The 255,105-nt window shown below is 52.0% G+C and overlaps 1 protein-coding gene and 4 long non-coding RNA genes across 10 annotated transcripts; all 5 read left to right on the top strand.

Moving 5' to 3' along the window:
- The first annotated feature begins 84,354 nt into the window (after window positions 1–84,354).
- Window positions 84,355–109,037, top strand: LOC128315915 (uncharacterized). 2 transcript variants are annotated; one of them, XR_008299109.1, is made up of 5 exons: window positions 84,358–84,648; window positions 89,699–89,850; window positions 99,222–99,320; window positions 99,881–100,236; window positions 101,690–109,037. It is a non-coding gene; the product is annotated as an uncharacterized LOC128315915 (long non-coding RNA). The 2 variants fall into 2 exon arrangements; XR_008299108.1 differs by having other exon boundaries at window positions 84,355–84,648; window positions 99,222–100,236.
- Window positions 109,038–117,682: 8,645 nt separating this feature from the next.
- On the top strand, window positions 117,683–194,067 carry SMAD6 (SMAD family member 6). 2 transcript variants are annotated; one of them, XM_027067597.2, is made up of 4 exons: window positions 117,690–120,508; window positions 128,107–128,163; window positions 131,807–131,884; window positions 193,258–194,067. In XM_027067597.2, exons 1-4 carry the CDS (start codon window positions 119,695–119,697, stop codon window positions 193,797–193,799), a joined length of 1,491 nt encoding a protein of 496 aa, XP_026923398.1. In that variant the 5' UTR covers window positions 117,690–119,694; the 3' UTR covers window positions 193,800–194,067. The 2 variants fall into 2 exon arrangements, with proteins under 2 accessions (XP_053079817.1, XP_026923398.1); XM_053223842.1 differs by lacking the exon at window positions 131,807–131,884 and having other exon boundaries at window positions 117,683–120,508.
- On the top strand, window positions 146,459–157,694 carry LOC128315914 (uncharacterized). Its single transcript, XR_008299106.1, has 2 exons — window positions 146,459–147,188; window positions 147,219–157,694. It is a non-coding gene; the product is annotated as an uncharacterized LOC128315914 (long non-coding RNA).
- Window positions 194,068–208,823: 14,756 nt separating the features above from the next.
- LOC113601850 (uncharacterized) lies at window positions 208,824–216,149 on the top strand. Of its 2 annotated transcripts, none has more exons than XR_008299105.1 (3): window positions 208,824–212,530; window positions 213,127–213,223; window positions 215,004–216,149. It is a non-coding gene; the product is annotated as an uncharacterized LOC113601850 (long non-coding RNA). The 2 variants fall into 2 exon arrangements; XR_008299104.1 differs by lacking the exon at window positions 215,004–216,149 and adding an exon at window positions 213,268–214,909 and having other exon boundaries at window positions 213,127–213,236.
- Window positions 216,150–218,910: 2,761 nt separating this feature from the next.
- LOC106980344 (uncharacterized) lies at window positions 218,911–234,592 on the top strand. 3 transcript variants are annotated; one of them, XR_003423139.2, is made up of 4 exons: window positions 218,911–225,883; window positions 226,505–227,613; window positions 228,070–228,299; window positions 233,530–234,592. It is a non-coding gene; the product is annotated as an uncharacterized LOC106980344 (long non-coding RNA). The 3 variants fall into 3 exon arrangements; XR_001431055.3 differs by having other exon boundaries at window positions 218,911–227,613; window positions 233,530–233,653; window positions 234,211–234,592; XR_003423138.2 differs by having other exon boundaries at window positions 218,911–227,613.
- Window positions 234,593–255,105: the final 20,513 nt, after the last annotated feature.

Genomic DNA, 255,105 nt, shown 5'->3' with positions numbered 1-255,105 from the left:
CCTTCTGAGAGCTTTGGGAGAAAATTCCTGCAGGTCTGAAGAACAGGAATCCATGTCTCGTTTTGGGGGGGGCTCTGACCGCTTGGAAATGGTGTCTCCATCTGTGGCCCCTCTCCAGCGTGTGCCCAGGACTTGACTTCTCACTCTCCGTCCCCCCGTGATTGCCCTGCCTCTTGTTTTCTTTCTTTTACTTTTTCTTTTTACTTTTGAGAGAGAGAGAGAGAGAGAGCGAGCACAGGGAGGGGCAGAGGGAGAGGGAGAGAGAGAATCCCAAGCAGGTTCTGGCTGTCAGCGCAGAGCCCAACACGGGGATCAGTCTCACCAACCGTGAGATCGTGACCTGAGCTGAAATCAAGAGTCGGACGCTTAACCAACAGAGTCACCCAGGCGTCCCGACCTGCCTGTTATTTTTCGATCCTGAAGTATATACAGCTCTACAAGCTGGTTCTCAAATCCTTTTTTTGGAACAAGACCAAAGGAGCGCTGCATAAATAATCATGTTGGAGTCTTCAGGATATTTCAATGGTTTGTAGTGTCCAAATATGTGAAATTGGGGCTGTTCCAGTACATCTGGAACGAGTTGACACCTTATCCACAGAGCACAGACCTGTGTGTATGGTGTGCATCTGTACACACACACACACACACACACACACAAGAATGCTTTTCTTGGTCCAGACACTGGCATGAGCTGTGAAACCATCAATGCTAAAGCCAAAAAGCCCACTCAGCAGCGACCTTGCAGCCCAGGCCCCTTGCCGGACAGAAGTTGGGGAGGGGATGGCCTTGGATGTCTGGTGGCCAGCGCGACCAGCACCGATGATGGCGACTGTCCTGGAATCAGCCTGCCCCGGTGGCCAGCGCTTCCCCACTGGAGCTCTTTGGTCCGAGCTCATCTGCTGGCCACTTCCAGGGTCCTGCCTTGCATTTTCTCCTTCATCTCCGCTGGTGAGAAGCACACCCAGGTCAGCCGCTGAAGACCCCAGCCAAGCAGGTTCCAGTTCATGGAGGGTGGAAAAGGCGAGGACCGGGGTGGGGAGAGGCGAAGGCTCTCGGCGAAAATGGGAGAAAAGCCTTCCTAACTTTTCTTTCTTCTGAACGTTGTCTGGGTCTGTCTTCCAGAGCATCCGTGACAGGTCCCATCTCATGTTTACTTAGGAGGCTATTTGATTAGAGTCTCTCTTCACTGGACTCCAATCTCATCTGTTTTTATTCATGACTGAATGCTGTTTGTTTAAGGAGTAAATGCAAGAAGGTTTCGTTTGGTTTTTGCCTTCCTCCCTGCACAGAGGGTGTGAGAACAAGCTCAAGGGATCACCCCCGGGCTGGGGCTAGGCCCGGGGTGGGGGCTGGTGTCCTCGTCAGACCGATCTCAGGGCTGCATAGAGTGCCTCATTACTGGGAAGAGGTGCCACCTTGGAAGAGGGAGCCTGGGTCCTTCTGCAGAGAGGATTTCAAGGAACCATGCTGATGACTCCCTCCTAAGGGGCCATGAGGCCCAATGATGATCTCAGAAAGTCTCAGAAATGATAGCCAGGGATCCAAAATTTTAAAGACAGTGAAAGATTCTAAGTCATATGTGTGTGTGTTTATAGGTGTATATATAGTATAAAAATTGTATGTAAAAAAAAATATATATGTAAATTTTAAATTTAAAAAATTACACAGGGGCACCTGAATGGCTCAGTTTAGCATCCGACTCTTGATCTCGGCTCATGTCATGATCTCACAGTTCCTGGGTTCAAGTCCCGCATTGAACTCTGTGCTGACAGTGTGGAACCTGCTTGGGAGTCTCTCTCTCCCTCTCTCTCTGCCCCTGCTCATGCTCTCTTTCTCAAAACAAATAAACTTAAAAAAATTACACAGAGAATACATGGATATATTCCATGTATAATAATATACAACGGTATATAAGGCAACGGTAACCATCCCTGAAGTAAATGAAACAAAAAGGGGTAAGTTCCCTTCTCTTTGTCCCCTTCTCCCACCTTCCCTCCCTGAGGTGACCACTTTGGACAACGACCCACATCCCTCCCTGCATTTCCTCTGTGTTTTCATAAAAATTAGGTACATATAGGTAGTTTTGATTTTTTATGTCAGTGGAGGTAGATAGGTAATATGTTAGGCAACTTGCTTTTTTCTTTTTCTAGCATATGTTGGAGATCAATGCACCCAAAGCCACCTCATTTGTTTTAATGCCTTCACAGCGTTCCATTGTATGGATGTTCCATAACTGATCTAACCAGTCCCCTGTGGTTGGGCGTTTTTTCCCACAGTGCTTTGCTCTCACGCAGAACGCCGCAGCGAAGATGCCGGTACGTGTAATTTCATCCCTGTGTGTATACATCTGTTCCGAAAATGGAGTTGCTGAGTCCATTGTGATTTTGATGGATGTTACCAAATCATCCTTCGTTAGAGGTAACCTCATTCTTTTTAACCAAAGCTTATTCGGTGTCAACATTTAACCATTGCAACTGGAGAGAAATAAGAAAGAGGGAGCCAACGAGGCCTGAGGCTGGAGGCTGGGGAAGGGCTTGGCCCCTGTGGGGAGCTCAGAGGCAAGACAGAGGTGTATTTGCTCTCGCTAATCCCTGAAGAAACCATCACTGCTCCAGGGCTTTCCGGTTTATAGAGTGTATTTCTGTGTGTGATCAATCTCTCATAAGCCTATGGAGTGAGGAAGGGCAGTATTACCTATTTTCATACCACTCTGTGGATGAGGAAACTGAGGCTTGAAAGAATCACACTCAAATGACCAACATGCTCAGGGTCTGAGACTCCAACTGGCAGATATTTTTCCACTGTGTCCAGCTGCTCTCCCCTTTCTCTCTGGGTCACTTTCTGTGTCTCCACTCCTCACCACGCCCTCCACACCAAATCCTCCCCAAATAATCTGCTCTGAGGATGACCCCCCAAGCCAACTCCTCAGGCCCCAGTAAACCCAGGAATATGTCATGAGATCAGAGGTGGTCAGGATTTGCCTGAAATAACCCCCGCCCTGAGGCTGTCCCAGTGTGGGAATTTATAGATTCTTATTGCTGGGACAGGCTCAAGGACAGATGGTAGAAACAAGACTCCTTCTACCCAGCCCCTTCACCCCCAGTGCCAGAAATTTTGTTACTTAAGTTTGAAGAATAAATAATTGGGGTGTGGGGGGGGGGAGGTGTGTAAATTAACACATGTGTAGAAAAGCAAAAAACCTAATTTATTTTTAAAATAATTTTTCTAAGTTTATTTCTTAATTGTGAGAGAGACTGAGCTTAAGCAGAGGAGGGGCAGAGAGAGAGAGAGAGAGAGAGAGGGAATCCTAAGCAGGCTCTGTAGGGTCAGTGCAGAGCCTGATGTGGGGCTCAAACTCACAAAACTATGAGATCGTGACCTGAGCCAAAACCAAGAGTCGGATGCTTAATAGACTGAGCCACCAGGCGCCTCAAGCAAAAGACCTAATTTATTCATTTAAAAAATTTTTAAATGTTTATTTACTTGTGAGAAAGAGACAGCGTGAGTGGGGGAGGGGCAAAGATAGAGGGAGAGACAGAATCCAAAGCAGGCTCCAGTCTCTGAGCTATCAGCACAGAGCCCAATGTGGGACTCAAACCCACGATCTGTGAGATCATGACCTTAGCCAAAGTCCGACGCTTAACCAACTGAGCCACCCAGGTTCTTCATAAGAGACCTAACTTCTAAAGGTACTTTATCAAGCAGACCCCATTTGTTTTTTTTGGTGCATACAGCTGACCCATGAACAGCGTGAGGGTTAGGGACACTGACCCCCCCCTCCCCAACAGTTGAATATCCATGTATAACTTTTGACTCAACCAAAACTTAATAGCCTACTGTTGACTGGAAGCCTTACCAATAACATTAATAGTCAATCAACCCGTATCTTGTATGTTACATGTATTATATATACTCCATTCTTACAATAAAATAAGCTAGAGGGAAAAATATTATTAGGAAAATCGTACGGAAGAGAAAATACATTTCAGTGCTGTACTGTACTTACTGATACTGTAAATTAATGTCATTTGTTTACAAGATGAATCACCTGTCAGTACCCACATCAACATTGTCTTACATGATACAAAGCGCTGTAGATGTTCCACGTATTAATAACACTAGGCGTTAAAAGTGAAAAGATAGGGGCTGAGTGGCTTAGTTGGTGAAGCGTCCGACTTTAGCTCAGGTCACGATCTCAACTTTCATGAATTCAAACCCCACGTCGGGCTCTGTGCTGACAGCTCAGATCCTGGAGCCTGCTTCAGATTCTGTGTCTCCCTCTCTCTCTGCTTTCTCCTGCTCATGCTCTGTCTCTTTCTCTCAAAAACAAATAAACATTAAAAAATTTTTTTTAATTAAGAAAAAATGCAAAGATAATGTATGATCTATGTTTGTGTGTGTAAGTTTTAATAAATCTTAACTTCGTAACAGATTTATGTGCATTCTGTCGTGGACTAGCACCCACATCTGCTTTATGCATTCAGGACATACCTAATTTTTCTTAATTTTTTTGTTATTTCTAGGCTACCCGGTTCATCTGAGTTTTTCTCAAATTGCCACAAACCTCCAAAAACTTGCCAACATCTTTAATTGAAAAAAAAGCTGTGTAAAAGTGCACCCACGCAGTTCAAACCCATGTTGTTCAAGGGTCAGCTGTAAATGTGTTTTTAACAAATTTCTTCCCATCCTTTTTCCCTGTTGTATTCTCACTCAGATGTGTTGGCGTCGTGTATCCGGTTTCGAATTCTGTTGTCTTCATTTCACTTAAGATCGTAAACATGTCACATATGCTCTGTGGTAGGCACCTTCCAAGATGGCACCCAGTGGTCTTGATGGGGTTCTGGACACGCTAGCCCAAAATATGGCACCTTGGCGTATTGAACATTTTACGCTGAAAGAGTCTGAGGAAATAGGAGAAGCAGGAAGGTCACTCTGACCTTTCCTCTGCCTTTCTCTCCTGAAACAAGTCATAAACCCTCATGAGAGAGCTACTTTTCCTGTCCTGACAGAAAGGACTACCAACTATCCCTGAAGAGAGACACCAAGAAGAATCTGAACAAACAGGCCTTGCTACGTTTCCCCCCGTTTCCTACACCTACCTCACATGCTCGGACCTGTCGTATTTTCACACGACTGCCCACTCTTCATCAAACTTAGCATAGAAATACTCAGGTCTGTTTTTCCTGGTTTTCATTTTCTTAGGAAGGCTTCTGTGTCACGCAAAACTTATATTAAATAAATTTATATGCTTTTCTTCTGTTAATCTTTGTCGGTTTAATATTCAGACCCAGTCAAGGACCCTGAGAGTCGAGGAAAACTTTTCCCTTCCCTACAGTCCCTATCTCCTGGAATTCACATGCCAGTGTAACCCTCTCTCCTTGAAATTGGACTAGACCTAGAGGTTCATTCTTTTTTTTTTAAGTTTGTTTGTTTATTTAGAGACGTGGGAGGGGCGGGGAGAGAAAGAATCCCACACAGACTCCACACTGTCAGCACAGAGCCTGAAGCGGGACTTGAACCCACGAACTGTGAGATCGTGACCTGAGCTGAAACCAAGAGTTGGACACTTAACTGACTGAGCCACCCAGGTGCCCTGAGACTCATTTCTAATAAATAGAATACAGCAGGAATGACAGGAGGTCACTTCCAAGATCACATTACAGAGGACCGTGCCTTCTGGGTCGCTCACTTGCTCTAAGGGAAGCCAGCCGCCATAGTGTGAGCTGTCCTATGGAGGGCCTGATGTCTTAAGAGCCAACAAGGACCTGAGTGCCAACAGCCATGTGAGTGAACTTGGAAGTGGATCCTCTTCTAGTCAAGCTTTGAGATGACTACCTCCTCCTGAGACACCTTGACCCAGAGGCTCCCAGCCAAGCCATGCCTGGATTCTTGAGCCAAAGAAACCCAGAGATAATAAATGTCTGTTAGTTAAGCCACTAAGTTTGAGGGTAATTTGTTACTCAGAAATAGGTAACTGGTACCCATTCTACGGTCTACATTTTCCTATTGCTGGATGTCTGGGCTGTTTAACTTCTCATTAATATAAAATTTATTAATATAAAATTCACTTTAGTGAATATTTTCCCGTCCAACAAGCCTGTTCTGAATGTAAGATTATTTCCAGAGGGTGACTCCAGCAGGGAGATGATGAAGGTCCAGATTAAGACATGTAAAATTTTTCATCAACATCCCCAAATTGTGTCCTCCAAGGAAAGGGGGACCAAGTTGGGTCATCAGGAGCGTCCACGTCGCCATTTCCACATGGCCCTGGCCAGCACCTTTCTTAGTCTTCCTGTTGATCAATGTTTCCAACAGCAATCAGGTAACGATGGTACCTTCCCTGCCTACCTCTCAGGGTTATTGTCCAACATGCACACGGAACCATAGGTCTCTCCTGCAGCCCCTCAGGACCCAGAAAATCCATACATTTCGAGAAACGCTGGCCCCAAATCCTTCCTCCCTTTACTGACCTGGTTATCGAACAAACCACCCTCATTTGCACCCACTGAGTCCAGTAACTACCCCTTGTGGCTCTGCCCGGCTCACTTCTCCTGCCTCTCAAGGCAGACTGGCCCCTCAGCTCTAGCCTCCTCCTCTCTCCAGGCCCCTCTCTTAGGCCATGAACCCCAGCCCGGTTGTTTCCATCCCTTTCTCGTTGTGGCCAAGAAAACAGGAAGCGTCTGAGTCACCCGTTGTCCCCTGGGCTTTGGTTATCTGGGCCCGAGTTCTGGAGTCAGGGAAGGACAAGGAGGGAAGAAGTTGGCTTCACGGAAGCCTGCTGTCTTGTAGAGCCCACGTTTCCAGCACTGCCTTCCAGCTTGAGGGACCCTAAATAGCAAGTGTGCCTGGATCCTCCCCAGTTCTCTTGGGATAAAGAAAGAGCATTACCTCAAGATCTGGAATTTTAGAGTTGGCTCTGCTCCCCACTGGCCCTGGGCCCTTGGGCTTGTCCAGTGGTTCTCAGTCTTGATTATTTATTAAAATCACCTGGAGTGCTTTAAAAACTACCGTCCCCTGGGTTCCACCCCCAGAGATTCGGGTTTAATTTTTAAAAGCTCCCCCGATGACTCCAAAGTGCAGCCAGGCTTGGGAACCGCTCCCTAAGCCTCAGTTTCTCGCCCATCAGTGCTAATGATGCCGACTTTCCACAGCTGCCGAGGAGCAAGATCTCCCGGGTATGTTCGGGCACATCAAAAATGTAAACACTGGTGTGATAAGTCTTCATGTGTCTGCCTGTGGGAGGGCTTAGGCAGAGGTGGGGTACCCCGAGGGTTCCCTTGGCCTTTAGAACCCGGGTCAAGATGACAGCGTCAGGACATTGACAAGTGTGCTAAAGAACATAAGCAACCCTGTCTCCTGTCCCTCTGTGATCGTGCTCCCAAGTGCCAATCACCTGAGCAGAGGAAATTTAAGGGGAAAACAGCAGGTATCACTCCTGGCCCCGGGCTCCAATGAGTTCTTGGTCCAGTGGAGGAGAAAAGCAGGAATGCAATGGCCCAAAATACAAGGCAGAGGGATAAAAGGGTTCCAAGAGAGGAAGGTCAAAGCGGAGAATGAGATGCGTTCTCACCGGAGGGAGTAAGGAAGGCTTCCTGTAGGAGATGCCATCTACCCCAGGGGGCTCCAGTAGGGTCTGGGAGCTCCAGACTGAGCTACTGAAAAGCAGGAACAAAGGCAGAAAGGTAGGAGGGAAAGTGCATTCAAGACTTCCCATGGCCGCTTGGGGGTCAGAGTGAGCATGGAGGGGACAGGACAGGCAGGAGGCCAGCTCTTCCCCCTTGGGAACATACGAGTATATACTGTGGGACTCCATGTATGAACAAAACATGCACATTTGTTTTACACTGGGATCTCATCACTCCATATTTCAAGGATTTGTTTTTGATGTCTTTTGTTTCAGCTGGTCTGTGACTATGTTGTCACCTGTGTGCCTGGTTACCTATCTATCTATCTGTTATCTATCTATCTATCTATTATCTATCTATCTATCTGTTATCTATCTATCTATCGTTTATTTATAAATTTCCCCAAGTTTTTGTGCCTGGTTATCTTTGATTATAGGTTGAACATTTCTTTAGAACATTACCTTTGGAAATTACTTGATGCCTAAAGTGATGTCATCTGCCTTCAGCTGGGATTCCTTCAGGCATCTGGGGCACTAGCAACCTTGGATCATGGTAGTTAGGTGTTCAGGCTTAAGACTTTGCAGTTTCCCCCGGGGAATTCAAAGCCAGTGTATAGAACTTGCAAGGGCCCGTTTGCTTCTGGGTTGCCTTTACTCTAAGAGTGCAATCCTTTGTATTTCCCAGTCCTGCATGGGGTCTAGTTCCCAGTTCTCTGCCCTAAGTTCTGTTCCTTGACCCTCTCCTGGCTCTCAGGGGCTTTACCCCACTTCCTGGCTGCTTCCTCCAGATCAGCAGACTCCTCTGTGGCAGAAATGCCTCCCGATGCTGGACTCGCTGACCAGGCGATTTCTTGATACCTTGCTAGCTCTTTGATGCTTTTAAGATTATTTAAACTTAGGGTCGCCTGGGTGGCTTAATCAGTTGAGTATCTGACTTCAGCCCAGGTCATGATCTCACGGTCTGTGAGTTTGAGCCCTGCATCGGGCTCTCTGCTGTCAGTGCAGAGCCCACTTCAGATCCTCTGTCTCCCTCTCTCTCGGCCTCTCTCCAGTTCATGCATACGCACACTCTCTCAAAAATAAAGAAATGTTAAAAAAATAAAAATAAAACAGATTATTTCAGCACACAGACTGAAACTGCACCCGGCCAGGCTGGGAAATATGAACGAAGGGTTGCCATGCCTGGGGGCCCTTGGTGGGGAAGTGAGGAGACCCAGGCTGGAGCTGGGAGGGATCCTTCTGGAGCCTAGTCCTTCCGTCAGCTTGGTTTTAGTCCCAGCCCTGTCTTGTTCCTCAGTTTCTTCATCTGAACAGTGTTATTCATGCTCGAACCTTCCTCTCCACAGGGAGGCAGGAGGCCACTGGGAGGGCAGGCAGGAAGATAAGTCCAGGAAGCTTCCGTCCAAGAAGATAAGTCAGGCTCCAGCCGGTGCAGCCACTGGGAATCTGAGCCCACCTACCTTGGAGGGAATCCCTTGCCTGCTCCCCACTCCGCCAAGCCCATGCCCAGGCCTTCACTTGCACCGATGATAAAATTGGCAACAGACCCAGTAAGGGGTGTGTGAGACTCCAGACTACACCGAATGCACCAGAATCTGGAGGGGGTGGGGGTTGCAGTTCTGGGAATCTGATCACCAGGGGACCTTGGAGTGTCACTCGAATTTAGAACCGCTGGGTCCAGGCTCAGGACTAAAGTCTGGGTCTACACGGACTGCCCCTGACCCACCCCCTTTCACTGACAGGCTCACGCCTCAGGCCTGGCATGCTTATATTATAGTGACATTCTCTAGGTCCACCTTCCCACGGTGTCTTTGGGGTTTGTGCAGAATGCCCAGTTAAATTTTAATTCCAGACAAGCAACTTATACTTTTTTTTGGTAAAAGTATGTTCAAAGATGTGCATGGGACATACTTATACTAAACACATTACTTGTCGTTATTCTGAAGTCTAAATGACCCAGGCATCCTATAGGTCACCTGATAACCCTGCCGCCTAGGCCTGAGGCATCTTCCTAGTTGTTCAGACATACTCATGCCCCCGGTGGATACGCTGATGCTGTAAGCTCTGTGAATTGGGCCTCTCCGCCTCTGCCCAGGAGATTTCCCACCTGGGCCCGGCATCGCTGGCTGAAGTATCCAGGGAAGCCTTGCAAGAGGTGACCGCCTTGAGGATCGAGTGGTCAAATGAAGCCTGGAAGGTGTCCCCATAAAGGGGACCAGGCTGAGAGAGGTTTGCTTCTAGGCTCTGACTCCCTTTAGGCCCCCAAGGAAGGGGGAGAGGGTACGGTCCACTCCTGCCCCTCCCCCGGCACTTCCCTACCCCTCTACCCAGGTGCCCAGGATGGTGGGAGGGCTCAGAATCAGTGGCGGTGAATCTAGATGGAGTTCTGGAAACAGACGTGGCAAGATAAGGATCCCTCCAGATGGCTCTGTCTTTGACTGGATCATCTAATTCGGGGCTTCCTTTGGGCCTGTTTCCTGGGGAGAGGGGCTGATGGCCTACAGAGGGCGCCCGCCCCCACAGGTCCCACAGGTCCCCATCTTCCCCTTGGTGCTGGCGGTGGTGGAGAGTGACGAGAGGAGTTTGGGAGACAGGTCAGACCCATGAGGAGGGAACTCACCCAGGTCAGAGGTTCCTAATCTGTCAGAGCCCCCACTTCCTTTATAAAATATTGAGGATGCCCTTTTCACCATCCTGCAATGAAATTCACAGATATTATAGCCAATCCAGAGACACAAATGAACAACAAATGTACGGCTTTGATTGTAATAGAAAGGAGAAATAAAAAGAAAGCAACTGAGAATCAAATAAAATGTATTTCGGTTTGTAAATGTTAAGCATCTCTACACTAGGGAGGACTTCAATGTTTAATTACCTCTGGCTTTTAGCTGTAAACAGAAGCCCTGAATGTGACAGTAAAATATAGGTACTTACAGGACAGTTGTTCTGGTGGGTCAAATACCTGCTGTGATTTTCTGAAAAGGGAATATTTCTTTTTTAAAAAAAAGTTTATGTATTTAATTAATTTTTTTATTTGAGAGAGAGAGGGAGCGTGCGCGTGCCAGGGAGAGGGGCAGAAAGAAAGAGAGAGAATCCCAAGCAGGCTCCATACTCAGTGCTGAGCCCAACTTGGGGCTTGAACCCACGATCCCGGGATTATGACCTGAGCTGAAACCGAGTAGGATGCTCAACCGACTGAGCCACCCTGGTGCCCCTATTTAGTTATTTTTAAGTAATCTCTACACCCAACATAGAGCTCAAACTCACAACCCCGAGATCAACAATTGCATGATCTGGGGCACCTTGGGTGGCTCAGTCGGTTGAATGTCTGACTTCAGCTCAGGTCATGATCTCGCAGTCTGTGAGTTCGAGCCCCGCGTCAGGCTCTGTGCTGACAGCTCAGAACCTGGAGCCTGCTTTGGATTCTGTTTCCCTTTCTCTCTGCCCCTCCCCCGCTCGTGCTCTGTCTCTCTCTCAAAAAATAAAACATTAAACAAAAAGAGAGAGATTTAGTATGAGGGCCTGGTTCATGCGCTTGTGGAGACCGTACAGTCCCATGGTCTGCCGTCGGCAAGCTGGAGGCCCAGGAAAGTCGGTGGCAGAGCTCCAGTCTGCAACCAAGGGCCCGAGAAGCAGGAGCGCAGCAGCATCAGCGCTGGCCTGAGTCAGGTGTGCTGACGTCCAAGGACAGGAGCAGGTGGATGTCCCAGCTCGAGCAGAGAGCACATTCGCCTTCCCTCTGCCATTTTGTTCTATTCAGACCCTCGGACTGGAGGACGCCCACCCACAGTGGTGAGGGCGATCTTCTTCACTCCGCCTATGGATTCAAATGCCAATCTCTTCTGGAAACACTCTCATAATCACACCCTGAAATACTGTTTCCCCAGCTATCTGGACACCCTTTAGCTCAATCAAGTCCACGCATAAAATTAACCATCTCAGCCCTCCTGGAGGAGGTGGGATTTGGGCCATTTTGAAGGACAGGTAGGACTTTAAGAATCTGAGATTGGGGGGCACTTGGTTGGCTCAGTCGGTTAAGTGTCTGACTTTGGCTCAGGTCATGGTCTCACGGGTCATGAGTTTGAGCCCCACCTCGGGCTCTGTACCGACAGTGTGGGGCCTGTTTGAGATTCTCTCTTTCTCTCTCTCTCTCTGCCTTGCCCCTCACTTACACGTCCTCTCTCTCAAAATAAATAAAAAAACTTAAAAAAAAAAAGAATCTGAGATTGGAAGATAAGAAGGGCATTTCAGTTGATCACTCTCAACATCATAGCTGATGATGTGGCCCTTGTGGTGGGAACACATTCCACAGAAGCAGGGAGGCCTGTGGGGAGGAATGGTGAGGCATGGGGCACCTCTGAGGCTCTGAGGGGCTCTGATGGGAGAGAAGGCTGGATTGAATGGAAACGTAGGCTTTATCTGGAAGGCAAAGGGTAGCTTCAGAACAGGGAGGGTCGCTGCAGGGTCGGCATTTTCAGAAAGGTCTCTGTGGTACAAATGCACGTTGCATGGAGAGTTTGAGGCTTTTGCTGAGGTCTGAGTGAGATCCCGCGGGTCCTGCCCAGAGCAGTGGCCGTGGGAATGCATGTAGGAGGTGGCTGAGTGAGGGGTGAAGGATGGCCCCCAGGCCGGCCCCAGCCCAGAGTTGAGCATGTGAAGGATGGTCACTGAGCAGATGTGGGTGGCTGCAGAGGACTCTATAGCTTTCCTCAGTCTGGGGAAGAGGTGAGATCTCCCCTGTCCGGGGTCTGCTGGGGACCCATCAGACGTGATGGGTTGGCCTGAGGGGGAGGGCCAGGAGAACAGGGGCTGGTATATCATGGTAACACTGGCTAATGGAACATAGAACACCTGTACTCCCAACACACGCACACGCGTTTCAGTGCCTTAACCCAATACGGTGTTCACCCTCATAACACCCTAATTCAGGTGTTTCTGGTTGGCAGGTGACTCTTCTTCATGGTGACCAAGGCTCTCTACCTTGTGGCTCTATGAGGGCCTTAGTGTGCTCTGTACTGTAGTCAACATCCCTGAGAGCGTATACAATGGCCCCCGTGCAGAAGAAGATTCCGTCGAGCCAATAGAGAGCAGTGATTCCGTTAGGCATAGTGAAAGTCGTCCTACACAATAACCCTCCTCTCGTCTCCCTCACACCACCCACGAAGGTTTTCAAAGGCAAGTGCAGATCAATTTGTTTATATTTCTTTGTATTTTCTTTATTATTTTGATTATGTTACAATATCATAGTCATTTTTATACAATTATTTTTGGGTTGGGGAACGAATCATCTGAGTTTCCATTATTTTTGATGGGGAAATTCACTTTGATACACAGTGCTTTGGCTTATAAGCATGTTTCCAGAATGAATTATGCTCGCAAACCAAGGTTTTACTGTATTAGTTTTCTGTTGCTGCGCAACAAACGATCACGCATTTAGCAGCTTAGAGCAATGTGCGTTGATTAGCTACAAGTCCAGGTGGGGATAGTTGGGTTCTTTCCTTAGAGGCCTCAAGGCCCAAATTGAGGTGTGGCTGGGCTGGGCTCTTATCTGGAGGCTCCACGGAGGGTGTGCTCACTGAGGTTGTTGGCGGAATTCAGTTCCTTGCAATTGTAGGACTGAGTGCCTGTTTCCTTGCTGGCCGTCGGCTGGGGGTTGCTCTCAGCTCTAGAAGCCACTTCCTGGTCCATGCGTGTGGCCCCTCCACTTGCAAAGCCAGCAGCGATGTGTCGAATCAGAGCTCTCTGATGTCCCCTTCTGCCACCAGCTGAAGAAAACTCGGCTTTTAAAGGGCTCGTGTGAGTAGACTAAGCCCACCCAGATAATCTCCCCTTTGTCTCATGCCACAACCACAGGAGTGAGATTTCACCGGGTTTGTAAGTACCACGCACACTCGAGGGGAGGGGATCATTCTTAGAATTCTGCCTCCCACAAGGGCTCGGGCTGGGTGACTTTGATCCTAGTTCCCTCCTCTACAAAGTGCAGATCATTTCATCACGTGGGAATTAAAATTATTAATCCATATACATTAGCAAACGTTTGCCAAGCACCTTCTCTGTGCTGGGGGCAGCTCCGGGCACCAGGGCTACAGCTGCAAATGTGATAGGCCAAGGTGAGGTGCGTGGAGGGTCAGCAGGACCACTGCCACTCAGCCTGTGCTTGGGTGGCGGTCCCAGAGTCGCTGGCTGTGGGCTGACATTTCAGGCCTTCGTCTCCCTTGGTCTTCTGGCCTCCCCCATCCCTCTCCCCCTGCAGCCTGGAACTCCTTGTGCCCTCCCCAGGCCCAGGAACAGACATGTCCCTGTCGCTGGGAGGACAAACCACCTCCCATGAGCTCAGGCATGTAGAGTGGTGGCCTCGGCAGCATCTCTGTCCATCAGCTCCACCCAAGTATCCAGAGAATTCGTCCAAATGTCTCCTGGGACATTTGAGGTGACTAAGATAGGGCACCTGGGTGGCTCAGTCGGTTGAGTGTCTGACTCTTGATTTTGGCTCAGGTCATGATCTCGCGGTTCGTGGGTTCGAGCCTCACATCGGGCTCTGTGCTGACAGTGCAGAGCCTGCTTGGGATTCTCCCTCTCTGTCCCTCCCCCACTCGTATGCTCTCTCTCTCTCAAAATAAATAAATAAACATTTAAAAAAAATAAAACGATTAAGACAAATACCTAATGACTGCTTCCTCCAGGCTGCCCTCCTGGACTGCCCATAGCAGGGCATGTTCCCTCTTGGGCGACCGTAGTCCAGCCTGCTCCTCTCCTGCGGCACTGTGAGCCATTGTCCCACTCTGCTGGGGGTCCATATCTTACCTCCATTCCTGGTCTCTGGCTAGAGGGCTGCCAAAGAAAGTTGTCTGAGGAGGCAACTGACTGAAGTCCTGTAAATTCCAGCCTGGGCTCCTGTACCCCCAGCTCTAGAGAAAACAGAGGCCCAAATAGAGGCTCTTGCTTTTGAGTGGCGGCTCTAAAGGCCTAAGCTCTTACCTTCCTCTCCTTACAAGTCCCAGTTAAAGGACTCCTTCCTGTACATCTGCCTCCCTCCCCTCAGGTCTTCTTCTTGCCTGAATCTTCAATTCCAATCCTGTCTCACTGCCAGCTGTCACCCAAACTCGAAAACACTCACCATTTCCCCGGTCCTAAAATGTCCTCCCTCCACCCTGCCTCACAGATGTTTGATGAGTGAATAATTGATGGTGGCTGATGAGCAGAGTGGGAAGAGGGCCGCCTTCAATCTTGGCTCTTCCTCAGGGATTTGTTGGGGAAGGCTCTGTTCATCATGGTGGGTGCCCCCCGAGTGATCTGGTGCTGTATTGTGGCTCAGACACTCTGGAGTGGAGAGCTGGGTGGGGGGCACCGGGGGTTACTGGCATAGGCATCAGAGAACAGAGAAGGCTCCTGGATAGCAGTCGGGCTGAGGGACGTGGCCTAGGACAAACTTGGCTCTCGGGGGGGGGGGGGGGTCACCTAGGCACAACGGGGTTGTGTTGGGTTGTCCCTGGGGAAGGGGATTTCCTGGTTCTGACCAAGAGGGGCCATGGCGGAAGAACATTTTTTAGAAGGGCGGAAAACTCCTGCTTATTACCTATTCTTTCCTGTGAGATCATGAGCTATGCTTTGGGAGCCTTAAAACGTAGGAGAACTTGGCAGGGGATTTTACAGGTGGTCTTGGCAGGTGGGGACCACAGCCTGGGAAACACGGCTGGGCTGGTTGTGCACAGATCCGAGCTCTGAATGACATGGCGCAGGCCTCCTTTCCTGAGAGCAGGGGCTGCGTCTAGCCCGTAGAGGACACGCACGGTCATAGATACATAGATGTACATATGTACTGCAGGTGAGTGCTAGTTGTCTTTCTGGAGGCTCTCTGCCGCTTTTCCTTCAGTCCAGGTAGCAGAGAGCTGGGCTCAGTGGAATGGACCATTGAGAAGGTGCGGGTTCCCTGCGATGGCCCAGAGCGAGAGGCTGCTGACCTCAGGGGGGAGGAATGCAGGTGATGATGGACAGAAGGGAGAAGGCTGCATTCTTTCCTAGCAGAGATCCGCCAGGCGTGAGCACACGTGTGTGTGTATGTGTGTGTGTGTGTGTAACAGGAACCCCCGAGAATGCCATTTCAACGGCTGAGCTCCAAGCCAGCTCCCAGGAAAATTTCAAATTAAAAGACACTTCTTGGTCTTGCTTCCTGCTGTGTTCCCAGTGCCCTCAGGAATGGCTGGCTGGCTCTCAGGGGCCGACGCTAGGCGGGCAGGGCTGCTGGTGTGCCCAGCCAGGGCTCCTGTTTGAGGTGTCCCTGCCAGGTGTCCCGTTCTCTGCCCAGAGGCCTCCCGAGGCTCCTACTGCTCTGTGGTTCTGCCATCTTCAATGCCCAGCTCCATCCCGAGGTCTACACTGAGTGTTTGCCGTGTCCCAGCGGTCGGAAGGGTAGATGGGGGGTGGAAGGTGTGCTCTGATTCAAGGGCAGACAGAAACCGGGCCTGTCACCAGGGCTCATGCCCAGGAAGCCAGAGCGCAGTCACAGGCCCCCACCTAGCCACAAGCAGGCTGGCGACAGTGTCCGGCTACAATGCAGGGGTTCTGCTATTAAAGGAAGAAGGCGGGGGTGGGTATTGGAGAACAGTTAGCGTTTTGTCCCCAAAGCAAGAGATATGGAGAGTGTGGAGGCAGGGAGACCAGGTAAGAGGCTATCGTAGTAATCTGAGTGAGAAGTTACGGTGGCCTGAACTAGCAGGTGGCAGCTGGGGTAAGACACATGGAAGGATTCGAGAAATAGTTAGGAGGCAGAAGCAACAGCATTTGGTTTTTTTTTTTTTTAATTTTTTTTTCAACGTTTATTTATTTTTTGGGGGGACAGAGAGAGACAGAGCATGAACGGGGGAGGGGCAGAGAGAGAGGGAGACACAGAATCGGAAACAGGCTCCAGGCTCTGAGCCATCCGCCCAGAGCCTGACGCGGGGCTCGAAATCATGGAGCGCGAGATCGTGACCTGGCTGAAGTCGGACGCTTAACCGACTGCGCCACCCAGGCGCCCCAACAGCATTTGGTATTAATTAAATATTGAGGGTGAAGGAGTAGCAGGGGTCAGGGACAATTTCTGTATGTCTGGCATGAAACTTGAGCACACGTATTCAGCAAACATTTACTCGATCCCACATGGAATATACCATGCTTGGAGATGAGTGGCATTATGTCTGTCCTCATGGGGCGTTGGAGGAGAGAGAATAACCCCCTGGAAACAGTGGGGGAAGCTGTCAGATGTTTGCAAACCAGTCAGGATGGACAGGGGGAGAACAGGATTTCAGGGGAAGCAGAATTTACCTGAAGGCGTTAGGGGTATTTGGCGGGACTGAGCTCTCCTAGAGAAGAGGCAGGCATTCCAGAGTATGTAGGAGGACCCAAGACGTGGAAGTAGCCCAGATGATCAGAAAAGAACTTTCTAGTGATGGTAGCAATCACCATGGTGCATAATGAGCCCTGGCTTTTGGACCATATGGATGCGAATTCAAATCCTGCCTCTGTGCTCACGTGTTGCTGGTGGAATGATAAACTGGATCGATCTCTATTGTAGACTATTTGGCATTATCTATAGAAACTGCGAACACACGTATCTCTCAACCTAGCAATCTACCTCTCTCTCTCTCTCAAAATAAAGAAATAAACTTAAAAAACCATCTGCCAACCCCAAAGTTACTGATTGTGAGGACCTGCTGTAGATCTGGGTCCCAGGTTCTGATCAGACCTGGGTTGGAATCCGGCCCCCCAGGAATTTATCCTACAGATAAAACCCAAGCGTGTGTGAAGCAACACATATATATAAAGCTATTTATCGTAGCGTTATTTTTTGTGATTGCAATAAGATTAGAAATAACCCAAATGCCCATCAATACAGGATTGAGTACATAAATTATCTATTTATGCCCTGGAATATTCTGTGAAAAAGAATGAAGTTACTCTCTATGCACTAATAGGGAAAGTTCTCTAAGGTACATCGCGAGTGATAAAAACAAGGGACAGGGGCACCTGGGTGGCTCAGTGGGTTGAGCATCTGGCTTTTGATTTTGGCTCAGGTCATGATCTCACAGTTCATGAAATCGAGCCTCACATTGGGCTCCGAGCTGACAGGGCAGAGCCCGCTTGGGATTCTCTCTCTACCTCCCTCTCTCTGCCCCTCCCCTGTTTGTGTGCTCTCTCTCTCTCTCAAAATAAATAAACACGTTTAAAAAAGCAAGGCACAGATCAGTGTGTATAGTTCGCTACCATCTGGGTAAAGAAAAAAGTGGGGAGGGATGTCTGTGTATTTTTTTAATTATTTGCTTGTATATACATGGTATATCTTTGGAAGGGGCACACGAAGTCAGTTGCTTTCAGGACAGAGAACTAAGTGGCTGGGAGGCCCGGTTAGCAGGCAGACTTTTTACTGCACTCTTTTGCATGTTTGGAATTTCGAATTATGTGAATGTGTTATATATATCCCAGCCCTGCCATTTGATCGCTGTGTGACTTTAGGTAAGTCACCTGGCTTCTCTGAGCCCTGGTTTTCTCTTCTGTAAAATGTTGATAACACCATCGGCCTTGTAAGGATCATCAGGGTCGCCTGGCAAAAGGGCAATGCCACACACACCCCTCCCTCCTTCATCCTTCCTTCACCATCCAGTTGCTAAGCCTTGTTGGCTCAACCTACTGCCAGGTATGAGCCACCCCAGGCCTAGCAGTGTTTGGGAATCAGGGTGAGCTATGGTTGACAACTCTTCCTTTGAATCCCCAATCAACCAAGATGGGGGGCTCAGGAGGAGCAGGTTTGGGGGTGCAAAGCGTGTGTCCAGTTCTGGTCAGGCCGAGGGCGGCATATTCTGGTAGAGCTCGACATCTGGGCTGGCGATAGGGATTTGTGTGTCTTCAAACCCTTCCACTTAAAAGGAATAATAGTTATAAGAACGATAATTGCTAACATGTATCGGGCACGTATGAGCACCAGCTCACTTAAATCTCTTACTGATGCTTCCAGGTGAATGCTGTTATTATCTCCAAAGTAACGCAGTTATGAAATGGGGGGGCTGGATTCCAACCCAGGTCTGATCAAAACCTGGGACCCAGATCTATAGCAGATCCTTGAAATCAGTAACTTTGGGGTTGGCAGATTTTTTTTAAGTTTATTTATTTATTTTGAGAGAGAGAGTGAGAGCGGGCACACCAGCAGGGGAGCGGCAGAGAGAGAGGGAGGGAGAATCCCAAGCAGGCTCCGCACTGTCTTTGTAGAGCCCAACGCGGCGTTTGAACTCAAAAACCATGAGATCATGACCTCAGCCGACGTCAAGAGAGTCGGATGCTTAACCAACTGAACCACGCAGGCGCCCGGGCAGATGTTTTCTATAAAGGGCCCGATAGTAAATGTTTTAGGCTTTGCAGGCCACTTGGCATCTGTCATATCTGCTCAACTCTGCCGTTGTATTGTGAATGCAGCCATAGATAATCTGTAAACAGTCGCGTGTGGCTGCGTCCCAATAAAACTTTATTTGGGGACACAGGAATCTGGATGTGATGTAATTTTCATGTGTTGTGACATTTTATTCCTGTTTTGATTTTTTCCCCCAACGATTTAAAAATGTAAAACCATTCTTTTTTTTGAAAAATTTTAAATGTTTATTTATTTTTGAGAGAGAGAGAGAGCACACGCGAGTTGGGGAGGGGCAGAGAGTGAGGGAGACGCAGAATCGGAAGGTTTCAGGGTCGGAACTGTCAGCCCAGAGCCCGATGCAGGTCTCGAACCCACGAACCGTGAGATCATGACCTGAGCCGAAGTCAGGCGCTCAACTGACTGAGCCACCCAGGCGCCCCTAAAAATTTAAAACCATTTTAGCTCATAGGCTGTACAAACACAGGTGTTATGGGCCTGGAACTATAGTTGACTGACACTCCCCGTCCACAAATTATCTGATAACCAGAAAAGGCACCACTGGCCTTCCTCAGGGTGGGGTTTTGTCACCCAGAAAGCAGAGGCCACAATGCTAATATCTGCCCTTCACTGTCTGGATGCTTGTCTCCAGAATAGAGGAGGAAGAGGCAGGGCCTGGGCCCTTCCCTGATCAGTCCTGGCCCTCTGAAGACCTGGTTTGTCTTTGAATGAGAAACAGGCCTTCTGAAGGGCCTGACCTTTCCAAGTGAGTCGGTTGAGCGTCCGACTTCAGCTCAGGTCACCATCTCGCGGTCCATGAGTTCGAGCCCCGCATCGGGCTCTGGGCTGATGGCTCGGAGCCTGGAGCCTGTTTCCGATTCTGTGTCTCCCTCTCTCTCTGCCTCTCCCCCGTTCATGTTCTGTCGTTCTGTCTCTCTCTGTCTCAAAAATAAATAAATGTTAAAAAAAAATCAAAGGAACTTCCTTCAATGATAGCTACTCTTTTCTCCTCTCTGTTCCCAAATTTTGCCTGGTCCCCTCTTCCCAGCCCTCTTCTTCCTCTTCACTCTTGACCTCTCTTTGTTTCCTTCGCCCTGGCCCCTCCCAACGTGGCCTGAGGACTGCTGCTGAGCCTGTGGCCAGACAGCTCCTTCCTCCTGGGAGTCCCCCTCTCCCACCTGGAGGTACTTTCCTTTCAGATAGATGTCAGCTGTACGGCTGGGAACATATCATCCTGGGTGACGGTTGGCCATCTGGGAGCCACAGCCCAGGTTCAATGCTCCCAGTGTTCAGAGGGCAAGTCCAGACACCCCCGCTTGACGTTCGAGGCCTTTCATGATTTGTCTCAGGCTTTGTTCCCACCCCTGCTGCCCTTACAGCTTGATAGAAGAGAGAATATACTAACCCATTGCTGTGCAATAGAAATACAATGTGAGCCACAAGTGTAATTTGAATTGTTTTAGTAGTCACATTAAAAGAGTAAAAAGAGGGGTGCCTGGGTGGCTCAGTCCGACTTCGGCTCAGGTCACGATCTCACCGTTCATGGGTTCGAGTCCTGCATCGGGCTCTTTGCTGACAGCTTAGAGCCTGGAGCCTGCTTTGGATTCTGTGTCTCCTCCTCTCTCTGCTCATCCCCTGCTTTCGTTCTGTTGTCTCTCTCTCAAAAATAAATAAACATTAAAAAAAAAGTAAAAAGAAACGGGTGCAATTAATAATATGTTTTATTTAACCCATCACATCTAAAACGTTATCATTTCAGGGCGCCTGGGTGGCTCAGTTGGTTGAGCATCCGACTTCGGCTCAGGTCATGATCTCGAGGTCTGTGAGTTCGAGCCCCGAGTCGGGCTGTGTGCTGACAGCTCAGAGCCTGGAGCCTGTTTCAGATTCTGTGTCTCCCTCTCTCTCTGCCCTTCCCCCGCTCATGCTCTGTCTCTCTCTCTGTCAAAAAATAAACATCAAAAAAAATTTTTAAAGTTATCATTTCAACATGTAATCAATATAATAAGTATTGAGATGCTCTATTGTTTTAAATGTTTATTTGAGAGAGAGAGAGAGAGAGAGAGAGAGAGAGAGAGAGAGAGAGAGAGAGTATGTGAGCAGGAGAGGGGCAGAGAGCAGGGGAGAGAGAGAATCCCAAGCAGGCTCTGTGCAGAGCCTGCTGCGGGGCTTGAACCCGCGAACTGTGAGATCATGACCTGAGCTAAAATCAAGAGTTGGATGCTTAATCGGCTGAACTACCCAGGTGCCCCAAGATACTTCATATTCTTTTTTGTTTACCGAATCTTTGAGTGTTTGTGTGCACTTTATGCTACCAGCGCCTCCCAGCTCAGACTGGCCACATTTCAGGTTCTCTGTGGCCACATGCTGCAGGTGGTTCCCAGATTGCACAGCTCAGGTCTAACCTAGCCTCATCCCTAAAAACTGCATGAGTAACTACCACGTAAGTACAAGGCCCCGCTGGAGATTACACTTGGAGTTTTCTTTTTGTTTTGACTTCTCAGGAAAAGGTAAGTGGGGCCTTGGCCAAGGGACATCACACCTGTTGGAAACTCCATAGGGGACGACGGAGTCTGGCCCAGGAAGCGGGGAATGGGCTGCCCCTTTTGTGTGAGTCAAAAAGGAGACGCTGTGATGCAGGTACCTGGAGGAAAGCGGGTGGGTGCCCTGGGGGTGCGGGGCGGTTGCCGTGGGCGTCGATCCTCAGGAGGACAGGGCAGTGGGCTCTGGTCCGTGGCAAGCTTTGAACCAAGGTCTGCAACCGCGCGCGGAGTCCCGGCTGGGGGCAGCCACTTCCTGTTACGGGCAGCAGGGAATGTCGCCAGAGGAGGGCTGTGTCTGAGCCCCTCTTCTCCCTTTAGTATCTTGGTCCATCTTTCTCTCTCATGCCCCCTTCCTCTCCCTGCCCTAGAGCTAGTGAGCTGAGCGCCCCCACTGAACAGAAATCTACCGGTTTCTCCCTTGAGCGCCCAGGCTCCAGTCGACTCCAGGGGAGCATTCTGGGAGAGGTGGCCAGCAGAGGTCGGATCCTGGCCACCTGGAGGCCTGATCACACCAACAGGCGGCCCCTCCCCCACCTACGCCGGGCCCAGCTGTCTGTGGCTTCAAACACTAGCGCCTTCCGCTCAGACTCCCTCATAAGTTACGTGTGAGTATCCGAAGGAGACTCGGGGCTGAGGCAGGGGTAGGGCTGTCCGGGCGCAGGGTGGGCGGCCGGGGTCTCTGGCACTGGTCTGGTATAAAGGGACCTTTCATTCATTCCTGACAGGTGTGTGCTGGGCCTAGGCCTGGCCAGGGCCACCCGGAGCTTTCATCAGGATGTAATCAGGGCTGAGATGAGCCCCTCCCTCCTGAGACCTGGAGTCAGGCTCTGGCAGAAGGTCATTGTTTCATGCCGGAACCCTATGTGGGGAGCGGAAAGCCCGCCTGAGCCAACTGACCGAAGAGCTGCGTCACCTGGGTGACCAGCTGGTGCAGCCTGCTCATGGTACAGATGGACAAACTGAGGTCCCAGGTGCAACGAAGGAATGAATACCGATGCACGCCCATGGGGCTTATATCCCTATTTTACAGATGGAAAAATCAAGGTTCGGAAGCTCTATGAGCCTGGAAGAGGCTCATGGCAGGTAAGTGGCAGAGCCGGCGTTCCAACCCCAGCACAGTGACACAACTGTGCCTTTTGTCGGGGATTCTCTTTTCCTCAGCTTCTCTAGCCTTGCTTTGGGGCTTTGCCTGACTGAGTTTTGGGACAGGGAGGGGGATTTCAGGGAGCGAACTGAGCAGTGTAGCAGGTATGTCTCAGGCCAGCAATTGAGATGAGCAAGAAATAAACATTTATTTTTCTGTTCTCTTTACTGTCCATTTCAAGCCCCCTTTGGGGAGTGGGAGGGCAGAAGGGGGTCGTGGTGCAAACGTAACCTCAGGCAGTGTGGGTTCTTCCCCAAGGGGTGGTTTCAACTTGACCAGCAGGCAGGTTGCTTCTGACTTCAGGGCCACCATCGGGGGCCCAAGAATCATTCTGTGGTTCTGAGGCCTTGCTGGGACCCAGAAGCCTCTGAGAGGTGCTGACAGAACTTTCTGCCTAGACATGCTCCCCTAGAAATTCCCCTTCTTTAAAAAAATATATTTTTTAGTTTATTTATTTTGAGGGAGACAGAGAGAGAGCAAGCATGTGCCAGGGGGGCGGGGGGGGGGTACAGAGAGCGGGAAGAGAGAGAATCCCAAGCAGGCTCCACTCTATCAGTGCAGAGCCTGATATGGGGCTTGAGCTCATGAACCGAGAGAGCCAAAATCTAGAGTTGGATGCTTAACCAACAGAGCCACCCAGGCGCCCCCAGGAATTCCTCTTCTAAGGGGGGGCTCCCCTTCATGCCAGGGACCTCAGATGTGGCCCAGGGCTTCCTGGGATAGCTCAGATTTCATCAATGGGTTCCATCATCTCTCTTCCCTGCAGCCCAGGGGCTTGGTGGGCAGTGAGGGATGTGGAGACGTTGTCCTTTGCACTCCTGGGGAGTGACCACTAGGGCGTGCTGCTTGGCCGATGGCAGCCAGGTAATGTGTAAAGCCAGGTCCCTTAGGGGGGAGGTGGCCTTCTACTCTCTTTCTCGGGAGCGTGTCACATCATTATTCAACCGTGAGTCCCCGGGGCGGTGGGGGCTATCATGGCCCAGCTGGGTTCTGGTTTCCTGATCAAGCCCACGGACCAGGGGCGGGTTAGTTTCCCCAAAGGAGAGGGGTGGTCTTGGTTTGCCAAGAATTGGGGAGGGGGTGTCCCCAGGACGAAAGACTTTCAGTTCTAAAACTAGGCTAGTCCCAGGCAAACCAAGATGGGCCGACACCCTGCCTTTTTCCCTCCCTCTCTTGTTCTCCCTCCTTCAGCCAAGTGTGGCTGGACTGGGGAGGGGTGGACTGGACTGGGCAGGGTCCAGGGACCTTCATTTCTGTATTCTATGCTTGGGACAGGTTTCCAGGCAGACGGGGGGGGGGGGGGGGCGCGGGGAATAGGACTCCTTGTTGAGTCTGGCCCCAGCCCTCCCCACTGGCCCCAGTCCCAATAAAGGAGTAAGGTTTGTTTCTGGTGCTCTCTGTCCTCCTGTTGAAGGTGGTCCTAGGGACTTATGGATCCATAGGGCCGGGAAGCAGAGCCCCTGGGCCCATCCTGCCTCACTCTGTGACCTTGGGCAGGTCACTCCAATCCCAGTCTCCCTAGCTGTGCAATGGAGGGTTGGATTTAGAAGGTCTGTTGAGCCCCCTGTAGTGTTGTTTTGAGGCCACACAGAGGAGAACCCTGACTCTGCTCCTCCTATTTAGCCTTGGAAAAATCTAGCAGGAGGCCAACAGCTTGTGCTGTTAGGCTTTGGGAAGACCAGGCCAAGGACGAAGTCCTGGGGGTCTGGACAAAGGAAGTAAATTAGTCCTGAGCCAAGAGGTCAGTGGTTAGAGCTAGGGCCCCCTAGGACTTTGACTCGTCCGGTGAGCCCAGCCCTCCTCCCTGCTGGAAGCAAACTGAGGTCCAGAGAGGGAAACCAAAACACCCAAAGAAACACAGCAAGCGGGTCATCAAGTAGGCACTAGATGCCCGGTCTCCTGGCTCCTCCCCAGGGCTGCCTTGGCCCCTTCTCAGGACCGCTAATATTAAGAAGCATGCCCCCCACGGAGCGTCCCCTCCTGCAGGCACACCCATGCCTCAGTCTCCTAAACCTGAGGCACTCAGACCCTCAGCTCTGGCAGGACCCCACGTTCCTGGAACACTTGGCTGGGCTGCCTCCAGGGGGCACTCACGCCCCATCTGGGCGGCCCGTCTGGCTGGAGATCCTCCCAATGCGTGCAGGCTCCTCGCGTAGAGATTCTCAGGAGGGTCAGGAGATTCTCTGCAGAAGTAGGGCACCAAACTTTCAGCTCCATGGTATGGCTCCTCTCCTCATTAGGAGGGGCTCCCCCAGAGAGGTGCAATGATGGGCTTCAGGGAATCTGTGGGCAAAATGATGTGAAGGGGACCCATGGGGTCTTTCTAGGGAGGGAATCTGAGGTTTTCATTTCACGAAAGGCTGATATACCCATGGTGGGGAACTCTGCTCTGTGTCCCAGCAGCCCAGGACAGGGGTGCTAACCATGGCTGGTCACTTTGGCATCACCCCGGCAGGGCAGGCAGTGTTAACTTCTCTAATCACCCAGAGAAAAAGCCGACAGAGCCCCCCCGCCCCAACTGTCCTGTCCAAAAGGGGGACCCTTGCAGAAAACTCCCTACCCATCCTGCCCCAGCTTGAGCCACGCCTGAGGGCAGGAGGAAACCTCGTGGGTTCACCGTCTGGGCCTTAGTTTCCACCCGTGTAAAATGGGGAAATGAATACCTGCTTCATAGGGTGTTCTCAGAGTCAAAGCTAATTCTCACAGGCTGGGGTCCGTTACCCCTGCAGAGCTGGGTATTGGGGAACTTCTAGACCATTCTTGGCTGATGCTCCTTTTCCAGAGTCCAGGCCCTCTGTCCTGAAGAGCAGAGACATGAGCAGAGTGATTTTTTTGCTGGCCAGGCCTTCTCGGTGGCAACAGGAAACACGCGTAGCATGCACCCCTCTTAACAGGCAGATGGTATCGTTAAGGTAGAATGTAAGTTCCCCTAGGTAGCAGTCAGTCTGTTTTGTTCTCTGCTGTGTCCTCTGGACCTAGAACATTACCCAACACAGAGAGGGGTGCTCAACAAGTATTTGTTGAATAACGAATGGGGCCATGGGGGAGGGGTAGCCAGACCTAGCCAGAAACAAGGTGGGGGGGGGGCGGGGAGGGGCTGTGACATTTTTGTGTCCAAAGGCCCAGGTTTCTGGGTGACCATGGGCATCCTTCTCCTCTCTGGGCCTGTTTTCCGGTCTATAAAATGAAGGGATTGTCCCAGGGGGTCTCCAGGCTCTATCCAGGCCCTGAGCGTTGGTGGGAAACACAGCCACACTGTCTTGAGAGCATGATTTGATAGAGGGAAGAGGGGAGGGCATGAGAGGTCCAGGTGGTCTGAGGGGACAGGGCAGGTGGGAACACTGTGGTGAGACCCAGACCCCGACCTTGGCAGCTGGAGACTGCGGCAGCTTTCTGCTGCCACCCACAGAAGTGTTCCCTCCCTGGCCCCCAGCCCTTCACCTGCTCAGCAGAGGGTGCTACCGGGTGCAAGCTCCTGCATTTGCACTTTGCAAATCAAGCAAATGCCAACATCTGTCCCGCTGGAAGCCCCGAGGAAAGGAGGTCCTGTCTCTACCTGGGACCCTGCTCCACCCTCAGACCTGGGTTGAAATGGCCTTCACAGCTCCCCGGACCCCGGGGAGACGGCGTTAACGTGATAGAAACTTCCGTTCACTTTGTGCTATTTTTTAAGCCCCGCTGCTCTCCTTTCTCTGTCTTCTTCTGAGTTACTTCTGGGACTGAGCAGACAAACACTTGTATCCTGCAGTCTGCTATAAAAGCCCATCTGGGAGGGGAGCTTGGGTGGCTCAGTGTGTTAAGCATTCGATTTTGGCTCAGGTCATGATCTCATGGTTCGTGAGTTTGAGCCCTGTGTGGGCTCTGTGCTGACAGTTCGGAGCCTGGAGCCTGCTTCAGATTCTCTTCTCTCTCTCTCTCTCTCTCTCTCATATAAATAAACATAAAACATTTTTTTAAAAGCCTATCTGGGAATATAATTAGACCTATTTTGCTGTTTAATTTAAACAATGGATTTCATCAGCAATAGAGCATGTATTTCATAGTACCAGTGACCCACGACTATTAAAATGAGATTTCCATCAGTCCTTCTGAGAAAGTTCTAGCATGTGACCCACTCCCCACCCCAACCAGCACTGTCTCTACCAACCACTGAAATAGTGGTAAATACAACCCAATTGCATTAAAAATTACTTATAGTGGGGCGCCTGGGTGGCTCAGTCGGTTAAGCGTCCAACTTCAGCTCAGGTCACGATCTCGCAGTCCGTGAGTTCGAGCCCCGCGTCGGGCTCTGGGCTGATGGCTCAGAGCCTGGAGCCTGCTTCCGATTCTGTGTCTCCCTCTCTCTCTGCCCCTCCCCCGTTCATGCTCTGTCTCTCTCTGTCTCAAAAATAAATAAAACGTTAAAAAAAAAATTTTTTTTAAATTACTTATAGCAAAAGTAGTAGGTGCTTTGGGGTGAACATGGCGGAATTAAGTGAGATTTTTAAAAAAATGAAAACTCTCCCTTTGCCTCCATCTAATATGAACAGTTTAGTGTATCATGCCAGAAGTTTCCATGCACACATGAACTATGCACACATTTATGTAATTTTGTACAAACAAAATCGTAAGTTACGTATTCTTCTACAATGTGTATACCGTTCAAGTCTGAACATGCGAATCTCCCCTGTCGTTTGCATGACCTCATTAATGGACATTTGGGGTGTTTCCAGCTTTCCGTTATTGCAAAAGGTGCTGATATGACACTTTGTACCTAACCTTCCCGCACTTGTATGAATTTATCTGCAAGACAACTTTCTAGAAGAGGAATTACTGAGTCCAAGAATATATCAATTTAAAATCTTCATAGAGGGGCGCCTAGCTGGCTCAGTCAGTGGAGCGTATGACTCTTGATCTCAGGGTTGTGAGTTTGAGGCCCACGCTGAGTGTGGAGATTACTTAAAAATAAAATCTTAAAAAAAAAAAAATTCATAGCTCTCACCAAACTGCCAAAATCAAAGTTTTGTTTATTTATATGTTGTGCAGTTGTCTAATTCACCACATCGTGACCAGGCCATCCTTCCGATCTTTATCTGATGGGTGAAGGTTGTATCCCAGTGTTTTAATTTGCATGTCTTCAACTGAAAGTAACATGGAACACTTCTTACATTTATAATTTTCCTGATATCTGTTGCCCCACTTTTAAGTGGTCTGTTTCTTATTGATTATGAAAGCACATTACATATGAAGGACATTGTCAAATTAATCTTTGGCTTGTCATAATTACTGGCAAATATTTTTTCTAAATTTGTTTTATTGATTTATGTTTCATTCCCAAAATCTATGTAGTAACGGCTATCAGAATTTTCTTTATGAAGTCCTGGCTTCTTTGCTGAGTTGCATTTTTATTTATTTTTAAAAAAAAAATTTTTTTTTCAACGTTTATTTATTTTTGGGACAGAGAGAGACAGAGCATGAACGGGGGAGGGGCAGAGAGAGAGGGAGACACAGAATCAGAAACAGGCTCCAGGCTCTGAGCCATCAGCCCAGAGCCCGAGGCGGGGCTCGAACTCACAGACTGCGAGATCATGACCTGGCTGAAGTCAGACGCTTAACTGACTGCGCCACCCAGGCGCCCCTGAGTTGCATTTTTAATACTACCACCCCTGTGACTGGGATGGTCCTCAATCCACACACTGAGATTGAGGGGAGGAAGCGTTTTGCCATTTGCAGCTGAAAAGCGAGCGGTGCAGAGGGCCTGCAGATATCTGGGGCAGCCAAGAGACCGCATGGTGTGGTGGAGGAAAGTCTAGACCTTAGTGCTCCTCCCGGCTGCCCTGTCCCCCTTTGGTGCTAATTTTTCCAAATGCAAAGTGACGGGGATAAGAGGATTGAGCTCCAAGCTCACTTCCTGTGTTAGCATTCAATGAGTCTGTTCACACCGGGTGTGCCCTCGCACAGGTTGCTTCCCATCTTGGGCATTATTTCTTGTCCTCCATGAAAGGTGGAAGTAGAACCAGGTGAAGGTCAGGTCCTTTCCAGCTCTGATGTGACTCCACAGCTGAGTTTCCCAGCATTCCTGTCTCAGAGGCGCCCGGGGAGCAGTGAAGAATACCAATACCTGGTCTCCCCCCCGCCCCCGCCTTCCAGAACAATTAGATTGGAGCCTCTGGAGGTTGGGTCTCAGTAGGTCTTAATGCTCTCAGCTCACTGATGCTCCTGTGTCTGGGGTGAGCCTGACCAGCAAGCTCCAGGAGACCCTGATGCTGATGCTGCAGGCTCAGGACCGCACTTACAGTAGGAAGTTGGCAACACCAGCATCCCTGGGCAGCTCCTGAGAAACGTCGTCTCACGTCGACCCCCCAGTCTGGCTTCCACCGTGCTTCTGTGCTGCTTGGGTAAACATACTTACCTTCAGATGCAGGGCTTTGGAAATTACAGTTTTATTTGCTTTCTGACAATCCATCAAGTCGTGCACTGATGATCTTGCCAGGGAGAAAGGGACAGGTTACCCTAGACCCCGGAAAGGATGGGGAGTCCTGGTTCAAGTGCACTTTGTGGTACAGGCCAGGTACACAGGAGCAGTGTTTGGGAGTCTGGGGGATGATGACGGTGCGTGCTTTTTTGTTCTATCTCTAACACAGAAGGGAGAAGGGAGTGAAGGGATCCAGCTCAGCTACCAAAGAGTTCCCTGGGCTTATGCATATTTGAAATGTATCTTGGGTGAGCCTCAGTTTCCTCATCTGTACAGTGGGGCTAGTGATGCCTCCTCCTCTAAGCTATTCAGTTTTGGGTTGAAAGCATTCAAGCAAAGCAGCTAACCTAGCGCATCATAGGTGCTCAAATCAGTCCAGTCCAGCCTTCGGTGGGGGCTTACCGTGAAACAGGTTATGGCCGGATCTTGGTGCTGGGGACACGCGTTGTGCCTGGTGAGGTCAGACAGACCTGGCTTCCCCTCGCTAGCGATCATTTCATCCCCGTGCACCTCAGCCGGCTTGTGTGTTCAACGCGGAGAGTCCAACCACTTTGGCAGCGTTATCATAAGGATTAAATGGGGCCACGTGTGTGAAGTGTGGAGGCCAGCGCCAGGCCCAGAGCCAGCAGCTCTGTCTACCCTGGGGGGAGCCCTGGCTTCAGAGAACAGAGTCCCCTTTGACTCTGCTGGCCACCGCGGTCATTCCTGCACAATCACCGGGCGCTGGAGAGCAAATATCCTCGCCCCACCTTTTCCTTGGCTGCAGCCCCTCCGGCCAGCCAGGTTTGGGTTGGCGGGCAGGGCGAGTGGCTCGGCTTTGATGTGAGCTGTGTTGAAGCTGGGAGATGGAGGTGCGGGGCTCCCGGCCTGCCTCGGTAGCTCAGGGCCAGCTCCTGCTCTCCCCCAGAGAGCTCCTGCTCTCCCCCAGAGCCTGGCACGGCCCCGCTGCCTTGGGCCAGTGGAGGGAGGTGACTTGGCACCAGAAGTTCCTCATACCATCCCTAAGACATGGGCATGGTTGTTATTCCCATTTTATAGATGAGGAAACTGGGAGGATTGCTCCTCAGCTCTGGGGACCACCAAGGCGCACAGGAAGGCAAAAGTGCCTCCTGATTTACTGTGAGTCTGAAAGTCCGAAGCATTCTCTGGAAGGCACTTTGTCTCCGGAAGCCCATGATTTAGATGGGCACATCAGACCCCAGAAGGGCTAACACATGCCCGCACAGGTGTCCCCAGCATCTGGCCCTGCACCCATGCCAAGGGAGCAGGGAGGATGAATCAGACGTAGCCTCTGCACGGGCATGAGTTCAAATCCCAGCTCTGCCTCTGGCTGGCTACAGGGACAGTTCCTCTGGACCTCAGTTTCCCCATCTGCCAAACGGGATGTAGGGAAAGTTAAATAAAGTATTGTGTGTGAAAGTGATTTTTAAAATTGTACTTGGCTTATGCAAGTGAGGCATTATTAACACTCCCAGCTAAAATCCAAGTCTCTGTCACTGAAGCATAAAAAGCACAGGAGAGAGTGCGAGAGGGGCTTTGGCGACTCACACAGGAGCTGACATGGGATGACACAGGGAGGATTACTTCTAGTCAGAAGGCTGGTTGTCTTGCCTCTCCTGCTGATTTTTCAGAGGAGGAGAAAGAAGACCAGAGCGGGGTTCTGCCCAAAGAATGGAGAAGCAGGAATCTCCCTGGCTCTCTGCAGGACTCCTGTACAATCTGGGAAGCTGCTTTAACCTCTCTGAGCCTCAGTTTCTCCTTCTGTCGGTCACACAGGGACGTGCCAGACGTGTTTCTGAGGCACGAGTACATCTCACGGAATGAATGACCCAAGGGTCCATCAAGGTGGCCCCCCAGAACCAGGCTTAGACTGAATCAGACCACTAAAGAAGGGGTCAAGTTGGGGAGCCCCTCCTGGTGGGGTCCTAGGAACTTGTAAGGGAGGAGATGGCCTTGGAGAGGATAATGGCTTTGTCTCCTCTGACTCTGTGGTGCACAAGGTGGTCCTGAGTCCTGAGGAGGTGAGGAGGGAGGTGAGGATGCCAGGGGACCCACCGGCGTTCCACTCGCAGGGTGGGACCTGATTCTAGGACAGAAGTCGGCCTGGGGGGCCAGGCCTGGGGGCCGGAGGGGAGGAGGAAGAGGAGGAGGCAGGAGACTGTTGCCAGCCAGGAAATGTCTGCTGGCTGGCGTCAGGCATTCGTGAGCTCGCATGCTTCCTGTAAGCAGGGCACGCGAGCCCGGTGACCTCACCCCTCAGACATTCCGGGACAGCCCCCCATTCCAAATGGGCCGTCCCATTGTCCCCTGGGACCACAAAGGGGCGGCAGTGCGGACCTTTCAGCATTTAAACAACACCCATTCATCCAGCACTGTTTACCCAGCACCCACTTTGCGCGGGCACCATGCCAGGCACCAGCTCGCAGAAGGAAACTTTGGAGCTCGGGGGCTGATGGGTCTACCTTCTTCCAGCCCGTCCCCTGCACCTGGAACTGGCGCAAATCTCCTGGGTGCTCTTGTGGTTGGGACAGTGAGGTCATCACTGTTGGGGAAGATTCCCTAGAACGGGTAAGCCCAGAGAGGCGGGTCTAGGGATGGCCGGTGAACATGGATTTGGCCCCACTCGTGCCAAGTGCTGCGTTGGGGGTCTGCATCTCTTGTCTCATTTAAGTCCCCAACAACCAATAGGGCGTCATCCTCCTCATTTATAGAGACACAGTCTCAGGTGAGCGAACTTGCTCCGGGTCACACGGTTTGTGCAAGTCTGTGCCGGGACACGGACCTGGGTCTTTCCCGACCACGAAGACCTCAGATACTGAAACCAGTACAACCGAGCCCCTGGCCCCCCGCCTACTAGCCTCAGTTTTCTCATCTGTCAACTGGGGCTCGTGGTTTCTCATCCATAGGATTGCTGTGAAGGTTGAGTGGGTGTAAAATGGATTAAAAAAAACGCCTGGCCACTGGCTGAGGCAAGAGGCCTCAGGAGACCTCGTTCAGAGGGTTCCACCTCCCAGAATTCCCCGGCCACACGGGACCTGGAGAAGTCCTGAGCCTGTCTCTCCACCTCCGGGTCTAACCAGGTTATTGGCAAGATTTGGCAGAGTATACGCCATCTTGCTAGGCATCTGGGCAGGGCCAGATGAAGAAATGAGGGGAGAGGAAGGTACACCTTAAGAGCCAGACTCAGTACCCTGTCACCCTTCCGCTCCTCCTTCAGGTACTGGACGATGTTGGGGGTGAGGAAGGACCATCCCATGCGAACTAAGGAGACCAAGGCAGACCACCATAATGACCACCTCTTTGTTCACACTTTGCTTCACGAAGATACTATCTGCCTTAGCTCATTTCATCCCAAAGACAGCTCTGTGAATTGCTAACATTATCCTTATTTTGCAGAGGAGCAGATGAGGAAAATAACCCTTGGACAGATCTACCTGAGGCCCCTGAGCTAATGAGCGTGTGGGATTTAAGTCTTTGGCTCCCCTGGGGAGGCTTCCAGAACCAGGCAGTGGAGGGGGCAGGTTCCCACTAGAGAAAAGGAGAAAAGGCCTCGCTTTTGACAGCTGTGCAGAAGTCTTGCAAAAGCTTGGAGGTGGGTGAAATGGAAGTCATTGCAATAAAACACCCTTCAGAAGTTTCCTCTCTCCTGCGCCCTCCATTATAAGAAAGTTCTGTATCACGTCTACCCTAAAACCCTATGGCTGCAGTTTCCACAGGCTTGCCTGGGCTGACAGGCTGCCTTTCCCATGGGACTACACCAACCTCAGGCTGTCTAGACGGTGCTGGGGACCTGGTAGGGGTTCTGGCTGCCATGGCAACACCTTCAAGCTTCAGTTTTGCCAGCTGTTCAGTGGGGATATTGGTAAACGGAGTGACGAGAAGCTTGTATGGGGCACAGCCTGGAACGGTTGGCCCAGCAAGTTTTCAGGCTGACTTCCACTCTTCCCTCCCCCAAGCTCTCTTGGAGAGCTTGCTTGCAGATGGTACCAGAGAAAGGGGAGGCCATTCAACTCCGTGTGAAGAATTTTGGGCATGGGCTGCAGAGAGCTGAGCTCAAAATCCAACTCTCTCTCGTACCAGCCTTGATCAAGTCTGTCACTTCCCTGACCTGCGGTTTTCTCATTTATAAAACGAATGCCCACCCCCAGAATGGACTGCCTGCATTCAGCTTCAGGTGCTACCCTCCCAGAGGGGAGATTCACGGTCAGTATGGAGAGGGTAATGTTCAACCCAGAGGAATGACTCAACGTTGGTGACATCTCAGGGCAGTGGGGAAAAGGCTTCAGGGCGAAGTTCAGGGGAGGGTTTCCAGCACCTCCTAAAAATCAAATCACCTACATTATTAGTTACTCAGATAAAAACCTGGCTCAGTGACTCCTAAAGGCAAACCAAGTTGATCCAGGAAGGGACATAGCTCCTGGGAGACAGAATACCCAGGATGGAGACAGAGGCCCTGACCCCAGGCTCCTTCTGTTGGCCTGCTGCAGTTGAATCCAGGCCAACGCAACAGAAACTTTTCGAGCTTTTGCTATGTGCGGGTACCATGCCAGGCGCTTTGTAGGATCAGGTGAATTGTGGATCAGACATTAACTCTGCCCTTAAGAAGCTTACAGTTGAGTGAAAAGAATTAATGATAACATGAACAGGATCTCCCTATGCACCCCTGCCTCAAAGGCACTTAGCACAGAACCCGGTACCTAATAGGTGCTCAGTATATTTTGACGGAACGTCACCTACGAACTGGACTAGGAGGCAGACCCGGGGTGGGTCATTTATAGAGGGCTTTGACGGCTGCTTACGAGCCCTCTGCTCTTCCATTCGTCCGCTGATTCTTCGTCCAGACTGATGAAGACCGCAGTAGGGCAAAACCCCAGCTTCTCCGCACTCCTGCCCCCAGCCCTCATCTGACCTCTGAGGAGTCTCCGGATGTGAGGAGGAAGTGGCCAGGCTGAGGAAGGCAGGCTCATTTCCAGTGCGGGGCCGGACCGCCAGCCCCGGGTCCTGTTTACACCGCAAGGCGGACAGGCCGACAGGACTTGGCGGCAAAAGTGCTTCTGCCTCTGAGAACAGAAGAGGCTGGCAGAGCCCGGCCAGGCCTGGCGCGGGAGGCCTGTGCCAAGGGGAAAGTCAAATGTAAAGAGTGTTTCCTCCCGGCCAGGCAGCCCCAGACTTTTGTCTCCAGTCTGCGGGCAGTTCCTCCAGTGATTCATAATCAGCAGGAACTTATAAATAAACCCCACCTCGGCCTCACACCACAGCCTGGCCTGGGCCTGGGGGGGCCTGGGAAACAGGGAGGCTGAGGAGAGGCCCTGAGAAGGCTTGGGGCACCTGGGGGTGGTTGGCTGCTGGGGCAGGGGCCCCTCTGGCTGGGCTCAGGCGTTGTAGGGCCGTTAGCCAGCCGTCTCGTTTTCCACTAGAGGACTTGGAAATTAGGCCACTGGTCTGGGGCAAGGAACTCTGCAAGGCCTGGGTTTTCATCTGCTCCCCTGGAATGTGGTGGATGAAACCAGGTAGAGTTTTGAAATAGCCAGACTTTAAGATGTATTTTGGATATAATTTCGCATTGATGGAAAAAGTTGCAAAAAACATAGAACAGAGAACCCCTGCATAGCCTGTAACCAGATGCATCAATTGTTTACAGTCTGTCCTATGTTCCTCCTTCATCTTCTTTCTCTCCAGAACCACCTAGAAGTAGGCTTCCAGCATCGCCCCTCTATGGCCCCTATGCCTTCAGTGTGCTTTTCTTGAAACAGCCAGTGCTCAAATTCCTGACTGACCACTTAGTAAGTATATTCCAGGGCAAGCTGTTCAAGTCCCACATCCCCCTCTGTGAAGTGGTGCTATGAGGGCCCCTCACTGTGGAGAGCATGAGAAGTAACTGGAAACACCTGCTGAAATAATAATAATAAGCACAGCTCATTATCATGTGCAAAGCAACTTGCACATCTTATGTCATTCGGCCCACACAATATCCCTCCTTTTCTAATGAAGAAACAGCCTCAGAGATGGTGTATAATTTGTCACACAGCCAGCTAGGCTTTTCTGCCATGAACACTGAATCCTGGGCCTATCTATCTATCTATATGCGATTTATTGCAACCAAGGCCTGGTTTCTAGTGCCTCAGTCTCCCTGTTGTGCTATGGACACAGGGATCTCTGGGATAGGATGTGAGATGCTTCTGCAGGAACCTAGCACTCCCGACCCCTGGAGACCAGGTAGGAAGGAGCCCTTCCTGTGTCGGGGCCGGAGTGGAAGCTTCCTCTGAATTCTCTGGCCTCCTTGTGATCTGGGCTCAAAACTCTCTTGCAGATTGTCTCTGGAAACTCTGGGAAATCTGACCAGAAGACCCTGAGCCTTCCGGCCTCTGCAGAGGTCCTGCAGGGATGAGGGCTGGCCACCAGATGGCCCTACACAGGCCACAGAGCTCTTGAGGAAGAGGAGACCTTCCTCTGTCCAGTGTCTTAGAGTGGCCGCTCTCCTCCAGGTATGTTCACACTGCCATCCCGTTAGCCTCTTGGTGCAGCCAAGGAAATTGAGGCCACAAGGGGCAGTGACCTGCCTTACTTGGCTCGCACGTTGTGCTTCCCAGGGGTCGTCACCTTGGTTGAGCAAGGCCCCAGGGACTCTGACAGAGCTGCTGGATTTCTCTGGACCTCAGTTTCCACATGTGCAGAAAAGAAGGAGTCATTTCTGCCTGGCTTTCTTCAAGGGTCCTGGATGTCAGGTCAAACACCGAGCCTCAGTTTCCTTGTCTGTGAAACTGGTATAATGGTAGAGGCTGTTATGGGTCGCAGTGGGTCTGAATAGCTGCCCACATCTGAAGTGCTCTGAGGCTTTAAGGCTTCAGGCCAGAGTCTAGCCACCTACGGGTGAGATCTGCACCTGCCTTCAGCTCGCTCCCAGAGCAACCTCATTTATAAACGTCAGTACAGGACTTTAGAGTGTGAGGGCGCCCTGGGGCTTGTGTTACAGGTACCTTCCATCCCGCAGTTTGAGGAACGTCCAGAGGGGGCCAGTGATTTGCTCAAGGTCTCACAGGCCCTCCTGACCACGCCACAACGCAGATCCACTAACCCTGGGGACAGCTGTTATTAACTCTTCTCTCTGCCTAGAGAGAGACCCAGCAAAGAAGCCCATGTTGGGGAGGGCTGGTACAGCTGGGGCAGGAACGGGCATATAGGGGGCCACCCGGAGGCCAGGCTGCAAAAGGGCTCAGCTCAGAGCCCTCCCTCACCCCAAAGTCTTCCATGGAAAACCCCCTCGGGGCTCACCTGTCCAGACCCCGGGGCGTGGGGGTGGGGAGAGTTTTTAAAGTTTAAACACTCTCCAGAAACATGCTACATTTCTGTTCATACAGTGTATCTATGATTTTATTTATGAAATAAGGCTTCTGTTCTCTGTTAATTAGTGGGCTCATGCGGACCCTCTCCTCTAGCTCAGGATGTGGGGCACAGGGGGAAAACCAATAAAAATATAAAAATATGGAATTCCAGATGCACTGGGCGGGACCAGCCTTCCTGCCTGGGGAGAGGGAGGGGCACATTACCCCAAATTAGTAACTGTCCAGAACCCCAGGCCGATAACATGCCTATTTGGGGAAGAACATGCTAGTAACTCGAACTCATTCATACTTAATTGTAACTGACTGATGGAGCGGCTTTTCCTTGAACAAGTTTGGATGGGGGAGGAGAGAGAGAGCAGGACCCTGAGAGCCCAGGAGTGGGACGGGGAGGAGCAGGCCAGAGGGTTGGGGGCCCCAGACATTGCCAGTACTGCCCACATATCAGAAGAAAATGGGAGATCTGTTTTCAGGGGAGGCTTGCCTGGGTTGCAGAAGGCACAGTCAACTCAGGAGTCAGAGTTTGTAACCTGGGGGAGAAAACCTGTGACCTAGAATTTCCCGGTCAGGAGGGATTGGTCAATAGATGCAACTTTATCCATCTCTCTGCAGAACACTCCACCCCCCCACACCCCCCAACTGGCCTGGGAAGCAGGAACTGTCATCTCCACTTCTCTCCCAGTAGGCGGAGGCCCAGAGAAAGAGAGGGATTTGCCCAATAGTGGTGACATCGAGTTAGCGTCAGCACGCCTTCGAAGAAAATCAAGGTGTCCTACTCAGTTGCTTTTTACTCACATTCGGCCTGAATATGGAGTTAGGCCGAACCGATTTCTGGCTCTGTGACCCTGGACAAGTTAATGAACCTCTCCAAGCTCAGTTTTCCACATCCATAAAATGGGAGTGTTATCTCCTATCTCCCGCTGTTGTTGACGGGATTTGATACGGTATGAAAGGGCCTAGCACACAACAGGCCTGCAATGAACAGTTTTTAGGGCAGCTTAATGCATTAATCAATCAATCAATCAATCAATCAATCAATCTCCTTGAAAATCCTTTGCAAAGGTACCATGAAGACTTAAATTCTTTTGGAGGGTTAGGTAGGGGAGAAAGAGGAAGGCTTTAGGGTTGCCCAGGAGCCGGGAGGGTGAGGGAGGCATTGTGGCAGGCGAAATGTACACAGTGGAAGGGGTGTTCTGGAGGCTTGGGGGGTCCAGGATGGTAGTGTCAGGATGGGCATGGCCTTGAACGCCGGGTGGAGAAGTCGGGGGGCTTGCTGTGGTCTGGAGATGTTTGATTTGGGCCAACGGCGTGATTAAAGGGAGGGTGTGTGTGTGTGCGTGAGTGAATTTCCATCCACTCCCAAAGTTGTTTCTCTGCCGGAGAGCCGCCCGGTTATGGCTCCTGGCTGCCCCGTGTGCGGCCTCCCCCAGCCTCCTCCTCCCTGGCTGTCTGGCAGCCAGCTGAATTTTCTGTGGGGAATTTGTGGAATTTGAAAAGGCAGAATGCAAATGCCACTGGTGGGGATTTCCTCGTCAGCCTCCAAGGGGGAAAAGCCCCTGTTGGTGGGGCAGTGGAAGACAAGTGCGCAGCTCTGGGTCCCGGGCCCTGCGTGCCCCACGCGCAGGTGGCCGGGGCAAGTTCCGCTGGCCCCCATCTGCGAAAGGGGGGCCGCGTCACCACCGCTCTCGAGCTGTCGGAGAGCCAGACTCGGAACGGAGAGCCGGCCTTGCGCCCTAAGAGCCTGTCACACGCCCCGTATGGGAGGTTGCTAAGGATTCCTCGGTGCCCTCGGCTCACCGGGGAGGGAACGAAGTCCAAGGGAAGAGTTCTGTCTGTGGCCACGGGGGCAGACCTGGGCCGGGGCCAGGAGCCCAGCGCGGCTGGGGGTGGGGGGCGGCCCCGAACCCCGCGCCGTCCCGGGCCCCTCGGGGCCGCCCCGCCGCCCCCGGGCCGGCCCGCTGCGGGCGCCAGAGCCGGGAGCCGGGAGCCGCGCCCGGCCGGGGCGCCTCTATCTCCCGCGGCCGCGGCGTCTCCGAGTCTCGGCCGCCCGAGCGCCGGGCGTTATCTGCTCTCGCCCGGCCGGGCCCCTTCCCGCCTTCCCGCCGCGCCGCTCCCGCCTTATCGGCCGCCCCCGCGAGCGAGCAGGGGCCCGCGGGCGCCGGGGATGCGCAGAGCCGGGGGTAGGAGGGTGGGGGCTCCCCCGGCCCTCACCCAGCCCGCCCCTCCCCAAGCTGCCCCTGCCCGACGCTCCCCCTCCTTGACAAGTGCCCTCCCCGCTATGCGCCCTCCCCAAGGTGCTCCTTCTGCGACTCGTCCTATGGGCCTCTGGGCAGAATGCCCCCTCCCAGACATTCGCTTCCCCGACAGGCCCCCTCCCCGACCAGCCTCCTCCCCAAGATTTCCCCTCCCCGACTTGACTTGCCTCCTTCCCAAGTTGTCCTCTTCCAGACATGCCCCCTTCCCAACAATCCTACTCGGCGGCTGCGGCGAGGTACCCCCTCCCAGACATGCCTCTTCCCTGCCTGCTTTGCCCCCTCTCTAACAAGTCTCTCTCCCCAAGGTGCCTCCTCTAGGCCAAGCTGCTGGGAGTCCTTTCCCCAAGGGGCGCTGCATCAGAAAAGGTTTCTGGTTTTTTGTTTTTTGTTTTTTGTCAAATGTGGCCTTCCCTTAAAAGTCAAGCCTAACTATGCTTAATCCCATGTTAGTCACGTTTTAAAGGATTTCACAAAAGAGACAAAGTTATGCAGAGCAAAACAAAACACAGAAGCACCCAACTTCTAAACCGACTAGACACGAGGGCTGTCCTGGGAAAGGGGAGTGCTTATCTACCAGATCTTTCTAAAATGCTTTCGATCAGGGCTCATTGTGTTAAACGGGGCACCCCTTGGAAGCTTAGTTTGCCCACCGGAATGTTTGATACTGTAGCACATGAAGCTCCCCATGGTGCTCGTGCAGAGAATGTGGGTGCAGACCTTTGTAATAACAATTTGGCAGTAGAGATGGAAAGCCATAAAAGTATTCATACCCTTTGACTCAGTAATCTCTTTCTGGGAACGTATCCCAAGGAAACAGTTCAGCAGCAGCAAAAGAAAAAAAAAAAAGCAAAGCTATGGGTTCATCAATGTGTTATTTGTAAAGCTGGTAAGCATATCTTCCTAAGTGAAAATACAAGTCGCTTGGAACTGGGTTGGAACCCACCATGGTCACCCACAAACCTTAAGCGAATGTCCTAACCTCACTGCAGTTCCGTTTTTGTGCCCGGAAAGTGGATAATCCCACCACTCAGAGGACTTTTGTAAGAATTCCAGGAGACAACCTGTGAAACATCTAGTTCAGGGTCTGGGTAGAGGAAGAAAAGAAAACATGTTTATTTTCCTCCTTTCTCCATCCTTAACAGAAGTGAAGGTCGGGGATATTTCAAGTCACATTTGTAAATACTGAAGAACAGGCACCTGGTGGTTAAGAGTTTGGGATTTTTGAGTCCTTTGGTATTGGATTAGATCAGAATCCTAGCTTCCCCACTTATTTCCTAGCTGTGTGATCTTGATAAGAGAATGAAAGATACAACAGAACAGTCCTACCCCATAACTGTTGTGAGAGTTAAAGGACGTAATATATCAACGTGTTTATGTCTGAGCCTGGCATGTAATAAGCACTCAATAACTGATAGCTATTATTATTATTATTATTATTATTATTATTAGTCTTTAAAACTGGAAATAACTTCAATACCCTAAATACCACAAGTTAAATAAGCCAGTGAATCATTCAGTGGAATATGATGCAGTTTATTTAAAAAGAGTAAGATAGGGGCGCCTGGGTGGCTCAGTTGGTTAAGCGTCCGACTTTGGCTCAGGTCATGATCTCACGGTTCGTGAGTTCAAGCCCCACATCGGGCTCTGTGCTGACAGCTCAGAGTCTGGAGCCTGCTTCCGATTCTGTCTCTCTCTTTCTCTCTCTCTCTCTGCCCCTCCCTTGCTCGCACGCTGTCTCTCTGTCCCTCAAAATAAATAAACATTAAAAAAATTAAACAATAATAAAAAGAGTAAAATAATCAGTATAAACTAATGAGGAAGGATGCACAGGAAAATGCAGAAAGAACTTTGCATCCTTATGGATAAATGACCTAAATATGAAAAATCAGAAGTAAAACTATGAGATGAATGTTCTAGGAAAAGTCTTGTATAATCTTGGGGGTAGGGAGAATCTTCTCAAGAAGCTGGGAGCCCATGAGCATGTAGGAAAAGACAGATTAGACCAGATAAGATGTTTAAATGTCTACATGGTAAGAGACTCCACAAACAAGTCTAGAGACAGTAGTAGATGGGGAGAAATATTTGGTGTGTATAAAATGGATAAAGGTTCATGTCCTTCGTATCCCTTTTGATCCCTCATATGGAATCCCTACAAATTAATTGGAAGAAGTCAAACAATAGAAAAGTGTACAACATCACTTCCCAGAAGAGGAAACGCAAACATGAGAAAGGCAGACAACCCTCCCAGTTGCTGGGGAAATGCAAATAAAAATATAAACTAAATACCACTTTTCGCCAAGCAATAACTGTTAAAGTACAAGTGGGCATGCCTTTTGCCCCACCAATCCCACTTTCAGAACGTTATCCATATCATCTATCCATAAATAAAATATTTTTACTATAGCGTTCTTTATAGCGATAGTCTCAGTGTCTGCCTCTAGGGCATCGGTGGATGAATTTGGTTATATCCAAATGGGGGAACACTGTGGACTGGGAACGAGCTCGTTGAAGAAACAAGTGTTGGCGAGGATGTGGAGGAAAAGGCGCTCTCATGCATGGTTGATGGGAATGCAAACTGGTGCAGTCACTGTGGGAGACAGTATGGAGGTTCTTCAAACAATTAAAAATAGAATTACCATATGATCCAGTAATTCCGCTATTGGGTATTTACCCCCAAAACACAAAAACCCTGGGGCACCTCAATTGGTTAAGCATCTCTGTCTCTCTCTTTTTTAAATGTTTATTTATTTTTGAGAGAGAGAAAGAGAGAGAGAGGAGGGGCAGAGAGAGAGGGAGACATGGAATCTGAAGCAGGATCCGAGCTCTGAGCTGTCAGTACAGAGCCCGATGCAGGGCTCCAACTCATGAGCCGTGAGATCATGAGTTGGAGCCAAAGTTGGATGCTTAACTGACTGAGCCACCTGGGCACCCCAAGCATCTGATTCTTGATATTGGTGTAGGTCATGATCTCACTGTTCGTGGGTTTGAACCCCACATCGGGCTCTGTGCTGACAGTGCGGAGCCTGCTTGGGATTCCCTCTCTCTCCCTCTCTCTCTCTCTCCCTCCCTCTCTCTTTCCCCCGCTCATGCTGTCTCTCTCTCTCACTCAAAATAAATAAATAAACTTTAAAAAAAAGAATACAAAAACTCGAATCCAAAAAGATAAATGCACCCGTGTTTATGGCAGCATTATTTACAATAGCTAAAATATGGCGACAACCCAAGTGTCCACTGATAGATGAATGGATAAAGAAGATGCGGTGTATACACACACACACACACACACACACACACACACACACACACACACACACACAGAGTGGACTAGTACACAGCCATAAAAAATGTAATCTAGCCATTTGCAACAACATGGAAAGATCTAGAGAGTGTGATGCTAAGTGAAATTAGAGGAAGACAATTACCATGTGATTTCACTCATGTGGAATCTAAGAAACAAAACAAATGAACAAAGGAAGAAAGAGACAAGCCCCCAAACAGACTCTTAACTCTAGAGAACAAACTGATGGTTACCAGAGAGGAGGCAGGTGGAGGGATGGGTGAAAAAGGTGAAGGGGATTAAGAGGACACTTAACATGATGAGCAGTGAATAATGTAGAGAACTGGTGAATCACAATATTGTACACCTGAAGCTAATAGAACACCATGTGAAATATACTGAAATTTTTAAAAAAGGAATAAGTTTGTTGAATCCATATGCAGTGACTTGCGGGGTTGTCTGTGATACTGTTAGGCAAGAAAGGGCAATTGTGCAATAGTATGTAAAGTATGATCCCATTTTGTGTTTTAAAAAAAAGTGTGTGTGTGGGGCGCCTGGGTGGCTCAGTCAGTGAAGCGTCCAACTTCAGCTCAGGTCATGATCTCACAGTTCTCGAGTTCGAGCCCTGTGTTGGGCTCTATCTGACAGCTCACAGCTTGAAGCCTGTTTAGGATTCTGTGTCTGCCTCTCTCTCTGCCCCTCCGCTGCTTGTGCTCTGTCTCTCTCAAAAATAAATAAACTTAAAAAAAAAAAAAGGGTGTGTGTGTGCATGTGTGAGATAGGAGCAAGCTTCCAAGCCTTGACCAGGGTAAATATTTGGTTATGTTTGAGCCTAAGGAAAAATGTGAAAGAAAGCAGTAAGTGGTTTTGCCCATTTTTCTTTTTTTCCCCAGTTTTGTTGAGATATAATTGACATATTGTATGTTTCAGGTGTACAACATAGTGAATTGGTGTGTGTGTGTGTGTATGTATACATATATGTATACATATACGTATATGTATATGTATATATACATACACACACACGTATATATGATCACCACTATAACTTTAACCACAATAAGTTAACAGACAGTTGAACAGCTGTCACTTCACATAGTTACAATTTTTTTTTCTTGCCAGAACTTTTAAGATCTACTCTCGTAGCAACTTTGAAGTGTACAATACAGTGTTGCTTAGAGTCACCATGCTTAGAGTCACAGCATAGAGTCACCATGCTGTACATTGGATCCCCAGGACTTATCTTATAGCTGGAAGTTTGTGCCTTTTGACCCCCATCACTCTTCTCCCCCACCTGCCTCTGGTAACTACTGGTCTGTTTGCCCATTTTTCTATGGTTTGCCATTTCCATTTCATTTGTAGGAATTCTGCATATGAGGAATATGAACCCTTCCTCTCCTGTATATGAGTCTGAGGAAAGATTCCTGCTAGCCTATTCTGGATTGTTCTGTAAAGTTGTGGCATTTCCTTGGTCTCTGTCTGCGACTTTAGGCTTGTGGCAGCAGCATGTGCTATCGTAGTTTGGAAAATTTGCAGTTAAACACATTTGATCACACACAACTAAAGAGGTGGCAAGGCAGCGTGTACCCTGTGGTTCAGTTTTTGTGAAAAGGACCAGCCTGTGTTTGTAACTATGTAGCAGAAGGGCTGGAAAGTGACATGGCTGACTGTCTAAGATCACTTCTGAGCAGTGGGGTGTACAGAAGGGTTTTTTTAGTTTTGCACATCTATGCAATGAGCGTTGTTACTTTTGCAGTAATAAAACAATAGTGTGTTTTCCCCCCTGAAGTATACAGTGGTATTTGTGTATTGTGATGGCAAGTAGGAAATGTGAACAAGAACCAGAAATTGGGGGGCACCTGGGTGGCTCAGTCAGTTGAGTGTCTGACTTTGGCTCAGGTCATGATCTTGCGGTCTGAGTTCGAGCCCTGCATTGGGCTCTGTGCTGACAGTTTAGAGGCTGGAGCCTGCTTCGGATTCTGTGTCTCCCTCTCTCTCTATACCTCCCCCACTCATGCTCTCTCTCTCTCTCTCTCAAAAATAAATAAACATTAAAAAAATTAAAGAAACAAGAACCAGAAATTGGGTCGGGATGGTGGGAACCTCCTCTCTCCCTCTCACGAGTATTTTTTTCAGATTTGTGCTTCTTATTTTTTTTTATTGTGGTAAGAAATAGAACATAAAACTTACCATCTTAGCCATTTTAAGCATCCAATACAGTAGTGTTTAACTACATGTATATTGTTGTGCAACGGAGCTCCAGAACTTTATCTTGCATAAGTGAAACTCTATACGTGTTGAACAGCTCCCTGTGTCCCCCTCCCCTCAGCCCCTGGAAACCACATTCTACTTGCTGTTTCTGAGTTTGATGACTTGAGATACTTCCTATAAAAATAGAATCATGCAGGGGCGCCTGGGTGGCTCAGTCGGTTAAATGTCCAACTCTTGATCTCTGCTCAGGTTCGTGATTTCAGGGTTCGTGGGATTGAGCCCGGGTGGGGCTCTGTGCTGACAGTGCAGAGCCTGCTTGTGATTCTCTGTGTCCCTGTCTCTATGTCCCTCCTCCTCTCTCTCTTTCTCTCTCTCTCTCAAAATAAATAAATAAGAAAATTAAAATTTTTAAAAAGGTAGTCATGAAGGATTTGTCTTTTTGCTAGGGACTTATTTCACTTTGCATAATGTCCTAAGGGTTTATCCATGGTGTAATGTATGACAAGATTGCCTTCTGTTTTCTGAGGCTGAATAACATTCTGTTGTATGTATAGACTGCGTTTTGTTTTGTCCTTCTATAGACACCTAGGCTGCTTCCATTTTTTGGCTACTGTGAATAATGCTGCGGTAAACATCAATACACGGGGTGCCTGGGTAGCCCAGTCGGTTAAGCGTCTGACTCTTGACTTCCGCTCAGGTCATGATCTCACAGTCTGTGAGTTCAAGCCCCAGATCGGCCTTTGTGTTGACAGCATGGAGCCTGCTTGCGATTCTCTTTCTCCCTCTCTCTCTCTGCCACGCCCCCACTTGCTCTCTCTCTCTCTCTCTCTCTCATCATAAATTTAAGAAAATTTGTAAATTAAAAAACAACATGAATATGCAAATGTTTCTTTGAGATATTATTTTCAATTCTTTTGGATATATACTGCTATGGACTGAAGGTTTGTGCTCTCCCAAATTCATATGTTGAAACCCTAATCCTAACGTGATGGTATTTGGAGATGGGGCCTTTGGGTGGTGATTAGGCCATGACAGTGGATTGGGATTCCTGTCCTTATAAGAAGAGGGCAGAACCCTAGCTAACTCTCCACTCTTTGCTGTGTGACCATATGAGAAGTTGGCAGTGTGTAACCCAGAAGAGGGGCCTCAACAGAACCTGACCGTGCTGGCACCCTGATCTTTTTTCCCCCCTTATTTATTTATTTATTTATTTATTTATTTATTTATTTATTTATTTATTTATAATTTATTGTCAAGTTGGCTCACATACAGCATATACAGTGTGCTCTTGGTTTTGGAGGTGGATTCCAGTGATTCACTGCTTACATACAACACCCAGTGCTCATCCCAACAAGTGCCCTTCTCAATGCCCATCACCCATTTTCCCTTCTCCCCCCATCATCCATCCCTCAGTCTGTTCTCTGTATTTCAGAGTCTCTTAGGTTTGCTTCCCTCCTGTCTGTTTGTAACTGTTTTTTCCCTCTTCCCCTCCCCCATGGTCTTCTGTTACGTTTCTCAAGTTCCACATATGAGTGAAAACATATGATATGTGTCTTTCTCTGCCTGACTTATTTCACTTAGCATCATACCCTCCAGTTCCATCCACGTTGCTGCGAATGGCCAGATTGCATTCTTTCTCATTGCCCTGTAGTATTCCATTGTGTATATAAACGACAATTTCTTTATCCATTCGTCAGTTGATGGACATTTGGGCTCTTTCCATAATTTGGCTATTGTTGAGTGTGCTGCTATAAACATTGGGGTACAAGTGCCCCTATGCATCAGTACTCCTGTATCCCTTGGGTAAATTCCTAGCAGTGCTGTTGCTGGGTCATAGGGTAGATCTATTTTTAATTTTTTGAGGAACCTCCACCCTGTTTTCCAGAGCAACTGCACCAGTTGCTTTCCGACCAACAGACTGGCACCCTAATCTTGAACCCCAGACTCCAGAATTGTGAGGAATAAATCTCTGTTGTTTATAAGACACGTAATCTATGGTATTTTGTTACAGCAGCCAAAATGGCCTAAGATATATACCAAGAGTTGCTGGAACATATAGTAAATCAATTTTTTACATTTTTGAGGAATTACCATATTGTTTTCCAAGTGGTGTATCATTTTATAGTTCTGCCAACAAAGTTCCAACTTCTCCACATCCTTGCCAGCACTTGTTATTTGCTGGGGTTATTGTGTGTGTGTGTGTGTGTGTGTGTGTGTGTGTGTGTGTGTAGGATAGTGACCATCCTAATGAATATGAGGTGATACTTGCTTTGCATTTCTCTGATGATGAATGATGTTGAGCATCTTTTCATGTGCTTGCTGGCCATTTGTATGTCTTTTTTTTTTTTTTTTTTTTTGAGAAATGTCTATTCAAATGCTTTGCCCATTTTTATTTTTATTTATTTATGTATTTATTTTTAAATTTTTATGTTTATTCATTTTTGAGAGAGACAGAGACAGAGCACAAGCAGGGGAGGGGCAGAGAGAGAGGGAGACACAGAATCTGAAGCAGGATCCAGGCTCTGAGCTGTCAGCACAGAGGGGCTCGAATTCACAGACGTCAAGATCATGACCTGAGCTGAAGTTGGAAGCTCAACAGACTGAGCCACCCAGGTGCCCTGAGTTGATTTTTATATATAGAGTAAGATAAGGATCTAACTTAGTTTTTTTTTTTTTTTTTTTGCACGTGGATGTCCAGCTTTCCCAGGACCATTTGTTGAAGAGATTAGCCTTTCCCCATTATATAGCCTTGGCATTCTTGTTGGAGATCATTTGACCATATATAGGAGGGTTTGTTTCTGGGCTCTCTATTTGGCTCCATTGGTCTGTATGTCTGTTTTTTATGCCAGTGCCATATTGTTTGAGTATCATAGCTTTGTAATATGTTTTAAGATCAGGAAGTGTGGGGCTTCCAATTTTGTTCAACTTTCTCCCCTATATTTTAGTGTGGCTGATGTCTATCAAGTAAATTTTGAACTGTTATCCCTGAGAAGGCTAAGAAGATCCAGAGAATTGGATTCCTACCTGGGGAAGCTACTGTTTGTGCCGGCTGTTAGCGCATGACTTTGGGTGCCCACCCAGCCCTCCACCATTCTCTCTCTTGGTCTGCTCAGCCTGCAACAGTCCCACGTTGGCTGGCTGGCGGTGGTGATGTTACTTTCTCTGTTTCTTCTTTCACTTCCTCCTTTTCTTTCCGTCTCCCTCCCCGCTCCCCCCTCCCATCCTTCCTTCTTTCTTCTTCCTTCCTTCTTTCTTTCCCTCTCGCCTCCCTTTCCCCTTCTAGCCTAGCTGCACTGGGTGACCTGCCTGAAGTAACCTAGGAATGACGCAAGGCCCAGTCCTCCTGACCTTCGTCCCTCTCCCCAGGGAAGAGAGGAAGGGACATAGGGAAGTGACATGTCTCTAATGCCCACCATTGTCCAGGCTCCAGGCTAAGTACGTTGCTCTAAATTTAGGTTTTCTGCCTCCACTTCCTTATCTATAGGTCTACAGATGAGGAAACTGATGCTTAGCAGCTAGGTTGAGGGCTGAGATTACACCTGCTGCAAAGTCCTAGGGAAGTGTCTCACGTGGATTCTCTAAATGTCTCTTCCCAGCAGCACTCTGAGGACAGTGATTGTTCCCCCATTTTCCAGATAAGGAACAGGAGGCTCCGAGCCCTGGGTCACACAGTTAGCTAATAAAGGAGCTGGGGTCCAAACCCAGACCATCAGGCTTGGAGCTTCTGCCCCTAATCACCACACACTGCCCCCAGCCCTGGTCAGCCCCATCCCCGACAAACCTCCAGTCAGAAACCACTCCGGTCTCCCAATGGCCTTTTTATTGTAACTGATCAGGTTACGTTTTGATAGTGTTACTTGTCATCCTTTTACAAATGATAGATGGAGGCGATAGCTTCCAAGGTGCAGAGTGTCCCCTGATCTCAGACACACAGGGGCAGGTGTGAGTCCCAGGGGCAGGAAAGCCTTGATGGGTGTCAGATTTGTGGGGGAGGGCTCTGTAGGAAGATGGAACAACATCAGCCAACCCTTACCTAACAATTGCTCTGTATCGCGACTCTTCTATTAATTCACTGAATTCACAAATAGACTTTGAGGTGGGTACTATTATTATGTCCACTCACAGATGAGCAAAGAGGCTCAGAGAGCCTCAGGACACACAGCTGGAGTGAGGAGGGGCTGAGCCAGGGCTGAGGTCCCAAGATGGCCTGTTGGAGGGAAGCTGTGTGTTTAGGAAAGGCTTTTTTTAATTTTTAAAGCCAAAGCCTGGGGGGGGGGGTGCTCCTCTGTTGAAGGGACAGCTACGTAGAGTGCTTAGGCCTACAGAAGCTAGGTCATTAATCTTCTGTAAGCGCCCCTGTATAATGGGACCACGATTATCTCTCCCCGCATTTCCCTTTCCAAGCCCGCTCTGCCAACAGGAGAGAGAATTCTCAACTTTGCAGCAAAACTCTGGGGCCCCAGGGGACCTGTTCCCAAAAGGGCTCCCACTCCAGCAGTGCTGGGGCTAAAGCGGGTCTCTCCTCAGGCCCCTGCCAGCCCTGTGTCCCTGGCTGTCCTGCAGGGCTGTGGGGGCCGGGGGCTTCTTCCTGCCCCGCTCTGCCTCTGGAGACCCAGGAACAGCTCTGCACCCAGAATGTTCTGGATAAAGACCCTTGAATCCTGGCTCCACCCACCTTCTCTGTGTGACCTTGGGCAAGTGTCTTAACATCCTGGAGCTTTCAGTGGGTTGCTGTGAAACTCAGAGGTGTTTCTGTGTGTGGGAGGCCCAGAATACCGCCTGGCACAGAGCGATAACTACGTAAGTGGTGCTTTTATTTTCATGATTCAGCAAGTACTTAGGGAGCCACTGAGGGCCAGGCACTGGGCTGGGAGACTGGGATGGATGGGGCAGAACCCTCCAGGCCCTCACAGGGCTCAGTGTCTGCTAGGGTGACCAGCTGTTCTGATTTGCCTGGGGTGAGGGCTTTCCCTGGACCTGGGCTTATCAGTGCCCAAACTGGGAACATCTGTGGCAAACTGGGACCGGTTGGTCACCGGACAGTCTAGTGGGCGCACAGATCATGACACAGGTCATCCCAGATAGTCCTGGTAAAGAAGTTTGGACACGGGGCAGGGGAGGGCTGAAGCCTGGAGATCAGGGAGGGCTTCCAGAGGGAGGGTGCTTAAACTGAGGCCTGGAGAACGAAGAAGAATGAGCAAACAAGGAAAGGAGGGTTTGTGTGTGGGGGGGGGGCGAAGGGAATGGCGTGTGGGCACAGCTGGGGGTCCTGGTGGAAATGTGGCACATGCAGACGAAGGTGTGCCCAGAAACGCAGGCACATGCACCCAGGAAACCCCCACCCCCACCCCCGCCCCCTGCACCTGGGTGCTGGGGGAAGGGCGCCCAGGGCAGTTTGTAAGCCCGCACATGTTACAATAGTGGCTGCCTCTGGGGACAGTCCTGGGGGAGCAGATGCTGTAGATAAGGATAGAAACCCTATGGAGCTTTTGAACTGAGAGAATATAATACCTACACCAAAGATAAAATAATTTAAACCAACAACCGTGCATACGTGCGGCTGCTCACCTACGCCCAGCTCATTCCAGCCAGGGGCCTGCAGGCAGTAGCTGCAAGACCCCCCTGGCAAGGGCCTTCTCAGCCTTGGGGGACCAAGCTGGCCCAGGAAGGGGAAGAGGCTGCTGCCATACTGTCTGCCTCCGGGGCCTCCCCCCAGGCCTGAAGCAGACAGAACTAAACAGGCCGGCTTATCAGCTGTCGCCACTGTGTGTCCCACCCAGCTGAGCTGGGCTCGCTGCTGGGAAAGCAGCCCCCAGCCTTTTGCCAGGGACAGCACTGGCCCAGGGTGGGGAACCAGTGGGGCTGTTGTCCCAGGGGTCAGTCTGGGGAAGGGGTGTCTGGTGAGTGTGTATGAGCCAGGCCTGGAGCCTGGGAGTTGGTCTGCGGCAGATTGGCTCGTGGGGATTTAAAGAATGGCTCCGGGATATTATTTGAAAATTCTACAAGTGATCCCCAAACGTATCCTCCTTATAAAATAGGTGATCCTTCAGCATGTGAATCGATTCCCTCTCTCTGGAAACAGGCCTGTTGGGTGCTGTACTTGGTGACATACTCGCTCTCGTTCAGTCCTTGCAGCCCACGGGGAGGCAGGCACCGAGCCCGACTGGGGTGAAGGTTGTCCTAGACCCCAGGGCAGGGGGAGCAGCAGAGGTGTCTCTGAGACACCTTCCTCCTTTCTTCTGGGAGCCCCTCAGCTGCTCCTCTCTGAGAGGTGGAAACAGTGATGTCAGAGGGGAGTGTGATCAGAAAAGCGTCATCTGGCCTCTCTGGGCCTCAGTGTTCTCATCTCAGCGATGGGTCAGAGATTTCAGCCCTGCTTTCAGGGTGGGCGTGAGGGTAGGCCAGGCACTGTGTGTGCCTGCGTGCTCAGGGATGAAAGGGCGAGGAGTTCCTCCCAGGTCCACCTCTGTTCTCTGTATCCCAGGGGTCCTAGCCGGGGGTGATGGGGGCGTTGCCTCCAACCACTGCCTTTGTCACACAAGGCCTGTCGACCCCCCCGAGTCTGGTCCCCAGACACAACACACCTGGCGTCCCCTGACTTCCCCCTGGCTTCTTGCTCAGGGAGACTGAGCCGTCAAGCCTGCCTGGGCCAAACCTGCATCTCTGGGGGTGAGGAGCAGAGCCGGGAGGGGGAAGGAAGGAGAGAGGGAGGAGGGAGCTTCAAAGCCCCTGTGGCTGTGGGACAGTTTGGACAGACTGATGGGGGCTGGAGGTAGGAGGTGGGGGAAAGAGACGGGGTAGGGGCGAGGGCTGGGGCTGGGCCCCAATACTGCAGGGGGTCACACACCTGACTCACCACCGCTCCCCTAACCTGCCCCAGCTTGTGGGGACTGGAGGGTGTACCATCTACTGGGACTCAGGCTGGAATCTGGGTGTCCTGCTGGCTCCTTACTCCCCAGGGACTGCCAGTTACCGAGTTCTAGGGTACCAGCTTCCTCAGTATCTCCCTAGCCTGGGCCCGCTCACCCCACCCCTGTGGGGCTCAGGCCTCTTTTCCTCCTATCAGGTTCCCCTTGACTCTGGTTCCCCAATAGGCCTCCTGTGCCTCAGCCTTGCCCATGTCTACCATCCCTACATACACAGTCTCTCTCACACACACAGTCTACTTCTCTCCAGAACTCCCCAAGTTCCAGCTCCAAAATGCAAATCTGACCCCTTTATAATCCTGCTTATAACCCTTTAACGGCTCCCCAGTGCCTGGAGAGATGGTCTAAATGTTTTAGCATGGCTCTCAGATGCCCCTGTCCACCCCGCTCCCAGCCCTGCTCTCTGACCTCAGGGTGCCCCTTCAGACCCCTCGCCTTTGCCCCTGCTGTCCCCTCCCCTGGGGTCCCTCCTTTCCCCCCTTGTCTCCCTCCCAGGCATTGGTTGCTCCCCTGTGGCTCTGACACATAAGCTTATGTCACCAGGCATCGAGGAGGGCTCTGACCGAAAGGAAAACGTCTGTCTCCACCACGGGGCTGGGTGTTCCTTGAGGGCAGGCCCAGGTCTCTGGCCTTCTATTCCCAGCATCCAGCTCACGCTTGGGCAACAGCCAGGAGCTCAGTAAATGTCTGTGGAATGGGTGGACAAGAGCGAGGATGGACAGACAGAGCCAGGTGCTGAGGACAGGGAAGTTGGGGACACGGGGGTCCTCTCTTCAGGGAGCTCCCAGCGGTCTGGGTCCGGGAGCATCTGTTGTGGTAGAGAAGGCAGGAATATGTTCCTAGAGAGGCCTCGGCAAACCCCAGCCCAGAACACCTCTCAGGGCGGGCCCAGCCAGGACCTTCACTAGCAGGCAGCACTCCTGGCCTCTATCGCCTGTCCCTGGGTGGCATCGCCTTCCTGAAGCTGTTCCCAGTTACTCCCACGGGGTGCCCCCCTGGCTTGTCCCTCCCCGGCATTTCGCAGCCTACAGCAGGAGGTCGCTCGCTGTGACCAGCCCCCCAGGCCTCCCCAAGCCCTTGTCTCAGCCCTGGCTTCCTCTACTCCTCGGCTCACAGCCCGGGCTCTGACCACCAACCCACAGAAAAGGACTAGCTGCTCTCCAGGAGCAGCCTGCTTCTTCCCAGCCTTGGTTGGTCCTATAAGCTCTGCCTGAGGTTTCTCCCCACTCCTCCTCCTCCTTCACTTTCCAAGCCTTGCCCCCATCCAGGCCCCAAATGTAACCTCCTCAGGGCCACTTCCCGGACCCCTTTGTTTGCTGACCACAGCTCTTATTTTCCTCTGTCTGATATTGGAGTTATTATTTCTGGTCTCATGTCTCCGTGAGCCTGGAAGAAACTCCTTGACCCCAATCTTGGCACCTGAACTTTCTCTGCTTTTTCTGTAGACTGGGGACATAGCCCCACTCTACCCAGGTGGTATCCCCATCACTGCTGCAGAAGCCCGTCGTCCCCTCCCAGGCTCAGAGTTGGTCAGCGCTGAGTCTGAATGTGACCCACTCCCTCCTGGCTGTGAGGCCTTGGACAACCACCTTGGACTCTCTGAGCGTTGATTCCCCCTTCTGGAGATAATGGCTGAATCCAACTATGGTAGTTCCTTGGATCTGGCACTTGCTCTGGACAAGTCCCTCCTGAGTGAGTAGCCCAAAAGGCCAGAAGGAAGTATCCATCTGGAGCCTTGGCACCCCCTTTCTTCTCGACTGTGGGGAAGGCTGGGGTGGGGGCCCCCAGTTCCAGGGAGGGACTCTGAGGTATGGAGAAATCTAAGTGTGTGGGGCGCCTGGGTGGCTCATTTGGTTAAGTGGCTGACTCTTGATTTCGGCTCAGGTCATGATCTCACGGTTCATGAGTTCAAGCCCCGTATCAGGCTCTGTGCTGACAGTGTGGAACCTGCTTGTGATTCTCTCTCTCTGTGTCTCTCTCCCTCTCCCTCTCTCTGCCCCTTCCATGCACTCTCTCAAAATAAACAAGTAAACTTAAAAAAAAAAAATCTGAACATGAGCCTGTCCTTCCCAGTGATTCTGAAGGTAGCTTTGCTAACGTGTCAAGCCTGGTGGATGGGACATTTAACTGATTATTGATTTGACTTATAACTTAAATATTTAGACATAGGGTGAGTGGGCCTGGGGCGCTGCAAGTGTTAGGGGGGCCTGGACACCTGGAAGACAGTTGCAGGGGCCAAAGGAAATGGTTCCTGCCTGCTTCCGGGAACACCGCAAGGACAGGTAAAGCTAGTTACTATCACTGAAGACAGAAAAGACTGAACAGGAGTCGGGGGTGGGGGCGTGGCTGCCTTTGGACGAGGCACAGGGAGGATCGGGGCGGCCCCTGCCTTTGGAGCTCTCTGGCTGAACTCCCTACCGTGTTCAGGGGGCGCACCCTGACTCAGGCTTGCTCCGCGGCTGCTGGTGGCACGGCCCCCTGTCTCCTTTCTCTGTGAGCTCTCAGCTCCGTGGGTCATCAGGGGGGCCTCACTGAGGACGTGACGTCTGCACTGGCCCAGGAGAGACCTGGCCATGTCGCAGTGGGGCCATTCACGGTGAGAGAGAAGAACTTTGTGCCCTGGAGTAAGAATCAAAGCTAGTGAGTACTTCCATTGATTTTAGACCTTTGAAAACTCAGTAGTATTATTTTTTGCCACACAGCAATATACAGCCAAGTCATCGTCACAATGGTAGCATGTAGAGAAGCGAAACAAACAAAAAACCTGCCACATCCAACACTGGCTGTCCTCCACATCTACCAAGCCACCATGAACATTTTACTGGGGTTTCCTTACAGCCAAAGGACTGAGCCTATACATTCATTCATTCATTCATTCATTCATTCATTCATTCATTTATAGAGTGTGTGTGCGAGCAGCGAAGAGGGAGAGACAGAGAAAACCCAAGCAGGCTCCATGCTCAGTCTGGAGACCCACGTGGGGCTCGATCCCACGACCCCAGGATCATGACCTGACCCGATATCAAGAGAGGGACGCTCAACCAACTGAGCCACCAAGGCGCCCCATGAACCTCTACTGCTCTGACGAAGCTCTCTGTGCTGGGACGGCAAAGCTGAATTCTAGCAAACTGTATCCCTTGGCCTATCCTCCCCCTGTCCTCCAGGATACCCTTGACCCCGCATTCCGGTCTGCTCCGCTCTCCCTGGCCAGCCTCCCCTTTTGCCTGAATCGCCTGACTTAGTCCAGCACCCAAAACTTTGCTGAGGAAGTGAGTCAAAGGATCAGGCCGGGCGATCATCCGAGCTGACCCTGTTTTTTTGCGGGGAATTTTCTTGCCCAAGAACACGTGGCAACTTGGTGACACAGCCGGGTCAAGAGCTCAAATCTTCTGACTCTCATTCTGGTACCTTTCTCTGTGACCACCATTTGTGACCGTCCCCTGCTTGCCCTCTGTGGGTCTGGCTCTGCCCCATCCATCAAACCTTCTGCCTCCTCTAGGGAGCCTCCCTGATTGCTACCCAGGAAGCCTTCTCCCCCTCCCACAGCTTGCTGATAGGAACTAAGAGAGTGAACATTTTCTGTGTGCTAGGTACAATCCTAAAAACCACAGAATAAGCCCATTATCCCATTTTACAGAAAAGGAGCCTGAGACTTTGAGACATGAAGTGAATTCCCCAAGGGAACCAATAGCTGGCAGTGGGAGCCCCAGTCCAGGCCACTGGCTTTAGAGCCCTTGTCCTTGGCCGTCTCTCCTCTGTTCTACCTCTTCCTGGGACAGTAAGTCTTTTTTTTTTTTTTTTTTAGTTAGTTTGTTTATTTATTTATTTATTTAGAGAGAACGTGTGAGCAGGGGAGGGACAGAGAGAGAGAGGGAGAGAGAGAATACCGAGCAGCCTCCACACTGTCAGCACAGAGCCTAGCTTGGGGCTCGAACTCACAAACCATGAGATCATGACCTGAGCTGAAATCAAGAGTCAAACGCTTGACTGAGCCACCCAGGCGTGCCCCTAGGATGGTAAGTCTTGACTGCAAAGTCCTTCTAGGCAGGTGGGCACAGCAGAAAGGGCACTGGACTTAGGGTCTAAGTCAACTGACTTCAGGTTCCAGCTCTGGGGCCACTTCCCAGCTGTGGCAGTTTGGGGAGCTCCACCCGGTCCTCTGAAAACCGGCATCGCCCTGTCTGTCCTGCCCCCTCCACAGGCCCGTGTGAATACCAGTGGGCGGGGGAAGGTCAGACTGATGGAAGAGTTTGTTCCCCAAATGTGAGGTACCCCTGAACTCCCAATGGCACTCCACGCACAGCTCTGCACAGAAAAGGGGCTCAATCCATAGAGGTGGGGGAGGGGGTTCTGTTTGCTGAGGGACCTTTTTAAAGACTGAAAAGAAGGGAAAGAGGGCCTGTTCTTCCCCCAGAGTGGGGTGGGGAGAGGGCCTATCCTGCGAGTCAGGAGAACCGGGCCCCCCATCTGGCCCTAAAGAGTACGTGGCCTTGACCTCTCTTTTCTCTGGATTCCAGGTGAGGAAGGGTCTGGGTTGTGGTTCTGCTCCCACATACTGTGTTCCAGGTTCTGAGCCCAGCCCTTTGAATGGGCCCATCCCTCCCACTTGTAGGAGGCTGGTCTTGAACACTGGGGCTTGGGCTCTGCCCTCTGGGGGATTTTTCTGTGTGGTTTGGGAAGGACAAAGAACGCCTTTTGTCAATAGGGCAGAAATTATACGGTGGGTATTCCTGGCAGGCACATGGGAGCATGATTCTAGCCCTAGGTCTGGTGTGGGCACCCCTGAGCCATGGAAATGTGCTTCTAATTACAGTGTGCATGTGGCCGGCTGGACCCAAGCATTTTACAGGGTCGTAGTGCAAAGAACACTAACCAGTTTCTCCTGTGGGGGTTGGTCAGGGCCACACTGGGAGATCAGTCCGGGAGAGGACGGTGAGAGACACAAGGTGGTGATGTGATGTGGGGTGATGTGATGTGGAGGACAGGAGGGGAGGGAGCCACCTCGGGGAGAGCCCTGCTGTGGGAGGCAGGTGACTTCTCAGCTGCATGAACTTGGGCATGTCCCTTAGCCTTGCAGCTTCTCAGCCTCATCTTCAGAACTAAGTCGATGGTCTCTTTCTTGCAGGGATATTGTGAAGGCTATAGATGATGTGCGTAAAAGTGTTTGGCATAGAGCCTTTATACGGGAGGTGTAAAGAAAGAAAACCTTTGTGCCTTGGGGGTAAGAATCAAAGCTTGGACTTCTGTGAAGTTTATAATTTTGCAAATTATTTTTTGTGCCGTGAAGAAATATATATGATCATTGTCAAATTATTAGTATATAGATGGTCCCCGACTTAGCATGGTTGGACTTAGGGTTTTTCGACTTTATAATGGCATGAGAGGGGTACACGGTCAGTAGAAACTGTACTTCGAATTATGAATTTCGATCTTTTCCCGGGCTAGCGATGTGTGGTGTGATCCTTTCTGGTGACACCGGGCAGGGGCAGGGGCCCGCAGCTCCCAGGCAGCCACGCCATCATGAAGGTAAACCACCAGTGCATTTACAACCATCCCATACTCGGACATCCATTCTAGACCTTTCACTTTCAGGACAGGATTCAACAAGTTACATGAGGTACTCAGCACTTCCTTGTAAAATAGGCTTTGTGTTAGAGGATTCCGCCCAAGTATATAGGCTAATGTAAGTGTTCTGAGCAAGTGTAAGGCAGGCTAGGCTGAGCTCTGATGTCCGATAGGTTAGGTATATTGAATGCATTTGCAACTTATTATATACATATATATATATACATATACACATATATATATACATATGTATATATATACATATGTATACATACATATACACATATATATACATATGTATATGTGTATATATATACATATACACATATATATAATAAGTTGAAAATGTGTATATGTATATACATATATGTGTATATATATACATATGTGTATATGTATATACATATATGTGTATATATATACACATATATGTATATGTATATATGTGTGTGTATATATATATATATATATATATATATATATATATATATATATATATAAAAGTACGACTCTTTTTAAAACGTTTTTAAAATGTTTATTTATTTGAGAGAGAGCGCAAACAGGAGAGGAGCAGAGAGAGGGAGAAAGTGAGAATCCCAAGCATGCTCTGCAACGCCAGCACAGAGCCCCATGTGGGGCTCGAACCCACAAACTGCGAGAACATGACCTGAGCCAAAACCAAGAGTCGGCTGGTTAACCAACTGAGCCACCCAGGTGCTCCTTGACTTGGGATATTTTTTACCTCATGATGAGTTTATCAGGCGTTTATTATATATATATATATATATATATATATATATATATATGTAAATATAATATATATAACATATATAATTATATATTGATTTATAGATATTGATTGATTGATATATATATTGATTGATTATTATATATTGATTTATATATTGATTTATAATTATATTTTATATATATATATAATAAACTCCATCACAAATGAGGAAGATCTGTTAGAGGTAAGGAAAAAAAAGCCATTGGTAATCTCTTCACCAATTATCATGTATTATTTTATTTATTATTAATTATTAAGTGTCAATGGTGAGATTTAGGGCATAGGAGGTGGGCTGATGGCCTAATATTCAGAGTGCCTCAAATTATTCTGCTTAGGCTGAATGCCCAAAGGAGGGCAGCCTTGGGGGGTGACTGACCCTTGGTTTGGTAGGAAAGGAGGCACCTGGGTGGCTCAGTCATTGAGCGTCTGACTTTTTTGCGTGTGTCTGATTCTTGATTTCGGCTCAAGTCATGATCTCACAGCTCATGAGATCGAGCCTCATATTGGGCTCTGTACTGACAGTGCAGAGCCTGCTTGGGATTCTCTCTCCCTCTCTCTCTGCCTCTCCTGGGCTCTCTCTCCAAAATAAATAAATAGATTTTTTAAAAACATTTAAAAAATATAAAGGAAAGTATAAGGATGAAACTACCCAGAGGCGGCCGTGGTTAACTCTAGGGAGCATCCTTCCATCGTGTCTCTGGGTGGACAGATGTGGGCATCCAAATGATGGATGTCACATGAACAGTGTGTCACTGGCCTAATTCAGCCTCGCAAAGCCACCTGTAGAAAGGTCAAGTGGAGACAGCATCGCTGCATCAGGGGACCATTGCGGGGGTGAACAGTGGGGTGCTGCTCTTGTGTTCCTAACGCGTCTCCTCCCCATCCCGCTACCCCGTCTGTTGTGTTCCCGTCAACGTGCGCAGGGAGGGAAGGAGCAGCAGGAAGCCTCGCAGCTGAGACAGGGATGGCAGGTGGCACGTATCCTGGACCCTTCTGGGAGGCAGTGCAACCCAGTGGTGGTTAAGGAGAGTCAATGCTGGTGCCAGGCTGCCTGGGGTCAAGTCCCCACTCTGCCACTTGATAGCTCCCTCGCCTTGGGTGTGTTACTTGATCTCCCTGTGCCTCGGTTTCCCCATCTGCAAGCCAGGGGATAGTAATAGAACCTCCCTCCCAGACTTGCCTGAAGTTTAAATGAGTTAATTCAAATAAAGCACTGACCGATCCCGGCACGAGGTGAGTCCTTCGTAAATGCTGGTTGTTTCTGATGCCATCATTATTATTCAGCGGCCACAATGCTCAGTCTGTGGAGCCAGAGGTCAGCTCCACGGGAGCCAAACCGGCCTGCCCCTCCGTCCTTGAAACTTGCCTTCTTTGGATCCGGTTCCCCGGAAGCACCTACCCTTGAGCAAGATCTTGAGAAGCGGTGATCACATTGGGTATTTGGGAATACGGTATCGTCTGTCAAGTCTTGGGCCCATATCAGCCCCGCTGTTGTCCTTGGCTACTGCTGGCTTTCCACCCACCCATCCCCCAGGCCAGAAGTAGAGCCCGAGGAACCGTTGTGCTTGTAGTGGTTGTTTTTATAAAAACAGGCCGTGTGGAGTCCTCTCAGCTGCCCTGCCCTCGTACACGGAGGAAACCCAAGGCCCAGAGAAGTAAATACCATCCCCGCCGGTTAAGTGGCAAGCTGTGCCTCCAAGTGCAGACCACGAGATCTTTTCCGGACACTGGGCAGCGATCAGCCCGAGACCGGCGCCCGTGTCTTACAGGACAGCCTCACTGCTGCTGGGACTCTCCTGGGTGTCTCTTAGCATAGTTCTGTGCTCACTTCATGCTTGTTCTTCAAGGACCATAGGGACACATCCTCCACCCTCTTGTTATGCAGAGGAGGAAGCTGAGACCCGGAGAGCTTCCTGGGGTGCTCTGGGCCACACGGGGCCCCAGGATGTGGGGCCCGGAGCCCAAGCCTCCTGGTGCCTGGGCCCACGCTGTGCCCACTCCTCTTCCACCAGTCCTCCCAGTCGGTGCCCTTGCTGAGGCCTCCACGAAGCAGCCAGGAGCCAGAGGGGAGTGTGTGGGACCAAAAGAGGGCAAGGAAGGATGGCACGCAGGGCCAGGCTTGAGGCATAGGGCACAGAACAGGATGTGGCTCAGGCCCAGACCGCTTTCCAGGAGGGAGTGTCTCCATCGGTCCATTCACCTTAGGATGGAGGGGTGGAGGGGTAAAGGCCAGCCTTGTTCCTCCTGCATTTGAGGAACTGCTTGTTCTTGTGCAGTTGGGGAAACTGAGGCAGAGAGCTTCAGGGCAAGATAGTGATTCATTTGGGTCCAGAAGAGTCCAAACCAAAGGCTTCTGCTCTCAGCCCTTGACTTCCAAAGCTCTGGTGCAGGTACCCTAAGTCCGTGAGGGCACCCCCAGACCCAAGAGATCTAGAGGCGGGGAGAAGCCCACTCTGCCTCGCACTTGCAAGATGACCCAAACAGGTCGTAGCCCTTCTCTGGGCCTCATTTCCTCCTGCACAAGGCATTAAAGGCAGTCACTGGCCTCCTTCATCCCCTGAGGACTGCTATAATGGATCTGATGTTTCTTGGAAAATTACAGAGCGAAGGGCATGTGTGAGGTTCATGAAGAGAACTCAGAAACAGTAGAAGGCTAGACTTGGGGGGCATGTTACAGTCACCCCAGGAGAGAGGCTATTAGGGGAGGTTTCCAAACTCTGTATGTGTTTAACATGACTCCATTTTTCATATTTGCTTATGATTAGTCTTTTTATGGCTCTCAAAACAGACTATACCTCAAGTGTAAGGAAACAGAAGCAGAAAAAAAAGGAAAGAAGGAAGGAAGGAAGGGAGGGAGGAAGGGAGGAAAGAAGGAAGGAAAGATGGAAGGAAGGAAGGAAGGGAGGGAGGAAGGAAGGAAGAGAGAAGGAAGGAAGGAGAGAAGGAAGGAAGAAAGGAGGAAGGAAGAAAGGAGGAAGGAAGGAAGGAAGGGAGGGAGGAAGGAAGAAAGGAGGAAGGAAGGAAGGAAGGAAGGAAGGAACGAAGGGAGGAAAGAAGGAAGGAAAGATGGAAGGAAGGAAGGGAGGGAGGAAGGAAGGAAGAGAGAAGGAAGGAAGGAGAGAAGGAAGGAAGAAAGGAGGAAGGAAGGAAGGAAGAAAGGAGGAAGGAAGGAAGGGAGGAAGGAAGGAAGGAAGGAAGGGAGGGAGGAAGGGAGGAAAGAAGGAAGGAAAGATGGAAGGAAGGAAGGAAGGGAGGAAGGAAGGAAGAGAGAAGGAAGGAAGGAGAGAAGGAAGGAAGAAAGGAGGAAGGAAGAAAGGAGGAAGGAAGGAAGGAAGGAAGGAAGGAAGGAAGGAAGGAAGGAAGGAAGGGACTCCACGGTGTCAACTTCCAGGGAAGCCACTGTTAATATTTTGGCTGAGCTCCTTTTTTTTTTATGCCTGTGTATTAAAATATCTTTATGTATATGTACATTGAAGACTATAGAATAATAGTCTACATATTGTTACATTTTTTCACTTACCAATATTTCAGTAACATTTCACCTTGTCAACAAATGCCTAGCTACAGCACCGTACAGCCGTGGACATTCGTGGCTGGGTAACTGCGGTTTGGTGAGCCAGCCACTACAGGCCCAAGTGGTTTAAGTGACAGACCCTGTAACATCCCGAGGTTCCTCCCTCCAGGCCTCTGCCCTGGGGTGGGGGTGGGGGGTGAGACTGGGAGTGGAGGAGGTGGAGGTGGCCTTCCAGAGGGGAGGTCTGTCCCCGGGGGGCTCTGGCAGGGAGGGGACTAGGGCAGTGGCTTGGGAGGGAGAAGGGTCACGTTCCCAGGAGCCAGGCACAGAACAGCCCGCACCCGCGCCCACCTCTGCCTGCTTGTGGGGCCTCCTGTAGAGCCGGGATGGCTTCCCCAAAATAGACTTTACTACTTTTGCTTAGCTAGCAAGTGCGGCCCCTCCAGCCAGCGCCGCCCCAGTGTGGGCAGGGCAGCAGTGGGGCACGGAGGCACATGTGGCCCAGGGCTTGCTTCCTTCCCTGCTCCGCCCTCCAGACCCTGGCTCCCCGGGAGGCGACTCTGTTCCATGGCACTGAGGCCAGAGGCTGTTCTTTTGGACCCGTGGAGGGCTTTGCAAAGGCGAGGGACAGGGGGAGCTCGGACTGGACTCGAAGGTCATCTGATCTCACCTGTCCTATGGCAGGTGCAGACACTGAGGTCCAAGGCCCCCACAGCAAGTGATGGACGTGCCGGGCTGCCTGGCCAGTCTGGGCTTGGTCCATGGCAGCTCATGTGCAGTAAAGCGTTGCTGACGAGATCACGGTCCTTGGAGCCAGTGTCTCTGGGATTGAATCCTGGCACCTCCACGCACACTCCTGTTGTCAGATGAGTGACAACGGGCAAGTCACTTAACTCCTCTGTGCCCGTTTCCCCTTTCCTAAAGCGGTTCTAAGAATTGTCACAGGGGCACCGGGTGGCTCAGTCGGTTAAGTGTCTGACGCTCGGTTTTGGTTTGGGTCATGATGTCACAACTCATGGGTTCGAGCCCCGCGTCAGGCTCTGTGCTGACAGTGGGGAGCCTGCTTGGGATTCTCTCTCTCCCCCTCTCTCTGCCCCTCCCTTGCTTGCACCGTCCCTGCTTCTCACAAAACAAATAGAGAAAACTTAAAACAAGAATTGTCACATACATCATAGGATTGCTGTGAGGCTTAAGTAGGTTAATACAGGCACAGTGTTTTTTTTTTTTTAATTTTTTTTTTTCAACATTTATTTATTTTTGGGACAGAGAGACACAGAGCATGAATGGGGGAGGAGCAGAGAGAGAGGGAGACACAGAATCGGAAACAGGCTCCAGGCTCTGAGCCATCAGCCCAGAGCCTGACGCGGGGCTCGAACTCACGGACCGCGAGATCGTGACCTGGCTGAAGTCGGACGCTTAACCGACTGCGCCACCCAGGCGCCCCGAGGCACAGTGTTTTTGAACAGGGCCCCCACGTGGTAAGTGCTCAGTAACGCTAGCTGTTTTCTGGCTGGCGCTCAGAAAACAGTGTAAGCCGACTTGAGTCCCCCTCGCTGCCCTCACTGGGGTCTTCAATCCCAAAGTTTTCTGAGCTGGCAGAACACAGACATGAGGCCTCAGCTGAGGGGCTGAAGATGGTCCTCTTTGTACCGTCTGTACTCTGGATTCCGTGAGCCTGGAGTCAATGGATCTTTTTCTTTGTTGTGTCATCTGGGATAATCACCCGCCCTCTCTTGAAAACCAGGAATTGGACTTCAGGATGGTTCTAGCTCCTTCCAGTGCCAAAGAGGAGGATTCTGGGTTGGAGCCCCAAACGGGGCTGCTTGGCAGATGGGGACTTGGTGGGTGCTATGGGCTCAATTGTGTCCCTCCAGAATGTATAGGTTGAAGCCCTAACTCTCAGTACCTCAGGATGTGACTGGATTTGGAGATAAGGTCTTTAAAGGGGTCCTTAGGGGGACACCTGGGGGGCTCAGTCGGTTAAGCATCCGACTTCGGCTCAGGTCATAATGTCACGGTTCGTGAGTTCAAGCCCCACATAGGACTCTATGCTGACACTTCGGAGCCTGGAACCTGCTTTGGATTCTGTCTCTCTCTCTCTCTCTCTCTCTGTCTCTCTCTCAAGAATAAATAGACCTTTTTTAAAAATAAAGAGGTACTTAGGTTAGAATGAGGGCATTGGGGTGGGCCCTAATCCAATATGACTGGTGTCCTTATGAGGAGAGGAGATCAGGACAGACTCACATGGAGGGAAAACTAGGTGAAGACAGAGGAAAGGGCCATCTGCACGCCAAGGAGAGAAGCCTCAGAAGCAACCAACCCTACTGGCCCCTTGGTTCTGGACTCCTAGACTCCAGAATTGTGAGAACATATATTTCTGTTCTTTAAGTCACTTAGTCTGTGGTTCTTTGTTATGGGAGCCTCGTAAACTAACAGGTTAGAGGTTGTCTTGTCCCATAAGGACTGTCTTTGGTTTACCAGGCTGTCAGAACCCGTTAAGGACAAAGAACCGGTGTGGCCCGATGCTTCCAGAAGAGGAAAGAGTCCTTCATCATTGGGCCTGTGGACCCTGGGGTCTCTAGGATGATAAAAATTAGCCCTACAACATACCCGGCCCTGGCCATTCCTGTCCCCTTAGTCATCGATACAGGTTGAGGTAGGGATTCTTAGTCATGTTTTTCAAAGGCACAAACAAGGCTCAGAAAGTCACCTGGCCAAGGATTCCATCAAGCCTTGGTCTGCCTGGCCCTCACCTGTGCTCTTTCCCTCATACCCTGGTGCCCTCCAAGAAGAAGGCCTCACAGAGTGCCCCGGTGGGCCTGGGCCCTGTTGCCGTGTAGTAGAGGGAGCTGTGGCACTCCAGCATCCTGGGGCTAAGGGGAATCCGAGGCTCTGGGCAGGAGCGCCCTCCCCCAGCCTTCTTCAGCTCTTTTTCTGTTGTTTCTCTGCTCAGCCGGGCCCTGTTATCTTCCGCTGAGTCTGACGCCTAGTTCTTCCTGTTTAAAATTCAGACTCTAGACTTTTCCTTTGGAGGCAGTTATGTGTTTGTTTTGTGTTTTGGATCCTCCACCCCCAAGGCCCCCACCACAGCCCCTGTCTCTGGCATTTAGGCCCCTCAGGCTCAGCACTAGCCCTGTGTTTAGTACCTCAGTGCCCCCATGAGTGAGGGGCCCGCTGCCCCATGCCCTGCCTGGGGGCACTTTGGTAGCAGGAGAGCAGGGACGAGTCCGTCGCTTCGTCCCTGATGTAATGTCCAGGCTCTGTTAGCCCTGCCCTGCTGCCTCCTTGTCACCCCCGGCCCCTCCCCTCCCCCAGCCCAAGCTGAGGGTCTCTAGGCTCCCGGGAGCACTCTGCTTTGAGCCCAGAACACTCCAGGAAGGAGATACAGCCATAGAGCAAGAAAAAATGGTTTGGGATGAGTCCTCTGGTGAGCTCTACTCTTGAGAGTGGAGACGGGGCTCTAGAGAACCTAGCTAGGGCTCCCTGCATGGGACAGCGCTAGACCCGAAGCCAGGAGACCTGGGCTCCCAGCTTGGCTTTCCACCCTGTGCTGTGTGAGCTTGGGCACATCACACCCGTCTCTAGGCCTCCACTCTGTCACCGGAGGGTGGCTGAGGAGTTGAGCCAGCCGCCTCCTGAGGGCCTTCTAGCCTGAGGAGCTGTCGTTTAAAATGACCTAAAGGTCTTTCACGAGATGCTCTTGGGGACTCCAGGTAGGGTGACTGTGGGAAGACACAGGGGACAGAGCAGGCAGGGGCGAGGTGGGGAGTTGCACGTGGCCTCTGAGAGGCAGACCTAGCCTCCCTTCCCTCTGGCCCTCCATGCTTCCCGCCCCCATAACGAACACCGGCAAGGCCGCAGGCTTGAAGGGAGACTTTGGCAAAGTTCTTAAGCCTTTCTGGGCCTCAGTGTGCTCCGCCATCAGATGGAGGTAACATCCATCTTACAGGGCTGCTGACGGCGCCTCACGACAGGAGGTGCTGAGCGCATGTGGTTCTGGTCGTCATTGTCTCCTGGTGGAAGAACTTCTGTGAGGGCTCCTCACTTGCTAAAGGGCAGGTGTTGGGTCTGGCCCATCTTTGGGCACCGCTGGCCCAGGGAGCGTCGATTGAGAAGGGGCGGACGCCTCAGTGGGACACAGTGTCGGGCGCCTCTGGACCCCCACCTCATAGCCTCATGGCTCACCTTTGTACCCCAGCTCTTGTCAAGGCAGCTAGCTCTGCACGGGTGTAGAGTGATGGCCCCTTGCCTCACCACCCGGCTCATGCTTACTTCCTGCCCCAGGCGATCAGAACCAGTGGGTTATGTCCCCTTCCAACCTGCAGGGGACTGACTCTGAGCCCATTCTATGCAGTTCCTCCGAGGGTCCCAGCAGGATGGACTCCCAGTTGCCCACAGCGGTGACCAGCCCACTCACACCCCTCAGACTGGCTCTCCTTCCTCCCCTGTTTCACTCATCCCAGCCCCTCACTTCTGACTTTGGGGGGCATCCGAAGTGGAGGGTCCCCAGGGATTGCGGTCAGTGTGTGAGCTGCATCCTTGTGACTGAACCCCTCCAGGCTGAGCCCATGGAGAGGCTGGAGGCTCAAGATGGAGCCCAACCCTGTGGACAGCTTCTGCCTAGATTCTCCCTGCTCCTCTCTCAGGCCCGGTGAGTTGGGGATGCTTTGCCCTGTCTTGTGGATGGAACACCTGGACAGAAGTGGTAGACCTGGGCACTGACCGGTCACCTGCCGATTCCCAGTCCACACAGGTGCCATTTGTCCCACGGGGGCCCCAGGGAAGGGCCAGACCCCAACCAGGCTTCACTCTCCCCCCCCCTCCCCCACCCCCGTAGGTTTTAGAATGTCTCTACTGGTTACTGATATTAGAAAAATAGTCTGTTTTTCCCCATCCCTTGGCCCTTCCCCTTTGAGCCCTCAGGGAAGGCCCCATAGTTCGGGGACAGGGGCCCCAGAGGCCCCCCCACCTCCCCCAACTTCCATCAGGCTCCTCAGGCTTTGCAGACTTGGTGAGGTATGGGGTAGGCGAGAGCTGGAGTTTGGGGCCGGAGAACGAGGTCCTAGCCTGGCTGTGCCAGTGACTTGCTGGGAGCCTTTGGCCCAGAGGGTCCAAGACACCGCTTGTACAATGAGGGTAATCGAGAGGAGGCTCCACTGAGATGGAGGGCTGGTGTGCTGGGGCCTGTCCCGGCTGGCCTGGTCCCAGTCCCCACCCCAGCCAGCTTGGGCATTAGGACAGGCAGGCACCGTGATCACGGGCAGCCGGCTCCCAGCCTCCTGCCGCCAGCTCCCCAGGCCGCCGTCTGCACGTCCTGCCCTGCCCAGCCCGCCAGGGTGGCTGAGGGCTTGGAGCCGATGGAATCAGCGTGCCCTTCCCTCCTTTGTCTGCTGGTGCTTCCTTCCCTTCTCAGCGTGCTTTCTTTTTTCTGGTTTATCAGGCCCTGGGGAAAGCGAGAGGGCCAGCCAGACTCCCAGCCGAGCACCCCTGGGAGGCTGCCAGCCGGGAGCAGACGTCTGCATCTCTGGGGCCAGAGGCTTAGCATCCCCTCCCTCCACCTGACCCCGGCAGCTCCAGCCTGGCGACAGGGTTCTCTCCCAGCATGGGGGAGGCCACCCAGTGTCCCTGGGACCCAAAGCCTCCTTTCAGAGGCTCGAAGCCTAGGGGACGCTTACGATACACCGAGGCCCTTTTCCTCACTTTGGGAGAAGAGAAACTGAGGCCCAGAAGTGGGAATTGCCTAGAAGGGTTGGACTCAGCTTAGGGCTCCTGCCCTAACAGCATGCAGCTGCCCTTTGTCTCCCTCAAGGTGACTGGCAAGTCAAGGGATCTGTGTTCTGAAAGTCCCTCTTATGCACCCTAGCCCCGTCACCCACCAGCCGGGCAAGTTAACCCCGTGCCTCAGTTTCCAAGTCTGAACGATGGGGACATTGGTGCCTGCCTCACAAGCTGGGTGGAAGGCTAGAGGAGATGATGTGCATGGCTGTCCACGCTGGAAAAAGCATTCTCGGGGGGGGGGGGGGAGGGCAATATTGCCTCCCCTCTCCTCCACAGGAGGCAAAAATTGGTTCTGAGAGGAGGTAGTGCTTAAACAGGTATACAGTATAGCTGGGGTATTAGAATGTTGTAGTGCAGAGCGATTAAAAAAAAGTGTCTCTAAAGTCTCTTTGGCGGAGGGGATGAGAGAAGGGTTGAAAATCACTGCCGTTGAGTTAGAGCTCAGTTCATCTGTCTGCACAGCCTTCTCTCTGCTCTGGCTGGTACCACCCAGCACAGCCTTTACAGTAAGATCAGGAACCAGGTTACGCTCATCTTTTCAAAAAGTCATTGGGGCGCCTGGGTGGCTCAGTTGGTTAAGCGTCCAACTTCGGCTCAGGTCATGATCTCACAGTTTGTGAGTTTGAGCCCCATGTCGGGCTCTGCGTTGACAGCTCAGAGCCTGGAGCCTGCTTCGGATTCTGTGTCTCCCTCTCTCTCTGCTCCTCCCCCACTCATGCTCTGTCTCTCTCTCCTTCAAAAATAAATAAAAACATTAAAAAAAAATTTTAAAACTCATGAGAATGGGCAGGGGGACATTGAAAAACTCACCCATTTGTTCATTCATCCATTTGACATTTGCCCAAGGTCACAAACCTACTGTGCAAGATGGGCAAAGACAGCCCTGGTCCCAGCTCTCTAATAAATAGCCAGGACAGATGGTGGAGAAAGGTGATAAGTCTGTACTGGAGATGAGACCAAAGCCCTGTGGGCAGGCTTGGTGTGCTGGCAAGTTTGTCCAGCTCAGAGAAGAGGGGACATTTGGGATGGGCTTTGACGGATGGGTAGGAGTTTCTCAGGTGGAAAAGAGCAGAAGGAAGTGCCGGGTAGGGGAAAGAACCTGAGCAAAGATACAAAGGCATGCTTGGGGGTCATGAGTGGGACAGGAGGTGGGGGTGGGCGTGGGGAACCACTGCACCTAGTTAGACTTCAGGGGGCAGCCTTGTTCATAAATCCTCTTTGGTCCTCTTTCTCCCATATTATTTAACATCCTTTTTATATACAGCAAATGTGTGTCCTTTGTAGAAAGGTTGGAAAGCCTTGAGGGATGAGCGGAAGCTCCAATCTTTTGGAGGCAAGTTTTGTAGGAGTTTCTGTCTTTTTGTTTTATTTTTTTAAGTTTATTTTTATGTATTTTTGAGAGAGAGATAGAGAGCAAGCGGGGGAGGAACAGAGAAAGCGGGAGACAGAATCCCAAGCAGGCTCTGTGCTGACAGCACGGAGCCCAATGTGGGGCTCGAACTCACAAACCATGACATCATGACCTGAGTCGAAGTCAAGAGTGGGACACTTAAGCGACTGAGCCACCCGGTTGCCTCAGGAGTTTCTGTCTTTTTTCTGTGTGTCTTTTCACTATCTCTGATGAACCTACTTTTTAGGGGGAGGGAAGGATACACACACATATCCTCTGCCTCTCTCTGCCCAGCACTGGTGCTTTACATGCATTAATCAATTTCCTGCCGCACCCTGTGGGAAGAGTGGCCTTTCCCTCCTTTCCACACTGGGGAAACTGGGGCCCAGAGCAACTCGAGGTCACACAGCTGGTGAATGGTAGGACCTGAATCAGAACTTAGGCCTGGCAGTCTTCTGAGCCTCCCATCACACCAGGGTCCATAGACGGCCTCGGGGGCTCCAGGAACCGCGGAAGCTGTGCATGGAATCTAGACAGGTGGAGAGTTCTTCTGGGGGCAGGTTCAAGTCTTTATGAGACTCCCAGATGGCTCCCTGTCCCAGACCAGAACCGCTGTGGGTTTCGCCCCCAGAGCTTAGGGCCCTTCTCACGAAAATCAAAGACACACGGGTCCTTTGGGGTTACTGGGTGGGCACCACTGTGGGATGGGAGAGGGAACTCAGAGCAGAGAGAGAACTAGGTCCTGTGGGATCTCTTTTTTAGCCTTAGTTCCTATGCCTGGCTTGGTCCACCCTCAGAAAGTTCTTCCTCACATCTACCCTAGTGCTCTTCTGCAGAAGCTAAAGCAGACTCAATCCTGCCGTTTGTGCTACCTAAAAGTAGGAATACCTCCAGGGAGTAGAAAAAGCCCCAAGTTCCTGCGTGCTTATACTAGTAAAGATAAATAACCAAATAAAGGTGGGCAATAAATACACACCCACATCTGCAACACCCCCCACCCGACTCCTTTAGACGGCTGAGCCTGGTGACTCACGTCGTCTGTAGCAAAGTTTTCAGGTCCGTCTGCCAACTGCACGTGGGTTCTGCCCAGGCCCCCATCTCCCCATCTGTAACACGAGGAGGGGGGACAGCTTGATCTACTGGCTTTTCCAGTACTCACTCCGTGATTTCAATGATCGGTCACCAGTCACAGCCTTTGTTCGTGCTGTACTCTCTGCCAGGGATGTCTTACCTCTCTTTTCTGTCTGACCTGCTCCTACCCACTCTTCAAGGCCTGCTTCAAAGGCCACTGCCTCTGGGAAGTCTTCCCTAATTTTGCAAACAGGAAGTGGCTCTTGCTTTATTCTGGATCTCACCTCACAGGGCTTGTAGCTTGACAGGACCTCTGGGAATTATGTCATTGCCAGCCCGGGAACAACCTGAAAGCTGAGGCTGTTTTGTTCAGTCTGATTCCCCAGCACCAGAGCACAATGCCTGACGTGTAGACAATGCTCTATGAGTTTATTGAATGAATGAACCAATGAATGGGTTGAGTGAGTGTGTCAACGAAGGGATGAATCTCTATGCACCTCCTTCCCCAGCCCCTAAGGGTCAGTGGCCTGGAAAACCTCCTTACTGCCTATGTCTCAGCATTTTGGTGTCATTGGCCTACAGTTGGTATTTCATGTGGCTCAGCTGGGAAAGCTGGGTAAAGTGCATGTACCCGTTTATTTGTCTTGGCTGGCCTGCCATGGTGGACAAGGCCACCTTAGTCTGGAGGGGCTCCCAGGGGCCCTGGGGAAGTGGAGGGGAAAGGCTTGCAATGGTCTAGAGATTCTGTCGGCACCCAGCTGCCCAGGTCACCAGGCCCTCGGGCCAGCCTCCTGGCCATCTGGCACATCTCCAGGGGTCAGGGTGCAGAAATGGTTTGGCTGGTTCTGGAGCCCACCAGGCCTGGTCAACAGCCAGAAATGACTCCTGAGAGCAACTGCTGCAAGTCTGGGCCAGGAATAGTCAGGGAAACTGAGGCCTGAAGGCAAGAAGTTTGCTGCCCCAGAACCCATCATCAATGTGCTATATCACCAATGTGCTAGAATCATAGAAACTGAGTGGGGTGGAAACCAACGGTTACTTGGTCCAATTCTATGAATTCTTCTTCTCTACATTTTTCTTGAAAGATGGGGGATGGTGTCTGAAAGGCCACGCCCCATTTGGTAAATGTCACCAGAACTGCCTTTTGTCTTGTGGCTGTTGCATGTCAGACATGAGGCTACGTGCTCCACTTCTAGAATAGTGTCCATTTATAAAGGAGAGAACTGGCTCAGAGAAGTTAAGCAAGCTGCTGAAGGTCACACAGCTGCTAAGTGATACAGGCAAGACTGAGCTAAGGTCTCAGCAGATACTTGGGCTTGCACTCCCGACCCCCTGGCAGTAATGCCCCTTTGTCAGTTGTGGGGGACTGCAGATGGATTAGATTGCTTGGTTTTTGTTTATCTGTATTCTCTCATTTTTTGCCAATGACCATGGAATACTTACTTGTATTATAAAATCAGCTAAATGGAAACAGCCGTTGTATATGAGTCTGTGTGTGTAAGTGTCTGTTTTAGTGATTTTATACTAGGACGGGGGGGATCTCTGAAGCTCTAAGTGTCTCTAGGCATCTCTGTACTCCCACCTCTGAGCTGTGTCATTCTTTTTTTTTTTTAAATTATTTTTTAATGTTTATTTATTTTTGAGAGAACAAGAGAGACAGACAGACAGACAGGCAGGCAGAGCGTGAGCAGGGGAGGGGCAGAGAGAGAGGGAGACACAGAATCCCAAGCAGGCTCCAGGCTCTGAGCTGTCAGCACAGAGCCGGAGGCGGGGCTCGAACTCAAAAACAGTGAGATCATGACCTGAGCCAAAGTTGGATGCTTACCCGACTGAGCCACCCAGGTGCCCCAGTCATGTCATTCTTTAAACAGCAGCCCCCCCCCCCCACCAAATATTAAAGAGAGGCCCCTCAATCTAACCTCCCCACAACTTAACCAACTGCAAAGTCACTGGTGCCTTTTGAAAACACAGCCCCCACTTAATTTGCAGTATTTCCATGCCCAGATGCCAAGGCAACAGGGAGACCACACTGGCCTGGGAATCTGGGAGCCTGAGGTCTGGCCTGGTGCCCTGCTCTCTAGCCCGGTGCACACCCCTGCCCCAAATCTAGGCCTCAGTTTCCCCATCTGCCAATGAAGGTTGCACTGGGTGAGTTCTGAGGAGCCGTCCTGCCCTCATGGCCCTGCTTGTGGAGTATTCTGTCAACTGCAGAGCTGTGGTAGAGTGAAGGTGCCTCGGATTATCTCAGGTCTCTATGATAGTCTGAACTGCAAATAACTTTACCCACCAAGCTATCAGCAGGGCAAAGCAGGCCACCCTCTCTGGGTAACAGCCCTCTGGGTAATCCCTCCAATGTGTGTTTGTGAACACAGAGTTCATGGGTTCCTGCTCTGTGTATGCAGAGTATTGAAATGTAAATAGCCCCCTGCAATACAGCCCTAGACTGCCGGCGGCTTATCGGGCGTGGGTGCTACATGTTGGGGGTTGATGCCTAAGGGGGAGTCTAGCACAAAGTGGCTGTTCAACATCTATATACTTTCTTGGAGAGTTTGCAACTGATCAGAGAAGATGGGGAGACAGTGCTTATCAGAAAGGAGTAGGCATCTAAGATTTTCAGGATGGGAGATGCGCAGTGCGAGAGGTCTTCCGGAGGCCTCCGGCAGCACCTCCATGTAAGCCGGTCCAGCTGGCATGAATGGTTCTGGGCCAGCGGGGATGTCCCCATTTTTAAACAGGCTCCCGCTGCAATCATCCTTCTGGTCCAACCTGGAGCCTTGCTACTTACTCTCTGTCCATCCCTGATGCCCCATCTGTCTGTGGCCGTGACTCCCTGGAGCCGGGTCCGTTTGGCCAGACCCCATCCCCGTGGTAGTCCTGACTTTCCCATCCATTACCAGCACCTTCAGAGAAATACAGGGAGCACGCAGGGCCAGGAGTCTGGGGAGGCTTCCTGGAGCAAGCAAGGTATCTCTGGGCAGAGTCTGCAGATCGCCAGGCAGAAGAAATAGCTGGTGGGAAATTGTGTCTAGAGAATGGCAGGTGATGAGAGTGGAAATCTTGGACTGTGGGAGGCCACGGACGCTGTGCCAGGGAACCTGGGCTTCGGTTCTGAGGCTGATGTGGAACCAGAGAACCAGCATGGAGAGGGGCACTGGGGACGGATCTATGTTTTAGAAGAGCGGTTTCTGAGGGGAGGGAGAGCAGCTGAGGAGTCTGAGATATGAGGGACAACGGGGGGAGGGGGGTGGTGTGGGGGGGGTCAGGGGGAGTCAGATGTGGGTGAGAGAGAGAGTGGGAGGGGTCAAGGAGGACTCAAGGTTTCTGGCTGGGGAAATGCAAAGGAACCTAAATGTCCTTTGGAGCAGGATGCTTTGAGGGATCCCCAGGAAAGCCAGGTGGCGTGTCCGGTTGGACAAAGGCATCTTGAGTCGGGGGCGGAGCAGGTGTTTGAGACTCATCTGTGTCCAGGTGGTAGTTGAATCTGTAAGCATGGGTGAGGTTCTCTTGAGAGAGTAGGGAGAGGGGAGGTGAGCCTGAAGCTGGTGTGTCCCAACATTAGGGGTGGGGTGGAGGGACAGGATCCCCTTCAGGAGCCTGAGCAGAAGCAGTTAGAAGGGGAGGGGCAGGGGAGTGGAGGGCACCGGCCCTAGAATGCCACAGACAGGGGCGGTTCTGGGAGAGCGCAGCCAGCAGGTCCCCAAAGCACAGAGGGTCACGTGGATGTGGCTCCATGCAGAAGTCACCAATGCACCTGTCAAAAGCTGTTCAGTGGAGGGGTGAGGCAGAAGCCGGATGATCCGACTGAGGCTAAGCCCCTGCTATCTCTTTCTTGGGCACCCGCCACAGCCTCCTGCCTATCTCTCTGCTCTGTCCTCACCCCTGGAGTCCATTCACCACACAGTGGCCAGAGGACTCCTAAAGTTATCCCCAGGTCAAGGTGCTCCCGCGTTCCTAATGCTCTCTGCCTTCCCACCACCAGCCTTACCGTGGACCACCTTGACCAGTCTGGAAGCTTTCTGCCTCTGCCTCTTCCCCATTTGTCTTTTGGAGTTCCTCTCTGAACAAGGGGCCTGCTTCCAGCTTCACCCTGCAGGACTCCCCACCGGCGTCAGCACCTCCACACAGGGGACCCCCAAGGCCCACACCCTTGCTCCCCTTCCCCTGGGTCTACCCAGCAGTCAGATCTCTGCCTTCCTTCTAAAGAAGCATCGCTGAACCGCCACCCCCCGCCCCCACCACTCCAAAGTAAGGCCTTCTGTTTTGTACACACTGTACCCCTTGTGAAATACTCCTCAGGCTGTAATTAAGTTTTTAACTGTGCTGCTTACGCGTCTTTCTCTTTAGAATGTGCGGTGCTGTGAGGGGCAGGGGCCGGTTCTGCTGTGCCCTCCACACATTGCAACAGCGGGCTGGGTGCCTGGCCGGCAGTTCAGTGCCTGGTAGATTTGAATGAGTGAGTATTAATGAATGAAACCACGGATACAAAAGGATTAAAGGAAAACACAAGTACAAAAGGATAAAAGGAAATTGAACAACTTCAGTTGGAGAAGTTGTAGGAGGGACTGAGATCCTTGGAGGGGCGGGGGGGGGGGGTAGGGGGGGAAGGGGGGTTCTGGGCCAAGCCGGGGCAGTCTCTCGGTCTTTCCATTTTTAAAGGGCAGTAATGATCCTAGCTGTTGGGCACACACAGTATGCGGTGGGTAACGAGGCGGGCACTGTCACCTGGGGATGACAATCCCCCAGGACAGGAGGAGCCCCCCCCGCCCCCCCCCCCCACCGTGGGATTGCTCCCTGGGACCCAGCACCCCCAGCTGAGAGCCTGCGGACAGTGGGACCTTGGAGCTCTGCGCGCCCCAGTTCCCGGGCCCACGGCCCCCAAGCGTGAGACCCGGGCGGGGGTGGGGGGCGCGGGGAACCCTCGTCCAGCCCTGCCCGAGCAGGGGGGCAGCAGCGCGGCCCCAGCCCCAGCCCCCGGGCAGGAGGGAGCCCCGTACCCCCGCCCGCCGCCCTCCCCGCGCCGCCGGATGTTTGAGGGCGGCTTTTGTCATCCCGCCGGCCGGGGAGGGGCAGCCCGCGGGCCGCCGCCTTATCGCGTCCTGTCTCCGCGCTGTCTCCCGCCGCCCGGCCTCCAGGCTGGTCGGCCTCTCCCCCCTCCTCCCGGCTCCACGCTGGCGGGCTGCTCCCCGCGGGCTCCCCGGGGGCGACGCCGAGGTGGGGGCGGCCCGCCGCGCAGGGCCCCCGGGGCCTGGGAGAGTGTGCGCCAGGGCAGGGGGGAGGCGGGGCTGCCTGCGGTGGCGCCCCGAAGGCCCTCGCCACCCCCCTTGGCAGCCGCTGTGGGAGGAACTGGCCAACTTGGAGCCCGGAGGGCCTTTTTGGGAGACTGCCCCATCCCCATTTTATAGAAGAGACACCAGGGGCCCCCGGAAGCACACGACTGGCCAAAGCCACCCCCGCTCCCACCCCACCCAAGATCTTCCTCATCCTGGGTCTAGAAAAGCTTTCCTTTCCCAGTGCCTGGGAGCCAGGGGCGGAGGGGCAGGGCCAGCAGAGTCCCAGAATGTGCCAACTTCCAGCGGGACCCCAGAATGTGCCAACTTCCAGCGGGGCCTGTGGGGGCCCAGGCCCTGACACAGCAAAAATGGTGGGGTTCCTTCAGCAGTGGGGATGGAGGCAGACGGCCGAGTCCCCTTTCCTCACAGGGTCTCTCTGTTCTCCCACATGGGCCACCTTTGCCCTGTTTGCTCCCTCTGCTTAGAATGTCCTCAGCTTGAAGGAATCTTCCCGTCTAAGGTGCCCCCCAAATACCACCTTCAGCCCCGGAGTGATGGGGGCGGGGCTAGAACCTCAGGCAGGAGCCAAGGACTGCATGGCACCTGTCTGCCCCCCATCCCCCTGCTGCAGGCAGTCAGAAGTAACCCAGGACATCGCAGGTGAACACACTTGGCATGGAGGGAGGTGGCATAACCCGTTCTCTGAGACTCTAAGGGAGGTAGGTCGGCCCTGCAGGGGATACCTGCCCAGACTTCACGCGGCCACTCAACAGCCCCCTTGTCCGCTGTCATTGACACACATCAGCCCCGGGGGGATGCTGAGCTGAGGGGCAGCGAGGAGCTGGGGCAGGGAAGGGGCAGGCATTGTGGAGGCCTGGCGAGAAGCCAGGGAACACTGGGGTAGGGATGTTTGAGCTGGTCTGGGGTAGTTAAAGGGAAGAAGGTTGACAGGAGGAAGGCAGAGAGCCCAGCTCAGGCAAAGGCCTGGAGGCCCATGTGAGGCATCTGGGGAGAGGGCAGAAAGGTGTAGGGGTGGCCGGAGAGGTGGAGATGAAAAGGTAAACGGGGGGCCAGATTAAAAAGGCTCTTACACCCCAAGGTAAGAAAAAAAGAGCGGGTTTCCTCTCATATGACCGTTACTTTACCACATTTTAAAATTGATAAATAATTATAATAAGTGTTATACCCATCCTACAGACAAGCCAACCTTGGCTCAGGCAAAGGCAGTGGCCAAGATACTGGCATTCAAACCCAGATCGTGCTGAGCAAAAGCCCAGGCTGCTGCCTCCCTGTCACAGCCTCTAGGGAATGAAATTGTGGAGAGGACTTTGGTTGCATTTGCTCCACTTTCCTCCCACCCAATTTTGTTTTGTTTTGTTTTGAGAGAGAGAGCATGAGCAGGGGAGGGACAGAGACAGAGAAGCCTGAGCAGGCTCTATGCCCAGCACAGAGCCTGATGCGGGGCTGGATCTCACGACCCCTGAGATCATGACCGGAGCCAAGATCAAGAGTCAGACGCTTAACAGACTGAGCCTCCCAGGCGCCCTGTCCTCCCACCCTATTTTTCGGGATGAAGATACCCAGGGCCCAAGAGGGCCAGGCAGGCGTGGCCCCATTTTCCTTCTTCCCAACTGGACATCCCTGTTATCCTCCTGGTGTTCGCAGGCCAGGAGCTGGTTAACAACAGAGATTTTCATCCCCTTGTTTAGCCTCCTGCCCTCCCACTTACGAGTTCAGGGCAGGGCCTGGGAATCTGTATTTTTGGCAAGCATTTGGTGATTCTGGGTCTGCCCCTTGTCCTCAGGCATTTGGGACCCATAAACTTTTCCTGCAAACCTCTCACTGAGCCTCCTCTCTGCTGGCTTCCTCCTTCCCCTTCAGCTTGCCCCCCAAGGGCACACATTCTCCCCATTCCCCTCCACTCGTGTGCACCCCAGGCCCTTTCTCTTCAGGCTCCCCTCTCTCAGAAAAGTGAAAACACATGGTTTCCTAGGCAACCGCATCCCTCCTTCCAGCTTGCCCTGAGACCTCCCAGCGTCTCTCAACCGTTCAGAAGAATATTTCAAATACCAGCCTCATCAGGCGGGGCCTGACAAAGGCTGAGTTCTCCTCAAAGCCTTCTCTTTGACGGGCAAGAGCTCTGCTCCCCTCTAACCTGGAGGCCTCAGGGGCAAGTTCCGGGCCATCGCCTTGGTTACCACCTAGGCCCACTCTGCTCACCAGCTCTCAGCCAAGAGCTATTTGGCCTTAGAGATCCCTTGAATGGGGAGGCCAGAGTCTAGAGAGGGAAGAGACTTTCCGAGGTCACCCATCAAAACTGTGATCTCAGTAAGGGACTGGGGGGAGAAGGAGGTAGCACGGGTGAGTACCTGCTACCTGCCAGGCACACTGCTTGATGCTCCAGAGACATTAACATGTTACCTCCCCCCCCCACCCCAGCCTTGTGAGGTCAAATTCATTCCCATTTTATAGTTGAGAACACTGAGGCTCAGAGGCATGAAGTACCTTGCTGTAGGTCCTGCAGCAAGTGAATGACAGAGACAAGTTTCAGGAAGCCTGATCTGTATTCCCAATAAGGCCATGGTCTTTGCACTTAGACTGTGCTGTTCTCAAGGCTGGGCGGTGGTTGGGGGAATTATGGGGCTCTGTGAATTCCTTCCTGATTATTATTTTTACATTTCCTCATTAGAAGATTTGGCTCAAGTTCTTTGGGGGCTGGGCTCCAGATGAGTTCCTCTCTCTCCCTTTCTCTCAGCTCTGACCTTCCCCCCCCCCCCACCCCCCGCCGTCAATATTTCTCATCCCAAGATGCCATTAATTGGGTGAGTAAGGATACAGAGGTGCCCATCTGTGCAATTCACACCTTCTCTCTGGGCCTCAGTTTCCCCAGTGGTATTGCCCGGGGGGTTGGAATGGAAGACTTTGAAGATCTGTCCTAGTTCAGATATCCTTGGATTCTCACATCAAGTGTATGTGTGTGCGATTGTGTGTGCAATTGAAGGCAGTTAGGTGTGTGTATGATTGGGCGTGTGATTGTATGTGTGGGCTGGTGAGTATGTGGGTGTAATTGTGTGGGGGGGAGCACATGCGTGTGTACTATGTGTGGGTGGTAGAATGTGTGTGTGTGATTGTATATGTGTATGGAGAAGGGGGACTATGCATGTATCTACGTGTGTTTGGGTGAGTGTAAGTATGTGTACAATTGTGTGTGTGTGTGTGTGTATGTGGGTTGTGTTATGTGAGTCTTGTGCAGCATGGGCAGTCTGTGAGTACGTTAGTATGAGAGATTATGTGTGTGTGCGTGTGTAGGGGGTGGCGATTTGGAGTGACTGTGTGTATGTGTGTCATTGCGTGTTGGAGGGCCATGAAGCCCCTTCTCAGCCTGGTTGATCGGGACCTGGCATGGGCAGGCCAGGCAGAGGAGGGGACCCCAGCCGCCCATGATGCCAGCAGGGCAGCGAAGCATATCCCTTTGGTAATCAGCTCCAGACACAGCTGCGTCGCCTCCCTCTGACAGGAGGATGCTGGAAACGCGTTCTGGCCCCAGCCAGGTCTCTTTGGGGGAAAAAATGAAAGGGGGAGGAAAAATTCCCAAAAGGCAGATCGTTATTGAAGCATTTCGTGACACGCACACCAACTAATTGATTTCCTTATTAGTAGCAGATTTTTCTCCCGGCCTTTTCTCCTGCCTGAACTTATAAAAATGAAGGGTGGAGAGCCAGCTCGGTACAGACCCTGGGCCAAGTTTCTCCGGGATCCTCCCATGGCCAGGGAGACAGCAAAGGCACGATGTTTGTTTGCTTTTCCAGGTCTGACTACAGGTAGAGAGGGCCTGGGCACCTGTGGGATCAGGTTTCAAAAGCCTGGGGAAGCCCCCTTGCCATCCCTCCATTTTTCCTTCCACCCCTTTGGCCTGAAATCCCATTTACTGGGCTTTCTTTGGGTCAAAATGCAAATGCGCATGGGCAGGAGCTCTGGGGAACCTTAATCATTTCTAGGTAGTTCATGCTGTGGGACTCTTGGAGCCTCTGTTTTCTCATCTGTGCAATGGGAGGCTCCTGTTGCTGATGTAACAGGATGCTTGTGAAAATTAAGATGAGGCTTGTGACTCCCAAAGCCCTTTGTAAATGTAAGTTGTTCCCGTTATGATGACAGTGAATGGCACAGTTCAAGGCCTGGGCGTTCACAAGGGGGGGCGGGGGGGGGGGTGGATGCGCCTTCCATTTAACAGAGTAGGGATGTGTTGTGCAGTGGCCAAGTTCAGGTGTGGCCTCTCAGAGATCCTTCACTCTACAGCCAGAAAGCCAAGGCTACCTCTGTGTCTGGGCCTGTGTCAGGAGTGGCTCAAGCTTTATCCAAGGGTTAGTGAAAAGAGAGGGAAAGACACTTCACCCAGATGCTTCAGGCCACCATCGTTAACCCCACTTGTGGGAGGAGGAAACCGAGGCACAAGGCGATTTACAAACATCCCAAAGAGCATGTAACTATGAGAGGAGAGGCAGGGATTTGAATCCGCGCCTGAGTGGCTCTGAACCTACATGATGCTTTTTATTCATTAAAAAAAATAAAAAATGTGGCCCCTTCCACGGAGGTAGGGATAGAAAAGACACTCTGAGCCTTTCTCCCCAGAAGCTCTCAAGGGACAGACAGATAAGGGAATGGGTATTGGGGATCATGGTGTGACAAGTGCTGTGATGGGAGTAAGCATGGCCACTAGAAAGGGTACCAATACTGAGTGGTAGGATCAGGGAGGGCTTCCGGGAAGGGGTGACACCTGAGTGGGCAGAGGAGCCCGAGCCTGCCTGGCTGGCTGACCTCCAGCTGGCATGCATGGGCCTGTTGGTACCAGCGGTTAAAATATTGACGCGCTTAGATATGTGCTGTAAATAACCGATGCCGACGTCCCCTCCCAGCTCTAATGCTCAGGCTCCCTGACCCCTCGCCCAGACCCCTGGACCTCTCCATATCCAGGACCCTTAATGACACATCCAGGTCCCTGCAAGAATAGTGAGTGAACACTCTGACTTATGAAGGTGCAGAAGGGGTCCCAAGGCCAGGACGATCTTGTTATCACCCCCTGGCAAGGAGAGCGAGGGACTGTGGCTGGGAGCTGGAATCTGGGCTGGGCAGATAGGCCTGCTGCTTGACGTGTCCCCTTCCATTCCACGTGAACTTCCTAGGAATGACTGGGGGCCTCTGTGCAGTTCCTGTTCCCAGCGGCTCGCCGTCGCCAGGCCCAGGGAGACAAAATGTCCCTGAATGTGGTGGGGCAGGGAACAATATGGGGCGGGTGGAGGAGGGCCACAGGAAGCACAGCGGGGACAGCCTGGGAGCTGGCCGCAGGGCTGGGGGTGACTCAGGAACTTGTGACTTGATAAGGTAAGATGACTCCAAAGGAAAACAGCCAGAGTCCAGGGGGTGGTGAAATGGCTGACAGGACGGGATTTCTGGCACCTGTTCAGACATTAGTTCTGGAGCCCTCACATGTCTCCACGCGGCAAAGGACCTTACACACCGTCCAACCGAACGTGTTCTAGTCGTTGACCGTGTCAGGTAGGTAGGTACTACCACCCCAACTTCACAGAAGAAGAAACTGAGGTCAGGGAGGTGAGAGAGCCTGCCCAAGTTCACGCAGGAATGGCCGGGAGCCGAAGCACGCACAGACAGCTTGACTCCAGGGCTTACGTGCCAAACTAGGCTTCAAGACAGCACTACCCCTGGGAACCAGGCATGCCTGTATTTGACTGGGTCTTCACATCCCTGCCCGCAAAGCCAGGACCCCCCAAAAGAGCCCCAGTAGGGCCACTTTGCCATTAGAACTCAGAGCTTAAAATCTTTGAAACTGGGACACTGCACATGAAATGAATAAACGGTAAAAATCATATTCATTGTAGGATCTGTGGGCTTAATACGCCTCATATTGAGTAGGGCAGGATCTCCAAAATAAGAATGCTCAGGGCTGAGAAAAGGCTGACGATGGCCTTGCCAAGCACGGTCGTCCTGCCTGCGTGTGAGCAACACCCCCAGAGGCCCGCTAAGGCTGGGGGTGCTGTCTGCTACGACCCTTGGGGCGGCCATGTCACCTTGCTCCCTCCATCGTCCCTGGTAAATGGGACCATGAAAGCCAGCCCGCTCCAGGGCGATGGGAGGGTTAAATGCAGTCCTGTGTGCGGATGGCCTGGCCCCATGGTCGGGCTCTGCTATTGTTCTTGCCTCCTCAGGCCCTGACCAATTTCAGGAAGTCTTTTTTGGCTGGAAACTTCTTAGGATGAAAGAACGTTGGAGAGAGAAGGCTGTTAGAGATAAGGCAGAGCCACCTCTCACGTGGGAGGGTGACTTTGGGAACTCTGAAGGCTCAAGCCTCCAGCCCTGTTCCCACCCTCGCTCTGGGCCTAAACTCTGCTCCTCCAGCTTCTCCCATCCGGCCTCAGGCTCTGAGTAGGTCCTCCTCCTCCCCGCAAGGGTTCTAGAAGCAGAGTCCAGGTCAGATGGATCTCTGGGTTTCTTTCTCTCGTGTTTAAAAACAGCTCTGTTGAGATGTGGTTGACATACAATAAATTGCACGTACTTACTGTGTACAATGTGATAAGCTTTGACATGTGTTTACATTCATGAAACCATTACCGTAATCAAGAAAACGAACATGTCCATCACTGCCAAAAGTTTCCTCATGCCACTTTATAATCCTTCCCTCTCTCCTTCTCTCCCCGCCTCCCTCTCAGTCCCCAGGCCACCACTGAGCTGCTTAGGTCGCCATGCGTTAGTTTGCATTTTCAAGAACTCGGTATAAATGGAGTCAGACAGGGGCGCCTGGGTGGCGCAGTCCGTTAAGCGTCCGACTTCAGCCAGGTCACGATCTCGCGGTCCGGGAGTTCGAGCCCTGCGTCAGGCTCTGGGCTGATGGCTCAGAGCCTGGAGCCTGTTTCCGATTCTGTGTCTCCCTCTCTCTCTGCCCCTCCCCCGTTCATGCTCTGTCTCTCTCTGTCCCAAAAATAAATAAACGTTGAAAAAAAAAAAAATTTAAAAAATAAATAAATAAATAAATGGAGTCAGACAGCATATATGTTCTTGGGTGTAAGGCTTCTTTCACTCAGGGCAGTTATTTTGAGACTCATCCATACTGTGTATATATCAACCTTTTTTTTTTTTTTAAAGTTTATTTATTTTGAGAGGGAGAGAGAGAGCGAGCAAGAGCAGGGGAAGGGGCAGGGAGACAGGGAAAGAGAGAGAGAATTCCAAGCAGGTTGTCAGTGCAAAGCCAGACACGGTGCTCAAACTCATAAACTGTGAGATCGTGACCTGAGCTGAAATCCGGAGTCGGGGGTGCTCAACTGACTGAGCCACCCAGGCGCCCCTATACATCAACCTTTTATTCCTTTTTATTGTTGGGTGGCATGCCATTGAATGGATATCCCATAATTTGTTTATCTATTCACCTGTTGATGGGCGTTTTGGGATGTTTCCAGTTTCTTCCTATTGTAAATAAAGCTGCTATGAAAATTCACATACAGGGGCACCTGGGTGGCTCAGTCGGTTGAATGTCTGACTCTTGCTTTTGGCTCAGGTCATGATCTGACCAGAGTCGTGGGATCCAGCCCGGCCTTGGGCTCCATGCTGAGTATGGAGGCTGCTTGGGATTCTCTCTCTCTCGTTCAAATAAAAATACTACTAATAAAAAAAAGACAATCCACATATAATCTTTGTATGAACATAAGCTTTCATTACTCTTGGGTAAATACCTAGCTAGGCATGGGACGCTGAGTCACACGGTAGATGTATGTTTAACTTTTTAAAGAAACGGCTAAACTGTATTTCAACATGGTTGGATCATTTCATTTCAACCATCACTAGAAAAAAAATCCCAGTTGTTCCATATCAACACTTGACATAATTAGTCTTTTTCATTTGATTAGATTTTCTTAATGTTTATTTAATTTAATTTTATTTTTTGGGGGGGTACAAGTGAGTGAGGGACAGAAAGAGAAAGAGAGGGGAGAGAGAGAGAAGTGGGGCTCACCTGAAGCAGGGCTTGAGCTCACCAGTGTGGGACTCAAAGTCCCCAAACATGAGATCATGATCTGAACTGAAGTCAGACGCTTAATGACCGAGCCACCCAGGCGCCCCAGTCTTTTTGATTTTAGACATTCTAACAGGTGTGTAGTGATATCTTATTGTGGTTTCATTTACATTTCTCTAATGACTAATGACATGGAGTGTTTTTTTCACGTGCTTAGTTGCCATCCGTGTATCTTCTTTGGTGAAGTGTCTGTTCAAGTCATTTGCCTGTTATCATTATAATTATTCTCATTATTTTATTTTTTTTATTTTATTTTTTTTATATGAAATTTATTGTCAAATTGGTTTCCATACAACACCCAGTGCTCATCCCAAAAGGTGCCCTCCTCAATACCCATCACCCACCCTCTCCTCCCTCCCACCCCCCATCAACCCTCAGTTTGTTCTCAGTTTTTAACAGTCTCTTATGCTTTGGCTCTCTCCCACTCTAACCTCTTTTTTTTTTTTTTTCCTTCCCCTCCCCCGTGGGTTCCTGTTAGGTTTCTCAGGATCCACATAAGAGTGAAACCATATGGTATCTGTCTTTCTCTGTATGGCTTATTTCACTTAGCATCACACTCTCCAGTTCCATCCACGTTGCTACAAAAGGCCATATTTCATTTTTTCTCATTGCCACGTAGTATTCCATTGTGTATATAAACCACAATTTCTTTATCCATTCATCAGTTGATGGACATTTAGGCTCTTTCCATAATTTGGCTATTGTTGAGAGTGCTGCTATGAACATTGAGGTACAAGTGCCCCTATGCATCAGTACACCTGTATCCCTTGGGTAAATTCCTAGCAGTGCTATTGCTGGGTCATAGGGTAGGTCTATTTTTAATTTTCTGAGGAACCTCCACACTGCTTTCCAGAGCGGCTGCACCACTTTGCATTCCCACCAACAGTGCAAGAGGGTTCCCGTTTCTCCACATCCTCTCCAGCATCTATAATTTCCTGATTTGTTCATTTTGGCCACTCTGACTGGCGTGAGGTGATACCTGAGTGTGGTTTTGATTTGTATTTCCCTGATAAGGAGCGACGCTGAACATCTTTTCATGTGCCTGTTGGCCATCCGGATATCTTCTTTAGAGAAGTGTCTATTCATGTCTTCTGCCCATTTCTTCACTGGGTTATTTGCTTTTCGGGTGTGGAGTTTGGTGAGCTCTTTATAGATTTTGGATACTAGCCCTTTGTCCGATATATTCTCATTATTTTAATTTGCTCAGTTTTTTTATTAAATTTTTTTTTAATGTTTATTTATTTTTGGTGGAGAGGGAGAGAGAGAGAAGACAGAGCGCAAGCAGGGGATGGACAAAGAGAAAGGGAGACACAGAATCCGAAGCAGGCTCCAGGCTCTGAGCCGTCGGCACAGAGCCCAACATGGGGCTCGAACTCACAAACCACGAGATCCTGATCTGAGCCGAAGTCAGACGCTCAACCAACTGAGCCACCCAGGCACCCCTAATTTGCTCAGCTTTAAGTGGGTCATGTATTTTCTCATTACTGAGTTTTGAGAGTTCTCTGCACGTCCTAGATACAAATCCTTTATCAGATATCTGATTCGCAAGTATTTTCTTCCAGTATGTGGCTTATCTGCTTGTTCTCTTACCACTGCCTTTCAAAGAGCAGAAGTTCTTATGTTGCTCAAGTCCAATTTGTCATTTTTTTTTCCCTTGTATCAATCGTGTTTGGTGCCTATCTAAGAAATCTTTGCCTAACCCAAGGTCACAAAGATTTTCTCCTATGTTTTCTTCTAAGGCTTTATCATTTTAGGTTTTACACTTAAGTCTATGATCCATTTTGAGTTAATTTTTATATTTGGTACAAAGTTTGGATAACAGGTTTTGTTTTGTGTTTCGTTTTGTTTTGTTTGGCACGCAGATATCCAATTGTCCCGGCACCCCTTGTTGAAAAGACTCTTGTTCCTCCACTGAATTATCTTGGAACGTTTGTCAAAAATCAATCGACTGTTTACATGTGGGCCTATTTCTGGACTCTCTTCTGTTTTGCTATTTGCCCGTCTCGAGGGTGATGCCACACTGCCCTGGTTCCTGTAGCTTTATGGTAAGTCTTGAAAGCAGGAGGTAATGTTAAGTCCTCCAGCTTTTGCTTATTTGTTTGTGTTCAAAACCGTTTTGGCTGTTTTAGGTCCTTTGGACTTCCCTGTAGGTTTGAGAATCGACTTGTCCATTTCAACCAAAAATCGCCTGCCGGGGTTTCGGCTGGGATTACACTGGATCTATATGTCAGTTGGGACAGAACTGACATCTTAGCAATACGGAGTCTTTTGATACACAAAGATGGTGTATCTTTCCATTTATTTACGTATGCTTTAATTTCCTCTTAGCACTATTTTGTAGTTTTCACTGCACAGCTCTTGCCTATCTTCTGTCGGATTTATCTGCATTTAATAGTTTTAAAGACTTAGATTTTTTTTTCTGATTTATTTATGTACATAACCTCTACACCAGCATTCATGACCTCAGAATCAAGAGTCACATGCTCTTCCAACTGAGCCGGCCAGGCGCCCCTGTATTTATTATTTTTAGATGCTATTTTAACTAGTACTTTTTTTGTTTTTGTTTGTTTTTTTTTTATTTTTTACTACTAGTACTTTTTTTTGTTTAAGTTTGTTTATTTATTGAGAGAGAGAGAGAGAATTGAGTGGGGGGGAGGCAGAGAGAGAGAGGGAGAGAGAGGATCCCAAGCAGGCTCTGCACGAGCAACCCAGAGCCCAAGGCGGAGCTCGAACTCAAGAAACATGAGATCATGTCCTGAGCTGAAATCAAGAGTCGGACGCTTAACCAACTGAGCCACCCGGGCACCCCTTTTTTTGTTTTAAATGTCAAATTCTGATTACTGACACTTTCACTTTCAGGAGCAGGGACTGGATTTGCCTGGCCACCTGAAAACAAGGGAACAATCAGGCAAGATACAAGAAACAATGTCAAGATGTTGGATATCAGGCAGTGGAGGACAGTACAGCAAACAAATGAGATGAGCTACGAATGCCCCGGATTGCTGCCTGGAGAGCATTTCCAGGCCACAGCAAAGGGACAGTGACCCAGGCAGAGCCCAGCAGTCACCTTGAGTTGAGAAGTTGGATCTGGAAGTCTAAGGAAGCCAAGGTAGCTAGAATTCACAGGGAAGGGACCAGAGAAGAGGGAGCCACACAAGGCAAGTCAGAGTTCCCTCTCGTGTTTAATTGAATATTGATCAGCACATGTGTGTGAGACGACTGCCCGAGGCTGGGAAAGAGCCCCTAAAGACTAGAAAGAAAAGTACCTAGCTCTGCAGGTACACTTTTGCCTGTGCCAAAAACCAGGGTATAAAACATCCTAACTCATGGGGCATATGAAAGCTCTCGTCTCAGTAGCAGGGAGACTAATCCTATGCCAAATGTGACTCTTGTCCTGCCTAATGAAGCTTCCAATCAAGACCTCAAACAATCAAAGTCTTTCCAAGTAACTTAACCATGTCCCAAAACTAATCTGAAGAATAATTTTAGGAATCCAAAAGGATTTTACCCAACAAGTCACAATGCTTAGCATCCAAGCAAAATGACCAGGCGTGCAGAGAAGGAAAATAAAACATACAGTGAGGAGAGAGTCCGTGCAGACTGAAGAAAGGGTATTAAGGCACCTACTATATTACATTGTATTCCCTAAGTTCAAGTAGCTAAAAGAAACACTGAACATGTTAAGTAGACACATAAAACATAAAAAAGATCCAAATCAAACTAAAGATGAAAACCCCAGTGTCTGAGGGGGGCGCCTGGGTGGCTCAGTCCGTTGAGCGTCCAACTCTTGTTTTCAGCTCAGGTCATGATTTCACAGTTTGTGAGATCGAGCCCCGAGTCAGGTTCTGCACTGACAGCATGGATCCTGCTTGGGATTCTCTCTCCTAGTCTCTCTCTCTGCTCCTTTCCCCCTTACGTGTGCACATGCAGGTGCTCTGTCTCTTTCTCAAAATAAACCTTAAAAAGTCAATGTAATTCACCTTATTGACACCCTAAAAGTGAAAAACCGTATAATTACTTCGGTAAGTGCAAAAAAAGAACATTTGACAAAATCTAACATTCATTCCTAATGAAAATGCTCAATAAATTAGGAAGAGAAAGGAACTTCTCAACCTGATTAAGGACATCTGTAAAAATCCACCGCTGGGGCGCCTGGGTGGCCCCAGCGGTTGAATGTTCGACTCTTGTTTTAGGCTTGGGTCATGATCTCATGGTTTGTGGGCTTGAGCCCCACATCGGGCTCGGTGCTGACCACACAGAGCCTGCTTGGGATTCTCTGTCTCCCTCTCTCTCTGCCCCTCCCCTGCTTTCTCTCTTTCTTTAAAAAAAAATTTTTTTTTTTAATGCTTATTTATTTTTGAGAGAGAGAGAGAGACAGAGTGAGAGTGAGGGAGGGACAGACAGAATCTGAAGCAGGCTCCAGGCTCTGAGCTGCCAGCCCAGAGCCCGATGTGGGGCTCAAACTCCCAAACTGTGAGATCAGGCCTGAGCTGAAGTCGGACCCCTAACCGACTGAGCCACCCAGGCGCCCTTCTTTTTCTCTCTTTCAAAATAAAAAAACTTAAAAAGAAAATTCCACAGCTAACATCTTAATGGTGAAAGACTGAAGGCTTTCCTCCCAAGATCAGAGACAGGACAAGGCTGTCCACTCTCACCATTGCTAGTCAACATCGTGCTAGAGTTTGTAGCTAGCGCAGTCAGGCAAGAAAAGGAAATAAAAACATCCAGACTAGAAAGGAAGAGTCCAGTCGGCCGCGCCTGGACCGCAGGCTCTTCTGGGCCTCTAGGGGGAATGTCAGTTTGTGTGCGCACACACATGCATATCTGTGCGTGCAGTATTGTATTGGTGCGTGTGGCACCTTGTTCCTTGGAAATGTGCCTCGGAACTGGGGAATGGAGAAATGTACCTCCACGATTCGGCAGACGTGACCCGTGTGACCCCTATGGTTTCTCCTAGGTCTCAGGGTTTCTCTTAAAGTTTCAGATGGTTTTTTGCCCTTTATAATATTTGTGCTATTTTAATAAGGAAGCAGTATTTTAGGTGGCTTATGTCCAACCAGACATTACAGTGGGGGCAAAGAGGGTCATGTTTATCTGAATTCCAGGACCCCGGCCACCTGGATGGTGCAAATACCTTCTTGGGAGGCGCGAGCTTGCAGGGAGAATGAGCCCACAATTCACAGCACGTGCGCGTAGGCTACGAGCAAGCGAGCAAGCAAGACATTGGGCACTGACCTCATTTCTCCAATCCTCACTTTGCCGCCCTTTAAAGGAGGGATAAGAATCTCTTCGTGGCCTCCGGCTCAGGATTGGTGAGGTATTGGTAACAGGTGAAAGTGCTCTGAGGGTCCGCTTTCTTCTTGCCCAGAGGTGGACTGCGAGGCCTTGGCCGCCCCCGCGTGTTCTGTTCCTTGCAGGTTGTGAGGGGGCTTCTCTGAGGGAGACCCGGGCCTCCTACCCGCCCCAGCACTGGAGGCCTCAAGGGCACTGAGGCCCAGGCTGTCCCACCATCAGGTCTTTGCTGATGCTCCAGTGATTCCACAGATATTTAGGGATGGCAGTTTTGAGAAACAATCTGAGAAACATCTGTGTGGTAAGCGGAACCAAGCCGCACCCCCCTCCCTGCACCCCCGCCCCCGCCAAACATCCGCGTCCTAATCCCCAGAACCTGTGAATTGTTAGTTTACATGGAGGTGGGGAATTCAAGCTGCCGATGGAATTAAGGTTACTATCAGCTGATCTTAAGATGGAAAGATTATTTTCAATTAGCTGGATGGGCCCAATGTGATCACAAGAGTCTTTAATTTTTAAATTTCTTTTTTCCAACGTTTTTTTATTTATTTTTGGGACAGAGCGAGACAGAGCATGAACGGGGGAGGGGCAGAGAGAGAGGGAGACACAGAATCGGAAACAGGCTCCAGGCTCTGAGCCATCAGCCCAGAGCCTGACGCGGGGCTCGAACTCCCGGACCGCGAGATCGTGACCTGGCTGAAGTCGGATGCTTAACCGACTGCGCCACCCAGGTGCCCCACAAGAGTCTTTAAACATGGGAGAGGGAGGCAGGAGCAGAGAGGGAGAGAGGTCTGAGGAAGGAAGCAGAGTCAGGGCGGAGCAGTCTCAGGACTTGATCTGCTGTTGTTGGCTTTGAAGATGCTGGAAGAGACCCCGAGCCAGGGAGTGCAGGCGCTAGCTGCTAGAAGAGGCAGGGAAATGAATTCTCCCCTAGGGTGCCCAGAAGGAACACCGCCTTGTTGACACCTTGAGTTTAGGGACCCAGGTCAGACTTCTGACCTCTGGAACTGCAGGTAGGACATCTGTGTTACTAAGCTTGTGGCCATTTGCTACAGCAGCAGCAGGAAAACGAATATATTCCAGAAGCTACTGCCCTGCCAGCTCTCTGCCTGTACTGGAAACGCCAGCAGATTCACAGGCCCGGACTCCATCTGTTGGGCTTCAAGTGCATCGATGCACTTGAGAGTGGCCCTGAGGCCCTGCGGGCCTGTGGGTAATCAGGAAGAGGTGCTGGCCGGCCTGGGAGGAGGCCAGACCTCCAGCCGGGTCCCAGACTCACCCGGAGCTCCAGGAGGGAGCAGGCCTGCCACCTGCGTGGGGAAAAGGGCACTGATTGGACGGCCTGAATCTAAACCCTGGATCTGCCCTTTGTTGGGTGTATGATTGTGGGCAAGATACTGAACTTCCCTCTTTCCCTGTTTCCTTACCTGTGAAATGGGGATAACAGTACATACCTCACAATATTGTTAGATGAAGTGAGTTCGTGTAGAAAGTTTGAAACGATGCCTGACGCATAAAGCTCAACAAAAAAAATGTGTTAATTAGTGTTATTTGTATTAAGATGACATGAAAGGGCTGGTGTCTTTGGGTGATGAACAGTCTAGTGGGGAGACCCACGTGTGTGGGGGGGCGGGATGGGGAGCACGAAGCAGGAGGGAGGGATTCTTTCTCTGGGGGTCGGAGGCTCAGGAAAGGATGGATAGAGGTCCACTGACGCTTGAGCTGAGCTTCCCCGTTGCACAGAAACATTTCTGTTCCTTTAGTCATTCAACAAACCTTGACTGAGCCCCTCCTTTGTGCCAGGCACTGCGCTGGGACCTAGGAATACGGTTGCGAACCAGACAAAGTCCTGCCTGCATGGAGCTTACAGTGTGATGGACGGCTCTGGCGACAGGGACCAACAAAGCAATGCAAAAGATCAGGGGCCCCAAGTGCTCTGATGGAAACCACAGTGGGTAAGAGGGGCGAGGTGTGTGGGGGGGGGGCGCATTTTATACTGGATGGTGGAGGGAGCGGTGAGCCATTCTAATGGGGTAAGAGTGAATCCCGGAGTTTCACTTACCAGCACCACCACTGCTGGGAGGCCTTGAACAAGTCACTTGTCTCTGTGCCTCAGTTTGCTCATCTGCAGCGTCAGGATCATAATAGTATCTACCTGCCACAACCATAGGGTTGTGGAGCAGAGTCAATGAATTAATACAGGCGAAGTGCTTAGACAGTGCCTGGCACGTGGGTAAGTGCTACAAGCGTCTGCTTCTTCCACTTCCAGTTTTCTAGCAAATAGAACAGCCAGGGTGAAAGTCACGAGGTGGGAAAGGGCTTAGAATGTTGGAGGAGGAACAAGAAGGTCAGGAGCGGACAAGGGGAGTGTGGCGAAGGATGACGTTAGGAAGGCAGGGGTCTGGGTAGCTACCCCTCGATGGCCAGTCATTATCCAGGGTCAGCTTGGCCCTCTTACTGCTCAGGAGCCCGCCATGGCTCCCCACTGCCCAGTCATGGAATTTCCACCTCCCGGTGTGGTTTTCAAGGATCTCCATGTTTCAGCCTCTTGTCTCTCCTCCAGCGTGATTTGCCTGCCTCCCACTCCCCCATCTGCCCTGCTCACTTGGAGCCTCGGATCTTCTTCTGGAAGTGCTTGGTGTCTGCTCACCCAGGCTCTTCCTTTCACCGGGAAGCCTGGAGCCCAGAGAGGGGTGTGACTAATCTAAGGCCACGCAGCAGAGTAGGGGCCAAGTCTGGAGCCCAGGTTTTCATAATGGAACCACAGTTGATAGTTTCCTGGGTGGGTCATTTTAACAGATGTTGTGTGTATCACAGTGGGATTTGAGTTGAGGAAAGGGCGAGAGGCAGGGAATGAGGAAGGTGGAATCCACTAATGGAAATTCTCCTCAAAGACATTTGTGTCTGGGCCCCTTTCATGCTCAGCACACTGTTCCTCAGAAACAGAAGCCATTTGTGAGGCTGGGGCACAGGGAGTAGACCACATTGCCTGCCTTTGCTTGTGTCTATCCATTCCTTCCCTGGGAGAACCGGAGATCCCCATCTGCTAACGGGCTGTTGTCCAGGCTCCAGGGTCACGCTTAGGGAGCAATGGCAGAGTCTGTCACAGTGGCCTGAAGAGGAGTGAGATTTAGAAAGTGGGGGGGGGACTTCTGGGCACCTGGGTGGCTCAGTCGGTTAAGCGTCTGACTTCGGCTCGGGTCATGATCTCGCAGTCTGCGAGTTCGAGCCCCACGTCGGGCTCTGGGCTGACAGCGCAGAGCCTGGAGCCTGCTTCAGATTCTGTGTCTCCCTCTCTCTCTGCCCCTCCCCTGCTCATGCTCTGTCTCTCTCTGTCTCAAAAATTAAAAAAAAAAAATTTTTTTAAGTATACTGTAGAAAGGAGGGACTCCTCAAGAAAAATGCCACTAACCACTTGAAAGTCTGTATTTGTCTATTGGGGCTACCATAACAAAATACCACAGACTGGGGGCTTAAACAGTAGAAATTAATCTTCTCACAGTTTGGGAGGCTGGAAGTCCAAGATCAAGGTGCCACAGGGTAGGGTTTCCTCTGTGGCACCTCTCCGTGATTTGTAGATGGCCTCCCTCTTGCCGCCTCTCACATGGTCCTTTCTGGGTGGGCACATATCCCCTGTATCTCTTGGTAGGTCCAAATTTCCTCTTTTGTAAGGATACCAATCAGATTGGATTAGGGACCACAGTGACCACCTCATTTTAACGGAATCACTTATTAAAAGCCCTATCTTCAGGGCACCTGGCTGGCTCAGTCCGTAGAGCATGAGACTCTTGATCTCAGTGTCATAAGTTCGAGCCCCATGTTGGGCATGGAGCCTACTTAAAAAAAAAAAAAAAAAAAAAAAAAAAGCCCTATTTTCAAATAGACTGACATTCTGAGGTACAGAGTGGGGGTTGGGATTCAACATGTAAGTTTTGGGGGGACACAGTTTAGCCCATACCAAAACCAAACGCCAATCAATACTCAACCCTGGGCAGGACTGCACGGACTGAGGACTCCCAGGAGGGGGGCATCAAGAGTTGGGCATTCTGGGAAAGTTGCCTGGAAGAGAGAAACTTGAAGTTTTGGTCAAAGGGAAGAAGGCATTAACAAGGGCCTGGAAACACATGCATGATGTGTCCCTGGGGTCTCGGGGCTGGTGGTTGTTCCAAGGGGTGAAAGCAAGGGGGAGTTAAGCTGTGAAGGGCCTGGGAGGGCAGGAGAAGGGCTTGGGCTTGATTGTATGGGGCCACTGATGATATTTGGAGCACAAGAAAGATGGTGGCTGTGCTTTAGGCTAGAATCAGGGAAATGACAGATTCATGGTTCTCAAATTTGCGCACGCATCAGAATCACCCGGAGGGCTGGTGAAACCAGATTGCTGGACTCACCCTTCAGGGTTCCTGATTCAGTGGGTCTGGGATGGGGCTTGAGAATTTGCATTTCTGACAAGTTCTCAGGGGATCCCCTAGTGCTGTCTGTGGATCACCTTGTGAGGACCCCTGGGAGCTTTGCTAGAGGACAAGAGTGGCGGTGGGGAGTGGGCAGACAGGGGTATATTTCATCTCCCAAAGCGTCCGAGGCACAAGCAGTGGGAAGTCTCGCCCCCACCGACTGCCATGCTTCACCGACAGGGAAACTGAAGCCTCGAAGGTGATGGCTTTAGTAGTGGGTATTTCTAGGCCCTGAGCCTGGAACCTCGGGCGCCTCGAACCTGGCATCTGGCACCTCATGCAGGAGGGCTCACTGGGGCACGTGCTTCTGGGTATACTGAGCTAGGGAAAACAGGTCCCAAAGAGCTGGGTTTCTCTGAGTGTGCGACAGACAGCTGGCTAGGGAGCTCGAGCAGAACTAGCAGGAGGCGGAGCTTTCCTGCAGCTCTGGGGGCCAGGCGTGCCGTGGTCCCGCCCCGCCCCTCCACAGACTCCGCCCAGTCTTGCCCCGCCCCTTGCACGGCCCCGCCTCCCCGCTGGGTAGTGTCCTCACCCCGGTGCGTTGAATGTGGCCGCCTGCCTGGCTCCGCTGGTCTGGCTGAGTCAGGCTCCGGCTGCCAGCATAGTGACCCCGGGACAGCTGAGAATGGAGACTGGCGACAGACAGGAGAGAGAGGAAGGGGGTGTGGCCAGGTTGGGGAAGGAGTGCTGGACCAGGAGCCAACCGACCAGTCCCATGGGGGTCTCATCTTGAAGGACCGTATGACCTAAAAGAACTTGTTGAACCTCTCTGCGCTGCATTCACTCGATGAAAACACAGTAGACTCAGCGTGTGCCAGGTGCTGGGATGTGGTGGTGAACAGGACCCACGTGGTTTACAAGCTCTGGTTAAGGGCGTGACCACTGAATCCCAGCTTTCCACCCTACTGACTGGGCGACCTTGGGCAAGATAATCAACTTCTCTGTACTTCATTATCCCCTCATCTGTAATTTGGGAGTAATACCTACCTCCTAGGGCTGTGGGGGTTAAATAAATGTGCACTTGTAAAATTCTAGGAATAGTGTCTATTAAGCACTATTATTAAGTGCATAAGGATCTTCATTATTAGCTAATGCTATCTTCAAGCTTCCTCCTGGAGCTTGTGTTCACTGACTTTAATTTAAAATTTCTGGGGCCCCTGGGTGGCTCAGTTGGTTGAGTGTCTGACTTCAGCTCAGGTCATGATCTCACGGTTCATGAGTTCGAGTCCCACACCGGGCTTGTTGCTGTCAGCCTGTCAGCACAGAGCCCACCTTGGATCCTCTGTTCCCCTCTCTCTCAAAAAAATAAATAAAACATTAACATGTGCTAGGGAGCCTGGGTGGCTCAGTCAGTTAAGCATCCGGCTCTTGATTTTGGCTCAGGTTGCGATCTCACAGTTAGTGAGATTGAGCCCTGCATCAGGCTCTGCACTGACAGTGTGGAGCCTGCTTGGAATTCTCTCTCTCCCTCTCTCTCTCTGTCTGCCCTCCCCCACTCTCGCTCTCTCAAAGTGAATAAACTTTAAAAATTATTAAAAATAATAAAATTTCTTTATCATTATGCACCTATAAAGAAAACATAAACACTATGTCCCCATCACCCTATTTTAGGAATTAAGCATTATAGATACATTCCTTCTAGTCTAACTTTAGTCACACCTTCATATCCCTTGCCCCTGAAGCCTCTAGAATCTCCTGCCTCCAACCCATCCTCTACAGGGCTCCTAGTCTGTGAGAGATCCAGATAGGAACCAAATTGGACCCTGCCATGACTCTGCTTGAAAATTTCCACCTATAAGATAGAAAACCCCCCTTGACATCCAGACCCTTCACTTCTCATCCTCACTGACTCTTCCTGTTCAGTCTTTGCCACCCAAGACCAAAGTTCTTCTTTCCCTTCTTTTTTTTTTTTTTTTACTGGGGATTTATTTTTGAGTGAAAGACAGTGAGAGAGTGCGAGCAGGGTAGGAGCAGAGAGAGGGAAACACAGAATCCGAAGCAGGCTCCAGGCTCCGAGCCGTCAGCACAGAGCCTGACGCGGGACTCGAACTTACAAACTGCGAGATCATGACCTGAGCCGAAGTCAGATGCTTAACCGACTGAGCCACCCAGGCGCCCTTCTCTTACCATTTCTTAAGCATCCCTGTTCATTGTATGTGTTGGCCCCTCTGCCTGGGGGTCCTGCGCATCCCTTCTCTCTCTTTCACTCATTCTAGGAGGAGCATCATCTTTTGATCCCCCCCCCCCCTCAGGCTCCTGAGCAGGGTCCCCTTGGTGTGGGTGTGTGTCCGTGTGTCCATCCTCCCCTAGACTGTAAGCTCCTGGCAGCAGGCCCTCTGCTGACTCATTTTCATCTGCTCCTAGTAAAGGAAAGGCACGCACCACACTACATCGTTGGAGTTGACTGTATGGGGCACTGTGTGAGGGTATGGTAGGTGTGGTCACGCAGCGACTCCAACGCCATCATTTTCACGGGGAATTACAGTCCACCAGCAGTGAAACCGCTGAGCAAGAACACAGAGGTCATTAAATGGAGTCCCCGTTTTAAAGGCATTCCAGCACAGTGTGATTTCCCACCGTGCCCCGTCCCCGTCCCCAGCCCGTTCCTGCTCCATCCCTGTCTCCTCTCTCTGAGGACACTGGGTTCCTCACGATGAGTGGACATTCCGCAGGGACTAAGATGTAGGACGTGCAGTGACTATGTGGCGGATCCAAGAGGCTTGTGGTTTTGTGGAAACCAAGTGGATGCCAAGCCTGGCCCCAGAAAGCCTAGGTTCTAGAAGCAAAGAAGAGATGCTTCCGGAGCAAGGGCTCCCAGCCTGTGTCCATCCTGTCAGCTATATTTGTGAAGCCGAACCTCTTCACAGAAAGAGGGGAGCCTAAGTCCTCGTTTAAGTACATTGGAAATAAACCAGTAAGTGCCTCAGACTCCAGGGAGGGAGCTGGGTACCTGGGGGAGGAGAAGAGGGACACTTCTGTGCCCCTATGGCCATTTTGAGTTTTGTACTGTAGTCACATCTGATCTATTTAAAAAAAAATGAAATCATATGTTGGCTGGTAATCAGAAGAGTCAGGTTCTAGTACTGCAAATACCAATTACTGGTCTGCTCACCTTGGTCTCTCTGAGCCTCACTTTAATAACCACCCAGTTCTCAGCTCAAAGAGTAGGCACAAGGAAGACCTTTGTAAACTCAGTGGGGCTGGGCGCACTTAATTATTATTTACTCTTCATGCAGTTCGTCCCAGCTGACAATAACCGAGCCCTTCTCCTCTATGGCCACAGTATATGGGTCTCTCCATACAAGTGTGGGTGTGTATGTCTGGGCCTGAGCGGGTAGGTCTGGGTGTGTGCACTTCCGGACAGGTCAGGGTAGTGTGGGGGATGACTGTGACATTGGCCATTAGGGGTCCCTGCCCCAAGGATGGCTCCTGATGCAGCAGGACAGGTGACCAAACGAACCATGTCCTCTAACGCTTTTCACCTCTGTCAAAGGCCAAATAGAGGGATGCAAAATGTGGGTGCACAGAGGAGGGGACATAAATTCAAACAGGGGGCTTTGCACTGGCTGTTCCTCCTGCTTGGAATGCTCTTCCCCCCGGACCCTCAAGGCCCACCCCCTTGCCTCCTTCAACTCTTTGAGGAGATGTAACCTTCTCAAGGAGGCCCGCTTGACCACCCCATTTAAGTAGCAACTCCACCCAGCCCTCCCCGAACTCATCTCCGCTTTACGTTTAGCCAAAGCCCTTACTTCCAATAGCAAAGTTACTTACAATAAAACTAACTTAAAATACTGTATGTTTCACTCGTTTTACTGGTCTATTTCCCTCCTTAGAATGAACGCTCCATGACGGAAGGGACAATATCTGTTTTGCTCACTGCTGTGTACCACCACCCCCCCCCCCCGGGCCTAGAATAGTACCTGGCATAGAGTAAGACTGTACATATTTGGGAATATGCTGGTGACTGGGTGGTGCTCAGGGGCGGATGGCAGAGAGGCCAGGGCCAGGCCTGGGGAGGTAGCCCGAGGTCTGAGACTGCAGCAGGGGAATAAAGGAGCACCTGTGATGTGGGGATGTGATGGGGAGGTGGATGGTGGAGGTGGGAACATTCCAGCGGACACGGGGAGGAACACATGGCCTGGTGCGGGGTGCCTGGCTGGTTCAGTCGGTTAAGCATCTGACTCTTGATTTCGGCTCAGGATATGGTCTCGCAGTCTGTGGAATCAAGCCCCGTGTTGGGCTCTGAGCTGGTGGCTCAGAACCTGCTTGGAATTCTCTTCCTTTCTCTCTGCCCCTCCCCCAGCTCATGCTCTCTCTCGCAGGCACATGCTTTCTGTCATTCTCTCTGTCTTTCGATCAAGTAAACATAAACAAACAAAAAAGACATGGGCTGGAGAAAACCTGAGACATTTGGGGGGCCGTTCTCCAAATTCTAGCTCAGTGCCCATCCATTCCCTCTGCTACTATGAGAATCTAAAACTGTTAATATGAGGGAGGAGAGATTCAGGGGCCCTTCTGGTTTGGGGAAGGTGATGGTGGACACACTTGCAAAGACCAAAGGCCACCAGCAGGTTCCTTGCCTATGAGAGAATACCTGGGGTGGGGGGGTTGGGGGCGGGAGTTGAGACGTGTTTACAGGGGAGGAGGCACCAGGAGTCCCTGTGATGTTGGTGGCTGGATTATAGACTCGGTGAGAGCAGAGATGTTTCTATGAACATGAAGGACAGAGCACAAAGCCCAGGTAGAGGGCACTCTTGGGACCAGAGGCCAGAAAAGAAATGGACCAGACACTGAGGCCAGGATGGGAAGGGCCTCACAGGGCAGGTCAAGGAGTCAGGAGAGAACCCTGGGGGTCCGGAGAACACAGGAGTCCCTGGAACTGAGAGTAGGAGGTGGCAAACATAGGAAGGAAGCTATATTTGGGCAGAATCGCTTCTCAGGGGTCTTTACCAGTCTTTCCTGAAAGGGGGGGGGGCGGGGGGAAGCATGCTCTCTAAGGCTTATAGACAGAGGAGGGGGGCAGAGTAGCCATTTCACTTTCATGGCCCGTTCATTTACTTTATCACACACTTAATGTTTCTGGACTCTAGGCTGGGGTCTGGGGGATGCCATGAGGAATCAGTACTGAACTTTGACCCCACGCAAGGGAGAGGGTACCCTGGGAGAGATGTGACTGCCCTAGAGAGGCTGTGGTTACGCCCAGCTGGGCAACCAGGGAGGACTGCTTGGATAGGAGGCATTTGAGCTGGGCGCTGAATAATGGTCAGGGGTTTGAAAGTCGGCTGATCCGTAAGAGAGGCCATTTGACTCAGGCACTCCAAAGCCGGGGATTTTGATGTGTGCTATTTCATGTAATTCACCTAGCAACTCTCAGAAGAGGTTGATCTTGGGACCAAATCCAGAGAGGGTAAGTGCCCGGCCCTAGGTCACCAGCCTGAAAATAGCAGTTGATTGGAACCCAGGGCTGTTGGACTCCCGGCCAAGTGCTCACCCTGAGAGTCCACAGCCGCCCCTGGTTATTTGGAGTTCTTTTCACTGCTGCTTTCCAAGCTGCTAAGGAGGAGTTGCCGGCTAATCTCCAACCCCCAGGATCTTGATCTGCCTCTGCCTGACCCCGGAGAGGATCCAGGACACAGGCCAATGACCCGATCTCGGCTCCTCAGTGGTTGGCCAAGGGCAGGTAGTGGCCAGGACGGAAAAAGTTTGTCAGACTTTGAGTCCGAGGGCTTGTGGCCGGTTCCGGCTGTGCCATTAATGTCCTGGCTGTACAGCCTTCAAAGCACTTGACCTATCTGGGCCCTTCAAGTCTCCTTCGCTGTCAAATGGGGGCGTGGTTCACCGCAGTATCCCCCGCCTTCAGGGAGTCAAGAAACTGAGGACAGCGGGGGCACGGCCGTCCCAGAGAAGAGTTCACTGTTATTATTTGGAGGGACTGGGGGTTGCCTGCACCGCTAGAGTGATTAAGGGAATGTTACCAGACTGCCTCCTGCAAAGCCGACCTTCTCGGAGCCCTTACCAGGCTCGGAGCTAAGTGCTTTCCGCACCATAATTCATTGAGTGGCGCATGGATTGGAAAACACTGGAAGGAGCGCTATCATCAATATGTATGGTCTGTGAAGATGATGATGATAAAGCTGTCTCGCAAAGCATTGTAATTAATGGACTCAGAAGTCTTTGAGAGCAACTGAGAGCTTTGCAGACTGTGTGTCCTAGCCCGTTGGCACAGCCCTGGTCCTTCCCTTCCTTCATCTGAGTGACCGACGTTCTCAGTGTAAAGGCAGCCAGCTCCCCACCCTCGGCCCCCCACCCCTGGATGAGGTATTTCGGCCCCAAGCCAGGCCAGCTTTGAGATTCCTATTCCCGGGCAGTGCGGCTACGGCCCCAGGAGGACAGCCAACAAGGGGCCCAGCAGCTTATCGCTCTGCGGAGACTCTCCAGCGGGCAGACTGTCTCCACTGCTGCTGAGCCAACCTGATAATGAGGACAGACCCTTGTGTTTACTGTGGCTGGGAGAGTGGGGCCTCCTGGGGGCGGTCCCGGCTCCTCTGGGAACAGACTGTCTGTTTGCTGAGATACCATCGCATTCCTGCAGGCTTGGCCACCCCAGGATGGATGGGGCGGGGGTGGAGGGTGGGGGGAGTTGGGGTGGGGTGTGGAGATGGGAGAGGAGGAGGAAATATGACAGCTGCCGGCCCTCGTGTCCCCCTGGGGCCCACGCTGGGGAGGCTGCCTTTGCACTGGATCCTCCGGGGGTCTATGGTTTTCTGGCCTGATCGTTAAGCCCTTCATACAGGTCATTAATAGCCAACACAGGCCCACTTCACTCTGTAGTTTACAAAGTATTTTCTCAACAATGATCTATTTTGTTCTTCCAGGGAACCTTCCATGCAGGTAGTCTGGGGTGATGGAATGTCACAGAAGAGAGATGCCCAGCAAGGCCGGAGCAGAGGCCCACGGCACGGCCAGACACTGGGGTAGGCGTTGAATGAGCCCCAGCTGACCAGGCAAACCCACGAAAACACTAACACGGAGAGTGCTTTCTGCAGTAGTGACTGTCAAGAGATTTTAGTCCACTTAATCCTCACGACAGATCGTATGAGGTCGGTGCTGTCACTGTATCCATCTTACAGCTCAGGAAACTGAGGCAGACGCAGGCAGAAACCAGGAGGGCTGAGACTGGAACACTGGCAGTATTTCTCCAGAATCTCCCATTTAACCACTGAGCTACACACCCAGCCAGCGTAAAGCCAGCTAATGATAGACAGGGTCCTACCTGGCTTACGAAGGCAGTTGGCATTTACAAGTGCACAGGTGGCCTAGCGGAGGCAAGAACGGGCTTCGGAATTAGGCCTGGATTCCACTCCCCGCACTGACACCAACGAACCCTGAGGCTGACCCTCCCCGGAGTCTGCATTTCCTTCACTGGGAAGTGGAAGGAACACCTGCCTTAGCAGTGGGTGTGAGAAATGTTGGGTGAGAAGGTTCTGGCGTATGGCAGATTTTCATTAAACGATTACTTTTATTACTTTGACAGATGAGCTGGGGAGGTGGCCTGCTCAAAACTGAGACTTGAGAAGAATCTCTCTTAAAAGAGAGGCCCAATCTTCCTCGGCTATGGGGGCGCAGAGGAGGGGTGACAGCTAGCTGAAGGGATCTGGTGGCTTCAGAGGACACGGCATGAGCAAGTGGTTGGGACTCTGGCTTCAGAGCTCAGCAGACTCGGGTTCAAGTTCCGGTATCCAGCACGTGCTCACTGGGTCTCCTTGGGGAGTCGCTTAACTTCTTGGAGTCTGTGAAATGAGGACGCTGAGAGTACCTTCCTCGTAGGGGTGAGAAGAATGGGTGGCATCATTCAGGGAAAGGAGTTCTGGGCACACCGGCTGGCACATAGTAAGTATTCAACAAAATGCTGCCATCAGTGGGAGTGGGGGTGGGAGTGGGGTGGTACACAGAGGAATGGCCCCAGCAAAGGGGTCCATGTGCTCGAACCTGGAACCTGAGAATATGTTACATTACATGGAAAGGGGGATTGTGGATGCTGGTAGACTGGAGGTAGACCGCTGACCTTGAGCTGAGGAGATTATCCTGGCTTGTCAATGTGGACCCACTATAGTCACCAGGGTCCTTACGAGTGGAAGCAGGAGGGAGACAGAGAATTAGTGTCAGAGTGATATGAGGAGAAAGACTTCCCCGGCCATTCTTGGCGCTGAAGATGGGTGAAGGGGACGTGAGCCAAAGAACACGGGCTGCCTCTAGAAGCTGGAAAAGTTCCCTCCAGCCCCTGGAAAGGTGTGTGGCCCTTCCAACGCTCTGATTTTAGCCCAGTGACACCCGTTTTGGACTTCAGACTTCCCAAACCAGAAGGCAATAAAATTTGAGTTGTCCTAAGCCACTAAGTTTGCGATCATTTGTTATAGCAGCAAACAGAAACTAATACAGGCTGTGAGTTGGTCCTTGGAGACTGGCCGGATGGTAACAGGCAGAGGTGGGCCTCACCCACACAAGAAGAAGAAAGTGTGCCCTACGGCCGTTAGGCGAGAAAGCACAAAGCATCTTTGAGGCCCGGTGGGAAAAGTCTGTTGGCCTCTTTGCAAAAATGGACACAGTTCTCCATCCTTGCCCATATCCTCTTTGCGGTGTGACTAGGCAGCTCTCCTCACCAAGACATGGAGTCTGCTTCTCCCGCACCTCGAATCTGCACTTGGATCTGTGGCTCGCATAGACAAGTTCTGAGCCTGGGCTTCAAGAGGTTTTATGCGCTTCTGCACGCCCTCTTGCGGTTTTTGAAACCCTGCCTCCAGTCTATGACCGAGGTCAGGTGTGCCAGGCAGCTCTAAAATGACTCCCAACGGGGCACCTGGGTGGCTCGGTCGGTTAAGCGTCCGACTTCGGCTCAGGTCACGATCTCACGCCCCGTGAGTTCGAGCCCCGCGTCGGGCTCTGTGCGGACAGCTCGGAGCCTGGGGCCCGTTTCAGGTTCTGTGTCTCCCTCTCTCGCTGCCCCTCCCCTGTTCATGCTCTGTCTCTCTCTGTCTCAAAAATAAATAAACATTAAAAAAAATGGTTTTGTTTAAATAAATAAATAAATAAATAAATAAATAAATAAATAAAATGGCTCCCAATAATCCCCACCTCCTGAGATTAATGCTCTGTGTCACCTGCTCCCATTGAGTGTCGGCTGGGCCTGGTGCCTCGCTTCTCACAAATAGAAGGCCGCAAAAGACGTGAGTCGGCCCTTCTGAGATCAGCTTACACAAAGAAAGACTGGGTGGGTCCCATCTTGCTTTCCCTTCCTTGTTCTCTTGCTGACTTGCTTTGAGGGAATCCGGCTTCTGTGCTGCAGGTGTCTATGGAGGACTCCACGTGGCAGGGAAATGATGTCTCTGGCCGAGGGCTAGCAAGGACCCGAGACCTGCCAAAATCCACGTAAGTTTAAAAGCAGATCCGCCGCTGGAGCCTCGAGGTGACCAAAGCCCTAGTCGATGCCTTGACTCTAGCCCTGTGAGAGTCTTCGAGCCGAAGACACCCCCCGAGGGGCATTAGGCTTCCTGACCCCCAGAGACCGCGTTTGTGGTTTTTAGTTGTGTAACTTGTTACGCAGCTACGGATAACTAATACACCATCAGATGAGTCTGCTGGATGATGAGTGACACGTGGCTCGGTCACTTCCTTTCACCCAGCCAGACAACCGCTGGATGTGAGAGTGAGGCCATCCCAGACCAACTAGCCCTTAGTCAACCTGTCAGCTGCTTGCAGACGTGGGGTTGGGCCAAGCCAGGATCAGCTGTGCCTGGCCCAGAGCAGCAGAAGTCCTGCCTGAACTTGGACCCGGCCGCAATGATATACATTGTTGTCTTAAGCTACTAAGCCTTGGGATGATTTTGTACCCAGCAGTAGCTGACTGATACAGCCTGTGTAGCCGGGGCTGTGTGCACACAGTAGGAAATGGGGCTGGGAAGCTGTGCAGGGGCCTAATGTGGAGGGCTTTGCTGCCAGGTTAAGGCATCTGGAGTCTAATTTGCGGGCAGTCGGGGCAGGTTTCGAGCAGGAGAAGAAGGTCATGATCAGAGCTGTGGTTGAAGACATTTCTTGTGGCAGTGGCATGAATTGGAGGCAGCGGGATCATTTAGGGGGCCGCTGTGTCATGAGGCCGATGGGCAGTGACGGAGGCTTGAAATTAGGAAACGGTGAGGAATGGGAGAGAACAGTGGAGGTGGAATCAGTGAAAACCGTTCTGGACTGGGTTGGGGGCCTGGCATTGGGAGAGTGGAAGTCGACACCCAGGTTTTGTTCCTGGGAGCCTGAATGGTCGGTGGTGCTGTTGACAAAGACGGGGAGATCAGCACGGCGGATAGGGAAATGGGAGGGGTGATTTGGGGTGGACTGAGCGTTCAGTGCTAAAGAGGCCTGGGAAGAGGCTTAGGAGACAGTGACTCAAGACTGCAAAGGGAGCTTTATCCCCTGTCTAGCGTACTGTCAGGTCTCAGATTGGGCAACTGAGAGAGCGTGAGCAAAGGCCTATTTTACAAGGGTGTGCGAAGAGTTTGCGCATTGCACAGGGGCGGTGAGTTAGCCTGGGCTACCAATGGTGAATTAGCCTAGGGCTACCCATGGGCTACGAACAGCAGCTGTTATCACCCCCTAGGACCGAGAAGTCCCCAAGGACAGGAGCAGGAGCCAGAACCAGGAGGGGATGTGGTATGGAGAGGGCTGCCTTCCAGGGGCTGTGGCCTTTGGTAGAAGATGCAGATGACCCATGGCAGCCCAGCAAGGAGGACACAGGGGAGTAAGTAGCCTGACCACTCCTTATTCCTGCCTGGGAGCACTTGGTGTCCCTCGTTGGCTGAGTCCACCCTGAAGGCAAGGGCAAGGTGGCCCATTGATGGAGTCCCTGCACAGCAGCCTCAAAGGATGCAGAGGGGCCAGAGTAGAGGAGGGTGAGTAGAAGATACCTGGCCAGATGAAATTTCTGTAGCTTAAGTCAATCGGTGACCCCGGTTCTGGCAAAGGAGATTTGAGGGGATCTCTGCTAGAGAGGGTCTGGGAAAAGGTTCTTGACTGTTAGGAAGGAGACGGCAGGAGAGCTGTTCTTTGTTGTGTCTGATGTGATGGCTGGAACTGCAACAGCCCTCTTGCCACCGTGGGGGAAGCCAGCCAAAGTCAGAACCAACCCACTGAGGACAGAGAAGTGAAGAGATGGAAAGATGGGTCTCTTTGAGGAACTGCTCTGAGACCGTGTTCTGCCTCTGAGGTTCCTTTTTTTTTTTTTTTCCATGAGATAATAAAGGTTCTTATTGTTAGAACCATTTTGAGCTGCGTTTCCCATTACGTGCAGCTCTAAGTTTCCTAATGGCCAGAGTTGCCATCCACCATCTCCAGGCCCATGTGCGAGCCCTCATGCCTCCCACAGCCTGCAGGCCAAGCTGCCCGCGGGGTTGCACTACAGGCTGCAGCAGATTCAGTGCAGAATCGCAAATGCTTTTTCGGTCTGTGACAAAAGAAAGAGTCAGAAGTGGGAGATAGGCTCTTATCTGCAAATACTACCCTGTAGCTACAGATGACTTCTGACCACGGAAGACAGATGTCCACAGAGGCCGGTGATACAGGGTGGTTGGGGGCCACAGGCCTTGCAGTCTGTCATGACCCTGCTGCAAGTCTACGTCTGCTGCCTTCTAACTGTGTGACTTTGGGGAAGTTAGTGAACCTCCCGGAGCCTTGGTTTTCTCCCTGGAGGTGGTGAGGGTTGCATCAGATAGAAGAAGGAAAAACCAAGAGCTCTCACAGGAATCCCAGACCTGAGAGGCTGCCTTCAAAAGACTTCCTCCCCGCTCTCTCCCTCTTTCTTTCCATTGCTGGGTCGGATGTGAGGGAGGTTGGGAAGGGTCCAAAGGGATATGGGCAAGACAAACCACCCAAAGGGAGGATGTGGGCTCCCAGATAGCAGTGACTTGACTTAGCGCCCACAAGGGCCCCCACGTGTCTGATGTACGAATGTACGAACGAGTGAAAGAATAAATGGGAAAAAAAGAATAAGGTTAGAAAGATGGGGAATTTCACCCACAGCAAGAAAGGCAGATGGAGGGCTTTGTAAAATTCTAACGACCAATACCCAGGACGCAGATCGCAGATCAGTTAGGAGAGGTGGGTAACGCGGTGGTAACAAAAATTCCCGAATCCCAGTGGCTTTATAACAACTATGTTTGTTTCCTGTTGAGGTACTGCATGGTGGGTTATTCGAAGTCACTCAGAGATTTAGCTGAGGGAAGCTCCATGTTGACATGCTTCTATAACGACAGCAACAGGGTACAAAGAATGTGGCAAAAGCTCCACGCCGGAGCTGAGATCACCTGCCCGGCAGTGTTTCACATCACACCTGCTCATACTTCATTGGCCAAAGCCAATCACACGGCCATACTTGAGTCAAGTCAGTGGAGAAGCTCGAGCCTATGTTCCCAGAAAAGAGAACTGGCAGTTTGTCAGCATTCCTAACCCCCACCAGAGGGGTGCTTGGGCTGAATGCAGCTCAGACCTGGCTGGTTTGGCCTGTTTGGTACTTTAATTTTTTTTATATAATACTTTTTTTTTTTATAATTTAATGAAAAAAAATGTTTTCATGTTTACTTTTATTTTTGAGAGAGAGACAGAGTGCGAGCAGGGGAGGGGGAAAAGACAGAGGGAGACACAGAATCCGAAGCAGGCTCCGGGCTCTGAGCTGTCGGCACAGAGCTGGACGTGGGGCTCGAACCCACGAACCATGAGATCATGACCTGAGCCGAAGTCGGACGTTTAACTGACTGAGCCACCCAGGTGCCCTTATACTTTAATATTTTTTTATGGGGTTTCCAATATATATGACATCAAGATATGTCATATACAAATCTGTATAAGCCTGGCTAAATTTGAAACATTGGACTCTGTGGTAACAGTGAGTCCAGTCGTATTAATTAGGATTAAGTTGGATAGATTATAACAGAAAAACTCAAAATAACAGAAGCTTAAGTAGGATAGCTGTCTCTTATACGAAAGAAGACGGGAGATACTCTGGGCCAGAGAAGGAAAGGTTGAAGGCAAAAAAGGGTGCCTCCCAGTTGAGTTGGCTCTCTTTCTACTGCCTTCCCAGAATTCCTGCACAAAGCTTCCACTCACATCTTATTGGCCAGAAATAGTCATATGACTATACCCAGTGCAAGGGAGGCTAGAGATAGTCATGGGACTATGCTCAGGCAGAGGTAGTTTCTTTCTCCAGGATACAATTTGCCCAGCTGAAACTAAATCCTTATTCTGCTATTCAAGAGGAAGAGCGAGAACTGAGGTTGCCGTAGGTACCTGAGTCTTGCCAGGGGGTTGCAGTCCTGATTGTCTGGAGCGGAATAACAGATGCTTCACTTACACTGGGTTTGAGCTCACCAATTTGCCACAGACTCCACCACTCCCTACTGTCTCCCGACCACTCAGTGTCAGTTACGATTTATCGTCGGGCTTGTGCTGGCTTTGGCTTTCTTTGTGGAATTAATAGGAAAAAGAAATATTTCCCATGTCTCTGTTAAAAATCAGAAGAGTAAAAGACATACCAACAGAGACATGTGTTTCCAGAAAGACAAGCATGGAAGCATATTTCTTTGGGGAAGAGAAAAATATTCCTAGCTGTGTATCATGCAAACAAGGTGTATTGAAAAAAAAAATGCAATTGAATACACTATTATGAAACAGCCGAGTTGCTTTTACTCACCGCTCTGGCCTGGCAGGCATTTTACTGGTTGCACAGCTCCCTGGGAAGACAGTGGGCCTCAGATCTTCCTGGTTCTACACGGCTCACCCCTCTCCCGGGAGGAGAACAGCCCCATTTTGTCCAACCCCTCTCGCCCCTCATTTGGAATGATGTTGCCCTTCTTTGTATTCAGGGCTTATTTTGAGCAAGTTCAAAACCGTCTTGCAAAGTTCAAGATCATTATGGCAGGCAAAAATGCAGTGAAATAGCACACCACTGTCAGTTAATTACTAAAAATCCTTTAATAGCTGACATTATTATAAATTATATACCCATTATGACAGGGACAATTGGGCTCTCTGTTTTTCTTGCCCTGCATTGGAACCCCAAACAATGCTGTCTTGTTGGGGAGAATGACCTGGGTGCACTTGGAGGCAAGTTGGGAGTTTACACGGGCTACCTATGCTGACCACAGCAGCCTGTGGGCCTCTGAGGACACCCTGTCCCTGGGTAGGGGTGAGGCAGCTGCTTGACAAGGCCTCAGAACCAACCCCGTCTCCATTCCTACCTGTCTCCCCCACTGCTGTGGTTACAAGAGTCTCTTCCCATGGCCTTCCCAACTCCCTCTGCCCTGTTCCCTGCTCCTCTCCACGTGTAGGCCTAGCTCAAAGAACCCCTCCTCCAGGCAGCTTCCCCTGATTCCCCTTCCAAAGCTCAAGACACGTGGTTGGGTCTCTTTTGTTTTTGTTTTGAGTCAGGTGCACCTTAAGAGTCAACCTCAATGATTTTTCACAGATGTGCACACTATGTGGCCCCCTCCTGAATCAAGATGTAGAACTAACTCAAAAATGTTCATGTGCATGGATATCCCCTCGGAAGCATGTAAAAAATGCAGCTTCCGACCTAGACCCAAGATGCTGATTCAGTGGCCTGGAAGGGCTGGTTAATTGCACCAGATCTTCAGGTGGAAGGGGGCCCACAGCCGACCCTTGGAGAAACCCACTCAGTGATTGCTGGTGAAGTCCCTATTTCTTAGTTACTTTGCTGTTAGGCGGGAGGTATGCTCTGGGCCCTTCATGTCTGTGTGTCTGCCCAGCAAGGTTCTGGGCCAGGAGTGGCACCCACGGGGTGAATCCAGGCTGGGTGCAGTCTGAAGCTACATGATTTGGGGAGGCTATCCTTTTACTTTGAAGTGTTTATTATTTTTGTGTGAGAGAGAGAGGGAGCATGTGTGCACATGCTTGCAAGTGGGGGAGGGGCAGAGAGAGGGGGAGACAGATCTGCAATGACAGCAGGGAGCCCGACATGGGGCTTGAACTCATGAACTGTGAAATCATGACCTGAGTCGAAGTCACATGCTTAGCCAACTGAGTCACCCAGGCACCCCGGGGAGGCTATCTTTAGGATAAGTGCAGGGCCTTGGAAGGGCCCTCTACAAGGGACGTGTGCCCTACTTTGAATCTGCCTCTGGCAGCCACTAAGGGTTCATGGTCTTAGATGTCAGGGTGAGATGTCATCTACTGGGCAAATCAGAGCATCTCGCCTCACCCCGCTCACTCCTTCCATCTGCAGGAATATCTGTGCGATGCTCAGCCCTGACCCCTGTTAGAATCACCTAGGGGAGCTTGAAACAAAACCCAAGCCCTGACCTCACATCAGATATTTTGATTTAATTGCCCTGGGGTGGAAACCAGGTTCTAGTAGTTTTTTAAGCTCCCAGGTGATTCTAATGCGTCGTCAATGCTGAGAACCCCTGAGCAGGAGGCCTGACTTGGAATTTTAAGCTGTTTTTATCTGCTCCAGACTCATACAAAGAGAAGGTCCCCTGCCACCCTTTTCCTTTTGCCTCTCCCTCTGAAGGGGCCAGCCCCCGGGCTGTGGTCAGTGTCCTCGACCCCCACCTCCAGAGGTCTCCCTCTACTGGGGACAATCCACCGATAATACTGGGCGATTATCCAGGGCCATCGTCATCCTTTGGGCTCAGCAGACGCACTGCCCAGGGCCCAAAATAATTTTAGGGAACCTATGAAATGTTTTAAAATTAATTAATTTATTTTGAGAGAGAGAGCACAAGCAGGGGAGAGACCAGGAGAGAGAAAGAGACAGAGAGAGAATCCCAAAGCAGCCTGACTTGGGGCTTGATCTCATAAACCGTATGATCATGACCCAAAAGAAAAAAATGACTGACAATAAATAGATAACAACGAATCTAGCCCACAGAGCATGGCTAGTACTAGCGGGACTGAGGCCAGAAATGCTTACCACACACAGTCTGCGTAGCCCTGGGGAGGAAACGAGAGCATCAAGGGTGTCCTGGTCGGGGTAGGAAGAGAAGATACACACACAGGAAACCAAGGGCGAGACGAGACGGGATGCTCTCTCTGACGGTAGTCAGGTCTTACTTGTATCCCTTCTTATTTTTGTCACTTCCTTTGTCACTGGGTCACGTCCTCTTTGCTTTGGTTATTTAATTGTTTCATGTATCAATTCTTCAACCAACTATTCTTTTGTTGATTTATTCCTTTCTTCAGCCAGGGGTTGCTATCTTAATAATTCAGCTGTTTTTCTAAAAAGCGAATATGTATTGGATTTAATTATTTTTGAGTGGTAGTTCTGCCCATGCTGCAAAGATTCAGAAGGTACCAAAGAGGGCAAGCCAAGACGGCTGGAGGCAGGAGAAAGGGAGGCTTCTTTTGGGCTGAACCTTTGGCCTTGTTTAGATTTTGTGCCGTGTGTGAGCATTACCTATTTAATAGAATGACATAATAGAATTTAATAGAATAACATAAGCAAGCAAGCACACAAAATAACCAGTTATTGGTTGAAAAACAGTCTCCCTCTCAGCTGGCTTCCACCCCCAGACAACCTCTCCGACCCCACGGACAACCACCTTGACCAGCTTACCCTGTGTCTTTCCAAAGACGTTTTATGAATATGCGAACATGATAGTTAAAAAAAAAAATTGTGCACATTGTAGCATACTGCCGACATTGTTGTTAGTCATTTAATATCTTTTTTCTTTTTTTTTTAATATGGTTTTTTTTTTCAACGTTTATTTATTTTGGGGACAGAGAGAGACAGAGCACGGATGGGAGAGGGGCAGAGAGAGAGGGAGACACAGAATTGGAAACAGGCTCCAGGCTCTGAGCCATCAGCCCAGAGCCTGACGTGGGGCTCAAACTCACGGACCGCGAGATCGTGACCTGGCTGAAGTCGGACGCTTAATCGACTGCGCCACCCAGGCGCCCCTAATATCTTTTTTCATTAAAATTTATTTATTTATTTTGAGAGAGAGAGAGAGAGTATGTGTGTGTGAGCAGGGGAGAGGCAGAGAGAAAGGAGAGAGAGAGAATCCCAAGCAGGCTCAGCACTGTCAGCACAGAGCCCCATGTGGGGCTTGATCTCATGAACCGTGAGATCACGACCTGAGCCGAAATCAAGACTTGGACACTGGGGTGCGTGGGTGGCTCAGTTGGTTAAGCGTCTGACTCTTGGTTTCAGCTCAGGTCATGATCTCATGGTTTCATGAGCTCCAGCCCTGCATCAGACTCTCGCTGGCACCACGGAGCTTCCTTGGGATTCTCTCTCTCTCTCTCTCTCTATCCCTCCCCTACTTGTGCTGTCTCTGTCTCTCTCAAAATATATACATAAACTTAAAAAAAAAAAAAGAGTTGGGCACTTAACTGACAGAGTCCCCAGGTGCCCCAGTTATTTAACATCTTGATCTTTTCATACTGAAAGTTGCCTTGCTCTTTTTCTTAAAAAAAATTTTTTTTAAGTTTATTTAATATTTTTCAGAGAGAGACAGAGTGTGAGCAGGGGAGGAGCAGAGAGAGAGGGAGACACAGAATCTGAAGCAGGCTCCAGGCTCTGAGATGTCAGCACAGAGACCGATGCGGGGCTCGAACTCTGGAACTGTGAGATCATGACCTGAGCCGAAGTCGGACGCTTAACCGACTGAGCCACGCAGGTGTCCCAAGCCTCTCTCTTTTTCAACCACTGGATGACATTCCATCATTTATTTAATGAGACCCTCTGTTGACAAAGTTAAGATTGTTTACAATCTCTTTATAATAAAGTGACCTTGTAGAGCATAACCCCCCACTCTTTATGCATTATGTAACTACATGTGTACCTCCTTTCACTCGTGTGCAAGCACATCTGAATGATGTTTGTATAAAGTGGAATCACACTGTCAACAGGCGCGGGCACTGCTACAGGGAGGGGAAGAGGGACAGCTTCTATGAGAGAGGCCAATTTGGCTGTATCTATCAAAAATGAAATCTCTAGGGGCGCCTGGGTGGCTCAGTCGGTTGAGCATTCGACTTCGGTTCAGGTCATGATCTCACGGTTCGTGAGTTTGAGCCCTGTGTCAGGCTCTGTGCTGACAGCTGGGAGCCTGGAGCCTGCTTTGGGTTCTGTGTCTCCTTCTCTTTCTGCCCCTCCCCTGCTCACGCTCTCTCTCTCTGTCAAAAATAAAATAAATATTAAAAAAAAATGAAATCCCTACTCTCCAATTTCTAGCACCTCCTGGTTCTAGGCTAAGGGTAGGGAGATGAACTCAGGCTGAGCTCTTGAGGGGCTCTCAGATGTGGACAAATTATTTCCAGCCCCGGGAAAGGAGGCATATAAGAATGCTAGGACAACGCAAGGAAAATAGCCTTGGGCCTGTCACTGGGGCGAGAGAGAAAATGTTTGTTCAGAGGAAGAGAAGGAAGGGCATTGCAGGCAGAAAGGTCAGCATGTGTGAAGACTGGATGTCAGAGAGCAGGACACAGGGGAGCTTTGGGGTGTCCTGAGGAGCAGGCCTTCTCCTGTTCAGGGTCCACGTGGCAGGAGGGGACAGGAGGTAAGACCTGCCCCTGGTGGGGTTGGGAAGCTACTTTTGAATGCATGGGCCATGGGGACCCATTGAAGGTTCTCATTGTGGGAACCTCAGGGTCAGAGAGAAATGCTAGAAGGTTCTTTCTGGCCACGGTGGTATAGAGGCATGATTGAATACAGACATTTCTTCGGATAAACTCCCAGTCCCCGAGGGAGGGTTCCTTGCCCAAGTGCCTTTGGCCTCTAGCAAGTGTCCAGCAGAAACCTGTTGTTGAGACATAAAGGGGCCACATCCCTGGGCATTGTCTCTTCACTCGGGGTCCCCGTGAAGGCTGAAGGAGTGAGCCTCCTCCAGGAGGCCCCCCGGGGTCAGCCTAGGGCGGGGTTCTCATGCTGTTCAAGCTGCCATTCTTTGCAAGTCTCCCTTCTCTGCCAGAAGCTCACAGGAACCTTGCATACTATTTCTTGATACATCTGGGTTAGCTTTATTTACTTATTGTTTAAATTGATTTATTTTAAGAGAGAGAAGGTGCGAATAGGGGAGGAGCAGAGAGAGAGAGAGAGAGAGAGAGAGAGAGAAAGAATCCCAATCAGGCTCCGCGTGCTCAGTGCAGAGCCCAGCGTGGGGCTCGAACCCATGAACCATGAGATCATGACCTGAGCCAAAGTCAGACACTTAACCGACTGAGCCACCCAGGTGCCCCTGGGTTAGCTTTAATATTAAACATGGACTGTATTACGCTATATAAAAATAAATTTCTCCACCATCCTCGAGTCAAGTGAAGTCTCCGGAAAAATTCTTTGAGCCCTCCCCGCCCTACTGCCCCTGCCCAGCCTGAGAAGGACGTGAGTTACGTAGGGGGTACAGGTAACCCAGCCGCACTGCGGCAAATCCACAGCCCTGACCTCCGTGCAACTGCTTCCAGCCCTCTTAACAATCATGAGATTCATTCATTCAATCATTCATTCACTCATTCCGTATTTCTGAAAGCTGGTAAAGTACAGGGCGCTGCCCTCTCCTGGGGCATCCACACAGAGCAGAATAAGAATAACAGCTCTAAATGCTTTGCATAATAATCCCAGTCAATAATCACAGTGACCCCAGGGAGGTAGGTACTATTACTACTAAGCCCATTTTCGGGAGGGGGAGCTGACCTTTAGTGAGGATAGGTGAGGTGACCAAGGCGACTCTGTTAGGGGTAGAACCAGAATGAGAACCCAAGCAGTGACCCCAGGGCCTGCCCTCCTACTTCCTGCACTGCATCCTCAGCGCACTTGGGGTGAGACGACCGAAGCACTGGGAAAAGGGGCAAGGAGCCCTGCGTGTCAGAAAAACGTCCACTTGATTCCTGGCTTCCTGCAATTGGCCCTGTGATCTTGGGCGAGTAACCCTCCTTACCTGGTACTACGTAATCTCCCCAGGCACCCCCATCCTGCCCCCTTCGGCTCTGCACTTGTGAAAGACTGTTTAGAGTGGAAAAACAGGGGCAGCCCAAGGGATGTGACCGGTAGCGCTGGAAAGGGAAGTTTCTTTTGGTCCCTTCCACAGCCAACCTTCCTTCTCCAGGCCACTTCTCACGGTGAGCTGCTGAGTCCTTCCGTGTGGTGGAACCTAACTCATCCCACTCCCACCTTGGGCAAGGAGGTCCAAGATGAGGAAACTGACGTCAGTTTTGGCAACCCTGTTTACCCAGGCTTAACCTGGTAAAGACTGACTCCATGCTCATTTCACTAATAATAGCCACTATTTACTGAGCACTTACTAGGTGCCAGACACGGTGCTAAGCATTTTATTTTTATTTTTTATTTATTAAAAAAAATTATTTTTAATGTTTATTTTTGCGAGAGGGAGAGACAACGCGAGCAGGGGAGGGGCAGAGAGAGAGGCAGAATCTGAAGCAGGCCCCAGTCTCCAAGCTGTCAGCACAGAGCCTGATGCGGGGCTCAAACTCACCAACTGCGAGATCCATAACCTGGGCCGAAGTCAGACGCTTGACTGGCTGAGCCACCCAGGTGCCCATGTGCTAAGCATTTTAATCTTCAAACGATCTCCCAATATTATTATTAGCAGTTAAGTCTCAGGCTCCCCATCTGGAATCTATAACCTACAAGTAAGATAGCACCTGGTTGTAGGAGCTATCATAGGAGGTAAAGGAAGTTGCCCAAGGCCACATAGCTAAGAGGTGGCTGAACAGCATTTGAACCCAGGTCTGCTGGATTTAACAAAGTAATGGTTAAGAACCACTCTCTGTACTGCCCAAGCAGAGGTTGCCTGGAGGGCCAAGAAAAAAACCAGCATTCACTTCATAGGGGCTGTGGTAATGGGTCCCATAATTATAGACAGGACCAGGGGAAAAAAAAATCATTCTTTCTGGGAGAAAGTAGTAAGAAAACAATCAAATAAACAAACCAAAAAGCCTGAAAGTAGGTGAGATTAGCAACTGGTTAAATTAGTGTTCTCAGCGCTGCATGTATCCAGGTGGTCCCGGGGCTAATTTTAATTTTATTTGGTGATGTGCAAAACTATTTTATGTATTTGCTTTAAACTGATAAATATAACTAGCACATTGGTGACTCTGTGGATATTGTTGCTTATGACAAGGCTAAATAAGAGTGAACAGATTTTTTTGTTTTGTTTTAAGTGGGCTCCACACCCAGTGTGGGGCTTGAACTCACAACCTTGAGCTCAAAGAGTCACATGCTCCACTGACTGAGCCAGCCCGGTGCCCTAAGTGAATTGATGTTAAAAGTCAAGTAAATAACTGTTAATAACATGTGTACACTGTTTAGATGTTCTCTCACACTCCCAGATATGTGACAGCAAATCATGCTGTTTCTGTCTTCAAATGTGTCCAGGATCCAACCGCCTGTCCCCAAGCTAGGCATGGCCTTGCCTGGGTCTCTGCAACCACCCCCACCAGGCCTTCGCTCCCAGCTCTGTCCCCTGGAGTCTATTCTCCACATGGCCGCTAGAGGGAGCCAGTTAAAACAAGGCAGAACTTAATCCCTCCTCTTCTAGAACCTCCAGGGGTGCTCAGCTCACCCAGAGGACAAGCCAAAGACCCCACAACAGCCTGTGTGACCCTTCAATCTGTCCCCCAGCATTTCTCACAGAGCATCACCTCTTTGATGGTCCCAAAACGTGCCAGGCACGTTCCCACCTCTGGAACCTTGTATTTGCTCTTCTCAGTGCCTGGAACATTCTTTCGCCACTATCATTCGTTCCCCCACCATCAAGACTTTGTTCCAGGTGGCTGGGTGGCTCAGTCTGTTAAGGGTCTGATTTCTGCTCAGGTCATGATCTCATGGCTCGGCTCGTGAGTTAGAGCCCCGCATTGGGCTCTGTGCTGTCAGTGCAGAGCCTGCTTTGGTTCTTCTGTCTCCTCTCTCTGCCCCTCCCCAGCTCGTTCTCTCACTCTCTCTGTCAAAATTGAAATAATATATATATATATTTTTAAAAAGAACATGTTTGTTTGTTTTTTTAAAAAGACTTTATTCAAATGACACCTTCCCAGGGAAGCGTTTCCTGCCACTTTCTCCGAACCATACCTACCCTCTCCTGGCATTCCTCTCTCCTCTTCGTTGCTCTATTTTTGACGTTGGCACCTTTACCTTCCAATATGCTATATACCTGATTATTTTGTTTCTGGTCTGTCCTCCCACTAGACTCCTTGAACTTAGGAATTTTTGTGTTTTGTTTACTGCAGGATCCCAGCACTTATAACATGGCTCAGCACCCCATGGGAACTCAGTACGTATGTGTTGAATGAATGAACACAAGGTTCCATTGATGCACGTGTGCATGTTTTCAAGAGACAGGGGGTACAAAGCATTCACCAAAACCTCAGAAGTGTTGTCTGCCACCTCTGGGGGCCCTGACTCCCCTATTTAGGGCCAAGTAGATTTACCTTCCAAAAGGCCAGATGATACTACTTAGCCAGTTAGGCCTATAGTTGTTCTCTATGAGAGTTAATACGTGTGGCCTTGGTTTATCCATCAGGCTCCTGTGAACTGGGTTAGGATGAATCATTCACCTTGCCAATCCATCTGACCACAGCAAGATGTTGCCCAGACTTCTGTGGCACTTCTGTTTATAAGCAGGGGCCCCTAGAGATTGCCCTTTCCCACCAGCAAGAAGGAAGTGCTCCCTTGTATTATTTCTGTTGTTTCATGCCCGTGTCTTCCCAGCTAATATGGAAACTCCCAAGGGCAAAGGACCATGTTTTCTTATCCAGGACCAGGTGTTGAGAAGTTAAGCCTCAGGGCAAGCAGCCCTGGGTTCAAGTCCCAACTCTGCCATCTGTTGGCAATGTGACCAGAGACAAATTACTTATGCTCTCTGTTTCCTTCTCTAGAAAACAGGTCTAGTAAGAATGTTAAATTCTTCATTGTGCTGATTTGGGGTGGGGGGGTGGATTTGATTAGGTAGTGCGTATAAATGTTTGATACAGGATGATGATGAGCACGAAGCTTGGTGAAGTGAGAGATTTGAATTCAACCACCTCGAAGATACTGGGTGCCCATGACATGACAGGCGTTGTGCTAGGGACTGCAGAGAGGAATGGGCAACGTGGTTTCGTGTGAATTACCTTCTTTGATGGCACAGGGTGGTCTCCAATGGCCTATTTCTGACTCTACTCCCTCAGCACTGCTGTGGGTGGTGGGGGGGGGCGGCTGATAGCTCACCATTTCTCCCCATATGGGGCTTACATTCCAGAGGCAGAGGAGAGTAGACATGGAATCGTACGGTTATGTATTGGGAGAAGCAGTGCAAAGAGAAAGCACCAGATTCTTTGGGAAAATACTGGAATAATGGGGAGGGAGCAGTTTTGAATCTGAGGGGTTAGGATCACTTCTTTGTGAGTTACTTTGTGAGTAATGTGGCTGCGGGGGTGTGCAGAACATCAGCTGGCATAGCACTTTCCTCTTCTTCTATACCCCCAGGGAACTGGAGCTTGTTTTCTGGAGGGCAGTCCAGGAGGGTACCCTTAGGCTGTGGCTCCTAGGCCCTGCCCTGCTGGGCTCTCACACACCCTCTAGTGGTCGCAGTGCGGGCCAGTGCTGGGCTGGATGGGCCCTGAGAATCCAAGGACAGTGGACCGAACTATCAGTGCCCTTCCCTTCCTGATGCTATCTCCACTCAGAGGCATCTTCCTGTAATGAGGGATGACTCTGGGCCCTTATGTCATTTAATTTTGGTAACCGCCTGGAGCATGACCCCAATTCCCATTTTACAGATGAGAACCCAGAGGCTTATAAAGCTGAGGGAAGTTTAGGAAGGTCACTACTGAACTTAGGCCTACCAGACTCTGGCTTCAGTGCTCCTCAGATGGCATCCAGCAGGCACCTAATGGCACCTCGCCCCTAATGTTGCATCTCTGCATGAATGAGAACAGAAGCCAAACTATGAGTTACTGCCCAGGGAAGAAGGTAACCCATCTCCAGCCTGCTGCCCCATTCCATACCTTCATCCCTGCACCTATCCCGCTCAGCTGGCTGGGTTCAAATCCCGCCTCTGCAACTAACTGAAAGCTTATGCAGGTTAAAGCCTCTGTGCCTCAGTGTCCTTATCTGTAAAATAGTGGTAACAACCATACCTACCCCCAAGTGTTTGGGGCCTCATCCCATAATACTTTGATTCAGCAGGTCCAGTGGACATTTTGAAAATCACTGCCCTGGAAGGTATGCTCTGGAAACACAGACCCACACAGCGTTAGCTTGTGGGGTGAGCATACATACTGGTTTATGCCTATCTGGTTTTAGCATTTTAGCACTCTCAACACTATCTGGTCAGTGGCGAATTGAATGGCAAGTTCCTGTGCCTCAGTTTCCTCATCTGTAAAAGGGAAATAATAACACCACCTATCAGGGTTGTTGGGAGAATTCAGTGACTGAATGCTTATGATGCCTGGAACGTGGCCTTGCCCGCAGTAAGGAGTCAATAAGCTCCGACTTATTTATTATTGCAATCCACAGCCAAACCAGCGAATACCCCGATAAAAGAAAACACTTGACACTGAGTTATTCTTCGTATTTTTCCCCCAGGGGCGAGAAATGACCGAAAGGACCACGAGATGGGCTTCTGGGTGCTGGTTAGTTACATAAGTGTTGCATTCACTGGCGAAAATTCATCTCCCTGTTCACTTGCGATTTGTGCGCTTAAAATGCACACTCTCCAAAGGATCCTCACGGTCCTGTGAGCAGCGCAGGGTAGGCACCGTCACCCTCGTTTTTCAAACAGGACACTGACAGCTATTTTGATTTGGCCAAAGCAGTAGCGGATGGGGGTGAGGAAGCTTCTCGGCCCCGTCTTCCCTTCGAAAGAAAAATCACGTCTCCCGGAGAGCGCGGCGCGAACAGTACCTGGCTCCAGGTACAGCTCAGCAAATGGCTCGAGTCCTTCCTGAATACACCGCCCTTCCCCCAGCGCTCACACAGACTCCGAGCCCCGCGGGGTACTCGCCCCGCCGCACACTCAAAGGGCCAGCCCCACACGTGGGCACCCCCGGGGGAGACCCGCGCGCCCGCGCCCCCGCGGCCCCCGCGGGGGAATGGCGCCCAGCCCCGGGCCAATGAGAGTAGCGGAATTTCTTTCATTCAGTGCGGGGCCAGGCTCCTGCCCGGAAAGGGGCGGGGTGCCGCGCCGGGGGCGGGGCCGCCGCGCGCCGCGGAGAGGGCGGTGCCCGCCCCACGGCCCGGCCAATCGGCGCCGCGCCCGGGGGGGGAGGGGGGAACCAGGCCTTTTTTCCCTCCGCGCGGGACCAATCCCGACTTTACAAGCTTGAACTTTTGCCACCCTCGGACGAGCGAGCGCGCCCGAGGAGGTACCCCGCCGCGCCGGCTCCAGGGGCAGGAGCGGCCTTAACCCTTCCCGCGCCGGGCGGCCCGCTGCTGCCGCCGCGCCCCCTAGCCAGTCCCGGACCCAGTGGGCCGGGACCCTGCCCCCAACCCATCCCCATTTCCTTGGTGAAACGTCGCAGGGGAGAGCAAGACCCCTACCCACATCCCTCCCGGTGGTGCAGAGAATCACTTGGGGAAAGGGGAGGAGGAAGCACCCGGCCCCGAGGGGGCCCGGGACTGCTGGCCTCCCGCCTAGCTCCGAGGGAGAGCCGTGGCGACCGTGAGGAGCCGGAGAGGAGACACTCCCCGCCCCTACCCCACCCTCTGCAACTCGCTACCTCGGGCAAGCCTGGAGCCCCCTTGCGCCAAGCGTCCCAGGTCCCTCATTTGGCCCCGCAGAGAGACCCCTGACTGCGACAGGGGGTGTGGAGACCTTGTGTCATCAAGATCCCGCTACCGTAACAAATCGGCCGCCCCCTGCTCCCAAGAGACTCAGGCCAGGAAGGCACATAAGCACACCCATTTTTATTAGCCTTCCCTGGGATGGGGGTTTGGCCCAACTCTAAAGTGCAATGTGTGTTTGTAAGTTTGTGCACAAGCCAGGGAGAGGCAAAGCGCCCCGTTTGCATCCAAGTCTCAGTGTGTCCACCGAGCCTTCGCGCCGCTCGCCCGTGGTTTGTGTAACTCGCGTGTGTGTGCGCGCGCGCGAGGGGGTGTGCTCGCTCGCATCCGTGCCCGCGGCGCGACGCGGGCTTGAAAGCGGGCCGTGGGCGCTGTCAGGCTCGGGGCGGGGGTGCCGGGGCGAGCGTGGGGCGGGAGCCCGAGCTCGGCCCGCCCCGGGAGCCGGCCCTTCGGAGCCTCGGGCCCTGCAATGGGACGTGTTCTCCTTTAAGAGTTAAGAAACTTGAAACCTTGTTTGCGCAACAATCAGCGCCGCGGAGCCGCCAAAGTGTCTAGACTGGCATATGATGGGAGGCAGCCAATGACTCCGCGGCGCTCCTCCGGGGGCCCTCAGTGTGCGTTTGAGGAGAACAAAAAAGAGAGAGAGCCGAGCGGGGGAGCGAGCGAGGGAGCCGAGCTGAGAGAAAGAGCCGCCGGGCGCTGCCTCGCCAGACCTCGCAGGGACCGCGGGGCCACCGGGAGGCACTTTTTGTGGAGGGGGGAGGGGGACGACCTCTGCAGCCGCGGCGCCCCGGGCGTCCGAGCGCAGCGTGGGGCGGGCTGCGACCTCTGCCTCGGTGGATTGCATTTTTAATTAAGGATTCCCAACAGCTCTTTGGGATTTTTACAGTTTCCACTCATGTGTTGACACCCGCGTTCAGGAGAAACTTGCTCCAAGTGCATCTAGCGCCTGGGACCTGAGACGGAGTTGGCTTTTCGTGCATGCAATTCCAGGATTTTGGTTTTGTTTGGGCTTTCTTTTTCTTTCTTTCCTCCCCCCCCCCCCCCTTCTTTTGCAGGGAGTAAGAAGGAAGCTGAAGGTATCAACAAGCCGGCCTTTCGGATCCTGCAGGAAAAGCCCATGTAGTTAAGCGTTTGGGTTTTAAAGGCAGGGCTGCCCGGACACATCTGGGGGGTTCGGCGGGAGCGCTTTGTGCTCATGGACCAGTCGCGCAACTTTTGAAGGCTCGCCGGCCCATGCGGGGTCTTTCTGGCGGAGGGCAGCCTGCAGTCCCCCTCCAGCGCCGGGGCTGGAGTTGCTGAGTAGCCCGGCCGCCGGGGTCCATGTAGCCGCTGGCCCGGCGCGGACTGCGGCTCGGCGCGCGCGTGTTCCCCGCCGTCCCGGCCCGGCGAGCTCCCTCATGTTGCAGCCCTGCGGCGCCCCTTCGACGACAGGCTGTGCGCGACCTGCACGGCGCCCGGCGGCGGAGCTTCATGTGGGGCTGCGGCCCGCGCAGCCGGCGCCTCGCTGACGGAACGGACCCCCGGTAACCGGAGACTGCCTCCCCCCCACCCCCGGCGCCAAAGGATATCGTATGTTCAGGTCCAAACGCTCGGGGCTGGTGCGGCGACTTTGGCGAAGTCGTGTGGTCCCCGACCGGGAGGAAGGAGGCGGCGGCGGCGGCGGCGGCGACGAGGATGGGAGCTTGGGCAGCCGAGCTGAGCCGGCCCCGCGGGCACGAGAAGGCGGAGGCTGCGGCCGCTCCGAAGTCCGCCCGGTAGCCCCGCGGCGGCCCCGGGACGCGGTGGGACAGCGAGGCGCCCAGGGCGCGGGGAGGCGCCGGCGCGCAGGGGGCCCCCCGAGGCCCATGTCGGAGCTGGGGGCCGGCGCTGGGGGCTCCCCGCTGGACGCGGCGGAGCCGGGAGGCCCGGGCTGGCTGCCCGAAAGTGACTGCGAGACTGTGACTTGCTGTCTCTTCTCGGAGCGGGACGCCGCGGGCGCGCCGCGGGACGCCGGCGACCCCCTGGCCGGGGCGGCCCTGGAGGCGGCGGGCGGCGGGCGGAGTCGCGAAGCCCGCTCGCGGCTGCTGCTGCTCGAGCAGGAACTCAAGACGGTCACGTACTCGCTGCTGAAGCGGCTCAAGGAGCGTTCGCTGGACACGCTGCTGGAGGCGGTGGAGTCCCGCGGCGGCGTGCCGGGCGGCTGCGTGCTGGTGCCGCGCGCCGACCTCCGCCTGGGCGGCCAGCCTGCGCCGCCGCAGCTGCTGCTCGGCCGCCTCTTCCGCTGGCCCGACCTGCAGCACGCCGTGGAGCTGAAGCCCCTGTGCGGCTGCCACAGCTTCGCCGCCGCCGCCGACGGCCCCACCGTGTGCTGCAACCCCTACCACTTCAGCCGGCTCTGCGGGCCAGGTGAGCGCGCGCGCCGGCCGGGAGCGTTGGGGGGGTTCCCCTCCCCGCCCCCTTCCGCGGCCCTTCGGTCCGCGACGCCGCGGGCGGGGGGAGCTGGGGCTGCAACCCCGGGTGCCCCTGGTGCGTGGGAGCCCGCGGTGGAAGCGCCTCACCCTGGCGGGAAGGCCGGGAAGTGGGTATCGGGGCACACGTGTCAAATGGCACCTTCTTTTTACGGCTCCGGCAGACTTAAAAGGCTGTGCATTGGAGTTTTCTCAGTGCAGCCTCAGGGACCTAACTTACGCCGTAGCTTCATAGACAGTGAAAGAGAAGGGCAGGCCTGACGGAAGCCCAACGCAGAGTCGTTCGCCCCCCTCCCGGTTTATCCCAGGCTATTTATACCTAACGCGATACTTTCCTATATCCAGGTGGATACAAGTTGTGAAACGGGGTGTTAGAGATCATTCACGGCCAGAGTCACCGGTGTTCATAAATTGTCACACTTGTTCCTTTGTATACTCTGGAGCAAAGCTCCTCTCTCAAAGTGGAGACCACCTTCTTGCCTGACTGTTCCCAGCATCCCTTGGGTGTCAAATATCAGGGCCCGCCATGGTCATCATTGTCAATTCTGTGTCCAGTTTTTCTAGAGGGTCCTGGAGGTGTCTGGAGGAGGAGGCGAGAAGGCCAGATATTTTATTTACCTCTGAGAACTGCCTCCCTTCTTTGTTCTCTTCCTGGGATTTCCCACACACAGCCACCCCCAGCACTGCTTACCTGAGCAGGCCCTGGGTTCTGGAACAGAGGTGAGGACAGGTGGAGGCTTCTGGCAGGCCAGAAGCTTGCAGTTCCCCTGTTCTGACCTCTGCTCTGCAGGGCTTGCACATTTCTGCCTGTAGCATCTTAGGGGTGTATGCATCTTAGGTGGCTTTGGGGGGCCTGTGGGGGTGAGACCTGCTGGAAGAATAAAGGCTCTTGGGCCTGGAAGGGCTCTGAGCTCCTCCAGTCTGTCCCCTCTGGAGAGTCTGCACCCAGCCTGGGGGCACATAGAGGGTCAGATCACAGATCTTCTGATACCTAGTATGGAAGGGGAGGGTGGGCCCAGGATTTGTCCCAGATGTCTTGTTCTGTGCAGTGTAGTGGCTGGAGGGGAAAGGAATGTGCTTCAGTGGTGGTTCCTGAAGACAGCACTGATGGGGGGTAGGTGGGGAGAGGCAGCATTCATCTGGTCGCCCTGGTCCCCACATGGTCACTCCAGGCCTGATTCAAGGGCTTTGGGCAGTCCCTGACCTGTGACCTGGGGTGGGCTTTCTGTGTCCCTTGTTCCTCTTCCAGACAGCTTCTCCTGGAAGTGGCTTCCTCCCCTCTGCCACCCTGTCTCCTCCCTAACTCTGGGGCCCAGGTCCCCATTTGTGGTTACCCTGTCCCTCATCATTTTTATTTAGTGGGAGATAATTGGTGGGGCTCACTGTGTGCTTTTTAGCAGGCTCTGGCAGGTATTTTCTCTCTTACCAGGTCAGTTTGCCAGTGACTATTTGTTGAGCACTTGCTCTGTGCCAGGCACCGTACTGGGTGCTAGAGTGGGGAAAGCGGAAATAGGAGTACGACCCATGCCCTTAAGAAACATAATCTGGGCAGGGAGATGGGGCAGAGATGGGGGAAGAAGGGCCGGGTCAGTGGGTCTGAACTATCAGAGCGCTGTGGGGTGTGCAGGTAACAGGATCACCTCCAGGAGCTCCATAGCTCTGTTTGGAGACCACCTTGGAGGATGGGTTGGGGAGGTGGGCACGGAGGAGGAGGGGAGGGCCAGCCGAGAGTCAAGGTGCCAGGCAAGCTCAGTTGTGTGAGCCGGAAGGGATGGCATGGAAATGTTGGAGCAACAGACAGGCCCCCTCCCCCCACCCTGTTTCTACACCTTGGATTAGAAGTCACCTTAGGGGGTGGTTTGAGCCTCACAGACTGCCAGGTACAGGTTGGGGGGCAGTTTTTCCCCTGCAGTGGAACTTCTTCACCACAGACCTGGTCTTAGGCTCTCTAGTAAGGCTAGTTTGACCTTGGGTGAATAACCTCTCCTCACAGTCTCCTTGTGAGTGGAATGGGGGTGGCTCTAGAACACTCTCCACATCTCATTCTAGACTGAGCATTGTTGGCACTTGACTCCCTTTCTCCCTTTCTCCTCCCAAAAGGAGGCACTGGTGCAGGGGCTGTGTCTCCTGCCTGTTTGCCAGCCCTCCCCCTCCTTCCCCCATTCAAGCCACCCTGGGGGCAGTTGGGGGGGACCCATGGTCTGGGAAGAGTGTTCAGTAGGTGCCAGGTTGACCCTGTTGCCTCATCCCCTGCCTGGTGGCTTGGGCCTCTGGGACCGAGAACTGGGGAGCCCTTTGCTGCCCACCCCACCCCTGCTGCCTGGCCGCCAGCCTGGCTCCTGAAGCTGGGCGGGTGCATAGCTGGAGCTCAGCCGTGCGCATCCTGATAAGGAGACTGCTCCTTCCAGGGCTCTGGGGGAAGAGGGCTGGGGCACTGGGGCAGACAAGACAGACACACTCATGGATAGCAGGCACATAGCTGGAGAGTATACCGGAATACCCAGCAGGCCAACTGAGGGGCACCAGTGCCCACCTGATCCCCACAGGGAGCCCAAGTGACAGGAGGCCCCTTTCTGGGCAGTGCTGACCCCTGCTGCTCAGGGCAAACCCTGCTCCCATCCATCAACTTGCTTTGGGACATTGGGGCCAGTTCCCCTTCCCATGGGTAAAGTGAGGAGGTGGACAGAATCCCTAGGGTCTGATATGGGCAGATTCCAGGTGACACAGGCCTGCCTCCCCTGCCCTGCCCTGCCCTCTCCCTCATGCTTGTCTCAGAAAGTGGGGGTCTTTCCTCTGTGCCCGGCCCTGCCCTGCACCTTCGACCCCTTGGGAGTCAGACCCCAGCTCTCCTTCCCTCTTGTGTGTCTTTCTGTCCCGGGAAAAGCCAGTTCGCTGAGCTCGGTGCCTATGTGGACGGAAATGTGGAGAAATACTTTAATCACAGTTTAACCTGTGTTTATACAGCTCCTTTCTCCTGAAAGTATCCATTAACTTTGGAATAAATCTCCTGCTCTTTGCTTCACTACTTTTTTTTTTTTTCTGTAATTATATTCAGTAAATTACTATTATCCAAATTGCGCCAGGGAAAGAGACAGAGCGAGAGAGAACTTCTAAACGACTGGAGGAGGCCGCCTAGGAAAACACAGGGTTCCCAGGCCAGGACTATAGGAATTAGAATGGGCTAAAAAGTTTTCCTTTTATTTGGCCTGGCATTATCCCTTTGAAATGAGATCAATTTCAAGTTGGGCTTCCAAGCCCCTGCCCCGCCCCTCTGGCGGCCCCTCGGGCCGCCCGCCCTGCTCCTCGGAGCTCCTCCTTGGAGGTGAGGAAGGGGTGATAATGTGCAGTTTGCCTCTTGCTGGCGCCAGCCGGCCGCGCTGTTTATCTGGCTGCCGGGGGAATCTGGGCAATTAGGCTCAGCCGGCCTTAAAGCGCCAGGAGCTCCTTTTCTGAGGCTCCCGTCCTGGGCTTGAGGTTGAGCCTTCAGGTTCTGGGGGTGGAGGGGAGGGCACTCGGGAGGCCCCCTCCCCACCCACAGCCACCCCCTGCGGAAGGAGGCCCAGGGAGGCAAGCGGATCCTTTCCTAAGGGAGATGATGGGCTCAAAGGGGGTGGGGATGGAAGGCATTATCCCAAACTGAAACCTTACCAGGCACTGGGAGAGGCTGGGAGCTCTTCTGGCTTTAGAATTAGGGTCCAGATCCCGAAAGGCTAAGTATCACCCCCCTCCACCCACTAGGGGGCTAACCAGAGGCACGTTTGGGCCGAGCTGAGCTGAGCACTAACCTTCTGGTACACTTGGCCCCTGGCTGACTGCTCTTACTTCTGAAGGAAGTTGGAGGAGATTCCTGAAGTTGATGCCTGAGGCTGGATGTCTGAGGGGGCTGGAGTGTCTGATGTCTGTCTGTCTGTCTGTCTGTCTGTCTCTCTCATGTCCATTGCTTTCAGAGGAGCCTGCAGGGCTCTGGGGGGGGGGGCTCTCCCCTTCAAGTTTAGAGCATCTAAGTTTATTACTGAAAAATCAACACAACTTTGGCACTCACTCATCAGGTAGCTTCTCGGAGGGGAGCAGAGAGAGGGCCTGGAGGCAGCCCACACTTCCTCTTCTGTCCTTTTGTCTCGCGTACTGAGTAGTCCACCTGAGTTAATGACCTAGGGCTCCACTCTCCCAGATCCGTGGGGCCTGGAAGTGTGGGAGTGAAGCAGAGGGGCCGGTTAAAGGTTACCCAGTACTGTTCATAGCAGCATTATTCCTAAAAGTCAGAAAACAGAAATAGCCCTAATGTCTATTAGCTGATGAATGGGTAACCAAATGTGGTATATCCATCCAATGGAGTATCATTCGGCCATAAAGAAGAATGCAGCTATTGAACGGATGAGCCTTAAAAGCATTATGCTGGGTGAAAGAAGCCCCCCACAAAGAGCCTCCTACTATGTGAGTCTGTGTGAAATGCCCAGAATAGGCAAACCCACGGGGACTGAGAGTAGATTTGTGGTTGCCCACGGGTTGAGGGCATAGGGACCGACTGCTAACGGGACAGGGCTTCTTTGGGGTGATGAAAATGTCCAGTAATTGTATTGTGGTGGTGGTCTCACAACTCTGAATATACTAAAAAGCACTGAATTCAACACTTTCAAAGAGTGAATCTTAGGGTAGGTGAGCAGAAGAACTCAGGTGTCCAAAAAAGGTAACCGGGTGTTGGTTCCCGCCTGGCCTGGCCCTTTGTTGAGCTGAAGTAAAATAACATCTTGTGCCTTCCTCTGTGGCCTACCTGGCCGGACCTCGGGTGCCCCATCCGTTGAAAGCAGCAGCTGACCTGGGTGACTGCCTGACATTATAAATCCCCGTGTCTCGTGGCGGAGTCTGTGGGCCTTCATACTTTTGAACTTGCCCAGGATGGAATGTAGCGTTCAGCTTCCAGCCTCTAAAGTTGTTAAACAGTTCTGTGCGAACTGTTCTGCTGGAGCACGTGGGGGCCTGGTCAGGTCCCTCCCCAAAGCTTTGCAGTGCTTCCCTCGCTGGTGAGATGGACGTTCCAAGTTTGTAGATTCGCTTTGTGCCTCATTCACATCAGGACACACCCAGCTTGCGTGTGGCCATGGGTGGTGGCTGTCTCAGGCAGCTCCTTCAAGAGGGGACTTCAGTAGCCCTTCTCCCCTGTATTTTCAGCTTTGGGCTCCAGGTAAGCAGCCCCTGGGTGAAATCCTGGGGTTGATTACAGTGGCTTGACTCCAGCCTCCACGGCCCATTGCTGGCAGGTTTCACTTTCGGGGGACAGATCTGGGAGGGCAGCTGTCTGGAGCACCCCCCCACCTCCCCACCATGTGTGGCCTGAGCCTTAGCCGATCAGATTTTTGCAAAAGGAGCCCTGACCCAGGAATTGCAGGCCTTCTGATAAGTTGAGTGGGGTGGTGGGAAGGGCATGAGGCTGGGGATCAGGAGACCTGGCTTCTGGTCCTGACTTTGGCTCTACGACCAGTTCAGCGTGTGGCACTGAGGGAGCCACTCCCACTGTCCAGGCCTCAGTGGTCACTGTACAGTGGGAGCGCCAGCCTCAACTGTCTTTCTTGGTAAAGCTCTAGCCCCGCTTGCGTGCTGCTTCGTGTCCTGAAGCAAGGCTGGTCCTCGCTGAGTCTGGTCTCCAGCCCCTCCCAAGGCCTGCGCCAGTGGGTGTGACGTGGGTCCTACTGAAGGCAGATAGTTCCCTTCCTCGAATGTGGCTTGGCATCTCCTTGGGGTCACCCCTTTGGCCTTCTAGGTCCTCTTTCTCCACACCTTTGTCTACACGGCCCGAACTTTGCCATTTTCCTCGTCACCATCATGAGGATAATGACTTTAGATGTTTACTGAGCCCTCTCTGTGCCCGTGACGTGCTGGACCTCGCTGGGGTGAGGCGGTGTGATACGGGGTGCCTCTTGTTGCTGCCTGTGTCATTGGGATGTAAAGCCAAGTCGGGCCCGGGCCCAAATTCCAGTTCCATCATGACTGGCTGGGGGACACTGGGCAAGTCAGTCTTCACATCTGTAAAATGGGAATAATAATGGCCATCTTATTTACTTTGGAGAAAGGACAAAATAAGAATAGGTACCCATGAGCATGATTAACCACTCTGTACCTAAGACCCAGAAGAATGAAACACAATAAACGAAATAGAAAATGCCCTGCATGGAGGAAGAAACAGGGTAGGCATTCAGCGCATGTTTGCTTCTGTCCCCAGTGGCTATTCTGTGATTCACTTTTCCTTCTCTCAAACTCCTGTCCACAAAAGATTCCCTGTTTCTAGACCTCAGAGCCCTCACTTTGTTGAAGTAATTTCAGGCTGGAAATGCTGGGGTGGGGAAGAAGTCAAGCTGCATTGGGTGTACAGAGCAAAAAACAAATGCTCCTACAGCTAATTGTGCCCTATTATCATTGCGAAAAACACTTATTACCCCTTGTGTCATTACTGATACCTGCCTAATAATAGTTATTACCACTTTACTACCACCGAGAGTTTGTTTTAGTTTGCGATTTGATGGTGTTTAGTTTCATTTAGGGAAAATGAAGGGTCATTTCATTCATGCAAATTGTTACTTAGTTTAGCAAATTGTTACTTCCCCTAAAGCAAGAGGCTAAGGAATTCTTCTGAAGACAAAATATATGTTTTCAAGGAGGAGTATTTTGGGCAAATGAAAGGAAACCCAAAGAAAAATACCGTAGATGATAAGGAATCACAGAGGGTCTGAGATGGGAGGCCACGGAGAACGTGTGGGCCACCCCTTCTCTTTACAAAGGGGGAGACTGAGGCTGAGAGCTAGCTGGAAGTGACTGGCTTAAGGTCTCTCATCTAGGTAGCTGGGTTGACTTCCTGGGATCTAGCCAATCTTGCCTTCCACCCTGCCCCCAAGAATGTCAGTTGTAATGCAGCTGATCTGGAAGGAGCTTCTGTGTCTCTCATGCTCGGTGCTGATTAGAGTTGCCAAATTTAGCAAATAAAACTAAAGAATGCCTAGTTGAATTTGAGTTTCTGACAGCACGTAATTTTTTAGTGTAAGTATGTCCCAAATCTTGCAAGGGATATACTTATGCTAAAAATTACACCACGTATGTCCAAACTTCAAATTTAACAGAGCTTCCTGTGTTTTATCAGGGAACCGTAGCTCTGACTTGTTACAGTAACAGTTACTGTTTGTGCATGTATTTTTCCAGAATACCAAGAACTGTTTGACATAGTCTTCTTTTGCCCTCTTGGCACACCTGGAAGGTCTTTGTGATTATTGTCCCTATTTTAGAGCTGAGGAAACAAGCTCAGAGAGGTGAAGCAACTTGCCTGAGGTCACACGGCCAAAGGTGGCAGAGGAGGGATTGAGTCCAGCCGGGTCTGTATGCCACGCCTGTGGCCTCACCTGTTGGGCAGCAGAGGTGGTGGGAAAAGAAGAGAGTTTCCTGGGGGCTGGATTTATTATTTGAGGAAACCGATGATCAAAAGCAGGTCCACCCCCCCAGGTGTGAACTCCCCCCCACCCCAGCAGTGACACGTTGTCTCCTGTCTTTCAGAATCACCACCGCCCCCCTATTCTCGGCTGTCTCCTCACGACGAGTACAAGCCACTGGGTAAGTGTGTCCTCCTTCCCACCGGCTCCCTTTCAGTCCAGGGCCCAGCCTCAGCACTCAGGGGTGTGGAGGGGAGGGGGGAAAGCAGGCCTGGTTGCCTTTGAGATGGGGCGAAGTTTTACAAACACACCTCCGGTCGGGCCAAAGCAGACCCAGGCTCTGCAGCCGGCTATTTACGTCTTGAAATTCCTCGGCTCATCATTAACCTCTCTGTGACCTTTAAACATGGGCCTGTGGGAGATGAATGGGTTTTGACTTAAGCACCTCATTGGAGATGGGTTTGGTATTTCCCTCTTTTCCTCTCTCCCTCCCCCAGCCCTTGGTTGTTCTCCTTTGACTTGTGTTAATTAGCACTATGACAGATAGGTAGAGCATATGAAGTCCCCTTTGAGAGGGGTGGTGTTTTTCCCCCCATTTTAAGCCAGGAAGTTCACCTGGGCAGAAACAACTGTTGGACTGTGCAGAAAATCCGTGTATTGGTGCAGAAAGCCCCTGGCGTGGTCCGACCCCGGGGTGTGCTCTGTGGAGGTGGTAATGTCATTGTAGGCAGGTCCCATTCAGAGTCAGAAGTGTTCTCTGGAAACCCTTGGGGCGAGATGAGCAGCTCGTATTCTGGAGTAGCTGCATGTGGTTTTACAAGTAGCGGTGGCTTGTTTTCTGGCCCTGCTGGGTCCCCCAGAGGAGGATACCAGGAATGGGGTGAGTTCGTTTGGCTTTACTAAGTACCAAGAGAGAAACTTTGTGACCCAGGCAGTTCCCGTGGGAGTCAAGCTTCCAAAGTCCGATAGCACAGTAGTGATGCTCACACATTCCACCAAGTGACCACAAGAAGTGGGTTTTGTTTTGTTTTTGGTAAAGGCCTCTTCCCAGTAGCCTGTGTCAGCATCATCTGGGAGGTCACTTCTAAGTGTCGCAGACTCTCAGGCATCCAGGCCAGTTTTCTTTCCAGGCCACCCCCCCCCCACCCCCCCGCCTTGTGCAGTCAGAAATGCCCACCGGGTCCCTTCAGGAGTTTGACCTCTTCAGCCTAGGAGGACAGAGCCTGTCCCATGACGGTGTGTGAGTCAGTGGTTTAATGATGGCAACTTCCTCATTGTTTTTCCCCACGGATGGTCATCCTGTGCATGGAGGAGCTTTATTTAGTTTTCTGGGGGAACCGAAGAGGTCATCTGGTGGGACCCTGTCACTTCATAGATGAGGAATCTGGCTGAGGGCTGGAGCGGGCCCTGCAGCTAATGAGCAGCAGGGCTGAGGCAGAAACCCCATTCAGCTCGGCGGTTCCCCATCCCTCCCTCACAGGCCTGTCTCAGCATTTCCCAAGTCAACATAATTGCACTGGTCGCTTAGAAGATCTGTAGATCCATTAGAGGGGGGGAAAACCCTCAAAGGTTCTTAGTAAATGTAGCCCCTTAGTTCGAATGTCGAGGATCATTGCCCCGAGGAATTGCAGGTCAGCCTGTGATAAAGCAGCAAAAATCAGGACACCGCCTGGCCCTGCAGAATGACCATTTGGAAATCAACAGGTGTCCCGGTTATTTTACAAATGGGACAACTGAGGCCCGGAAAAGAGGAAATGACACTTGCTGGTGGTCACATAGCTCAGGAATCTGTAGACTATGGCCTGCCATCTGTTTTTTGTATGTTTCGTGAGCTAAGGATGTTTTGTACTTTTTTCGATGGTTAAAAAAAAAAAAATCGAAAGAGTAATATTTCCTGACATGTGAAAATTACATGAAATTCAAAGTTTAGCATCCATGAAAAAAAATCCCGCTGGAATATCACGGTGTTTGCCTGTTTCCATGTTGTCTGTAGCTGCTTCTATGCTATAGTGACACAGTTGAGTAGCTGTAACAGAGATCGTGTGGCTTACAAGGCTTGAAAATACTATTCGCTCTGGGGCCTTTTGCAGAAGAAGTTGGTGAGCCCTGATTCTTATGACTGATGGTGGAGGTTGGACTCAAACCTGGGGCTCCAGCTTCAAAGCAGGGTCCCTCTCTGGGGCTTGAGCAGTGATCAAGGTTGGGAGTGTTCTTTTTCTCCATCAGCCACTGCAGGGTATCAGATGTCAGGGCCTCGCTAGAAGCAATAAATGGGAGGGTTTGGAAGGATGCAGGATAGGGACTTACTAGCTGTGAAAGGTGGGAACCGTTCCCATGCCTGGGACCCTCACAGAGCTGCCCACGTTGGCTCTACAGCGGCTCCCGCAAGGAATAGGGTCCAGCCTGCGATGTTGCACTTTGGGAACATTAGATCCAAAAAGCAAAACGCTTTTAAGAAGTTCCCACTTGGGCATTGGGGTTATTATTTTTGTTTCCAAGAGATTTTCCATGTGTCCGTAGTTTCCTCCTAACACATTTTAGCAGCAGATAACTTTTTCGTGTCCTGATAAATAGTCCGGGCTATTTTTTGTATTATTTTCTTTTCCTTGCATTGTTGCTTTTTCATAAACAAAAAGTCAGTTCACTTCTAAGCCTCTGTGATCACATGAGACCAAAAAGCAAAATAAAACCCAGAACACCCAGTCAGCATCTGGCAATTGGGAAACAACAACAAAAAAACCCCAAACCACCCCCCCCCCCAGAATTGGTTAATGTTTCATCTTCCTGCTCCCCAAACCATGTGGTAAAAGGGAAAAAAAGTCCTACAGGATCGAATGGAATTCTAGCTAGCCAGGGCCTTGGCTAACGGTTTTGGTCCCAGGAATCCCCAGGTTGGTCAGGTGGGACCCACTGAGCCAGACCTGGGTTGAGCTGGGTAAGAAGGTGATGAGCTGTCAACCTCACAGAACGTACCTTTTGACGCCTTCACATGGACTACGCCCCATAGCTGGTCGCAGAGGAAAAAATTTGCCAGTCTGCCTGCCCCCAAAAGGCATCGGCTTGTCAAGGTGGTAGCTTAGTGTCCAAGAGAAAACGTGCCAAAGATTTTCTTTTCCTCGTCTCACCGCACTGCAGACAGGGAGAAACAAATAATGCATGCCATACAAAGTACTTAAAACTACTTAAAAAAAAAAAAAGAATGCCTTAAAAAAACCAGTCCAGGCATTGAAAGTTGCTCCGTGAGCAGGTTTGGATGTTAAAGAGTGGAGGAGGGAAGAGCGAGAAAAAAAGTTAATCTGGGAGCAAATGCTTGAGCCCTTAATTAGAGGGGTGTAAGCGGGACAGAGTGAGGATGGCTGGTAACTTGTTAAAACAGAGCTTCCCAAGCTCCAGCGGGAGGAAGGAAGGAAGCAAGGAAGGAAGGAAGCAAGAAGGAACAACTTTAAGAATTTTAATGGTTGTAATTAAGCACAGCAACTATGAATTGTTTAGGGGCTTAATTTAACCTTACCCACAGAGGCTCCAAGTTGCTACTTGCTCAGTCCCCTGAACTTGGGTTATTTCTGTGGTCAGGGCAGTTGAAACTTTTTCAGGTGTGAGGGCTGCAGCAGTCAGCATTTTCCAGGGAAGTTCCAGGGCCGGCTGGCCTGGTCTCGCGTGATCGCGGGATCAAGTTACAGAGTGGCATCAGGAAGCTGAGAGGGACATGTCGCCCTTTGCAAGCACTTGCGTGTGCACATGCACATGTACACACACAGATGCGTGAGAAGAAAAGAGAGGAGCGCCCCGCAGCCAACTGAGTTGTCTTTTTGTTTCTTCCGTAGATCTATCTGATTCCACATTGTCTTACACTGAAACGGAGGCCACCAACTCCCTCATCACCGCCCCGGGTGAATTCTCAGGTTGGCATTTCTGTCCTTGCACGTTGCTGTTGTGTTGAACTTCACAGAAGGGGGACAGGTTGGGGGCGGGGGCTTGGTGGAGGCCTTTTTGATTTCCTTCCTCCTTTTCTTTTCCCCTTTCCTCCCACCTCTTGGATAGGAAGACTGTCTCTGTCTTCATCCTTGGCGTCCTTGGGGTTAATGACAATCTGTACGAATGAGATCTAAAGATGGTCACTTTGAAAGTGCCTGTTGGTCCACGTGTTCACCAGTGGACTCCTCCTTGTCTCATGGAAACAGGGAAAGCCCAGCATGACCCTCTATCCCTCATTTTAGCAGGGGAACCTCTTTTCCCAGCTGCCAAGAGGCCCCAGAGTGGATGTGTTTGTATATATTTATCTTTGTGGGTTTCTCCTCCTGTCCACACCTCTGGGGAAGGACAGACGTGGAGGGTCAGAAGAGTGGAGGTCGAGTGGGTAGAACGAGCTTGGACAGAGGGTCTGGCAAACGAGGAGTTTGCCAAAGGTTGGTAGCTTCCATGTCTCTCCCTGAGCGGTGGATGCTGGGCTAGGAAGCAGAGAGAACCCCAGTTTGGAGTCTCCCAATCCCCTGCAATTAAGAGTTGGCCACAGGGAGCCTCACATTCCTGGGCCTACCTAAACCAACCCTTCCTTAGGAGATCAGAGGTTGGTGGTGCCCGGGGGGCATCGAGGGCCAGGAGGGACTCTGGTGCTGAGGTCTGTGGGACCCTTTGGGAACATGATGGATGGGTGTGCCGTGAAGACAGCTGGGGCTTGTGGCCTGGATCTGTGCTGTGTGGTGTGACAGCCACTCAGGCTGGAGCTGCCTCCCAAGTGGGCATGGCTGGGTCTCCACGTGAAGGCCTCTGTCTGTCTGCATTGCAGCTGCCCTTCCCCTGCCCCATGCCCATGTCATGATAGCAAATAGCCGCGACCATAGCTGTTTAGTGTTTCCTCTGCACGGGCCCCTTTTTCATGCATCAGCTCAGAACAGCAGTAAAGGACTCACTCAGGGTCACATAGTAGCAGAACCACTCGCCACTGTGCTTATAACCACTGCTCTGTCCCCCCTTTCCTGCAAGGGCTGACTGTATCCCCAATGCCTCCATTCCTTCACGTGAAGATCCGTCTGTCATTCTTGCCACCCCTTCCCCATGACTCTAAGGGTGACACGATGCTGGCTGTGCATGGCTGCCTGGCCATTTCCCGTGTCTGAGCCCCCTTCATTCCGTATTCCATCACAACCATGGAGATCGCAAGAGTATGTCTGTTTCAAAGATAGGAAAACTAGAAGCTGGGGCAAGAAGTGACTTGCCCTGGGGTCACATAGTGGGGCTCAGCCGGTACTGAGGTCCAGGGCTTCGGGGTCCTCCCTGCCTTCTGGTCTCTGGTGGCCCCCTCTAATCGGGGGTTTCCTCTGTGCCTTTTGGCCCCTACTTGGTTGTAGTGTTTTTCCCTGAAAGACCTTACCGGATGAATGTAAGAAGTTAATATTTCACTCCATTCTTTTTTCTCCTTTGCCTATGTAGAAGGAAGCCACGTATAATTTTGAAGCAAGAGGCTTAATGGTATTTCTGAATGCATGATTCTGTGCCCTTGCCAGCCCTCAGGATGTGTTTAATTTAGGTGATTGCATTGGGATAGGTTGGATGGATGGGTAATTTTTTGACATCCCACCCCAACCCCCATCCCCCCAATTAATGGTGGAAATTCTCATTTGCGGGGGTGCTGTAGAGTTCTGCAGTACGTTTGCAGATATAGTCTCTCTTTTTTTAAAAAAAAATTTTAATGTTTATTTAGTTTTGAGAGAGAGAGAGAGAGAGAGAGAGAAAAATGAATGAGTGGGGGAGGGGCAGAGAGAGAGGGAGACATAGAATCCGAAGCAGGCTCCAGGCTCTGAGCTGTCGGCACAGAGCCCGATGCGGGATTTAACCCATGAGCCGTGAGATCATGACCTGAGCTGAAGTCGGACGCTTAACCGACTGAGCCACCCAGGCGCCCCAATCTCTTTTGATCTCTATCATCCCGGAGCTGATCTGGTGTGTGGCTCAGGCAGGAGGGAGCAGACCCCAGAACACTTAGGGAAACCAGGAGAGAGCGCCCTCTGGAGGGACGTCTCTGGGAACCCTGGGGTCGATAGGTTTGGCTGCCTCCAGGGCCCAGGGGCCCTGTGTTTGGGATTACTGCCCAGTCATCCCAGAGCGGTGTGTGGTAATGGCCAGTGAGGAGGCCCCTGCTGTTCTTAACTGTGGGCGAGGACTACTTGGTTCTCATGAGAAAATCGGCTGGTGGGGGGGGTGCGGGGGGGGGCATCCAGTGACTTGGAATTCTGAAGGGCTAGGGGAGCTGGGGAGGAAGTTTGGGATTGGCACTGAGGGGATCAAATGGGATCTGGCGGGCTTTGGTCTGAGATCTGGGTTGTCTCAGTAGGCAAGTGGAACCTTCCCCACGTGGTCACCCAGGCCCCTTCCAGGGACTTAATGTGTCTCCTCCCACACCGGGGGCTCCCTGTTCAGCTTTTCCAGCTTACTCGTGCTCTGGGAATCTGAGGACCAATGGGCAGTACGTTGGCACTGCCCCTGCCTCCTGGGAGCTCATAGGCTTGGGGCAGGAGTAGCTGTCACACTGGAGGACAGGCTCCGGGAGGGAGGCCGTGCAGGGTGAGGAGAAGGCCCAGAGGGGTGACAGGTCTCAGTGGATGAAGGTAGGAATCGTCCATCTGGCTAGGATGTAATGCAGGGTTGTGCCTGGCAGGGTGGGAAGTGAGGTCAGAAAGATGATGGGCAGAATGTGTTGGGCCAGGCCAGGGTGTTTGATGGTCAAGGACAGATAATCATGCTGCCGCTGTTGTTGTCAACAGTTGACAGCTCTTGACACTCACTACTGAGCACTTTGCGAAGAGCTGGTCATTCTCCATCTTGTTGACTCCTTACCATGAGCCAGTGAGACAGATGTGATTCCCCCTGCTTTATGGGTGAGGAAACTGAGGCTCATTGCTGGGCAGGCTGCCCAAATTCCTGAATTGTGAGTGGCAGGCTTGGACTGGGACTGCCCAGCCCTCCAGCCCCGAGGGTCCTGCCTGGCATTCCGCAGCTAGCATTCCCATCCCCTTCCCTGAGACACACCCTGGTGGGGGCTGGGGACAGGGTAGAGCCTTGGGACAGTCCATCCCTGTTTAAGGACTGAGGATGGGGGTGCGGGGCTGGCAAGAGGTGTAGGGCTTTGTGCTTATCCTTGTCACCACTGGGCAAACCCTGCAGACCACCCAGAGGCCACACCGGCCAGCCACCTCAGCCCCCTCTGCCTCCCGGAGTCCTGAGGGGCAGCTGTTCCTGAGAGCCTGGCCCCTTTCTTGAGCAGGGTCTGCAGCCCTGCTTGTCGGCCTTGTTCAGTGTCAATCCCAGCGCCTGGCTTGGAGTGTTCTATTTTGATCCAGCTCCAAGGTCTCGGCTTCACTTTCCTGTTCTGTGGTTGAGGCCACTTTAGGGGGATGGTGGGCATTTTGAGGCGCAGTCATAGCCGGGGCAGGCAAGGGCATGTGGGTGGCCGGGCGGGGGCGCGGGCAGCAGGACAGGAGGCTGTCTGGTGTCAGCTCTCTGCTGGGTGGTTGACAGGGCACCCTCATCTGATCTGTTTATCAGCTCCACATTTAGATGCATGATCCCTGCTACACAGATGAGAAACCTGAAGCTCAGAAGGGACAGTGACTCCACCAAGATTACTCAGTGAGGGGCAGAATGCACAGCTTCCACTAGATCTAAAGACCCTGACACCCAGAGTCTTGACAACCTAGGAGTTCCTTTTGGGGTGCCTTCAAAAGCTTGATGCTCTGGATTCCTTCCCTAACTCAGGGCCTGGGACGCTGTCCCCTGACTGTCTAAAGCCCCCTCAGGCCATCCTTTTCCCCTCCATGACACCTCTATCTTTCTCCCATTCCCTTGATTTCAGTTTAGTTTAGGGAGGAAAACAAGATTAGCTAGTTAAATTCACACTAAAGTGTGAGTGGCTGGTAGGCAACCCTTCTTGGCAACTTGAAAGTAGAATATGCTGTAATTCAAAGAATTGTAGGATGAAGGGCCACATAGGCATGGTCATTCTGAGGAGGGATGAGTGAGGAGGGCAGGATTCTCTTAGCTCTTGGCTGCCCTAGGCTAGAAGAACAGAAAGAGCATAACACAAGGAGCATTATGCCCTGGGTGGGAAAGAGCAGCCAGACCAGGCTCCGTGCTGGGTGCGGAGTGAGCTTTGGGCCAAACGTTTAATGAGGGCCTGAAGTGCTGTGTTGCTTTAGAAGCCAGGCCTGCCCCATTCCAATGCTGTGGGGCTGGGCGGGTGCAGCCCTGGGCCAGCTTCAGGAACCAGTGACTCCCCTCTAGTAGCCTATTCTAGTGCCTATCAGATAGCTATTCAAGTGCCTTTAGTAAGTACCTATGGTATACAAGGTGTGGTATAAGCTGCCAGTCACAGGGCTGTCCTATTTCCCGACTTTGGATGTGTGTACGGTCAGTTCTCAGAGCATGCTGTTTCTTTAGAGCTGTGTCGGTGAGGGCGGTCCCTCACTTTAAAGAGGGAAAAGCCCAGGGAAGGAAGGGAGCTACACAGGACCACGTGGTGGGGAGGGGGGGCGGGGTGGGAGCTCAGCTGCATGTATCTTTCCTCCATCAACCAGACTGTAAGCTTCTTGAGGGCACAATTCGTTCTCTAGGATTCTTGCATTCTGTAGATTGACAGAGTTTGGGAACAGAGGCTCAGAGAGGTTAGGAGAGTGGCTGAGGGCCACACAGCGAGCATAAGCAAGTAGAGCCAGGTTACAACCAAGGGGGGTCCATGCTGCCCAAACACCTGCCTCCTTTCCTCTCAGTGGTCTCTAAAGAGGTACCCTCTGGGGTTGGCGCTGTCTGATGTTCTTCATCGGTGGCTCCGGAAGCTGGGAGAGGAGCATGTTGGTGCGGTATTGTTTCCTGCTGCTTCCTGATTCTAGGTTCCAAGATGCTCTCCTCAGACACCCCCATCCACCACAGACCCTAGAGCCCCTTGTTCTCCAGGGTGCTCAGTTCAGTTCACTCCATGTGTGCTGCGCTTCTCTAGCAAAGTGGCTGAAGAGCACGGGCTGTGCACTGTTGGACCCCAGGTTCCAGTCCCAGCTGTGCCCTTTCCTAGTTGTGGGGCTTTGGGACAGCCACTTAGCCACTATGAGATGATGCCCGTGAATCAGCCAAGGCTTGGCACACGGCATATGGTAGGTGTGGCCATTACAGCGTGGCAGGCACTGTGATTAAGGCTGGGAGCTCAGAAGATAAAAATTACATTATCTCTATCGTCATGGTACTCACAGTCAGGGGAAGATGCAGTAATAATGAGGAGGGGTGTAACAGGCCGTCCAGAGGAAGAAGAGATTAGGGATAGACGCTTGGTGTGGTGAGAAGGCAGCCCAGGAAGACTTCCTGGAAGAGGTGATGTCCAAGTTGGGTTTTATGGGATGAATAGGAGCCTACAAAAGAGACAAGTTTGGGGGGTGGGTAGATGCGTTCCAGGTAGAAGACATAGCAGGTGCCAAGGTCTGGAGGTGAGAAAACAGCCTGATGCTGAAAAAGCAAAGGGATTTAGAGGGGCTAGCAAGCAAAGCACCTGGTGTTGGCAGGAGATGAGGCAGGGGGAAGCCAAGTCCTGTTAAAAACTTTTTACTGTAATACACAGAGTGCACAGGTAAGTGTCCGGCCCAGCCAGTTTTTATAAACCAATCGCACCCGGGTGACAGGCAGAGCCCGGAAAACATTGCAGGCACATGACAGTGTTCGTTGCCTGTAGGTCTAGGTGCTGTGTGCCGAGTGGTTTAGGAGGAAGCGCTGGAGGGCAGAGGGGTAAAGTTTTAGCTGCAAAAGGGCTTTCACTTGGCTTTGGAGAGCAGGAAGGAAGTCTTACCTGGAGTTCAAGGCAGACGGTGCCTTGACACATTTAGACTTGAACCCAGATTGGTGCCCACGAGTTAAGAGCTGGCTTTTGGGGGTGGTCCACCCTTGCTCTGTCCATCCCCCTGGGTCAGGCTCTGGCTTGGTGGTGGTGGACCTGGATGGATGCTGGGTTCCTGGGCCAGGACCAGCTTGTCATCTCCAATTCAAGACAGCCCCAGACTCCTTGACTTCTCTCAGGGCAGCAGTTGAGGAGAAGGACCAGTTGCCTCTGGTTCCAACATTGGCAGCATTTGGAACTTGCATCAAGCATTTTTGACTGTTTTTTTTCAGTTTTGACCAACCATAGCGGGGGAAAAGCCTTTTTCTCTCCTTAACAACTCCTGGGATGTCACACAAGGACCCATTCTTCCTAGGCTGGTTGTCTGAGGCTGGAATGGAGATAGTGAGGGGTGAAAGGCAGCAGTGACAGAGGTGTTCTGTTCACCCAGAAGACAACAGGGTATAGACAGCATCCTGGGAGGACCAGGTGTTTGTGGAGGGGTCTGGTCATCCTGGCTTGGCAGGAAGCACTGTAGGATGGAGGGCAGCACACTGGAGTGGCTTCTGGGCTTGGTTTTGGCCTTTACCCTGTGGCATGACTTCAGGCAAGCACTTCACCTCTCTAGTCTCAGTTTGTTCAGCTGTATATTGGGTCATTAGGCCACTGATCTCGGGGGCTCCTCGGTAATGGTGTGTTCCAGGCAGAGGGTACCAGATCCTGGCCCTGAAGGGGTTGTGCAGGGAGCTGGGGCTTCTGGCCTGGTAGGATCTTAGCTTCTCATCATTGTCCCAAAGCAGAACTATGCCTGGGACAAGGCCATGCGGAGGGAGGGGACCGGTGTCCTGTATCCCTCACCCCCTGGAGCACTAAAGCTTGGAGTGGGGGTACACTTGACTGATGAAGAATCCAAGGCCCAGAGAGGGCAACTGAGTCACCGGAAATCACACAGCTTTTATACTCATTGGGGTCCCTGACAAAGGACCCCAGAGCTGGTGTGTTTCCTGATGGTAGGCTTTGGGATGACGTCAGTGTCTTGAACATTTATTAGGAACCTACTGCATGCCAGTGGCAGGTGATATAAAGTGAAGAAAGCCTGGCCCTTCCCCTGTAGGAGCTAATGGTCTAGAAGGAGAGATGGACTGCAAGCAAAGAATGGTGAATGACTGCTGGTGCTAAGTGCTGGGGAAATATTGGCAAGGCTTAGCACCAGCACAGAGACAAGAGCTGGGGACTCTGTTGGGGTGGGAATGGGGTATGCAGGGAAAGCTTCAAGGAGAAAGTGATTCTGGCTTGGGTTTTGTAGGATGACTAGGAGTTCACCAAGAAGACAACAGGGTATAGACAGCATGTTGAAAACGAGGGACGGCTTGTGCAGGAGCAGGGAGGTGTATAATAGCACCATGTGTTCTGAATTTGTTTGTGGCCAGAAGGTTAATATGTGTGAGATGGGGGAATAGGGAAAGATGAATCCAGCGAGATTGTCCTGAATCTGGAGGAATGGATTAGAGCAGAAGGCTTGTGGTCGCTGGGGCCAGAGGAACTCTAGAATATACTTGGTCCCGAAGGGGCTCTGGACCTTGTCTGGCATCTAGCACAGGGACTAGCCCATAGCTGGAGGTCGCTGTGGGATGGATGAAGGGATGAATGGACGATTTTTTCTTGCCCAGGACCAAGAGACCCAGAGTGAGAGAGAACACATAAGATCGTAGCACATATTCAAGAATCACAGGTAATCCCAAGGTCTGTGCCAGGCACCTTGTAAGTGCCATGCATGTATTCACTCATGGAATCCTCCCGACAGCTCTGTGAGGTAGCTACTTTTATTAGCCAGAAATAACTGAGGCTCAGAGAGGTTAAGAAACCTACCCAAGGTCACCCAGCTAGAAAACTAGAACTGGGATCAGAACCCAGGCAGTCTGGCCCCTGTCGGGTTCCCCAGTCTCTGGCACAGGGCCCTTCCTGCCCCCTGAAAGATACAGGACTGACATGGTTGTTCCTTTGGCGCTTCTGTGGCCCTGGGTACCCCCCAGATTTGACAGGAACAACTGTCACCAGGCCCCAGAGAGGAGCTCTGCTCATCAGATGGTTGCTGGATGAGTAAATGAACGACCACTGGGATGGCAGGTGGGCAGGTTTCCGAGAGGGGGTTGCTGGGCCCAGGCGGCATCCTGTTCCTGCCCAGGGTGCTTTGGCTTGAGACAGAGGCAGCCACTGCCTACCCCTCACTACACCTCAGGCGGCCCACATCTCCGGGAGAACCAGCAGGTTTTCCGAGGAGACCTGAAATTCCAGAAAATGCAGTTGGTTGCTTCCAGCCTAATCACAACCATCTGTCTGCCGGGCTCGGTGGCTCGCCCTCCTCCTGTCCTCGCTGGCACGCTTTCCCTGGGCGTCTGTAACAATCGGGAGCCGCACTCGAAAGTTTCCTTGTCAGGGTAGAGCGGCTGTTGCCAAGAGCTCCTTCTTTGATGCAGAAAATATATCCTGAAGGTACTTTGTCAGATGTTTTTATATTAAACATTCTCCCTCCGTGCCCCTTGGCCGCCAAGGGAAGCAGAGATACATCACTTTTCCAGTTGCCCTTTGTGGAAAGAATTCCTGGTGTTTATGGGCCCTTTCCCCTCGCCACCCCTGGCAGGGCCGGGCACCCCTCGGCCAGAGAGGGGAAGACCTTGGGGGGTGGCACCCCTGCTTTGCAGGGGTGGGAGGGACACTACCCTTATCCTGTGGTAGAAGCTTCTGGGTTGGGAAAAATAGAGGTCTCATGTCTGGAGCAGACATCAAAGCCACTGCCCCAGACTGCAAGGTGAATCATTGCCAGGACTTTAATTGATCTTTAAAAAGAGAGGTAGGAGCTCAGAGATAGGAGCCTGGAAACCATTTTAATCACTCCGAGTTGTCCAGGGTTGTGCCAGCACGGGACAGAGCTGGGAGAAACTGGGCTGTTAGGCCTTCTGTGCCAGGTGGGGGAGAAGGTGGGGAGGTGGGCTCCGGCACCCAGCCTAGAATGGGGGGTGTGGGCAGCGAGGGGCAGAGTGCACCTTCTGGCTCTGGCCCCCTCCTCTCGGGCTGAATGGGCTGAAATATGGCACCAGAGGCACCTCTGGAGACAGGCTGTCTGCATCTGCCCATCAAGATGTGTGTGCCCCGGGAAGTCCCAGGCTATGTCTCTCCCCACCCCTCTGCCTGTCTCTGCTCCCCTCCCTGGGTCCTCTCATCCTCTGCCTTATATCCGACACTGAGGGGATATGTTCCCCAGGTGCCCTGTGGGCTCCTAGCCTTGCACTCGGCAGCTGTGTGGTCTTCTGCAAACCACACATTCTCTCTGGGCCTCGGGTCCTGCCCTGCTGGGCTGAGGGATGGGGGGAACGGGTCATGGGTCACTCCCACCTGCCGCCACAGCTGCAGGAGAAGAGAGGACACTTCACAAAACAAGGACTCCAGGCTGCTCTTAGGGGGCAGATGCTGGGAATGGGGTTTGGGGGACAGGGCCTGGGTCTTCCCCACCTAGTGCCCAGCTCAGGGCCCAGAGTGCGGTAGATACTGGCATGGTGTCTGTCATTCACAGAAGCCACCCTCCCCCCCCCCCCCCCCCCCCCGAGGGCTTAAAACAGAACGGCTTTCACAGGGATGCCATGCTCTCTCCACACCCCTGGACTCTCTCAGCTCCTGTGGTCTGTCTCAGGCTCAAGGAAACCCTGGTATGGACTGGGGGAGCCCTGCCTCTGGAGCCTCCATTGCTGTTTGACCAGAGAGAGGAACCAAGAATGGCAGAGAGGGGCCATCTCCTCCTACCTGGCTGCCCAGCTGTGTCTTAGCTGCCTGCCCTCTTCTTCACAGGACAAAGGCCAGAGAGAGCCCCAAGGGCTTCCTTGGAGTCTAACAGTAGTGCTGAACCTGGCCTGGGGGCCAGGAGACCCGGGTCCCAGTTCTGGCTTTGTCCCACCTGTCTTGGTCTCAAACTGCTTCCATTCAGCCTCTCCCTCTGTAAAATGGGCCAGTAGGTCTAACCCATTGGTTCTCAGTTCTCTTTGCACATTAGACTTCCCCCTTCCCTGAAGAGTTTTTAAAAAGCTCAGACCCCATTCCGGAAATGCTTGGGGAGGGACTGGGCATCAGGATTTTAAAAAATTCCCCAGGCGATTCTAATATGCAGCCAGGGCTAAGAACTCAGATCTGGCCATCTCCTCCTCAAGGCGGAGCCTTTTCTATAGCGGGGGGGGCCCCCAGCCTGTGCTTGATCACTTCTGGGGATTGGGTGCACATGGCATCTCAAAACTGCCTTAAAACAGGTGTCATAACTTCCAGTTTTCAAGGGAGAAAACTGAGTGTGGGAGGTGGTTAAACTTGACTTGCTCAAAGCCACTCAGCTAAAGGTGAGCATCTGATCAGCAACTCCCTGAGGTTGGTGTAGTTTTCGTTTTCTGCAGCGAGGTGGGTTGTCTGATGGCTCAAGAAAGTCGCTGCCCTCCTTGTTGCCCGGATGCCTCCCTTGATCTAAATAGCCTTACCAAAAAGTGAAATGAGACAGTCAGCTCTGCCCAGGCCTGCTTCTGGACCTTGAGGTATGGTGTGGAGTGAGGCGTATAGATGACGGGATGCTCAGGGACCCAGCAGGGCAGGGGCAGAAAGCCCAGGCTTGGGGGCCAGACAGACCTCCCTCTTGCAGCCTTACTTCACTTCTGACAAGTGGGTTTGGCAACATCTCATGGATGCCCTGGAGATGCCATACGTATGGTGCCTGGTGTGCATTTGATTTTCTGTGAATGTGAGGAAGTGAATTGGTGACTAAGTATTAGCATGCTGGGTGGGATTGCATGAAGGAGAAGGTACCCAAGGCAGGGCCTTCTCAGGAAACTTAGAATCTAATTAGAAAGATTGGGGGGGAAAATCACTTCCTAGAGAAGCAGGGCAAATGCTGTTTCCCAAGGAAAGAGTGTGGGCTGGGGGACAGCAGCTACCCAGGGAGGCTGCAGGGGATGCGGGGAGCAGAGCTGGGGCCAAGGTCAGATGGAGGGTTTCACCAGGCCACAGGGGAAAGGGCACCCCAGGCCCTGGGAGCTGCTGGGCAAAGGCAAGGCGATGTGAAGATGCTTCTCTGAGAATGGGCATAATCCTGGCAGGGCAGAAGGAAGTGAGGTCCATGGGAAGGCCTTGAATGCCACTTCAGGGACGGCCGGACTTTGCTCTGTGGTGGGTGCCCCAGAAATACTTTTGACTGATGGACGGATCAACCGTATCCTTAGAGGATGGGTTTGTATGGCTCAAGAGTGTAGGGTTTTGTTTGTTTAATGTAATCTTTTTATTGCTGTGTACTATGTGTGTAGAAAAAGCACACATATCCCAAGTGAACAGTTTTTCGAAACTGAGCGTATTTGTTATTTGTGTTACTGTTGCCCCGATCAAGAAACATAATGTGACCTCAAAAGCTCTCTCGCGCGTGCGTTTCCCACCGCCTCCCGCCCCCCTCTCTGCATGGGTAGCTGAGCTCTGTTCTGACTTGGAATACCGGAGGCTAGTTTTCCTGTTTCTGAAGCTGGCACAAATGGAAAACCTATACCGTGGGCTCTTCTCTTTTTCTTTCCTTTTCTTTGTTTTTTTTAAATGGAGATACAGTTGACATGCAATATTGTATTCGTTTTAGGTGTACAGCATAATGATTTGACATATGTACAGATTACAAAACTATTGCTGCCTAAGTTCAGTAAACGTCCGTAACCACATAGTGACGTTTTGTTTTTTCTCGTGATGGTTACTTTTAAGGTCTATTCCCTTAGCAACTCTCAAATGTACAAGATAGCCCTGTTAACAGTAGTCACCCCGTTACACATCACACCCCCAGGAATGTTTATCTCGTGACTGGAATTTTGTTCTCTTTGACCACCAGTCACCCATTTCCTCCACCAGTCCCGTGGGCTCTCTAATGCCGCAGAATGTTCAGGAGGCTCACCTGTCCTGTTGTGAACACCTGTGAGTGCTCACTCACTGCTGGAGAGGATTCCATGGGTACCCACCATGGTTCCCCTAGGCTAACGTACCCATCTGACTACTGATGGCCACTTGGGCACAGCTCCCAGTTGGGGGCTCCTACCTGTGAGGTGACAGTAAGTATTCTTGGATAGGCCTTTCTGTGGACTTAAGGACATCTAGCCGGGAGTTGAGTCGCTGGGCCGCGCATTAAATGTGTGGTCAGCTTTATTCCAGGCCCTGCCAGGCTCTTGTCCTGAGACCACGGTGTTCAGTCAGAAATGCTTCTGGGATGAACTCTTGGTTCATCCCACCCATTTTGCAGATGAGACCGGAGGAGGGCAGTGCCCATCCTTGGCCCCACGGCTCCCAAGTGTTCACCCAGCCCGCCTCCCCGCTTCACCCCCGAGGTAGGATTTTAGCCCCATGTCCTTTCCAAAGGCCCTGGGCAGTGCACGCTGGGAAAAACAAAAAGGAGAAAAGAGTGAAAGGAAACCAAACATTGGAAAAGAAGTGTGTTTCCAATAAACTGGGCCTTTCACCGGTAGCCAAACTATTACATTCCTGTACCCTGGGAGCAGCCGACCGGGTTTGCCGCTCTGGGCTGTAAATCTTGCTGGGCGTTGGGTTGGGACTCTCGCGTCGCTCCCGGGGACACACAGACAGGCAGTGTCCTTCGGGGCCTTGGATCCGAGGACGCCGGGGTGACATGTGGTTGTTTGGGCGGGCTGGCTCTGCCCCAGTGGGGCCCCTGACAACAGGCAGCCTGGCCCTTCTGAGGGGGCAGTGTGTGAGTTACCGTAAGAGATTTTCTCTGCCCGCCCGCCCCCTCCCTTTCTTGGGTGCTTTGATGGGTTTGAGGTGTTTATAGGCTTGATTCATGACCGAGTTACCAGGGTTTTCCACGGAAATAACTTATTAAAGGGGCCGTGCACACAGCGACATTGAAGTCTGGAGAGGGGCGCGCATCAAAGGCGGCCCTGGAGAGCCAGGCAGTTTCACTGGCCGCTGCTCAGACGCGGCCCAGGAGGGGCGGGAGGGGGCGGGCCTGGGCTGCAGGAAAAACACTTGGGCTTAAGAAAACACTCCCCAGACAAACCCAAATTCAGGTCCACGGAAAAAGAAAAAAAAAAAAAAAGAGGAGAAAGTGAAAGCCTAGCATTCGGGGCCAGCCCTCCGCCGGACCCTCCTGCCCAGATGCGGGGATATATGTGGGTACCCGGCTGACGCATGGTGCCCGGACGTTCTGCTGTCATGCCTGCACCTCCCCTTGGCCCAAAGCTGTTGCTTAGAAGGCAGTGCCTAGGCTGCGGGCTGCCTGCTGCTTTTTGCCAGGGACGGGTGGGGGAGACGTTAGGGGTGGAGGGATTTTTTGGTTCGCCCCTTCCTGAGAGCTCCTTTCCTTTGATTGAATTACATCTGGTTTGTCTTTTGAGGCCGACTAGAAGCCTTCCTTTTCCAGGAAGCCTTCAGGGATTGGGCAGCCCATAGCGGCTTCTCTTTGCTCCCCCAACTTTCAGTGGTTTTCACCTCCACGCTGTTCCCTTGCAGTGAGTTGACTTTGCTTTGAGTTTAACCCCTGTCCCCAACCAGACTATGAATGCCTTCTGGGCAGGACCTGGGTCTGCCTCTGTCCCTCAGGGATGTAACCGGGAAACTGGTGGTGCTGCTGCCTGGCATAGCCCACCTCGTGCAGGAAGACATGGTTTGGAGTCATTCCCTGACACTCAGTCCTGGCTCTTGCACAAAAATAACAATTGCAGTAGAAGTAGTACTAATAATGGCCAGAATTTGAGGACAAAACATGTGGCAGACACTGCACATGTTTCTTGCTCCTTAACCCCTTTCAGGTAAGGTGGGTTCTATTACTATGTATCCCAGTTTATTTTACTTCACTGGGGAGAAGTAATTAGCCCAGGGACAACACGTGGATTAGTGGCAGAGGTGGGGTTTGAACCCAGAGCTGCCTGACTCCAGAGCTTGTGTCCTTGGACAAGGCACTACACCCCTCTGGGCTGCAACCTCATTCTGTCGGTGAGTTCACAGACTGGTTGGAGAAGCAAGACAGGCCCTCGTGAGGCTGCATAGGATTTGTTGTTGGCTTTGGTTTATTAAGGTACGCTCTGTATATGGTAAAACTTCATGGAAGTGTACTGTGAATTTTGACAGTTATGTAACTACTGTCACACGGTTAAGATAGAACATTTCCATCACTCCAAAAAGTTCCTTGGTGTCCCCTTGTGGCCAGCCCTTACCCCACCCCCAGCTGCTGGAAACCCCTGATCTGATTTCTCTCTCTGTAGTTTTGCCTTTTCCAGAATATTCTACAAATTTAATAATACGGCGAGTAGCCTTTTATACCTTTTCCTTTAACCCAGAAAAATGCTCTGAGATTCATCCACGTTGCCTCATGGATGGATGGACATTTGGGTTATTTCCAGTGTTTTTGTCTATAAACATGTGTGTTCAGGGTTTTGTGTGAACATAAGCTTTCAGTGAACTTGGGTAAATACCCAGGAGTAGGATTACTGGGTGTATATTTAAAGGAGTATTTGCTACACTGTTTTCCTAAGTGGTTGTACCTTTTTGCCATCTCACTAGCAGGGTATGAATGTTTCAGTTCCTCTGTGTCCTCACCGGTGCTTTGTATGCTCAGTTGATTTTTGTGTGAGTTATTCTGATAGAAGTGTAAGTGGTATTCCGCTGCCGTATTAATTCACATTTTTCTAATGACTAATGATGTTGAACATCTTTCCATGTACTTTATTTAAAAAGTTTTTTTTTTAATGTGTGTTTGTTTTTGAGAGAGAGAGGGAGACAGAGCATGAGTGGGGGAGAGGCAGAGAGAGAGGGAGACACAGAATCTGAAGCAGGCTCCAGGCTCTGGACTGTCAGCATAGAGCCTGATGCAGGGCTCGAACTCACGGGCCGTGAGATCATGACCTGAGCCGAAGGTGGATGCCCAACCGACTGAGCCACCCAGGCGCCCCTCATGTATTTATTTTCAATCTTTTTATCTTTGGTGAAGTGTCTGTTCAGACGTTTGAACATTTTTTTCTATCGGCTTGATTGCTTTCTTATTGAGTTTTCAGAGTTCTTTATATATTCTGCTATCAGAATATATAAGATAGGTGTTTTGTAAGTATTTTCTCCTAGTCTGTGGCTTGTCTTTCATTTCATAATGGTGGCTTTTGAAGAAAAGAAGTTTTTCATTGTTCTGAAGTCCAGTTTATTAATCGTTTCTTTTCATGCTTTTTGTGTTGTATAAAGAACTCTGCCAAACCTGAGGTCACAAAGATTTTCTCCTCTGTTTTCTTCTAGAAGCTTTACGGTTTTAGGTTTTATATTTACGTTTATAATCTATGTCAAGTTAATTTTTATATAAGGTGTGAGATAAGAATCTGTGTTCTTTTGAGGTGTGAGATAAGAATCTGTGTGTGTGTGTGTTTGTGTGTATAAATCCGTTTGTTCTCTTTGTATTTGTTGAAAAGACTACACTTTCTCTTTTGAGTTATGTTGGCCCCTTTTTCAAAAATCAGTTGATCTTATGTGTGTTCCCTTTCTGGACCCTGTTGTGTTTCATTGTCTACGTGTCTTTCCTTTCACCAAAATCACACTGTCTTGATTACTGTGGCTTCATAGTAAGTTTTGAAATCGGGTAGCATGAGTCCTCTTGACTTCGTTCTTTTTCCGGGTCGTTTTGTCTAGTCTAAGCATTCACATTTTTATATTAATTGTACAATCAGCTGTTGATTTCTTCAAAAAGGCCTGCTGGGATTTTGATTGGGATTGCATTGAATCTGTAAATCAGTTTGGGCAGAATCAACATCTTGACAATGTTGAGCCTTCCTATCAATGCATATGGTATACTTCTCCATATATTTAGGTCTTTGATTTCTCTTCATCAGAGAATACAGATCTTGTACGTTACTGTTAAATTTTTACCAATGTAGTTCACGTTTCTTGGTACTTTTGTAAATTGTAAAACATTTTCCAGTTACTGCTAATACATAGAAAGACAGTTATTTTTTTATTTTTTATTTTAATGCTTGTTTGTTTCTGAGAGGGAGTGAGAGCGAGCACACGAGGGAAGGGCAGAGAGAGAGGGAGACAGACGATCTGAGGCAGGCTTCGTGCCGACAGCAGAGCGTCCGATATGGGGCTCGAACTCACGAACAAACAAGATCAAGACGTGAGCCGAAGTCAGATGCTTAACCGACTGCGCCACCCAGGCACTCTGTTTTTAAATAGTGATTACGTAAGCATAGGATTTTAATGGCTTGGGTGCTTGGTATTGGGTGTTATTTTTCAGAGGAAGAGTTGCAGAATGGAGATTTTTGTTTTTCTTGTTGGACTCTCAAGAATATCACCTCTGCCCCATGACATTCCCTAAGATGGTCAAGTGTGAATGTCTTCTACTGAGACAGATGTGGCATCTTGGGTGAGTTGCCTCAGCCTTTGGGTGTCAGTTTCCTGCCTGTGAAGCGGAAAGCAGTGGACAGAACTGGATCAGATGACCCGGTGAGGGCTCTTCTAGCCCGGAGTTTGATGTTCACACAGGCCGCAGGGTGGGAGCTTCAGAAGGGCCCTGCGTCCTGGACTTAAGGAACCCTCTCCTTATTTCACAGAACAGAGAGGGGAGGGCATTTGCCCCGGGTCGCACAGTGGCTGACAGTGAAGAGAAGACAGGTCTCTTGTTCCCCAGTCCAGCCCCTCACCCCTGATTCCATGGGGAAAGACAGCCCAGCGGGAGGTGACTCCACAGCTGGGAGGGAGAGACTGGGGAGGCGGCCATCGGTGCTGGCAGCCACGAGGCTGGCTGCCGGGAGCTGTGACCCTCAGAAGTGGCCAGTTCACGTTTGGGCTGTTTTCAAAGTATAAAAGCACCGTGCTTGGAAATGCGGGTTTTGGCTGACCTCACCCCGAGTGTGGAGTTTAAAGGCCTTTGTAACTCTTTGGTTTGGAACCGGGTCTGGGCATGGCTGGGGAAAACACTGGAACCCATTAGTGCGCGTTCCAATTGCTCTGCCTCTGGGAGAGGGAAGCAGCCTCCTCTCCCCTTAGTCACCGCAGACAGCCCAGGAACCTGAAGGGTACGAGCAGGGAGGAGAGGTCAGGGGAGAGGAGGTGAGTCCTCGGCCACAGAGGCCCCAGCCTGGCCTTTGGTTGATGGTGCCAGGAGCAGCCCAGAATTTCATGCCTATTTGCTTTGATTTTCATGGCACCTCTCTGAGTTACCCCATTTCACAGATAAGAAACTGAGGAGAGAGGTTTCACTTCCTTGCCAGAGCCACACAGGGAGCAAGTGAAGGAGATTTGACTGGAACCCGAGTTTTCCCTGAAGTCAGAAGCTGGTGGGACGGGGACAAGCTGCCGATGGGCACAGGGTTTCCGTTGGGGTGAGAAAAATGTCCTGGAATTAGATAGTGATGGTGGCCGCACATCGTTGTGTGTGTACTCAGTGTCACTGAACTGTATGTTTAAAAATGGCTAAATGGTTAATGTCATATCACGTGTGTTTTACCACAATTAAAAAAAAAAAAAAAGCTGGTGTGCCCTTTTGCCCGTCAGTGCTGCCTCCCTCCACAGCAGGCTCCTTGGCATGGGGGAGTATGGGCCGTGGCACCTGGCCCTCCTGGTCGGTGGAGCTGCCCAGGGTCCAGGCAGAAGGGCAGGCAGGGGCTTTGGCCAACGGATAGCCACAGCCAGGTTGGCTTTTGCACGCCATTCCCCTCTTTAAGGATAGAGAGAAACTTAGACCCTGGCAGCATCCCCAAGAGGATGCTGGGACACTGTCCCAGAGCTCTTGATCCACACAAAAGAGGTGGGACCTCGGGTGACCATGGCCTGCTGGCCACCAAAGCCATGCCATAGTCCAGGGCTGGGCTGGAGCCAGAGTGGCTGCCCTGGTGCCCACCCGGTTGGCCTCTGGTCTCTGTCCCTTGGTACTGCTGGACGTGAAGACTCTTCCCCCACCAGAGCCTTCCCCTTTGGGAGGGAAATCAGGGAAGGAAGTCAAAACCTAATTGCCCATATTTTTTAGAGATGCATAATGAAGGATGCGGGGGAAATGAAATGAGGGACTTCAGCCAAAACAAACAAGCAAATAACTAAATAAAAGGGACGTAAATGAAGCAATCTTGATAATTGTTGAATCTGAGTGAGCGTTAGCTCAGGTTGGGTTCTTAGAAGCAGAACCCAAGGTGGGGATGTGGACAGACGCGGCTTACCCGGGGGCACCTTCTCAGGAGAAGGGGGGTGAGGGAGGCGGGATGGGGCAGTGAGGATGTGGTCTCAGCTGGAGTCCAGCCTCAGCCTGACCCTTTGGGGAGTCTCCCCGGAGCAGGAATTGCAACTCAGAGCTGGTCACACCTCACACCGGGAGGCAAGGGATTAGCCTTTGTTCCCTGTCAGTTAGTCACTGGCTGTCAGCGTATGCATGTGTGTAAACACACACACACACACACACACACACACACACACACACACACACACACAGGTTGGGGGGCGGGGGCTATAAATGCCTGACCAGGATGATTCTCCCAATAAGGGGCATCTGTGAGCCATTAGCAGCCCCGATGTCCCAGTAGCCGGGCATAGAGGGGACTTGGGTGGGGTATGTAACAGCACCCCCTACATGGATATATGGGAGTCTCTTGTTACTATTCTTTCTACTTTTGGTGTCTGGTTGAACACTTCGTTAATGAGAAACAAGACATCTCTGCTGAAACAGGGTTCTGAGAAGGAAGGAAGAAAAAGGGAATTCCCGCCCCTTGAGTGCTGGCTTTGTGCCAAAGCACCTCACCGTCCTCTTTCACCTGGGTTCTTTCCCTGACACGAATGGGGTATTTGAGACTCAGAGAAGTTAAGAAACCAGTCCTAGGTCTACAGTTGCCAGATTCAGCCAATACAGGATATCCAGTTATATTTGAATTTCAGATGAACGGCAGCAACGGATTTTATTTTTATTATTTTTTTAATGTTTATTATTTTTGAGAGAGAGAGAGACAGAGACAGAGAGCAAGCAGGGAAGGGGCAGAGAGAGAGAGGGAGGCACAGAATCTGAAGTAGCCTCCAGGCTCTGAGCCGTCAGTACAGAACCCAGTGTGGGGCTCGAACTCACAGACTGTGAGATCATGACCTGAGCCGTAGTCGGCCGCCCAACCAACTGAGCCACCCAGGTGCCCCAGCAACAACAGATCTTAGGATAAGTATGTCCCCCATAGTTTTTGGGGCAAACGTATACTGAAAAGTTATTTGGTGTGTACTTGAAATTCACATTCTCACTGGGCGTCTTGCCTTTGACCTGAGAGCCCTGTCTAGGCCACGTATCTTATAAGGGGTGGAGCTAAGAGTTACACTCCAGTGGGCTGATGCTAAAGCTTATGTTTTTCAATCGTGTCGGGTTTACCACTAACAAAAGGCTTTTGGAGGCAGAATCTTGCCAGGGCCTCATACGGCCTGATAGCAGAGCCCATTGGAATCACGTGGTCAGCTTTGAAAAATTCTGATGCCTGGGCCCCACTCCAGACCAATGCAGTCAGTCTCTTTTGGACACCTCCACCTCCAGAACTTTTTTAAAGCACCACCGGTGAATGAGTCTAGCATGCAGTCAGGGCCAAGAATCACTGGCCAGGGCCCCCAGCTCTCCATGTTCATGAACGTGGAAAGGAATATACCAGAGACCAAGAGGGGGTCCGCTGGTGCCCGGAAAATACCCCAGAGTCCCTGCACCGTTTCTTGGGCCCAGGAATGTGTTTGGGAGAGGCAGGGAGCCCGGCCCTGTTTGTTCGTCATCTTCCCTAATTCAGCATCCTCCCACGGCCCGCTGCCACCAGCAGGCGGAAGTGCAGCCTGGCACACAAGCCCTGCCCCAAACTGCCGGCACGCTGGGCTCTCTCATGGCCCCCTAGCTTTGCTGTTCCCTCTACTTGGAATGCCCTGCTGGTCTGTTTTTGTCCACCTGGCCCGCTCCTCCTGTTCCTTCCAAAGGGCCAGCTCACAGGTCACCTCCTCTCTGGAGCCTGCCTCGGCCCCCACAGCAGAGCCGGTCACCCCCTTCCTCCAGCAACTCATGGCAAAGACTCCACGATGGCAGTTCGCTCCTTTGCGGGGATGAGCAAGGCGTCTGCTTGCTCCTCTCGCTGCCGGCTTGGTATTGGTCCGTGTCTGATGGTGGCTCTTGGCACCGCAAGGCCTTTGGTAAATGGGTATGGAATTAGAGGGAGAAGGAAGGATTTGGTTGAGGGAGTGGGGTCCCGTCTTCCCACGCCATCGTCCCCAGAAAGGTCCCCTCTTTCCTGCTGCTCCTCTTTTTGGCTAACACTTAAGATCATTTGCCTGGAGCCTAGGCCCCGTGCAGCCCAAAGGTAAATAGGTTTATAATGACTTGAGGGAAAAAAAGAAGCAAGTGAGCCAGGAAGTCGGGCATTGCCAGCTGTGGGCCTGGGGAGGTGGAAAAAGGCCCCTGTGGCAAGCCCTGAGCCTTGGAGCTGGGCCTCAGTGGCCTGGGCTGAGCCTCTGCTTCCCAGAAATCCTCTGGATAAACACGGAAGGAAGTGAGGGGTGCAGTCTCCCCCCCCCCTTTGAAACGGGCCGTGGCCCAGAAGGAGGCTGAGTGGCTGGGGAAGGGGGGGCGGCCAGGACCCCACTTCGGAGAGGCCTAGAACGCCTGCTCTTCTGGTGTTAAAAGAATGACTTAAAAAAAACTGTGGTAAAATACACATAACACAAAACTTACCGTTTTAACCATTTTTAGGTATATAGTTCAGCGCCATCAAGTGCATTCACATTATTGTGCAACCATCACCACCTTCCCTCCGCAGAACTCTCTTCTTCTTGCAAAGGGAGGATGGATGCCTTTTTCAAGCCTCGTATTAGATTCTGTTGAAAATACAACTGAGGGGCTATTTGTACATCACTGGCTGGGGGCATGGATAAATAAAGCAGCCCCCTGCCCTTAGGGAGTTCTCATTTTTGTCCATCAGGTAGGTCCAAGGAGCCAGGGAGGGTTAGATAAGAGAGATTGGCGAGGACACAGCTGAACTTGGGCAGCAGGGGGACCTGGCCGGTGTCAGGCTCCAAGCAGGGCACTGGGTGATGGGACACAGGCCACTCGTATAAATATATCTGTTTGTGTAATCCCCGTGAAAATTGGCGGGTGGTGGTGCACGGAACGAGTATCACGATAAGCCAGGCAGTTCAGAAATAGAAACACACCTGCCCATTACACAGCCACCTTGCTCAGCTTCCTCTCTGGCCTTGAGCGTCTTCTCTTGTATGGGTGTTTTCACACCATTGTGATGCGGTGGCAGAGAAGGTAACATTTTCTTTGCTGTCTTCCTCAAGTAACGTCATATTAGAATCGCTTTTTCATGTTGCACCCCCACGCTTCCTGATGTTTCCCAACAGCCCTGCCTTGCCCAGGGAGCGGTTCTGCCGTTAACCCTGCTAGGGGGTGAGGTGGGTGTGGGGCTTTGGCTGCATGTGGGGCCGGAGGACAGGTAATGTCCCCTGATAAGGGGCTGAAATGTGGAAGGAGCAGGCCCTTCCTTTTGAGCAGGGTCATGGATGGTGGCAGCTGGGCACGTTTATGTGGCATCTTTGAGGCCATGCAGGTGCGTCCCTGGGCACCCCTCTTGTGGTCCTGTGTCACCTGTGGGGAGCTAAGACTCTCACTTGGCTACAGATGGAACCCAAGTGTGGGTCACTCAACCTGGCGGCCTTGAGGACCCTAGAGGTAGCCCGTGAACGTCTGGCATTGGGTGTCCATCTTCCTAGGGCCTCAGATTGCCCCTTGCAGGGCCTCCTGCAGAGCGAGCCTCACCCAGACTGTCTGGTGGACCTCACGGAGGCAGGTGGGGCTGTGCAGGGAGGCCAGTGTGCGGGGCCTCGAGGGCCCTTGGTGAGGGAGGGGGCCGGGGAAGGCTGCCAGTGGCGGCATTTTGGTTAGCTTAAAACACACCCCGTGGCTTTTGTTTTCCAGAGAAACATATGGCCCATTATGGAAAATTTGGAAAGTGTAGAAAAGTGCAAAGAGATGCAGGGAAGGGACCACAGTCCTACCCTCCAGAGATAACCACTGTTAACATTTGGCTTGTTCTGTTTAAATTGTTTTTTTCTGTTAGAAAATACAATTTTGTATCCTGCCTCTCCCCCTTAGCATTATATAAATATTTTCCCGTGTCATTAACTCTTCGTAAACATTGTTTTTCACGGCTGCGTTTTATTCCAGCCTAGGGTTCCACCAGCGCTGACTTAGCAGCTGGTAAGTCGGACACCTGGCCCCCCCAGGTGGGAAGATGAACCCCAGCTGTGAGGAGGGCCCTGCCCGTGGGGGTGGGTGCTGTGGCTCTTGTTCCTTGCGTTCTCTCTCTGGCCACTCCTCCGGGCTGCGTTGCTCCCTGCCCGGGCCTGGCCCCAGGGAGGTGGACGTCCTGCGTGGGTGGCATTAATCACCGTCTCCTTTGAGCTCCAGAAGCCCTGGGCAGGGATGGTGTGGCTCTTCCAGGAAGCCTTCTCTGGTCTCCCCAGCCTGGGGTGGCAAGTTTGTGCTTCTCCCTGAACTCCCAGTAAGCAGGAGCCTTTGCACACACTGCCCCGATTGTGTGGGTTTACAGGGTGAGCGTCGCCCCTGCCATACTCGGCCTCTTCTTGCCTCACAGAGCACTGGCTTTAGGGCATGCCTTGCCATTCCCTGACTGTGTGACTTTGGGCCAGTTCCATAACCTCTCTGAGTTCTTGCTTGGATTCTTTGTCTGCAAAGCGGGCGTGATATTGCCCTGTTTGCTTGGTTGTTGTGTAAATGAAAAGAGATCATGTATCCCAGGTGCCTGGCACTGTCCGAGGGAACACGGCGGGTGCCTGGTAAGGGGTGAGGGTTATTCGGAGTGTGAACGGCAAGATTATACTGTCGTGTCGTCTCCCCTATTCACCCGCAGGAATGAGCGGCCCTGTGGGGAATGGCTGACCTGAACTGCATTTGACTTAGCTAGAGTTGAATGAACTATCTTTGCTCCCTTTTTCTTCTGCCCACACTTTGGTTGGGGAAACTGAGGCCACCCTGAAGTTCCGCCTACACTCCGTGACTCTTGGCAGATCTCTTGAGGGTGGCTTAGGAAAAGGTCTGTGGGGATTCAGGAACACACTGGATACATCAGTTGGTGAGCCAGGGAAATTAGCAGTAACGAGCTCATTTCGATAGCAATGAGCTGAGTCTCCCTCCAGCTGCCAGACATTTATGAGGCTGGCTGGGTGCCGGCGGCCGGAGGCCTCCAGTGGCCCTCATCCCTCTGCCTTCCGGCTGGAAATAATTCGTATTTAAAAAATAACAATAATAAAAAAAAATCTCCATCTCCTCTGGCTTTCTGAGTCCTTCAGGCCCAGGTGGGGAGGTGGTGGATGTCTTTGTGAACTCTGTGTGGAGCAGTCGGACAGGAAAGGTCCCCCAGCTTCCCCTCCCTCATCTGCCAAAAGGTCCGGCCGCTACACCCTTTTGAGCAGACTTGCCAGGGGACTTTGCCTCGCAGGGCCCCTCTGCAGCAGACCCCGCTCTTGGCGAGGGGAGGGTGGTTAGGATTTCAGTAGGACCCTGCAACAGCTTTGGGTCTTTTTTCCTGCTCAGGGCCTCAGTTTCCCCATTTGTAAAGTGAAGGAAGAGATAGGCAGCACGCTGTTTAGGTTTCAGACCCAGAATTCTATGGAAAATGGGGGTCCTGGGGTTGAGAGTTTCCAGTCCTGTCCGGGAACCAGAATTACCTGCGGCATGTGTTAGATGCAGCTTCCCAGGCCTGCTGAGTCAGAATCTCCAGGGTAGGGCCCAGCAGTGTACATTTCTGGGGCAATTTTTAAAACTGATACTAAATTCAAGTAACCTAACACACAATTCACCATGTTGAAGCGTGCCATTCATTGGTTCTTGGTATATTTTCAGTGTTAGGCAACATCGCCACTGTGGAAGGGAATGTACATTTTGCATAAGTGCCCCAAGAGATGCTGATGCCACCCATCCCTCTGGGGACCTCTGCCAGCGAGTGTCCCTGAGGTGTTGATTCGGACCCTTGGATACCAGGCAGTGAGGCCGCTCCTTGCTCTAGTTTCCTGCGGAAGGAATCCGGTGTCCGGGATCTCTGAAGTGAGATGAGGGGTATCCTGGAAGAGAAGGCCAGGTTGCAGGAGAGGGAGTCCTGTTTCCTCACAACTTTGGAGGGGAGCAGAGGCTCCTCCCCCATCACTGTCCAGGGCACCCCATACCTTACAAGCCAGTGAGCACTCACTCGGATCTGATGACCCTTTAAACTCCCAGCTTGGGATTCTGAGGGTGGCCTGGGCTGCTTTGGGCTCACAGCCAGGATGTTTGCACAGTGGTGGCCCACGAGGCTCCTTCCACCCCCAGGGACACACTTCTCCTCTTTCTCAGCCCACCTCTGCAGGTGTCGGCATCCCTTTACCGCCCTGACCACGCACCCCAGCTCCAGGCACTAGGGGCTGAGGCATTGGTCCTTGTGAACCACGCATGCCACATCCTCTGTGAATTCTCCTCCAAGCAGTTTGGGGCATTTGGGAACTTCACCCCCGAGCAGACAGGCCTTTGAGAGGGCCCCAGAGTCTGGGGTGGGGGGGGGGGAGGGGCAAGTGACCGTAATACCCACCTTGTCAGTGAAGGGGACAAGTTCTCTCCCTGTGTGCCCTCAGCTTCCTGTCCATAGCCGGAAGCGTCTGCCCTGAGGGTGTGTCTGGCAGACTTGGGCAGGCCACGCCCCCTCAGGCAGTGAGACCCTGCACAAGGTCCTCTGCGGCCCTGTTATTTGTGGCCTTGAGGCTCCCTGGGGTGTCCAGCCGAGACAGTAATTGGTATTCCCAAGAATGGGACTCAGCCCATAGCACTCTTGCTCGTTGACCCTTCCTCTGGGAAAGGGGTGGCTGGACGGCTCTGTGTCCCCTGCCTGATGCAGCTCCTGGCTCTCAGGGTCACCATTGGTATTTCTGACCCTGTCCACAGTCAGCACCTCCTCCTGAGCCCCCAGCCTTACTTAAGGAAGCCCCGTGGATCAGTAGACACGGCTTTTGCCTCTGACTGACCGCTGGGCTCTTTGGCCCGAGACCTGGCTTTGCTTCTGGGCTTGGGTGCTTTTACTGAGTTCTTGCCTAAATCGTCTGCTCTGAAATTCTTTTCTTGGGAGCTCTGGCGGGTCTGGCAGTCCCGAGTGGCTGCCCCTCCGTGGTTAGCATGTAGTGGGCCACGCTCCTGTGTGACCTTTCCCTCAGTGTGCCTCAGTTTCTACATAGGACGTAACTGTTCCTTTCTAGCCCTGCCCTGCCATGAGTCACCCCTGCCCTGGATGTGGCAGCTACCCAGGGAAGGCTGAGTGAATGAATGGATGCACTCGCCAGCCAGAGACCCTGCCGTGCCTTATTCCTGTGGGATTCTGAGAGTCCCCTGCAGTTTGCAGTGAGAACGTAGCAGCTGAGAGTTCACTTTCTTAGAAGGGTTGGTGGCTCTGTAGTGGGGCAGTTTTTTCCAAGGTCCCACCCAACGCCCCGCTCCCAGCCAAGCCCACAAGGTTGACTTGGGTGGCATTCTCTTGGGGTGGCTGATGGTAGGGCTTGGATGGTGAGCAGAGGCTTCTGGGCTGGCACGGAGTCAGTTTCTGCATCTGACAGTGGGTAGCTACCTGCAAGGGCTTTTGTGAGTGTGAAACGAGATGATGTTGCTACCACCTGAGCAGATACTGTCTTCCTAGCCATCCATGTCACCGGTGTCCTTGTTAAGCAGATGAGCGAAGAGGAGGCTCCCAAAGAGGTCCAGTGGCTTGGTCATACAGCTGGTTAGTGAAGGGACCAGGCACAAGTTCTGCCCGATGCAAAGCACATCCTCTTTCTTGCCTTTTTTTTTTTTTAAAGTAACACGTAATTAACGCAGAACGTTTAGAAAACAAGAAAAGCACAAAGGAAAAACAAATTACCCTTAACTCTACCACCCTGAAAGGAAATTATTACTAATCTTTAATTAGCTTGGAATATTATTTTTCTTGTGGTTCTCTTTCTTAACAAAAATACGGGGCAGCGGAAATCTGCCAGGTACGTATTTATCGCCAAATGAGAGGAAGATAGCTACACAGACTATATCTAGCTGTACATCTAGCAACATTGAGAACATTTCGTTAGTTCAGCAAATATTCTGTGTGATTAAAAAACATTTTTTTTAATGTTTATTTGTTTTTGAGAGACAGAGAGCTAGCAAGCATAAGCCAGGGAAGGGCAGAGAGAGAGGGAGACACAATCCGAAGCAGGCTGCAGGCTCTCAGCTGTCAGCACAGAGCCCGATGCGGGGCTCGAACTCATGAACCGTGAGATCATGACCTGAGCCGAGGTTGGATGCTTAACTAATTAAGCCACCCAGATGCCCCTCCCCCTTAAATAATTTTTTTAAATGTTTATTTACTTATTCTGTGTGATTTTTAATGGGTGCTTAATATTCCAGCTCATGGATGTGCTGTATTTTCTCACCAATACCCCAGGCCTAGACATGTAGGTTGTTGCTGCATTGTTTCTTTTTTTTTTTTTCTTCTAACTATCATAAATACTGCAGCTTGGTGAGCATCCTTTTGCATATATCTTTATGTGCATCGCTGGTTACTTCCTTAGGATAATTCCTAGAAGTGGGACTGCTAGGTCAAAGGCCACATACATTTAAGGTCAGAGTGCCCTCCGGAAAGGCCGTATCCGTTTTCTCCCCCAGCAGCCGTGGAAGAGAGGGCCCGGATCTTGTAACTCACAACCTTTTGCTATTTCCAAACTGTGAGCCCAGAAAGAGTTGGAAAAAAAAAAAAAAAAAACCCACTGCGCTGGGAGCAACTTCCTGCCAGAGGAAGGGAGGCATTCGGTAAATAGTCCACTCCCAGTTTTTGAGTGGATGCTCTGCGGCCTGCCTTCAGGCCAGGCCACTTGGGAACATACAGAAAAGCGGAGACCCGGTCCGGGTCCCATCCACCGGGATGGGAAAGATGATGACCACCTGAAAGGCCACAGGAGGGAACCCCAGGACGGAGGACAAGTTCCTGCTAAGGGCAGGGCCATGGCCGCCTGGGCCACCTCCATCCCTAGCATCTGGTTCAGTGCTCGGAAGGACTAGGCGTGTGGTGAATATTTGTCAAATAACAAAAAGCAGCTTGTTACCAACAGAAGCTGCTGTGAGCTCTTTGAAGTAGCATTTGAGTCTTGTTCACAGCTGGCTGCACCCCGAGCCTAGAACAGTGTCCGTTCCCCATAAATACTGTCTGGGCGAATGAAGGCTTCATGGGACAAACAACTGCAAGAAAAGGATGAAGGGGCGGTCCACATTCCGGAAGAAAATGCAATGAGCCGCTCACACCCCCCTGCCTCCCTTTGTCGGTGCTGGAGAGCACTGGCTGGGAGTCTGGGTGCTGATTTTGTGCCCCTGCTGCTGTGTGACTAGGGGAGTTGCCCCACTGTCTGAGACTTAGTTTTCTTAAGGGATTGGACTTTGTTCTCAGGGCCCCCTCTGGCTCTCAGGCCAAGAATCTGAGTGTCTGTGGACAGGATGGAAGGCCAGACTTTAGCCCCATACATTCAGTAAGATGGGGGCCCCACAGGTGACCCCTGGCCTAAGAGCAGCTGCTGTCCAAGCCTGGTCCTTGCCACTGCCCCCCATCGCCAGCCCTCAGCAGGGCTCTCTCAGGTGGCTGGTGGCTGTCCCCGAAGGAGGGGATATGGAAATGAGGGGATCCAGCCGTTCCCCAGCCTCGCTCGTCCTTCTGTTTTGAATAAGGTTGTAGATTGTTTGTTTGAGAGAGGAGAGGCCCCAGCTAAACATCCTGCTTTTAAAGTCCTGAGCGCCAGCCACTCCACTCCCCACCCAGGAGGCTCCTCTGGCAGCCCCAGGGCTGGCATCCCTCTGCCTCTCAGCTTGACTCCCCCACTGCTACCCTACCCAACTCCCATCCTGGACCCCACGATAAAACTGCTTTTGGTGGCCCCTTCTGCCTTCTGTTCCCCTCCACTTCATTCCCTACACTTCCCCTCTGCTTAGGCTAAGAGAAGCTCTTCCTACTGGAGGAAGGCTCTTTTACTTGGGCAAAGTGCTTTGCCATCTTGGACTTGTAGCCTCAATATCTGAGTGCTGAGTCCATTTCGTTGGTGAGGACGCTAAGTGCCAGAAAAGCGAAATTTCTTGCTCAGAGTCCATGGTGCAGCAGTGGCCAAGCACAGGACAGAGAATCAGCCTGGGGAAAGCTGGGGCTCCAGCCCAGCCTCTGCCTCCAGCTGGCTGGGTGACCTTGGACAAGTCCCATTCCGTCTCTGGGCCTCAGCTTGCTCATCCACAGAGTGAGCGGGTGCATGGTACATGATCTCTTGAGCTCCTTTCCACCTCTGCTGCTCTGTCTCGAGGTGAGGATCATGCGGCATCAGGTGGGAGGTCCCTTGCAGCGTCCCTGGCCCCGGTGGCACCCCACCCCTCCCTTGCGCCCCACTTCCTGCAGCCAGTTTGGAGCCAGAGACAAAGGCCTGCCCTGGGTGGAAGGTGCGGCCAGTGGGGATGTGTGCTGGTGCCTGGCTGGCGGGTCCTGATAAGAGGCCGGGGCTCCCCGTGAATCAGCGGGAGGTGCTGGGAGCGAGCGAGGGGAAGATGGGGTGCCCTGGCGCCTGTCTCACCAGCCTCTGCCCACCTGCTCAGGGACCTCCCCCAGCCCCCTCGCCCAGTGAGAAGTTTCATGGCAAATGCTGGACCCGCAGAGAGAAAGGGACACAGCAGCTGTGCAGCTTTGGTGACGCCTGTGCTATTATGTGTTGGCAAGGCTGGGGGCCTTCTGGCCCCAGCAAACCTGACATTCAAAAGGCCACGTGATCCTGGGGTTCTCTCCTGGCTCGTGGGACAATGTGTAGGATGGGACGTGTGTGCTTTCTGGAAGTTAAAGTTCACCCTTCCCTGCGACCTGTTTGTTCCACATCCTCAAGGACCCTGACTTCACCCTATTGTTCGTGCTGCTGACACAGAGGTTCCGAGCTCCTCTCTGAGTTTGCGCTGGGATGGGGGGTTCCCGCTGGTGGCAGTGGGGGGCTGGGGGTTGGCATCCGCGCGTGCCTGCTTGTGAAAAGGGATCCACTCATTCAGGGAAGATGTCGTGTCGGGACACCCACGGGCTGCCCAGGGAGGCTGAGATAGCTACTGCCCGGGCTTTTGTGTCTTGAGTTTTGTCAAACTGAGGCCCAGCCATTTCTGGCTGTGGCTGACTTCCTGCCCTTGGTGGTTATGGTGATGAAACTGCTCAGGTGGCCCGTCAAGGATGAGCTTCAGTCTCACAGTAGCTGATGGAGGACGTGCAGGGGGGCCTTGCCTCCAGACGTGAACCATTATGATGACCCCACTGGTGAATCCAGTGTCTCCTCACTGAGGATTCATGAGACAGTTGAGTCAGAGTTAAGTATAAAGAATTGGATTCCTTGGAGTCGGCGGAGCGATCCCAGAATTTGAAGGCCCTGGCTCTGAAGGGGTTAATCTTGTTTCCTAAATAAGGGAAGAGTATAGTCAAGCTACTTTCTGGGAGATGCAAATGCATTTGGACGTTTGGTACGTCAGTTACTGTTTTGACAGTAATAATACGCAAAATTCCTCTGGCCTGATTTTTAGTTTACAGAGAACAATTCAATGACCCAATTGATCTTCTACAAGAGGATCCGGCTAGGAAGACAAAATTCTTAGCTCCACTCAGCAAGTGGGGCGACTGAGGCTTGGCAGGGGGTACATGGTTTGCTGAGGTCGTACAGCCAGCCAGTGGGGTGTGGGTGGGCCTTGGGCCTCTGGTTTCCAAGGCCTGGCCCCTTGCTGCCACACCTGTCCTTCACAGAGAGCCTCATCAGCCCCCTTGGTTAGCAGGAAGCTCTGACCAGACTCCTTAGCAACCCCGTGGAGAGCCCAGCCTGCCCATTCCAGCTGGTCTTTGAGGGTCCCTGGGGTATTGCCTGGGGTGGAGGGACTTCAGGGCCAGGGGGCTGGAGATGCGGTTTACAGAGCCCACTGGGCCACTGGCAACCTCCCCATCTGTCTACTAGCATTGCTTTTTCACCTGAAGATTATTCACAGAAGGTTCTTAATTCCACGTGCCCCTGGTTTCCCCCTTAGTCATATATACTTGTTAAAAAGTTGAAAAGTGAGTGGCGTAAATGTGATAGAGGTTGAACAAAACACCCCACCTTGCAATGGCAGGGCAAGTGCAGGTGACCTGAGGATCATCAGATGGGGGTGGGGTGGGGGTGGTTATCCCTGGTGGTCACTTCTGCTCCAGCCACCATTTCCTCAGAGGGTTGACTGCAGCCATCTGTCACCATTTTCACCCCAGCAGACACGGCCTGAAATTTTTCCCAAGAGCCTTTTGGATTCCCCCCTCACGTTTGCCCCAGCATTAGGCTGCGTTTGGAGGGCACACACAGCCACCTCCATATCCTAACTTGCTCCACTGCATCCAGACCCCTCCCCAAATCATGCATCCTGCCTGGGCTCCATAAATCACCCTAAGAACACATTCCTTGGGGGATTTGTAAAATAATCAAAATATTTGGGGAAAAGACCTTAAGATTACTTATGGCTATTAGTGGGATCCATATATGTTGGCACCAAGCATAGCTTAATTGAAAAAATATGTGTGCTCGGTGATTTCTTTCTTTCCTTTGTTTTTTTATTTTTTTATTTTTTTATAAGGAGTAAGCCCAGAGAGAAGGGTGGTTAGGAAAAAAAAACCAGGGAGGAATTGAATATCAAAAGGGTTTGTGTCGAGGAGCTGTTTACAGAATTGTGGAAAATATAATGCTAAATGGAAAGTAAGCCCTGCCTATATAGTCCGGGATTATTAATAGAACTGAATTACCACGCACATAATGAACCTTTTAAGAGACCTGGGACAGCTTTCCCCGTTGCAAAACTAGTTTCCTTCGAATAGTACCATTCACGCCGCTAAGGGCATTGGGTTACAACAATAAATAAAAATGAACAGTGCCCTGAGAAATTGAAGGAATGCACAAACGCTTCAGTGATTTAGGATGAGAAAACACTACTTAAAACATTTAATTGAAACGCATACTTTCATCTTTAAAACATGAGCGTTTGAACTGCCACCTGAATCTTTCTCTTCACTTCATTAGATTGCCAGGCTCCTGGGGGGGGGGGGGTCGAGCTCCTGTCCCTCCCCAGGTTTTTCCCCTTCTGCTCTGCGTCCAAACTCATTTTTTTTGCCCGAGATCATCAGGAAAAGGAGGCTGGACAGGGAGTTTCCTTGCAAAGCTGTAGAGAGAGGCCTGTTAGGAGACAGGCTTTTCCAAATGCCATGACTCGGTGTTAGCTTTGGAAGCCTGGGTCAGTCACCGCCCCTCCCTGAGACTCAGTTTCTCCTCTATTAAAGGAGGGGCTTGGATTGGAGCCTCTGGATCTTTGTCACAGGACACAAGCCTGGTGCCAAGGTTCCCCATGTGCCAGTGTACCTTCCTGGTTAAAAATGATTGGAGTAGGAGGACCTGGAGGCCTTCCTGGGTCTAGGTAACCGGAGGGCAGGGACACAGCGACCACTGGGTGTCTCCTGTGGCTGGGCTGTGTGCTTAGTGCTTGCTACAAGTTGCCTCCTTGAATCCCTGGGTCTAGGGACTTCATGATTCTAATCCCAGGAGGTGCCCTGGGCTGATACCTGCCGAAGGAGGTATGCCATGACCCCGGGTCAAGTCTGTGTGTATACACAGTGGTTCCAAGTTGCCTGGACAGTGGAGCGGGTAAGCTTCACTGAGGTTGGGCTCAGCATCTAAGAGAGAAAGGGAAGATCATGAGTCTGCAGCACATGTTTCAAACTTGGCTAGGTGCTGTCCTTTGAGGTTAATGTGTACAAATGAGAAGCATGCATAAGCTCTCCCTTGAATGCTCACTGCACCCGGGGCTGCGGGTATTTCCTCAAAGATTAACCAGAGGCCTTACTGAGTGCCTGCCACATCTGGGGCACGCTATGAGCTGTGGTGGGGGACACAGAGAGGCTCTGCTCCACCCTGTCCCTGAGAAGCTTCTTGTAGTCTGTGTTCACAATAAGACAGGAGAGCCGTGTGACCTTGGGCAAATCATCTCTCAGTAAGACTCCTAACATTTATCTAGACACCTGGGAAACCACTTGGTATGAAATACCTATTTTATTGTGAGTATCTTCATGAACTGTTTATGTCTTATCTCCCAGCTAGAGTGGGGGTTCCTCAGGACAAGGATGAATGTTCCATGTGGCCATTGACTGGTCAGTTGAATGAGCCATTTCACGTTCATTTCGTTCTATTTATGGGCACCACTCAGGAGCCTGGCCTGTGCCTGGTCCAGGGGTGCAGAGCAGAGAAGACACAGCCCCTGTTCTCGTGGTCCTTTCTGTCTGTGTAGGAGCTTCGGCTTGGAAACGGCTAGTGCAAGCTACTATTTGGTGCCGAGGCAAGGTTTTCTTAACTTGGCTCTTCCCAGAAGCAGACCCTGAGACAAAAATTCGATTGCACAGTTCATTGGAGCAAGGGGTTGACCCAGGAAACAGCAGTGGGAGAGTGGGCAGGGGCAGGGGAGAAGGCCAGTGCATGGAGCATTAGGAAGCCGGGTATGTCTGTGGGCACTCAGAGCTGAATCCCGTTGGGAACTCGGCAGGCAGTATCCAGCTCACCTCAGCGTGTGATCCCCCCCTCCCCCCCCCCCCCCCCCCCCCGCCCCCGAGGGGCGAGAGAGCTGGGGCATGAATCCTCCAGTCCCGAGGCAGTCATTTCTAGCACTTCCCAGCAGTCAGGCAGAGCAGGCCCCCAGGGTCTAGGGAGTGTCTTTGGACAGAAACAAAGCCATGCACTGACTCAGTGAGGGCTGAGGGGATATGGGCCGATCCCCAACAGAAGTTCAGCTCATTCAACCAGTGTTTATTGAGCACAGGCTATGTGGTGGCATATGAGATGGGGTCTCTCACTGCCTTTCACGAGAGGACACTGAAGTTCTTAGAAACTAAGGTTGAAACCAGGTCTCCCAAGGCCCTGGGCCACACTGCCTTCCTGACCTGACAGCTGTGTGTCAAGGTCAAAGCAGATTGCAAAGCCAGCCTGGGGGCGGGGGAGAAGGGGAAGGTCTGCCAGGTGGGGATGGGCCGGCCATATTCTCTGGCTGTGACATTCACCTGTCTAGGCAGGTGGCTGCACCAAGATACTTAGCATGCTCAGGGTCTCCTGCACTAAACTCGAGTTCCTGATTTGTGCACTCTGTATCTTCAGTGCCTAGTCCACGCTGGTCATGGAGCGGGAGAGCAGTGCTGGAGGGGCTTTGGCCGCCAGCCAGCCCAAACCTTTGTTTTGGTGAGAAGAGGAAACGGTCCCAGAGACACCAGTGACTTCCCCCAAGTCACACAGTGACTTATTGACAACAAGAAGTGCAGCCAGGCCCTGGATGGCCAGCTTGCTTTTCTTCCTATTCCTTCCGTAGGAAGCTGCTATGTAAAGTATGTTTTATTATAGTTGATCATAAACAATAAAAATTTCTTACATTTAATGGTGCCTTTTTTTTTTTTTTTTTTTTTTGGTGCCTTTTTTAAAAAGCAGTTTACAACCCAGCTTTTCACTTGCTCCTTAGGAAAACTTGAGGGGCAAACCAGCTGTGCCCATTTTCAAGCTGGAGTCATTGAGGCCCAGGAAGCTTGCCTGGGTCTTAGGACCTCCACGGCAGTGATCTGTCTGCCACACACAGGACTGGAGTGGGTTAGGTTGGCCGGGGTCGTTGCCAGAAGCCTTTTCTGGGAGGTGCCCTCCCTGCTTTGGGACAGACCACAGACATTGTTACATAGAGGGTTCTGGGGGGGAAAGCCCTGGGCCGGTGCTCAGAACACGGGGGATCAAGGCTGCTGCTGGCCCCGGCTTGTGGTGTCACTATCGGGAGTCACATCACCAATGTGCTTTGAGTTCTTTCCCTAGGATAGATGGCCTCCCATCACTCCCTTTTCTCTGCCGTGGTTCTAGCTTCTTCTCACAAAATGCTCACAGTTAATGGAAACAGATACCTAGTTAAAAATTGCGTACAGAAGTCTGTAATAAAGACCTGAACAGATTGCTGTGGGATCGCAGCCGGGATTGCCTAGGTGAGTGTGGGAGGGCTTCATGGAAGAGGTGACGTTTAGCCCTGGGCAGGGGGCAAGTGAGGAGCAGTCCAGGGAAAAGGTACAGGGAGAGGACAGTCGCATTTGCCAAACATGTAGCACATGTGCTGTGCATGGCATATGTTGTCTTACAGAATTCCCTACAACAGAAAACCCTGGGAAGTGTGTTCAATTATTCCCGTCTTGCAGATGAGGTCAGTGGGCCCCAGAGAGGGGAGATAGCTGGTGTCCACAGTCTCACAGACCAGGTTCTAAAGCCCCCTTGTCTCCTTCGTACCTCTCCTCAGCCTACCAGGCCACTGCCACAAAGGCCCCGGGGCCTGATCAGACTTCCTGGCACTTTTAGGATCTGAGATCTACAAGAGGTGCTGGGGCTGCTTGCGGTCCTCTAAGAGGGCATGCCCACGGTGGGAAGGGATGGTCGCAGTGCCCACCTCGGTACCAGCCACCTCGTCCCCCAGCCTGACCTGTGTCATCCCAGCCGTGGGATCTGGACAGAGTTGGGCCTTCTGTGAGTCGGGCATCTCCAAGGAGCCCCAGGGGCTCCTTCTCGCTCCCAGAACCCTCAGCACCGCCACTTGGGTACCATCCTTCTGCCTTCCCTACTCCTCCTTCCTTGGCTCCCTTGGGAACCGCTGACGTAAGCCAGGGGCAAGCAGGTGTGGCCAGGGTGGCCTGGGCATGCCCATTCCTCTCCCAAATCCCTGGGCAGCCTTTTCTAAGGGTCTTGCTTCATGGGTCTGATAGCTCAGACATCACTCCACTCAAGATTTCATTCGACAGATGGGGTACCTGAGGCCCAAAAGGGGACGTGACTTGTCCAGAGTCCCACTGTATTAGGGACTGGGCTGGAACTCCCAGTGCTCCCTGGCTCGGAGCGACTGTGGTGGACCTCCAGCCCCCTGCCATGGTAGGATAGTTAGTGGGATTTGGTACTTGCCCCCCGCTTTGCACAGCTCAGACACCCCCACCCCAGAGGTCCTCACAGACTCGGGGAGGAAACTTTCAAAAATGCTTTTCTCCTCTTCCTGCAAGGGCTTCATCACTCTTTTGGAGATCTCTGGGGACGGGGTTTTGCTGAGGGAAAGAGCCCCCGCTGGGTGATGCAAGGCTTCATCTCCTTGCCCAGCTTCCTAGCACTGCCTGCCTTCATCAACAGGGGTCCCAAAAGGCAGCATGTGGGGTTCCTGGGAGCTCATGCTCTGGGGTCAGATGTCAGCCTCGCCACTCCCCATGGTGGGGGGGGGGGTCACAGGCTCATTTGTTCTCCTATAAAGTAGGGATAATGGTAGTCTGACCTCAGGGGAACGAGTTAATACACACATGTACAGTAAATGTGCCATAAAATGGGTGGTATTGTTGTCTGGTCCCCAGAGACACCCTTGTCTCTCTCCATCTGGCTCTGTTGTGTCCTCCGGACTCCCTCAGCTGCTGCCACTCTTACTGAGGGGGCTGGTCTCTTGCTTGTGCAATCCTAAAATGAAAGGCAGGGGTGGAGCTTAAACTCATACTTGCAAGAAGGTCAGAGTTTGCTAGGCTCCCGGTGACACTACCTGGGGAATGGGCAGGCGCTCACTGCTCTGCACAAAGACTTAGCTGCAGCTTGCAATAGATGGGGGTTCACGCTTACTTCTTCCCTGACCACTTTGCGCACACACACACACATGCACACACACACACACACACACACGGACACACACATACAGTGCACCCGGATTCCTCATGTGAAGTATATCCAGTGGAACTTGGTAGGAGCTCAGCAAATGCATGTGCCCACTTTATTTTCTGTCCCTCAGCCATGATGTTACCAGGTGGGTGCCTTCTGTGCCAGGCATTGTAGGGTTATGCAGAGTAAGGGTCTACTAGCTGTTTAGCACAGAGTTGGACATTTTATGTAGGGTGTCTCCCTTAATCCTTACAACCATGGGTTGGGGGGAAGGAGTGGAGTTTATTATAATCCCCATTTTATAGGTGAGTTCACTGAGGTTCAGAGAAAAGGCACACGTCCACTTGAGGTAACAGTGCAAGGGTTAAATAAAGGTCTGTATAAGACAACAGTGCAGAGAACAGGATGGGGCCCTGAAGAGGCAGCAGTGAAGAGTTGGGGTGGTTTGGGGGTACAGAGGTAAGACTTGGGGCTAGGGATGGGCTGCTTTGTTCTTATCCCTAATCCCCCCTCCCCTTTACCACTCAACATGCTGTGTGACCTCAGGCAAGCCCCTTTCCCTTTCTGGGCCTACAAGGATTACATACTCATTAAGTCCATCTTTGGATTTTCTGAAAATTCCAGCAGCTGATGGATTGTGCACAGGAAAGAACTCTTTATTGGCTCCAGGGCTGTCCTTACTCTTCAAAAGCTCCTTAGGGGTGTGGGGGTCATGGCCCAGCTCTGAGGGTCACTTTCATGTTGAGCAGTCACCACCATCAGGCTGGGGATCCAGCAGAAATTCCTGTTTGCTCACAGGGAGGGGCCAGGCAGGCCCTCATGGATTCCCAGGCTCTGTCAGCGTGAGTGCAGGGCCACGCCTGCCCTGAAACCAACAAACCACGGTCATTCTCCATTGCTAGGCCTCGGTTTCCCCTTTCACACCAGGAGAGGAGAGGTGACAACCTGGATCTGTGGTTTTCAAGCGTGTGAGTGCTGCTACAAAGCGTGAGGGGTGGGGTAGCTGTATTTTTTTTTTTTTTTTTTTACCTACCTTAGGTCCTGGGCTTGGCAGAGAGGTTCTGTACGGGGGAGAAGGGGTGGGCAGTATTCCGCTGCTAAGTAAGAAAACACATTTGAAGAACTGAGTAGATCATCCATCCCTTCCCGATCCAGCCTCTTTCATGATAAGGATAGTATTTTGCTAAGGTCATCCTTGGATGACGCCCCGGGAAACCCTAGAGCAGGAGGATGGGGTGCTGGGTGGAGGACGTAGGGCAGGAGTCCGAGTGTCACAGGCTGTATCCCCGATTGCGTGCCAGTCTGTGAGATGGCCACGGCAGCCATCTGCCAACCTGCAGAAGTGGCCCTCGGGGCTCCAGGTGGGGGAGCCCACGGCGCATCCCTGGGCTTTACGGCTGCTCCGTGTTTCACCAGCTGCTCACCACTGACCTTCCAGCACCGGCCTGGGCCAGGAGCCACCGTTCCCCCCACCCGCCCTTTTAGGGATGAGGAACTGAGGCCCAGGGGTAGGAGGAGCCCTGCCCCAGGTGAGGGGCTGGGTGGGTGGCAGGGCAATGGCAGCGCAGGAGGGGAAACCCCTCCTCCCTGGGTACGCCGGGCTCGGCCCCCACCTCCGTATGGGGCTTCAAGCCAAGGGAACCCACAGTGGGGTTAAACAGAAAGGCCTCCTGGAGGAAGGAAAAGATTCCCAGAGTTCTGTGCTTCAAGCCATTTTGGTAAAAAAAAAAAACCTAATTAGAGGTGACAATGGTGACTTTGTCTGTGTGCTCACTTTTTCCTCCCTCTTCCCTACACCTCCCCCTCCTCTCTGTCCCTCATTTGTTACATCCATGGGAAAACTAGGTAACGTTATAATTACTGAAAATATTGTGGGTCCGTGGAAGCTAGGGGGAGGGGTGTGCCTGGGAGTGCAGGAGGCCCTTTTTTAAAAAAAAAAAAAAAATTTTTTTTTTTTAGGTTTTATTTTATTTTTTTCCTTTTGTTTGGAAACGGAGCCCTTTGCAGTCATGCTGTCACAGTTAAAATAAGGTTTAAATTACAGGCCAGCCCGTGGCTTTTCCCCTTTCTTTCAGAATTTTTGCCAACTTGCAATTTACTTAATGAAATCCTGCTATTCCGTTTAACGGGGATATTTTTTGCAGATGTTGATTTAACTTAGCTTTGCAAAATATGTGAACTGTACCGTTTCTTTTCCTATTTTTAACGGTTTCAGGATTCTAGTTCAGCAACTCCATGGGCCCTGCCATGCCAACAGCGGTGTTTACTCCCATCCCTTGAAAATATTTGTTTTCCATTGCTCTGTCTGCCCTCCCCTCCGGCCCACATATCCACAAAGGGGAGGGGTCCCATACCATGGCAGAATCTTCCAGTGGAGACTCAATCACGTTTAGGAATGGGTGGAATTGGAGTGATGGAGCTGGAATGAACATCAGAGTATCTCATAGTCCAAACCTCTTGTTGTGAGGAAATGGACACTCAGAGTGGGGAAGTGACTTGCCTAAAGTCACACAGCAAATTAGGAGCAGAGCGGCTTGAGGCATAAACTGGCTCCTCTGGACAGAGGTGAGAGTGGGGGGCTGGGAGTTCTTGCTTTGTGGTTATTTTGGCTGTTTCTTCTCCCTGGAGAGTGACTTTTCTCCTTCTCCAGGGGGGCGCTTTGAGCCTGACCCTCTTGTGTTGGGAGGGAAGTTCTACTTCATGTCTATCGAGGCAGCTATGTGTAGTGGTGTAGTGGAAAAATCCCCCACCAAGAGTCCTGTGACTCTTGGGGTTTGGGGCAGGGCTTCTGCTGTCAACTAGCTTCTGTGACCTGGAAAAATTGTTTAATCTCTCAGAGCTTCGTTTTCCCCATCTGTACAGTGTGGGTGATGTAGTCCTTGTCTCCCAGACTGTTGAGATAATCTAATGGAGGAGGAGCCTGTGAGAAGTTCCCCCATAAAGCACAGCAGGTGTCTAGGGAATGCTTCTAAAAATTCCTCACCAACTGCCAACTTCGATGCTCAGAGAAGGACACGGGAGGAGAGGTGTCTTTGGGTGCCCAGCATCTGTGTCAGACATGGCGGGAAACGCCCCTTCCCCTTCCATTGGGGACCTCCTCCAGCCACCCTTTCCTTAATGAGGAGTCCCCCAGAGGGACAGGGGCCCACGTGGAGTCAGGAGAGACTGGACACATTGTTTCGCATCATGGGGCAGAGGTCCAGAGAAGGCCCAGTGTGAACCCAGGGCATCCCTCCTGATGGCTCCTACCGGTGGGTCTTAGGAGGGGGCTGCCCCTGACGCCAGGCTGGGGGCCGGTCCATCTTGAGTCTGACCCCTCTCGGGGCCTCGCCCACAGTCTCCTGGAGGCCTTGCGTGGCCCCTGCTTCTGGAGGTGGGGCTGGCAGGAGAGCAGGGGCCGCAGTTCAGAGCTGGGGGCGCCGGGCTGGGCCTGCCCTGAGCACGCATTCCGCACACACGCCCTGGATGCCGGAATGTCCGCTGAGCTGAAGGAAGTGCTGGCAAGACAACAGAGCCGCAGGGAGCGCAGTGGGCCGGGCACCGGGGACCGGGCCCTCTGGAAACGTGGAGATGGCCTGGCCGGGGCCAGCGGGGGAGGGAGGGACGGCCTCCTCGGCCGTGTGTGACCTCAGGGAGCAGTTTCCCAGTTTCTGGTCAGTCTGACGGAGAGGGCCGGGACCCTCCCTGAAGCAAACTGCGCATTATATAAACTCCATTTATATAAAGTTGTTGTTGTCTTTGTGTCTGCGGGTGGAGGCGGTGGGAAGGAAAGTGTGACTGGAACTCTTGTTGACTGAAGAATTCATCATCCGGATCCTTGTGTGTTCATGACTCTTGGTTCCCTCAAACCCCTTTTTGTTATTAAATATAATGGGGGCGCCCGGGTGGCTCAGTCAGGCGAGCGTCGGACTCTTGCTTTCGGCTCAGGTCGCGATCCCAGGATCGTAGGATCGAGCCCTGCATTGGGCTCCATGCTGAGCATGGAGCCTGCTTGAGGTTCTCTCTCTCTCCCTCTCTGCCCCTCTCCCTGCTCATGTACTCTCTCTCCTCTCTCTCTCTCTCAAATAAAATAAGATAAAAAATAAAATGATGTGTTACTGCACAAGTAATAAAGTTATATTCTCTTTCTATAAAATTCAAGATACACTGATAGCAGAAGTCTTCCTTTCTTCCCTGCGCACCCCCGCCCCCCCCCCCCCCACTTTCCTCCTGGGAGTTAACTACTCTAAACAACAAAACATGATAGATTAAAAAAAAAACAAAAACAAAAAAAACCCCCAATCACTCCAGATTATAATATGGCAAGTCCAAACACTAGTGACAACAAATGTGACAAAAGCTCCCAGCTATATGCTGGGTTTCCAGAAGGGACACACCTCAACAAAACTATAGGGGAAGGTTGCAACTACCAGGATGGAAAAGAAAAGATACACACAAAGAAACACGAAGAAAGCAAGTGTAACAATATTAGTATGAGATGATAGGATTCTAGGCAAGGGGCATTAAAAAGGAACAAAAGGCAACATTTTGTAAGGATCTAGGGTTGGCAGACTTTTCTGTAAAGGACCAGATAATAAACATTTTCAGCTTTGCAGGCTACGCGGTACCCCGCTGCTCCACTCTGCCATCGTGACTTCCACAGACAGCACACAAAGCAACGAGCGTGGCTGTGTTCCAGTAGAACTTTTTTTTAATCAGAACGAGTGGTAGGCCAAATTTAGTTTTTTGCTGGTCCCTGACTTAGATCAAAGCTAAAATGGTCAGTACCCTATATAATAATCAAGAGCCTTTATACACCTAACAGCATAGTTTTGAAATATCTAAATCGAAGATAGAAATTAAAAGAGAATATGACAAACCCTCAGAAGAAGAGGACCCTATGAAACAAGTGCTTTCGGAAGTTGACAGATCCAGTGGATAGAGACCCAGAGAATTATGAACAACACTGTACACTTGTTGATATGTACACACACACACACACACATACACACACGTGTATAGACATACATACGTATACATACATACACACATGTGTATATATACACACATACACATGCATAGATACGTATGTATACGTGTAAGTAAACATATACACACACACATACATACATACCTATATACACACATGTACATACATATACACACATGCATACATACATATGTACATGCATAAATACATATACAGACACACACGTATATATACATACGTACGTATATATATACACATGTGCGTACGTATATACACACATATATATGCATACATAAATGTATATAGACACACACACACACAGATGCTTGTCCCATTGTGCTATATTAGGTCTTCACTCACCCCTTAGATTTTTAAAACCAGAGTAGTCTCTAAATAGGCTTGACAAAGACCAGGGAAAAAAGCTCTGTATTTTCAGCGCTGGGGGCTTTGTACAGTCCTAGAATTCCCACTTATGAAGTCTACCTGTCTCCTCTTATTAATTGCACCCAGTTGTAGCCAAGGTTCCTGCTCTTGATGAGCTGGTGGTCTTTTGAGGTGCAGGGTGTGCACCCATGAAACAGTGCGGAACTGTCAGGGCCCTGACCCTCCTTGCCCACCACCTTTCCGTGGCTCCCTCTGTCCACACCACAAGTGCTCTGTTGGATTTTCAAGGTCTTGTGTGGTCTGGACCTAGCCAACCTCTGTATGCTGGGGTGTTTTTGTTTGTGTGTTTTGTTTTTTCCTCCACACGCCCTTCCGTGTTGTGTGATCTGGCCGCAGGAGACTGTTTGTTGCCTTGTCTTCTTCTGCCTGAGTGCCGTGGCCCCAGCCGTACCTCGCCCCTGGAGCAGCGCTTTCTTTCCCCATCCCTTACACCCCCTCCCACTCCCCTAGATGGATTTCGGAGTCCGCCCTTCTTTGCCTCATGCCCCTCATTTATGAATGAGCATTACAGTGCCCTTTGGTAGCCGTGTTCTCTCTTCCCTGGACGTGGAGCTCTGAGGGCAGAGGTGCGTCTGGTCTCCTGACACCCCAGGAGTCAGCGTAGGTTCCAGGCAGTGCCTGTGGGAGGTGTCTGTGGAGAGCTTCTCTGCCTGCTGCATACCCACTGGGAGCAGAGCGGTGGGAATGAATATTTATGAATCCCGGCATCCCCTTGGATTGGCTAGGAGGCCTCAGTTTCTTCCTTGTCTGTAAAATGGGGCACTTCCTCACATCACCTCCTAGGGTTGTTACGGGAACTGGGTGTGCCTGGCACATGGGGAGCTTGCAGGACTTGTCAGCTGTTAGTGCGGAAGTCTCCATCCAACAACTGTCTGTTGTGGGTGCTTTTGATCCCATTTCACAGATGGGGAACCCGAGGCTTAGAGAGGCTAAGGCCATTCGTTGCACACAGCTAGGCAGTGACAGAGCTGGGATTTTGAACCGACGTCCTTGATTCCAAGTCTCACGTGGAGGTGCACACTGACCCGAGGCTATGTCCTCAAACACACCCAGACGCACTGAGTCAGGGCCATCCGCGGTGGCTCCAGAGTGTCGCCTTCCCTGCCGGTCCCCCGGCCTGGCGCTGGGACTGCCACGTCCGTCTAATGCTAGGAAGTCCATTCGGTTTGGTCTCCTTCCTGTCCCTGTCATTCCTCCCTCAAAGAAGCCAGCTCTCTCCCTACCATGCCAGGCTGTTGAGCCCTCCACTCGTGGGATCATAACCTATCAGCCAGAAAGGGGGCCTCTTAAATCTTGTTGAAAACATAGATTCCCTGGGGCTCCACCCAGGACCCATGAATCAGAATCTCCAGGGGCGGGGCCTGGGAATCTGGACACAAGGGCCCAAAGTAGGAGAAACGCTTTTAACCCTTTTAGTTTTCAGGTTAGGAAGCTGGGCCTCAGAGTGGGGTCTGCGCTGCAGGGAGGTCCAGGGAGCCTGGGCGGACTGGGAAGCCACTTCTCTGGACCCTTACCTGGCAGTGACTCCTACCCCTTCCCAGCCCTGTCCCCACGCCTCCTCCCCCATCTCCCAGACTCGAATCTCTAGAAACCATGTACAATGGAAGTGGTTGCGAATGGGTGTGCAGAGACCTTTCTGGAAATGCAGGCTCTGCTCACAGACTTCCTGTGTCTTACAATGTTATCTTCAGAATAGGAAACTTTGCCCCATTTTTGCAACGCACATCCTTTGCTTGAGAGTCTGTGGTGGTGCCGGCCAGCCGGGGCGGGTCGCTTCTCAGGCAGAGGCGGGGGTTGCTCTGACAGCAGAGCGAGGAAGGACTCTCTCCCTGTTACCCACAAGAACAAACAAACAGACCCCTTTGCAAAAATAATTCGTGTTGGCCAGACGCGTCAGGATTATTTGTTCCTTGAGCCCCGGTCGTATGGAGGACCAAGTCTTTCCTCAGAGACAGGGAGCCCTCACTGTGAGGCCCAGCCCTGCTGCCTCACTTCTGGCAAGTGATTTCTGTTCTCTGAGCCCCAGTTTCCCCTTCTGTAGAGGGAAGGTGTTGGGCTGAATGGGCTGTAGCAGTGACATTTAGCAGTGCCCCAAGAAGTCTTTGATTTCCCCTAACTTCCTCCAAGTTGCTCTTTGAAATAGCATGATGTTGCTGTTAGCATGTTCCATGGCACTCTGATTTTCAGAGTTTCTACCGATCCAAGAGTGGCATACCCCCCATCCCCCCATCAACTTCCAGATGTTCACAGGACCCGTTCGGTGGTGGGTGGCTTCCCCAGGTGAGAGGATCCATTTGAATGGGGGAGCAGGGACTTGATCCTCAGAACTCACAGTGGGTGGGGCTTTGCACAGGCTTGCAGTTAGTTACAGGCCCAGGCTGGTGCTCTCCTCCTATAGGCCAGCTGCAAGGAATGTTTATGCTGTTTCTTTTACTCCCCTCAGACTGGAAGTCTTAGGGAGGGCTATTTTGGTTTGAGGGAAAAAAATATGTGTGTAGAGCCCACTAAATAACTTGGAACTGACCAGAAGGAATGATGTTTACAAAAACAAGAGTCTCTCTGATTTCCTTTGACATCTCCGTCATTTGCTCCCCACTTGGACCTCCAGCACTTGCCTCGCCCCAGAAGGACCGGTTCCTCCAGGGAGCCCGTGTTGTTGCGCCCTCGCACACAGTAGGCGTTCAGTGAGCGCCAGGGAGAAACCCAGCCTCCTCAGCGAGGGCGCTTCTCGCATCTCCGTGGTACTTCTGTTGGCTGGACCCCAAAGCCACAATGAGTGGTTCCTGAAAACATCCGACCCACTCTTTCCCCTCAGGGAATTTGCTTTCAGGGTTGCAGGGTGGAGCTCCACATGTTGGGTGGGGGGGCCTGGGCAGGGCAGCTCTGGTGGCTGGGTGGGAGCAGTCGGGAGGGGGGGGGCGTGTTGGGAAGGTAAGAGATGCTCAGGCTGGCAGGAATGACCTGCTGGGATGTGGTTCTTGGTGAGTCTTTGGAAGTAAGTGGGTCCACCTGCTGGTTTGACGGTAAAAGGCCAAGAGGAAGGCAAGGGTTGAACCAAGTCATGCTGAGATTCCAAATGTATGCATGGAGATCCTTCTGAACAAACTGTGGGTCAGTTACAGAGCCCATGGCGTCCGTGGCAGAATGTCCTGGTGGCAGGATGCATGCATGTGTAAGCCTCTTGCCTCAGTGTTTTCGTTGGTCTTAACTGATAGCAACTGCTGAAGCCCAGGAGGGAGGTGTGGAGGAGTTGGAACATCAGAGAAAAAGCATCCACCAGTATGCCTGGCTTCCCTGCCCCACGGGACACAGCAGAGAGGCCCCCGCTAGCCTTGGGAGCCCCTCCGAGGCTGGTTCCATCACCCGGTGGATGCTGTCAGGGTCTTGGTGATCCAGGAGGTGTCTGAAATGCTTACAAGGCCAGTCGCAGCAGGCCCCACATGGGCGGTGGTCTCAGGGGCTCGGCTGGGCCCCCCCTCCAGAGCTAGGAGAAGAAGGTGGGGAGAGAAGAAAAATCTTCTGGCCTGGAGGCTGGGCCTGACTCCCTGCCCAAGGTCAGTGCCACTCGGAGGGGCTCCACATTCCTCAGGGGTCCTTAGGCTGGCGGGCCGCAGGGTAGCGTCAGGACAGAGGCACCCCAGGGAGACTGGCGGCTCTGGGTCTCCCTGGCACGGCTCTAGCCCCCACGTGCCCGGAGACACAGGCGGTTGCTCCTGACTCGGTGGCCTTGGGGACCCGCCCGGCCGGAACCTGCCATTCCCCCGTCAGTGCCGCCTCCCCGACTTGGCAGGGCCGTCTGCTTGAGCTGGAGCAGCCCTCGGTATTTCCAGCTTGGCCCACTGCCCGCCTCTCTGGGGCCTTGCAGTCTGGCCCTCGCGGGCCAGGACCAACACACCCTCTCAGCTTGACGGCTCCCCAACCTCGCCCGGGGCCTCTTCCTGCCACCCCATGCTCCCTGTGCTTATCTGCGGGCCCCTCACCTTGCCTGCTCCCCAGAAAACAGTATTGATGCCCTGGAGTTGAAAATGCAGCTGCCTCCCAGGGAGAGAAAACATGGAGCCTGGCTTATTCGTAAATCACCCAGGAGGCCGTGACCGGCCTCGGTTCACCTACTGCAGTTGACGCCTGAGGGGTTTCTACGTGGGGCGGGGCCCCTCCTCACCTGCTCTCACGTGCAAATGCCCCAGTTGGCTGGGTCCCCTGGCCCAACGCCCTAGGAAGCGCTGCTGCTTTAAGATGGGTAGGGAGATAACTGGGTGGCAACTTGGCGTGCCAGAGCCGAGGACGACATTGCCTCCTGGGTGGCTGCTGGAGGACCCTGGGGTCCTGTGGGGGTTCAGCCGTCCAAGTGGCTTCTTTCCAGATACACGGAAAGGGAACAGTGACAACTCAGGGACTCGTCACCAGTGCAGGCAGATTGGGTGGTGGGTAATTGGAAAGGCTGCTGTCTAAGAAACCGAGTTTTGTGATTTTCAAATACCACGGACTGTGATGCTAACCGGGTAATGTTTCCTATTGGAGGTCATTTGGAGATGTGCTTGAGTGAACAGATAAGAGCGATTTGTAATTGGTATGCTAGTTGTTTATATAGTCCTAGTAGGATAAACAGTTCTCCTGAACCTTATTTATATTTTGCATTTGTTTATCAAAACTCTTTTTTTTTTTTTTTTAACTTCAACCCAGCTGCTTTCGGAATTATTACAAACTCTGGATTTATGAGTCCTAATTAATGGTACTTTATTGTATGTGCACAATAATTTATCTTGGCAGCATGCATGCTTTATCCAAAAGCCTCAGTGCTTAGGGTAAGGGAAGCCAAAAGTGTCCCTTCCTCCCCAGAGTGTCAACGCTATGTGAAGACTCCGGGGGAAAAAAATCATTTGTCTTATCAGATCAAAAGCAGACAAGTTATGGAGTAGATAAAGCATGAGATTCCAGAGGTCTTTCCTAGGCTGTACCCGCTGGTGTTGTCCCCAGAGCTTGACTGGCCTGTGGACACTCTGGGTAAAGTTGACAGATTGTGGGGTGTGGATGGGGCCAGTGGAGGAAGGAGAAGAGGAGGAAAATGACCAAGTGATGCTTGATGACAGTTTCCGGCAACAACAAATATGTGTTTATCCTTTTTTATCATCTGAAGTGTGTTCCCTCTACCATTTTTGTCCTTCACTGGTCTCACCGCCAGCCAGCACTGGCATGAGTCTTTCAGCATTACTTCTAATTAGGAATTAAAGATCCTACTTGGGGGCGCCTGGGTGGCTCAGCCGGTTAAGCGTCTGACTCTTGATTTTGGCTCAGGTCATGATCTCACAGTTCGTGAGTTTGAGCCCTGCATCGGGCTCTGCGCTATCCGTGAGCTATCGGAGCCTGCTTGGGATTCTCTCTCTCCTTTTCTCTCTCTCTCTCTTCTCTCAAAAACAAATAAATAAACATTAAAAAAAAAAAAAAAAGATCCTACTTGGTCCAAGGATGCAGCATTGGTCTTAGGAGACCTGTACTCTGATTTCCCGGCTGGATCCCACTATCACAGGGGGTATACCTTCACACCAAGGGTGGTCACCTTGTTCTGCTGACCCTCAGATTTCTGGGGGTGTTTGCTCATGCAAAGACCTCCCAAAGACTTGACCCAAAGAGGGGTCCACCCTCTTCGTCCCCATCTCTGCATGCACCTGAATGACTAATAAACCTGAGCTCTATGTCTCCTGCCTGTCACTTGCCTTAATCCGGTCAGGATAAAGCAAGATGGAATTAGAGGCAGCACCCTGCCCAGCCCAGCCTCAGATGGCCTCTCAGCTCTAAGTCTTGGTGTCTCCCTTTCTGGCTCGTGAGAATTTTCAGGGGAGGGCTCACCAGTTACCCCTTTCTGCACATGCGCACACAGACAGTAAGTAGCCTTGCGTGTCGGGGGAACGTCTCCCCATTGCACAGACGAGAAACCGAGGCATGGCATGGTATTATGGTGATGGTGGCACCCAGCTGGGGATGGAGCTGGAAAAGGAGACTTCTGTGTGTTTGGGTTTTCTGCTGTTATTTTTAACTCTGGTTTTAAGCGTCTGTTCTTGCAGCTACGGCCACAAGATAGGGCTGGGATGTAGTGCGACGCGTGATACAACTAAAGGGGCCTGGCCTGCGAGCTCCCCTACCGACGGAGGAGGAAGTGGTTAGGTGGCCAGGAATGCAACCTGCGCCTCCCAGATTAATTAATAATTGAGGGCTGGCCCCCAGCCAGGCGGAGGCCCCCAGCCACTGCAGAGATACAGTGAACAAAGAGTGGTTAACTGCAGTGGGGGAAGGAAAAGTTTGACTTTGCCTGTGGCTAAAAGGGAAATTCACAATGGCCATGATTTATGGGCCGAATTACTTGGGATCCTCCTTAGTGGGCCCAACTTGGGCATGTGCTCCAGGAATGCAGACGCTGGCGGCCTGCAGGGCCATTTGTGCCCCCTGGAAGGGGGGAGGTTGGGGGGGGGGTGCAGCGTGGCCGGCGCCAGCCCCGGTGGAGGAGGTACGAGTCACAACCCGTGGGAGATGGCAGGGAGGGGGACCGCCCCGACCGCCCGGTGGAGCTGGGTCTAGGGTAGAAGCCGAGTGCCCACTGGGACACACTCTTTGAGGAGGAATGGAAGGAACAGTGGGTGTGGAGTCTGGCTGCCCTGGGTTCAGATTCACACCAACTGGCTGTGTGACTCCGGGCAGGGGGCTTAAACTTCCCTGAGCCTACATTTGCTCCTCTGTAAGACTACACCTGGGATTGTTCTCGGGGTTAAATGAGATGCTGCATGTTAGACAGTAGGTGCTTAGTAGCAGCTGGACCCCCCCTGGGGTGACTGGAGACGAGGCCTCAGGAACAACCCAGCAATGGCAAAGGGTGCAGGCAGCAACTGTAAGCAGGGTCATTGCTTAGCAAAGTTCTGCCAGTGTGTGCTAGGCCCACATGTGCCAGGCGTGAGTAGACTGCTGCTAGAGTAGACACAATTATTCAGGCTCCTTCCCCAAGAGCCCCCTTCGTGCCTGCCCATGATTCAGGAAAGGCACTCCTTTCTCCCACTATGACTCAGGTCCCTATGGCTGCAAACAGCCCTCTGTAGGGGGAGGCAATTCTAGAAGGCACTTGGGCACTGCCATCAGTTGGGTCCAGCCCAGATGTCTCCCTGGGCTTCTCGTCTTTTCTAGAAGAAATCAAGGGTTATGCACTGGATCCTGGAAAACAAACCATGTGCCCCTCTTAGCTGAAAAATTAGCCATGGGAGACCAGGTGGAATCACAGCTGACCGTTGTGACCATCACTCTCATGTTATTGATGCATTACCGACTGGAGTCCTGCAGCATGTGCCCATGTGTATTCAGACACAGGCTGAGGAATTATGTTAAGAAATACAAAACTGTTACTGAGGTGATGTCTCACCTTCCCAGGGTGCCTGGTGGGAGGCAGTGACAGAAGACAGGGACAAGCCCTGATCCTGCATCCTTGTTAACCCTTGAGGACCACAGGACAGTCCCCCCACCTCTCTGAGCTTCAGAATCCGTAACCTAAAACGGGGTCACTTACGAATGAATGGGCTTGGAGAATTGGAAAACCTCCATGGTTAAAAACAGCATCCCACCATCACCACTGATGGGGGGACAGAGCCACCTTCTTGGCTTGGGCTGTAGGGGCTGCGGGAACCAAGCCTGGCCTCCTGCTGCTGCGGGAACCAGTGTTGGACTTAGGGTTGAAGCATGGGGCCAGGTCTTGTGGGACTGTGTCCACCTGCTAGCCTGACGGGATGCACAGACTGACTGGCTCCCTCCCCTGCACCTCCTGCCCCAGATCAAACAAGCCAGGCCTTTACAGGCAGCTTGGAGTTTGGGCAGCGACACACGGAGAAGCTTCAACTGCTTTAAGCTGCACACAGTAGCCCAGCCACAAACAGGAGACCTGGTCGCAAGGGTGAGCTTTTGCCAAGCCGGTGGGTCATTTTGCAACGTTTTTGCAGGGAACATTTAAGTCTCATGTTACTGCATTCTTTACAGCAAATATTAGTATTTAATTGTGGCTTAATGATCTCTCCAGTCAATATTAGTCTTTTGCCTATTACAAAGCACTCCTGTTTGTTCTAGAAATATACAAGAATGATTCGGGCAACCCTCACTTTAAGAAAACCCAGTAGTTGGATTCTGCATTCACTCAAGAGGCATGGATTATGCACTTTGTGTTACAAAAAGATATTTTAAAGAAAAGGATTTAATGGGAGGATTATTTTTGAGCCGAATGCCCCTGCCCCTGGTGCTTTAATTTTGGGGTGTTTATCCTAAACAAATGAGGCAGGTGTGTTTGACCTGCAAAGGTCAAACTGTCTTGTTGGTAAACATTAACAGGCTGGTGTTAGACGAGGCTTATTTTTGAGAGCTCTGCAAATAAGAAAACCAGCCTCCCACCCTGTTCTTTGGCTCTTCCGTTCAGAGCCATGCCCTCTGTTCCCTTCACCCTGGTAGACTCAGCAAGCCAGAGAAGCTAAATCCACCCCCGCTGCCAGACAGATGACTGTAGGCTGTAGGCGATTTTTTTTTTTTTTTTTTTTTTAGCCTCTGAAACAGCTTGCACCTAGTGAGCTCATCTGGGATTCCATTGGCCAGGCTGCATCATGAGGATCAGCAGGTGGGAGCGACGCCCCTTCCTCCCTGCCTGCGGTCCTGGCTTCCGAGCATTGAGCATCGGTGTTATCACCTGTTAGATGGGAAGGATGCTGCTGCTCACCTTTTTCAAACCCAGGGAGAACCCGTAGATTTCCCAACTGCCCTCTCAGCTCTAGGATGTTAAATCCAGTAGGCATCCCATTGTTGAGAGCACCCTGTCAGGTTCACAGTGCCAAGTCCCAGGGGAGGAGGGGTCTCAGGGAAGCCTGCATGCAGGTGCATAGGGCGGAGACACATGCCCTCTTGACAGCATCAGATAGAATGTGGTCACACCCCGGGACTGAGGAAGGCTTTCTGTAGGAGGTGACATCGGGGTCTTGACGGTTGAGCAGGAGGCTGACCAGCGGCGGGATGGGAGGAGGACACTGTTGTTAGGCCCTTCACTAACTCCCTTCGAGCGAGGTACTCTGCAAGGAGAAACTAGCACTCCAGCAGGGCCACCTTGTTGGTGTGTGACTTGTGCCTCACTCAGGACCCACGCTCAGAAGGGGCCTCTGCTCACTTTAATGCTCTGCCTTCACCACTGAAACTCTGAATACTTTTTGAACAAGGAATCCTGCATTTTCATTTGGTGTTGAGTTCCCAAATCGTGTAGCTGGTCCTGGCACTGAGAGATGGAGACACCCGGATGGAGCTGCCTGGATTTGCAATAGTTCACCTTGCCACGGCCTGTGGTGTCGGGAGCCTGACAGATCAGGCGAGAGTAGGGTGCACAAAGTACACATGGAGTGGGGTGTTTGAGGGACAGGGAGCTAAGAGACCTCCATGGCAGGAGATGGTGAGTCCAGGGATTCAAGGGGGTGAGGCTGTGGGGGCCTCTCCTGATGATCCCTTGGGATGTTTCTGTACCAGGATGGGTTCCTGCCCCTGAGAGCAGAGACAGGCTGATTGAGGGCAGTTTTGAGGTACTTTGCTTTCATGGTTTTACACTGGGTCCAAGTAGAAGTCTGGGGCAGGAGGCTTGCCAGCAAAACTCCAGTTGTATTTGGGAAGTAAAAGAAAAGTAGAGGTGCCCCCAGTTGTCCCAGCTCTGGGAGGCTGCAGGGCAGGAATGTGCCTAGAGATGGGCTTCCCCAAAGCACACCGCCATCCGCCACGAGCCAGCATCCCTGCCCCTCTGCCGCATGCCCCGGCTGTCCCCATCCACACCTCCAACTGGCCGATTTTGTTCTCTGTCAAGGGAAGTCAAGGTTGGAGTGAGTCAGCGAATGTTGGCACCTTAAGATGAAAACCCAGGCTCAGCCGACCAAGAACCCTGAAGGCCAGTGAGGGGCCTGGTTTGGGTGTGAATTTGGGGATTTGGCCATCAGCAGTGGCCACCTGCAGGCAGGGAGGATTTGGGGGCTCCTTCCCTTCTCAAAACTGCCACCTCTTTCCTGGGGACCGAGGTACCCAGCTTTATTATCTTGCATAAATAGTGTTCTTTTAGAATCTTTCCAGGGGCAACATGAAAAGCAAGGCTTTCCCACCCTGGCAGGTCTCTGGGTAAGAAAACAAACAAACGTATTCCGAGTCTGACTTTGTGATAAGACAAAAGGGGACTTGGAATGGGAGCAAAGTTCAGAGGCTTTTGTTGCAGAAACTGGTTCCCTCTCGAAAACGTGGGCTGGTTTTATAAGCCGCTTATCGCTGTCTCTGCCCCGGCGGGACACTTGTCCACAGAATTCTCCCACCCGGACTCGGGCCCTCCTCTGCTCCCTTGGGGTCTTCATCTCTGGCTTAAGCAGTCGGGTTTCCTGTAGGAGGGCCAGGCGGGTACACCAGTGTTACTGGTGCAGAGCCTGGTCCCCCAGTCTGATGGCAGCCTTGGGGTGCCTCTCAGAGCCTAGAGCTGCCCGCAGAGTGTAAGAAGAGCACCGAGGCCCAGGGAGAAAAGCCACTGTTCCCTGAGTGCAGGGAGCCCGGAACAGTCTTGTTGGGGCGGCAGGGCCAGATGGATCTGCTGGCAGCGGGGGCCCCGGGTGTCCTCCTCTGTCTCCCCTGAGGCCATAGGTCCTGGGGAGACCGGAGGGGATGCCGAGCAGGCGTGGGTATCGGGGCCCGGGTGGGAGCTTGCTTTCTGTCGGGGGATCGGCACTCGGAGTTCGCTTTGCAGGACTTGTTTGGAAACCGCACAAGATGAAAGGAGTGGAAACCTTACCCACCTCAGCCCAGGCCGCCACTTTGTTCCACTGGAGATGTGGGGCCGAGCAGACCAGGGTCAGGGCGCCTTCTGCAGGACCCTGCAGGCCTCTCCCTAGAGAAGGCCGGTTACAGCCCATGGCCGCTGACTGTCCTTATACCCCCCATCCCTCCTCAACCCATCCAGGGCGGGCACTCCGAGAACCACCCCAAAGAGCAGAGGGAGCAGACGAGGCAGCATGAAGGGCCAGCAGAGAGTGTTGTCAGGCCAGCCAGACAGGATTCCCATGCTGCAGTGCTGTGTGGCTCCTCCACCTTGGGGTCTGTTCACCCCCAGGAGGGGATGATTCTACCTCCTGGACTTGGGGGTTTCTAAAGACAGAATGGATGCAGGGCCCAGAGCGCCTGGCTCCTCCCCACACCTCCAGGGTCCCAGCCAGGGTTAGCAGCCCTTTCCCAAGATCACCCACCATTTCTTACTGCAGCATGTAAAAAATGCTCACAGAGGGGTGGGGTCACGCCTGGGTGGCTCAGTAGGTTAGGTGTCCGACTTCAGCCTAGGTCATGATCTCATTGTTCCGGAGTTCGAGCCCTGCGTCGGGCTCTGTGCTGACAGCTCAGAGCCTGGAGCCTGCTTCAGATTTTGTGTCTCCCTCTTTCTCTGCCTCTCCTCCACTCACACTCTTTCTCTTTCAAAAATAAATAAACATTAAAAAGAGTTAAAAAAAAAAAAGAAAGAAGAAATGCTCACTGGCTTTTGGAGGGGTGGTGTGGGAGAAACTATCCTTGGAAACCAAGAAAGTGTATGAGTTTGCGGGACTTCATGGGGGGCCATCAGTAGCTGTGATAAGGCACCCTCTCTGAAAACGCCACTGCCCTCCTGGTAATGGTAAGGTGGGCAGCAGGTGGTGGGGAGGTGGCCCCCACATTGCCACATCCAAGGACCCCTTTTACTGTCCAGTCTTTATAAAGCCTTCCTGCGCCAGCTTGGAGTGGACCTGGCTGGGCTGTTGTAGCACAGGGCCTGTGCCATCACCCTGCAGACCTCCTCCCCATCTCTAAGCCTAGATAGTCGTTAAGCTCAAGTCCCAGCTCTGTCACTTCCTAGCTTAGGGCGGTGGACATGTTAACCTGACCTTTGGACCTCGGTTCCTTCATCTTAAAATGGGAATGACTGAGGATCGACAGTATGTGGAAATAGTGCATTTAAAGTGCTTCATATTCTGCCTGACTTTTGGTCATTAAATGTTGGCTGGTATATTATTGATTATTACTATTATTGGCTGGCTTATTTTATTACTGCTATTACTACTACAACTACCGCTGTTTCCCCTTGATTCTTAACTCCCTTGGCATATCTTATCTTTGTAGATATTATTACCTAATGTGAACACCTTTATGAATTATATAGCCGACCCAATCCATTACACAATTTCTATAAATGATATAGAGGGGATAAGACTGTACAGTGGTAATATTAGTAGAAATAATAATAGCTATTATTTATGGAGTGTTTATTTTGATTTTCTTTTTTTTCTTTATTTTTTTAATGTTTATTTTGAGAGAGAGAGAAACAGAGGGGCGAGTGGGGGAGGGGCAGAGAGCGAGGGAGACACAGAATCTGAAGCAGGCTCCAGGCTCCCAGCTGACAGCACAGGGCCCGACGTGGGGTTGGAACTCACGGACCGTGAGATCGTGACCTGAGCTGCAGTCAGACGCTTAACCGACTGAGCCACCCAGGCGCCCCTGGAGTGCTTATTTTGAACCAGGCATTATTTGATGCTCTTGAAACGAATCCCAACAGCCCGATGAAGTAAGCAATGATTGCATCCCCATTTTACAGCTTAGGAAGCTGAGGTCCAGGGAGGTAAAGTCACTTGCCCAGGATTTCACAGCTGATGAGTGGCAAAAGCTGATAGTCACATGCAGGAAGCTGTGCTCCTGAGCCTGTATTCTTAACTCAGCCCCGTGCAGGAGACCTGATGGGACCTTGCTGTATGGCTAATTTCCACTGTGACCTTGGGCAGTCACTTTACTTGTTTGGGACTCAGTTTTTCCACCTGCAAAATCATGAATTTTGGACTGTGTGTTTCGTGGCCTCCCTCTTTCCCTGCTGTCATTCCCCCCTGGCTCTCCCATCTCATCCCTGTCTTGGGGGTAAAAATCCACAACCCAGCAGAGCAGCTGGCTGGCCTACTGTCTGAAGGTGGCGGTAAGCGCGGTCCTCAGCCCCAGAGACCAGCAGCTGAAAGGCCCCTGAGGTGGACCCTGTGCAGGCGGCAGCGGTGGCCAGACCGCCCGTGATGTAATGACCGATTAGGAACTTCCTCTTGGAAGCCTGGCTTCCTCTAGGAGCCAAAGGTGCTGGAGCTGAGGTGGGGGGTGGGGAGGGGCGAGTGGGAGCGAATAAGAGGAAACTCCTGTCAGCTGGGCCCTGCTTTTGGAAAGAGTTCAGCAGAGAGGCTCGTTCTAAGCTGTTGACCATTAACATGGCCCCGTGCACATTCCTTCTCTGCTTTTACTGCCAGAGCCCAGTGGATAAAGGACGGGTCTCCCCCCTCCCTTAACAAAGGAAAAAAAAAAAAAGAGCCTCTAATTAATGCCGCATCTCTGGATTCGCTGCAAAACCTGAAGCCATTTCTGCAGCTTAAAATGACAAAGGAAGGTTAAGTGGAAACTCCTTTCCCCCCCTTAAGTTTGATAACAAAAACTACTTATCTAATGGGCAAACAAGGCTTTTAAAGGGGTGTTAGGTTAACCAGATGCAGGGCCACGTAATTACTCCCAGGCGTGGATGAAAAAGCTGCCGGTTGGACGGGAACTTGAAGCCACAGGCATGACATGGGACAGAAGAAAGGAGCTTTCCAGGAGGGCAGGAGGCCCCAGAGTGGCCCGTGACAAGGGGATTGGAAAAACCAGCCTCTGGGCTCTTCTCCGGCTCTGCCACCAACTTACTGGGTGACCCTAGGCGAGTCACTTCACGTCTCTGGGACTCTGAGTCTCCCTTCCCGGCTCTCAGTGGGGTCTGGGTCTGTCTGCCCTTGCTTTGTGCTCATTTGGGGTGTGGCTGGGTCTGTCCTTTCCGTCCAGCCCCGGGAGACGCAGCGAGGCTGCTGTGGCCCCACGCGGGTGTGAAGCAGTAGCAGCGGCTTTGAACATGGAGGAGAATGGGCGGCCCAGCCAGGCCTCTGGAGACCACGAGGACTCGGGGCCCAGCCTGCACATGCTCTGAGCCTTCTCTGTCTAGCTCTCTTCGAGTCTAAGGGACCAGAGGCTTGAATCTGGGCACATCTCTGGTTCCCTTCACAGGATGGCTAGGTCCAAGGCAGTTTGGCCAAAGGGAAGGGGGGGGATCACGAGGAAAACAAGCTGCACTGCGTGTGCTCAGGCTCTTGGACCGCGCAGCCCACGGGGGAGCACACAGGAACGCTCCTGCCCTGTGTTTTGACAGAATACTGCTGATTCGAAGAAGCTAAAGGCTTTTCTTGGGATTGCAGCTCTCCCCGCCTCCCCCAGGCTGCAGTCGGCGCTCCTGGTGCCCCAGCACCCCCACAAAATTACACGTTGGGCTCGCAGCACATTCACGGGGCAGAGAGGCCAAGGAGAAGGAATGCCAGCCATTGGAGGGACTGGCTCCTGCGCAGGGGAGAGGGCCTGTGGCTGGCTGGCTCCTCCTGCCCACCACAGGCGGCCACCACCCTCTGGTGGCAGGAATGTAGGCACCGCTGAGGCCGGGCCGCCCCTGCCCGGTCTGGAAACACAGGGGCTGTCCCCTGGGCCACCAGAGAGCCCTGCTGAGGCCGCTCCAGGACAGCCACAGAGAGCTGGCTGAGCAGCGCATTGCCACTCCCTGCCTTTTCTTTCAAGGCGTCATACCTACCACGAAATGCACAACTCTTCAGTGTACAGGCGATGACTTTTGACAGTGAGTACAGCCAAGTTCCCGTTGGACCGATCGAGATATGAAACATTTCCGTCATCCCATAATGTTCCCCCATGCCCCTTCCCTGTCCTGGAGGTAAATCCCTGTTCTGATTTCTATCACCGGAGGTTAGTTGTCTACTCAAGAATGTGATATGAATAGAAACAAACAGCAGATCTTCTGTGTCTGGCTTCTCTCACTTAGCACAATACGCTTGAGATCCATCCACGGTGTTGTATGTTTCAGTAGTTTGTTCCTTTTGATTGGTGAGTCGTGTTCCATTGTATGGGTGTACCTTATTGTTGTGTATCCCTTATCCTAGTCTGTTTGGGCTGCTGTAACAGAAATCCCACAGCCTGAGTGGCTTGAACCACACACGTGTATTTTTTACGGGTCCTGAGGCCGGGGAGTCCAAGATCAAGGCACTGGTAGTTTTGGAGTCTACTGAGGGCCCAAGTCCTGGTTCACAGATGGATGTATTCTCACTCTGTCCTCAGAAGGGCAAAAGGGGTGAGGGAGCTCTCCTGGGTCTCTCTTGTAATGGCACTAATCCCTTTTATTCATGAGGGTTCTACCCTCATGACCTAATCACCCCCAAAGGCCCTGCCTTCAAACACCATCACACTGGGGGTTAGGATTTCAATACATGAATTTGGGGGTTCACAAATATTCAGCCCATGACATCCATTCTCCTGTTGATGGACAACTGAGCTATTTGCCAAGTTGGGATGACTGCAAGTTGAATTGCTGTGAACATTCACTAAATTGCAGCAATTTTCATCGAGCTCATCGTTCAGATGGGAGGCCTGAGGCCAGGAGAAGGAAGATGAGCTGCCTGATACAGGCCTGAAGCCTGGACCCTGACACGCTCCCCCCACAGCCTGGGGCCACTCTGCCAGGTCTGCCCCAGACATAGCGCCAGACCCAGACCGTGTCCCTCCTCTCCTCCTCCCCTGAGAGCCCTCCCAGCCGGGACCCAGAGTCTGGCTGGGAACTAGGCCAGGCCCTGAGCAGGGGGTAGCGAGCAGGAGTTTCGGTCAGAACGCGGTCATCTTTGATGTTGTTCACTCGGGTCTGACTCCCTGGTATTTATTTGCAATTAAGGAGCTGGTTCCTAATTAGGTTGATGGCGGGACCACAGCCTTGGAGCCACGAGGAGGAAAAGATCTTCTGCAAAAGACTGTCCCCTTGAGCCCTCAGAGGCAGCCCTACGGAGGATGAGAAGCGTGGCGGTGGGGTGGGGCCCCATCACTGTGGGAAGGGCAGAGGTTTGGGGGGCCTGGCGTCTTGCTGGCAGAGAACACGTCAGCTCGTGTCGGTCCCGCTGCATGAGACCCGAATCCGTGTGTGTGTGTGTGTGTGTGTGTGTGTGTGTGTGTGTGTGTGTGTGTACAGAGCCGTAGCGGCACTCGCCTTTGTTCTAGACATTCAGTCATTCCTTGCTCCATTTGTCATTCCTCTGCATATGAGGCACCTCTCTTTACCCTTGGGTTCTAGGCTGGGAGCTAAACCTTGACACCAGTACAGTGCTCTACACTCTGTGAGGGGCATTGCCATCTGCTCTCCTATCGTAACCTCCTGTGGTGGTGACCCGGGGTCATGACCCCTGGCACCCCTAAGGAGCCCTGGCCTTTGAAGAGTTAGCACCAGTGCTGGGGCCAATAAACAGACAGCTGCTTCTTTCTGCACCCACCCAATTGATCTGCTGCTGGAGTTTCCAGAAAAGTCCAAAGATGGACTTAGGGGTTACAAAGAAGCCCATTTTACAAGTGGGGAGACTGAGGCTTGGGGACACAGCAGTTTGTCCATGGCCACAGTCAGTGGTAAGAGCCTTGGGTTTGTCTCACTTTGAAACCCTTTGGCTCATGGGACAAGCATTAGATTAGAATTCTGGAGTCTCAGGTTTGGGTCCCAGTTCTGCTACCTGCTGCTCTGTGTGTGTGTGTGTGTGTGTGTGTGTGTGTGTGGATGAGTCACCCTGTACCCCCCGGGGTGCCATCTTTGGGGCACAAGGACATTCAGTTCAATTAGTGGTTCCCAGAAGCCAGTCTTAGGACTACATTTTCATTGGTCCATGATGAAAAAAATAAGAAAATTTCTTATACTCTAATCATATTAATTTTTACATTTCTGATTTAGGTCCTATCTATTTTATCAGTATCAAATTATACTTTCTTTTGTGCTAGTGGTAGTAGATGGTCTTGGGGTAAGTTTATTTATTTATTTTGAGAGAGACATAGACAGCACGAGTAGGTGAGGGGCAAAAAAGAGAGGGAGAGAGAGAATCCCAAGTGGGCACCGCAGTGTCAGCACAGAGCCTGATGTGGGGCTCGAACTCACAAAATCGTGAGGTCATGACCTGAGCCGAAACCAAGAGTCGGACACTTAGCTGACTGAGCCACCCAGCCACCCTAGTCTTGGGGTTTTTAATAATTCTGCACGTGACAAAATAAAACAGTAGGAACCCCGTACATTCACAATCCCTCTGTTAAGCAATGTATCGACTTGTGAAAGTCTAGACCAGCCAGGGGCCCTGACCAACAGCACAGACACCTGCTCAGGCATAGGGAGTGGCTGCATTGAAGACTGTAGGTACATGGGAGGGAGAGATCAGAGAGGGCTTCTTGGAGGCAGCAGTCCATCTCCTAGAACTTGGAAAACTTGGCTAGGAGTGTTACCCAGCCTGCACAACAAGAGAGACTGCCGGAGGTGAGGCCCGACCCAGGCACTGTCCCTGAGCCAGACGGTTGGGGCAGGCTAGGGCCTAGGGCAGCTCTGTGGGGTTCATCCCCCAAGCACAGGATCCTATCCCCCTGAGGAGTGCTGGAGCAAGGCTGGGTATTGATGAGGTGGGGGTAACTATGAGGGGCATTTGGCTTGGCTGGGGTGGGAGGAGCTGAGAAAGGGGGCAGGAAATGCTCCCCCCACCCGTTCCATTGCTCTCAATCTCCCCCCCTCAACATACACACACACACACACACACACACACACACATAGACATACACACACGTACACACACACATTCTGACTGTCAAACTGCTCCCTTGCCTTTTACAATGGAGTGGCTACACCCTGGGGCAGAGCCGCCACTTTATGACTGGGTGGCCTCTGAGCCTTATCTGTAAAGGTGGGGGGGAAAGCAGTAACCCTCACTCAGTGAGGTGTTTCATTTGTGGGCCGGGGAGTGACTCACCAGCTAAACACCTCCAAGACTCAGACCATGAGAGCAGCCTGGTTACAAACAGGGAAACTAAGGCTTAGAAAAGGGAAGGGACTTGTTTAGTGCATGGGTTTCAGTGGGGAGTCTGCCCGGAGCGTGGCCTGGCACAGATGCTGGCTCTGGCACTCACTCGTGTGTATTCTTGACCAGTTAACGGCACCTCTCTGGGCCTCAGTTTCCTTGCCTGTGAAATGGGGTGGGACCAGGAGTGAACCGAGGCTGTTGTGAAGAGGGCGCCTAGCTCATGAAAGGCCTTTGGTGATGTGTGTTGCTCGTCCTGTCACCCAACACTCCCCAGGCACAGAGCCTTTGCTCCCCCACCTCTGTGTCCAGTGCACCCCAGGCGCTGTCGTTGGTCGTGAGAAGCCCGGTGCTGGGGTTTCGTGGCCAGGCTGGGACAGCACTGCTTTCCTGGCTCTTGGGAACTCCCCAGACCTGTGCCAGATGGATGGGCGGAGAGATGGTCCGTGGCTTGGAGTGTTCCTGACTGTCCACCTGCTGGGACTGGCCTAGTGCCTGCCCTGTGGCACCACAGGCTAGAGCTGTTTCTCTACCTGCTGGCCAAGGGGTAAATCACTTGAGGGCAAGGATCAGGGTCTCTTCTCCCCCCACCCCACCTCCCATCAGCCTGCAAAAACCACAAGGGCCTGGATGGAGACTATGAGGCAAATCAACACATTCTCAGGGAGTGGCCTGGGGACCCATGTCTGGGACCTTAACACCAGGCAGAGGGTGAGGGGCACGCCCTTTGGGGCTCTGCCCAGCTCACGGCCTCAGCAGAGTTGGCAGCCTGCAGGAGGCCTCTCGGGTAGACAGCTTCCTGCTAGGTGGCTAGGCGGGCCTCCCAGCGCATAAGAGGTTGTGAGGGGCCCTGTCACCCTGCTGCTCTGGGGCTTCTAGGCGGGGCTGAGCCGAAGGCAGACAGAGCTGACCTCACCCCGGCTCCTGAATGAAGTTGTTAGCAGTGTTTTCTTCCTCGGCTTTGGTTGGACTCTGATCAGTTTCTCGTGGAGGAGCCATGCCATAAAGCACCTTGCTGCGTTCCCGTCACATTCTCAGGAGAACTTTCTCCCCTCTGTGCATAAGCCCCATCCAAGGGGTATGTGGGAACATGTCACATCACGGGGCAGCCATGGATGCCCACCTGCTACTCAGAGCTCTGAGCTCAAAGGAAAGACCAGATGTCAAAAGACTTCGGAATCTGAGAAGCTGGCCACACACAGCAGCAAAGACGGGGCTGCCCTTCAAGACGGGCCCTGGCCTCTGGGTGGTCTTAGGTCTGGTATCAGGAAATTGCTCATCCAGACATGCAGAAATGCTTCAAGCTGCAGGGGAAAGGGATCTCAGTCACCCAGGCCACCCCTTTGCTGTCCATGGGGAAACTGAGGCCCAGAGAGGAGCAGCACACATCTTCAAGAGCTGGCGAACTCTGGAGCCCTTGTGGGGCAATTTTCTTTAATACTTAGAGACCTCAGCTTCTCTTTCTCACAGAAGGGGCTGCAGTTCTGGTGAAAATCTGCACTTCCTGCCAAGAGAGCCACCTCGAGGGGTGGGGGATAGGAGTGACTGGGAGACTAGGCATCATGCTCAAGACCAAGGCTGGGAACATTCTGGGGGTTGGAAGGGATTCTGGGGGCCCACTCTCCTACCCCATCGTGCCTTGCTATGCCTGAGTCCCCTTCAAGTGGGGAAATGTCCCCTGATGACTTAACCCCACTCTTTTCAGGTTGAGGCTTACACTGGCCGGGTTCAGATCCTGGCTGGGCCCCTCACTAGCTCTGTGGCCTTTGGGCAGGCAGCTGGTGTCTTGGATCCTCATCCGTAAAATGAGGAGAAGGTGGTCTCCTCACAGAGGGATTAGGACCCAGTGAGGTCAGACAGGGTCAGAAATGCAGCACCTGGAACATTGTAGGTGCTCCGTGTTCAGCCCTTCCTTTGGGTGTGGGAGGACTGTCCATCCCCTGCTAGCTGGAGCTTGGAAAAGTCTACAGGGCAGGGGCCGAGTGTGGTTCATGTTTGTGTAGCCTTAGCACCGAGCACACAGTAGGCGCCTTGCCTTCTGCGTAGGCTCGTAACCTTTGTTTTCCCCCTTTGCGCCTGTAGGGGGCCGTTCTGCTGTGAGTTACGTTTCTTGAGGACAAGTTGGCAGGCGGTCGGTGCCCGCATGTCTGTTGAATGCTGCAACCCCCCCCGCCGACCCCCCCTCCCCCCCCCCCCCCCCCGTCCAGGCAGCAGTGCTGCGTCCCCCTCCCCCCTCCTTAACGCTCCCCCTGCCCTGTGCTTGCCCCGCAGACGCCAGCATGTCTCCGGATGCCACCAAGCCCAGCCACTGGTGTAGCGTGGCCTACTGGGAGCACCGGACGCGTGTGGGCCGCCTCTACGCGGTGTACGACCAGGCCGTGAGCATCTTCTACGACCTACCTCAGGGCAGCGGCTTCTGCCTGGGCCAGCTCAACCTGGAGCAGCGCAGCGAGTCGGTGCGGCGCACGCGCAGCAAGATCGGCTTCGGCATCCTGCTCAGCAAGGAGCCCGACGGCGTGTGGGCCTACAACCGCGGCGAGCACCCCATCTTCGTCAACTCCCCCACGCTCGACGCGCCCGGTGGCCGCGCCCTCGTGGTGCGCAAAGTGCCGCCCGGCTACTCCATCAAGGTGTTCGACTTCGAGCGCTCGGGCCTGCTCCAGCAGGGGCCCGAGCCCGACGCCGCCGACGGCCCCTACGACCCCAACAGCGTCCGCATCAGCTTCGCCAAGGGCTGGGGGCCCTGCTACTCGCGGCAGTTCATCACCTCCTGCCCCTGCTGGCTGGAGGTCCTCCTCAACAACCACAGATAGCGGCGGCCGCCTGCCCCGCCGCCCAGAGACACAACCCGCCCCCCTACAGCCGACCACGGACGAGACCCCCCCCAATATCATCTACCTAGATTTAATATAAAGTTTTATATATTATATGGAAATATATATTATACTTGTAATTATGGAGTCATTTTTACAATGTAATTATTTATGTATGGTGCAATGTGTGTATATGGACAAAACAAGAAAGACGCACTTTGGCTTATAATTCTTTCAATACAAATATATTTTCTTTCTTTCCTCCTTCCTCCTCTTCTTTATTATTTTATTTTATTTTATTTTTTAAGAAAATGATACAGCAGAGCTAGGTGGAGAAGGCTGGGTTTGGCGTATGGTTTTTGAAATATTAATGCCCAGACAAAAAGCTAATACCAGTCACTCGTTGATAATAAAGTATTCACATTATAGTTTTTTTTTTTTTTTTTTTTTTTTTTTTTAATGTTTTCTTTCTAACAGCGAGGGACATGCAGGGCTTCGGTGGGTTTCTTGCCCATCCAGCACACTGAAACTTGATTTCAGTCTTTTACCAGATAAAGAGTAGAGGGGCTAAACTGACAAGGGAGGAGGGGCATATGTTTACTGTTAAGGCCAGAGAAGGTTCTGGTGTTCCCTCCTGCCCGTGGCTTCGGTGTGTCCACAGGATGGGGGGAAGGGAGGGTACATGGCCGTCCATCCTGGATAAACTCTCCCAGTCTGATGGAGGAGGCTCAGGTCCATGCCTCCCATCTCTGAACTGTGCACAAGCTAGAAGACACTGATTCTCAGCACTGTGGGGAAGTGGCCTGAGGAAGAAAGACAGACAGTGGGCCTCAGGCCCACCTACCACCTTGGGAAACCCACCTGAGCCCCAGGGTGAAGCTCCTTTTAGGACCTCCCACCCCTCACCAAAGAGCTCAGAGCTAGGCCATCTGGGGTTGTATTTATGATTCATGCAAAGGCAGGTTGTTTCTCTCTGCTCTATAAAAGGGAAAAGTTGAGGTTCGGGAAGGGCAAATGACTAGCTCATGACAGATCAGGGTTAAAAGTCACATTTAATTGTAGGACCAGAGCCATATTAAAATCCGTTTTCTCTCTTGAGAAAACTCAAGAAAAGAAGGTTTCCTTGGCCAGATAACTAAGGGGAATGTTACATTGTATATCTTCTTTCTTGGAGATTTACATTAGCATATTAAATGCTCTGAGAAGTCGTGTGTATTATCCATTGCTGCGTAATAAATTATCCTAAAACGTAGCAGCTTGAAACTAACGTTTCTTATCTCTCGCAGTTTCTGTGTTTCAAGAATGCAGGAGCGATTCAGCTGGGTGGTTCTGGTTCAGGGCCTCGTGAGGTTGTAGTCAAGCTGTCGGCCAGGGCTGCAGTCATCTGAGGCTTGTCTGGAGCGGGCCGACCCACTTCCAAGCTCACTCACGTGGCTGTTGGCTGCAGGCCTCGGTTCCTCACCACACAGGCCTCTCCACCGGGCTACTCGTGACGTGGCTTCCCCCATAGCAAAGGATCCAGATGAGGGAGAGAACATGCGCAAAGCCCTCATCCTTGCTCACCTTATCTCGGAAGTGATCTGCAATCACTTCGCCACGTTCTACGGATCACACGAACCATTCTTGCTAACGACGTGGGAGGGACGGCATGAGAATCTGGATGTCAGGAGGTGGGGATCATGGCCACCATATCCTCTAAGAAATAGACCATTGTGCTTTGTTTCCCAAAGTTATTTACCAATGGACTCTCCCCGCCCCTGCTAATCCTGTCCCTGTGGCAGGGCATACTGGCACCATTGTCAGGTGCTGGACACACCAGGGCACCCCACCCTGAAGCCCTGCCCTGAAGATGCCCATCGGGATGCTGGTCTTACTGGGTATTGGTGTGGGGTCAGTGTGGGGGTCACTTTGGGCTCAGGCAGTTAGCGGAGTGCCAGATGGAATAAGGAGCCACTTTTGTGGGCATGTTATGGCTCTGGTCCTCACAGGCAAGCCACAGGTTGGGGGTGGCGGAGGGCACAGGAGCAGAGGGGAGACACCATGGGAGTGGCAGAAACCAAGAGGCATCCGTTGCATGGAACCCCTAGAAGTCAGCAGAAGGGTAACCTTCAGGCCCTCGTGCTCTGCAGCCAGAGTGCCTGAGTTCAAATTCTGTGTCTGCCATTACAGGATACACCAGAGACTTCTCAATGTGCCCTGGTATTATTACCATAAGGTGGTATGAGATGGGGATAAAAATTGTTCCTACCTGAGAAGTAGGTTTGGGAGAAATCAGGACATCACACAGTTCCTGGCCCATCATCAGCGCGTATCAGCTATTGGTAACACAGGGCCGGGACTGGAAAGGGAGGCTGGGGCCCTCAGATGTCAGGACGAGGAGCTGGGGTGGCTTTTGGGGGGCGGGGGAAGGAGCTGGTTTCTGTGTGGGCTGGGGAGGTGGTCAGTGCAGGCCTTCAGGAAGCTCTTTGTAGGGACTTCCCAGTGGGAGGAATGCGCAGGCTGCAGGCAGGAACGAGTGGGCCGAGCCCTGGCTCCCCAGCTACTCGTGTTCACCAAAGCCAGTCTCTCAAGAGGGGCTCTTTGCTCTCAGAGGAAGCAGCCAGTCACCCCGCAGTGCCTGGGGGTGGAAGTTATGATCACAGTCCCCCTTCATCAGGGAGCAGGAGGCACAGGAGATCGACACTCCTTTTTCATAGATGAGGAAACTGAGGCCCAGAGCAGGGAAGTGTTTACCTCAATCGTATATAACCATGGATGTTTGGATATGACCTGGGTCGCCTACTTCCCCCCACAGGGTGTATTCTGTGCGGACCGGCAAGGGACATCCTTTTGCCATCTTCCAGATTCTCGGGGTCCCCGCGGAGGCAGATGGCATCAATTCTGGAGTTAAGCCTCATAGGCTGTGCTTTCTCCTGGTCCCCCTCTAGCCCAGGTCCTTTCATTCCCTGTTGCCACTCTCGGGCCTGCGCCCATGTCCCCCTGCCGCCCTGTACTGTCCAGGCGTTGGTCCTCCTCTCGAGCATTTTCAAGCAGTCACTGTTTGCCAGCCCTTGCTACACGCAAAGAATTGTTTACACACCTCGAGTCCAAGAGAACCTCTGCAGCGATGGTCTCAATTGTTGCCCCTTTTCAGATGGAGAAACCAGGCTTACACCTGTGTGCCCCTTTGTCCGAGGTCCCTGGGGGAAGGAACAAGCCCTCTGTGTTGGATGCCAGCTGGGGGCTCCCCCTGGGTGCCGGTTGTGATTGGCTTTGTGGAGGTGGGCCTGTCCCTCGGGGATAGCCTGCCAGCATGAGGGCTGAGTCCTGGGGCCCCGGGGCGTCAACCCTACAGCTGTCTTGCTCCCAGGCCTGCCCCCCTCCTGAGGTTCTTGGGTGGCTTCGAGTGTCAGGGAGAGGCCCTGTAGTGGCTGTTCTTCATGGGGGTCTGAGACTCCCGTGCCAGCCCCTTGGTTCACAGGTGGGGAAACCGAGTCCCAGACAGAAGAGACTGAGTGGCCGAGGTCACGAAGTGGCAGCAGGACCTGCCACCCTCCCCCCTCTCCCAGTCACGGTACTCGGGACTCGCAATAACTCTGCGGTTTCCCCCAGACCACCCAGGGATCCAGTGACTCAGGCTCCAAAGGAGACACTTTCTAAACAAGGCCGGGTCTCTGGAGAGTGTGGTGGGAGCCTGGTCCCTGCAGGCCCTGGGAAACGGGGTGGGTGGGGCTCACTGCCTCCCAACCCAAGCTCAGGCCTGAAAGGGGGTGGGGGGGGGGAATTTCCTGCAATGACTAGGCTTTTGGAGGAGGGTGGGTCCCTCCACGCCCCCTCCCCCCATCTCCAGTCCCACCCCTGCCTTAGCCTCTAGGAGTGTCTGGGGGTGTGGCGGTGTGGGGGTGGAGGGGTTGATCTAGGAGTGAGAGAAGCAGAACTGGGAGTGGGGGGGGCGCGGGCCTGGAGATCTTGTTTCACGCTTCAGGTGACAAAACCCAAGGCCCAGAGAAGGGTGTGAGTAGTCTGAGGTCACACAGTAAATTCAGGGCAGAGCTGACCCTACACCTCCAGTTTCAGGACTCCTGGTTTAACTGCTCCCTCTGAGTTCAGGCAGATTCCGTCAACGCTCTGGAGAGCATTGACACACTTCTGCTCCCCTCCGAGAACTCATGCCCTCGTACCCCTGTCCCGGGAGCTCTCGTTCCCTGCCCCCCACCCCCGTAGTTCAGGAGGCTTAGTGGCTGTAGCTGTCTTGCTATAATCCTGACTCTGCCGCTTACCAGTTATGTGCGTTGAGGCAAGTTACTTAACCTCCCAGTGCCTCAGTTTCCCCATCTGAATACTAATGAGTATTCACCTCCTAGAGTCGTTGGGAGGATATAGGAATGAGTGCATGTTGGGCACTCAGAACTGACGGGTATTAAGCTCTTGGCAGGTGTACTCACAAACTATACTCACTAGTATAATTTGCGGGCTGGAAGGTAGCTCAGGTTGGTAAGAAAAGCTTTGGTTGGGGACTGAGCAAGTGTTAAGAACTCAAATCCAGAGTCCTTAACTTGCTGTTGGCGTTGAGCAACCAGTCACCTGACCTGTGTGAACCTCTGTTTCTTCAGTGAGAAAGGAAATCCATGATCCACTGGGGCATTTGTAGTCCTGTAGACAGGAGCCACCAGTGTGTCCCCTGGCCAGCTGCTGTGGCCTCTTAACTGGGCCTCCAACCTACTCTCTACCCAGAGTGATGCTGTGCACCCGAATCTGGCAGTGCCCCCCCTCCGCAGGACGGTGACCCCTCTGATGACTCCCTGTACCCTCAGGACAGAGAATTCCCTCTTCGAGTGGCCTGGGAGGCCTTGAGGGAATCTGCCCTCCCCCCATCTCTACCTGGCCAGCCCCTTCAAACAGCACACTCCAGACCTCTCTCTTTCTCCTGGGCCTTCGCCCAAGCTGTCTCCTCCTCCTGACCATGACCCAGTCTGCCCAGTCCAAGCTCTGGCCACACGGCTGCCCCTTTTCTCTTTCCTGGAGTCTCCTGGAAGCCAGAGATGTCTCATTTCCCATTTGCCCCCATGGCCCTGAATCAGCCCAATGCCGGGCACAGAGGACAGATGGACTCCCCGGGTGTTTGTGGAATAAAAGGGTCACAGAGGTAATGGATGTGGGCGTGTTTTATAAACTCCAAAGGACCAAGTGGGCATCCAGAGGGGTGTGTGTTTATTATTATCACGTGTCTCCATGACAACTCCAGCTGGCTTCTCCTTACAGGCCCCTGAGAACCCTCACTCCCTCCCTTATCCTGAGGCCCCACGTTCTGGGGGCTAATGTCCTGCAGCCTTATTCTACCCTCTCAAGGGTGTGGTATAAAATTCCTGGTTTGGGGGCAACCCTTTGATCGCTCAGAATGTAGACTCAAAGAACATCTAAGCTGGAAAGCCCCTTCGAGTGCATCTAGTTCCATCACTATTACAGAATTGAGACCCAGAGAGGGGCAGGGCGCTAACCAGGGTCACACTGCAAGACTGTGGCCGACGGGGGCCAAAACCGCTGACTTGGAGCTCCTTCCAGAGCTGGCCCCTCTGCGATGCTGCAGTTGAGAGGCAAGAACGGTAGAGGTACAGATCAGGGGTTTTGTTGTTGTTGTTGTTTTAAATTTTTTTTAATGTGTATTTATTTTTGAGAGAGAGACAGACAGAGTGCAAGCAGGGGAAGGGCAGAGAGAGAAGGAGACACAGAATCCGAAGCGGGCTCCAGGCTCCAAGCTGTCAGCCCAGAGCCCGACGCGGGGCTTGAAACCATGAACCATGAGATCATGACCTGAGCCAGAGTCAGACGCTTAACAGACCGAGCCACCCAGGCGCCCCGGGGTTTTATTTGTTTTTGATTGTGGAAAAATATAGATAGCATAAAACTGACTAGTTTAACTGTAACATAAAATTTGCCATTTTAATCATTTTTAGGTGTTCAGTGCTGCGGCATTGAGTGTATTCTCATTGAGGTGTTCCCTATGCTTTTTAATAAAAGGCAAATGAAGACTAAGTTTTAAAATTCTCCACCCTGGGATTTTGAGGCCTTTGCTGGCTTCTGGCAGACAGATTACCCAGAGGAAGCTGTGTGCCACCTTGGCCCAGTCCGGGGAGTCTGCCGAAGGAAGGTACTGGGGAAGGAGCTGTGCAGTCTAGGCTGACCATCATCAGGGATATTGACTAGAATTGCCTCGCCAGCCTTGCTGACTGTTTCCAGAGCAGCTCATGGTGAAGTTAGTGGAGTGTAGATAAAAGCCTTAGAATTTCTGAATGTGAGACCAGGAGCCCATGGGCTAAGCGGAGGAGATAGATTTCTTTTTTAATTCTTTTTAATGTTTACTTATTTTTGAGAGAGACAGAGCATGAGCAGAGGAGGGGCAGAGAGAGAGAGGGAGACACAGAATCCGAAGCAGGCTCCAGGCTCTGAGCTGTCTGCACAGAGCCCGACGAGGGCTCGAACTCACGAACCTGAGCCGAAGTCAGTCGCTTAACAGACTAAGACACCCAGGTGTCCCAATAGATGTTTGGTTTTTTTTTTAATTTTTTTTAACGTTTATTTATTTTTGAGACAGAGAGAGACAGAGCATGAACGGGGGAGGGTCAGAGAGAGAGGGAGACACAGAATCTGAAACAGGCTCCAGGCTCTGAGCTGTCAGCACAGAGCCCGATGCGGGGCTCGAACTCACGGACCGCGAGATCATGACCTGAGCTGAAGTCGGACACTTAACCGACTGAGCCACCCAGGCGCCCCCCAATAGATGGTTTTTAATGTGACCTCCCTGGACTGGAGGAGACCTGGCTGAGTGATACTGTGAGGGGGCCCCCTCTCTCTTTGGGCCTCAGTTTCCCTTCGAAAAGCAAAGGTCTAAACTAGATGGCTTGATGGTGCTTCCAGAGAGCTCCTTCTGCTCATCCCTCAAAATCTTATGTCCCAAGAGAGGCAGTTGGGGCGGACTTTCAGACTGGACCCGCTAAAAGGAGCGGGGACGGTCGCTAGTAACAGAACACTTATTTTGTTTGGTAACAGTGACAATAATTTTATTATTTACCGAGGGATGTGCTGTGTACTATGCACTTTGTATCATCTCATCCAGTCCTTATCCTTATTTTATAGATGAGGCTCAGAGAAGTTAAGTAAGTTGCCCAAGGTCACACAGCTAGTAAGAATCAGAGCTAGGATTCCCACCTTGATCTCTCTGGTTCCGGAGCTGGTGTTCCTACCCCTGGCCCTGCTGGTGGCACAACTTCTGAACTTGACTTTCCACGATGCAGGCTTTCAAGGCAACTGCTGGGGCTCCAGGCCGAGCTCTGCCTCCAGCCGAGTGACCTCGGGCAAGGCACTCAAAGGCTCTGAGCCTGTTTCTTCATTTCTTAGAATGGACCTAAGAATAGTACCCACCTTACAGGTTAGGGAGATTGAAAAATAAGTTTATATTTGTGAAGCAGTTAGAACAGGGCCTGCTTGTCGTGACATTTAGCATTTGTTGGATGTTTAAAACGTTACGTTTGTCACCAGCTTTTTGTGTGTGTGTGTCAGTTTTGTCCGAACCAGCAAATTGGAAATGTTTATTTTTCAGGGTTTCGCGATTTCTCATCATCAAGCAAGGAACAAAACGTAGCTTTAGGAATGCCGAGAAAACACACGTGCGAGCTCAACACTGCGTGCGTGCCCACAGCCCGATATGCACTTTCCTTATTGTTTTAGCAAAAACACGTCTATGCATGATCTTTTGTAGAGGAGAGAAAACAAGGCTCTTCCATGGGTCGTTCAGTGTTGGCCAAGTTCCTTACATTGTCTCAAACGGGCAGGATTTGGGTGTTTTCTAAGTATGTGTATAGGACGTGGACCCTTTGGAAATGGTGACCCCACCTCACTCCTTGTTTCCTTTCCTTCTCTACCCATGGAGCCGGGACCGTTCCATTCCCGGCCCTAACAGCAACTGTTTTGACTCGTTAAGAATCCTCTGCTTTGTGCTGCCCCAAACATAATGTCAGCTTACATCAAAAACCACATCAGATCCCCAGAAAGCCAAGCGACTCTGGGTCTGCCTTGGTGACAGGCCTTGGCTGGCTCCTAGGCTCTCCTCACTCTGGGGCTCTAGGGGGCTGAGGTCTGACCCCTGGGGCCACTTGGCCTCATCTGGGCCCAGAGTCCAGGATCTCTGCCATGTCCCAGCCATGCTGAAAAGTGTCCCTGCCATGGCTTGCAGGGAAGAAGAACCAGCTTGAGCCACACAGGGTTTTAAGTTGAGGACTTGTCAGCTCGCATATTTGGAATCCCATTCTGTCTGAGTCCGGGCCTGGAGAGTCCCAGGGGTGCTCCGCTAAGGGAGGGCTGTGGCTGGCCTGGCTCCAGTCTGAGCAGGCAGTGTCAGTAGACATCTTCTGACAGTTTCTAGGCCTTGGGGGTGGGCTCCCAAGTGACCAGAAGAAGCCTTTGAAGTAAGGCTGCTCTTGAATTTGCCAAGCTGGGGAAGGAGGAGAGGCTTGGGATCCGAGGCCCACAGAGCCACCGAAGACCGTCTTTAAACATAGACATTTCGCCACCTTCTCCATCAAGCCTTACGCCAGAGGTGCTGCTGTTGAGGATGGAGGGCCAGCTTTGGAGAGATGTGAAAGCCTCTTGACAGAAGTTTGAATCCGCGTCCACCATCCTCCAATCTCTGTGAACTTGGGCGTTTCGCGTGTTTCCTCTGGGCTTTGGTTTTCTTACACGTGAAATGCAGACGGCATCCTCTACCGCGTGGGGACCCAAACAGGAAGCGCGTAGTGTTGCGAGACAGTCCTCCATGGGACTCTCCGAGAATCGTGCGCGCAAAGGCACCGACGGCCTTTGTTCTAGATTATCTCCTCAAGGACGTACGTTAGGCAACGGCCTTACAAGATGCCCCTTTGTGCAAAGGGCAGGTATGTTGACTGCCCACTGTAATAAAAGTTCGGGGTTCCCGAAGCTCAGGGTTCCTCCCCATAAAGCACCCCACTGAGCTTGCGGGCGTCACCTTCTCTCTTTGCACAAGGAAACCAAGGCATGATGTGCCACGAGTAATAGCAGCCCGTAGTCTCTGACTCTGGAATCTTGGGTCCTCTGCCGGCATCCAGGAAATGGGGCAAGCCAACACGTTAGGTGGTGAAGAGGGTAAAATCTTAGATCCTCACGGTTCTTGACAGTGATGATGGGGGTGGAGGGTGCTGGAAGAGGAAAGATGGGGACTTCGCAAGACACTTCATGGGATTCTGAGACAAGTCCATGAAAATCGGGAGCAAATACGTTGACCAGATTGTATGGCCAAGTGGGCAATAAATGACCCTCTATTTTATTGCCTTTTGATGAGGAGGAATTGGGGGCGTTTGCAGGCTGAGCACTGGGAAGAGGTGCAGAGAGTGGCCCAAACCGTGCCCTGGATGCGGCCGACTCTTCTCCAGCTGGTGGGACCTCCTTACGAGTCACTGGCCAGTCTCACTTCCCCCCATGGGAACAGCCAGGGTGGTTGGGGGTGGGGGGTGGAGAGGAGCTGCTGTCTTTCAGATGGTGGTTACGGATGGGCACTCACACTGGGCGCAGGTCGGGGGACGTCCACGACGGCTGTGAGCAGAAACCACAGGGATTCTTAGAGCTTTGGCTGGCTCACTTGGAGACAAGAGGGTGGGCACGTCACGCTGGCTAAGGGAACATGAGATTTGGCCCCTCCCGCGGTCCTTCGTGCCCACTGCAGATCCATTCAGACAACAACAAAAAGTCGTCCTGCTGCCTTAACGGGATTTTGACCTTGGGGAAATGGCCCCAAGGCAAACGCCCAGAGGAAACCAAAGGTGAAGAATGGACCTGTATTAGGGCTCCGAGGCTGGGTTTGTCCAGGTGGGGTCCACTGTAGAACCTTGGTGCCAGCTCTGCAGAACGCAAAATGGGCACCGTCCCCCAGCCCAGTGGGCGGAAGTCAAGACTGTTCTCGAAGCTCCAGCCCTGACAGGCTCGTAGATTGAAAACACCCTCCGTGGGGTCACAAACTGTGGGAGCTACTGATGGAGCCCTGTGGGTCACTCCCGTAGATGCCCACAGTGAGGGCGTGTTTTCTGCTGCCACTGACCGCGTGCCTGCCCTGTCCAGACTGCCCCCCACTGCTGCCTGGACCGATCATCCTACAACGTGTGGCTAGACTCCTACCCCCCGAGACCCGTACAAGTAAGGAACTCTTTTTTCCTTTCTTTTTTAACTTTTGGCCGTTCTATTATTTATTTTCGAGAGAGACAGAGTGCAAGCCAGGGAGGGTCAGAGAAAGAGGGAGACACAGAATCCGAAGCAGGCTCCAGGCTCCGAGCTGTCAGCACAGAGCCTGATGTGGGGCTCGAACTCATGAACCGTGAGATCACGATCTGAGCCGAAGTCAGACACTGAGCCACCCAGGCGCCCCGCTCTGTGTTTCTACGCCGCACACCAAGCCTGGCACGCTCACCAAAAGCTGACCAGACTGTCTCAGGATGGGCACGGCTCCTGCCTGCTTGAGGCAGATTCCCCGCCTTGAACCTTTGACCCCGTCTTAGGGCTGTGGGTGGGCGTCTCCTCGCTGTTGACACTTCTCCAGGTTATGGTGGTGGTGTTCCAGTCTGATTGGTCAGCCAGTTCCAGCCACAACATGGTGGCCCTTGAAACCAATCGTGTCACATTTTCAGCTTTCTGGGCCCTTTACGGGGTGACAACAGTGTGCCTTCTACCCCAGCAGGCACGCCACAAAGTGCCGACAGACATGGTGCTCGATGACCTTTCCTGCTCCCTGCCATTCACAGGGACGGTCTTGGCGAGTCAAAGTTCCTAAGTCAATTTCCCTCACCTTCTCTTGGTCCAAACTCCTGACTCAAGCGGTTTGGTCATTGATGGTGGCCATCCCCAGAAGGGGACCATCTACTCAGCCGCCTCCTGGGGAATGAGAAGGGTAGGGAGTTACAGAGAGACCTTTTCTGAGAATTTGCCATTCAGCCCAAGCCATTCTCAGGCATGCTACTTCTTACGCTCCCTGAGCGGCCACCTTAGTTAACGCAGCCCGTGTTTGGTCGTCTGGCTCAATTTTATAAAAATGCCCTGTCACTGTTGCACCGGGTCCTTCTGGAACAAAGGTCTGGGCACAAATAGGGATGACTGGGAACAGGTGGAGTGAAAACACTGGAGTAGAGCTCACTGGCCGTGGAGGAAGACCAACAAGTCAGCACCTGGGAAGGGAGCACCTTAGACATCAGGACCTTCCTCACAGGGGATGGGGCCCTGAGCAGGCCTCCCGCCCCCACCCGGGTGCCAGTGCATTCGGTTCACTGACTGCTGTGTTAGCCACACCCGGCCAGGCAGCTCTGACCGTGATCTGATAGACGTTTTCCTTAACCTTCCTCCCAAACCGAGAAGTTATGAGAAAACAGCGTAAGATGGTCCCAACTCCAGCTCCTCCAGGAGTCTGCCCCAGCCCACCCCTGTCACTCCGACATCCCATGGGGCTGATGCGTGCCACCTGGCACCCAGTGTTGACGGACAGGACACATCACGCTGACTAGCCTTGGGAGGTCGTCTCTCTAAAAGCAAGGTGATTAGTTACGCGGCAGTAAGTAGCGAAGGCACCATAGCTTCTCTTGTTTCATGCTCACAGACATGGTTCGGCATCTGCGGGATGCTGCCTGCCTTGCGGATGAGAAGCAAAAGTGCAGAGAAGTCAGGCCATTGCCTAAGGTCACACAGCCAAGTGGTGGCTGTGACCAGGTCTGCGTGACCCTTATTCCTGTGCTTTCCAAGTTCCACCTCACTAGCTTTCCCTCATCTGAGGTGCCGGGGTTTTTTCCCCGTGCGTCACAGACCCTGGTCTGTAGAATTTCCTGCCCCCCTCGGCTTGTGTTCACGGACACCATGGTCGGGAGGTTTAGCAAGCTGGGGGAGCATGTGGAGCAGGCAGTGGGCTCCCTACTATGGCCTCCCCATATGGCGGGGGGGGGGGGGCCGGTCTCAGTTTCTTCATCTGTGAAACGGGTCTAAGATCTGCTTCAGCAGACTGGTTGCAAAGAACAAATGAACTCAGGAGCAGGGCTCTGGGAAGTACTGATGTGAATATTGATGTGGTCTGAGACATGGCCCAGGAGGAGGGAATGAAGGGCTTGGTAGAAGGCCTGGGATGGAAAGAAAGCAGAAAGGGCCACTCAGACACAGGGCCTGGGCCAGGGTTCCCTTATGAGCTGTTGTTTGTCATCTCTGATGCTACCTACCTTCCTGTGCCTGAAATCCTGGGCATTCCTCCTCTGGGGTAAGCGGTGCCTTTTCTAAACTCTCCCTTTACCACACTCATTCCCTTTACAGCAGTGGTATGGTGCTTACATAGCCCGAGCCCCTCCCACGTGTGGGCAACTTGCATACATTATCTAAGGGAATATTCCCACTGCATGCTCGCTAACCCTCTTTACAGGTCTATCTGCCCCATTGTACAGATCCGGGAAAAATGGGACTCAGAGAAGCTCAGTAATTTGTCTAAGGTCTCACGGAGACTGAGCCAGGGTTTGGACTGAGATCGCTCTTGATTCAGAGTCTGGTTGCCTTTGGGCTCGTTGGTTTTTTTATACTCTTGGCTTTCACCCCCAGAGAAGCCAAGCACTCTGAGACTGGGGCCTGGACGGAGGGGGGCCCAGAATCCTCCCCTGTGGGTGGGATTCCAAAGTGATTCGTGGCCAGGTGCCCACAGGCTGAACTTATCTTCAAGGAGAGGCTGGACAGGGCAGTCCCAGACCACAACGGCTCTGGGCACATCATAATCTTTCATCGCCACAGCTGTCTCATGATGGGTCCCTCCACAGGCCTCCAGAAGCTCCTTCTGTTCCCCTCTAGACCGCAGCCGGACCGATCTTCTTAGCATACAGCCCCGGCCAAGTCATTCCCCTACATAAAGCTGTCTGTTGACTATCCACAAAAGTCTAGCTCCTTATGGAACATATAAGGCCCTCCTTGGTCTGCAGCCCCCCATTCTCTCTAGCCTGAACCTGTTCCCTAAATCAGAATGTTCCCTAAATAAGTTGGACCAATTTGTGACTCCAAGCCTTTGCTTATGCTGTTCCCTCTTCCTGGATGCCCTTCACCCACACCAGCACTTTAATTGTCAAACTCCTTTCTATTCATTTTAAGTAGTAATCCTTAGGAATATTTCGTGTTTTTATAGAAGTTACATGCACGTGGTACAAAATGGCATAGAGTGAGAATTGTCTCCTCCCACCCAGGCCCCACCCACCCAGAGCCCTGTGGGTTACCTGTCTGTTGGGTGCCTTCGTACCCTTTAATATCTTCACCCCCTCCATGCTTCAGCTCACCTGTCCTTTCCTCTGGGACCCATCTCCTACCAGCTAACCTCTCACCCAGCCCAGGTAAACCGTGACAGCTGAGTCTCACACAGCACCCAGACTTCCCTCCCATTCAAGCCTTTCGCACATTTTATGGCGCTTGTCTATTGACTGGCCGTCTTGGGAGCTGCTTGAGGGTGGCAACTGTGTTGTGTCAGTTTCTGTGTCCCCAGTGGGAGGCAGAGGGCCCTGGTGCATGGGGAGTATAAGCCGAAGGTATTGCACAAGCGTGTGTCTTCAGGGGGTGATGATAGAATGCCTGAGGCTGCTGCCCTTCACAGGGTCCCCCAGAAAGGAAGGTTGGCTCAAATAAATGGTGCTGGGGAAACAGGAAGTGGTGGGGGGTGGGGGCAGACTTCTTCACCTTGCACTATGGAGCAGAACAAATTCCAGACGGATGAGACCATAAAATGTGAAAACAATGAAACCATGAAACGACTAGAATAAAATGTGCATGATTTTGATCTCTGGATGGGATGGGCCTCTCTAAGCACAGCAGTAAAGAAGAAATTATCATGGAAAAGATGTATATATCCGCCTAACTTGAACTGGGAACTTCTGTACATCCAAACATATCATAAATAGAATGAAAATAAAAATGCATACGTAAAGAGCACTTGCAAATCAAAAAGAAAAAACTTAAAAACCTCAATAGAAAAAACAATTAGGCAGTGGACCTGAAAAGAAAACTAATAAGAGGGAAAGTGTAAGTGACTAAGTTTATGTTTGTTTAAAAGTAAGTTGCTAAGGGGGTGCCTGGCTGGCTCATTTGGTAGAGCATCTGACTTTTGATCTCAGGGTTGTGAGTTCAAGCCCCACACTGGGGGTGGAACCTACTTAAAAAAATATTTAAAAGTAGGTAACTAAGGGGGCGCCTGGGTGGCTCAGTCGGTTAAGCGTCCAACTCTTGATTTCAGCTCAGGTCATGACCTTGGGGTTCATGAGTTTGAGCCCCACTCAGGATTCTCTCTCTCCCTCTCTCTCTGCCCCTCCCCCTCCCTCAAAATAAATAAACTTCTTTTTTTTTTTTTTAGTACGAATATGTGTGACCTCATTAGGAAACAAAAGATTCAGTTGAAATAGGGAGATGGTATTTTTTACTTACCACTTTACCCCAACTATTTATATATAATACAGAACGCTCGGTGGGGCTGAGATAACGTGAGATGGGCAAGACCACTGTTCTCCTGTGCAGATGACACTCTAAACAGGGCGGCTTTCAGGAAACCAGTTTCTCAATATGGATCAAAAGCCTTAAAAATGTTTATGCCCTTTGTTCCAGCAATTCTGCCTCTGGGGATCTTTCCTGAGAAATATTCTTTTTTTTTTTATGTAACAGCAAGAACTCTAAGACAGTCTAAATATCCGATAACATGGAATTACAGAAATGATGGCACATCTGTGTGACAAAATATTATGGAGCCTTTAAAATCCATGCTTAATGGGGCGCCTGGGTGACTCAGTCAGTTAAGCGTCCGACTTTGGCTCTGTCATGATCTCACGGTTCATGGGTTCGAACCCCACGTCGGGCTCTATGCTGACAGCTCAGAGCCTGGAACCTGCTTTGGATTCTGTGTCTCCTTCTCTCTCTGCCCCTCCCCCGCTTGCAGTCTCTCTCTCTCTCTCTCTCTCATTCTCTCTCTCTCTCAAAAAAAAAAAAATTAAAAATAAATAAATAAATAAATAATAATAAAATCCATGCTTCACTGCTAATGACAATTGCACCCGGGGGGATGGGAGGGGAGGTCAAGGTACAAGTGAAGTTTGTTTTCCTTCCACTTTCTATTTTTCTGGACTGTTTACCTGACCGTAAGTGTGCGTTATTTTTATAAAGGGAAAGATCATGTTTGAGAATATTAATTTTTTTTTAAAGTTTATTTGTTTTTGAGAGAGAGAGAGAGAGTGCTTGAGTGTGGAGAAGGGGCAGAGAGAGAAGGAGAGAGAGAATCCCAAGCAGGCTCCGTGCTGTCAGCCCAGAGCCCAATACGGGGCTCGAACTCACAAACTGTGAGATCGTGACCTGAGCTGAAACCGAGAGTCGGACGCTTCACTGGCTGAGCCTCCCAGGCGGCCCTAGAATATTTTTAGTTATTTGGGGAAGTTTTCATGTGATGAGGCCAAATGGAAAAAAAAGCAGGTGCTAACCCTACATATAGCTACTATGATTCTTCATTTACTTATATACATGGATAGAGCAGAAAGCACTGAATTCAGTCCCTGGCACGTACAAAGCACTGAATGTCTGCACACATATTGCTCTTATGATATTGATGCAGATATAGATAAGCTATAACTCTGACCACTTCCGGGTTGTGTCGTTAGGGGTGATGTTCACATCCTGTTCTATACTTGCCCATAGTTTTCAAATTTTCTACAATGAGTGTGTGTTAGCTTTATTATGTCACGTTCAACTTTGTTCTAAATCATACAATCACACAAACAGATTCTCCACAGTAGATGTTGAACCAAAAGGGATTCAGGACTGAGTCTAAATTAAACATTTCTAGCTGCCAGTGATCGGCTTAATTGAAATTGGACTGTGTGAAACGACGGTAAGTGGTCCCTCCCATGTGCGTCGTCTAATGGCGTGCTTCCACACATGACTGCCTCCCTTGGCCCTTGTGGCACCCTGCAAGGCACTGAGATTAAGGGAACTCAACAAAATACGATGGGAAAAAAACGTACACACACACACACACACACACACACACACACACACACTGGCTGGACCTTGAGCAAAGTCACGGTCCTGCAGGATTCCAATCCTTTCTACGCCCCATCCCAGGACACAGCGTGGCTCCCTAACTGGGCTTCCTGGCCTCCCCATGGCCCAGGAGGCAGCAGTGGGAGTTGGCAAGGCAGGAGGGGAGGAGAGGAGAATGGCCACTGTGCACAGGGGGTGATGGGGTGCCTCTCCCCCTCGTTTGGCTCTCAGAGAAAACCCCGCCCTGCCTGATGAGGCCCCTGCCCTTCCAGGTGCCCCACAGACCCACCTGTGTCCAGCCCAGTAGTGGGTTTGGCAGACAGGTGACATTTTCTGGAAAGAACAGAAGATCATGCCCTGCGGATGCTTCTAGGGTAACTGCTTTCCGTTCTTTCCATCTTTGGATTCATATGTGATTTGTTTTGGGGCTCTTGGGATACAGAGAATTCTCTGAGCCTCAGCACAGAAACTCCAGTTCACAGATAGACTAAGAAATCCTTGGAGGCCAGAGGAGAGCAGCACTACGCGAGACAGACTGGTCATATCCGCTGGCGGTCAGGCCATGGAATAGAGTTTAGAAAGAGAATAATAATGATGATAATAAATAATAAAACAACTATCATTTATTGAGCACTTATTATACATGCCATCTATTATCTCATTGCATTATCCCATCATCCTTGTGGCGTAGGTAGTGTTCTGCCCATTTTTTAGGTGGTGAGACTAAGGCTCAGGTGAAATAACCTGTCCAGATTCCCGCAAAGCAAATGGCAGAGCTGGGATTCAAATCCAGATGGTTCTCTCTCCCAAACTGATGTCCAGAACGTACCTGGCATATGGCATTCTCAGTGCGAGTTGTTCGAAACAGATGGATTTAATGAGCATCTACTGAGTGCCAAGCCCTGGCTTAAATGCTCTTGTATGGTATCTCACTTCCTCTCCAGAACAGCCTCTGCGGGGTATGTGTACTTACTGTCATTTTACAAATGGGAAAACTGGGACTCAGAGGTTTGCCCAACATTACTCTGAGCCAAATAAAGGCCTTTTAATGGCAGCTTCATGGGGAGAATGAGTCAGGAGCAACCTGGTCCCAGGATCGGAGCCACCAGAGCAGAGCAGATTGGGGGATGGGCGGGGCTGCTGGTGGGGCACAGTCTCCACCTACAGGAGGCAGCAGAAGGTCCAGGGGCAACTATGGCTTTGGACGAGCCACCGCCCCCGCTCACGACTGCCTACCATACAGTGTTGTCGTGAGGGTTAAATGAGGTAATGCACAGGACATGCTTAGGGCGATTACCAGGCTCACAGGAGACACCTGACAAATGTGAGGTCCCGCTATTCCTACCCACCTTCTCTCCCCTACTGGTCTCTGTCAGTTGGTCAACGCTCCTGACTGGCTGTAAGACAGCCAGCCAAGCCGCTCCCTGGCTATTTGACCTTGTGCGGCTCACGGGCCCTCTCTGGGCCCGGGCTGGGGTCAGGGGCTGCTGACTGGACTCTCTCTGGGAGCCTCACCATATCTGAGTGAGCCCCCCCTCCCACCCCCGGCTCTCTCCCCCAGCCTGTACTTGCCTTCATGCTGAGCCTGGCGACAGCCAGCCTTCACACAGAGGCTCTGGGGGCGAAGGCAGCCGCCCACTATCCCAGGGACTGCCCCTGAAGGCTTTTCCAGAGGGACACCCCCAAACACATTCCAGGTGACATACCATTTTGCTTTCTCCCACAGCCCCTGGCAGGGGCCCGCCCACTCCGGCAGGGGACAGGAAAGTGACTCAGCTCCCCAGCCCCCTCCTCAGACTCACACACTCACAGCCTTGCTTTGGAAAAAGAGTGGTTTTCATTTCTTTCCTTTTTTTTTTTTTTTTTTTTCCCTTCAAGCACTCTTACTTGTCTCTTTCTCCCACGGGCCTCCCCGGTCTGGGCCAGGAGTCTGTGGCCAACCCTTCTCCATCCTCTCCTGGTGGAGGGTCCCGCCATCAGGGAGGGCGGTGTGGCCCTACTGTGCGTGGTGGGAAAGAGGGGGACTCTGGAGGCCCCAGCTGGCCCCCTATTATATTGGCTTCTATTAAATTGAAACACATAGCACATCTATTACACAATAAACCACAGCTATTTCATGGATCAAATTAAGTTTTATTTGGGCAAATTACAACCTTTCCTACAGTCGTGCCTTTGTGAGGCCATTCCTTTTTAATAAAAGCAAGCATTTCTGGGGCTGGCCCTGCTGGACCAAAGCTCCGTGGTGGGTTGGGGGCTCAGGCCAGGGCTGGCAAGAGGGTGGGAGTGTGTGTGTGTGTGTGTGTGTGTGTGACTCTGTGTGTGTGTGTAGGAGAGAAAGAGAGGGAGCGAGAGAGAGAGAGAGATGGGAATTCTTGGGTCCCCTCTGGGGACTGGATTTGTCCATCTTTTCCCCTGCCTCCCCATCCTGAAGTTTCCATGGAAGTCTGCAATGAAGTTCTCATTTAACAAGAAAAAGGCGGCAGCAGCAGGGAAGCATTTCCCGGAATCCAGGAGGAAGCATGAGTCACTGGCCTGCTAAGTGAGCCCTGCGTGGCCACTACGGCACCAGCCCAGGAGGCCTGGAGCATAGGGCCAGCCTCCAGGACCGCGCCAGGCTGCCCGCATAGACATGCCCACTGCCCGGGCTGACGCAGGCTCCGGGAATGCAAACAAAGGTGGGTGAAGGGGCCTTCTGAGGGCTGTGGTGCTGGGCCAGACGAGAGGGGGCAGGCTTGGAGGAGAGGCCTGCGGAGGGGCCTCCGGTCTCAGAAGAGCCCCTCGCTGGTGTCCCTGGAGCTCCTACCTCCTGGTGTGACCCGGCCTAGCCCTGCCAGCTCTGGCTTCCGTGCTCCTCCTCATTGGGCAGGGGCAGGCGTTCCCCCAGAGCAGTTCCCCCCAGTTCTCGACATCGGCCCCTGGAGCGACAGCATCAGCTTCACCTGGGAACCGGTCATAAATGCAGATTCTCAGGTCCCCCCTGAGACCTACTAAATCAGAAGTTCCGGGGGTAGGGTCCAGAGACCCGTGTTTTAACAAACCCCACGGGCGGTACTGACGCACAGTCGAGTTTGTGGGCTACTGTGCTTAATGATCTGTAAGTGACCTTCAGACCCACCTCTGCTGGTTATTCCGTTCGAAAAAATTAGAGGCTGCTCAAGTGGTGCTTACTGGGTGCCAGTTACCCGGCTGCCTTCTTTACGCTGCCAACACATTCGATTCCCCCCGCCAACTCCGTGAGGGCAGGCTCTGTGATCATGTCTCCATTCTACAGGTGACATGAGTGCTGCTTTGGAGCCAGAAGCCAGCGTTCTGGGATCTAGAGGTGATGGAAGGTGCTGGGCCCAACGTGCACGCTTGGCCCGTGCTGGGTAACTGGTTTATGTGGCTGACGCTTCCCCGGGTAGCTGGGTAGCTTTTCTGGAGTGTGCTTCAGAGGCTGCCCTGCCACCTAGGAAGTGGCATGGCAAGAACTCTCATTCCAGAGCCAGCGATACAGAAGGAAACAGGCAGGTGGAGTGAGAGAAGCAAGAAGCGACAGAAGGAAGCTGGGCTGGAGACATGTGGGGCTTCCAGAATCTTGTTTGTCCAAGGGTGGTCCTTAGACCAGCAGCGGCAACATCCCCCAGGAGGCTGTTAGGCATTCGGAATCTTGAGCCCCACCCCAAACCTACTAAATCCGAAGCTACATTTTAACAAGATCCTTGAGGGGGTTCCTGTGCTTATTCAAGCTTGAGAAGCAGCAGAAGCACAAGAAAAGCCCTGGGTGGGGCACAGGGGCACATCCCCAAGCCCCTTCCTGTCTCACAGGGTTGGCCCAGCTCCCTCGGGGCTCCCAATCCCCCATTAGCACTAACATCCCCTCAGTGAACCCTGGAGCCCGAAGGCCCTGGAGGAAGACTTGAGTCCTTAAACTACACAACTAAACCCAGTATAGTGTGAGGGACTCGACCTCTGCCTAGCGTCCTCCTCCCAAGGTCAGGGATCTTTACTTCCTCTACCCTCTCTTCCCGGGTTCAAGCCCAGGCTCTGCCATTTACTGGCTATGATTCTTGCTGTGATTCTCGGTACTTCTACCAGTACCGGTAAAATTAGAATGCCGGTATTTCCTAGATCATACATTTTGCGTGTGTGTAGATCAAATCAGCGGATCCATATCAAGTACTTAGAGCAGTACTTGGCACGTAACTCTATTAACACTGTTACTTGCTTTCAGACTTCCTTCGTTCCGTCCTCTGGGTAGCCCTTGGGCTGGGCGGGGGATGGCGGAAAGGCGGTGCCGACCGGGGAACACTCAGCGCCAAGGCAGGGCTACCGGATCGGATTCCGGAGGTGACAGGGGCTCCTGGGGGGAAAGAAGGAAATGTGTTTGTGGGATACCTGTGATATGCCAGGCTCAGTGCCAAGCACTTCCGTCGTCTCCGCAGTTGGAAAGTACTGTTCCTTTCGAAGCTTACAAGGGATTGAAGCCCTAGAAGGCCAGCCGGTGAAAGGCGGAGCTTGTGCTTGGTGGGCCTGCCTGGCTAGCCTGACCTCAGTCTCACACCCATTTCACACGACCCCTCGCTTCTACCTCTAGTATAGCCTGGTCTGGCCCCTGGAGGAGATAGAGGGATTCAGAAGGCTAGAGCCGGCAGAGGAATGGGGAGGCTGATGGGCCCTTGGGACACGGTTCATGGCTCTTTCCCTAGGGCCTCAGTTTCCCCAGGGTGGTGCCTCCTCCTTGCAGGGAGCAGGGCAGGTTTGCTGAGTGGACCGGTAGTGGGTTGAGCTGCTCCCGGATTTACTCTGCCAACATAGCCTGTCCCTCTGTCCCATGATGGGAGGGCAGGCCTTTGGCAGATGTGTTAAAATGCCAGCCAAGGGGGTTACTTCTGGTTTCAGCTCGGATGCGTGACGAGCTGGGAACCTGCCACCCCCATCGTCACAACAAGAGAAAGCTGAACAAGCTAAAAGTCAACACCTTTTGTTTATTTATTTTTTAAAGCTTATTTTTAAGAGAGAGAGGAAGCGTGAGGGGGGGAGGGCAGAGAGAGAGGGAAAGAGAGAGAACCCCAAGCGGGGCTCAAACGCATGGACTGTGAGGTCATGACCTGGGCCGAAGTCGGACGCTTGACGCCACCCAGGTGCCCCAAAGTCCACAGCTTTTAGGTCCAGCAGAGAAGGAGGGCCAATGGGCAAACTGCCAACCTGAAACCTGGAGAGAAGGGGGAATATGCAGAAGCACAACCAGGACCAGCTCATCGGGGGCAGAAGCCACCAGAACCAGTAACTCTTAGGATTACTTAAATGGTAATTTCTATACCCTCCCACCGCCCCCCGCCACCCCGCGCCATGGCAGTCCTAAAAACACATTTTTAAGGTGTGATTGACATACAGTAAGCTGTGGATATTTAGCGTATACGACTTGACGAGCGTGTACCTAAGCGTGCATCTGTGAAACCATCAGCATCGACTACGCCATGAACATCCCCGTTATCTCCAAAGGCTTTCTCCCGTTCTATTTATTAATGAATTATTATTATTGTGTTGTTGCTATTAGATGGTGATTGTGAGGGCCTGATGGAAGCTGGGTGTGGACTGGATTGCAAGTTACAAACTGGGTCCCCTCCTAGGGACGCCCGGACTTTTATGGGCTTCACCCCCAGGAGCCCTACCCAGTTCATACGATGAAGATCAGACAAAAACCCCTTCTGTTTGGAGCAGAAAAAATTGTTTATTTTCTTTGCAATATGCCCAGAGCTTTTTCCGTAACAAAGACTTACCCTTCAGAAGAAACTGCTTTCCCAGAGCCTTGCCTGGCTGGGGGAAGGACAGTTAGACACTTCTGACCCTTTCTAGCCTTCCCGTCTCATTTAAGGGGAGCAAAAGAGGGCCGAGATGTGCTTCTGAAGGTCACAGCCCAGGGGGTCAGGCCAACGAAAAAATCGGAGATTTAATAATAAAAGAGTACAAGATGCTTCCCCTCCCCAACATCTTACCACCAGTGCAGCCGGTCTCCCGTATACTAAGGGTGGTTTACGACCAAAAGAGCTACAAGACTCAGACTCTCTTTCAGAAGGAGTTCTTAGGGAAACCCAAAGACAACAGGGCAGGAAGCAAACAAACAAGGAAATTCTAAAAATGAAACATAAGGAGATAAAGGAATGGGGGGAGAAAAGAAAAGAAACAGAATATCCAAGAACCGTGGGACAATGGCAACAGGTGTAACCTGTGTGTGTTGGGAACACCCCGTCACCAAAATCAATGACATCTGCCACTGGTAGGCCTGCCTTCCAAGCAGTGTTAAAAGAAGTTGTTTGGAGAGAAGGAAAATATGTGGGTCAGAAACTCGGATCTACATAAAGAATGGAAGAGTATCAGAGAAGAGATAATGAAGATCAAATAAAATATTTTATTTTTCTTATTCTTAATCTAATGGATAACTGCTAGAAGCAAAAAGAATCGCAAAAAAAGAACAGTATTAGGTGATTATAGCCTTTGAATTAGTGACATGAATGCTGGCAATGTCACGAGGGATGGGAGGGAGGGACTGGGGGCACGCTGGTATTGGGTGCCATGAAGCAGTATCGTGCTGTTGAAGGTGAACCTTGATTCATTGTAAAGATATATTGCAAACACTAGGGCAACAACTAAAAAAAGAAAAAAAATTTTTTAAGAGAGAGCATGAGTGGGGGAGGGGCAGAGAGAGAGAGGGAGAGAGAGAATCCCAAGCAGGCTCTACACAGTCAGTGCAAGAGCCCAACACAGGGCTCGAACCCAAGAAACTGTGAAATCATGACCTGAGCTGAAATCAAGAGTCAGACGCTTAACCGACTGAGTCATCCAGGTGCCCCTAAATTTTGTTTTAAAGAAATTTAACTGGGGGCGCCCGGGTGGCTCAGTCGGTTGAGCATCCGACTTCGGCTCAGGTCATGATCTCACAGTCTGTGGGTTCGAGCCCCGCGTCGGGCTCTGTGCTGACAGCTCAGAGCCTGGAGCCTGTTTCAGATTCTGTGTCTCCCTCTTTCTCTGACCCTCCCCTGTTCATGCTCTCTCTCTGTCTCAAAAATAAATAAATGTTAAAAAAAAATTAAAAAAATAAAAAGAAATTTAACTGATATATTAAGAGGGGGGAGAAAATGGAAGCACATAAAACCAGGTAAGGCAGAAATAGATGGGAAGATTAAGAAAAGAAACAAGTTCAATAGACAGAAAACAGTTATAAGCATGGTCAATATTAATCCAACTTTATTAGTATCGCCCGAAATATGAATGGTGTAAATACACCAGTTAAAAAACAGAGACTGTCAGAGGGATAAAAAAAAAAAACAAACAAGACTCAACTATCTGTTGTCTACAAGAAGCCTGCTCTAAAAACAAAGACACAGATAAGTGAAAAGGAAGGGAATGGAAAAAGATATACCGTGCTAACACTGATCAGAGAAAGCTGGAACAGCTACAGTAATTCACACAAAGCAGGCCTCAAAACAGGAAAAGCAATCAGGGATAAAATGGGCATTGCATAATGATAAAGAGACGAATTCTTCAAGGAGATATAATAATCCTTAACGTGTACGCACCTAGGAAGGGAACATCACGAGGACAAACACTGAAAAAGCTGCAAGGAGAAATAGACAAGCCACTCTTGTCGTTCGGGACTTCACACCCCTCCATCAGCAATGGGCAGATCCAGCGGGAAGGACATCAGTAAGGACACAGTTGGACTAAACAGCACCATCAATCAACTGGACTTAATGTATAGAATATGTCATCCAACAACGGCAGAATACACATTCTTCTCAAGTTCGCACGGAACGTTCACCAAGATAGATCACGTACTGGGCCACATAACCCACCTTAAACGGAAAAGGACAACATCTGGGTAACGTCTAGGGGGTGGGCATTTGGTTCTCTTTCCTAAGACACCAAGTTATTGTTTAGGGAACAAGGCCTCTGGAGTCCGACAGGCATGGGGTGTGTTTCTGGCTCCATCATTCACCTTCCTTGTGACCTTGGGCCAGTCACTTCATCTCTCTGAGCCCCACGTCCTTCATCTGTAGGGTGGGGATGATAACAATAACTACCTCATGGGTAGGACGTTACAAGGATGAAATAAGACGTTCCATGGAAGGTGATTTAAGCCTTCTTCAGCTCAAGGTAAGGCCTCAATAAATATTCCCTGATCCCTCGTGGTGTTAGTAAGAAGGAAGGAACATGGTACCAGAGCCCTTGCCGTGCACTGCCCCCTGCTGGTCACCGGGGGACTCAGCCCTCAAACACAGGCTCCCCTCCAGGGCTCACACCTGCTCCCAGGACTTGAGTGTGAGGCAGGTGTAGCTCAGCTGAATTCGAGAGCAGAATGGGAAGGGTTTCCGACATGGAGCCTTTGAGGTAGCCTCCAAAACACGGGTGTCCGTTCCAAACTGAGAACACGGCCAGAGCAAGCGGAAGCAGGGTATGTTCCAGAACGGGTGAGCAATCTGGTACGGATCGTGGACCCCAGAAAGGCTCGTGGCTGAAAAGTTCAGGGTACAGAGGTTACTTGGCCCAAATTTCTCATTTTGGAGATGAGGAAGCTGAGGCCCAGGGAGGGCTGAAGAGGCCCTCCAGTTGTTATGCTGCTAAATGTGTTTTCACCTGGGACCTTAGAGAATGAGAGTTTTGATTAGGGAGAAGGATAGTTTAGTGATGACTGATATTTATGACAGATTAATATGTGTCGGGCACTATAGGAGGTATGGGATTTCACCCTCAAAAGTAACCCTGTAAGGCAGAAACTATTATTCCCATTTTATAGTTGAGGAAACCGAGGCACAGAGAGGGTAAGTAATGACTCCCCAGTGCGTTCGGGATTTTACCAGACAGTGCTGGATGCCTCTTCCACATCCACTCTTGAACTTCTCCCTTGCTGGCACGGCAGCAACGCCGTTCTCTGTCTCCTTTTCCCCCACAACTGGAGCTCCCCAGGGGAGGCTCTTCATGGGTCTCAGCCAAGCATGGCGGTCCTCGCCTCTTTCGAGAAATGGGTGCAAGGGCAGGTATGGGATGCCTGCTGGCCTGTCATAGGTGGAGGGAAGCTAGGGGAATTCTGGAAGGAATTTGATGGGTTGAGAGAGGGAAGGGGGGTGAGTGGGAGCAGCGTGGAGCCCCTCTGGACACTGTGGCGTCTGCGTGTGATGTTGGAACGAAGGCAGCCACCTTAGTGCGTGAGGGGACAAGTCTCAGGATAGTCTGACACACTGAAGGTGGCAGAGCGGAGGCAGGAATTGATGGGGTCCTTGAAGATGCGGTTGAGCTGCTTGGATGAACGAAACCCAGATGCCATTCCTCTCATCTCCTTGACACATGAGCTCTTATATCGCTTTTTTGCTAAGCTGGTTGCATCAGAGTGTTCTGCTCTTTGCCACTGAAAGCCTTCTTGTTGGTGTAAGGATGGGCCCCAGATCTCTCCCATGTCATGCCAGGCTCAGACCCCCGCAGCCGTGTTCCTTGTTAATATCCACTGTCCTAGTCAGAGTTGGAAACTTGCTAATCCCAGGACGGGCCATGTTCTCTGGGGCCTCCGGGCCTTTGCACATGCTTTGTCCTCTGCCTGAAATGCCCTCCCAGGTGTCAGTTTTACACACACACCCTCTTCTTTTGTGAGCTGGCTGCTCCATCAACTTCTGTGCAGAGCCTCACGGCATCCATCTGTAAGGCCGCCATCGCTGTCGTCACCCGGGTTCTCACTTGCCAGTGTATTTATCTGCCCCCTTTCCCGGACTGAGCTCTGGACTGAGGACAAGACCTAGTCACGTTCATTTCTGTGCTCTTGTCACCCAGCATAGGGCCTGGCCTACAGCACACACTGTCTAAGTGGCTATGGAATGAATAAATGCGTGGGGGCCCTCTGGGTCCCCTGGCACTCAGGGGGCCTGGGGAGGCAGCACCTAGCTCATCGGCAGTAGTAAGAGCAACCATCACAGAGCCACGCACTTACGGCCAGACGCTCCCCACACATTATCTCCTGTGCTCTGCACGGTAGCACTGATTGCCTCATTTTATAGATGAAGAAACCTGGGTGCAGGGGCTGAAGTGGCTTGGCCAGAGCTGGGATTTAAATGCAGGTCTAGGGGCGCCTGGGTGGATCAGTCGGTTAAGCGTCCGACTTCAGCTCAGGTCACGATCTCGCGGTCCGTGAGTTCGAGTGCCACGTCGGGCTCTGGGCTGACGGCTCAGAGCCTGGGGCCTGCTTCCGGTTCTGTGTCTCCCTCTCTCTCTGCCCCTCCCCCGTTCATGCTCTGTCTCTGTCTCAAAAATAAGTAAACGTTAAAAAAAAAGAAAAAAGAAATGCAGCTCTATTGGGACACCTGGGTGGCTCAGTCAGTTAAGCATCTGACTTTGGCTCAGGCCATGAGCTCACGGTTTGTGAGTTCAAGCCCCACATTGGGCTTTCCGCTGTCGGCACGGAGCCCTCTTGGGACCCTCTATCCCTCTCTGTCTCCCTGCCCTCGGCATGCTCTCTCTCAAATTAAACAAGCGTTAAAAGAACAAATAACAAATGCAGGCCTGTTGGTTTTTATAAAGGGAAAAAAGGAATGTACTGAATTGTGTATATGTGTATGTATACGCTAGGGCACACATGTGTGTATATTTGCACTATGATGGCAGGAATATTGGCACTTTGCTAATTTTCTCGATATTTCTAGTTTCGTTTCAGAAGTGTAATGGGGAAAAATTAAAAACTATGTAGCCAATGGTTTAGAGAATTAATGTCAGACCGGGCTCTGTGCCCTGAATCTTCACTTAAAGATTCTTTGGTGCAGCAGGGAGGCCACATGATTCTGTACTCCCAGGATGGAATCTGAAGGGCACAATGTCGACATTTCCTGATGCCCTTGTTTTCTAATCTGCGCTTTCCTGAGTTTGGAGACGTTTTCATTTTTATTCTCCTCCCTCCCTCCCTCCCTTCCTCCTTTTTTCTTCCTTCCCTCTTTTCTTCCTCTCTCTCTCTCTCTCACTTTCTTTCTTCTCAACAGACAGTGAGGATAAAGAGCGAACATTGTTTACATTTTTCCAGCACTATTTAAACTTATTGTACTTAAAAAAAAGATTAAATCATTAGGCTGTTGGGGTGTGGATGGGGAGGTGTGAGAAAACTCAGCTCCAAAAACACCCCCCCTCCCCCCGTCTTTCTTACTTATATAAAACTTTGTTCTGAAGGCTTCTTCGGGGCCAAAGAACAAGCACACAAACAAAATCAGGTCGTAACCATCCTGCTCTCTGCCCCTTGCTCAGCTGGACCCTGGGTGGAGCCCCAGGACAAAGGTCTGGGGAGCACCCAGAAGCAGAGCCAGCACACCCAGGAGGGGGGCCCACGTGCCCCAGCTCAGGCTCCCAAGTGGAGACAAGCAATTGGAGGGAGTGGCCAGACTCCTCCCACCCCAACGTAGTGTCCGTGCTCAGAGAGGGGAGCCCCCAGTTCCCTCCTCTTTGAAATGGGGCCGCTGGGAGAACCCGCCGGGACACCCGTGGGCCCGGTGGGAGAGAGGACCGGGTTGGGCCAGGCGCTCCGGCAGTGCGGGCTGAACCCGTCTGTGAAGATGGGCCTGGGGTGTGGGGAAGCTTTTGCAGGTCAAAAAGCATGTGTCTGGAGAAACCCTTGCTCTGCTCTTGGCTTGGGAGCCTCATGCCTTCTGCCTTCTGTGAATCACTTCTTCTTACAGCATTGCTGCTTTCCCCACCTCGTGTTGAAGTCATGTGAACCCCCCGTGCCAGTTTCTGCCTCCTCTTGGGCTGGCCGCCAACAGCCGCCTGCCCGTCCGTGCTGTTTTGAGGCAGTGTAAGGGACAGACACAGAGGCCGAGGGTCCCCCTCCGGGGACAAGGCCCTGCCCTGGACTTGCCAGGTTTCAGGCATCTGGCGTGAGGCGGTGGAAAGAGCTCTTGACTGGTGTCGGGAGCCCCGGATGCTTCACGGACCTGCCGCGCAACTGCCTGTGCCAACCCCGGATTCAGCTACCGCCCTGAGAAATGGGACATCTGGCCTGAATGTCACAAAGGGCCTTCTCGGCTTCGGGGTCCTAAGGGAAGGGCTGGAGCTGAGCTCTCTCCTGCCAGGCCCTCCCTCGTGGTCTCCCCCACATCCGGCCCTGCTCCCTGACAGGGTTCGAGGCACCGGCAGCTACTGGTTAACGCAGACCAGATGCAACCCTTTCCCGGGACATGCTCGGCGGCCTTCCTCCGCGGAGGCCTTGGGGATATTTGAAACGCCATGGAGTTTGGCTTTGGAGCCCAGAGTGGAAACCACAGCTCCATTACGCGAGCACATCTGATCTCCCTGGGAGGAGAGAGGCGACTGGCCTCAGAGAAAGAGAGACAAGTTGGAGGCCGCTGGCTCTCTGGGGAACAGTTTTGCTTCCCTGCTTATAGGATGGGGTCTGGGAGCCCCAGGGAGGGCAAGTCCGGCATCTGATCTTGGAGATGCTGGGTTCCCTAATCCTTGAGGATGGCGGCAAAGGCCAGGGGTCTCTAGAGAGGAACTTGAGTCCCCTATGAGGACCGGACATCCACCCAGGAACCATTCTGCCTCGTGCCACCCCCGCCGTGAGAGCGCATATATTGAAAGCTTTCGTGTTTGCCAGACCCCTCGTCAAAGAAGAAAAATTCCATGGAGAGGGAATGGCCGCCTCTCCCTCCTCCTCCCTGGGACGGACCAAGCAACTGGATTTGCACAAACGAGTGGGAAATGATTCCAAAGTCACTGCCTGTTAAGACACCCCAGCTTCGATCACTGCCTAGTTGGGTCACTTTGGGCCAATATCTTACTGTCTCCAGCCCCAGATTCCCATTTGCCCTGTGGAAATAATAAGCCTCACCTTGGAGATGGGGGCTATAGGATGCACATAAAGGAGGCTCACAGAGGCTCAGTGGAGGTGAGTCACTGTTACTCCCAAATGACCTGGATTAATCCTCCTCTCCTGTTGCTAAATATTCCAAGACCATCGTCACTGCCCATTAGCACTGTGGTTGGCAGAAGTAACAGAGACACCCCCAGGGGTGGCTGCGGTCGGAGCCGAGGTGGCCAGTCAGCTGGGCTTCATGAGGGTAGCATCTCCGGGCTGGAGTGCTGGGGCAGGCACTTTGAAACTGCCCACACGCGGCCCCATCGTGACTCTTACGGGCAGGACCCAGGGCTGAGGCCATCTCTGTCAGCCCTTCCAGCCTGAGGCTCTTTCTCCCCAGGAGTGAAGGTTCAGGCAGGGCAGTGGATCCTCAAGTTTCTGCTCAGTGCCCACTCACCTGGGTGCTCTGGGCTGCTTCCTTGGCCATTTCTGCGGGGCGCAGGACTGAATTGCTTGGTCACTCAGCAAGTGAAACGGGGACAGCAGCCAGCCATGTTAGCTCCCTGGTGTGTGTGGGGGGGACGATGTTATGAGGGTAGGGAGAGTGGTCAGTGGTTTAGTCATATGATCCTTCCTACTGTCGTGGGGAGAGACCTCAGGCTCAGGGCATCAACCAGGGGTGGGGTCTAAGAGTGTGGGTGCAGCAGTTTCCCTGTAAACTTAAGATGTGTGGAAGGAAAGAGATTGCACTTGGTAACAGACCTTGAAATCGACATAATGAAGCCTTTTCTAGTCTTGCCAAACCCTCCAATGTGTCTCCATCCATGCCCCCCACCCTCCCTCTCATTCATTCACGCATTCGTGCAGCCACTCACTCCATGAATACTCCACGAGCACCCTCTTTGTTTCTGGCGCTGGGGATACCACTCTGAGTATAATGCCTGCCCTCATGGAGCTTTCGGTCTAGGTGGGGAGAAAGACCTTAAACAATGAGTCGTACACATCGGTACAAAATTCACACTTAACAGGTGCCGGGAAGGAAAAGAACGGGGTGTCGGGAGAGCACCTAACAAGGGCCCCCTCCTCCCAAAGGTCAGTCCTTGCTGTGTGTCTGGCAGTGACCTAAGTGGACTTGCTGGATCCTTGCCACGTCCCTGTGTGCCACTGTCATCACCATCCTACGGGTGAGGAAACTGGGCGGACCCAAGATCTCAGTCGTTTATCCTAATTCTGTGCCGTGGGAGGGCAGCCCTCCCTCTTCCCTTTTCCACAACTGAAGAAACCAAGACTTTAGCTGAAGTCAAATGTTTTTCTCAAGGTCGCAGCACTGGAATGGCTGAGTTCCCTGGCTCATCTCCTCCAACCAACTTGGGACAGAATTTTTCCCCCAGTGGAGATAAATCAGCCACTTACAACTGGAAGCTCAATTGTATTTATGGCCTCACAATTTTTCACCCCTCCCTGTATTCACATGCTTTGCTCAGTAAATCTGCAGTGCTCTCTTACCCAGGGTAGAATGTTCTGCAGGCCTTGGCTCTGGGCTCAGTCCTGCGATTTGCTGTGGCTGATGGGATATTAGCAGACTTGTTGCAAGCCGAGGCTCCACAAAGCACTTGAGCATTTCCCCTCCTACGTTTCTTCTCTGCCACTGTCACGAGAACGTGCCGACTGGCTTGCCGAATGAGTAGGCCTGTGGCCCTGAACCAAGGTACCCCTGGCATCCCAGCCCAGGCCATTGTAGGTCAGACCTCCACGTGAGAGGCCCCAGCCAAGATCGGCTAGACCCCACACACTCGTGAGCTAAACGAATGTTTGCCCCTGGGGTTTGGCTCGTTTGTTACGCAGCATGATGGCAATTGTTGACGGATACTGATGTGTATGAAGCCAATGTGACTGTAGATTGCAGATGATGAGCAAAGCTGGAGGTCGCTACACAGCAGGGGAGGAAGGAAGAATTCTGAGTTGAGAGGTCAGGGAACGAGCCATCGAACAGTGACACGGAGCTGAATCTTGAAGGAGGAAAAAACAGGTGGCCCAGCAGATGACACAGACACAGGCATGGAGGTGCGTACTTGCACTTGTCCAAGGAACGGCAAGTCACCCAGTAGGGCTGCTACATGGAGGCAATGTGGGAGTGAGACTGGACTACCTGAAAGGCAGCTGCCACCGATTTCTCCTTGCCTGAGTGTATATGGTGCTCCTCCCAGAAAGAGGAGGGCCTGTGTCCCCTCCCCTTGAATCTCGACTGGCTTTGTGACTTTCTTTGATGAACAGAATATGGCAGAAGTGACTCTGTGCCCGTTCCAGGCCTAGCCTTAAATGGCCTGGGGCCCTCTGTGTTCCCTCTCTCTTTTGGAAGTCAGCCGCCATGGAAAGAAACTCGGGCAGACAAGACAGGGATGAGGAACCATGCATGCGGAAGGCAAGGTCACATGGAGGACAGCTGGAAACCCCAGCACAGGTGTGTGGAGAAGGCTTCTTGGACATTCTGGGCCAGCTGAGCCCCTGGCTGGACACAGCCACGCCGATCCCACGTGGAGCCTGGGATCTGCCCAGGTGACCTGCAGAGCTCTGAGCGGGGAGTAACCCAGTGTGATTTCAAGCACTGAGTGGTGGGGTGTTTTGTTACCCAGCGGAGATCACTGAGACAGGTAGCCTGGCAGATGCTAGTTTCTGGGAGTCTCTGGGACGTCTAACCTCCTCGAGAGCCCTGAGCTCTGTTCGCAGACAACTGGCGAGGGCTTTTCTCCTGTTTCCTTCCTGCTAGGGAGGGTGAGGGGAGTTGTGTGGTTTCCCCACATCCCATTTTGAAGGCGCTCCTATGACAAGCTAATGGAACTCCTAGATAAGAATGACAAGCTATGAGCTTGGACTCTGGGGTCAGACTCCTGGGATTTAAGTCCCAGCTCTGTCAATTTCTAGCTGTGCGACTGACCTTGGGCAATCTACATAACCGCTCTGTGCCTCAGTTTCTTTATCTGTAAAATGAGGTATTAGATTCCTATGTGGATTAAATAAGGTAATGTATCCAAGCTCTTAAAATACTGCCTGACTCATCATAAGCCCTCGATAAATATCATCTACTGTTTTATTGCTACTGTTGAGGTTGCTGCTACTAGTAATAGGAGGAGGGGGTTCCAGGGCTTCTGAGCTGGATATTTCAGTGTTCTTGACCTGAAGGAGCCCACAGTCTCACCGACTCCAAGTAGAGCTGACGCCTGAACAGGTAAGTTATAATACAAAGGGGTGAAAATAAAAACAAGAGAATGATCGAGTCTGGGAGTGGTTTATTGTACCTGGGAATTAAGAAGACTTCCTAAGGGAGGTAACCATCGAGCTGGGTTTTGACGACCAAACCCAGTTTGCTGGCTTTATCAGTTCAGTTTACGCTTGGCTCTGAGTCAAAGCGACCACCACCACCACTGCCAAACAAAAACGGAAACACAAAAATAACAGTAGCTTCAACAAGATAGAAGTTTCTGTCTGACTCCAGTAGAAATCTGGTGGCGGAAGGCCCAGGGCCCCTAGGGTGTCCATTGCTGTCCTCCTGGTGCAAGGTGGCCGCAAGAGCTCCAGCAGCCGGGCTCTTTAAGAACATTCCTAGATTTTGTACACCGTATTTACAAGCTGTTGGCAAGGCTTCATCCCACGGCCAACCTAATTGCAAGGGAGACTGAGAACATATTCTTTATTCTGGGTGGCCTGTGGCCAGCTGGCTAAGAACTGGGTACCCCGTTACTGAGGAGGACTTGGGGAGCAGACACCGGAGGTCTAGGTTCCCACTAGAAAGAATGGCACATGCAAAGGCCTGTGTACTTGGAGCACACGGCTGGTTCTGTCTTCACAGGGCCATCAAGGATCCTCACTCCTTCTCTGCTGAGACGTTCACTGGTTCATCACAGGCCGGCCTGTGGACTTGCACTTAGATCAGCGTCCTGCCAGCCAGGCACACCCACTCCCGGCTCTCCTGTTGCTCTGGAAGCTCCCTCCCACCCAGTGCATCATGGGAGACACCGAAATGCCCTTAAGGAGCTTGCGTTCACTGAGGAGACAGAGCTGCTGAGTGGAGGGGCTGCAGAGAGGAGGGCCAGAGCCCCCATCAGACCTCTGACCTAGGCCTGGACAGCCAGACTAAGTGGCTGAGAGGGCCCCCTGGGCCAGGGGAATGCTGAAAAGAAAGGCCAGGAGGCAGCTTTTAGGGCTCCTAGGTGACCCTTGAGGAGAGCTGTCCTGCTAGTTCTGGAGGTCTGAGGCCTCAAAGGCCACATGCTTGAGGGATGAGAGTCCTTGTCCCTACAGATGACATCACATGCATGCTGGCCGTGGCAGGTTGGGACCAGGGAGCCAGTGCTGTTGGAGAAGAAAGGGAGCCACAGAGGATGGCGTCTTGGAGCAAGAGCTAGGAAGCACAGCCCCCACTCGGGGCCAGGAGGCAGGAGAGCGGGAGATTCACAGGGCCAAGGTGTCGGCATGGAACTCCAGTTCTGCTTCGGACACGCTGGGTGACGTGAAGCCTCAATTTTCCCATCTGTAAAGTGGGGGTCCACTGAAGGGCATAATGAGGGCTCCAGATGATGGGTGGGAAAGGCCTTGGCAAGAGCTCAGGTGCCCTGCAGACACACGTGTTAGTGCAGAGATCTCTGAAGGAAGGCCTCCCCCAGGGCAGCCTCTCTTCCACACCATCACAGGCGCGGGGCTTTCAACAGACAGTACTGCCCGCCTACTGCCTAGGAGGCCCGGCCAGGCCTGAGCTTCTCAGGGATCCACCCGCCCTCACCCCGCACTTGCGCACCCCTTCCTCACCTCCCAGCCTCTCACATCCCCTCCGTCAGCGCTCTGGGTGCAGCCAGCAGCCAGCAGCCCGGCCCCGGGGTGGCAGGCCGGGATTCCATGCATCTGGGACGAAAGCAGAGGTGGCCTGGGGAGCCTGCGAGCCCAAGCGCCGGTCCTACTCAGGTAGGACTCGTCGCTCGCACGCCCACAGGGACCAGGCAGGCAGCCAGTGTGGAGAGCGGGTCAGAGGGTGGCGGCCTCCGGGCGCGTGGCCTGTGCCAAGCCGGGAAGCATGTGCCCACCCGGTCCAAACGCAGGGTCTTTATACACGGTCCTCAAGGCACCGCACTGGAAAGCAGAACCGCAAATCGGAGGCTTCGTGATGGGCTTTCCCGAGCACAGTGTCTGCTGCGTACGCGTTCGCGGGGAGGGAGGGTCTGTTTTTCCCCCGAACCGGCGACATCAGTCGGTCTGGGAGAAGTGGCCACCTGCTTTGCTTCTGGGGGTGGAAGATGGGTGGGGGCCCAGGGTCTGATTGGGTGGATAGAACGTGGAGCTACAAGACTTTCTTTCTTTCTTGTTTTCTTTTTCTTTGCCTGGTGTTGCCCCTTTGCTGGCACTGCTCCGCGTCATCATCAGCCACACGTTTCCAGCGGGATTTGCCGCGTTTCTTCGCCCCAGGTGGCGCGCACGTGACCCACGCCAAGCCAATCGGCGTCTTCTGCAGGGGATTTGCAATCAGGACCCAAAGACTTCAGCTGAGGCCACCTGGCTTCACATCTAGAGGCCACGTCGAGCCGGGAGCTGTTGACAGCTGTGCTTTCCGCTACCGACCGGAGGCGTGAGCAGAGCCAGGGGACAGCGGCAAGGTAAGAGAGGGAGGGGGCCCTGCTGGGCACCCACGGGGCTCTCAGCCCCGACGGCACCCTTTCCCGGCCCCGACTGGGTCCTGCTCCGGGATTCCAGGAGACACCCCCGGGGCTCCTTTCGGGAACTTCCCTGCCCCCCCCCCCCCCGTTTTCTTTTTCTTGCCATAGCTAACTTAGGTGAGTTTCTGTTGCAATCAAAATAATCCTACCCAATATAAAGAAAAGCACAGTGCGATCTCCTTGCATGTGACTCACTGAGCCCGCAGCTTCACTTGCGTTATCTCGTTAATTCCTTATGATGACTGGGAGGCAGGTGTTGTTCTTTCCATTAGACAGATGAGAACACTGAGGCTCAGAGAGACTAGGTGACGTGCCCAGAGTCACGCAGCTGACAGGCACTTGAGTCTGGGCTGGCTGATTCTAGGGGCCAAGTGGAACTCCTCCTGGGTACTTACGACCCACCCTGCTGTTAGGGGTTGTGTTTGAAAGTCACTGGCCTGGGAGTTGTGCTGGACCTCACACACACAGTCCATGATTCTCTGGGCTTATTTGACTCTGTTCTAGTAACTATATTTGTGCATCTCGAGAAAGAGCCATCCTGGTTAGGCTTTACGTTTTCAGTACTGGGCTGGGGGCCGCCTCCTTGGGGAGTCCAGGTAGAGCCTGGCCCAGCCCTAGTCCAGGCTGGCTACCAGAGAAGACTGATATCACATCCTGCCACAGCTCTGAGGCCTGCCTGTGAGTCATGGACCTGGGCCGCCTGGGGCAGAAATGGTCCTCCCCCAGACCCCAAACCTAAGCCAGCCCCTCTGGGAAACCTTTCAGGGCTCAGGTGGTGTGACATTTTCTCTGTTCTCCCTCACACTCCGTTTGCCATGGCCCCACCTCAGGACTCAGGAGCCCTTGTTTGGGCTTTCCTGCTGAACCACCATGTAGGACAAAGCCGGCCTCTGTAATAGGCTTGGCTCCCCTCCTCCCCAGGGGTGAGTGGTTGCCCTTAGAGGGTCAGATAGAGAAGACCTAACATTGGCTGGGTTCTAGGAAGCGAGGGGTTCCTAGGAGAGGTAGCGGGAGACCTGGCCGTTCGGGAGGCTCTGGGAAGACTCTAGGTATAGGCCTAGCCGTGTGCAGACAGGTAGGCTCTCCAGAGACGGGACCAGCCATCCCTGCTCTTTGAAAATCTTTTAGAAGTTCACTTATTTGAATTCTATGAAAGTACAGTTTTCAGAAGAAGTGGAATCATGCTCTATGACATAAATAATTTGTTTTTTACCCCACTGAATAGATTACGGACATTCTTCCAAATGAACAGAGGCCTGAGTTATTCTTGTTAGTAGTTGCCTGACAGTCTATAGACTGAACAGCTCAGGGAAAACTCAGGACTGGTTTCATTGTGAATGTAGATCTAAGAATTCTAAGTAAAATATTAGCAAAAGGGGGGCGGTGCCTGGGTGGCTCAGTTGGTTAAGTGTCCAACTTCTGCTCAGGTCATGATCTCATGGTTTTGAGTTCGAGCCCCATGTCATGCACTGTGCTGACACCTCAGAGCCTGGAGCCTGCTTCGGATTGTGCGTCTCCTTCTCTCTCTGCCCCTCCTCCGCTTATATCCTGTCCCTCTCAGTCTCTCAAAAATAAGTAAAAATGTTTAAAAAAATTAAAAAGTCCAGAGCAGACAAGGCTCCAGGGTCCACCACAAGTGTTAGACCATGTTGTCCCAGCTAGAGACCCAGGGGCCCAAGGGCAGTGTTGGGGAGAAGCTGGTTCCCAGAGGCCTCCGGGGCATGTCCACTCCCTGGAGGCCTCCTGCAAGTCTCTGTGACCAGTTCTATATTCATAAGTTGGTGTTCTTTTTCTTACACACAGTCCTTGAGTTGTACCAGCCTCAGGCCCCACACCTGGACCCTCCCCTGACTCTACTTCAGCATGTCCCCCCTGGATTGTAATCCTTGTGCCACCTTGACTCCCCAGCAGCCCGCCTGGCCGGGCATGCAGAACGGACTGTGAAGTGAAGGAATGAGGAAAGCAGAGGGACGTGACTTGTCCAAGGTTACTCTGCGATCATTGGCGGAGTCCAGACCAGAGCCTGCATTTCTACCCACATCGTGTGGGGCCCCGCCCACTTCTCCAGGCAACCGCTTGGCCTGGTTTTTGCCCCCATGACATCCAGGAGGTGCTGAGAGCATAGAGGGTTGAGTTGCAACCTTGGGTAACTGGAGGGAGACCCAAATGGGGGAAGATGTCCAGGCTGCCCCGTGTGTGGACCTGCCGGCTGTGGAGACATAGAGAGGACAGGCTTGGCACATGTGCCCCTGCCCCTCCATCTGCAGCCTCTTAGGGTCCCTGTCGCTAAGGGGTCTGGGAGCCACATCAGGGCAAGCCCACTGGCTCCAGCCCTCTCCTTGGCTCCTTCAAGAGCATGTTGAGTTTCTGACACCTCTGGGGCAAGCTTGAACAGGCGGTGACAGGGAGAACAGGTGACAAACACGGCCCCGTGCCTCCCTCTCTTGGGCTGTATCGTATTAAATGAAAACAGCAGCTTGGACAACAAGATGGCCCCATTTTTATAAAAAATAAACATGTACTCATATGTGTGTATTCTAATTTTCCCATAATGATTATGTATTACTTGTGGAAGGGCAGCACAGAGCAGTGTTTAAGAGCCAGAATGGGTTGGGGGGAGCGCCTGAGTGGCTCAGTCGGTTAAGCATCTGACTCGGGCTCAGGTCACGATCGCATTAGGTTAGTGGGTTCGAGCCTCACGTCAGGCTCTGTGCTGACAACTTGGAGGCTGAAGCCTGCTTCCAATTCTGTGTCTCCCTCTCTCTCTGCCCCTCTCCCCCCTCTCTCTCAAAAATAAACATTAAAAAAAAAATAAAAAGGGTCAGAACGGGGCTGGTCTTCCTTCATTCTAGCTGTGTGTGTGTGTGTGCGCGCGCGCGCACAGGGTGGCAAGTCACGTGACCTCTCTGAGCTTCAGGTTATTCATCTGCAAAATAAAGTGCAGGCTCCTTGTCAGACCCCACCCAGGGATCATATTTAATACCACTAGTTATGGGGACAATTCACCTAAGAAGCATACAGCACCAGGGTTCCTGCTGAAAATATTGAGCCTGGATCTAGTCATGAGGAAACATCAGACAAATCAAATTGAGAGACACTCTGCAAAGCATCTGGCCTGGACTTTTCCAGAAGGCCAATGGCATGAAAAGACGAAAGAAAGCGAATAAAGGTCTGGAGAATGATTCCGGATTAAAGGAGATGCCAAGGGTGGTCCTTGATCAGATCCTGGGTAGGACAGGGAAGCTATAAAGGACATTATTGAGACAACTGGGCACATTTGCATACAGACAGGACATTAGATAAGAGTATGAGGATGTTAAGTTTCCTGAGTGCCATCACTATATAGGGATTGTGGGAAAATGTCCTCATCCTTAAGAAATAGTTGCTGAAATACTTAGGGGAAAATACCGTGATGTCTGCAACTACTTCTCCTAAATTAAATAAATATAAATAAAATACGTAAAATATAGATAAAGTAAATGCAGCAAAAATTAAGTTCAGTTAAATTAATTAAATGCCCAGCACAGGGCAGATCTTGATAATCTGTAATCTATCATCGATAATCGCAAGCCACTGCTTCATCCAGCCTAGAGCGGCCTCTGCGCTGCCTCCTCCCTAAAAGGCCCCTTTTCTTTCCAATCCCCACCCCCTCACCAGAGGCCCCTTTTCCAGAAGAGGTGGCCACCATGGAGACTCTGGGAGAATAGCAGGAATCAGCCCGTGGCCTTCCCCTGAAAGTCAAGGCTTCCCCAGACTCAGGCTCCAAATAGCCTCATTCCACCTCCATCCACAGGTCCTAGGTCCTCATTCATATGCCATGGGCTGTCCTCTCTCTTCTAATTTGCTCACACAGTCCTCTTGGCCTAGAATGCTATCCTTCCTTTTCCTAGCACCTACATCCAAATTACCCTTCAAAGAAAGCCCTCTGAAGTGTTCAGAGACCCACCCCTCTCCCAGCCCAACGAAGAAACATCCTTTCCTGGAGTGACACTTTTCCTGTTAATTCCGCTCTGCAATACCCTCGTCACTCTGTTGCCTTCATGAGCCTTGGAGGCTCCAATTTGCACAGCCCGGACTGCAACCCCCATTATCTCTAGGACACACTCAATGCCTGAGCCCTGGCAGATGCTTTACATATGTTTGTTGACCATAGTTTGGGTTGCCAGTATGAATCTGCTGCCGTTTTGGAGACTAAATACATGCTGGTGTATTCATATAATAGAATACAATGCAGGCGTCAAAAGAATGACATAGATTGGTATGGAGCAATCTGAGATATAATAATAAGTGAAAGAAGCAAGGTGCACTGTCGTGAATGTAGAAAGCTACTATTTGTGTAAGAAGAAAAGTATATATGTGGTACTCGCAAAGGCTGTCCCAGGAAGGAGAAGGGGAGCTGGGGAGACAGAGAGGGAGTATGAAGTTTTACACCTGTGCCATGTGTATGTGAACGTTTGAGCATATTTTATGCTTTATTTTTTAAAATTTATTCTTAGAAAGGGAGAGAATGAGGCGGCGAGGGGGAGAGAAGGGGGGGGGGGAGAGAGAGAGAGAGAGAGAGAATCCCAAGCAGCCTCCACGCTGTCAGCGCAGAGCCTGAAGCTGGGCTCGAACCCACAAACTGTGAGATCACGACCTGAGCGAAAACCAAGAGTCAGACGCTCTACCGACTGAGCCGCCCAGGTGCCCCTGAAGAAAAGTCATTTTTGCCACTAGCTAAAATGGTTAAAAGGGTGGGTCAAGAAGACTTTATTCAGAAACGTTGGGAGAGGTAGGAGGTACTGAGAGGTACCACAGTAGGGCAGAGAGGTCGGGCTCCACCCTGAAGACAGCGAAGACAGCTGGGGCTTTATAGACAAGGAGCAGGGTGAGGGGGGCAATGGGTGGAAAATCACGAGGAGTTGCCATCAAGGGTAGGGGCTTCTTACTAAACCGACTTGACAGGATTCTTGTTGAAGGCAGGAAAGGGGGATCGGATGTCAAGGGTGGGGCACCTTGCTAAACTGATTTAGCAGGATTCTTGCTAAAACTGGGCTGGGCAGGCCAAAGACAAGGCCCAAGGATGAGGCCTGGTCAAAAAGACGCCTCCAAGGAGGCTGTCTGAAATTTGGTCAAGGAAAGAGTCTTTGTCACGTGTTAGAGGATTTTGAGAAAATTCCCCTTTTTACAGGCAAGGAAATGGAAGCTCGGAGAAGCAGCCATTTGTCCGAGGCCTGCTTTCGTCCACCTCTTCCGAAGGCTCGGCGCCACGGCTCCTGCTGTGTTTCATTGGCCCCCTTGTCCACAAGTCACGGGTAAAAGGCCCCAGGCTCCAGCCCTGACACTGTCACGGACTCACTGCCATGTGACCCCGTTTAAGTCTGGCCCACCTCTGGGCCTCTCAATATGACCCAAGAACTAAGCTACTAGAGTCTTCTGGCTGAGCCATGGAAGCTTGGGGGGGCCGGGGTGGTCCAGGCCCAGGCTGGGCAAGGCAATAATTAGCTGAGCGCTCTTCTGGAATGTTAAGTACCCGGCCCTGGAATGCAGCTCCCGCTGGCTACAAATATCAACCCCTCCCCATGGGACAGGCCCTGCAGGGAAGATAAAAATCAGGGTGTGCAGACGCTGGGGACCCTGTCCTAGGAGTCCCTCTGCCGGGAAGCGCAGTCCTCTGACCTCTCCCAGGATCTTCCTCCGTCCACAGCTCCCTCCCACTTAGGGCTTTGCCCGGAGTGGTGGGGAGCCCAGTGGTCCTGCCCCCTGGATTTAATGCCCTTGTGTAATCCCCTGGTCGGTGTGGGCTAGACTTAGTGACTGCCTCTCGCAACAGAATACAGCAAAAGTGATGGGTCGTCACTTCTGATATCAGGTTACCAGAAGACCGTGGCTTTCATTCTGGGCACCCTTCTGCTCTCTCTGAATGAAGCCAGCTGCCATGTTGTAAGCTGCCCAGGAGAGAGGCCCAAACGGCAAGGACCTGAGTGGGGCCTCTGGCCAGCTGCCAGAGAGGCCAGCGAGGTTAGTGAGGAACCCAGGTCTGCAGTCCGGCAACCCACGAGGCCCCAAATCCTGCCAACAAGCATGTGAGTGAGCTTGGCCACAGATCCATCCCTGGTCGGGCCCAGACGACTGTGGTGCTGGCCGCCAGCTTGATTGTGGCCTATGAGAGACCATGTGGCAAAGGGCCAGCTGGGCCATGCCGACTCCTGCCCCACGGACACTGTTAAGACAATAAATGTGTGTGGTTTTAAGTGGCTGACTTTTGGGACAATTTGTTATGCAGCATTGGATAACTAATACAGCACACATCAATCAAGTGCTTGCAGTGTGCCTGGCCCCTTTCCCATCATTCTTTCCCCTGCCACCCCTGGGAGGCCAGCCCACTTCATAGACATGGAAAGTGAGACTCAGGAGGTTCTGTGACTTGCCCAAGGTCTTATGGCTGGAGAGCTATGAAGCCAGAATACAGTCCAAATCCAACTTCTCCAGCCATAACCCCCTTGGAAAATAGGGGCATCGTACCTTCAACTTGACAAGGGGTTTCACCTGTCTCGTTCTCCTTGAGTTTCATACTCAGGTAGGCATTATGACTCTATTTGCCAGGTGAGGAAACTGAGGCCCAGAGAGGAGACTGACTTGTTTCAAGTTATACGGAATATTAGTTGCAAAGGCACAATTAGAACCCAGGGTCTTGAGTTAGGGTTCAGGATTTTTATATATCACACACCAGGCTGCCTTCCTCCCCGCCTCCCCAGCAAGTCCTGCTCAGACAGAATCCTATGGAATGGGAATCGCAAGACAGACTTCAGTGATTCTCAGCCTGGTTTCCTCAGGGCTTGAGGTTAAGTACCCTTTGGGAGAGCAGCTTTGCCATCTAAGTTTGGGGCCTGTGGCCTTGAACCCGGGCCCAGACCCTACAGAAGCCTGAATAGTCTTGGGCTCAAGAGAGAGAGTTCATCCTCAGATCCTAGGGGGACACGGTCTGACTGTTCTCAGACATCCTACCTGGAGAAGCCAGGACAAGACTAGCAAAGGCTCTGCCCCATGTGGTGGGCCAGGACAAATTTGGTGCCCGGCTGTCTCCACCTCTAGTCGGGATCTGGGATGCCAGATTTGGGGGACTTGGGCCCAGGCAGAAAGATGGGCAACATGAACAACCTACTAGAGCACTCATCAGATCCAGATCCACGCTGAGATCCACTGGGAACCTGTGTCCCGCTTCTCAGCCTACAGAGAGCCGTGGTTGGGCAGGACTGCACGGTGTCCATTAGGGTGTCACCGCACGCCAGGATGCTCAAGGGAGACTGCCATGACTCTACTTCCTGTTACTAGAATGCTTTGGACCGAGAGAATCTCCCTACAAAGGAAGCTTCCCTCCCTGCTTCAAGGCCCAGGCCCCACTCCCAGCAGTCGGGCTGGGACATCCTGAACTGTCCGAGCCGGGAAGCACCTTAAGAACCATCTGGCTCGCCTCCAGCTCCCAGGACCAAGCTCACCAATAACACCTAAAGACTCAGAGGCCCGGGAAGGGAACTCCATTTGCCTAAAGTCACAGAGCCTAGTCTTCCGGGGCCAGGATTAGGACCAAGGTTTTCCGACTCTCAGTGCAGTACACAGGGCCCTAGGCTAGTACCTCTCAAATGTATGCTTGTATCAGAATCTTCTGGAGGGCTTATGTAAACACAGATATGTGGGACCCACCCTCAGAGTTTCTCATTCTGCGGGCCTGGGTGGGGACTGAGATTTTGCACGGCTGACAAGTTCCAAGTGGTGCCGATGGTGCTGGGGGAGGATCACACTTTGAGACCCAGTGCTCTAGACCATCTGTCTCCCGAATGGCTCTCCTGATGGTGCCCCAAAGCTCGGGCCAAGGGCAATTTGCAGAGTCCCCAAGTGCCTGTCTAGGCACCCTCTCCTTTGAGGGAGTGGGGTGTGGCTGAAAGAACCACAAAGGGCAGTGTCGTGTCTTGTTCATCTTTGCAACAATTTGCCAAGCAGCTTCCATATTTGCTGACCCATGAAACCCACAGATATAAATGACACACCCCAGTTTATAAGGAACCATTTTTGAAAAAAAAAAAGGAACTTCCTTTTGTGATAACCATACTTAAAGTATTTTACTTTGTTCAGGTCATCGGGTGTTATGTGCAAGAATATTTTAAAGAAAACTACCACTAGGATGTGAATAGGAGGTGAAACGATGATCTTCATTGCCATGTTTTCTGTTTCTATGCTTCACCGGTAGAGGTGGTTCCACCCATCACTGGTGGATCTATCCACACAGACACAGATTTATATGTAGGTACAGATTTGGATACAGACGCAGGCGCGGGTTTAGATGAAGATGCAGAGGTGAGGCCCCTAAGGAGAAAGGACATGCTCCCTCCTGCTCCTCCCCAAAACGTGGGTGTGGTGAGGGGGCCAATTTGGACACAAGATGGCAGACAACAAGGTAGAAGGGGCCTGGGTGCCCGGACAACCTCCTGGAGTAGGACCACTGCTCCAGTCCCGGACAGTCTACTCCTGGGTCATCACAGGAGAGAGAAGTAACCTCCACTCTGACATGGCTCCAGTAGATCACGCACACATGCCCCCCAGCAGGTGACAGGCTCCTTGAGGATAGGGACAAAGCCTCCGCCTTTCGTACCAGAGCTCCTAGAACATAGCCTAGCAAGTTTCAGTGTTGGTTCTGCCCTTCACTGGCAGGTGTCCTGGGGCAAATGACCTTCCTGGCTGTTTCCTCTTCTATAAAACGGGACTGAGAAACGTTCTCACAAGATTGTCGTCAAGCTTAGTGAGATGCTATGTGTAATGCACTTAGCCCTGTGCTGGCACATAATGGGAGCTAAATCACTGGTGGTTATTATCAGCTATTAGTTTTCAGAAATCTGATCCTGTCCCCTCCCACCCTGTTTTATACCATTGTTCCCCATTTCCCGTGAAATAAAGTCTAAATTCGCTACCATGACTCATAAGACCCTCTATGCACCAATTCTGCCCACCTCCCTGGTCTCATCACTTATACTTGGGACAATGCAGCCGGACAGAGCTGCTCTGGCCTCCCCTGGTCCTACTCTGGTCCAGCGAGCTGTCCTAAGGTCAGAGTGAAAGGCAAGCAATGTGCTAAGTCCAAATGACACTTGAAAATCTTTTAACCTGCCCAAAGGTACAGAGCCCAGTACCTACCACCTCTCAGTAAATGCAGAACGGTTTCCCTCCAGTGCAGAAACAAGTGGCTGTATCTTCAGCTCAGCATCAGAGTAGCTGCCTCGTGTCTAGGGGCCTCACTGGATCAAAAATACGTGTCTGTAGTCACTGAAGTCACATTCAGAACGAAACGTTCACGCGATGCTTCTTTACAGGCGGTCCTGTGACGTGCACTGTTCTACCTCTGAGCCTTCGCACATGCTGTTCCTTCCACTCCCAAATTCCTTTCCTGCTTCCTCCTCCACTTGGCCTGGCCAATCCTTATTCCTCTATGAGGTCTCCGTGCAGGTGCTACTTCCCGGAAGAAATATCCCTAACTACCTGCAGCCCCATGCCCCGCCCCCAAAACTTAGTCCCCTAAAACTCCCCTGCCCTGTGCAGCAGGCTTCCCACTGTGTATATCAGTGCAGACTGCCCATTGGATTTTACTACCCAGTCCTTCCTTCTTTCTTATTCATAATGCTCAGTCGCCAGCGCCTACCACACACAGAACTAGGTGCACAGAAGTGCCCAGTCAATGCCTACGATGAATGGGCCCGCGAGTGAATGCTGGAAAAGGTCAGGAATGCCTCTGCTTCCATCATCTGGCATCCTGGGGAGGGCAGGAAGGGGACAGGGGCCACTGTGGGGGCCTCTCCTTCCCCATCGTCCTTCCAGACCCTTTCCCTGCCCAACAGGGCGCCACTGGCCTGTCCCACACCCTCTCTGCCGCCTGCCCAGTGACCTAATTATTGTTTTTTCTTCCAGCCCCGCGGAGGGGAAAACAGAAATTCCTGGTGGATGACACAGGCCCGGCGGCCGCCTGAGAGCCGAGCACGGGACCGGCTGGGCCTGCTTCGCCCGCCCTGAACCCGCCGCCCGCCCCGCCATTAGGGCCGCGGGAACCCGTCATCAGGCTAAGTACAGAGCGGGCGGCGGGGCGGGCGGCCGGGAAATTGCCGGTTCCCGCTGACCCGCGGGGCCTGCGGGCGCCCCGAGTCTGGGGGCTCGGGGCGGGCGGGCCGGGGGCTAGGGGAACCTGGGGGGTCACGAGCGGCCCACGGCCCGTTCTCCTGTCATTACTCCGGGGCAGCCTTGCTGGGCAGGGGGCGGGGGCGGGGGCGGGGGGCGGGGGAAGGGTGGGGGGCGGCGCCAGGCGGGGGCGGGGGTGGGGCTGGAGGAATTCGGAGCTGCTCGGCCCGGGGTGTGGCTTGTGAGGCTCCCGGCCAGAGCCTGGTGGCCACACCTCGGGACAACCCCCTGCGAGGGCTCTGGGGGCCCGCAGGCATCCCTCCCCTTTTCTGGGCCCTGCCCCCACTCTTAGAAGGAACACTGGGCTTGGAGACAGACCGCCAAGGGGTCAAAGGCCCCAATCCTGATGGACTGCTTATTCTGCCACTCCCCCTCCGGGGGTCTTTGATGCTAGAGGGAGCCCCAGTTCCCCCATCCATGAACTGGGTTAACAACAGCTATGGAAGGAATGAGATGTGGGCGGGTCAGTCCTCTCCCCCACGCCTTGCAGATAATAGATGCTCCATTTTCTTTCACTTATTAGGGGAAAAGGCACCCAATCATGCATGCCTTCCACAGCGAATATTGATTGCACAGCTACTACGTGCCCTGCCCCGTGTTAGGCCTTCGGGTTATAGTGATAAGTAAGACAGATAAAATCTCACATTCTTAGGGGAGATAAACAATAAAGAAATAAATAGACACGGCAGACAAGATAGTGCTTCAGAGGGTGATAGGTGTCATGGTGTAAAGGGAAGAGGCACGATGGGAGTTGGAGGGGTTGTTCTATTTTAGGCTCAGTGGTCCTAGAAAGAAAGTCTTCATGGTCAAATGCCCTTTGACCTGAGACCTGAGTGAAGTGTGGCAGTGAGCAAGGCAATTGATTATCTAGGGGAAGCCTCTTTGGATAAAGCACACAGCAGGTGCAAAGGCCCTGGCTCCTCGCCCCCACCCCTTGCCAGCAGAAGGTAGTGTCTCAGGCTTCTGGGCTCCTGAAGGACAAGACTGCTCCTTTCCTGCACCCGTCGGCAGCTCTGGAGTCAGACAGACCTGAGGTTAAATTCTGGCCCTGTTACTCACTGGCTGTGTGAGTAACAGTCACCTTGCACGAGTCACTCAATCTTTCCGAGTGCTACATGTCATAAACCCAGAAGGCATGGCCAAAAGAATGGTCTGTGGGATCCCTGAGAAGACCCCAGGGATGGGTGGATGGGTCTCCTTCTGAATTGGTGTGAAAAGCGGACTTACCCTTGCCCCGTCTTGGTGTCACGGGCAGACAAGTAGTAGAACAGTGAGCAGCTTGGACAGACTCTGGGCGATGGTTCCCAGCTAGCAGTCTGATGTTGGTAACCTGCATCTCAGAGCCCCGCGTATAGAAAGAGAAGCAGTGGATCACAGCTCCCCATCCACCTGCCTGGACGGCCCAAGCCTCAGCCCAGGCAATCAGTGAGGCTCAGAGAGGAAACGTCCAGCAAGCCCCCGTCAGGGCAAAGCTGTAACATTGGCAAATTTCATATTTCATGTTCTCTTATCTCTTCTCTCGGTTCTGTCTCCTTGCCTTCCCGGATAAATTTTCTCCTCCTTGGGAAAGGACAGGGGGTCAGCCACTTTACTCACACCTGAGGGAGGATTTCAGTCCTCAGAGACACTTCTGACACGCTACCTCATTTGACACATGGGGAATCTGAAGCCCAGAGAGGGCAGAACTTGGCCAGAAACACACAGCAGTCCTGGGATATGAGAATTCATGGCAGTGACCTCTGATCGAGGGCTGTTTCTTCACTGTACTTCATGGCCAACTTCCGCCCATCTTATAGAAGGAAGAAACTGAGGCCCAGAGCCATAACATGAATCAGCAAAGGCTTTCCAGGCCAGCAGGTAGCAGTGGGGAATGAAGAATGTCTTCTAGACAAGGGTTGTGGGGGATATAGGGACCTTTCTGGATCCTTCGTATCATTCCCATCCCCACCTGTTTTAAAGATGATCCCTGAGCCCCCACAATGAAAAAGGCATTTGAGGAGGTCCGTGGCCATTGGCACCTGCTCCTCACCCAAGGATCCTAAATTCCCCTTATCCTGCAGGGCCCTCCCAGAAGGTGCCCAGATGCACACTGTTGTTGGCCTCGTCCGTCTGGCTCGCGTGAGAACTTGCTTTGACGGTTGGGCCATGGCAGTGTCTGGAGGTCACCACGATCGGACTGGGTTCTGCCTCACCCTGCTCAGGGGTTCTTGACCAATGCCCTGTTGGGAGCCTTATTTCAGAACTTGCACATCAGCCTCTGCGTCTGCACCCACAATACCCTCTCGGCCTGCGATTTTTGCCACTAGCTGCTCCACTAGTGGCTTCTCATTCATTCATTCATTCACTAAGTATTTCCAGAGAGCCTTTTGGGTGCCGAGACTGCTCAGCACATTGAAGGTAGAGCAGAAAACAAGGTGGTGAGGCCTGGCTCTCTCATAGAGCTCACATTCTATGAGGGAAGGCAGGCCCAAAAAAGCAAATATACACAAGCTGTTAGGTCAGATGGGAGTTAAGATAGAGTTTAAAAAAGGGGACAGCCTGCGATGGGGGCGCTCTCTTAGGTTGGGTGACTGAGCAGAGACCACAACCAAGGGGGGGCTGCGCCATGTGGTCGTCCGGTTCTGAAAGAGGGAGCTGAGGTGGAAAGGCCGCGAAGCAGGGTATGCTCGGCATTTTCAGGAAAGAGCAAGGAATACCATGTGGCTGAGTGATGGGGAGGGAGAGGGAGGCAATGAGACTGGGGAGCAGAGGGGGTGGGCTGTGGCTGCCTTTGTGACTCCACAGTCGCCCCACTTATTCTGTGTCTGCCTCGGGGTGGAGCTGTGCCCTCCCAAGACAGCCTGGACATCCCCAGCAGCCATTTACAAAGTAGCCCATCAGAGTCACCCCTTTCTCTCCCCTTCTATTTGGTTCCCTCCACCCTAGCACCTCCTTTACCTGTTCTAGAAAGCAGAACTGGAAAGATTGGCAGGAACGCTGACCTCTCCTGAAAAAGAATTTGGAGTCAGAACAACCTCCGGATTCCAGACCAGTCCTCACTACTTGGTAATTGCACGAGCTTGGATCAGCTGCTTAAATTCTCTGAACCTCCGTCTCCCCATCTGTAAAATGGGACTCCATCTACCTACCGCCTAAATAGCTGTGACAAGTATATGCCCACCCTCTGACCTAGCAGGCACACTCCTAGGTACATAGCCAAGGGAAATAAACGCGCGTGTCCTAAAGGCACTAGGAGTTCCTAGGGGTTGGTCACAATAGCCCCAAATGGAATCAGCCCCAATGTCCCTCCGTAGAAGAGAGGCTGGAAAAGGTATGGTATCATCGTGCCCTGGCACATCCCACAACAACAATGTAAACCATCGATAGATGCCACAACGTGGATGAATCTGGCGTTTCGTTGGGTGAAAGAAGCCAGGCGCAAAGAACGAGTACATGTTATTCCGTTAGTAAGTTCAGGAACAGGCGGAGCCAATCTTCAGTGAGAGAGGCTGGGATGGCAGTTACCCGTGCGGGACGCTGACTGCAAGGGAGCTTCAGGGAAACTTCTAGCATGGTGGAAGTGTTTTGCATCATGATCTGGTTGGTGTCACACAGGTTTATGCGTATGTAAAAGTTCATTGAACTCGGGTTCCATGAAGAATTTGAGGTCGGTGTGCATGGTGCTATATGTATATTCTATTTCAATAAAAAGGTAAAAAGAAAAAAAGTCCTATACCGCCTAGAGAGCTGGTGAAGAGCAAGAGACCGAGAATGTAGTCATGCCTGTCTCAGGATAGGCGCCGGGGAACATTCCCTACTTCCCCAGTGCTTTCTGCAGGACAAGGAATGCCCTCTGGTGCCCAGGTCCCTGCCTCGTCTGTCCTACCAGGGACCAAACGTCCCTTAGGGCCGGATGATGCTGTGGGGGACAGCTGAGAAACAGAATGGGATTGCAATTCTTTTTGCTTTTTGCCTTTTAGTTTGTTTTTTTCTGTTGCTTTGCTTCACGACGAGAAAACGATAGTCTTTATCATTATGGAATGTGGCAACTAGCTGCAGGTCAGGTCCCCAGGTTTATTGTGTGGTAGAGACTCGGAGTGAGAAATGCTCAGCTTTCCAGGCCTGGAGCCTGTGACACAGCATTGAGAGCTACCCCCTCCCTTTGAGATGAGCAAGAGTCCCCAGAGCATGGCAGGAGGACCCCAGGGCCACCCTGCAAGGTAGCGGCAGGGCCCCAGCCCCCTATATCCCATTCACCCACATCCAAGTGCCTGCAGGATCAACTGGCTGGGGACGGCTACCCCACTTCCACCCTTCCACCCTGCACCAAGCCCAGAGAGGGCAGTTGACTTCTCCAAAGCCACACAGGAAGTCTGCAGCCGAGCCAGGCAAGCAGAGACAAGGACGGGAGGCTGAACGCCTGGGCCACCTGCGCCACCAGCCAAGCTTCCCTCTCATGCTCATGGGGACTGGGCTTCTCCTGAGCAAAAGCTAGGAGTGGCCTCCTGTGTGGCCTCCTGCTCTGAAGAGGAAGGACTCTGTATTATTAATGGGGAAGTACTTTTGTTATCAGCTTGGCATGGAGTGGGTACTGTGAACCCCATCTGCCGGGTACTGTGCCGGGACTGTGAACCCCATCACCTGATCCTCCCCAGGGCAGGGCCTCCATAGGACTGGAGACTCCTTGCTCATGGGCGCCTCGGGTCTCCACTCTCCTGCCCTTCAACATCGAGTCTCGCCTCAGGACCCCAATACCCCCAAGGCTGCCTAGGTGCCCCCTTATACACTTCCTACTCCAGGCCAGGCTCCTTTGTAGGCCTGGGGTGCAGGCCCACGTCAGGTCAGCGTGGGGTGGATCTTCCTGTACCCTCTTGCTGGAAGCTCCCATGGTCACCAGCCATGTCTTTACTCCTGTGCCCCCTACACTGATCATACAGCCTGTCATAGAGTGGACTTTTGTGACATGAAAGAGATGACCCAGGATGTCATTTGAAGGGCTCTAGGAAGAGATTCCAGTGCCCCCCCCCCCCAACCCCATCCCCCCTATATCCCCAGGAGCCACAGTCTGGAATTCCATCGAGAGAGTCACATTCCTTGACATTCTCTTCATGGGAATAAATCAGAGGATTAATTTATTCTGTTTTGGGCCCAGAGGCCTTAGGAACTTTCGAGAGTCAGACTGAAGATATGAGTGGGGAGGGGTCTGCCAGCCTGTTCCTCAGTCTCTGGCAGGAAGGCTGAGACCCCAGAGAGGGGCTGACCTCTGGAGACAGGCTTGGGCTACAGGGGCCCTTGGGGCTGGCGGGAACAGCGGGGCCTGTCTGGGAGGAAGCCTCTGACAGACGCTTTATCAGGCCCTGTCGCCTGCGTTATCTGCGGCTTCTCAGCAAAGAAGGAGCCACAGTCCTCAGCTGTGCTCAGACCACTCCAGGCCTGGAACAAAGCAGCCGAGTCAGCTGGCAGCCCCATGGCTCCACAGGCCTGGCGGCCCCATGGGCTCCACAGGCCTGCGGCCCACGTGGGGCATTCAAGGGGGTGGCTGGCCCAGCCTGGCGACGGCTCGTCTGCTGGGACTCCCCCGCCGAGTGCCTGCCTCACAGGGACCACCTCCCTAGGGCCTTTCTGCAGAATGCGGATGGGGCACGGGGTCACCCCAGCCCCTCCAGGGCCCAGCTGAAATGTCAGCCACAAAGGACGGGACACAGAGGGGCCTGTCTGGGAACAAGGGCCAAGTGTTGGCGTGGGATGATGGCCGGGGCCGGGCTGGTCAAATGTTTACTTGGAATGGTTCAAGTGGGCACCCTCAGGCCATGGGGGCAGCTGGCGCCTGGCATGGGCCCCCTTTACCCACCCGCACGGGGTGCTGTGAGGATTCAGACCATCCCAGATGGGCCCAAATCCAAAAACACCCAGAGGGGCTGCCAGTCTAGACCTTGGCATGGTCACTCCCTCCCAGTCCCTGCCCACTGCTGGGGAGAGAAGCTGGGAGGGTGGGTTCAGCCTCTGTCGTTCCAGAAGCACCTGCCTCTCTGGCCTCTGGTAAGACTGCCATGAACGGTTGGGCAGGTTGTGCACTACAAAAGGACACTTTGCCACTGAAGAAAGCAGACCTGAAATCCTTGCAACTGGCCAAGGGGCTGCATCAGCCCAGAGGGCGCTTTTTTAGTGATTGCTAGGAGGGTCACCTCCTTTTGTGTGCTGGGCATTGGGGATGTTAAGATGATGATATAGTTCTTTTGTAGGAGCTCATTGACTGTTAAGGATGGGTTGCCTGATCTAAAACAGGATGTCCAGTCAGTTTCAGATAAACAACCAATAAATTGTTTTAAGTACAATTATGTGCCATGCAATATTATAAAGTTTCAGTATGGCGAGGGGTGGATGAGGTCTGGTCAAGTCAGACCTCCCCCGGACACTCCCAGCACATAGGGCCCTAAGGGTCATGGAGAAGACTGTGGGAGACTTGAAGACAGTCCACCACGGCTGGAGAAGAGCCTGAGAAGTAACACGGGGCAGATGGAGTGCCCAGTTGAGGGCTGGTACTTTGAGTGAGATGGGGCCACACTGGAGGGTTTGAGCTGGGGACTCTCACGGTGTGGCAGGCTCCCTCTGGTGGCCGTATTGAGAATAGGCTGGAGGGGCACCGCGAAAAAGTGGGCTGACCTGTGAGGTTATCACAGCCATCCAGGCCAGGGTACCAGGGCAGTGAGCGTCAAGTTGGAGAGAAATGGCTGATTCTGGACATCTGAACTTTTTGTTATGGAAAACGTCAAAAGTGTACAAAAGTAAAGAGAGTAGTACAAGGAACTCCCATGTCCCCATCACCCTCTTCAAGCATCATTAGCTCATGGCCCATTTTGTTTCATGAAAAACCTTTCAGCCCTCCTGGCAAATGGATTATTTCCAACCAAATTCCAGATATCATATTATCTCACCCATAAATATGTCAGTGTCACTGAAAGGTATTTTGAAGGTGGCTGCAGCCACCAGGAATTTACCCAAAGACTTCAAGTAGCTCTTTTTTTGTTGTTTTAATGTTTATTTCAGAGAGAGACAGAGCGCAAGTGGGGGAGGGCCAGAGAGAGAGAGAGAGACACAGAATCTGAAGCAGGCTCCAGGCTCTGAGCTGTCAGCACAGAGCCCAACGCGGTGCTCGAACTCACCCACTGTGAGATCATGACCTGAGCCGAAGTCGGCTGCTTAATTCGACTGAGCCACCCAGGCGCCCCAAGCAGCTCTTTTAAGAGAGGAGGGCCCCTGACCCTATTGGGCCCATTGCTGTGCGGTCAGTTCCCTGATCTTAGGATGATTTCTCCTAAAGCTTTCTAGCTTTTCCTCCCCTGGGATGAGTCTTCTGAGGGTCTGTGCACTCTCCTAGCAAGATGCTCGTCAGGTTGGGGTCTTGGGACACTGGCCTTGACTTTCCATTAGAAGCTCCTGCTTTCTCCCAGACCTTAGCACAGCCTGATGCTTCCCCTTTTTTGTTCCCTTGATGACAGGACTGTCCGGTGTCTGGCATAAAGGCTCCCCAGGTCCTCAAAGACACTACTCCCTGGGAACTCAGGAAATGCAGGCGCTGTAGGCGAAGGTAAGGGAAACATACTGGAAGTCCTAGAATGAGGTTCAAGGACACGACGCAGACACCAAATCCCTAATAAGTGCAAGGACGCTCTTTGCTTTCCAGAATGCCACCCCTTCCAGGAAGCAGCCTGGCTCTGCCTCCAGTTTCCTGGGAGACTTTGGTTAGGTCCCTTCCCCTCCCTGGCCTGGAGAAAGGAACTAATTCATTATGTAAGGCTTCTACCTTCTCCCCACTCTCAGATTCTGTACCCCCAAAGTCTCCTTGCAGTGGGAGGCACTGGGGGGGGGCAAAGCTGGACTTGGGGAGAGGCTGCTGGGGACATGCTAACTACTGACCCAGCTGCAGACACACATTGAACCCTGTGAGACAGGCATAGTATCCCCCACTTTATGGAAGAGGAAAGCGAGGTATAGAGAAAACCACTTGACTAGGGTCCCCTAGTTTGTAGGAAGCATAACCAGGCCAATGCCAAGCACTGGTGCCCATGGTTTTTGAGCACTGCCCCAACCCGGGGTTGAGGCCCAACTCTGCCAACATAATCCAGACTGTAGTCAGTCTGCTCTCTCAGAGTCCCCCCAAAGCCTGGAGCTCCTGGCAGCTTCCCCACCATGGGACCCAGAGGCCAGCTCACCTTCCTGTCCAGTTCTCTTTCTCTCACCGAGCCCTCCCAAGGCCTGTGCTTGGGGGGTATCAGACACATCAACAAATTTCTCTCCTTGAATCCTCAGCAACAGTGTGAGGTGCTGTGCCCATTTTGCAGATGTGGAAACTGGTACTCGTGACCTACCCAAGGCCACACAGCCCTGCAGTAGTGCAGACAGAATTGAAATGAGAGTTCTCTGAACCCGAGTGCCCCTTCTTCTACATTGTAAGAGCGGGCTTAGCACAGAGACATGTCTAACGACCCACTGATATTTGGTTGTCCTGGCTTCTTTTTGGCACGTAACTCCTTTGTATTGCTTCATCTATGTGATCACGCTTTCTAATAACCACGGGAGGCAGGTATGGCCACCGTTTGGTTTTACAGATGAAGTGCCATACATGTCTTTGGGAGACTTTCAGAACTTCCAAAATCTTCCCCGAGGCTTGAGTTGCTCTGTTGCTGCCACCATGGATGCTTATGTTCTTCTAGCGCCCCCTACAGTCTGTCAATGCCATTGAATCGCCCTGCTGGGTCGTTCAGAAAGTTTGTCTTGAAAAGTGTTTTCCCCCTTTGTAACCCCAAACCTCCGGCCGTTTCCCCATCTGGGCCTTCCCCTCACAAGTTTGGACCCACCTTGTCTCTCCTTCCTCCACATAGCCATAGTTTAAACACATTTGCTTTTTGTGACTTTATCTTCAAGAAACGAGGACTTTAGAGAGGCTCAGCTAGAACATTACAGAGGTGGTCAAGCTTAAGACCCACAAGAATGAGTCTGGGTTTCCACCACCAGGGAACTCTTTGGAGTGCGATTAGGTTAAAGGTTCTCCAGGGAAGGTTCTATGTCCGCCCCCCCCGCCCCCGCCATGTCCCCTCACACGCTGGGATCAGGACCCTCAGAGCAGCGCCTCAGTCAATGGGGAGGGGGAGGCGGCTCTCGGCTCTGCCCAACACTGACCAAATGATATCTGAAGCAAATTCCAGATGGTCTTATTGTTTTATTCACAATGTTCAATATTGTCTCTAAAAGATAAGGATTCTTTTTCTTTAAAGCCGAGATACCCTATCACACCTAACATCATCATACTTAATATCCTCAAATATCTAGCCAGCGCACACGTTGCCCCGATTTTGCCTTAAGAATGTCATAATTTTTAGGGGCACCTGGGTGGCTCAGTTAGTTGAGCGTCCGACTTCGGCTCAGGTCACGATCTCACGGTCGGTGAGTTCGAGCCCCGCGTCGGGCTCTGGGCTGATGGCTCAGAGCCTGGAGCCTGTTTCCGATTCTGTGTCTCCCTCTCTCTCTGCCCCTCCCCTGCTCACGCTCTGTCTCTCTCTCTCTCAAAAATAAATAAACATCAAAAAAAAAATTTTTTAAAGGATGTCATATATATTTTAATTATGCTTTCTTCCTTACATTGATGTCTACATGCATATTGTATATCGTACGTGTGTCTATGCATATATATTCACATCCCTCCCTCCTTTTCTCAGATGAATGTTACCACATTAACACACAGTCACACTTCCATCCACCTTGCTTCGTTCACGGTGCATCTCGCCCGCGATCTCGCCCGCGGGTGTCCGTCTGCATCGCCCCTGTGCTTCTTCACAGCCAGACGCCTCCACTGGGCTGATGACCACAGTCCTCCGCCGACGGACATCTTCCTCGCTTCCTGTCTTTTGCCGTTACGAATAAAATCGCGGTAAACAGCCTTCTGCTTGCGTCTTTCAGGACACCTGCCAGAGTTGATTTACAGCCTTGGGATTCCTGAGTCACAGGCTCAATGCACGCAGTGTCGCTCGCTTTTGCCAAATGCCCCTGCAGAGGGATTACCCCCCACGGCAGGCTCCCACCAGCTGCGTAGGAGAGGAGTGGTTTCCCCGCAGCCTCCCCTGCGGAACGCGCTGCCAAACTTCTGGATTTTTGCCAATCTGATAGGTGGGACGTGGTATCTCGGGGTAGTTTCAATTTGCATTTCTTTTATGTGAGCATGTTAATCATCCTTCATACGGTTCAGGGCCATTTGCGCTTTCTGTTCCCGTGGATTGTTCGGTAGTATTTTTAGCCTGTTTTTCGAAGAGGTCGTCCGTTCTCTCCTTTCCGCTTTCAGAAGTTCTTTATAAATTGGAGACATTAATCCCTTGTCTGTGATAAAGGTTCAGGTATTTCCTCAGTTGGTCATTCGCCTTTTTTGTTCATCCATCCATTCATTCATTTATTCATCTCAAGCCCAGTGGCTCATTCATCTGAATGAGATCCAGCTGGAGATCCAGCTGTGACTAGAGTGTCCCTGAAGGGGGCCCCACCATCACGCGCTGCCCAAGCTAGAACCTGGTTCTGATCTTGGATGCTCTCTACCCCAACCCCTCCCTGTGCTGTCTTTTCTGCCCCCCTGCCCCCCTGTTCTGCTGCCCAGTGACCACCCTTCCCCTGTCTTGCCCCTCTCAGGCCATTCACATCTCCCAGTCCGAGCTCAGCAAGGCCCAGAAATGAGCCTGATTATCTTTGTATCTCTCCCTACGAGCCGAGCCCCAGATGGATGAGGAAGTGAAGAGTGAGGGAATGAATGAATGAATGAATCAATGAATCTTGTGAGGATAAAATTGCCTTCGGCCTGGGAAACCAAGTCAGAGAGGGGCTTGGAAAAGCACCTCTAGGATCAAAGTTTCTTTGTCCTTTGCCTTCTCTTCAGATCCAATTCAGGTCAGAAGTGCTAGTCTTTAAAGTGCTCCCAGAAAATATATGATGCCTGTTTCATTTCATGATTTATTTTATTTTATTTTGCTTTTTAAATGTTTATTTATTTACTTAGAGGGGAAGAGAGAATGCACACGCATGAGTGGGGGAGGGGCAGAGAGAGAGGGAGGGAGAGAGAGAACCCCACGTAGGCTCCTCACGCTGTTAGCGCAGAGCCCCATGCGGGGCTCGATCTCACCAACCAGGAGACCATGACCTGAGCCGAAAGCAACAGTCGGACGCTCACCGTTGAGCCACCCGGGCGCCCCTCGTTTCATGATTTAAAAGAACGTCTGCTTATTGTAGAAAATGTGGAAATTACAGGGAGATACGAAGAAGAAAACAGAAATAACCTGTGACCCAGAGGAAACCACTGTGAACGCTTTGGTGTCTTTCCACTCACCTTTCTTCTTTAATTTACATTTCATTTTTATATATCTATTGTCTACATATCTATATGTGTATTTTTACATACATATACATGTACCCCCCCTTAACATTATAGCATACATATTTCCTCATGGCATTGAACCAACACATCGTCGTAATTTTAAATGATCACACAATATGCCGTGAAATGAATGTATCATGTCCTAGCTTCGCTAAGCCTCTTCCTTTGTGTCCTCATCCGTAAAGCGGAGGAATGGTGAAGTGCCCCCTGCCTACTTCCTAAGTTCCCTGCGAGGGTTCATTGTTGTTCTATGCGCGGCAAGTACTCAGTGAGTGTTAGACATCGTCATTATTGTTATTACCATTTCCTAGTTGTGGACATTTAAAACCTAATCCTATTCTATTGCAAATAACTCTACAGTAAACCTCTCCACCCAGGGCAGTTTTGTGGGGGGGGGCCTCCGAGAGGTTGCTGCACCCCCGCGCTCAAACTGAGCACAAGGGTGACAGAGTGAGCAAGGTGTACTGAGGACCCAAAAGTCAGCACAGCAGGTGTTGGCCACCGGAAGCCTGGGGAAAGGGGAGTCCACGCAGGGGGAACAGCACCTGCAAAGGCTCAGAGGCCTGAAAGAGCGTGGGAGTTCCTATGTGCTGGGTGGGGCAGCAATCCTTGTCTCAATTTTATCAATGGGGTAATTGTGGCCCAGGAGAGGAAAGCGACTGGTCTGATGACAGGAGTGGGAACCAGCTTTGTACCTCCTGACTCCCAGGCCGGCACTCCATGCATGCCCTGGGCCGACCTGCCCTACCTAAGAACATCTGTTGCTTAAAGGGAGGGGAGGTGAAGACGAGCAGGAGGAGGAAGATTTGGGGTTTGGGCAGCCAGCACGCCTGGGCATTCCTGCCTAGCTGTCCTGCAAGGCAGCCTAAAGAAGCCCCAGGAAGTTGAGACCAGACCCACCTCTGTTTGCCTCCAAATCTTCTCCTCGAGGCCTCCCAGATGCTGACCCTCAGGCTGGTGACAGGCAGGTCTCCTGAGCACCCCCCTCCCCCCCCCACACACACTCCTTAACCCAGCCCCTTGCAGACACAGACTGGAAAGTTCCAGGCCCATTCAAGTTTCCAGCCAGAGCACAGAATTCAGCAGCAGCCTGCCCTGTGTTTATTTATTAAAAGACGGTGACCACGACACTCAGTGCTTCTGCCAAGAGGGAGGAGCCCAGGAAGGTCCAGAGAGAGTTGGGGGCTTGGGTAACATGAATGTTCAGGGCTTTAAAGGCCAAGCGAGTCTGAGGCACAGATGCTGACAAGTGAAATTTGAGGACTCTTGCCTGTTACCATTCAAGGTCCAGCATTAAAGCAGATTCTATAGCATCTCAAAGGCTTTCCAAGCATAGAAAAATTAGGAATCCTTGGAAAGGAACACCTCTACCCTTTGTGGTCTGAATTTGAGAGCATTGTCTGCACCGGCAGCCTCATTGCTGCACTAGTCCAAACACATGTGTGTAATTCTCTCTCCCACATACTGAGGAGCTCCTGTCCCCTGCTGTTTGTAGAAGATAGTCCAAGGAATGGGAGTTGGCAGTCCCCCAATGGTGGGAGGTCCACACTCTAGGCCTTGGAAATTTTCTGCCAGGAGGACCTGAAATTTCTCTGAAGGGCCACTGTAAGTTAAACCTTAGATTCACTCAGAACATATGAGTGTGAACGGATCCCAGACGTGTCTAGGCCAATTCCTCTCGTGGGCAGAATGAGTGTAGGAGGACCTCAGAGATGGGGGTGGGGGTGGGATTTAACCATACCAGCTGGTGGCGGAGCGGCGACTAAAACAGGTCTCCTGATTTCAGGGGGACCATGCTGTCCCCCTCCATCAAAGAGCCGTGGGGAGAAGCAGCTGGCGGTGGGGGGTCCGGGGAGGATCTGAGCGGGCACCGGGTATGCCGATGAGGGACTCACAGTCCGGCCCTTGAGGGGCTGCTAGAGGCTGAAACACGAGAACAGGGACACATCTGAATCGGGGTGGGTAGAGGCCTGGCAGAGGTGGGTCCCGAGAGCAATGGAGAAGAGGGTGGAGAGACATAAGGTTTCCAGTGGGAGCTACAGAAAAAGTTGAAGGGTGAATGGGATCTCATTACCAGGAGAGGTAGAGACGGGGTGGTCCAGAAATGGGGAGAAGCAAGGCAACATCCTGAGAGGGGGAGGTGGACCTTCCCACTCCTGGGTTGCAGTGGGTCCCCGGGGCTGCGGCCAGGACCCCAGGATCCAGGGCAGACCTCCCACTTCAGGGCCCAAGGATGCCATCTGTCACCCTTAGAGGGGCGTATACATTTATACAGAGATTGGCAGGACATGGGTATTTTAATCTAAAAGAGGGACCGTCTAACGGTGGCCAGGCAGGCGTTGAGACAGGTGCTGAGGGAAACCCTTTCCGGATTAGTGGCCGTGAGAATCTGTGTGCGCTGGTGGGGGCAGGGGGTGCTTCTCTCTGTCTTAATTCTGTCGGCTTGCAAATTGCAGTTTAAAGGCCATCTGTTCACATCCAATTGTTGAGGTGGCTACTCTCTCCTCCTTTCACCTTGACTATGTCCCCGCCGCGCTGTCTGAGCCTCAGTTTCCCCACATGTAAAATGAGACAGGAGGACTTGTTGGTCTATAAGGCCCCTTCAGCCTGGGGCTGGTGAAGCCCAGTCTCAGGCTCCTTGCTGGGATGCCAGAGGCGCCCTCTGGTGGCCATCGTGGTCCGTGCACGGGGGGAACAGGCTTGGCTCCCTGCCTGGCTCTCTGAAGAGTGAGTTTGTGTGGATGTCTGTGTGAGTGTGCCTGTGTGTTGGGAGTGGATCACAGAGCATGTGTGACAGGCTTGTGATACAGAGAATGCAGATCTTCCCTGACTCTCAGCCCCTGATAAAATCGTAGACAGGGAGGTGGGGCCATTTAAAACAAAGGCAAAGTCGGCCCAAACCTTCCTGGGGCCTGCCTGGGACACCTGGGCCTGCAGAATTTCCTGGGCCACCCTTCTTGCTAATACATGTGGAGAGCACTACTCCTCTGCTCAAAATCTCATCCTGTGGCCCCTCTGTTAAACAGAGTAAATATCAAACTCCTGGCCAGGGCAGGGCATAAGGTCCCTGCTTGGTTGCTCATATGGCCTCAGTTTTTACTCTTTTCTTTCTTTCCTGTCCCACTCCAGGTGAACTATGTCATCCTTTCCCATGTCCTATCCTCTCCTTATGTTGGTTCTTTTCCCCAGAGTGTCCTACCCTCTCCTTTAGTCCCCAGTGCATCTTTCCAAAGTTGCCACATGCTACCTCCTCCAGGAAGAATTCCTGGATTTTTCCACTTGGGTCTGAGCTCTCCTTCCTCTGAACATCCTGGTAGCTTTGTCTACACCTGTCTCCTGGGATGTAGAGAGTTTACCCAGGCAACTCAGGTCAAAGATGTCCAGCTCTCTAGCCCTTCCCTGACGACTGGCTCCATGTCTGCTTCCAACACTGAGCCCTCCCCACTGGCAGCCAGGCTGTCCTCTGCAGTGCCCCGACTCCCACGAGGAGTCCACCTCCCTTGTGCCCTCGGCCTTAGCCAATGGGTCTGCTCCTGTGGAAGGAGGTCTGGCGGTAGGAGAGAAAGACGTGAGCCTTAAGTCAGGCTCTTGTTGGGTCCTGACCTTCAGAAGGCACATGTCTACCCAGCACACAGGCTCCAGCTGCTGAGCTGTGTATGGGAGGCTGGTTTCTGCATGCCCCATATTGAGGGTTAGACCCCACTGGCCTGGCTCTTTCCTTCAAAGACAGAAGTAGTAGGCTATGTGTAGAAGTCTGCTATTGTTAGTTTTTTGTGCTCTGTAACACGAAACTCTCGCACAACCCACTTATAGATGTAGAAACAAGGAACCAGAGATGCTAAGTAACTCATTCAAGGTCACACAGCTTTGAGTGGGAATGCTCAAATTCAGACCCTGCTTTCAAGTATCTCCAAATCCTGTGCAGTTTCCGGACCATTCTGTGGTCACTGTGCCTTGCACATAGTAGGTACTTGATAACCTTCTGGATAATAAAACATAGCCATAAACTAATACATAACTATCTCTTTCTGCTAGCCTTCCAGTCTGCCTCGGGCTTACACATTCACCTCTGCGTGAGGAAAGAGTCTCAGAACTGGGATTATCTGAGAGAGGACAGGCTTCAGGCGCTAAAGGGGGGAGGTGATGCCTGCATCCCAGGAGGGGTGAATGCTCCGAGTCTGGGTGTTAGGGGGTAATGGGTCCCGGGCATGGTGAGGACAGGCAGGCACCTGCTGGGCCACGGTGTCAGTCGGTGTGTGGCTCATGAATGTCTCATAACTTCAGGAGCCACAGCGTGGCTGCAGGGTAAAGGACCTGGAATTAATCCAAATTCTCTGAGAAGCGGATGCCAAGGCAGGATTAGATGTGCAAGAGGTTTATTAGAGGACATATCAGTGAGGGGAAGGGCAGGGTGCTGGGGAGGCTGAGAGAGAGTGCTCAATGCTGATCATCCAGGGTGGGGGGATGGGGGGAGGAGGTAGGGAAGGAGCGAGGCAGGCTGAAAGGAAGTGTTTTTGACTGTAGGGCACTTGTAAGAAAGTTGGCAAGGCCAACGGGGAATCCTCCAGCCAGCGTGCCTGGCAGCGGGGCTCTGTCCCTCCCAGGACAGGGTCTCCTTTGTGGCCCTGCCTGCTCAGTCACCGCCTTGTGGGGAGCGCCGCCTCTGCAGACGCACGACTGGGCTGCGAGCCTGCAGTGGAGAGGCGGGCATCGCGGGAGAGGGTGACGGGAACCTTCTCTAGTGTTGGTGTGCATGCCGTGTGTGCGGAGGAAGGTGTGTGTGTGTGCGCGCGCACGTGTGCGCGCACGCCTCTTTCCTAGTCGTAATTCTGTTGGCTTCCCAGTTCACATCCAACTGTGGAGGTGGCCACTTCCCCCTCCTCCTTCACCTTGACCCGCTCTGAGCCTTGGTTTCCCCACGTGTAATGTGAGGCAGGTGGACTTGCTGGTCTTTAAGGCCTAGAGCGCAGCTGCTGAAGCCGTCGGTTAGCTCTGCTCCCCAGAGAGCTGAGAGGTGTGTCCTCACGGTCCCTACAGGCCAGCCAGCCCCCTTTCACCAGCCTGGCCCAGGCGACCGCCATCAGCGCCTACGGCTCCTGGGAGCTAGACTTTGTGCCTCTGGAAACTCAGGAGAAAGGCTGATTGGCCCGGCGT

The sequence above is a fragment of the Acinonyx jubatus genome, chromosome B3 (genome assembly GCF_027475565.1).
Source record: "Acinonyx jubatus isolate Ajub_Pintada_27869175 chromosome B3, VMU_Ajub_asm_v1.0, whole genome shotgun sequence".
NCBI lineage: Eukaryota > Metazoa > Chordata > Mammalia > Carnivora > Felidae > Acinonyx > Acinonyx jubatus.
This window is presented reverse-complemented; position numbering and strand designations above follow the sequence as displayed.

What these genes read in the sequence shown, in the direction of transcription:
- SMAD6 (XM_027067597.2), top strand. Translation starts at nt 119,695, where the DNA reads ATGTTCAGGTCCAAACGCTCGGGGCTGGTGCGGCGACTTTGGCGAAGT. An exon ending in CAGCCGGCTCTGCGGGCCAG is followed by an intron (nt 120,509 to 128,106) that starts GTGAGCGCGCGC and finishes CCTGTCTTTCAG; the next exon opens with AATCACCACCGCCCCCCTAT. An exon ending in CGACGAGTACAAGCCACTGG is followed by an intron (nt 128,164 to 131,806) that starts GTAAGTGTGTCC and finishes TTTCTTCCGTAG; the next exon opens with ATCTATCTGATTCCACATTG.